Below are 262,416 nucleotides of genomic sequence, written 5' to 3'. Positions count from 1 at the left end.
GGAGGAGCTGCGCTGATGTGACACTGATGAACCCTGACGAACCCTGACGCTGTTATAAGACCATGGCCCTGAAAGACCACTGCAGTGATGTCATTGTGAAATCTTCTAAAACTGACAGGACTGACCTGAGGTATCGTCTGTTATAGCTTATAATTAATGATATTTAACATTAACATAGGTCTGTGAGGGAAAAGGGTGCAAATACTGCAACAACAAAATGTAATGCAATGATGAGGGGGTTCCAGCCAGCAGAAACAAACATCCTTTTGTGTTTGCATTACTAAATAAGTCATGATAAAAAAAATTAAAAATCATCATGGAATAGTTGTCAACAACAATAATATGGACTGTATATGGATTATATATGTACATATATGTATTATATATTACCCAGTTTAATAGAGGCTCACATTCTTGTCCCCTGCCTATGATTTCATTTTGACTGTCCAAACACATATACACTGAATGTTCTAAATCACTGTTTGGATAATAACAGTGTCCCAGTGGGGTCGCTGAGGCAAAAACTATGCAGAAAATCTATACCATCCTCAACATCCAGCCACTTCACATTTGTGCTGCTCTCTTTCTTTCAGTATGAGGGTTATCCACCTATAGGCTTTAAGATATTTTGAAAATTGTTAATATCATGTTTTACTTTTTATTATATGCTTATCATTGTTTCGTGACGGGTCTACTGTATTGCCACACAACAAAATGTAGCTTGACTTTTACTCTCCTATTGGGGTTATTATAATTTCTACCACCAGATAATACAAAAATGCTCCTCACATTAGCAGTGTTGTTTGCTAATAAGGTAAATCAACAGGTGGGCTTCACAGAGTGTGAAGTTGTATTGCAAATCCCAACCATAATACCAACGAAGTAAGTAACTCTAGAGATGTTTATTTCAGTCTCTCTGATTTGTCAAGGAGAGGCCACAGTTGCTCTGCGCTGAAGCTCGTGGAAAGTGCTTTGTGGTCAGCAGTATTAGAAACTTGTTTGCCCCGGGAGCACGGCAGGCTGCTGGGGATGGGGCTCTAAAATAAAGTTGCTGCCATTGCTCCAGCTGTGACTGCCTGTAGAAAATAGACATGGATTTAAGTGTTTGCTTTGGCAACACGTGAAAGCACAAGGTGGGTGAGTGTGCGCAGCGTGGAGCCTCTGATCTTTGCATGCTGACATCAAACAACACTCTCCCTCCACCATGTGAAAGGGAAAAGACCTAAAAGGTATGTGCTCTACGTAAAGAAGAACTTCATATTTTCTTTTGGTGCATCATATGATTCAATATATTCAGAATTTAGCAGTTTAGCTTAACATATTTTGGACATGATTGTAACTAGTTCCAAAACATAATAATAATGCAATTAATTAATATAGCCACACCAACTGCTGCACCACACTGGTGGTAAGCTACAGCTGCCCCGAGACAGAAGCAAGGCTGCTAATCTGCCACTGGCCCCTCTCCTCTGACAAACAAGTACACTCACACACACACACCATTTGTACTAGGCAATGTGGGTACCATACCTATGGACACAAGAGCCGTTTCTATTAGAGCCACTCCTGCCACACAGTAGGATTTCCAGTGGTCTCCAGTTCAAGTACTAAAAGATCTAAGCCTTACTTACCTACAGAGATCAGATGAGATCAGGCATTGACAAGATATTTCTGTGATTGGTAGTGGTCCAGATTTCTGATGAAATTCAGCAGTATGGCTCAGTGAAAGAAAATCAAACTAAAAGACCACTACCCCTGGCACTGACTTAAGTCAATACAAAATGTGTTTTTTGATCTAGGCTATAACAGAATATTCATACATCTGTTCAAGTTCATTTCTTTAGATACAATATTGTGAAAACTTTGACCAAATTTCTTCTTCATTAAATATGATCCAGAATTAATTATTGGTCACATGTAATTACTTACAAGTTCATGCATATGGTGTATAGGATACAGTGTATATGACTGCAATCCTGCATTTTGGATTGAGGTTGGAGAGGGTGAGCCTCTTTAATTCGAAGCATCTATATCCAGTCACGACTTGGGCAGCAGCTGAGCATGAGCAACAGGGTGAACGTACACACATATACACACACACGCCTCAGTGCTGCCCCTCCTCCCCCTCTTCCCCCTCGCCCTTTCTCACTGCCATGGACCTGGTTGCCACGGTAACCTCTTGTGTTGATGGGTTCACCTCTGCTAATCACAGCCCAGAAATAATAATGACTAGAGGGAATGAGGGCACAGAGAAGCAGGGAGACAGTGTGTGTTAGTGGAGGCAATATAACAACAAAGAGCAGAGATATAGGACACGTTTTCCAATTTTAGCAGCAAAGTTAAAAATCAATATGATGCCGACAGAGAAGAGGTATTGGGCTACATTGATCATGTTTGGACTAGTATTTTCAAATTAACAGAGATTGCAGGGGGTCCCTAGAGCTTTGAATGGCCAGAGGGTGAGATCATCACCAAATACTGTTTATGCAAATTTAACAGTAATAATCCTACACAAATGATTGTAAAAGAGGCACCAGCAGCAAAATCACTCAAACTATCTGAAATGAATGTTTTTTATGAAAACATTTCACCATGTGATCCACACCCAGTACTTACCCAAATACAATTTACACAGACAATGTGGGTGAATTGTATTGCCCAAGGACACAGTGACTAAAGTAGGGTTGGGATTGAACAACCAACTTTTGGGATGCTCATGTAAACACACCCCAAGACTCAGTATTTGTTGTTTCAAATAATAATTTCAACAAGGTCTATTTACATTATATGTAGGCTATAATAACAATTGATTCACTTATCATTACATTTTCACATAATGTAGGCCAGTGTTTTGGTGTCATCCTTTTATCTGGTCATAATGGCTGATCTGTCTAAACAATATTTCATTTATGGATATTAACTGTAGGCAGTTCTGTGAGTTAGATGCACATTAATTTTAATCCTGTTCTGGTGTGGCGTTGGGGGTGAGGATTTGAGCAGGAGGCAGTATGTCTGACGAGACTCTGTGTGGGCGAAGCGAGAACACGCAAGCCTTGACACCAACATCTGCTCCATCTGCCGTTCCTGCCACCGCACACACGCACACACACGCACACATACACACACACACATTACAGAGGCAACACTATGGCTGACTTCAGGCTGAGACAGGTGAGCAGCCACACCGTACACCATTTACTCATAGGCCTGTTGATCAATCTTGATCAAGATTTGGGGACCCATGACAAGAAACCTCACATGGGCCCCTCTAATATAAATTAATGGGAGGATCTAAATCTGGGCCCCTAAGACCTTGAGGTCCTGTCTACTTCCTTGTGTACTTGATTCACATGATAAAATGTAGTGCAGAAATGCCTTCTGTATTAGGCATGAATGTAAAGTTAGCAGCTAAAAGACATAAAAGCACAAAGGATCATCAAGCCCTAGTTTAATCATAAAAAGGGAATGACAGGAGGAAAAATAAACTATGCCCCAAAACATTGGCCCATTTGAGTCCGTCACCACGGTAACTCACTGTGAATCTAACCAAACTAAGACAGACCAGGTCCACTTAATAAGGATTAACAAGAGTTTAATGATTTGACTTGTATTAATTTATACGTATACTATCCACTTATTTTACTCAAATGACTTACAAACCTGATCTTTCAACCCCTTCTGCACTAACGTGTAATGGGAAGTGCAAATCATTACATTCATGGATCATACTTGAATTTAATTCTACACTTTTAAATGTTGATTTATGTAGGATATGTTTAAAAACTCAAGGAGCTGCACAGCTCTCAGCATCTTAGATAAGCAAAACATGGTAATTAGGTAATTTAATGAAAATCTGAAATAACATTTTAAAACACTTAAAACTTTTTAATAAGCTTTAAAAACAGTTGAATGTTTTTATTTAAATAGGGTGCAGCAAAATTATGTAGGCCTTTTGAGTTAGAATCTTCATACTAAAAGATAATAAACTGATTATGGACATTTTTTTTATATTAAACCTGACTCACAGACACATGACTGTCTGTCCCTCTAAGATGGAGGCCTCCTTTGGTTTACCGTTGCCATGGTGAATCCTCTTTTCTGGGATCCATTGATAAAGTCTTGTCTTCTGCTAACCTCAAGGTTTACACCGACTGAAACAGAAAACTCTTGAGTTGTCTGTCTCGGGCGAGATTAACCGAGTTAACAGAGTTCACTGAACTTCCTTTATGAAACAGGGCCTTTTGTTTGTAAACCTTAAATTCAACAAGACGGTGCCTGTTTTGTCCTGCTTTGCATACGTTAATTGCAAATGGACATTTTGGTTCTCCATGAAAGTTCCCTTATCTTCGTAGCCTGTGATCTTTTTGTATCGTTACAGAGGTTCAGCTCTCTGCTCTGATAAACCATCAGAGGCAAATAATTAGCTACGTGACCACATAACTCTCTCACAATATGGACCTTTCAACAATACACCTAATGTGAAACATCAAACATAGACTGGAATGATACAAAAGAAACATTTACATATAATATATTTTAAAAGAGCAGCAATTGAACACATTTTCTTACAATTCTTTTACAGTACAATGATATATAAAAAAATCTGTAGCATTTAGTGTCCACAGTGTCTTCAGGCCTTAGTAATGTAGCCTTCCTTGATGAGAAAGTCATATATTTTGCGAGTCTTGTTGACATCAATCTTGATTAGTGCTCTGGCTTGAGCGAGTCGTAGCCCCCCTTGCCGTCTGCATTCATTCAGGAGAGCTTGCTTATACTCAAGGTAGGCCCCTGGCACCAGGCGAACCACCTGGCACAGCTACAAGCACAAAGCAAACCACGATTACTGTAAGGGACATTAAAATACCAGAAGACCTTTACTTAAATTGCTTCTGTATTTCATTTTTCTAACAGCTTTAAGTGTTTATTCAACTGAAGCACTAACAACACATTGTACAGAGTTTAATGCATCCTTTGCTTTTATGGGGCCGCTGTGAGCCATTAGACGTAGACAAGTGATAAGTACCTCTTTCTCTCGCTCATTGAGCTTCTCTGTTCCCGGCAGTCCTGTGAGGTTCAGGGGAGGGGCACTGCGCCTACCTGATGCTGTGGAACAATGAATAAGACTTAACATAAAAAATCTTAACAGCAAAAGACAGTAGTACAATAACTGAAATAGTAGTCCACTGATGAATATGTATTTGACAACACATTTTTACCTGAGACCGTGAGCGTTGTGACAGGTGGAGTAATGCCAGCGTCACTGTAATGAGAAAAATCATCATCAAGGTTAACAAGCAACATGGTCAAATTGCATTTCACTAAAGTAACAGTGCAGAACGGTGTAGGAGTGGCACATCAGCTGTATGATTCTATGGAAATAAAAAAAATCAGGTAGGTTTTATGTCATATTGTGGAATATTATAGCCAAAGGAACATTCTCATAGTAAGGACTCATGTTTTTCTACTAATTCAATAATAATATCCAAAAAGAAAAAAAAAAACATGCTTTTACTTTTGTATATTTTTTTTTACAAAATGTGATGCTGTGGGGCTTTAAAAACAACCTTTTTAAATGTCTGCTAAACCAAGCTCATGATACGTGAATTAAAAAGTAGATTAAGGAGATTAAATGGCAACGAAACAGAGGTAACCTTAGGATCAGGTCACCTCCTGCTGGCCCCTCCTTTGCACAAACTTAAGAACAAGGAATTTGAGCTCTCACATTGCAGCTTGTTTGCTAAGCCATTGCTGGCACGCCCGGCTATCCTGTATATACTGCAGCACATCCGACAGCATGGTCCTCTTTCTGCGCTCTTCCTCTCGCACACGCTTCACACGATCATGGACCTTTGCACCTAGATGTAAACAAACACAGTCAACACTGGCAGCAATAATATGAATTTTTATTTTTTTTAAAGAGAAAAATATAAACAACTACGATGCGACATAATAAAGTTTTAACAACGTGGCAAAGGTAATTTTGGACTCACTGCAGAAAGACTTGATTCCAGCTTTTCTGTACTCCTGTAGCCGGTGAATCTCCTTCCTCAACTCAAACTCCACTGTAAACAAATTCCAAAGAACATTATGGGATCAACTTGCAAACACATTGCACAGCGCAGCTTTTTAAAAATATGAGTCTTTTTAGGCACTTTTTCTGTCCGCTACCCACTTGTCTGGATTGTTCGACAGTATAAACTTAAATTTATCTTTATCCAAGGCCAAAGGACAAGTTACATGTCAGATCTGTGGAGAGGGTATCCCACTCACAGTAAGAATTTATGTTTTTCAAGGCATTAGGCAGTTAAAACACAAGTTTAATTCTATACTGTGGCATATTCCAGGCAAAGCAACAGTAGCTCCATGGAGACAAGCCGACCCATGCCAGAAAGGTTGCATAATGCATATATCTCCCTTCAATGTCTCCCTTCAATGTATGTGCAATGTCTGACAAGTTCATACTGCATTCAGGAACACCTTGTATCACAGGCATCCCACAGCAGGGACACTTACATGCATTGCTTTCAATGAATTTGTCATGTTCCATTGGTCCCACCACACGAGCAAAGCGCCTCATCACATCATACATTTCTTGCACTTCTTTTGGGTAACAACGCTCCAGTACTAACAGAGAAAAAAGAAATAGCAAAAGGTGAGTGGGCAGCAGCTACAGACAAATATAACATAAATGTATGAAAGGAAAATCCACCTCTTTTGATGCCCCAGATAACAATAGTTTGAGATGTGATATTTCATGAGATTTACCTTTTGCTTTTATAAGTTGGAAAATAGGAGGCACTTCAACAAAATGCTCCATGTAAACATTTTAGTCCACAACAATCCTCTTTGCACCTATGTTTGACAAATCTGTTCAGAGCAAATCATTATCACTTCCTTCTTTGAGGTAGTTTTCATAAAATCTGTGTATGAGATTTAACCTTATCAATCTGCTAACCATTACATTTACACATGTGCACATTTTGTATGACAGTTCTTAAACAGCAAGTAGTACTCACAATTACCTGTATAACTTTTAACAGTTATGGTATTACCATACCATGCTTTTACTTCTATACAAGTAATAGTTTGAAGTAAAATATTAGAAAGTAAAATGGACAAAAGCTTTATGTCATCAATAATATATAATATAAATATTTGCATTTCATGTGCCACTCCTTCAGATATGAATGAATTAATATATTTTTGTGGTGGATTGATATATTGATGTACCCAACTTTAAATTAAAATGCAAACATTATGTCCTGAAAGTAACAGTTTTTTCACTCTTAGTTATAGCTGTAAAATGCAATGTTTTCTCTACCTACATCTGGTCACAGATATATCAGGCAAATTGTTGTATAGCAGAGCATTAAATCCTATTGCTAAAAGCGCAGACTAAATCATTTTCACTGAGCACTTACACTAGTCTATAAGTACTTTATATACAAGGCAGAGTTGTGTTTATTATCGTGTTGCTGAGTAACAGAGTGTCAGAGAGGAGGGAAAGCTGTTGTGTGGGTGTGACAGGAGTGGCCGCGTGTGCAGGCATCGCTAAAGCCAATCTTCCCCATCACTGCTTTTAAATGCAAGCGCTAATTAGCAGTTGCCATACTCCGGCCTAACGTATGAAATCATGCAAATGAGAGGACACACACAGAGATGAGAAGTGCATGTCTCTATGGAGATGTGGACGCAGGCCATTATGTGAGTGAATACCAGCACACAAGTAAATCAAGCCCATGCAGAGGGCTCACTCATGTCATGTAACAAGCTGCCTCAGAACTTCACACTGCAGGCCAGAGACCACAACAGGGGCCAATGTGCCTCCAGCTATAGCGCAGACATGATACTGTGTACCTCCAGGCTGTAGGAATGCATGTGACGTGCACAACACATACACAACACGCAAACACACTCGCTGCCCGCAGAGACAATCTTTGACAGTCTCCATGACAACCGGTCTGCAGCTCCGCGGCGACTGTGAGTCCGCTTTTGTCTTGAAAGACCGGAGAGATAAGGCAAAGGAAAGGGAGGCTGGAGGATACATAAATAAAACATGAGGAGAACTCTTGAACTCCCAAACCACAAATTCTCACAGCGATGTGTGGGTCTGGTTTCTGAGGCAGCGGACAACAGCAGGCTTTAATTGGACAAATCCATTCATGCCTAACAGCCCTCTTTGTCTCAGTGCTAAAGCATGAACCCAGAGGCTGCTGTGGAGAAGCAACCTGTGGCAGGTCGATCAATAAAAGAAACTCACCTCTCCCTCCTATTATAACAGCAGCACTCATGGCATGGTTTCCACTCACACTGAAGCACACCGTGGCACAGGCTTAGCAGACTATTCAAGGACTGGTCGTAAATACATACTTTTTGTCAGCTGCCACACGCCAGCTAGATCAGGGGCCATTGGGGTTAGTGCTGGTTATTACCCTGGACCTGTTTACATCTGTCCTGAGAAATTGTCTTCAGCAATTTGTCAGGTAGATAGCAAATGCCTCCACAGGCTGTGAGGTGTGCCATTACAGCCAAGCCCAAGTGTGCAACCCAAAAAGACTTACTCTGAAATTTCCGCAAGTTGATGAGACCATGATCTCGGATAATCCTAAAAGAAATTAGAAATTAAATAAATTAAAATAATACAGATAAAAGTCCTGATTGTTAGATCATGTATTTAACATTTATAACATGATTGAATCAATTATTCAAGAATCCAGAATCCAATGAATCAGGATCCAATCATCAGAATTCTCTGAGCCTGGCATTTAAAAGGTCATACACTTTGAAGATCTCATGTCACAAACTTGACAAGATTTATTAAGAGACAGAGCCAAAAGCATGCCTGCCGATCCTGGCATACCATTCCTCCATACTTGGAGAGCACACCGTCGTTGAGGCTGATTTAGAGAAGGATTCATTACAGCTCTGATGGATGACAATATATTTAGGGCAGGTGTTACAACCAACTAACTGTTGGAACAAGATATCCAAATCAAATAGTATATCTAACAAAATATATTAAGAACTAATAGAAAGCCTTCAAAGACAATATCTGATTTCTATTTAACTTAATGGTGCTACATTAATATTGTATAACATGCGCCCTCTAGTGATGAATAGGGCTCATCACAAGAAGTACAATGTAAGAAAGGCATCAACCTTTAGATGAACCAAAACTGCTTACTTTTTCCTTCTTTGCCGCTCCCTTAATCTTGAATGATATATATCAACAACTGCCAGCTTTAGCGCTGAAAATGAGCAACAAAAAGTATGATAAACGACAGTTTTTATTAAGTGTCTAAACACTTTATATTTGTAAATGTCAAAATCAAATGAAGCATACCACGTAAGACATCGGAGTCATCATCCACAAAGTCGATGTCCTTCAAGTCCCATTCTGCATAGTTGTCAAACTCCTAGAGAAAGAAAAAACAAAAACACACTGTATAAAAAGTATAATTGTAACTGAGCTATTTGGATTATGCCGTGTTGAGTCCTCACCTCCATGAAGTCAGCTCTTGCAGGCATGTATCCAGCCATATCCCGAGACAACACTGACTCAAAGGTAGGACGAGGTGGGTCATCTGTGGCTGTAATATTACAACATGTACAGTGATTATGAGCATATAATACTTTAAATTCACAAATAACTGTTTGAATGTTAAATGTTTCACCATGGCAGTATCATGCTTTTCCTCGGTTCATTTACAAAATATAATCTGAACCTAAACTTAGAGGCATGCCAGAAGTTGAAACAAATCTTATCTGTAGTCAGGGTGCGCCAACTGTCTTGCAGACAAAATTGAATGTTTGTTAAGCACTCACACAGCGTGACAGATGGAGAACTGGAACCCTCTACAAATGCAAGCTAGTTCCTGATTAACCAACTGCTTCTGACTAACTGACTACATTAGCTGCTCAAAAGACATGCCAAAAGAATGTAATAGCATTATGTAAAATGTAAGCAACAAAAACATTTAGAATCAGAATGAAGGTCATTGGATGATGTGGAAAATCCTGTCATCTTGTTGTCAAAATGTTTTTTTATTCACTGCAAAAAATAAATCCCTTACAGAAAGAATAAATTATCTACTACTACTATTACTACTACGGGAATGTTAAATTAGATACCCACGTCTAAATGGAATTGCTGTATCTGCAAAGTGTGAGTCTTTAGTTTTTTGCAGGCTGAGTAAGGTGGAGGAGAACAGGGGATTATTGATGAAATTCTTCATGTAGTGGCTCTCACATTCTTCTTTGTTTTTTGTACGCATTTGATATGCCACATCCTGCCTGTAGACACATAAATACAATATTTTGACTGTATGCAAACCTTACAAGTCATGCTAATCTTTGACAGGTAACAACAGTTAATACTTGTACGTCACAACTAACTCACCAGTTTCCAAATCCACAATCCATAACTGCTTCTAAAAGAGCCATTTCTTCTTGCGCTGTCCACCCAGGCTCCAGCACTGGGAAGTCTGAGGTCTGCCAGAGCATGGTTATAGAATGACAAAATGACACTCAGTATACATTAAGGAACCAACTAGGTATCCTCCACCATCACTTCTCTAACAAGAGACAGAAAGTCAGGGCACTAGATTGGTGGTTCAATCTTGCTATGACCAGTACTATTGTTCTTTGTTCTTATAAAAGAACCATCCATGCCTATTTTTGAATGTGGAGTGCGAGTGATTGATCATAACTGGTGAAAGTTGAACGGATTTGAAGAGATAAGTAGTCTACCCCAGGGTAGCTGTTGCAAGAGAAGGGGCTTACTACCACCAAGTATGGAGAATGAATGAATAATTCACTAAACTGTAAAGATAACTTTGAGTGTTTGGAAAGGTGTAATACAAGCCTAATGAATCATTATCATTAGACCTGTTGCCATTAACAGATCAGAGGCAAACAATGAAAACATACCATAATTTCATACTTGTGATCACTCTGGTGCTTCTTGTATTCAAACCCTCGGGTAAAGCACTACAAATATATCATGATTTAGTTATATGTCATTCTAATGTAGTGACCTCTAAGGCAATTACAAATATAATAGCTTTTTACCTGGAGGCAGATCAGAAATGGAGAGGGTCCACACTCTGCACATTTAATGTATGGTTCAGTAAGGTAAGATGAACAGCCTTTGCATGGGGGTTTATCAAAAGGATCATCTGTAACATTAAAACAGTAACATCCCTGTTACTAAAAGAAATAGCTAGAGTGCAAAAATGTTTCAAATGAGTTGGGATAAAATATTTTGCTTTATATCATGTTTAAAGTTCCTACATTCAGCAGAGCACACTACTTTAAACTTGTATGTCAATGTACTAATGCTATTGTTAATAACAGGTGAATACCAGCAAAATGCAGAGACATAGAACACAATAGAAAACACACAAATACAGAAACACAAAGAGATACTCACAGACGCACACCCACACCCACCCCCACACCCACACATATATTCTATAAAAACTGTAAACATACACATCTCAGCACTCTTATCCTTTCCTTTTCGTAGAGTCCGTTGCTTTATTGTTTACTTTACATGTGTGAAACTCATTACACCCTCCTGACTTTATGTTTTAGACTCTTGGTCCTCTTTGACGCTTAAACCAGAACATTCACTTGCTAAATGAGAAGCCGTAAACAAAAACACTAGCTAGTTAGCTAACATTAGCCCACAATGCTATGCACTGACATGCTCGAACAAGTAACATAGCAATGTTATTATTGGTTTAGGCTTAAGCAACAACTAAACGTTTTTAGGTACACACTTACTCCCAAAAGGTCCCAATCGGTCCATGTTTTAGGATGTAACGAAATGATCCACGATCCGTGTAATAACTCAGTGAGTCTGTTAGCAGCTATCCAGCCTTAAGGCAAATTGAGTTGAGCAAGAGTGAATCGATTAAAAATGAATTATGATTATTAAATCGTACAATATCACATTTAAACGGAAGTATTACCTTTGTAAGCCTAAAGCGTAGCTAAGAAAATATTGACAGATCCAATAAAAAGTTACTTATCACAAGTAAATCTAAAAATCTAAAAGGTTACTTATCACAACAAGCAGATCTAGTGAATGGTGGTTCATTTCACTCAGTTTACATGCTAAAAAATAATTTAATAATTTGGTACATCTGACAAAGGAGTTTCTTCATATGTTTAAAAAACGCTCACGTCACGCAAAAGATAACTTATATTGAAATTGCAATGTTTAATTTCCATTGCCATGTTTCATTTCGACACGCGGTGGCGCACGTGGTCTAAGGTGAGGTGCAGTTCTCTGGGTTTACAGTGTTTTTCTTTGTTTCTCATTCAAAATAACTTATGCGCACGGGCGGGAATTTGTATAAATATCACTACTCTTTTTCTATTTACATTTGAATACAGTAGAGTAGGTTATTCACTAATATATATTTTTTTTAGAAATTGTCATGAAAATAGCCACCTACTCTTAGCAAGACTATGAATCAAAATAAAGTTTCACTGATGTAATACTTTCCCCTCGATCTGCAGGCCATCTATATGCAGGACATTACTACTGTAATGGGTGTATTCTGTGAACTTCTTCCACTTTAGGTCCCATGGACAAAATGTATCACTGAGAAGGCCCAACAACAAAGCCCCCAGAACAGAACAACTGCACTCACAACAGGCCATGTGGTAAGAGTCTTTAATTAAGTTTAGTATAAGTTAATAGCATTTTGACACTTACACAATTGCAATATGGCATATTGTTTTGTGGCAAATCCCTAACTAAGTTTCAGACTAAAACTACCTGCTGTTTGAAATATGTTTTTTCTTTTTCTCTCCAGTAGTGTGCCTTGTCTTTTTGACCACATGAAAACGACCATTGTTTGTATCATGCCAATAATGCTGAATCATTCTGTTATTTGTGATTATTCTTTACTTAGAAAGCCAAAGCCATCGCCTGTCCATCTGAAATGCCAGGGTCAGCATATGTTGGAGCATACTGTATAAAATCACATCTTGGCACTGAATGCAGGGAGAATATATTATTCACAGTGAGACAAAGAGAATAATGTCAGACTCACAAGTGACATGTGTGCCTCCCTACCATGGCCCCTGCTGCAGCATCAGCGCCTGTGGGCAGACAACCTGCTGTCCTCCAGCCACATGCCACCCCCGCCCACCCTGCTCTCTGCCTTTATTCACACGTTCAGCTTCACAGCATCAGGTCTGAAAGACACCCCAAGCCCTGTTAGTGCCTATCAAACACAAGAGGCCTTCAAAATAGACGTGTGCCACTTTATATCCCCACCCCCAACTTGGAAAACTCCACCGATTCAGACCATTACTTCACCTCCTACAATTGCACTCCCCAGCTGCTGTGATTTGAATACGAGAGCCTCTGAAAAGGAGGGCATCTGGCACACTCCTCAGAGGCGCACAAACAGCTCAGCTCTCCTGTCATGGAAATGCCCCTCAACAGGATTAAGACTTTCGAGGAGCAAAATGAGCAACACTTAAATTTTACTAAAGAAAAGAAACATTAGCAAACACCCGTGAACTTTTAGTGTGAAGGGTCTGGCTCTATTCTATTACAATAGTGAGCGGTGGAGTTTATTCAGTCACCAAAAAGATCCATTTTTACCTTTCTCACTAAACACTGTGCACTTGTTGGACAGGACAAGACAACGTCATCATTTTGCACAATTTTGTTCATCACTGTGAGGATGATTTAGTTTTTTATTTGTAACCAATATGCAACAAATAAGGTTAAGGTACATTTTATTATCCCCATGAGGAAATTATACAATACAAATATAAAAGATTGTTCTGTGCAAGTTTTTACAGTGAACACAGAACAGTACAAATAAACTAGACTGATGTCAACACACTTGATTATCTTGATTATTAGTGTTTTTTCAAATTTCTAGTAAAATTATTAAAATAAATATTGTGTTTGTTTGGTTTACAATTTCCCATTCAGCTCAAGTTCACTATAGAAATCCTCTGTAGAGCACATCTGACTCTGCACTCCTGTAGTTTGTGCTATAAACCTGTCTGCACTGTGTGTCTTTACATCGCCTGACAGAGACGTGTACGCCTTACAGTGATACCATCTTTACACTGTCTCACGTGGCTCCAAGTGACTAAAGTCAGAGCCATGTTGTCAAAGCACTAAACATATTGTGAGCTGATGAAACACTTGACAAGAGACGTTTTCTCTTTGTGTGAGCAGCTGCCCGACTTCATTTTCCTGTTTGCTCTCATCTTGGCTTTGTTAACAGCGTGGTGTAAGGTTATAAATGGCTCAAGACTTGCACCACTTGACACTATCCAGAAATGAGCACGATAGTACCACATTGTGTTGTCTATAAACACCAGTCACCCCACCTGACCTTATTTCCTTCAACATCAGCCAACCATCACTGTGAATAAATTAATCAAAACAGATGACTCATTCAGATTTATCACCAGTTTATTTTTGCTTAATATGTGACTCTCCTTTTCGTTCATAGTGATATGACAGTGGACATCTTCCCATGGCCAAGGTGAAGCCAAGAAACCTCTAAAGGTCATGGAGGTTACCAACTGGGTGTGGAGCTCAAGTCTTTCCCACACCTCCACCACTCTCTAGCTCTGAGAAAGCATGTGTTAGGCCTTGGAGCAGCAAACTATGAATTCCAGGTTTGTCTTACTTTTTTGTCCTAAGGGGACACTCTGCTGAATCAATAGCAGGTTTGGTTAATTTGAAGACCTGTCAGTAACTCTTAAGCAATCTTTTACATCATGATTATAGTGAATTATTGTTTTATTTTAGTAATATTTATTGGTGGTTGTTAAATCCAGTGTTTTATTTGTGCCAAACCTAGCTAAATGCTGATGCAAAAAAGGTTAGGACAAATAATAATGTCAACTCCAAATGAGAAATGAGAGATGCTCAAAGTGCAAAGTGTAAAGTATATTTGTAAATATATTATGTCACCTGTAGACAACTTCACTTTATATATAGTTCAAAGATATAACGGCTAACTTAAATCTAGATACAGGGACTAGGAAGATCTTCTAGTGTCAAATCTGTGAATCTGTGCTCACATGAAGGCATTTAATGACAAGAAAGAAAAAAGAGAGGGAAAAAGAGTCTTATGGTCCAACAAAGAACACAAGCTGTTTTGACAACAAAAAGTAACATTATTGGTTGCAGAATCTGTTTTGGTCGATAGTCATCTCTTAACCTCTAAACCGCAACTGAAAGTGTTAAACATCTCGTGTGAATATCTGTGTGCTTCCTCTTTGCCTCTTACAGCCCAGCAGCTCTCCCATAACAGTGTCAGGGCATATCAGCCGTGTGACTGTCCCAGCATTGCCCCTGGGTGCCAGAGCATGCCTATGGCTTTAGCCCAGCTCCTAGCTCTCAGTCAGCCCTCCTCTATCCCTAACATAATATTCCCCTTGGCTTAATCTCCAACAAGAATGACCAAGTGCATTATCTGTGCTGGCGTTTGGAGAATGAACAGAGATAACAGGCATGGGACAATACAGAAAGTTTTTGTGAAAGACTGAGTTGTTGTATCTAGAGCATAAATGGTCTTTAGCCCTTAGGCAATAGTGGGAAGGGTATTTCTCATGGACGTTATTGGACAGAGAACCCTCACTGTCTTGTAGGTGCTAAAATGTGTCATGTCATCACAATATTCTCTTCTCAGTGGTATGCAGCCAAGTATTCTTAGTTGTCACCTGCTTTAGAAATGAATGTGTTGTTAAACGCTGGACACAGAGACGCACGGGTAAGGTCTATAGCTTTCGTCAGTCACACCAGGGCAAGAATCTGACATGCCACTTTCTAACACAGCACAAATTTACACCCCCTGTGCAGCCTGGTGTCCACTGAGCAGCTCCTCTCTGGGATCAGTGCTTAGGATTAGCCAGCTGTTCACAGGGAATAAGAGGTTTGTCTCTAAGGTGGAAGGTCACTACTGAGTCAGCACTTATTAGGAAGCAGTTTATTAAGTGGAGACCATGGATTATTATATCGAACTTAAGCAAACTGTAAACATGAAGTCAACAGTCATCAGTCAATGAATAACAAACAAGACAAACAGACTGACCAATTCACAGGATTCAGTAAACATGCAAATAGATAACTTCCCCTGTCCTTTACCCTTTTTCTTGGCAAGAAAAAAAAAAACCCTGTGGGGAAACAGAGACCTCGAGGGGAATCACAGTGAAGGAAAGATTCACTCCCATGGCCAGACCGACTGTTGATGTGTCATATACAGGACGTGCAGTTTCCAGGATTAATGTAATTGTGAAATCTTGTTACTGAGTTGTTATTTCAAATATTCTGGTGTAGGGTGGAGTAGAAAGAATGCTTTTCTTTCTTTAACCCTAACCCTAACCAAAAGCTTAGTTTTTTTTAATACTTTTATATTTTTATATCAGTATTTTACAGTATAGCTAATTTATCCTAGTACCATCAAACAATATGGTGGCATCTCTGTAGTTTATCAGTGCATTTAGCTTTCCTTTAAACTGAGAGTGTTACAAATAAGCACGTGCCTCTAATTCAATGTTTTGCAAGTCTGACAGTGTTATCTTCATCTTCAGAAATCCATAGGTGTGGTTATAACAAAAACACGGTCTACAACAGACAAATGACTTTCCTATGCCTGTCACCACATTGGCCCTCATACTATGTAATTTAGCACTAAAACCTGTTTGGGATTCTCACCAATGTTTGAAAAGCTGAATGAATACAGTGCCATTGTTTGCTGGCTTGAGAACAGGGCTCCCACGAGAAAGGGGTTGACTGAAACCAGGCGTTAGAGTTTGAACTGCCATGTGTTTCTCATCGCTCTGGTGCAGTGAATGATCATTGAACTGGCCTCGCTGTTGCACGTGATCGGATCTAAACCACATGTTCCAGTCAGATTGTGTCTGTGGGCCCATAAAGACGCCCCTGGCCCGTGCACTCAGCCTCTTTGCATGTTAGAGACATTTTTCCACTCTTGGCTGATGCAACTCACATGGACTCACTGTATTTCTCCTGACTAAGGGCTTTGGGGGCCGATTTATAAAACAACACAGAAATGATCCTAAGGCTGATGTTTTTCTGAAATCTTTCTTTAGTTAAAGCCCCACTACATTGAAAAATATGCATTCTTTTTGTGAGCAGGCTTGCATCTTCACAGACCTGACTCTTATTTGGCCTGGACGAAGGGCTTCTTCTTCTTCTTCTTGTCTCCATGGAAATGTTATTTTGGCTATGAAATTCCACAGTATGACATAAAACCTACCTATCTCCATAGAGAAGGTTCCACCATTTGGTTTTATTTTTCTATTTCCTCAGAATAATGCAGATACCAGCAAGTTCTGCAGGGTTAATAACATATATTTAGATCAGTCATCCATTCATTTTATATAAATGAACTTGTTTTTTCTGTTGTGAGTGTGTGTTTTGCAGTCTGGTATAACCTGGTTTGAAAGATTACAATCTGCAGTGTTTTCAGGGATGGGGTGAACTTCCTGTTTGGCCTCAGGCTGCCGGTGATTGACAGAACCCGACCATAATAATGCATTTGCTCACAGGAAAACACATAACTCAGGTTTAGTGAGATAGAACAATGACACTAAAATTAGGTCATAGCATGCATTTTGGACAACTATCCTAAAATGATAACCCTCTCAAGAATAGATGTTTATTTGGGTCTATCATAGAGCATAGAGATCAAAAACAACCCTCGAAAAGATGTATCAAGTCAAGTTCCTACATTTAAGCTTGGGTTTGTGTTGTCACATTTCAAAGAATTTTCAGTGAGCATAATCAATGGAGATTTTAAGATCCTAACTACCAAACACAGCATTAATTCAGTAGCTTTTCAACATCTTATCGGATTGTTCCATAGCTCTTTTGTTTACTTTTTAACTTAGTTATACAAATGAGAGAGTTTGTCCAGGGGTGGCCCAATGTATGTGTTTTGCTAATGTATTTCCATGGACATTTGGCTCGTCTAGTCAAAAACATAATGTTTTTGACGTTAGGTCTATAGAAATTCAACTTTATTTATTTCAAATGTTCCATAAATTGATGTATATTTACAGTAACACATTGACAGAGGGTGCTGCTGGTGTTGTATAGTGAAGGGTGTCTGCTGCAACCTCACAGTGTACCACTGTTCCTTATCTAAGAGGACCAGGATGCTGAGTGGAGCGTGAGTGTTCAGGCATGTCTTTACTCTTTCACACTCACTCCAGGTCATCTGCCTCCACTGCACTTATTAATGTGCCATGGACAGTTTTAGTGGACAAACCTCCCTGACATATTGATTTTACAATAGCAAGTCAGCAATGGCAATCAAGACAAATGCAAATGCTTTCACAATTATGTGTCAGATACTATTTATGAGCTGCAGCTGTGCTAGAAAAAGAAAGTGAGTTTAGCTTTTGTGTTCAACTATTTTTGCATCGGGGCAATGTGACACCTTCCAAAGACAGGATCCAGAAAGGAATGAGTATGACCTTTGAACTCGTTGTTATATAGTTAAAGATCTATGTGAATAACTTCTGCAAAAAGCCTAGAGCACACAGGTGTTCTGCCTATAGACCTAACTGTTCTAACTGTTCTAATGCACTGTAATCGCAGCACTGAAGTAAATCAATACGATATGTCAGTTTTCATAGAGGACTAAGTATATGCACAGTGTGCGGTTATTGACATCCTACAGTTTGAACAGAGCCTAGATAACCTACAAATTATCTTAACTAGTAGGTATGTCTCTGTGCGACTGAATTTTCTTAACTTTGAATATTGAAAATCTTTGCAAATACAACTATTCAGAACACAGTCTAAACATATAAAGTTGGCCAAAATGTGACAAGAATAAAATAACTGTATACATCTCTGTTACTAGTGTATATTAATGTGCAATTAAATATAAATGATAATAATAATATTTAGCTGTAATTAATCAGAACCTATAGTAAATGTATGGGTTAGTTATTTTATTTAGGATGGTAGTGTAGACATTTTAGACTTTTGAGCAGTTTGATAATACAGATCAATAAAACCTGCAGCAGGTCATTATAATACTGCAGTATCCCCAAAATGAGCCTTATAGTTTGATAATTATAGCCTGTGTCTCAAACGGTGTCAGGGTGTGAACGTTTCCGGTCACACGGTGTGGACACAGTTTGAAGATGACTGTTTGCAGCAGATGCACAAAGATAAGGAAATGTGGCAGCACCTGTCTCTGCTGGAGCTCAACCAGTCATGACCCATAGACCACCCAGACAAACAAATACACTGTAACAGTTCAGCCCAAGAGGGGGTCTAAAGCTTACGAGTACGAATACACAAGGACATCAGGTAGAACTGAGGTTGTTTGCATATCTGATATTGAATTTACAGTTTCCATACTGAACACTTCCTCTGGTTCAGATTTAAAGGAGACTTTTTTGGTGGGTGTCTGTTACCTACTCGTTTTTGTGGATATGTTATTGCTTTGCCTAAAATGCTCCATGGTATGGCATTAAACTAATCTATCTTTTATTCTATCATGGATGTTTTTATTGCTCAAAAATACCTTGAAAACTGCACTCTGAAAACTGACTTTGAGCAGCTGGAGATAGATATGTTTAAAGCCATACTACAGAACATTCTAGGCAAGACAATCTCACAGACACAAACAAGTTGCCCCTCGATCAGAAAAGTTGAATAGTGCATCTTTAAACAAAATATTTCAATTTATCAATTTAGTTTGAATCAGTTTTAGTTTTGGCTGGGATAGTCAGTTTTTGGCTTTATTTAGCATTGCATTTTTATGTTAATCCCTGTTATAATAACCTTTGGTCCCAGGATTAGTCTGGATTTTGGTCTATTCCTGTCTATCATTTATCAAATTATTTTCTCAAGTAACATCTTGTGCGAGAGGGTGTGAGAAAGTTTGAGAATCAGTGTTCTACATGACTTCCTCTGTTGATATATCCTCCATGCATAAATCCACATGTAATCCCGAATTTGTGATGTCTTTCTTTTGACCCTGTAACCTTATATCACTCCAGACTGTGCTACTTCCTGTATTGCTACATCTTAACATCTTTCCAGTGACACAGCCATGTGCGCGAGTGATCAAACTTTTCTTTGAGCCAATCCATCACTCCCTTCCTGTTTTGAGAAGTGGCTCAGTTTACAAGCTTCCTGTATGGACCAAAGAACTTCCCCTACGACCTTCTGGGTGCTGTGGATCCATCAACAGTCTTATCTGCCCCGGCATACAGTGACACTTATAGGCTACGGGACCCCTTGCTCAACCAAGCTGTCGGAAACAGGAAAAAAGTATTATAAAATATTTTCTTGACGGTATACTCTGTCACTTTTCGGGCGGAGTTAAATGTTGTTAAATTGTCTCCATGCAGATGCTTTGCCTTTGCATTTACTGTCATACTGTGGAACATTCAGGCAAAGCAATGACATCTCTATGGAGACCAGCTAGTGGCAGACCCTCGATCAGAAAGGTTAAATGGCACACCTTTAAATGATTATGTAGAAATCTTCATATTTTTCTACTTTTAAAACTTACCTTATTCAAGTTTTTGTACTATACTTATTTCAGTTTCATTTTTTATGTATTTTTGAGCTACTTTGTCCTACCGTATTTCCCCCTAGACCAATTTATTTTCAAGTTGAGGAGAATTTTTTTGTGCCTTGGCCATTTATTCCGTGGTATGTGTGAGACTAGTGTTCTAGCAGGTCTGGTGACCCTGACGCATTACCTCAGTGTTGACAGACTCCTTATTGTTTGGATAGTGTCTTTAGTGTCTCTTCTCTGGCCTCTAAGTGATCATTGGAGCATGTAGAAACAAGGTCTCAGGTCCCTCCAAGGACCACCATCTTCCAAACGGCAACCATGTGTGACTCCTGCACTGAACAAAGCAGGAGCTAGTGTGTGGCAGAAAAGTGCTGACGTAGTTTTAGTTAATGAGAAGAGGTGCTGATGTTGCTAATGAAAATCATGTTATAACTCAAGGAGGTATACTGGTTAAAACAACTAATGCAAAGTCACTTACTTCTCTTCTGCCTTAAGCAATAATCCCTTCAGAAAGATTATTTTTGTGAAACAGTGCTTTTATATCGTACATTATTATCAGGATTTTTCCATCATTGGTCAAAATACTTGTACTTATCCACAGCAAAATTTACAATATATCACTGCAGTTCGGAGACATTTCTTACTGATTACAAGATGATTTATATGCAATTAATTAGACTTGAGCAAAAAGTTCTGCATTGAAAACTCAGGAACATCATCTGCTACTCTAAAGGGTTGTGTCCAGTGTATTAAGTGGCCTTTTTACCTTTAAACATAACCCTCCTTTATATGCCAAATGTAATGGATTTGGTTGGTTATTTTAAGAATATCACACCTGTATTAAAACTGTGATCACATTTTAAACTTTCTGCACTTCTAGAAAAGAAGTAGATATAAAAATAGTGTCTATGGGGATTAGGTTTGACATGTGGCTTTATCTCCCAAAGCTCTTTACTGTTCAATATTTCACCTGCAGATTATAGAGGTATGATTTAGAGAGAAGATGATATCAACCTGCACTGGGCCCTCCTCACCTAAATCTCCCACTGACACCCACATGGACTGAAATCAATACAGTCCTGCTTCAAGAATGTAACACTTGGAGTGGACCTGTTGACATATGGGCATTTCCTAGAGCTGAAATTCTTTCCTTTTGTTATAAACACATTAGGTAAGAAGCTTTTGGGAAAGCCCCTTTAATGTGAGTTAGGATACGGCCGGGTTCAGGAGGTCATACTCAAGCTGGCAGTGTGAGCTACCCATCTGTAAAGTATAATTAGACAAACAGCTTCTTTCACATTCCTGTCCATTGTTCACCACTGTTTACAATGAGAGCCCTGTGCCCTCTTCTTCATAATTACTTTGGTCACAAGACTTTCTCCATGATGTGTTAGGCTGGCTTTGAGACAACAATTTACATTTAAAGAGCTTATCCTATATCAGCTGCAGCTCTTTTTGGATGTTAAAATACCAAATGCTGTGAGCTTAATTACCTTTGCACCTTGTAGCACATTACAGCTTAATAAAAAAAATGTGTGTTGTGTTGTTAGTTTGAATCCTGATCCCAGCTTAAGTAAAGTTAATAGAGCCATCAGACCGATTGTTCCACAGGTTGGCGGTTCGATCTCAGCTTCAAAGGTCCGTACTGCCATTGTGTCCTTGGGCAGGACATACCACCCCACTCCCTGTGTCTGGGTACACTAGTGTATGAAAGTGTGAGTGAATGGATGAGAAGTAAAGTGCTTTTAGTCCCTATTGGAGGTAGAGAGGCACTATATGAATGTGGACATTAAACATTTACACTGACATGTCAGTGCTGAAAAACAAAGAAAATGAAAGAATATCATGGTACTTTTCACAAATTCAGATGAAGCCTTTCTCCGTTCTCCATTCTCCTGTAAATTATGAAAGCTGTTATTCAGAAAGGGCTCAACTCAGTTCCTGTTTAAACATATTTTATATGTCAGATCTTTTTTCTTGAAATGCAAAATGAGTCACCATTTCAGACAAAACATGTTGTGATTTGAATCATCCCCCATCGTCTTTAGAAGGATTTGTGCGTGAGTGAGAGGCCTCTGCTGTCAGTAACTGTAGATGCCATCACATGTACATCCTGTCAGTGTGAACAACTAATATTAAATCAGAGACACAAACATGAAGGAGCATGAGACATCTCTGCTGACATTCATATGGAGTGGCAGTAGGGACATGTATTTAGAATACGCTTGTCCACCTTTTAGCTGCAGAGCTAAAAACAAACCACAAAGAATTGAACTTACTGTTGTTGAAAAGTACATTTATTATCCTTCCCTGATGGTTATGGGATTATATTAGGGTTGTCTGGATTAATCAATACTAAAGCTAAAGGCTAATGTCAAGTCAAGTCAAACTTTATTTCTATAGCACATTTAAAAACGACCTCAGTTGACCAAAGTACTGAACAGGCCATAAAAGTAGACACTAATAAACATTGACAGGCATTGATACTACACTCTCTTGATTCAGAGTATTTAAAATGACCTTAATGCAGTTTCATTACAGTAGAAAGACAGGAGTAGACCATAAATCAATATTTTTTGTATTTGTTATTTTCCTAGAATTGAAATTGAGCCTGAAATGTCAGTGTTGTGACAAGATATTCTGTAATCACTGTTTTCTTCCAGCTGTTTTTATAACTAAGAACATTCTGAACTTTTCTTCCATGCAGTATGCTGCTCTCTCTCTCACACACAGACACAGACCTAATTGCAGTTTCGCTTGAGTTTTGTTGTATCTAATTTTATTGCAGACGCTGGTGACAATGACTGAGTGCATGTAGCAGTTTCAGCTCCTTTGTGGTCTGGCTCTGGGAAACAGGCCAAAGATTTTCAGAGAGGGCAAAGCTCGGTGTAAACGGCTGTAAGTGTGCTGTGTCACTAGTGTCCACTTTGCCAACAGAGAGTCCATGAGTCACATTTATGGACTCAGTTTAATATTTGACGTTCTTCACTTATTAAAGGATGTGTCTATACAAAAGGAATGTGTGAAAGTACTCGGGAGTGTGAGCCAAGAGGATAGCCTTATCTAATCCTATCGAAACTAGATACAAAAAAAAAAAAAAAAAAAATACACAAACATGAAGCAATTGGACCTTTCAGGTATAAAATACACACACATGAATCAGAATCAGAATCAGAGACTTTTATTGCCATTGTCAGTGAACAAAACTCACAAACTAGGAACTTTCTTGGGTGATAAAGTCCAACATAAAAATACTGATTAATAATAATATTTTTAAAAAGTAGAAATTAGCTATTATAAATACAAATAAGGGCATTCATAAAGTTAAAAAAGATTTTAAAAAGATATGCTTAAAAATAAAATAGTCATAGAGGTAGATATATACAACAACATCAGAACAACAGTGCAAACTTATTAAGGTGACCGGTGTTTAGTGCAGTTATTAATGTGCTCATGAGAATTGGACTTTTCAGGGATATTTTTTTAGAACTACAATTGTTCTATTGTCTAAAATATTGTTTTTATTATCACTGTGGTGTTGAGTTTTTTAACTATTATATAACCCATTTTAATTATTTACCACATCTTTACCACATCTATACTATTAAATAAATAAAACCATAACATATTGCTTTCCATTAATGCAGGCACAGGTCTGACTCTACAAATACTGGGTCAATCTTTCTTCTTCTTTCTTCTGGTCAAAATGCCATTCACATTCTCGGTTTAGTTATGGCTGCAGTAAATGTTTGCCATCCTGCAACAACAAGCCTTTAAAATGTTCCTCGTATTTACTGAGCAAACAAGGCCGGACCTCCAACTCAGTGCTCGGTCTCAGGGCGTGGTGGTCCCTGCCCCAGTAAAGTGCCACATACGGCTAATCTGCTCCATGTGAGTGCAACCCGACACCTCACGACTAAATGCCCCAACCCTGATGAAAGACTCCCCAGTGAGCCATCCATACTGCCAGACCTGTCTATTACCGTGTTATTCATCTTAATTATCCCCTCCCCAAAACCTGCTCAGTGCAATCATTGGCCATTTCTTAACCTGATTAGATATATTTTAACCACTATAGTTTTCAATAGTAACATTATAATCTTTGCCCCGTATTCACTTCTTAAAACATCGCTTCTCCATAAGCAGTGGAGATGAAATATGATGCTGTGAATCGTCTCCGCCCGTTTAACACAAAGGATGCAGAAATCAATTGTGAAACTTTAACCTGTCGCATTGTGCACCCACTCATTAAGCTGCAAGAGGAAACGGCTATGAAAGCATCAAATAACTCTTTTTTGTGCTTAGGATAAATACACATGTTTTAAAATGTAAAATGTATATAGTTATTTATGTTTATTTTGGTTTCATATTTATTTTCGCTTACAGTTCTTGTACCTTTCCTTGCAACACTGGAATTTCCTGGGACAAATAAAGGTTCTTTTCCATAATGTTATTGTGCTTAAAACTTCATAAGGTTGTGTTTTATTTCATTAATTGATAAGTCATTTTAGTTTTTTTTTCTCAGAGTCAAACAAAGCGGCTCTCAAAGTGAAGGATTCTTGAAGCTCGTTACATAAGTGTAAGGGGTTTGCTCAGATTTGAATTTAAAGAATGCATCGTTTCATCGCTGTCGTGACGTTCTTCCCTTTAACTGCCGTCCTTTCTGTTTTTATTCAAACAGCTGGCAAACATCTGGCAACCATTAGATCGAAGCCCTTTTTTTGTTCGTCTCTGAAATATTTGGACGTGGAGTTGATTCTATTTGAGATCATTTATACAAGTAGAGGTGGATGAGAGTGTCATTTATTGTAGAGCATTTATATTATTTATTTTATTGCATTTTGAATATTATGTATCTTTGCGCTAGTTCAAAGAAGTCTGTTATTTTTTACAGGCCCAAATGGACAATAATCAGAATTCTAGTTGTGAACTTTGAATCAGCCAATCACGACAATAGTTCTGAATCTCACAACCCCCCAAAAATGCACCGCAGATCCCTCTCTGAGCATCCTCCATTCCACAGTCATAATCAGGGGCAGGCAGACTGGATAGAGTCCCACGTGGAAGAGCGGATTTAAATGTGTGAACAATTAACATGCACAAGACTCCTGCATGCCTCCAACCAGGACGTAACCTGCTTATGTTAATTTACATGGATTAATTTAAGAAGATTTTTATGGAGCTTCAAATTGTGGTTGTATAGTTAGTTACCTGTCCATGAGGTTTAAGAAGCATTGTGTCAATCCCAAGTCTGGATCAATAGATAGGGCTGCATCAAAATGGACATATGGGTGTAATCAATACCTATAATCATCTCAAATGAAAAAGACAAACTATTCAAAATCGTGAAGTTACTGTAAAAAGCTAGTTTACTCTTGTGTTAGTCCCACGTTTGGATAAATTGTCAGAGAAAAGCATCTGGTGAAAATGTTTGATAAATAAATCCCTAAACAGTTTTGTGTTAGGAGCCAGATAAAATGTTGTGGTGGAAGGGAGGAAAACCCAAGTATTCTGGCTATATTGACAGAGGAATGTTGGTAGCCCCTAGTATGTAAATCTCCTATAAGCTTGATAGTTCAGTGTGGGGCAGTTGTCGACTGGTGCCACTGTGCTGTGGCATTCTGGGTAAAATATCTACATAAACATAAAGAGTAAAGCTTGTGTCATGGATTTGTGGTATTGGACCAGAGATTGGCTGGCGCCGAGTTTGGCCCTCGCCATTTTAGCTCCAGATGTGCTCAGTTTCTGCTGGTGAAGAAGGATGAGAGACCAAAAGACAGAGAGGGGAGAGCTGCAGGGAATAGAAATATGACCTTTTGTGCCCCAGTTCTACTCCCCACATCCCTCTGCTCGCAGCATCATTCAGCATCATTTTTTCTTTCTTTTTTTTTTTTTTTTTTAATATAAGCTTTTTTGTTTAAATAGAGTCAGTTACATTCAAGAAATCTGGACTGGGCCTTGAGACAGTGTAGGTGCCAGAGCTGGCTTATGTAGTGTCTTTTGTGTCTTATACAAAGTGAGGGGGGGAATTGTGCTTTTATATTTTCTTTGTTCCCCCAGTACATTTCACATTCAATTTATCCAAAATAATGACCACAATTTTTAAACTTAAATGTGCAGATTTCAAGTTATTAAAATACAAAACTGAGCTACTGCTTCATTCTCATGAGTTTCCAATATTGATTTTAAGTAATTGCACATTTGACCCATACAAATATGAACACCGTAAAGCACAATCATGTTTAATCAATATATATTCCTTTAATTGATTTAGTTAGTTACTTTACCTTTGCAATTAGCTGTACTGAGGCTGCCCTGACAGTGGTCGTCATGGTCTAAAAGATTAATGCAATTAGCCCTGATTGTTTAAGTGCGCACGTCCCATTCAATGACTCATTTGCTGCTGACAATTAGTGTCTGTTTAAGATGCACAGCTAACAAGGAGCATGCTGCCAGCGTGCATTAGCGCATGTCTGACATTGTTCACACACGGACACATATTTAAGTCACTGAGCTGTCACCGGGATACAGGCCGCCTCCTCAGGTCAATAAAAAGTGAATTAAATATGCAGATTCACCACTCCTTTGATGTGTGCAAGAAAGCTTTATAATGTCTGCTTTTATCATCATCCACAAAATGAGAAAGCATTCCTAATGTTCACATCCAGAGGGCCCTTTTGAACTCTTTGGAGTGGGAGGAGGAAATAAAAGTGTGGTAGAAGTTTCCATGCCTGTATTGTGTTATGATGAAGAGGCAATAAAATATTAGAATACTCCAAGGAGAAGACTGAGCTCATTGTTGTAAGTTCACAAACGTCCCACAGCGTCAGACAGTGCAAAATCAGAAAGAGCCTCGTACAACTGTTCGTCTGAGAGAGTCAGTCTGCCCTGCTGTAATGAGCCAGAACTAATCAAATATCATAGGGTACAATAAAGATGTTACAGTAATGTGATATAAGTATCAGTCTCTGTGTATTTATTATACTAAATTATTCAGTAGTTGTTTAGAGTAATTTTCTTGTTTTATGTTTAAAAACATTTTATGTTTTTTGTTAAATACAAGAGATTTTAATAAGCTGATCAAATTAACATAACTCCAAACCCTTTTGAATGCTTGTTTTCAGATCTAGATATGTCTATTTTAGTATTTTCTTTATCATCATCAATGATTTCATTACTTTAATATTCCATGATTTACACCAAATCAAATCCTTTTTGATTCCGACAACTCTCAATATTTGAACATATTATTATGTTGTTTACCTTTCTAATGGTTACTGACTGTAACCAGGTGATGTGCACATATTATTTTGCATTGAATTGACCTTGTCTTGTACATTTAAATTAAAATAAAAACAGAGTGTGATTTAAAGCACCTTTCTAACTCCAAGGAGTAACCTGGTTGCCAATAAATGTCAGCCTTATGTCAGGGCAGCTTGGCCCGGCAACAAAACATCAATTGTTTCCAATTGGCAGAATTTCCACCCCTCAGCCACAGATCTAGCCAATCAGAGAGCAGCTAGAAGGAACTGAGCACATTCACCCTGGCAACGGCTTCAGTCTACCTCCAGCGCGTCCTCTCTGTCTCTATCAGATGGCCAAATAACATGCGCTCAGACGGGATGAGGTAACCTCTAATGCAACAAAGGGGGATGTCTGTGGTCCACATCCCGTGTATATGATAATGTCCCTCTGCAGACGGGACAGGGATGGATACAAGGAGGAGGTTATCTCCGAGCAGGAGACATGAGTGCAGAGGCAGGTTCTCCACAGGCTGTGGGGGAGCAGCGATATCTGAGCCTCAACACTTATGTGGGAACAGCCTTAAGACAAGTGTGGGTGGTGCAGCGGGCACAAGACAAACCACACTTATTTGACTAACCCTTCGCTGACCACACCTCAGCAAACATCTGTAACATGCTATGTCACTGCTGTGTTTAAAATGCAAACTCACAACTGTTTACTCCCTACAGTCACTCCTCTGAGGGGCTCTGAGGGACTCCTTTGGGATAATCTCACTCACTCCATCTACTTAACATCCCATCTTTGTTCTGCATTTTATGAATAGGCACAAGAGACTTGACATTCAAAATGGTAACTCAATCATCTTCAATAATAGTTTATTCTGTAAGCAGGACAGTGTAATCCATACTAAACTGTCACTGATCACTTCCAGTTGCCGGGTTTCCTGACGCTCAAGCAATCCCCTGCCCTGCCACCATAATCGCTGTTGACACGGGAAATTTAATCTAGATATCTTGGTGATGATGAAAGTGGTTGTAATAGGATTAAACTGAGCCTGACAGGACTGTGACATTGCCACTGCAGGGCATTACTCCACAAGTGCTGCACAGTATTACAGTATATGCTATGGACAGTTGGGCACGCACGCAGACTGAATATCTGCAGAATGTTTGTCTTTTTAAGAACAAATACAAACAGATATGGATGAGAATGGATCATTAGCACCTCTTGCTTTTGCTCAGTAGACCATCTGGAGTAAATATAAGATTATACAATAATAAAGACATAATTAAACAGTACAGAAGTAGATCCACAATCCTGACTTTTAATATCATGCTGTTTCCCTGGATTGGCCAATGGGTTCATGTTTCGCTACGAGAATTGCAAACTAAGCATTACTTATATGCTGTAATAAAGAAAAACAAAAACAAAAAACGGTTAGAATAGACACAACTGCAATAACATCTAATTACCCTGTGAATGGCAACATTAAAACTAGCTACTGTACTATGCTATCTTTAGACATGGCTGATTATGGGTATTCCTCCCCCATGTTAAAAAAAGTATGTAAAATTGGCAGATTTAAAATAACACTGGTGCGGACTAAACAAGGGACCACAGTGTTTGAGATGATTCTGCTAAATGGGCAGCACTTCAGATCATATATTTTCTACAATAAATTTTGCGCTATACAAGGGTTTCAACACCTACAATTTTATATTATCTATTACAACTTGTTCTCAATGCTAGCTACACTCTGCTGGTAGCAAGGTTAAGCATGTTGAGCCGCATGAAATTGATGTAATAAATAGGTCAAAAGATCAGACAGTTTCCACTTAAGTCATTTTGTGCACTCATGTACTGTATCTATGCCATGAAGCCTCTTAACATGGCGTCAGATTATAGACGCAGGGCAGAAGCCTCAGAAAACCATTACTTACAAGCTAAAGGCAGGGGTTAAGATTATCCACTAAAGAGGTTTGCATCTTCAAGCACCAACCCACATTTTAAAAGGACCTTGAAGTTGCAAGTTTTATCTAGCTAATTGTGGTGGTGTTAATTCTGGGGTAAATTTTCATAATTCACCCATTAAATTTGATGCAAACAATGTCAGAGTTAATGGTCCCCACCAGACATGCCGTAAGACATCATAAAATTGTCCATTGTGAGCACTTGATATGTGTTTCCATGAAATTCACTTTAATTGTTTAAGATCTCTCATTTCAGTCCTAAAAGTTTATGGCTTGATTTTATGATCTGTGTGACTCTCCTGGGTGTAGGGCAGGCTCTGTGCCTCTCAACTAGTGCTACAAATCACATGTTTTTATGCTAATCAAGTATCAGCTCAAGATGGTAGATAAGAGAATAAAGAAATAGTAAAATTGACTAAGAGCGTCATTTATCAAGCGTTTGCGTGCTAACAACTAAACACGCTAAAAATGGAACAAAAACCCAATGCAATTTCCCACAAAGACGCTAAAGAAGATGCAGTGCAATTTTGCACCTATGAGTGAATGAATATGCAAAATGGGACTTTTTGCCAAAATGTACAAAATCTGAGGTGAATGAAATGCAAATTACTGTAAATTGTTTAGCAGATGCTGCCAGATAACTATGAGAGTAAAAACTGCATGACAATGTATCCATCCATCCATTTTCTTCTGCTTATCCGGAGCCGGGTCATGGGAGCAGCAGTCTAAGCAGGGACTCCCAAACTTCCCTCACCCCAGACACGTCCTCCAGCTCCTCTGGTGGGATCCCAAGGCGTTCCCAGGCCAGCCGAGAGACATAGTCCCTCCCGCATGTCCTGGGTCTTCCCCGGGGCCTCCTCCCCGGGGAAGCCCCAGGACCCAGAACACCTCCCTAGGGAGGTATCCAGGAGGCATCCTGAGCAGATGCCCGAGCCACCTCAGCTGGCTCCTCTCAACGTGTAGGAGCAGCGGCTCTACTCCGAGCTCCTCCCGTGTGACTGAGCTCCTCACCCTGTCCCTAAGGGTGCGCCCAGCCACTCTGCGGAGGAAACCCATTTCGGCCGCTTGTATCCATGATCTTGTCCTTTCGGTCATTACCCAGAGCTCATGACCATAGGTGAGGATAGGAACGTAGATTAACTGTAAATCGAGAGCTTCGCCTTCCGGCTCAGCTCCTTCTTCACCACAACGGACCGATACAGCGACCGCATCACTGCAGACGCTGCACCGATCTGCCTGTCAATCTCACGCTCCATTCTTCCCTCACTCGTGAACAAGACCCCGAGATACTTGAACTCCTCCACTTGGGGCAGAGACTCACCACCCACCCGGAGAGGGCAAACCACCTTTTTCCGGTCGAGAACCATGATCGGATTTGGAGGAGCTGATTCTCATCCCAGCCGCTTCACACTCGGCTGCAAACCGCCCCAGTGCCTGCTGCAGGTCCTGGCTCGATGAAGCCATCAGGACAACATCATCCGCAAACAGCAGAGATGAGATTCTGTGGTTGCCACACAAGAGCCCCTCCGGACCCTGGCTGCTCCTAGAAATTCTGTCCATAAATATAATGAACAGAACCAGTGACAAAGGGCAGCCCTGGTGGAGTCCAACATGCACCGGGAACAGGTCTGACTTACTGCCGGCAATGCGAACACAGCTCCTGCTCTGGTCATACAGGGACCGGACAGCCCTTTGCAAAGGGCCCAGACCCCATACTCCCGGAGCACCCCCCAAAGGACAGCACGAGGGACACGGTCCAATGCCTTCTCCAAATCCACAAAACACATGTGGACTGGTTGGGCATACTCCCATGAGCCCTCGAGGACCCGATGGAGAGTATAGAGCAGGTCCAGTGTTCCACGACCGGGACGAAAACCACACTGCTCCTCCTGAATCCGAGGTTTGACTATCGGTCGGATTCTCCTCTCCAGTACCCTGGAGTAGACCTTACCGGTAAGGCTGAGGAGTGTGATTCCCCTGTAATTGGAACACACCCTCCGGTCCCCCTTCTTATACAGAGGGACCACCACCCCGGTCTGCCATTCCAGTGGCACTGTCCCCGACCGCCACGCGATGTTGCAGAGACGTGTCAGCCAAGACAGCCCCACAACATCCAGAGACTTGAGGTACTCAGGACGGATCTCATCCACCCCTGGAGCCTTGCCACCGAGGAGCTTGCTAACCACCTCGGTGACTTCAGGCAGGGTGATGGACAAGTCCGCCTCCGGGTCCCCAGTCTCTGCTTCCTCCTCGGAAGACATGACGGGGGGATTGAGGAGATCCTCAAAGTATTCCTTCCACCACCCGACAACATCCCCAGTCGAGGTCAGCAGCTCTCCACCCACACTGTAAACAGTGTTGGTGAAGCACTGCTTCCCCCTCCTGAGGCGTCTGACAGTTTGCCAGATTTTCTTTGAGGCCATCCGATAGTCCTCTTCCATGGCCTCCCCGAACTCCTCCCAACCCCGAGTTTTTGCCTCTGCAACCACACGAGCCGCGGTACGCTTGGCCCGCCTGTACTCATCGGCTGCCTCAGGAGTCCCACGAGCCAACAAGGCTCGATAGGACTCCTTCTCCAGCTTGACGGCATCCCTTACTTCCGGTGTCCACCACCGGGTTCGGGGATTGCCGCCGCGACAAGCACCGCAGACCTTGCGACCACAGCTATGAGCGGCCGCGTCGACAATAGAGGTGGAGAACATGGCCCACTCGGAGTCCATGTCTCCAACCTCCCCCGGGATCAGGGAGAAGTTCTCCCAGAGGTGTGAGTTGAAGACCCCTCTGACAGAAGGTTCTGCCAGGCGTTCCCAACAGACCCTTACGATACGCTTGGGTCTGCCAGGTCTGTCCGGCTTCCTCCTCCGCCAGTGGATCCAACTCACCACCAGGTGGTGATCGGTTGACAGCTCAGCCCCTCTCTTCACCTGAGTGTCCAAGACACGGGTCGGAGATCAGATGAGACGACAACAAAGTCGATCATCAACCTCCGACCTAGAGTGTCCTGGTGCCACGTGCACCGATGGACACCCTTGTGCTCGAACATGGTGTTCGTTATGGACAAACTGTGACTAGCACAGAAGTCCAATAACAAAACACCACTCGGGTTCAGATCAGGGAGGCCGTTCTTCCCAATCACGCCCCTCCAAGTGTCACTGTCGTTACCCACATGGGTGTTGAAGTCCCCCAGGAGAACAACGGAGTCCCCAGTCGGTGCACTGTCTAGTACCCTTCCCAGGGACTCCAAGAAGGCCAGGTACTCTGCACTGCTGTTTGGCCTGTAGGCCGACACAACAGTGAGAGACCTGTCCCCGACCCGAAGGCGCAGGGACGCGACCCTCTCGTTCACCGGAGTGAACCCCAATACGAAGCGGCTGAGCTGTAGGGCAATGAGCAAGCCCTCTCCTCGCGTTGCCCACAATGTAGTACTGTACCTGAAATACTCACAGGTAAGAATGTTGGTAAACTTGCTGTTTACATGACTCCCCATCAGATGCTCGTTAATCCAAACACTATGAAAATGTTGGGAAGTAGGACAAACGTGAATTTGCACGACACAACGCTTTATCAATTCAATAGCCCATAGGAGCAAAGGCACGCAAACTTTTGTGCTCACTGAATGCTCTCATTTACATATCAGTTTTGTGGCCGAAATAATACATGTCCAACATGCCCACAAAAGAAATTTTAAAAAATCAAAAATTTGTTGTCAAAGAATGACAATCTTTTGACATTTTCTGTCTTTTTTTTTTTTTTGTTTTTTTTTGGCATTTATAAAGCAAACATTGCTATTCAAATTCCAACGCAAATTTGTAGAAACATACATACTATACATACACACATACACACATGTGTTGAGTTAGGAAAAAGAACATGTCAATTTCTTGAACAATGCCTTCACTTCCGTTCAGTGGCCCTCGAGCTTTTGGCACAAGTACTGCCAAAGGAAACATTTGGCTTTCTGAGTACATCAAGAACTAAACCAAGTTTATTCCAGGTCTAAGGTAAGGCTAAAAAGGTGTAAAAGTGGAGTACATCATTCCTATTGTATTTCTAAATAAGAAATTATCCAAAGGAGGACAACAAAGTGGAATAGAATAGAAAAAGAAGCCTGTGTATCAGCAGTTGTCCATGTACCGCAATTTGAAGAAAAACTGGTTTAGAACTAATTTTAGTCATAAATGAATATTCACTGAATTAATTATTATATCCTGTACACATAAATCTTCATTCTATAGGCTAGTGTGCATATGCAGCAAGATATTCCAGTCCTGCCTATGAGACACGATTTACTTGCTGGTTTGTATTGTGATCATTGAGAGATTTATCACGGCTTTGGGGGAGCCGATACCTCCGACTGTTCCCCTGCGGGCTACTATCACTCTACTGTGTTTATACCAGTTCATACCAGGTCAGCCATTGATCCACACCCAGCTGCACAGCCAAAGAGCCACTGAGGATTTGACCTTTGACCCCTCCACTGCTGGTCCTCCTCGCTTTGTCGGCCTCTTTAAAAAGAGATGAAAACTATCAATCACAGTCTGAATAATTCAATATATATATGAGGTTCTTTCTGTTTATGTATCGAATGAGTCGTTCATCTGTGGGAAGAGGGAGGTCATCCTTATCGCAGCCTTATTATTTTCAACTACAACTGTGCAAGGCCAACAAATGAGCCCTCCAACTATAGTGAAGCTTATACCCTATGGCCTATTGTCAGTCTATCAACACAAAGGTGTAATTGGAGCCTAAAATATGTTTCAAAGAGTATTATAGATGTGGATATACAAGAAGAACCCCCTTTTTTGAGAACTTCTAGAGCTAATTGTTCCATGTAGGCCACTAGAGCAGGTATAGAAATAAACAACAGTATGATCTGCTGAGATAAGAAAGAGTTATATATAGGCTTCCCAGTTCTAGTTTGCACCACTACATACAAACAAAGTACCGTTTTGTTATTTTGGTATTTTCAGAAACATACAAACTATATTCTTTTATTTATTCACTTAGGGCTACAAAAGACTGCAAAGGCTGTTCACAGGATTGTTCTAGTTGTCAAGAATAATCTTAGGTTTTATCGGCTACAGAAAGAGTCTACATTGTGTTGCTAACAGCTGCTGGGGTGACTTGAGTCCGAACACGATACAAAAGAAAATGTCATAATATTTACTGTGCTGTACAAGCCCTGTGACTGTAAATGGGACAGTATGAGGTTTGGGTGTGGGCAACTCTTTTGTAGCCTTTAAGTGAATAACTAATAGAATTTACCTTGGTCAAACATTAACTAATTTGTCACTGTTTATGTTTTATGAGCTCATATTCAGTCCAATAGACTGCATCACAAACAATTTCTTCCAAATTAGAGGTTAAAGCAGCAGCTCCAATAATATAACAAAGTAGAAAGATTCAAAAATAACACAGATAATAGAAAGCCACCTGCTTTTCTCCATGAAGGCAATTAGTTGACGCCATTTGTCCACGTTATAGAGAGGAGCAACTTCACCCCTCACAGCAAGAATGCATTTTTGAAGGAGTTTGTGAGCCATAAAAAACACTTGTAATGTACCGTATTTTCCGGACTATAGGTGGCACTTTTTTCATAGTGTGGCTGGGGGTGCGACTTATACTCAGATGCAATTTGTTTGTGAAATATATGTTGTTTTCTTCATTATTATGCATTTGTTGTCTGGTGCGACTCATACTCCGGTCAGACTTATACTCAGGAAAATATGACAATGCGATATGTGGAACATTCCTGGCAAAGCAATAACGTCCCCATGGAGACAAGCAGGTGGCAGACTCTCCACCGGAAAAGTTACATAGTGCACTTTTAAAATACCATGATAAAAACATTACATATTTTTTCAGGGGACCACCCAACTCTTGTGGATAAACCCCTGAGAGAAAAATCACTTTATAACATGTTTACTGCTAGTTTTCCCCATCTGCCCGACACATCGCTGCCCCACACTGGCTGAGTTCCTCTCCCGAAGCAGAATTGTTTGACTTGTGCATGAGGAACGACAGCATGGCACCATATTACAAACCACAATGAGCCTTTGATGTGTTATTTTTTATGTGAGGAAAGCCTTGTATTTTGGGTTGGGCCCCACTCCTTCTATCGTCCTCCCCCTCTACTTCCTACTCCTCCCCTCTTGTTTCACCTAGCTGGCATTTGACTTTGCCTATGTCCTTTGACCAGGTTCATAGCTTATAGTTGTGTGTATTCAAACAAGAGTGACCCTGTAAATCATTGTCCAGGAGGAAGGGGTCATACCAAAGAGAGCCCAGCCAAAGTGCAGAGCTGTGAGCCGCACGTGACTCTGTTCTTCATGGGAAAGGCAGAACCACTAACATATAATTAGTTACTATTTTTCACTGGATTGGCCCACAGAGGAGCAGCCCTGTGTATACGCCCAGAGCCAGGAAACTTTGAGACCTCAGACTTTGGCTTAAGGCTGTTAATATAGAATGTGGCAGGGGGTTATTGCAGATTACAGCAATGTATAAATGCACTGTATTCACTAATTGACTGGATCATCAAGAATGTTTTGTTTATTTTAGTTCACTTAGTCACAAGGTCAGCATGACATTGCTCTTTCCTTGTTTCAAGCCTATAGTTTTGGGGTTTTTGGTAAAAAACTACAACTACACCTAGGCTTGTCACGATAAATACTATATCGACTTATCATTCAGTGCACGACAGGTGGGATGATCATTTTTGGGTGTCAGTATTTATTGTGGGTGCTTTTTCTCTGTACTAATGAGACAATGAGATTTTAGATATAGAAGGTTAAATTATGAACTTCTAGGACTCATTATAGATACAAACTAACGACTTAAGTGTTGCATTGATTTATTGCAGCTCATGTTTTTTTTTTTTTTTTTTTTTACAATATTGTACATGGGGGTAATTCTGCTTTTGGTTTGGTTTCAATATTATTGTTTACTGTCTATATTCACTTCAGCAGTGTATGGCACTTCAAAATTTGTTATGACAGGCCTGACGACACATTAATTAGTCATAAGTAAAAAACATTCAAAAGTAGACTACATAAGACATAAGAACAATTTGTTTATTATGAATGATTCTCCTGATCCCTTTATTAAGTAGTTACTGGGTCTGAATCTTTCTATTAGTTAGTTATGAATTATGTCTTTCCTCATGATTTATTAAGGCTGTAAATAGTTACACTTATTATAAAGTGTTACCTATTTTTACTGCCCAGAACTTTTCCCAGCAAGTTTTGTATTGTTTTCTTTTCTTTACATGTCCCAAAATTATAATATAGACCTACAAAATGGACCAACACAAATACGTAAATGTGTTTTTACCTGTATTTTTCTATGCAGCTATGTCATGCCCTGTACAAGCCGTTAAAATCTTTGTGATAGTCCCAAGCATGGAGCGAGTGCAAGGAGGGGCATCTGGTGTGCAACCTGAAAATCAATGCAAAATCAATATATTAAATCAATAAAACTAGACAGATTGATTTGCATGGCAGATGCGCCTATGACCCCAAGTCCATGGAACAAAGACAGCAGAATGAAATGCCCTAAAAAGCCAAATGGCTGCGTTCACACTTTTCCGAGTTTGAGGCCAGTTTAGTCCTGATGTATGATTCAAGTTATCGTTCTGGGAATAGTTTTAGATTAGCCCTAATTTTGATTTGTGTAAATGTCTTTACTCAACCTATTTTATTATGTTTTTTATATTAAGACCTATAGAAAATGTAACGTGTCAAATGGAGAGCAGAAAACAGGACTGTCATCCTTTGGGAACTCTCGGTTACTAAAGCTCATTTTCCGGCTCCCTAAATCCTGCTCTTGTGAACATGCTAATCATGAGCTAAGGCTAACTGCTGGCATGGCTTCAAAGTGTGGTCTTCCTCTTACAGCTCTGCTTCTTCGCTTCTGTCAGACTCCAGCAAGAAAATGGTCAAAACAGACACAATTACCTTGGATGGACTTCAATAAATGCTTTAAAGCATGTGCGAGACGGTCAGTCAGTATCATGAGAAACCTGGAGGAGTTTTGAAATATTTTGAGGTTCAGGGGCCAATGAAGTGTTTTAAGATTATTTCTCTTACATTTGACTTTGCCTGAGCTCGCCAAAGCAAATCAACATCTAAAGGTGCAAGTAACTTTTCAGGTGCAGGGTCAGCCGCTGCTTGTCGTTGTGGAGAATGTTCTTTGAATGTTCCACAGTATGGCATTAAACATTTCTAACTACATGAAAACAAGCAGGAGATGAGCCCACTCACAATAGTGAATCTTTTGAGTAATAAAAACACATTGATTGAATAAATGCAACATCTCCATGAGTCAAGCAAGCGGCTGACCCTTCACCCTTCAAAAGTTACATAGTACACCTTTAAAACAGAAAAACACAAATACTTTTTACTGCCTTCATTTGACTTGGGTATAATAAAGAAGCAAGAACAATCAAACATAATATATGGTACTTTATTTCAGTTCAGAAACTGACAAGCACTCCTCGATCAACATATTAAAACATTATTGCCATCTGTTCAAATCTCACAAGATGGCTCCTTAAAATAAATACTTTTTAGAGGAAATAATACAGAAAGAATACCATATGTGAGGTTGGAACCGCACAGACGAGAGACTAAAGGGTTTTGAAAATCCCCAACCCGAATCTCCAACAAAACAAAAACATGTTGGTATAAAACAGCTAAGCATTTTTAAAAATACAGCATCTTACAAAATGTTTTTTAATCTTTGCACTTTTTAAATGACTGTAAAATATCAGCTGGTATCATGACAAGAAATCAGGGGTCGATTCATGTAGAAGAAAAGACAGAATGTGCTTCTGTTTTGTACATTTGTATTCACATATAAGAGAATATAGTCCTTTTAGTCCAGGTGTGTAACAGGGCTACTGTCCTCGCATCTCCGCTGTACTGCCTGCTTGCACCATCCATAAACTCAAAACAGTCAAAAGTACTCAAAAGATTTCAAGGTTATAAACACTTATATAAAACAAACAACATAAAAAGTATCTCTTTAGGACATAAACCAAGAGAAGAAACACAGTTGTGAATTTTGATTTCAAGAATACAGGGTACAGTACAAAAGGTGGTCCGGTGATAGCATGAGAAGCATGCAGATTTTTGAACAAATGGCCTGCACATTTTCCTCAATATAAAAAAGGCATGGCTTTTCCTTAATAAATCCAACCACTGTCTCAATGCATTTGCCTGTATTGGCAATTTCTACTATAAAAGTATGGTACCAGATGGGAGAATCAACTTTTTTTCATAGTAGCAGGTCCAAAAGGTGGAGCTGGGGTTGTTTCACAGCTAGACACAAAGTCCAATGCATTTTAAGTATTAGTACAGTATCATGAGCATGTAAACAAAAGGCTCGAGTTGTCCTTTAAGTGCACAAGCCAACAAACCTTTTTTTGTTATAAATCTTTCAATGTTAGTACTGCAGAATATAGAAATAAAATAGCATAACTTAAGATAAACTTTCTAGGCACTGGTTGATTTCCAAGGCGTTTTTCATTGTAGACTGTGATAAAAGTCAACAAAGATAAACTAAAGAAAACAGTAGAGTGTGATGGTTTTTGCAAAGACCAAACACTTTCTCTTCTGTCAAATACCTCAAGGTCCTTTTCCAGCCTTTTGGTCCAAGCTCCGAAAAGGGCAGTCTAAAGGATCAAAGAGTCTGAAAGATCAAAGTTCAAAGGTCAAGTCTCTCCTTCATGCACAGAACATAGCTGATATTTAACCCATTATTTTCTGGGGAATTTCTATCGAAGCCTTGATGAAGATGCAGTTGTCTCGGATGTAATTTCGTTTCTTGATTTCCTCATGGGAGATGAACTTGGGGTATCCAAATCCCAGGGTGCTCTCGTCCATGGAATTGCGATTGCTGCTTGGCTTTTGGAAGTTTTTCCAGTTGGGATCGGGGTTGAATGTTTCGGTGATGTGCTGCGGCTTGGATAACGACGGATCACTCTGATCCAGAATTGAGAAAGTCACTTTGTAGGAGAAGGGCCACTCCAGGAGGTTGTCGTACTCTCCCGGTAGCACTCGGATATACACAGAAAGGTGGGACCCCTCACCACTGCCATTCCCGTTCAGAAATGCAGAAACTTGCAGCTTGTAACCATAACGATGCGTGTAAAAAGGTGGGCTGAAGAACTCGTGGTTGCTCCTCATCTTGGCCTCCTGGAGTTTTCGGGAATAGTCGTTGAGTTTCCAGATCAGGACCCCGTCATGGCTCACGGACAGCTCCTCCATCTCTCTCCGCAGCTCCAGGATTTCCTGCCTTTGCCGGCCCACCAGGTTACACATCATGGTCAGGTGAGACTTAGTGGTATCTTCAAGGTGTCGGCCGATCGCCAGTTTAGGGCACTGCAAAAAGTAAACATAGTTAGTGAATTGATGCAAACAACATTATATGCAAGTACAGTAATTTGTACGGTTCAATTAGCCTGTCTTGAGACTAGCAATGTTGTACAGGAGGCAGAAGTAGTAAAGTAGATATGGATACAATATAGGAAAATTAAAAAAAGTAAATTGTCCAAAAAGGAGAAACAGCTAATATTTAGTTTAGTTCAGACTTTGACACACTGCGCCTCACTTTTAAGACATATTTGAAGAGCCGCCGTGTTCTGTTGACTATATTTAATAGCGCCGGCTCTATGCTAAAGATAAGATTTGCTTCCTGCCAGACCATCTGTAAATGTGTGTAGCCGACAGCACAGAGTAAGAAACTCATCTGCTCTCACTTTTTTTTTTTTTCAAATTGACGTCAGATTCAAAAATAGGCCAACATGCAACGCAAATATACAAGCTCATTAAAACACAGCTTACAGGCAGAGAAGTTCTGAATACTGTAGCATAGGACCCATATACTACTATGGACCTGGTTTATACATAGTTTGGTCCTTATATAATGCACTTTCTTCTGTTTGTAATGTCAAGTATTATAATAGCACTTGGTAAGGCAGATATAATGGAATAAAGTGTGTTGTCTTACCCTATGTTTGCAGCCAGCGTCTTTAAAAGGACATAGGACCAGTGCGCTGCCGCAGTTGTCCTTGACGTGATTGGCCAGATCCTCCCTGGCAATGTTGGGGGTGCCACACTGGTTCGGACACTGCACTGGAAACCGAGGGCAATGATACTGATGATTCTGTTGAGACAAGCATTAAAACACAATGTTAATGTAACAGGCAATATGAGATGAAATGGTTGCACACATTCAAAGCACTCTTTAAATAACTATTCTAAAAATACACCAGAAGTACTATTAATAGATATTTTTCACAAACCACATTCTGCTTTGAAATTAATGAGAGCTTCTGACAGGTACTTCAATTACACTATATAGGGAAGAGCAACTAATCAAAATATAATCGAGATGAAGTCATTTCTAATTGACAGTACAGGGTGTAGACCTGTACTGTCAGACCTAAGCAGTAAAAGCATGTGGTTTGGAGAGTTCTTTGGAGGAAGAATTTGACCAATTTCTAAATGATATAAGCCAGTAATGCTTATGAAATTCATTTGGAAAGACATTTTATCTGCTTTTAATATAACATTATTTGATAGAAAACAGTTACCAATTTAAGGGAAAACAAATTTGGATTTCTGTCATATGCCCCATCCCTAACTGGCACACATTCATATTTGACATGAGTGACAATTAAAACAACTAAATAACATACATTTGTCACAAACCTGGATTGTGTCATAGACAAACTCTTTGCCGCAGTATTTGCAGGGCTGTGTGCGTTTGGGACACTCGGCCATGCTGTGCTGGGACAGGAGGCGCCGCATCATCCTGGCTCCACATTTGTTCTCACAGTAAACACTCTCCTGGGGACACACGCCCTGATGGTTCTAGACAAGACAAAAACACTCCATTAGAGCTTGATACACGAAATACCCTTTCCTATTATTATATTCTATTAGAGATATAATATTAATGCATGGCAATATTACTATGTATAATGTAAACAAACATGGAAAACCATTTAATAATGTAACATTTCTGGTGGAAGGGTTGCTGCCTGTTTAAAATGTGATTGATTTGTCTGGAATGTTCCTCAGTATTGCATTAAACACAGTAAGAATGCAATCAGAACAACTGTAGTGTATTAAATGAAACGTAGTTTTATGCCGTATTGTGAAACATTCCTGGCAAAGAAATAACATCTTCAGGAAATGCACGTGGCAGTCCCTCCGATAGAAGAGTTACATAGTGTACCTTTAAATAAAACACACAAACAAATCATTTATAGCAGTTGGAACACTAGTGTGGCCAGAGAATTATTTATTTATTTATTTTTTCTGTTCTGTAAAGCGTCACAAATTATTCTGTTTATGAAATTTCTGTACAAATACCATTTATCCTGTAAAGCTAGTCTAAACTTGTCCATTAGCACCTCTTTGACCATACATCTGCTGGTACTATGTATGCAGCTCTGTGCAAGTGGTGAGTGTGTATTTCCACTGTGAAGAGCCAAAAGGGGGATTATGCCCTGACACTGTGTACACAGGAGCCCCTGTAAACACCAGAGGAGCTGAACTGGCTGAGGTGTTGTGAGAAGGAACTTTAGTTTCGCCAGTGAAAAACATGAAGTTTAAAAGCTAGCACATATGACACATGATCCAGTGCTGCTGAAAAAAGTTCTTTATAAAGACATGGAAATTATGTAGTGTCACCAGGTAGTTTACGTCACGCTTCTGTAGAGGGGAAAGATACAGTGCAAAAATCTTTACCTCGTACGCCTCTCCGGTGAACTCGCTACCACAAAATTCGCACTTGACTTTGCGTTTGGGACAGTCGTGCTGCAAATGGTCGGGCAGGTCGCGCCGGGTCAATTTCACAGAGCAGCGGTTCGGACACGGGATGACGTTGAATGCACAAGTAGAGAAGTGCCCCTAAAGTTGGACAAAGGGAAACTGTCAAAACTGAATTCTGACTCTAAGACCACAGTAGTGACAGAGGGGTAGGAGTGGGTGATATAACAAAAAACCAAACAAAAAACAAGACAATAAAACAAAAAAGCGATTCTTACCATGTCACTATTTCAATTTGATCATGGGCAAGGTATAGTTAGTATTTTATATTGCCTTTAAATGTTAAATAAGTCATCTGCTTAGTCTGAGAGTTCATACTTTACTGTGATTGGTTCATTCTGTATGTCACTCAGAGGCTTTGAGGGAGGAGTGGGTGGGGAAAACTGTCTGTTTTTGATTATAGAGCACCATTAACAGCGAAACACTGAATCTCAATATGACCATATTGGATCAGATCACCATAAATACTGTACCTGGAGCTGCTTCATCTGCCCTGTCCAGCGGCAGCCCTCCTCACTGTGGATGCAGCGGATGGGCAGGGCCAGGATCTGCTGTTCCAGCTCTGGGTCTGGATAGATCTGAAAGAGGCACAGAACATACACATGTTGTTCAGAGTTTTGAAAATTAGGACCGTTTACACAGAATGTGTTTTATGTCTATGTGTTTTATATCTTATGTGTTTATTGTCATGGGCTCAGGTCTAAAGAATAAATGATCTTAGAATCTTGCCCAGTAACAATACATTGTAATTGTCCATCCATAAATACATGGAACCTTTAAATATTACAGTTAATTTAGATAATTGGATGTTTAGCTTCCTTTAAAAATATAGTCCATAGTTGTATAAGTGTAATTTCTTTTTGTCCATTTTCATATAGAGACAACTAATGTTAGTGCTAAATGACACAATTTTCTTCATGTTGTTGTACTGTATTGAACACTTTTAAGAATAAATCAAAAGTACTAGAACAGCACTTATCTTTGGCCACATAAAAAATAATGTGTGTTGTTGATGCTAAAAATAGACACAAATCATCACAGTCCAACCGTTTGGTAACAGGCCTCTTACAGTAAATACTTGTTATGGCATATCACTTTATCTGAGCATCAGATCACACTAAATGGAAGTCCATCCCCAGTCACTGCTGATAATGAATCTCCGTTAAAGTTTATGGGGCCTTTGAGAGCCAGACGGAGGCAGAATGCGCTCTGATTTATCCCCTGTGCAGTCTCTAAGGGAGGAGGATGAGTGAGTTTTCTGCCCAAACCCCCGTCCCGTCCTAGAAGGATTTACAGCTCTGTCTGAGTCTTATCCCCCTCCGACACACAAGCGCACTATGGTCAAACAAGAAAAGCCACTTCCTCAAAATGTCACAACAGCCCTCTAACTGCTCACTCAAAGACCAACCACTCACGTGCTCCTCCATGCAAATGTATTCAAATGCACCCATGGCAGTTACACTCTAATGCAAAGTGCTGAACAGCTTGTTTTTCACTGGCTTTGTGAGGCCTCATATTCATTTATAGCTAAAACATATATACAACAAGGTGCGTTTTAAAAGATGTTAATACACTTTAAATTGGTGTGATGAGGGCATCATATGTGTATCAGATGTTTCTTTTTTTGAGGTTCAAGCATGGAAGAAATGTAATGGACTTAAAACATACAGACAGTAAGACTCTAGTGCTGCAGTCAACTAAAAGGAGCAATCAAAATTATTAAGGTCACTGCCAAATTCCAGATAGACTTTCTACTGTTGTTCATATAAATCCTTCAAATTCTAATAAAAAAAAAGTGTTGACTTATTAAAACTGATTAAACATGTGTTGACAAAGACGCCATCAATCGATTAATTGATTAAATGTCGCATAGCCATACAAAGTTTCTGTATAGACACCATACTTAATATTCAGATAAATCTTTAAAACAACTAGTTCAATATTATCTTATAGACAATAGATCTTACAGTCATAGACAAACTTCTTTCTTCCAAACTGTCTTAAAGCCCCTTCTGTCCATAACTTTACACTGTACAGTATATTTAAGAGTTTGGCTCCCCGCACTATGTAATCACCGCAATAGTAAATGCTACTTTGCTGCTATAATCACATTCTTTGAGGTCAGGCAAAGCAAGAAAAAATCCTCTGCAGTGGAGTGAAACATTCCTTCATTGTTCCCGCATTGGAATCTGCAGCGGGACGGCAATAATGACCTTTTAATAACTTAGTCCCCGGCAGATCAGGGGGTTAAGCCATTGGGGGGGCTAACTGGAGCTTTTATGAAGTGTGCGGCAGCTATTGTCTGTCCCCAAGCAGCACTACGGCACTATACTGTGCTTTAGTGGCTGCGGCAGTCATCCAGTCTTGTGCTTTTCAAAGAATGTGTTATGTATATTTGATGGACAAAGGCAGTAACACACTAATAAAGCAACAATGTGGAAAATCTAGTACGCAACACTTTGGCATCTAGGTTAACAACTGCGTGGATTATAACACATAGTTAAAAACATGTTTCATTGTCTCTTGCCTTAAACGAGAAGCATCACATTTTCCCTTCATCATTTACCTCCAAAACAAACTTGGTTATGCTACTATATGTCTACACAAGGATTTAATAGCCAGTTATTCTTCAATGATGATAAACTATTAATCTAATGGTTCACCTATAAAGTGCCATATGGTTGATGTTTACCCCTAAGAGCAAAAGAGAACCTTCCAGTAAAGACCAGGCCTATGTGTGTAAAGTTTAAAGTTTAATTGTGTTATTTACTGAAAAGAATGCACACTAACACTATTCAAGACATATGATATTGATTAGAGATTAAAATCATTTTGTAGTGTCTGTTTAATAGTTCTTTTTGTAGTCATATAATTAGCACCATTAGTAGTAAGTATTGAAATTGTAGTTGTAACCGTGATTAAGAGTGCATTTACACATGCACCACATCAAAATTAAGACTAAACTAAACTGTGTCTAAACTCAGAACTAAATCTAGACTAGACCAGGACTAAATCTAGACTAGACCAGGACTAAACCAAGACTAAATGCATCCATCAATAGTCACTATACTATTGGACAGTTATATTCTTTTGATAGTTATTGATTTGAGTAACACTGATTTGAAATAGTAGTACTGTTACTATTAGCTATTATTACTACTATTATTAATACTATTATGTGTATTCCAATACCTTTGCATAATCCAACGGAAGCTGGTCTTCGGGACACTTGAAGACGCCTTCACTGCAAGAAAACAGATGAGAAAGATGGTTAAACGTCTAGCATTTCATACAACTAAGAACAAAAATCAGAAAAAAATGTAGCAAATAGGGATGTAACAATAACTGAAATACTGTAATATCGTATCATCAAAAGTGGTCATCGCAATATATTAAATTACAAGTCTTTTCGTTTATATTCATTGTTATGGTGCAGCAATAGCTATAAACGAGGCATCAAAGAAACAAAGTCTTGTCAAGGCATTTTAAAAAGGGGAAAGTTGCATATAGCCACAAAATATCGCAATAAAAGTCATACTGTGACATGCATATTGTGGGAGATATGGATATTCTTACATCCCCAGTAGCAAAGCATTTCAACAAGACACTTTGAATACTGTTGGAGTGAATCTTTGCTGCTGACACTGACTGCAGCCAAAAGAACCGCTTCAGCTTTTGTGAGCTCTGCATTGATCTTAGTTTAGCTCAAATTAGAAGTTTTGTGACTCACTGCAGCAGATGACGCACAATACAGTTATATAGTACAATAAAGTCTGATATTTTCATAGATTTGGTGACGTTTGGTCCTTTCATGTAGGGCACATTAACATTTCCTTCTTTCCTCATACTGATCCATTGTGCTTATAAATAGCTTTCAGTATTCCTTTCCTTAACATAAACAGAAGATTCACTGCCATTTAAAACAAAAAAAGTGACATTTCTTCCACCTAAATCATAACTCTACACTAAACCACATGCTTTGCTATAAACCTCTCAGTTAAAAAGACACAAGTATATCTTTGAAGATGATGATGACTGAATAGATATCTTGATTAAAATTGTATTAACTGCACAGCTCTACTTATTCTATGCCATCAGGGTCAACACCATTTGAGTATTACAAAACGCCATTGTCCGCCTTATAATTCAAGAATTACCAACTGTTATACACTTGACCTTGTTTAACAGTTGAATCGACAATTATTCAGTTGCTCTTTCTTGTGCATATGGCTTTCCCTCTGGGGTCGTGTGCTCCTAGTATACAAGAAGTTTTATTTTCCCTCTGCTTCAAAATAATAGTTTGTTTTACGAGTACTCCCCCATGCCGTTTGCTTCAGTGCCAGATGAGCAGTATGCCATGGCTAATTAGAACAGCAGCTCTCCTGATCTGCCTGCATATCTGTACCCTATAATGTCATCATGAAATATTCACGTGTGTAAATAATGGAGGCAGTCTGAGCTAGTGTGGATACACATAACCTACATTTAAACAGCAATGCAAGCACAGAAAGAGGTTTTACAAAATGACCAAAAAGGACAAGTCTTATCGGCGCAGATGTTTATAGGCCTCCTGCTGCTCTGGGACACATGTGCTGCAGCTCGACACACTCCAATGAAGGATTTACACACACAAACTGTATGTAATCCACTGTAATCGTACAGTTCTGAAGGGACTGTATGATACATCACAAATGCATTTTACAGTATGAACAACCACAACATGTGTGCAATAAATAAATGAATCACAGGCATATAAAAGCATATAAACAGCATTAACTCAACAACGATATTTGATTTAGTCTCGGTTTAATCGATTTTAAGTGAATTATTAACAAAATACCTTTACCTTTTATCTAGTTAATGCTAAAAACAATTTACAAAATCCATGTGTTTCAAAAAGTGATGAACAATTTTGCACGGTTGCCAAAATAAACTACATATTATATCTTTTGAATGGTTAAAAGTCCTCAAAATGTCAAAATGTTTTAAGATGCTGAATCCATCAATTGAGTGTCCTACTTTCTACATTACTTTATTTGGGAAGGTTTTTTTTTTCCTTCTCATCATCCATCATTTTTATATACTAACAAAATCTCTATCTGAATAAAAAAAAAAATGCAATAAATAATACATATATTGCCAGTTAAAGCTTTTAGCCCTTCTAGCCCAGACTGCCTTTAATTTAAGACCTCTTTAAGTCCAATTAAACTCATTAGCGGACCACTGTGACAGTCTTTGCCTTTGGGTGCTCTCTCTTCACTGGACTGTATGCGTCACCTGATCAGGATGTCCCCGAAGCAGTGGGACACGTGATGGGATGGGTGCATGTGCGCTGGACCCGTGTGGCCAGCTGCTGTAGGCTGGAGTGTGTGTGTGAGTGTGCGTGTGGAGGGCGGAGGGAGGGGGGGGGGGGGGGATAATGCACGACGCGACAGCAGTAATTCTCTTCCATTAGGGTCACTGTGTCAGCAGGGAGCTAGGGCCCAATTAACAAACCACATTGTAAAAAACAGGGTTAATCGATTAGGGGCTGCACTAGCAAGGCGCAGTCAGCATCTCATGATTACTGCGAAATCACCTTTACCATTCATCAAGAAATCACTTTTTCACCAGAGCAAAAACACACACAGCAAATAGGCAGAGACAGGCTTGTCCTCTTGTGGAGTCATCAGAGTGGACAGCTAGAGGCCTATATTTGAGGCACAGCAACAAACTCAGCCCCCAACACAGTCCCCCTTCTCACGGTGATACAGAGCGCGCCTCCTCTGCCCCTGGGCCCAAAGCGCACAATACTGATGTAGCATTGTGACAGTGCAATTCAACCCTGCTCCAATTCTGCTATCTCCTTTTCAGTGACTTGTTGTTTCTTCAAGGCAGTCTACGGAACAAAGTCACAAGAAAAGTTTGTTGGGAATGACAATGCAGTAAGGAACTTGCAACAAAGTATTTTAGAATAGATAATGTTGAATTAAATGAGTGAAAACTGTATATATGTATATTTTTAAGCTGCAGCCACTACTGAAATATAACAAAACTCATTAAGTACATTTGTTGACAGAGAGTATTATTTTACCCGTGGCACTTTTAACCAACAATGGACTAAATTACCCCCATTTTAGTGACAGTAGTGGCCGTTAACATTGGTCTAATGCAGTTATAAAAGCGTAAACCTGTCCCGTATAGCCTAAAGGGTAGAAGCCTCTCATGCAGGAACTTGTATCCTCTAAACCACCTGCTCTTACTGTCATACAAACAGTTGTTTACTTGAATTTTGACAGCTCACACCTAGACCCAGTGCTGCGGGCTAAAGGTTGTTAAACACATGTACTTACAGGTCCTGGAAAAGGTCTTTGGGGAGCAGGGCAGGCAGAGCACTGTATAGAACAAGTGCTTCATTAAAGATTCAACAGTCTACAATATAAAGGGCCACTTGTCAACACAGGACATATTTTAGTATGGCTGAGATATTGAAGTCACTTACAGTTCACTGGTTTAAGTTTACATTACACTTTCCTCACAGCCACAAGGAGCCACAAGCTAGTCGTCTAGTCCCAAACCTGGATTAATTATTTAAGGTGCACCTCAGAACTCAGAATAATTGATGTTGGTGTTTTGTCTGTTTATATATGCTGCGTTTAGGGATATAAAGATTATTCTGTTGAATGAAACACACATTTTTTCAGGTCAAAATATAACAAAACACCCCAAAATGTAACAGTTTTAGAAGAGATACAATTTCGTTTGAATTCAATCTTTGATCCAATAAAGTAAACCTACAGGTGAGGAATAGTCCCATGTTAGGATTGGAAGAAAATGTAAGATTTCACTGTTGTTTGGTCATGTCAATCAAATTATCATCAAAATGTTTCTTCTTACAGTAATCATAACACTGTCATTTACATTTTATATGGACCCTCTTGAGTTTTAAATAGAATATGATGGATGATTCCTAGATTGCAAGGTACCTAGCCTGGCAGTAGAGCATGTGTACCTTCTATTGTTGTATCAGTTGTTGTGACAATAGTGTCTGGCTCTATCCGTTTGTTCTGGACAGTCTGACAGAGAGCAGCCTGAATCCCTCACGTTAGATCTAACCTCAGCTCCACACGGGCCTGTTTTCCCAGCCAACAGTGACCACACACGGAGAAAACATGTCTGTAGTCCCAACCATGTCCTCTTCTCCCCTTCACCAACAACTGAGAATACTCCCGCCCTTGTATTTGCCATTGAAGTCAATAAACCAACCAAATCACACACACTACAACATAACAAAGTGGATCTCTGTGTGTGCAGCTGTAGTGTTTACTCATCTCCTCCAGGGGGATCACTTCAAACCTCAAAAATCCGCCCCAAACGCTGAAGCTGTCGTCTTTTCAAGTTATGACCCAGATTAACTTTCAGCTTTACAAACAAAACCTTAAATACCACGATTGCCCCGAGTCCCTGTGTGCTGTGTCCCAGCTGCAACATGACTCTCCAAGCAGGAAAAAGGGGAATTGGGTGCATCTGTTTTGGTTTTGGAAAGCGACGTGTAACTTCCTCTATCAAGAACATTTGTATTTAAACCATTTCTTGGCAGCAAATTTACACACGTTTCATATTGTGGAAACTTAGGAAAATCCAGATAGATGTACAACAGTCAACTATGGCAGTCAATTTTATTTAAGGTCTATTGGTGTACAAAATCCAGATAAAATGTCTGTTTCAGAGCTATGGAATGCTCAAAGCAATCTTACATCTCCCCATAATAAACCTGCACCATTTTACTATACATTTGGACGCTGTCAAGTAGTTATGGCTTGATTAATGAAACATAACTGAAGAGCTTTTACTCAGATCTAACAGAGTAGCACCCAGACTAGTCCAGCATCTTTCTATGGCTTGAGTTTCTACCTGTGTAACTTAATACACTCCCGGGCGGTGGCTTCAGAGTTAGCTTACACCTCACGGATCTCTTATTTTCTCCACACAGAGGTGACAACAGCAGCATGAAGACTTTTTCACACATGGGACATCAAATCAAATTCCTAACATTGATCATTAACATTAGTGTTTTTAAAAAGGTTATTAAAGGCAAGAACAAGAAGTTGCTTTGTCTTGATGCTAATTCTAATATCAACTTTCAATTATTGCAACGTACACAAGGTTAATCTGTTGTAGCAAACAGTACTGAGCGATCTGGAATAGGCTTTTGTCCTTCAACAAGCTACTCTTATAGAATTTTTATTGAGAAAACCTGAGAAATCTTACATAATGTTATATATTATAAAGCTCTCAGATATATAAACAGCTTTCAGTACTTGTTACTTCTCCTCTATAAATATAACGTGGCATGGACTGGTTTGTCAGCTTCTATTGAGGGCTCTGAGGTGAACGCCTGGTTAAGAATATGACACCTGTAAAATTCTATCCCTCTCCCGCGTTGGTCACTAACAGCAACTGGCAGCTGCAGCATGAGACGCAACAATAGCTGACAGTGTGTGCGTCATGGCTATCAACAACAGGCAAATTACACCAGTCAGATGAGTCTAGAAAGAAGTTTCACCATTAACAAAATTCTACAGTGCTGCCAGCTTCTACAACTAGTCACAAATCTCAATAGTGTGAAGCTAAGATGTATTTTTGTAAAACAGGTTACTATGATGCAAGCCACAGTAAGGCAATATAGTACTAGCAGTTTGTAAGTGTGGGCGTATCTGGCCCGAATTCCTGGCTCTCACTGCAGAACCCCATGTACGTAGCACTCACTGGGATGGAGAGAGAATAAAGTACAAGTGTGAAAGAAACACTAAAGGCATTTTGCACCTAAAAAATAATATATTAAATCATTTTATTTCGCGAACACAGTTACTATTTTTCCGCTACACAAAGCAGATACAACAAATACAGAATCTAATGCCAAAAACTTCCCTTGAGATTCATTTCTATATGTCGCGTATATTTTCCTGTTTAAGATAAATGCACTTTATATCATGCAGTGTTTTATAAATGCAGATAACTGAGGATAAATGAGACAGGAAGGCATACGCATTTTGCTAAGAGTCATGGGAAAACAACTGCCGTCCACTATCCCAGCCAGTTGATTCCCTGTCACGGCGCATTATCATGAGAAAGAATAAAAGTGCAAAGTGGGCAGAGATCGATGAGAACCATGTGGTAACAACTGCATTTTCTCAGACAGTTATTTCTGAGTTGTGGTTTTTGTCAGTCACAGAAAGGACTTAGTGGGCAGGGCAAACAGTGTCATAGTTCAAAATCAGCCACAGGTCCTTTCATCTGTTAAGTTGTAAAGGTTTTGCATGTTAATTGTGTTAATTGAAACCTACACAATAGAACATATAGTCAATTAACCTGGATATTGTTTCTTCTCAGCCATATTTAAAATACACTATATGTGAACGTAACACCTAAGGCCATCCCTGTTATAAATACTTATGTAAGGATTCTGGTCTTCCTCCTGCAGCTCACCTCATTATAGTAACATTTATGTGCGCTGGCCGTCTGTGAAACCATATTCAAAGGTTAGCAGAATATCTGTTTGTTTTTAAAATGTCAGCTCGCTAAAGCAGCATATAAAGAGCAGTATCAGTGAGGGCTCTCTGCCAATACAAAGAGTCAGGTTCACGGAGGATTCACTGAACTGTATTTGGGCAGTACTTTTACTGTTTTTATGATGGTCAGTAGATGATGCATTATTTAATGTGGGAGTGAATGGTCCATGTGTGTTTGCCCTGAATCTCACAGGGCAGAATATTGATGATTATTCTATTTTTAAATGATATCTGCATTTGTCTCATAAAGGCTAGTGCAAGCAACTATGAGCGTGAGGTATTAATCCAATGTGCTACATAAATGAGTCAGAAAAACAATGCCAAATTAATGTTGAAATCACCATTTTCTACAGGGAATCATTTTTGTCAACATTAGCAGTAGATACTAGTAAACAAAGGGAAGTTATTGTCATAGGAGGATTATTAGATTACACTTATAATTGGCTATTGACTGCATTATCAGAGCTTAAAGTCACCCTTGTAATTCCCCAGGTCATTAGAGGGTTAACAATGGATAAAGTGCCATTGCAGCAGGCTTTTAAATAGTTTGTTTTAGCCTTCCTGAAATCAAACTTGCGTGACAGTAAAAGTATCGCGCGGGGGCAGAGCGGGGCGTGTTTGTGAGCAATTAGACGGTGACTCATCAGATTGCCAGAGGTGAGGCAGTCGGAAGAAGCCACCTGCTACAAGACAAGTAACCCATAGAGAGAGCGTAAGAGAGAGGAGGGAAAGAAAGGAAGGAAGGAGGGCTGAATGAAAGGATGAATGAACGGTCACAGGGTGGACCGGAGGGCGGAGGAGCAGCCATCTGCACAAGATTCTTTAATCTGCCCTTAAGTGTGCAAGGAGGGAGATGGCGCTTAGCAGCTCTTATAATCCCCACGACTGTCCCCTCGCATCAGTTTGATATGGAACTAGAACACTCAAACCAGTGCCAACTTCAAATCCAGACTGTCTTACTTTGTTTTAATTGAGTTTATAGATTTACAGCGCCCATAAAATCAACTGCTCTTCTGGTATTTGTGAATCATAAGGTCAATAAAAAAGCTGTTAAGAGATATGGATTTCTCCACACTACAGTACTGGACACGTTCTAGCAGGGGTTTAAGGAATCCTGTTGTAAATTGAACTAGAGCCATTTGAAGTATGAGTATAGACCTATTTGTGTCTAGTAAAGGGGTAAATGCTCTTTCTGTTGAAACAAAGAATAGCTTTAAATGCTATATGTAGTTCTCTGTAGAAACTTTGGCTTTAAATATCTGACAATGCCCAGTATCAACTGATACCACTGCAGTGACTCAAAATAGCAATTATTTCCTTTAAACACAGGTAAAAATGACCAAATGTGTTATTAATATACTCTGCTTTGACTCTGAAATATGTCAAAGCAGAAATGTTGCAGAACAAGGCAGAATCTTTGTTGTTTTCCTGATCAATTTCATCTGGTGGATTATACAGTGTTTGCATGAGATGCAGGAAAATCAATGCACTTTCATTAACTGATGCTGATCTGGTGCACATGCGAGGCAGGTGAGTGGGTGGGAGTGGGGTAGGAGTGGGGTGGGAGGGGGCTGCCTGCAGTCCGCCACTGCCATGAGACCGCCGACATCCACAGGAGCAGCACATGAAAGCAAAGGCTAGGCTTAAAAGAAGAGCGTTTGATGTGGCTAAATGGCACTTTGGGGGGCGGGAGTGGAGAGAATCAATGAATTTTAGTTTGTTTCTCATACTACTATGTGAAAACAGTGCTACAAGCTGCCTTCGAGCTGGCTATAGGTGTGAAATTACCCACTCTCTCTCTTTTCCTTTTTTTACTACATTTGTAAAAGAGTTGAGTAGTTAGTCAGCAGCTCTACCTCACATGCGATTTTTTTTTCCTTGTTGTAATCACAGATGGTGGGGCTAAATTTAGCGCAAAGGCCAGATTTCGGCACTGCAGCATTGAATGGAGCCATCCTTGGAGAATCTGCCACACTGCTGTAATAATCCAATGGGTAGAGAGGAAACCAGCATGCCAGGACATCTTCAGGTCTATTACAAGAAAAGGACACTGCCAACTATATGCATATGGTAGAGAGATGCTACTATTAGGGATATTTATTGTGTTTCTATGATTTAGGAGGCACAGCAGCCTAAATAGACAGCATGGAATTGGAGAATTAATACAGATTAAGTGTGCAGGGCTTTGAGATATTTTTTCAAGCAATAAAACGTGCATAATTCCAAGACTAAAAATCTATATATATCAATTTCCCCTGCCTAGTAGAGTGGTTAGCCCACCTGGAAGCTCACAAGGAGTTCTTAACAGACATGTAGTACAGTTTTAGCTAAATTGTACCTTTAATCAATATGAGTAAATTGTTGTCAATGTGTCAATATGAGTAAAGTCCTGCATCTAATTTGCCTCTGCGCATGGTAGTGTCATGAAACTACAATTTCAAACTCTATTTTGATACTAACAAAAAGCCTTGATCCTCGATACTGATTTTGATAGCAGAATGATAATAAAAACACTTTGTCTGACAGTATTTTCAGCACTGAATAACAGTAGTTTCTTTAAAATTACCACCGGGTCATATACTAGTTTGGATATAAATCTAGACCCTTCTACAACTGTTCAAGATCCAACTTTGTCCTGTTTATGCAATTTTTCTTTCAGTATAAATATTTAGTATCTAGTAAAGTGCTTTACAACAATAAGAAGACTGATAGAGCATAGACCATATTTAGGGATTTTCTCTGGTCTCAAAAGTGGAAAACAAAGCTTCTTCAACCATTACTCTTGAACAACAACATCCTCAAGTTGGGGTTTATTTTACGAGGCTCATACTTACCAAGGCGTCTGGAGAGTCCCATTTTAAGCAGGATTTAGAGCACACTTGGCCACCAGCTGGAGAAATCAATCTGGGACCCTTGGAGGTAAACTTCGATGACAATGGCACTAAAGATGTGATATCTACTGACAAAGGAAATAAGGGGAGAGGGGAGAAAGAATCACGGTCTAGCTTGAACATAAATTTGAGAAAACGTATTATTTAAGAGTTATATCCTAAGCCCTATGTCACTTGTTTTACATATTGCCAAAGTCATTTTTTGGTTTTCTGTTTATTATATTTTTATTTATACTGTATTATTGCATTGAGGATATATTGCACCTTCCATTTTGAACACTACCATCCACAACTCGTATGCACATAAGCCACAGATTAGGAGCCTATTTGCCCAATTCTGCAGTTCTTTAAGCAGCAGGTGGGCAGTGCCGATAAGCTCCCTCACCAGTCACATACCCTTTAATTAACCTGCACCTGTTCACCTCACACTACCCTTCAATGCACAATAAAGAGAACCCTGTAATCTTATCACGCCTATAATTCATATATATTAACATCTGACTTGCTTAAACAGCTCAAGTGACTGGGAAATTTGTGCCTCCTTATACTACATAGCCATGCTTTACCAAGTCATTGTAGAGTTGGGGCTAGTTTCTTTCTCTGAATGTGAACAAACTAAAATTAAGCTATTTTTTGTTATAAATAATGTAAATATTCAGGCTATATGCAATGTGTACAAGATAGTAGGTAATACGTTGTTCTAGCGGGATGTTGATCTATATGTGCAGTGTCCATAATGAGGCAGGCATGATTATAATGAGGAGGTCCTGAATCGTTAACTGGTGAACATTTCATTTTATGTGCTGTAAAACTGATGAAGAAACGCATGAGGCTGTTAATCAAGCTGCTTTACTGTTTTAGCATGACACAGCTAATTCAAAGTACATTTTAACACATTTAAAGGAGCACTGTAACTTTTCCAGGGAGTGTCCCCATATGTGACTGCGTTTCCTAGAATGTTCCACAAACTGCTTACTATTCAGGCAAAGAAATAACACCTCCATAGATATAAGCAGGTTCCTCCACCAGGAAAGTTAAATAGTGTACCTTTAATTAGGACAAAATAATAAGGTAAGAGTAATCTAATTGAGTCTGATGTAAATCTGTTTTACAACCACAGACCTATACACTGCAGGAAGTATAGCTCTTACATCAGCAAAATCATTACTGTGCATTTCTAGATCAACCCTCACAATGTTCAAATGGTTGAGTCATTCAATTACTCAACAAAGAAACTGAAATCCTTTTTACTACCGTCTGTGCAAAGTCTGGGCGTTGTGCACATGACTGGCAGTGACAATTTTAGGTCCTGTGGTTTTGTGTCCATGGGAACGGGAAAAGGTGTTAAGGTCTCTCTTTGAAGGAGAGCAGCGAGAGTTGATTCACAAAACACCCCCCTCGCTGGGTTCATATTCTCATCATCTGCTATCAGCGCTCCTGTTTGTTCTATCGATCGGAGGCACAGCCCACAGCACATATGCACAACTATGACTGATCTGTTTGCTAGAGCTACTTGCACTTGTCCACTGTTGAGGATGCAATTTTGTTGTTCAGTGGGGCGAGTAGCTGACGTCAAATCACATCCATTGTTTCAAAACGCCTCGGCTGCATTGTGCACTGAGTAGGAATTCTTCAACCTGCCCCTGTTGCCGGGAGCAACAATGAGATAAATGACAAGATTTTTTCTTACAGCACATAAAAGAGCAGAGGGAGAGCACAAAGGGAAAGCAAGCGACGGAGTTGTCACACATCACTCTTAATAATTCACCATCGCAGTCTTGCTCAAACAGTGTTGAGTTGGCTATTGTTGTTTTTCTATGACAGTTCATCCTTTTGTTATCGGCCTGGTTTGTACCAAAATAGAACTTGAATTAAAAGGCCTAAAAATCTTGTCAAACCATCAAATAATCACTACAATATAGAGGCAACTTACTTCATTTGCCCAGGCTTGGGTCTGACATAAATACTTTGCTGGCTTAAAGGTGCACTAACCATTCTGATGAGACGGTCTGCCATCTGCTTGTCGCCATGGAGACGTTGTTGCTTTGCTTGGAATGTTCCACAGTTGCATTTGTTCAGTTAGGTGTTTGTTCTTGCTCAGAAACACTTACCGGGCTCACCTCTTCACAGATCTGACCAGTAGCTTGGCCACCTGCTTGTGTCCATGGAGTTATCGTTCATGTCATACTGTACAACATTCTATGCAAAAATATAACATCTCCATGGATAAAAGAATATGGCAGACCAGAAAAGTTGCATAGTGGAACTTTAAGTTTTAAACTTAATGAATTGACAGTGGAGGAATTCACAGTCATGACAATAAAAAGTGAAAATAGTAATAAAAGGCTGAGTCTGACTGAGCGACCCATCTGCTTGGGCACCTGACACGAGCGCTCCTTCCCCTGCACTTCCCTTTAACAAGATCAATAGTCGTCCTGTGCCACGGAGAGTTCAGAGCATTACTTTGTGTTGACATATTTGAAAACGAGCTGCGCATAAAGCCTCCGCAACACGACACAAGGGACCAAGTGTACGGGTGAAGCATTGAGCCGCTTGGTTAAAGGACCACCACAGTAAACAGAGGAGGAAGGAGGAAGGACTGGTCTTGGCAAGGAAGCGCCGCAGTGAAAAGAGCGGAAAAGAAAGGGACAACTGCGCACTGACCTTAACACTGATGAGGCCCAGTGGATAAATGACTTGAATGCAGTGAGTGTGTGTTATGAGTGAGGGGCTTAAGCTGGTGATCTTGGCACCTGTTTGGGTCCACAGTGGCGCCTTTCACCGACAGGTGTCCCGAGTCGGGCTGGCCTCCTCTCTGTGAGCTCCCAGCTGCTCTTCGCTCTATCCCAAACACAGATTCTTCACATGCCTGACCATCAACTCATCAGCAGTGGCTTAAAAAATGTAGTCACCAACACTACCCACAGGCCAAGCTTTTACACAAGTGACAACGGGAGAGTGTGACAACAAGAGTGACTCATTTGCAGCAATATGAAGAGCATTAAAATTGATATGATTAATTGTAAGATACATATGGATGGAAATAAGCATCTGCTATAAGGGCAAGGTACAAACCCACGTGCAGAAATGTTGTCAAATTAAAATTGCTTTTGTTTACACATTTGCCAAGAAAACATCTTAGAAAAGACAATATAAGTAGGTATTCTGTTCCTCTTGATCTTATTTTCCCTTTTTGTCAGAATGAAATGCAGTCAGGATTTGTCAAATTGTATGCCATAAATGCTATTTTTGATGCATTCAGCCTCTGTGACCAATGGAGGAAAAAAATCAGACCATAGTAGGAATCAAACTGCCAATAGTCAGTTATAGGGCAACCCGCTAAACCTCCTCCACCACTCTCCTCTAGGGGTAATTTTGGTGATGGTGATTTCATATAGGTCACTGCTTTGTAGATGATGCGATGCATATCATTTGATGCAAATCAGAGAAACAGGGGTAGTACACTGGAATAGATGTGTGTGGGAAAGTCAACATGTGCCTAATTCTGTACATACAGACTCACAGTCTGTTGGCTTTGGGCTGGATGCATTGACCTGTGCACAAGGCAAGCACATGGGAGGGGGAGGGTCAATTAGCAGATGTGAGGAGGCAGAGTAGGCTATAATACACTGAATACAAGCACTCCACTAGTAATGCTTATTTTTTATGAATAGTAGCAGCCTAAATATTGATATCATATTTATCACTAAAGATTTTTTTTTTTAATTTTGCTTTATTTAATTTAAACCAAATAAAATGTATTTCAATATTAATTTCCTGTACCTAAACAATATGCACTTCTGATCGTTGCCATTTAACACAAAAAATAAGTCAAATTTCCTTCTACAAAGTCTAAACTCTTCGGCAAACCACATGGTCTTTTACTGACAGAAAATAGTCAGAGTAGACCTCTCAATTATAAAGACCCCAACATATCATTGAGGATTAGAAATTATTGCATCTTGATCTCAATTAAAATTTTATTTATTGCACATAACTAACTAATTATGTTGGGTTGACTTGACTGTTCAGTTTAAGTGGGAAAAATTACCTTTTCTACATTGTTTGGTCTTACTATGTATTGAACATAGCATGCATACTCCAGCACGTGTATGAACTAGCCATGATGTTGCTCTGATCTGGGCCAACTGGCGACAGTCCAAAAGCAGGGGTTGGGTCTAGCGTCTCATATCCCAGCATGCTCAGTGTGTAAGAGCCAAGGTGTCGCGGTGCATAGCTGGGATGTTTTCCGCCTTTGTTTGGGCCTCCAGACCATGAGATTTAATTTAAAGGCCCCAAGTCGAAGAGAGACAAGTTAGGACATGTTCCCAATTTTTGAGTAGGATTGAATCAAATATTAAAAGTAAAAAAAAAACAAAAAAACAAAAAACAACAAGACTACTTTACAACATGAGAGGAAATGGTAATTACTGTGATTTCAGAGTTTGGAGTGTGGTGTGGCAGCTGAGTCACACGTACAGGACTGTTTCGAGACCACAAATTGCCTCTGTTTAAACTTTCACATTGTTGTCAACCACATAATTAAGGTCAGCAGTGACTGGAGCATTGGTGTGGTGGCCTAATAATTACAGGTGAGACTGGCATTAACTGCTATGTAGATGTTTCAAAATATACAGATGGCAAACAACTGTATGGAAAAAAGAAACTCTTGTTTGCACAGAGCAAATATGTTCTTAAATGCATGAGGTTGCTTTTTAATCAGCTCAAATTCCAATTACAACTAGCTGATTTTATAAAGCAAGTTAAGTGTATCATAATCAGCTGGAAAAAAGGAAGTATTTTTTATGTTAAGTATGAGTCATATCCAGTCTGTTCGGTTTGCATTACTTACATCCAAGCACTCAGCTGTCACAATAAGCATCACAACAGTGTGACTTGGCATGTAGTGCAATAATAGTTCAACTCCACTGTGTAAAATGTTCACCTTCTTTCAATGATGTCATCATCACATCCCCAGCTCTAAAACCATTTCCACCCAAAAGTCTGACCACAATTACCTTATCCCAAACCGGGCCGGCTCATTCTGCCAGTGTCTCAGGGGCGAGAAAAGAAACTGCTTAGATAACAAATAATTCCCTGCAAACTAATTTTTGCCATCAAATACACAAGAAAGGAGTTTTAGGCTTTTGCCAAGTTGTTGTAACTTTGAGTTGTAGGCTCCCTTAAATCACAGACTGTACAGCTGCATACTTGTGGAGTTACAGTGGCCGTTTTACTTAAACACAAATAATGCTGACGCCAATTGCTTGATAATAGCCCATTTCTTTTGTGCTATAAATCAGCAGTGGTTGGAGTTTCTGATGTTGCAGTTTAGAAGATCTATTTCTGTGAGAAACTTTCAGCAAAAATGCTACTGAATAGGGGTTGGACACAATTTAAGATTGGGTTCACAAGAACATGACAAAATTTTATTTAAAAAAAATAAAACAATCTCACAAGATAATTTTCCACATGTTTGCACAATCATGTGACAATTTTATCTCACAAGATCTTGTGACACAAGATCATGTCCCATCCTTACTACTGAATGTAGGACAACTAATCTGCATCAGTTAACCTTCTTCAATGTGTCCAAAGGCTGAAGGTCCAAACTAGTTTACTGTACAGAAGCTGAAACTGGACTGTGAGTGGTAGATCCTCCTGATTGAGAAGAATAATTATGCAATGATGTGTAAGAGTTACTAGTCTATTTGCTTCTCAGTCACCTCTAGTACATCAGCTGACACACAGCTCTGAGGCCTGGGGGCTTTGATGCAGTGGTAGCACAGTGCATCTCTGTGTGCAGTTCACTGACCACCATTGTGACAGCAGTAAGGATAAACCACAGACCCTCCCAAAAGCCCGGATCTGGAGCCAGGGTCCCTGCATCTGCGCGGCCCTCAGACACCTGCAGAGGACTTATAATGTCTCCATGATAGGACTGAATGATAGCCACAGCTTTGGGCCCATTCAATGAGATACGCACAAAAGACAAAAGCCCAGCTGCCCAGAAAGACTAACTGACAGAAATTGCAACTGAGGTTTTCAGGAAACAGTCAAGTCTACATGCAGAAGTTACATGTTAATTAAGTATTTTCAAAGCAAGACTTACATTGAAGATGTATCAATCCAAATATTTTATACAATTTGATTAGAAATGACTGTATATTATGTATTTCACTATAGGCTATAATGTCCAAATCTGAAGTCTTCCTAGCAACTCTTTAAAAGTGCAACAAAGTGTAACTTTTCTGGTGGAGGGTCCGCTACCTGCTTGCCTCCATGGAGATATTATCATCATCATCTGAAGACAAGCTGACAAACTCTACTGGGTCAAGTTAGAAGTCAGGCCTGTGGAAAGGGAACCTCCCGCATAGTAAAAATGAATGTTTTCAATGTATTCTGTAGCATCTTTTGTGAACTAGTACCTATAGTTGAATAATACAAGTCAAATGCCATACAATGGAACATTCCAGACAGCAATAACACCTCCATGGAGACAAGCATGCAGATGGACCCTCCAAAAGCGGCACAGTGCATCTTTAAGTATAACAGTTGCATTGTGCTCTGTCAGATATGGCAACACAAACCACTGATCACTCTTAAAATACTCCTTACCTACTGTAAAATAATGAACATTTGATTAATTAATGCATTCTTATATTAACCCGCTCTGGAGCATAGCTATAGCTGTGAGGAAGTTGGTGTGATGACTGCAGCTCTGTGGATGTAGGAGGACGGCACAAAGCTGAACAAACCAATTACACCCTGTCAGAGCCACTGTACAGAGGATGATCCCTGCAGACACTCCACTGTCACTTTGCATTGCTGTGTTCAGACCCAGTACTGATGAGCCATGGGTCCTGGCATTTGTGCGCTACTAGAAGCTCTACTAAGCCCACACACAATGAGGGAAATTGTGTTACATAGTATTAAGTGCTGCGTCTACTCATTACAGCTTATTAAGGAGACAGCGTGCTCATTGTCAGGAAATCACAAAGACGCCCAAATGTGCATGTACTGAATAGTTTGAGCATGTGACGCATATGTGACTGTAGGGCTGGTCTGCTTATAGGCCATGACTCTCCTTCAGCGCTGGGTCAGCCTTTAGCTCTGTCACTGTATTTACACATTCTTCAGGCAACGGAAACACAGCCCATTAGCATCACATGCTAACATGGCAGTGGACAGAGCAGCACATGCAGACCTTTACACTCCTGACACGTGCTCAAGTGGCACCAGCTCAGGCATGCACTCAGCAGCTGCCAGACTTTATGTACTATAGGCCTATTATTACAGGAAAATACTAATAATTTATAGACTTGAGTTAATGCCAGACTTAAATAAATATGACTTGTTACAACACAACAATACTCTAGGCAATGACAGTCTAAAAGTAGGAATGCTCGGTTGGCAAGACATAACTAGAAAGCACACAACCTCCAATTATAACAGGGATGCATAGTGGATATTGCACAATGGGTACTGCAGTATTAGCCAACTACTTTCTGTCAGCCTCAATAAACTCACAGTGCTTTCTCACAATAGCTTCTGTGCTGTCCCACAGCATTGAAGAGGCACACTTTCTCAATTAAAGGAGTGACAATAAGTCCTGCCCTCTCAGCAAAAGAGCAGCCTCGTTTCTATGTATAACTCTGAGGCCTCTCTGTCCCTATGCACAATGTTTTAGAGCTCACTCATTTACATCTTTTTAAAAGAGTCAACGACTTCAACTATTTCCTCACTGTCCACATGTTGGATACAGATTTTGAGTTTGTTGTTGCTTCACAAAAAGGCCCTGAGAAATTAACAACTTTTTATAACTCGTTTATACCTCCATATAATCTCTATTTCTGTTTTCCATAACGAGCAGTCTGTTTTTAAGGGTGCAAACACTTGATTTTGTCCTGGTCTAATCCAGGTTTTGTTGCAGGTTTAGTCCCAGTTTAGTCTCATTTTGAATGTTGTGATTGTGGAAATGTGAACGCACCCTTAAATGCATGGCTTATATATATTTTCAGTGACAATTGTTGTGGAGAAATAAAGAGGTTGAGTGTATTACATGAAGTAGGCCACAAGTTAAGTATCAGACACTGTAGACTACTGTGCCTTGAGCACTTGTCTCTAATTGTTGCCACTGTTGAGAATAGTACCTTATTGTAGTAAACCCATTGACCCTGATGACAGCGCACAGGGAAAAACAATACAACTTTGTGACTAAGTTTTCAGACAGACTTCAGTAGCTCCAAGCTGATTAGGACGTGAGCTGAAGGATGACCTCTGGGAGAAAGGTCCCTTGGTGCCCCTCACTGGAGTCAAATGAATGAGTCTTGTCTAATCCAGGACCTGAGGCAGGGGTCCCCACTGAAGTGCCCCGGACACACACATCCTTTGACCCATCAATAAGAGAGGGCACCTCAGGGCAAAAACACAGACAGAGCAGTACACACTGTCTAATGCATTAAATGAGAAATAGAACCATAGGCCTAAAGAATAATAGTCTCAGAAGAAATATTTAGCTGTTCTTTTGTGTTTTCAAATTTATATTTTCTGTGAATTCATACTGTTTTGATATTGGCCTATGTAAAATTAATTGAAATGACATAATAAACATGTAGCAAGGGTAACAGTAAAGCAGTGTCTTCTATAGCACAGGCGTGCTCAGTGGTGTTTTCATGTTGACACAGAGGCTCACGTGTATAACCCTTCATGTGCAGAGAATGAAATGAATGGCTCGAGATGTTTACATTATGGCTCACACAATATTCAGACGACAGCAAAGTAAAAGACTAAAACTCTGTTAATCCAAAGCCCTTTGGGGGAAAGGTGAGGAGGACACACCTACATCATTATTTATCATGGTTACAGAGAAACTGCACGAGCCTATCGCGTGCACAAAGCTGTCACTAATGCATAGTACATGTTGTTTACCTCAAGAATTCTTGCAGACAGGTGTCACAGAAGCGGTGTCCACAGGTAGACACTTGGACAGGTTCCCGCATCGCCTTGCTGCAGAGCGGACACTGAAAGCGTCTCTTTGGCTTTTCCAGAAACTTGTAATCAAACCCGGGCATGTTTACGCTATGTCGCCGTGCTCCTCGGCCTGCCAACTGGAGGTTGCGGTTACAATGTCCTCTCGGGTCCTCTGCTGTCCTCTCCCCGTAAACGGGGCTATTTATCTGAGCTGTTGCGCCGTGTTTCAAGCCGATGAGGATGAGGGTTTCATATCACGTCCTGTCCGCTGCCGACAGATGGGGCTTTGCGCAGCTCTCGTCCCCTCGTCTGCCGCCTGCAAGCGCACGGCTGATGGCAACACAAGCTCCGGCTGCTGTGTATCGGCCCGGGTCGTGCTGTTATATCTGAATCGGGAGTACCTTCGTGTGGCCTTGTCCAGGTCAGTGGAGATGTAGCACTTTGAACAGACTGAGCACAATGCGTTGGCCCTGTGTCTGTTTAGGTGCAGGGAGCCCCGCCTCCTCCTCCACGCAGGAGGAGTCAAGAAGCTCAAACACCTCTTCACACTGGTTTATCCCTCTCATTGTCACTATAGATGTACAATAAGACTGGTTTCTGACAGCAGAGGACAGTAGCAAATGCATTTGTTTGCTTCTTCAATGGAGGATTGTAGCAGGTGAGAAAAAAATGTGTAGCCCATTTACCCTATTCCACAGAATATATCCGTGAACGATGATGAGGTCTGCATTATACCTTTAATTTCATTTTAGAGATAAAATGAACAAAGTGTTCAATAGCAGGGCTATAATAAGCCACAATGGGGAGCCCCAGACAGTAGTGATGGCAACACTAATAGACCTATGCCCTCTAGTGGCCACTCATGCATTACGGTGCACGCAATGGTTGACTTTAAAATGTTTAATATTTACCAAGTGTATTCCAATCAAATCAATCCAGACAATAAATGCGAACGTATAAGACAAAGAGATATAGGCCTACTTATATTATTAAATATTTAATAAGTGAAAATGTAAATGTTTCTCCAACACAAAGGATCAGTTACACTTAATGCATTGCCTCTGGATTACATCATCATTACATCATCCACAAACAAAACAATGGACTTTTTCCTCATATATATATATATATATATATATATATATATATATATATATATATATATATATATATATATATATATAAATCATATATTTTCTATTAAAACTATAAACTTTATAAATATGAATAATACAAAATATAAAGAATAATAATGCACATGTAGTGTATCATGACCTTAGATAAAAAAGAAAAAGAGATAATAAAACACTGATAATTACTGTTGCATTAGATTATATGATGTGGGTTAAATAGCCCTCAACACATCGTTACCTGTAACAAATACTGCTAGTGGGTTAAAATGGACTAACAAAATGATCCAATAAAATACAAAGTGACCAATGACAACGTTATCAAGATTTATGCTAAGTTAATTTGACAGGTCTGTAACCATACATAAAAGTGGCATTCATCCTTGTGATTTGTCTGTTTTGTCACAGTCTCATTTACTAGAGGCTTAGGAGCTCCGACCAGTTTGTCTTTTATAGCCTTTGGCTTATAAGCTCTGTGCATGTGAAAGAGGACAATGCCTCACCACATGAAAGCTCCAAAACGACTTCCTGTTCTCCAGTCTTAACCTGTGTCATGCCAGTCCCTTACCCTGTGCGTTACACCTGCTCCAGCAAACAGGTTCTGAACTCTTGTGACCCTATGATTCAGGGACCAGATTCTCTCTTTCTGGAGACTAAACAGAGCTGAATAAAGATCAAGTGATAGTCAAGGGCCCTGCAGCGTATAACAGAAGTCTATGGTGGAAAGGTCTTAATAGCGGTGGGCTCTCTTTGAGAAATAGGAGTTAAAGCAGCTCTTTGGTGGGAAGTCATCTTGGAACAGGTTCTTCAAGCAGAGCTGGAACAAAAAAGAAAAAAATTAAACACATTACACCTATGTTACACCTAGTCAATGCTACAACCCTCCACTATTGGCTTTTCATGCAGATGGTGGATGATTTCAGCTCAAATCCCTAATATAGCCATGGCACTCCATGTCCTTGTCACATGATGTGGATCAAAAAGGAAAGTGACAGCAGCCTCACAGCCTGTAGTAAGGATTACCTACAGAACTGTGCTTTATTAAAATTAGATGCAGTTTAATCAGTTTGAAATCTGAATGGGTTTTTGATTTGATTTGTGAATGACAAACTATTCTCACTTTTATTTTTCATGTCTTTTTCACATAATGTTATCCCTTTGTTCTGTGTTTGATGAATAAAAAAATCAGAACAAAAAAGTACATTAAATGTAATATATATTTGTCATCTCTGACTGACCACTTCTTTTGAGTTTGTACTGTCCCACGTCTGGGTACTGCACCACTAAGAACTGCTGTGTGTTTGTTAACAAAGAGTAATAATGAAAATATTACGTTTCACAGCCAGAAGAGTGTTTCCATGACAACAAGCCACTGATGTCACTGTGAAGGGGTGAGCCTCGTCAAGCTGCACTGCCTTCGGTATCCCAGAATCCTCTTCCTTCCTTCCAAGGCGTCCACGGGCTCCTTTACCCCAAGTGTACACTTCACCGTCTGTAGAAAACAGAAGAGGGACAAAAAAAATGTTTTTCATTTTCCAGAGCACTCCCTGATGCATTTATCAACTGAAATATTTCACTGACAGCCCGGCGTCTTGTCTCGTAGGCCATCAAAGCTGAACAAAGCTTTCTCCAGACAATAAAAAGCTGCAGACATGGTTGACACCCCTAGATTTCTTCCCAGGGGAGGCAATCATTGGTCCATACAACATTTTACCCTTTCATCCCCAGATGAGAGAATGCTAAATATAATGATACGATCTTCAAATTGTTTTTTTTTTTTGTGCTGACAAACTGAATTTTAATTAGTTAAGACTTTATTATGTTAAATCTCATTTTGGTAATGATTTGGTCCAAATTTATCCTTGTTGGTCCTCATATTAGCTTTGTTGAGTTTGTTTTCATTTTATTTAACTTTGAATCAAATTGTATAGTAGAACATTTATCTAGTATACATGTTTCATTCCTGTGGTGTGGCTCTAATTTGAATACACAGTGGTTTAAGGATAGACTTGTATATTACAACATGCATGTCCTGATACTCACCTGAACCAATAGCTAAAGTGAAAGCATCTCCACATGCTGCCATAGTTATGCCCTGCAGATTTGGCACAAGGTACGGCACACGGCGGCTGTGACGCAAACTGCAGCCCATCTGACCATGCTGGTTGCTGCCAAATGTATAACACTGACCACTCTCTGTTGTAAAGATAAAAATGTATTATAATATCACAATACTAAAAATGTGAAAAAGTGACAAAAGTTTACCTGTAACTGCAACAGAATGGGCTGTCCCAATATCAATATAAACAATTTTCTCCCTGTCCAGAGGTGCTGATTGGACTGGTGTGTAAGAATGAACTTCTTCCACTTGACCGGAAGGCCCCGGTTCCTCTCCTTCCATGATCTTATCCAGTCCGAGTTTGTTGAATCTTATAACACAACAAGCAACATTAGTGCAACTAAACATTAAATAGCTATTACTGAACTCGATCCAGGCTTTTGCACAGATTTTTTATGCACAGATTTGCATAACTTCATATTATATAATAGTTTCATCCTTTTTTAGAGATACAAGAAGACAAGATTAAAAAATAAACATCAGAAAGTACAACTTCATAAAGTACAACTTAACCGCGATATTTTCCAGCACAAATATTTGATGGAATAAAAAAAAAAAAAAAAATAATAATAATAATTAATAGTATGTTTTGGTTATTCCAAAAACAGAAACTTGCTCTAAAGTTTCTGACCTTTGCACAGAATGACAGGCAAAGGTATGTGTTCATCAGAATGTTGCCACACTGGTTGTAAAAGGAAATATGGCATTCGCTAAATCCACCATCTAAAGCAAAAACATCCCCAGGAATGGGGAGTGGTTTGTTTGAATAAAAGAGAAAGGGATGCTGGATACTCATTAAATATACAGTATTTGAAAACAGTACTTTGGGAGAACACACTACCTGTTGCTTCCACATGCGACTATGCTGTATTGGGTGCTGATAATCATAGAGCAATCAACTCCACACACCACTTTTTGGGCCTCAAATTCCACAGGTAAACACACCTGCTGGGGAGAATTATGGGTATCCTGGGTGCCTAAGCCTAGGCGGCCTAAAACAGAAGGAGAATAGCCTTAAAGCATAGCCTTCTCATTCTTCAACAAACCGTTATTTCAGTTTGATTCATCAGATATGATTATTTAATATTTTCTTTTGTTCAATCTAAAGTCAGTACTATCTCTATTAAACTATGGGACATGATCTGGTCTCGTCAAGATTACTTATCTTAAGGAAATAGTAAAACATTCTATTATGTTAAAATTGGATAATATTTTACCATTGTCTCCCCGACCCCAGGCAAATACTTCTCTTTCATTTGTTACAGCAAGCACATGTGAAGCACCACATGACACCTGAACCAGCTCATAGCCAAGGAGTGCTTCAACAATCTTAGGCTGGAAGAACAGAAACAAGACATTACTTTACTAATTACGTTATTAATTATTACAAAGAGCTCAATATGAATATCAATATTAATAGCGCTTGTTGTTCTATAGATACCTGCGTTACATCATTGAAGTTACCATGTCCTAAACAGCCATTACTTCCACTACCAAAAGTCATGATGATCCCCCTGTCTGCAAAATGAAAACAAACAAGATCAGAAGTGATATCAACACAAATAAGTGAACAAATAATCTGACAGTCTATAAAGAGGTATTGAAAATGTACACTCCAATATAGTTTCACTGACAGAGCCCCATAATAAGCTTTAAGCTATAATGTTTTTATTTGCACTGAAAAGTTGTCTACGTATTTTTAATCACTGACATCCTGTTGCTCAGCTCTTTGGCAGACTGTTCCAGGACCAGAGAACGATGGGTCACAAACCTGTCATGCAGGTGGTGAAGAGATCACCGCAGGCCACAGATTTGATAGTGACTCCTGACTGACCCTCCAGAAATCGGGAGATGAACTGAGGCTGCATCTGCTCCACTTCCCCGGGGAGACTGCCCTCACCTGAGGCCACAGAGGGAGCCTGAAGAAAGGAAAGATTAAGACACTGATGTATACTTAAAGCTATTTTTGTCAATCATAAATAGCATACCTCCCATGTAATTAAACGGCCTGATTTAGTGACTCCCATCTTCTGAGTGCGTCCTAAAGACACTTGCAGCACTTCAGTGTTGAGCATTGGCAGCCGGAGTGGCATTGAGATGCCACTACCCCAGGTATACACTGAGGATAATGGGAGGGAATGCACTTTACCTGTGCCAATGCCAGTCACTCCATCTGTGCCAAACATTTTAATATTTAGTAACAATTTCTTATTTGATTTGTTGCAAGCACACCAAGTACTCTGCTTCACCTCTTGACCTGTTGGTGGGCACTCTACCCCCTGGTCTTCCTTGTGGACCAGTTTGTACTGTAGATAAGGGCTTCTCAATCCTACAAAAAAGCCAAACCCAGAAAGTAAGGTATGCAGTAAATTGTATCACCGCGAAAATGTATAATAGTAATTTAGTACCTCCGCATTTTGACATTGCCTATGTCTGTATACAAATTAAGAAGTGGTCGGATACAAATGGGCAGAGCCATTATTTCATTGAGCTGTGGGCGTTTGGATGGGTCCAGATTTAACATGTTGAGAATAAGCTGCCGAAGTTCTGGGCTGTACCGATCTGAAATAGGTGCAAAGGTGCCACTCATGATCTTCAGGACAAGTGCAGGCAAATTCTGAAAGAGCAAACTGTGTCACTATTTTCTTATGAAGACATATGTTGTACTTTTTACTTGCATAATATTCTGTTTTATGCATGAGATAGTACTTCCTTTGTAATAACAGCACTATGAAAAGTCTATAGAGAAATGTTGCATCTTTAAAACCTTGAAAGATTGCATGGCATAAAAAAATGTTTACAAAAAAAACATTGTCCATACAGCTGCCTCAAAGGCCCTCTTGAGACTGGCGAGCTCATAGAGCACACAGCCTAAGGCCCAGATGTCACTCTTCTGGTTGTATGGCTTTCCTTCACATAATTCTGGAGAGATATAACAAGGCGTCCCAACCACCTATACAAAAAACAGGTCAGTAAAATATGGTAATAGTAAAAGCTAAACACAAATGGAACTCACTGTGTAGGCTTTGCTCTTGCTGACAAGGATTTTTGAGATCCCAAAGTCACCTATTTTGACAATCATTTGATGCTTGTCAAGGAGGATATTTTGTGTTTTAAGATCTCTGTGCAGAATGAGTTTGTTGTGCACATGGTAAAGTGCCAGTAAGATTTGTACAAAGAAATGTAGAATAGTGTCCTCATCCAGCAAGGAGTTGCACCGCTTCTGAATGTAATCTGCCAATGTCCCACCTGAATAAAATAATTTAGTCAATGTCAATTTAGTCAAAGTCAATGAAAAAATCCAAGTAAATTCAATCCAAGAAAAAGGAGCGAGACTATTAGATAGAGAACAAAATAATGATAATAAGAAAAGGTTTATTACCATTGCAAGTAAAAAAAATCACAATCTATTACTGTGTATTTAGACATTAATAACAATAATTCTACCTGGTGCATACTCCATTGCAATCATAAGGGCTTTGTCCTCAAGAAAGTTCTCATAATACTCAATGATATTTGGGTGGTTGAGCAGCTTTAGCACTTGACACTCGTTCTGTGCGGCAAGACGCTCATCTCGGGACATTTGCTCCACTGGGATCTCTTTCAGGATGACAAAGGCTCCATCACTACGCCTGCGACACAGGTGGACAATCCTGAGGAGACACTACATTAGTATTCGGCATCACCAGTGTATAATTAGGGTCGTTTATAGAGCTGGGACTGTCTGGGAGTAAACCCATGTTTAATATACTGGCTAAGGCTAAGTGCTGTTATTTGTTTTAGAAAGGATGTTCAATCCAAAATCCTGTTAACTTTCTATGCGAAATCTAGCGAGATATAATCAAACCTTCCATTGCAGTAGACCGTTATATAAGTTCAGATAACAAATCCAGGCCGTATTTACACTGTTACTTTATAACTTCAACATCGTTTTACAAAGCTAACGTACATAAATAACACGCTAACGTTACTGATGCCATGTCATGTGATGTCACCCAATATTTTCCAGTTTCCACCGTTTCTTTCTTAGGACGGAGTAAATTTTAGCACAGCCTTTGAAGCCCCATTGCTATGAGCCGTGGAGAATGCACTGAACAAATAAATATAAGGGGAAAAAACTTCAACTTTACCCAAAAGCTCCTCTTCCCACAACTTTGATTTTTTCATACTTCTCCATTACAGCTGCCCGAACTGTGCAGTGGTCTCTAGGCAACCGTCCAGCTGTACTACGGGTCTCAACGAAGGACAAAAATGTGAGCCCACGCGTTGTCTAAAACATGAAAAACTACAAAAAATGTAAACTGTTAAACTAGTTAAACCGAGACCAAGACATTCTTGGATGCTTTATTGTTTTGTTTTGTTTTTTACAATATACTTTTTCTATATGCCTATTTTGTGGAAGTTTCACCATTAATACACCCCCCCCCCACCCCCCTATTCGCGCGCGCCCCCCCCCGCCCCCCCATATATATATATATATATATATATATATATATATATATATATATATATATATATATATATATATATATATATATATATATATATATATATATATATATATATATATATATGAGGCATTCCCTGATTTGATTTGCTGAGCACATTATCTGTTGGGGTCTTCATATACTTATGGATCTTCGGTGTTTCATCCTGGACTGTGGCTCTCATACTCACTAGTTCTTAGGTTCCTTCCTTACAGCTCACATACAGTCTTAGGTGCTGGATTTGGGATGGAACCCGCCATACATGGTCAGGATCTTTCGGGTCTTAACGTCTGTGGTCTGTATCTCCTCTCCTCCTTTGGCCAGCTTATGATTCCTGTTGGGTATCTGATCACTGACAGGGCGTAGCTGTTTATTGCCTGGGTCTTGTTTATATGTATATATGTATATATATTAGTCAATCCGTATTATTTCAACTCTGATTGTGGACAATAAAAAGGAGATAAGACTTGAAATTCTCATGAATATAAGATGGAAATTCTCATGAATATAATATGTCACTGAAGTAGTTCCATCACACCTTGCAACAAAAGCCACTCCTCAGCTGACATAGTTGGCCTTCTATCATTCACTTCTAGACACATTTGTCTTCAGGCACCACAGTCAGTGTCTAAGAATTTAAGGTGCATATAGTGAAACTGATGCCAAACCCCAATGTGAGAAGCACTGCTAGAGGAGTAAAGGATCCCCCACCAAACTATTCTCTTCACAAGACAATAAGAAGAGCATGGGGGACCACCAATTATGAAACACACCCATCATCAAACTGTCTAACTCTGATAAAGCACTTATGCAAGGGTATGGAAAAGTTATTTTACACATTTTAAACATTAACTAGGTTAATTTGCATTGTTTTGGGTTGTTTGAGAAGAAAGGCCTATATCTGTATAAGCCTACTTTGAGGTTCAATATTTCTTTTATAACCAAATGTGAAGTGGGTAAATAATGACCAGCTGAATTTGGCCAGGCATCCATCTGTTAAGAATACTGAATAACACATGTGCCTGTTTCGGTCTGATCACTTTAATTGTGGCTACAGTGTTGGTCTTACTGTTCTCTTCAGTTCACAGAAGGGACCACTGCTGCTGTGGTAACTGATGTAATACTGCTGCCATCTAGAGATGAAGTTGTTTCACTGCTTTTCAAAACTGTGTAGACTATTCAATGGCCTGGAGTAGGATCAAGTAATTGTGTTCATTGGTGGTTAGGCTATTATGATAGTTTTACGTCGCAAAGGCTGTTTTTTTTTTATTTTTTGCTATAGCATGAGGTTAGCACAGTGCAGTTGGCCCATACCAGTAGGGGTGCACAACAGGCTATTTGCCATTTATGCAATACAAACTTGTGGATTGAATAATATGTTGTCAAGGGTTGGCAAACAGTCTGTGGGTGCATAAATGGTCTCAAGTCTAAATCTCTATCTAAAGTCTAAAGTCTACATCTCTATTTTAAGCTCAAACTGTCACAGCAGACAACATTAGGCCTATAACTTTTTAAAAACCTGTGTTAACGCTGTTCCCTCATCAAAAACATGCCTGAAGTTGTTTTATATGTCATCCATGCATATTTAAGTAATCTTGTGATCTCTCCTGGGCCCTATTCAAACCCTCCTTACAGTTAGGAGTATTAGCTCACTCCTATTGTACAAGGCTCAGTCCACAGGCCTCATGACTATAAGTCCTGTTACACTCCCAGCCATGCTCCTGTACATCCATCTTTCATAAATATACAAAAATACAAAAACAAAATATACTGCAAGTTCACAAATTTGAGGAGATGTCCAATAGTTTCATTAAGCACGCTACTTGTGTTGTGATGGCACTCTGAAGGGGGCGTAACTTAGTGCAGGGAGCAAAGGGAGAGGAGACTGAGAGCTCAAAAGTGAAAATAATTTAACATTTGAATACGTTGTTTTAAATAATATAGCACAGCATTTAAAACAATAAAAGGTAACATGGCGATCTAAATATGTTATGTGTCAGTAATTAATGTTATATAGACTAAGCCTCGTTAAAAAGGAAGAAAAGAATCACATGTGGCACAACTGGGAGAGTAAATAAGATTTGGCAAACAACATTTTTTTTCTATCTACGCTACAGTTGAAGTTTTTATTTGGACTTATCGACCGTAGCACCTACATCACTGGTTGCGTAATTTGATCTCAGCATCTGCCCCACCTTATTTCTCTGTTTGTGGTTAGGGCAGGAGCAGCAGCAGCGCCTACTCGTCTCCATACCACACCCCCTGTTCCTTGCGCACACGGAGCACAGCGCGCCACAAGTGACAAGCTCTACAGATCGCCAAATGGACAAATTTAAAACATCTCCACGAAAGTTTTGATTGGGACGGAAGACGCTTCACAATTGGAAACTGTTTGACAACTTTGTGGGAAGAGATTGGGAAGAATAACATCATCTTGTAACTCCCTCCTTTTGAACTTGTGGACTTAGGAAACACTCCCATCACATACCGCGCATATAAGTCCGTCATCGCGCTGACAGGAGAGCACTCAGACATCCGGAGCTCAAGTAAAGGACATTAACAACACCAAGAACTCGTGAAAACAGAGTGAGAAGGGGGGCTGGTGGCAGAGGATGGAGGCCCTGCTTCCTGTTCTGTGGGGGTACCCAATCCCCTCAGTGCTGGTGTGCGCGCTCCTCTTCAGGGTGGTCGACCAGTTCCTCCAAAGGTTGCCCGTGCCCAAAGTAGTCCAACAAGACAAGTTTTATGCTTGGAGGTGGAGGAACCTTTCTGTGTCTATGGTACATTCACTGCTCACTGGCACATGGGCCGTGACCTGGTAAGTGCCAAGCTAAGTGCCCAGTATAACAGAGGTCATTGTCTATTCACAGTGCGCATGATGCGTCTCTGGGAGCGTGTGGGCAGTGACAGTCAGTGGCAGTCTAGGCAAGCAACAGGGAAAGAAAGCATGTTAGGACAGGACAGAGCAGGGACACAATGGCATTTGGAGCTGGGAAGGGAAATGCCTACATACACTATACCAGAGCAAATTTGAAGCTGTAACTGGAGCAATGAACTCTCAACTAAAAAGAACGTTAACTGGAAAAACCTGCTGTGAGTGGCTCTTGAGAGAAAACAATTTCTTAGGGTGGGAACTATGATTCATCCTCACATATTCCCACACAAGGCTGTCTGGTCTTTCACTTCCGTGCAATGTGCATTTCTTAAAACGTAAAGATTATTCCAATTTAACTGCACTGCTTGTTTTTTAACACATGTTAAGCATTAACCAACTGAATCCTGTACCTGTAGTCTAAAAAGTATATGTAACTAGATAAACCTTTAAATTTGAACAGTCTGAATTGGGCAATCAAAAAATTATGATATAAAAATATGTTCTGTTGTGAAGCTTCATGATAATAAGATAATGTTTCTGTTTAGTTACTTTCTCTCCAGGAGTGAGCCCAGTAAATGTGAGTAGACCCATCTATCCATAACCTGTGTCCTTCTCCAGTGTGGTGGTGTGGCCCGAGACACTGCAGGATCTCCACCTGTACCATACTCCTCTGTCCTACCTGCTCGTCTGTGTGTCAACAGGTGTGTTTCTCTACTTTGAATGAATATGAGCACATATAATCCTCTGAAAGAACAAACGATAAGGCCTGGCTCATCTTGAGGATCTCAAATAGCCGTTTCCCCTGGAAACCCAGATCCCCCACAGACTGGCTCGCCTGGTTGAGCTCTGTGCACTGTGGGTCTTCTGTGCATCCTTGTGTAACCATGAGGACTCAAATCTGTGGAGGTCTGCCTTGACAACAGCTGGCAGCTCCCAGTCCCTCCGAGCCTATCCCCATTATAGGGTATTACTTAGACACTTGTTGCATCTTGCTGGCCACTGCGATCCAGCCAAGAGTGTCATTCATTTGGATACTTAAAGTCAGATGAGATCATCAGGGTTTCATTGTTATGACTATGTCCACATTCTCTAAGGACTTACTGTGTATTTGTGTGCAGTATTTGGTCTATAAATATCACATTCTATTCTATTCTTCTCTTTTATCCCTGTTATTTGATTCACATAATCAGAATATTTTTATGACTGAAAATACACTTTGTTACATCTTCTGTCAGATACATTAACATTATTTATAATGTTATGTTAAATATAATGTAGTGATATGCCTGTGATGTTGTTCATAGAATTACCTTGTGGCTCTCCTTGTTCTCAGGGTACTTTGTGCAAGATGCATGTGACATCATTTACACTGGACATGCCCGTTCATCATGGGAATTCCTCCTGCACCATGTACTGGTAAGGAAACACACAGTGGTCTCTTACTTTCATATTTTTGAGCAAAGTCTTTGTAGGACCTTTAGGTTTAAATGTGTTCATATTATGTGGCACAGTGGAATGAGTGTTTGCCTATCCACTGGGGAGTTGCTGGTTGAAATGATTATGAGTGTAACTACGGTTCTATGCATCCCTACTGACCACCAAAGGGCGGTGCTGAAAGCACTGAATAATTCCCTGCACATGCATTGATTGTGTCCCTGTGAATGACAAACACTGTCTACTCCCACTGTCTACTATTAATTCTTAATGTTAAAGGTGCGTCCTTGTCTGATGGAGGGCGCCACCTGCTTATTTCCATCCCTTTGCTTAGGATGCCTTGAATGGCTTTAAATTTATCTGTCTCCATTTAGACAAGCTGAGGTAGACCTTCCACCAGAAAAATGACATAATGAACCTGTGTTTTTATTTCTTTTAACATTTCAAAACGTAAGTGTGTGTGTGATGATGTCATAATAAAATGTCTCTGTGTGTGTGCAGGTGCTGAGCTGTTTCCTGTATGCGATATGCTCTCAGTTGTATGTAGCTGGAGCAGTCGTGGCTCTCTTTGTGGAGGTCAATAGCGTCACTCTGCACCTGCGCCTGTTGTTGAAACTGGCCGGAGCTCAGTCCACTCCCCTCTATCAGATCAACAAAGTGGTCAATATCATCACATATGTGATTTTCCGGCTATTCACCCAGTTCTACCTCACTTGGTACATTCTCAGCAACTATGCCAGTCTGGACAATGCTGGATTTTTTCTCATTTGTATGATTGTCATGAATATTATGATGTCCATATACTTGTACCGCTTGATCCGCGCTGATTTCTTTACTCGAAGAAAGAGTAGCATTACACAAAATGGGACTCACAACAACAATTTAAAAAAGTTTCTTACAGATTAAATGTTCAGGCACAAGTTATTTTTTTATAGAAACAATTTTAATGATGATGCCTTGTTTGTAATTTTATTGTCAACTCATGTCGTTCCTCCTAGAGCTGAATTCACTTTTGATCCCTTTAAAAATGCATTACAGCAACGTTTTAATGTTTGCATAAAGCTTTAGTTATGTATTTATTTTACCATTTTGGACAACACATCCAAAAACAGTAGTGCTGAACTTTCACTATATTCAAATAGAACACTAAGCCCCAAAATTTTAAAATGCTCTGATCTGCTGTTTTGGCACATGTGTCTCTATGATGCCTTGTGTGGTGGAGGAGACTTTCTGGATGGTTACAGGGTGAAGGTGCTAAATCCTTATTTTGCTCAGTAAGCAGTAAAATCAAGTGTCTAAACACAAGCACTGTCAAGTCCATTCTTTTTTTTTTTTTTTAAATGTCATTCCTTTAAGATGTCTTTCCTTAGTCTAACAATATAGGCTACTTTTGTCATTTTGGTAGAATTATTTTTCAAACAAAAACATGTGCCATTACCACATTGCCTTATTTTTCATTGAATAAAACAATGAATGTAACAAACTTGACGTTGTATCTTGTGCCCAATGTGTTTGAGGTTGTTAAAACTGTAATTTGAAATAAATAAAAACAAACAAACTGTGAATCTGTTATTATAATCATTATTCGCAGGGTGACCTGCCTGTCTTTTGGTTGTCCTTCAGAATCATTTAGGTCCTTGTCCCTGGTCGCAGTTATTTAGACAATGCCCCACTTTTTCATCTGTCACATAAGTTCAACAAAATGTCAGATTTAGCGTGCATAGAAAACAAGACAATGCTTCTTTTCTTCTTGTAAAGAGAAGCACGTTGTGGTTGACTTTCTGAAGTGCAATATGTTCGTTATGATTGAAAAAAACTCAAAAGCATGTGGTGTTTTTGCTGTTCTTAGCCTAAATGAGCTTAAATTTCTCAAGTCCATCCTTCCATATTCAACAACTTGTCCCTCTTGTTTTACAATCTGAGGTTGTAAATCCTAGTTGTAAACGGTGACTACAAATACTAACTGAATAATGACATGAATTAACAAGGCAGTAGAAGACTTTCCTGTGGCTGTAGTCGTGTTTAGGCCTGATACTTCACTGTGCGTGGGCGGTCCTTATCCCAACAGCGTGTGATGCTTCCTCATTTTCTCCAGAAGGGGGCGTGCACACCACCCCAAATCCCAGCAGCAGCAGCAGCAGAGCACATATCCTCCAAAAGTGAATCAGCCAGCCCCCTCTGCCCCGGCTGCTTCTTCCGTGGGTTGTTTTCTGTTTATTCAATGTAAATTTCCTGCACCGCGCGGCAGTCTACAAGGAAAAGTAACTGGGAGTAACATTTTACAAAGAAATCTGGTTTATTCCGTCGGTAAGTAACGCACCTCTCATTGTAGCACGAGGCTTAAAAGCGCCTTTAAAGTTACTGTAAAGTTGCATTGTGTCTGTGTCTTTTAAACACATTAGGACAGACTCTGATCACGTTGCGCCATTTGGTAAAGTTGCGCGTTTCTGAAAGTCTCTTCCTTAGTGATTTTAAACAAAGGGATTACACTGCACAGCTACTTTGAATCACCAGTTGTATTTGTCTGGTCTGATCGTAGCCAGCTCTGTGTGAGGTCTAAAGCTGCCCTGTGGAACTTTTTTCTAATTCTGGCCATCTGTTCGTCTCCATGGATATGTTATTGTTTGCCTGCCTTGGCATGTTCCACAGTTTGCCATTAAACTGTTTAGTTTGCATTGATTTTTCTTCATGTAGACCTTAAACACGAGGCATTATAGACTAGACTAGACTAGGTTATTGCATTTTACATAAATGTTTTTCTACACATTTTCCTGTACTTTAATAAATAAATAAATAAATTAAATCTCTAATTAGATTTCCTCTTGTATTTGTATTTTTTATTTGGAAGCAGCTCACTGTGGCCTGTGATAAAATTATTTCCTCAAATTGTGAATTGATAACTAATTCATGTTGTCTTTTTTTTTTTTTTTTTTTTACATTTCAGCCTAAACGCTAATGAAATATGTCAAATGTACAAACTATTTCTGTTGTGTTTAACCTCCTCCCCTCTTTTACAGTCTGATACATTCATGAGCGTATGTCTGTATGTGCATCAGCCATGAGTGTCCTTCCTCCAATCAGACGGGACCGTATCATCGCCCAGCTCCCACAGGTATCGCTCCTTTTAACACAAATACCTCATGTCTGTGGACTTGTGCCAGAGCTTACAATTTGTGTTCTCGTGCCAGTGTTTCATCAAAGAGGCTGCACTGCACACCAAAGAGGAATTCGACAACAAAGTTAAAACAGCCTGTCAGGAACAACGCACTGGTACTGTGGGGTGAGTGAGGATCTCTAAGGTCTTAAATGTAAACTGTATGTAAAGACTGTATATGGCCTACTTTAAGCGTATGTTACAACTAAGCTATTACTATTTTAAAGAGCAAACTGGTATAAACTACTGCAAGCAAGAACACAGTCAGTAAATATCATAGCTAACTCCAATGTATCATCAAACTAACTTATTTTTAGTCTATAATTTGGCATTGATTTCTGTTATAATTCAAAAACCTTAAGTACGCACTCTTAGTTAAAAACATGAGTTAATTTTAGACGGTTTCATCAACCATGTGCTTACATTATGTGTATTTTGTCCTTTCTTCTTCCTCTCAGCAGATTTAAAATCTCAAAGGTCATCGTTGTGGGGGATCTCGCTGTGGGTAAAACTTGTCTGATTAATAGGTAAGTTTGTGAAGCAATAACTGTACAGTAAGTTTGGCTCAAGTTGTAAAGTATTTTAATTTAACATTTTAGTCATGCAGGCTTTTTATCCCCTTTTAAACCTTTAAAGGCAGCATAATTTATCTTTTATTTACGTAAGTTAAACCAGCTGCATTTATTTTAACCTGTGTTTTTTGTTTTTTATGTAGATTTTGTAAGGATACTTTTGACAAGAACTATAAAGCAACAATCGGTGTTGACTTTGAGATGGAGCGGTTCGAGGTGCTGGGTGTCCCATTTAGCCTACAGCTGTGAGTAAAACACTTAATTTGATCAAATTATTGAATAATTACATTCAGAGTGTCCTGAGTTGGCATTTTACCTCACAGATGGGACACTGCAGGTCAAGAGAGGTTCAAGTGCATTGCTTCTACGTATTACAGAGGTGCCCAAAGTAAGGATTGGGTTTGGAAACACAAATTACATTTTACACATGAAATTTATAATAATAATAATAATAATAATGAAAGAAGAAATAGAAAGTTTACTGATTGTAGTGTTTAAGTTAATGAAAAGCAACTAAATTCAATACCCAAGTAAGGTGTTGACCTACATTAGAGAAAACTTTGATGATTGTCGTTTCTAAATGATTATTAGGCAAATTTTAAACTAAAGTTTTAACAGAATATGTATGATTTTGTTGCAGTTGTAATAATCGTATTTGACTTGACTGATGTAGCCTCGTTGGGTCATACAAGGTAAGTGTTTTGTTTTTTTTATCCCATATTTCCCCCTTATATCATGATATAAGGGGCATCATTAACAACATACAAAGGAATAAGACATTTTAGTATTTACAGTTGTGCCGTGTGTTCACAGACAGTGGTTAGAAGATGCCTTAAAGGAGAACGACCCCACTAGTGTCCAGCTCTTCATAGTTGGGACAAAGAAAGACTTGAGCGTAAGTCTTTACACAGGAGCACATGCTGGGACTGTGCATATTTCAGACAAACGATTTGAATAACTTTGTGAGGACCTTTCCTTATTCAAAAGACATAATATTTTGATTTGACGTGCTGAATGCTAATGCAATGCTACGCTAAGACAGTAGAGGATGTTTGCCATAGCTTGAAACTCATGAATACAAGAATCAGACGTGAACTGTTCTGGGTTGATGCCAGTTAACACAAAACCTTTATGTCTTGGCTCAGCCCTCAGGAATGTGCTGCTTCCTGTGGCCGTAAACCCCAAAGCATTCGTAAAACTGGGTCACTAAATGGGCACTGCAAGTAGGGTTCACTTTATTGTTTCTTTCTCATTGTAAACTCTGTCTCTTTACAGTCACCGGCCCAGTACAATCAAATTGAACAAGATGCCCTTAAAATTGCACAGGAGATGAGCGCTGAGTATTGGGCAGTTTCTTCACTTACAGGTGGGTCAGAAAAATAGGTTTCAAGAATAATGTAATGTAAAATTAAAGCACTATTTATTCACATAGTAAGTGTTTACAATGTACACATTTCTCAGCTTTTCTTAAATCTTTCATTTGAATGTTTAGTTGAATGCAGTCAGTGGTTTAAATAATATTTCATGTACAAACCACATCTCTACTGTCACGTATTTGATTCCTTTTAGTAAATTAAAACTTTTATAAACATCTGCAATAATTCAAAGGGTTTGCATTTTCCTCCAGTTTCTTCTATACGCTGTACATTTTAGCCCATTTTAACATCTGCCTTTCTCAATGTTTTCTAAGATGCATGGACAATATCAGATTATCACGCGACAAGATTTTAAATATTGAAAAAAAGAACACCGTGTTTGTTTTTCTTTTAAGGTGAGAATGTAAAAGAGTTCTTCTTTCGAGTGGCATCTTTGGCATTTGAGATGAACGTCCTTGCAGAGCTGGAGAAAAGTGGGACAAGGCAAATTGGAGATGTTGTCAGTATGTATTTATATAATTACTCTCTGTGTCCAATTCTCACATTGAATTGGTGTAAACCTGTGTCGCATAAACCCTTTAGGGATAACCAGGAACTCCAGTAATCTCTACAGTGTGTCAAAGAAGAAACAGTCGGGCTGCTGTCAGTGACGGTGGGGGAGGAGCTTCAATGGTACAAGTGTATTTGTGTCTGTGGAAAGGAAAAGCTCTGAGTACACAGAACGGAGTCTGACTCAAATTCACTTTTTCCTTTGGCCTTGGATTCTTCCATGAGCTGTGCATTTTTGTGGTCTTGGCCTTTTTTCTCTATTTAAATGACCCTTCATGCATTTACACAGTATACGAGTGTTAAAAATTGCTTTTTTTTTTTCTTAAGACTGACAAGAAGACTGAAGAGCTGCTAGTATTATGGATTAGATCTTTGTTTACTACAGGATAATGCTGCTGAGGTTAAAGGCACCAATGCTTTAAGAATACCGTTAGGTCCCATTACATTTCGATATTAAATGGTTAATATTTAAAAGGGAAGTTTATCCCATGTTATTTAAAAAAAAAAAGCCAGTGACAGTGTTGTTTTAAATTTATGCATTTTGTCTTAAAATATGTGTTAAAAATAAAATATTTCTGTACAAAAGTATGATTAGTTTACAAAACTCACAGCTTTTCTTCTTTTTTCACTAGTTAAAAGTTTTGAAGGAGTTAAGATAATTGTTGTCGATTTGATTTTGGAGCTCCTCAGGAATACAGTGAGAGAACTTGTAATTTTTCTTAATCCATTTTCCACCTTCAGTATTTTCAATAGCCACAGCTGTGACACCTATGGCAAAAATAAAATTTAAATTCACTAAAATGACATAGTTAAAATAGAGAATGTTACTGTACAGTACACTGACCCACTACAGTGGCACCTTGTCTTTCCACCAGCTCAATCGCAGCTTTCATGGTTCCTCCAGTTTGTATCCATTGATCCACCAACAACACTCTGACACCTGAAACAATACAAGTCTAGGGTCAAGCAGTTTGTTTAGTTTAGTTGAAAATGCACTAGAGGGCGCTGTAGCAGAAGAAATGAAAGGCAATGGAATGATCCTTTCATGCTTGTTACTGTTTGTGTACTAGTCAAACATACAAATGGAGTATTATATGCATTGTAACTGTCCTTTCAAACATTTGTAAACTTAATGAGACAGTTATGTGACATTTAATTCTAAACAAAGTGCATATTTATTCAAACAGGTTACAAATACTTTGAAAATCTTTAAGACCAAAGATGAACCTGGTTTGAGTACATCCAGCCGCACTTCTATGGTCTTCTCTCTTTCAGTGTAGTCAGTGTAGTTCTGAGTTTGGGTGTCCACACACAAGTGTCCAGCTTTACGAATTGCCAGAAAACCTTTTCCCAGCACTGTAGCCACAGATGCCCCTAAAATAAGAAGATTAGTTTTTCACATGTAGTTTACAGTGTACATGCGCCTAGAGAGCATTGAGAGGAGCAGTGTGAATCTAAATTTAGAGGATGGGAAGTTTTCCAAGCTCTAAACATGGTGCTGCTGTCCCCTTCTAAACACAACCAGGAGACATAGTTTTCTTACCAAGAATGAAGCCCATTGCATCGATCCCTGCAACAATATCAATGCTGTCATCATGGAACGGACCAAGTAGGTCTTTGACACAGTCTGCAAGTGCCTGAAGAGGAGACAGGACAGAAAACCTTGTCTAGAGCCAACACATAGTTTAGATGGGCAGTATTTTACCTGTGAGTTACAGTAGAGTCTGGAAGGGTCAAGCCAGGCAAAAGCAGGTCCTTTTGTGTTTGGCGCCATGAGAGCAAGATACCATCCTTTTGGCCTCTCCGGAGAAACAGTCAAAGTGTCCATTTGAAAGTGCAATGTGCAGTTTAGGAGACAGCTGAAGAGATTTGAACTAACTGTGAGCTGCAACTGGGCACATGGTCTCGAATTGTTGGAAAGGCCCAGAGAGTGGGAGGGGGCTCAGTGCAGTTACTCTCAGTCTCTTGCTGCAGAGTGTTCATAGAAAGTTAACATTCTCAACTAAATTATGACTTAAAAAAAAAAAAAAAGAAGTGTAATGGTAAATGCAGTCAAATGGATAAGCCAAGATCATTCAGTGTAAATGTCATTATACTGTAAATGTCATTATACTTGTGTTATAGTGCCACTATAAACATGAAGTACTATGTGTTGTTGATGAGCTGAAATCTTACATTGATATTACATTACATGTGTTTTGACTCAGCAGAGGACCATTTTCCAAAGGCTGTTATCATATTCACGGTTGTATCAGATAAAACTACAATATCAACATCTCCATGGCTCAAATCTCACTTTCAAACAAACCAGTGCGGGAAATGTACAAGTGTGTGCAGGCTTCAAGCTGAGCCTTCACCTCATTCCATAAACAATGGCACTTTCTCACAATCTGGTCATGTAGCAGTAAACCCAGTGACCCTGGTTACATACCTTTGAAAAGCTATTGACATTCATTTTGTGGGTCAATGTTAGTCCTTTGAAATCTATGGATGTGTGTGTCTTATATAAGCAAGTGTTCCCAAACATTGTACCTGCTGTATAGTGATGGCATATCCTAGTTGGTTCTGTAAGCCTATCTAAGTTGGGAAAGCTGGGTTCCCTGGGAAAATAGCCAACATTGAGATTGCCTCGTATGTGACAGCAGGGGGCGCCAATATGAACTTACTCATGCAAAGATCCTTTTAGCCCACAACAATGTTGATGTTGTAAATTTTACCTGTATGGTTAGACTATAACCAATTTCCCCTACATTCATACGCAAACCAAAAGATGGTAGATGGACTATGTCTTTTATCCCCAGATTCCCCCCCCCCCCCCCCCCCCTTTCCAAACCGCACGGCCCATCGGGTGATTTTGCATCATTTTTCTCCGCCTTCAACAATCGGATTTCAGTGCTGGAGTAGGTTGGGCCCCCGCCTCTCGAGCTCACAGTAAAGTCCAACCATGTGACTAAACTTTTGGCTGATTAGAAAGCCCACATGACCCGCGCCTTTTTACTTCTGAACACTTGCTATTTGATACGGGCGCAGCATCACCGTGCGTCCTGAACTGCGCCAACGCGTTTCAGGATTAATAAATCTTCAGCACAAGTACTTTTGAAATCCAATATGCTTTATAGCACATTTGTATTCAAATAAGAGCTCTCCCTTGTTCAAAGAGCAGTAGCCCAATCCTTTAACCGTGGAAACATAGTCTGCTATTGTTTGTAGCCACATGCAACTGGATGCTGCCAAGTTATTTGATCCTCCCCGAATAGTGTCATAATTTGACCGAGTTTCTTTCATCTGACCGCCTCTCTCTTGTGCCTTCCCCTTCGTGGGCTCGCCTCTCTTCCCTTGCAGTCAGTGGCTGCTGTTGCGTGCGATAGGCTTGGCCAACCTTTTTCACATTCCACAATGAAAGAGTTTTGTCCCCACATTGTAATTTAGGTCATCAGTGATTCTGCGTCTGGTTTGTGGCACTTGAGAGTTGTCCAGTGTCCTGGTTTGGCACAATCGCCCCATGCCTGTTGCTATGGAAAGCGGCCCCAAGTTTGAACCTCCTCTATGCGTGTTCCCAAAGTAAATCTCCACTGTGAGGGGGGCGCAGGAAAAGAAGGAGAGGCAGTGGGGTAACTAACGGTCACCGGATCAGGTCCATGTTCCACACACACACACACACACACACACACCCCCACACACCCCCACACACCCCCACACCCCACACACACACACCCTGCATTAACCCTGGCCTTTCTGCGGGTCTTTTGGCTTAGGGGCTTACCCCATGTGAACAAAGCAGGTGCTGAGCAGTAGCTACAAGGCGGTGTTGAAGTTAGAGGTTAATTCACTGACTCCTCCCCGTGACACTCTTCCGTGTATTAATAATCGGACCATCGCAGCGTTCACTTAAAAGTGGGAGTGTAGCGCAGCGCGAGGCAAAGAGAGGAGCTGTCTCCATTCAGTGGTGCTGAAAGTGCCACTGAAGGCATTATGTGGTCGGTCCTGCTTGTCTTCCTGTCCTCTCTGGACAGAAACCTGGTCAAAGGAGGCTTAGTAAGCAGTGCACTTGACGCAATGAAACCGGACAAAGAAACTTTTTGCTTCCAAGTCTCGTCAGTTGACGGACTTTTTCTATATGAGGTATCCGATGGAGCAGAAGTGGTGCGCTCGCTGGTGACATCCGCGGGTGCGCTCGTGGACTGCTCCATCAATGAGAATCCAGAGAAGGTGATGTCTTTTACGCGCGAGTGCAAGATGGGACACACAGATGACAGAGTGGAGCAGCAGGTTCACTCCGCCTATGAGCGCATAGATGAATCCAGGCTGCTGTGCCAGCGCTTCCAGGAAAGCGAGAAACCCACTAACTCTAAGGACCAAGCGCATAGACGAGCCAAGCGAGGCTTCACCTATCCCGGGACCCTGTGGTGTGGAGCGGGGAATATGGCGGATAATTACAATCAGCTAGGTACGGTATAATTCAAATTTTAAATAACATAGAAGTTCCTGCAAGGCTTAGCGCACTGATTAACTGTGGACTGGATTTTGCAGGTGATTTTGCAGACACTGACAGCTGCTGTCGCACCCACGATCACTGCCCTCACGTCATCCACGCTTTTTCCTCCAACTACGGCTACACAAACTTCAAATGGCACTCCATCAGTCACTGCGACTGCGATGAAGCGTAATTATCTTTTATGAAAATGTATTTGCAAATACAATGCATTAGACTATTTTATTTCCCTGAAAGCCATAATAGTATTGCCTTGCTCCGATAAAGTACAACGAAGCAGTTGTACCCATGGAGGTAGTTTATAAATTATTGTGTGAAATGTCAAAATGCCATATGTCTCTTATTTTCGAGCAGACTCAAAGCCTGTCTGAGGAAAGTGAACGACACATCTTCCAGAGTGGTTGGACAAGCTTTCTTCAATGTGATTGAGGCTCCCTGCTTTAACTTTGCACATGAAGAGCAGTGTGTTGAGCGCCACTGGTATGGCCTGTAAGTATTACCGATTAAATCTCTCTTTAAGATGATTTGCAACATATTTTTGTGGGATAATGGGATTACATATGCACATTACACTGTGTGTCACAGGTGTAAACGATTTGAGAGGCGCCCCATTGCGGTGCTCAGAGATGCTGTCCCATATGACTTTGGAGGAATTGATGTCATCGATAAGCTGACGGTGGCTCCCTCCAGGAAAAAAGATTCCAATACGAGTGGAGAGCAGGTGCAACCTGAGCCAACCTCACAGTCTCCGGTGTCAGGCTCTCAGAGCAGCAGTACTGAGGAGCCCTCCCTCACAAACGTGATGACCGCTGCAGAGGACTTCATCAAAGTCCTGGCCACTGTGTCCACTTCACAGAGCTCCACAACCGACTCTGACAAAGGCGATGCACCAAGTTCAGAGAAGAAGAAGAAGAAGAAGACCTCACAAAAGAAAAAGAAAACTAAAAAGACAAAAGGAAAGGGTAGAAAGAAGAAGAAGCAGGAGGCAGTGGTGAAAATTGATGACAGTGGTGCTGTTCCGCTCTCTAGTCCCAAAGAGGAGGGAACCACAGGCCTGAGTAACTATATCAGTGAGTCTCAGTTGCCAGAGCAGACAAGTAGAGCATCCAACAAGGTGAGTGAAAACAAATATGAGCTGGGAGGTAGAGAGGAAACATCCAATGAAGTCATGAAAGATGAACCAGCTCTAGACCAAGAGGCCATTTCTGTCACATCATCGACACCCATCAAGAGGAAACCAGCCAAAATGGGTTTCCGCTCTGCAGTGTCCAGCACAACAAGTTTACACAAAGCTAAAGCTAAGTGGTTACGAAATAGACAGAGGAAAGTTAAAACTGTTCCTACAGTTCAATTAGAAACCACATCTGCAACATCAAAGCCACAGGAACAAACCATTGTGAGCACATCTGAAAGGCCACTCATTGTGAACATAAGTCCAATTGAAATCTCGCAAATCAAAAAGGAAAGGTCAAAGTTGAGGAAAGACCGGGAGGAGAGGAATAAAAGACAAAAAGTGGTGAATGAAAATGTTGAGGACAATTTGAAAGAGGGCAATACACCTCTGACAACCACCCCAGGGCAGTTTTCTCCAGAGGCAGAGAGAGGCAGGGTCCATGTTACGCCTCATAGCTCCTCATTCAGTGTGCTAAAAAGACAAAGACACAGGTCAAAAGAGAAAAGGATCAGTAAGAAAAAGAGAAAAGGTCAGTCTCTTTTAAATGAACATTTATCTGAATCCATGGGGGAAGAGGCAATTCTTCCAACTCCGAGTGGGGCCCAGATCAGCCCTGCTCTCACCACGGCAATAAGTCGGTTAACGGACAACGATCGAATGACCACCACACGGCAGGTTTTTACTACAACAAACATGCCCTCTGTCACCACTAAGAGACTTGTGAATAAAAAACGTGGAAAGTTGAAGATTAAATCCCATGCTACAGCTATAAGTTATCCCAACCCATTCACAGTTGCAAACCCCTCTTCCAAACCAGCTGCTTCTAAATATGTTATAATGACGATTGATAACTCTTGGTCACCTCAACCCACAACCACTTCTGCTACCAATGCTGTCAGCGCCCTCAGCCCTATGCAGTTAACTATTGAAAAAGTGAAAGAACAATTTGAGAGAAAGAGAAAAAGGAAAGTAGCTTTGTTTTCACGCCAGTAAATAAAAGTAGACAATGCATATAGTTAGAAAGTGATGCTGCTTGTGTTTAGATTAAGTCATTGTGATTGTGTATTGCAGCTTTTTCTGACATTTTTATTGGAGTTTGCTCTAATAATCATCCTTTCAGTACTGTATTCTTGCATGCTTTCAATAAAACATTATGCAAATTTAACAAGTGACTCTGTTTTATGCAAAAATAACTAAATGAACAACATTTTAAATAGCATAGAATATAGACAGTTGTATTCTACATCCATTGTTTCATCAAAAAAGTTCTCATTACATCTAATAGCAAGGGCTTTAGGGTAATTTTCTATTTAATTATGTTAGTTCATGCTTTGTTAAAGTCGGTTGTTAGTGAGTAAGATCATTTGAAGTATGGCCAAAGCATAGCCAGTATTATTTAGCCAATATAGGTTGACAGCCAATCCCAAGATTTGGTTGGGATAATTAAAGTTTTAGTGTATACTTTTATATCGGCCTGGTGAGGTCACATTCTCTACTCAGATTAAGAGCTCACTTCTTGCCCTCAGTCCTGACCACTCAGTCTCATAGATCAAACTGAAAACATCAAAGTCAGCTGGTTTCCACATGATTATATGAGAAGACACTAATCAATACAAGACATCACAATGAGATGCCTTTTATGCCATTAGCACAACTTTAAATTGAATGAAATAACTAAGATTAAAAAATAAGTGGCCCCCTCCTTTATTATGCAGCATCATGGGAACGATGGAACAATAAAGACTTTCAGCTCAAGATTTTTGGATAGAAATCAAGTTTTCAAAAGAGCTCAGTATTCACACACATTTAAGCCATAACAGCAGAGCCACTCACACAGTTGGGTGTGTGAACAAATCTCTTTTCATAGAAAATCAAGGAAGTGGGAATTTTCCATTTGATCCGCATTCACCTCTGTTTAAGTAGTTAATGCCCCTATCCAGTAAATGAATAGGCTGGTTTTAGTTAATACGTTTAAGACTGATGATTGTTGGATAGAGTTTTCATGAGACATACTATGAGTTTTTATTTGTAAATAATTTTACAAATACACATTTTCCCATTTCAAAATAGCTACACATCATTCTTTGTTACATCAGTATGACCATTGTTGAATTAACAATAATGTTAGTAATCCCCAGATACAAAATGTAACACTACTTATGTGTGTATTTCACACCAAAGCATCTTATATAACAATACTATTACTCAAAATTTGTATTCTGAATACTATTGTATTTTTAGTACATGTATTTAGTCACTGTACAGCAGTGAGTCTATGTCAGAATAGAACTCCAAAAAACAATATAAGATTCAACTGATTACTTGAAAGGATGAATATTTACTTTAGCCAACATTAAACAAGAAATCCAACCATGGGTCTCAAGCCAGTGTACGTCTGTGCCATTCTCAACCTTGAAATCTTTCAGAGGTTGTACCAGGAAGGGCAAGTTAATACAAGTTAGATTTAAACAGTACAAATGATGCCTGCAAAGTAAAATTAACTGGTGGTTTATAAGGCAAGTGAAGCAGGTTGATGAGCTTTACTGATCTCAGAGGTGAGGAGTGAAAGTCATGTCCTTGTTCTTAACACTGAGCAATCCACTTTTTACCAAGGACCAGTGAACATGAAAGAGGGCCTGCATCCTATTGGAAAAATATTCAATAACTCATCCAAGTGTAACTCATTGTATTGATTAAGGAAAACCTAGCACAGAAAAATCCAATAGACTCTGGCGACAGTGATGTATTATGGTAGTAATACTAATCGTATGTTTGAGTTGACCGCTCCTTTGACCTTGCAGTGGTTACAGAGGTGTATAATGAAAACTAAACATTTTTACTATATTATAACATGAACATAAAACTGAATGCTTTTCCAACTAGTATACTTTGTATTTTGGGATATAATGAAGGAAATGAAAACATAAATGTCCAAATCATGGGCAGGCTGGTACATAATGTAAGCTCTATGGGAACTGTCTGTTACTATTACAAAGAAGTGGGTGGTTTAGCACTCCACCTGAAAAGGCTTTTCTGTGAACTAACTGCTGTTCCCATTTTATGAATCATTTTATTTTTGTGCCAAAGTTTGTGTTTCTGAAAATGAAGAGTATTTCTTAGGTTTTGGACTGAATGATGGTTAATTTAAGTCAAGGCCAACGGGTTAAGGATTATCTTATTATAAAATTACACAGTGTGATAAAAACTGTCAAGACATAGACTGGTCTGCCTCATCCTCAAGGTGAAATAAGAACATTAAACATACCCACATAAACCACAAGTTTTGTCTATGGTATTTATCTGCTGCAGCTGAGCAAATATTTGCACATAGATTTTGGCTCAAGGATTCTTATTAGGAGCATGACATATATATATATATATATATATATATATATATATATATATATATATATATATATATATATATATATATATATATATATATATATATATATATATATATATATATATATATATATATATATATATATATATATATATATATATATATATATATATATATATATATATATATATATATATATATATATATATATATATATATATATATATATATATATATATATATTGTTTTGCTGTGTAGGTCTGCTGTGTAGATGTATTGGAGAAATGTCTTGACATTTCCCAATATAAAAACAAAAGTAAACATTTTCTAACTTATAACTTGTAAATAGTTTTACATCAACCTGCTGAGGGTCTGAAGATGGAATAATCTTTACAAATTTACATTTTTAAATGTTCATTAATATGTGCTGTCTCACCCTATGGTGAATGAAAAAGTACAGGAGTAGGTCTAACTTTATGAGGAAGTAAGAATTTTTGAGAAAGTGTATTAAATGATGTCCACATAGACACACTGTAAAGGAGGGAAATAAGAAATTAAAAGAAAAATGAAAGAAAGGCTTACATTAATATATTCTCCAGAAAAAAAATGTGTTACCTTGTTAGCTGTGAGTGAGTTTTTTGTGGTTCTTTTTAGGATTCAAGCCACAGAGAAAACCCAATACCACCAAGAGAAATAAACCAAAAATGTCAGAAATAATAAGAAACATACAGTATTTCAGTGTGGCTCATTGTCATGGTCAAAGTATCGTTTTTATAGATGTAAGTCAATCAGTGAGGACTAAATCTAAGGCTATCTATTTTAATAATTTTGTTAACTAATAAAAGTTAATACAAAAAGCAATAAGTTAAAGAAGCTGAAATTGTGGAAGAATGTGAATCAAGGCAAAGAAGTGACTTAATGAAATATGAATGATTTGATTATTATTATTCATTCTTATGTGCGTCAACACTAACACATATAACAAGCCATGAGATAACATATGATGCTTGCAGTTGAACTTCAATTGGTTCTTTATTTAAATGGAAACAAACAAATCATCACATGAGAAAAGCAAAAGTGTGAAAACTACATCACTTTTAGCTGAAATTAAGTTATAACTATTAAATAAAATGATGAAGAAAAAAAAACATCTGTGTGGAAATATAGTCTTTTTATTATGCACAGTATTGGAAAAAGCATTTTAAAACAGTTTAAAGTTAATACAACAGCGTCATCTAGTGGATACTTTGTGTTATAAACAGTTGACCGACTGGACAACAGCACTAATACATTTGTCAGTGTACTTTTTTCCTCACAGAATAAATCGTCTCTCTTTAGTGTAACACACATGTTTATGATAAGAGAAAACACGTTTATTAATCAGTGTTTAGAGTTCCAGTGGATAAATGGACAACTGAGAGATTGGGCTTTTATCAATAACTTGGGACAATTTTAAGCCAGTTGCTCCACAGGGCGGATCTGAATGTCTCCAATCTAAAAAAAGAAATGTAAAAATGTTATCTAATTAGACTTAACCTGATTAGACAGCAATACACATTTATTGAACATGTAGCAGCAAACGGCATAAATATGCTGACCTATAAATTCAGCTATTACCTGCACATGGGGAGGTGCACTTAGGGCATAGATCACAGCATGGGCAATGTCTACAGCCTCAATACACTGTAAAAGAAATTAGATATCAAAATATAAATATAAATGCCATTTTAGTGTTCAATAAAAACATATAACAGGACTACCTTAAACTGTTTGTAGGCTGTTGCAACTTTTTCCGGATTCTGTGAGAAAAGCCGTAAGGCAAACTCAGTCTCCACAACACCTGGAGATATAGACTAAAGAGAAGAACAAATAGATTTAAAACAAGCACGACTATTATTATTACTACTACTACTACTAGTTTACTCGAGTAAACTACAACACATAATTATTCTCACAGTGGCTCTGATGTGTGTTTTGGCCTCTCGTAGTTCCAGTCTCAGCGCTTCAGTGAGAGCCGTCACAGCAAACTTAGTGGCACTGTAGAAATGAGTAACTGAATTGTGCACCACACGATGTCCACTCATGCTGCAACAAATACATAAGGATATATCAGACAAACAGCTCATGTCATAAAAAACAAACTTCAAATCTACCTGTTAATGTTTATAATATGTCCATCATCCACATTTCTCTCCTTCATTGACTGATAGGCTTCACGGGTGCACACACTTAAGGCAATGACATTCACCTAAACAACAGTGTATTCATATAAGTGGACATTTTAAACAACACTCTGAAATGACTACTTCAATTATCTTAAACAATATTTACATCTAACATGTTCTTCCAGCCGCTTGTTTTTCCGCTTAAAAGTGGCTCTGGGTGAGCCAAACCTGCATTGTTGATGCACACGTCCACACCCTGATGCTGAGATTTAATGTCACTGAACATTGACAAGATCTCCTCTTCGTTGGTCAGGTCACACTTGTAAGGCACCAACACACCACTGTGGCCTGCAGCCTGGCACTCCTCTGACAGTTTCTGAAAATGATACATAAAAGAGTCAGTTATTATAGCGCACCAATGTAGACTTCAGATTACACCTGAAATAATTTATACAACAATAAAGTGTAATCATAAATAGATCTCAGCAACACATTAGTTCCATTATGCTTTTTAAATACAAGGCTCTATACAAGGGGTGTCAAACTCAATTTCACCGAGGTCCACATCAGCAAAATGGTTCGTCTCAAATTTGCAAAGATAGAAAAAATATGTGTAAATGCGTAACTCCTGATAAACTGACATTTTAAGACAGTCATATATTTGAATTTGCCTTGTCGTGACACATGTGCTCTATACTAAAAAAGTCAGTATTTCTCATGCATATTCTTCGATAAAGTCGGCATTTGGTGGATTTAATCATGAAAACATAAAAACTTCTCATAAGGTCCTTACAAGGTGATGAAGTTTTAATTTGCACATATTAGCAATCAGTGTTGGGAAGTAACTAAATACATGTACCGAAAATACATATTCTAAATACTCATTTTGACTGTATTCAGAATACAGTTACTTTCCTAAATTAAAATGAATTCATGGCAGTACTTGATCATGCAATTTTAAACTGCACAGTATTAGTGAAAATAAAAGACACACAGCTCTTGCAATGTGTGTGTGTGCAATTTCTCTTCCTCTAATTAGACATAAATGAATGTAGTGAAACAAAATGAAAGCAGTTTGTAATTATATGTTCTATTTTTACACTATAATATAATACCACTCAATGTAAGTATATTAAGTATTCAGAATAGAGTACTTTGCTTAGCTCATGAAACAGAATGAGTTACAAAATATATTTTAATTCAGGTATTAAGTATTCTGTAACTAAATACATTTTCAAAGTAATCTTCCAGTCACTGTTAGAAATAGGCCTGATACTTTATACAGCCTACATACCTTTATTTTTTCCACGTCTCTGGCACAACCCACCACCTTCATGCCATGCCGTACCAGCTCCTTGACAACCTCAGCTCCTATCCCGACTGAGGCCCCGGTCACTAGGGCCACTCTACCCCTCCAGCGTTCCATGTCCCGTCACAACCTCCTGTGGTGCAGAAGAATCCTGGGGACAGAAAAACACTTTTCAAACTCAAGGAGGCCCAGGCTATCTTTTCAAAGTCTATGGTCAAGTTCATCTATAGAGCACAATCTAAAATTGAGGGAAATACAACTATTAAAAATGTTGTGCTACAGACCAGTCTAATTGAATGGATATAATTTGTGTAAAAGTTTTTCTTAGGCCTGGTAAGATTATGTCTGTGTGATAAAAAAAAAAAAAAAAAAATCATGTATGATTATTGTTTTCTTGTTTGTAATTTAAAAAAAAAAAAAAAAACAAAACACGAGTTTGGAGAGCATGAGAAATAGAGTGCAGCCTGTGCCAAATAACCTGGTGAACCTGTTACAGGATTGTGGATTTGGCAGACACAGATACAGTGTTACATTTACTGTACCAGGACTAGCACTTAAAAAAATGGGTTAATAATATACTGAGCCCAGGCAATCGCCACAAAACATACCTGCACTTCCGTATCACTTCCAATCTGATCAATGTTTGTGGAGAACTTTAAGCCTAAAGCATTAGTGTAGCTGAAGCATTAGTGCAGAGTGGAGTTGTGGAGTAGTGGAGTAGCGCCAGCGCGTGATCCACCTGCTGAGACAGGGTGTGACGTCATCGTGAGGCATTCATGCTCAACATGAAAAATATAGTTTTATAATAGACAAGGAAACCACATGACCAGGAAAATATATTACAGAGAATATAGTTTACATTGTGTCTTGTGTCATCTCTGAAAGTAGCAATGCCTCCTGGTTTATACGCACTGTAGGTTTTTGATCGTATTTATTTAGTTACTAGGCCTGTAGGCTGGTGCGTGGATGTCACATGTGACAGCGTCCACTAGGTGGCAGCACCGTGCAGATCATCCCTGAGCTCAGTGGGGCCTCGGAGGCGCTTGGTGAGAGTTGAAATCGTGTCATGTCTCAGTAATAATTAACGAGGCCTGCTTGATGATTTGTGAATAATAAGTTTAGGTCTAGGCTAAGTCTATGATAGAGTAGGCAATTTGTACTCAAGTAAAAGTCAGATAGGCTACTTTTACTTTAAAATCATACTACTCAAGTAAAAGTACAAAAACCGTTTAGAAATAACTACTCACGTGAGAGTAGCTGTCTGCACGTAATACCTGATTTATTTGAAGCTGATGTAGCCTAATTAGAAGAACAGCACAAATGTGAAATTATTTAGTTTATAAATTAAATCACATTTGAAGTGATGGAAAAACACAAATCAAGTTTATCAGCATTAATCTTTGTCATTTGAAGACTCAGTAGAGTAGTAGACAGTGGGAAAAGTACGGTAGTCATAAGGCAGCCTCAATTAGGAATAGGTTTAAACTGTAAAAGATAGACTATGGTGTGTGAAAACTGCTCATCTAGTAAATGTAACTCTACCCACCTCTGATATTGCTGAAGAAATGTGGACAAATGCATTTCTTCATTCATCTTTTGTTTTCGTTTGGGGTCACATGTGATTGAGTTTCTCCAGGCAACTATGGATTTTTGTTGGGATATGCCCTTGAGACTGAGAGAGAATTGCCCATTTCTGTTACACCTGTGTAGGCTACAGTTTAATTAAAGGTAAAATATAATTGAATCAGGTCTGAGCTCCTTCTCTGGAGGATAAAGATGAGGTGTTGTTAGATGCTGCTCTTGTTTTGGCAGTCTGATGCTATCTATACCCCTCTAAGCACTACAGGGATCACTTTAGATATAATCCCATGTTCCACAGGAATAGATGTCTGAGGTTAGAGCAACTGCACTGTGCTAATCTGCAGGGTGCAAAGTCATGCTTGTCAATGGTACAGCCATGTCTGCGCTCACATGCCAAGAACTTTTGTGAATGTCTAGTAAAAAACATTTAGTGTCTGGAAAACATGTAGACACTAAATTCAGCATGGTTTGGGTTTTATAGCATCGTTGTAGAGAACCATTCACATGAATAGTCTTGACATCCTGTGTATATTAAGCATTTTATTTACATTTAAATCAAAAACATACTAAAACATCAAGAGAAACCATCAGGTCTTCACTACTCATCTATCATGTATAGAACCATAGATTGTTACTTAAAATAAGTACTCTAAGCATTTTTATTTTCACAGTTGTCAGTAGCCCATCCCCCATTTCCTCTTGTGTTTAGGTGCGACTCTGAGGTTTGCGTCTGTGGCTGCATTACATTACTATGTTGAATTGTGAGCTGTTTTCTGTTTCACGCCTTGCACACTTGCTGCAGGATGGGGAACTGCTTTTGCACCCCACCCCCCGCCTACAACTCAGATCGCGCTAAGGCGGGAACCACTTCTCAGAAACATCAACCTCATTCCAGTTTATTAATGTAAACCTTGTTTAAACTGTGTTCCCTCATTATTAGTTTATTCAAAGTTGTATTTCAATTCAATCATGCATTTAGAAAGAACTGGCTGATCAGGCAATATCTGCCAACATCTCTATGGTAAATTTCAATTATTTGAGAAATTAAGACTGTGAGCCATACATGTTTGATTTAAAAATGTCACATAGTCACTTTTCAAAAACAAAAACACATATTTTACATTCAAGCTGCAGTGCCCCCAAATTGGACACAAACCTATTACTGAAATTAGGCTTATTATTTTGAATCAACACTTGATAAGTATTTGCAAACATTTTAATTCACACTAGTTATTTTCTGCTACTGTTTATTGGATTACTACAATGAATTCAGCTGATTACTCCTGTTTTACATGGCATCATTATATTATTTACTCATCTTGCATTTAAATGCAGAGCTAGTGCTATACATCTCTCTTATTGAGTACATATATGAAAGTCAGTAAAATCTATAGGTCTGTACTTGTGCACTTGATGTCCTCTGTTGCTAAAGGCCTCGTTGTGAGTGGGAGTTCACATCTCGGTAAATTTTGCATGTGCATTTTTTTTAAGTTTCCTGTCTGAGGCTGAGCTAATATAAGATCACGCTCACTTCTGGGTTTTTCTTTTTCCGCCTCTGTTCAACCAGGTAAGACCTAAAAACATGTTGCTAATATATTATTTGTGCTAATTGTGTGATTATTTTATAATATCTCTACTATGCTTGAAATATTGATGCTTATATTAAGGATGTTAAGAAAGGTTATATTAAGGATGTTATCAGAACTTTTTTTTTTTTTTGTCTAAACGTGCACGTGGAGCGACCAGGAAAGAAGCTACAGATGTACAGTGTTGTCACTCATAAAGTAGAAAGCACTACTAAACTTCTCTGCACTGTGTAGTGTTTCCTACTTTATGGATGAGTGGACTGTTGGCTGCAGGAGACAGAAGACATAAGTGAATGTATTTATGATGATTAGCCTACATGTATGCAATTTTTACTCGTTATAATTTCAGCTATAGAAAAGTATGTGCAATTTATGCTCCTAAATTATGTTAACTATGCCTTACTTAAACAATAAAAAAAATGATACAATATAATGTCTCTCTTTATTGTGTTTTGCATTTTTAAAAGTTTTATATAAAAACAGTCCAAACAGAGCATAAGGCAAACATGGGAACACTAAATGTATACACTCTGGTCTGAGACTAAAAGTGTACATTTAAGGCTAATGTCCATTACAGTTGTACAAAGTATTTTCCCAATACCCACTTTTCTTTATGGTTTATGTAAATGTCTATGACTTATGTCAATAAGCTGCTCTGTATATGATATTCTTCTATCCCTTAAGTACAAATATAAAAAAAGACTTGGCCCAAGTAGCACTTCACCTAAACTGAGGATCTCTAATCCCATGGCAGCGGCTGTAGGTAGTTGGATGGGACCAAACCTCTTCTTCCGTGTAGATCACCCTGAGATTTGGACATTTGATTTATTTTTTTTAAATTGTGACCTGTATAACCCTTTATTTCTCAAATATAATAAACACAACACTTACATAATAGAAGCCATCTTGATCCATTTCACCCAACACATAAATGATGTCCCCTGATCGAAAGCCTAGTTCTACCTGAAAGAAAATAACATATTTAAATGTATTTTAATAAACAATTTGACAGATAAAAATGGATTGGGCAGCCTAAATCTGACTTACTTCACTGTCAATATTCGGTGAACTTTCCCAAGGATCATAGTCAAATAAGGCCACCATTCGTCGCACCACCAACTCTTCAGGAACACTTACCACACTACTGCTCAGTTCAGGAGTCAACGCCATACCTATCACAAGAACCATGGACTGTTTTATCTTAAAATAAATCAATGAATCAACCATTTCCAACAATCTGGCATTTGAAGTATTTAGCACTTGTAGATACTAATGGTGGAGTACAGCTGTCTAAAACCACAATGCAATGAAAATATACACATTTAAAAATATATAGAGGTCTGTTGGTTTTCATGTGCATGTTTAGCTTTAACTGGCAACTTCCTGTCTCTCGACTTCGCACACGGTTTCGAGTTGACTTCACATTGACGGTTTCTCTAGTATAGAGCTGTGTTTCTGTGGCTTCCTTGTTACCTGCGTGGTCGACAGGAATGAACCCCTGCTGCAGGAGGAGGTGCTTCAGGTAGTCATCGTCCACTGGCACTTCAGCCACCATGTTACTAGGTACGAACCCAGAGAGGCCTCCAGACTCACCACGATAGAAACCATCAGAGTCTTTATCGCCTAAAACCTATTGAGTAATTTTTCAAAGTGAATCACATTTGATTTGAATAAACTTTTATAGTGTTACATACCTTGATGATCTGCCCTGGGACAAACGGCAGTTCCTCTGCAGCAGCCTCGTGGTTTGGGGACATTGCTGCAGGGTTGTACGGGTACAGCGCCACAAACAGACGGACAGTCGGGATAGAGACCTGGCTGGCAGTCTCCAGTTCCCATTCTCTCAGGTCCTCTGGTGTAGCGACTCTCACCTCATCTGGAAATATTAAAACATCCAGCTCGTACTGACTGTCCATGGACACCTGCGTGAGCCCACGTCTTCACTCAGACAGATGGCTGCAGAAGACAGCACAGCTCTTTAGCCTCATCCTTATTTGAAGTAACGAAGCTAAGCAGCTGAAACAGTAATCCTCTTTGAAGGAAGTGGATAGATCTGGAGCTATGTGGCACTGTATAATGATATATTAAAAAAAAAACAACAACAACATGAACCTAATCAGTAAATGAAAGGATGTGAATCTGTCATTAGAGGCCTACTGAATGGGCCTGCTGTAACTAAAGAAGGGTGCTACAGTAACAGCCCTGAAAAATACTTAGTCAGTATAAAACTTTGTATATGTTATCATCACTGAATATATGCTGCACAGGACTATATGGTGGATGAATGGACTGAATTCTTTAGTAGGCAATGTATGAAAATGTAAACCCCAAGTGATTATATATTTATGTTTAGGACTACTGCACAGGGTTTAATCCACAGCAGTACACCTCATGCCAGTAGTTACAGCAAGATGACATTTACGGCAAAAGGCAGAGGTTTAGATAACAGTCAGCTCTTTCACTTGGCTCCTCCTCTGATGACTTGACCTACTTTACAGTGCACTACACAACACTTCCTGTATGACCTCTGACCAGGTCAGCAGCTGATAATCTCTGACATAAAGAGGGAGGAGCTGGTACACATTCACAAATACGTTTACACTGGGAGGCTGTATGTAGCCATGTGCTGTACAGGGCCATGAATAGTGTGTACATTCAGGCACAATCATGTGGCATGTTCTTTATCCACTTAAACATATCAGGGTATATAAATTATTGTTATAATTCTAACCCTATATATCTGTTTTTTAATACATATATAAATAATTCTGTGAGCTTCAGCACTTATTATAGGCTACCTCATTTGCCATTGTTGACTTTTAACCAAAAGAGGGAGCTGTTATCACGAATACGTTACTGGTTTCGTAGCCTATTTTATTTTAAAACAACAAAATGGGCATATACGTTGCAGGTTCAGTCCTTTGTAATGTAACTTCTGTGTGACTGGCCTTGAGCGCTCTGCTCTGCAGGCTACACCACAGACATGATCTCTGCTCAGGACCATTTAGTCCTGAGGACAGGAAGCGCTCGTATCTCACGTTTCACTTCAGGGACACCTCTGAGTGAGCTGCTGTGCACTAAACATAAGGTCAAGATTTAAAGTATGGGGCCTGCAGCCTGTGCAGGACCCACTGCAGCTGTAGGACTAAAGCTCTGCACTTAAGCTGTTGGGTGTAATATACTGTATAGCCTATAAATCAGTGCAATAAAAAATGGATGCATAATACCTGTTAGCGACCAAATAATGACCAAACACGTGCAGCTGCTCTAACACTGTCCAAAGTTCTCACCTGTCTTTGGACCATACTCGCATGGACATCCATCCTTCAGATACACACACTGTCTAGAACATGCAGATTTTAGTGGCTTTTTAAAGACGATGACCTGTCATGTTTAATACTGGGCCAGGAGGACACGCCCGGGCCTCACGTTTGTTCCTTGAGAACTCAATATCCCACAAGCCCACGGTGCTCCACTGGCACTCTCGTGCGCGCATGGCCCACTGGCGCCTATGTACGGAGTGTTACATCATTGGCACCGACTCCCACCTTCCTGACTGATGACGCAGCCGAGGAACAGCGTGTGAGGAGGGGGAGGGCGAGAGGAGCGAGGAGGAGAGAGGAGGAGAGAGGAGGAGAGAGGGTGTCCCGTCTGAGCCCAGCACACAGACAGACAGCAGGGAACAGCTGCAGCGTGAGGTGCGCCTAGGATTTCACTGCATTGCGATTTAAATAACGACAATTTCACTCCCCAATCCCCGAATAGAGCACGCTCGACTAAACAACCAAATATCAACGCAAAAATGGTTGATCGCGAGCAGCTGGTTCAGAAAGCCAGGCTGGCGGAGCAGGCTGAGAGATATGATGACATGGCGGCTGCTATGAAATCGGTAAGTCTGTTAGAAACCGTTAGGTTACTGTGTGGCATGTATGAATGAGATCTCACTGTAAACGAGCTGCCTGACACCAAGCCGCGTCTTGATTAGATTAACAGCCTAAATTAGACATTGTCATTTTGTCAGTGTATCATATCGCATGTCTTTAACATCGTCAGCCCAGTTTTTCTGATTCATTTCTTCCCGAAAACCCTTTGGGCGGTGCCTTGAAGCCCACAGTGTCGCTCAATGAAGCCATATTCCAGCGTTACGCACGGGGCCATACTGGACGTCTCCCTTGTCGCCTTTAATGAGCTCGCTCGGTTGCATCTTTCGGTTCCTTTAGCAGCCCACCTCCCCTTCCTTCATTATGGCCAGTTTCTAAAAGCTAACACTACTGCTGCTGCTGTCGGGAGCCATGTGAGGTTGCTCAGAAAAAGCCTATGAGCCTCTGCTACTGCTGCGCCCTCCTCCACCTCCCCCGTGCTCTCCTCCCCCCTTTCTCTTTCTCATCCTCTCCTCTTTGTCATTTTCTTTTCAACAATTGCAATTACCCTATCATTTAAGAAATATATAGGCCTGCTCCAGCGGTGTTTAGAAGCCTTGCAGTTAATAAGCCTTTAATTATGGCTTCACACAGAGCAGTCTTTCCCCCAAACTAACGCAGGAGGCAGCACTATCTCTAGAATATTCTTTGTCATATTGCAGAGACACAATGAACAAATTAGCAGGTTACTCCCTTTCCCCATTTTTTGCTTTATCTTTGCCTATTCACAACCTATTGATTAGCTCTGAATGTGAATTTTGGTTAATAAATGCTATAGTATAGTCTTAAATAGGGGTGGGCATGGGTGGCCTTCCTCTTAAGAGCTTCCTCAGTTCTTATTGGTCAATGTTAGGATGGTTTTGTCTGCCCGTGTCCCTCCCTAAGGCCTCTAAGGAAAATCTGAGAACTTGATTCACCCTTGAGTTATAATCCGTGCGGGACAGGAAAATGCTGTGTCATACCGAGTAAAAGTAGAAATAACGGCATCATAGTGGACTTGTCTGGGCCTATAAACTTACGTACAAGATGATATTAGTTTATTTGTCAAATTCGGAAGAAGTCTGTGTTCTTTTCGAGTATCAGTGGATCATTTGATACCAGGGTTTTTGGTCTCTAGGGATGGGGTGATGCCAGTGCAAGGATGGCATCTTTTCCCTTTAAACAATCTGTCATCAGGGCTGGGCTCTTTTTGCAGGGTGCGTACTCTCCGTCTATTATACCAGGGAATCCCTCACAAAGCACTGCCACATTTTAATTTCTGAACCCGTCCAAGTGCGTTTCCTATAAAAGAAATTAACAAAGCTTGCCCGATAAAGCATTAGAGGCCATCTTCTCTATGGTGCATCTACGGTTACAACTTTTTGAATACTTTTATTGTTTTTTCAAAATCAGATCAATAGGTTTGTATGTCAGATATGATTCAATCACTCAAAGGTCTATAGTCCTAAGGGTTTGGCCCTCTTCTTTATCTTTCCAGTGACGCTGATAATTGGCCGCCATGTTTGTGCTCCACTGCCCGGGCAACGAATGTCAAAACATCAAGGAGAAACGTGTCAATTGAATATACAGGCGGCAATATGTTTTTGTGCCTAAACTATAATAATAATAATAACAAAATAGGGCATTTGAGTTTAGATTGATTAGATTTTCTTCAGAACTCCTGCACATTTAAAAAAACGTATATACCCTGAGTCATAAGTCCCCATTGCGTCATGGTGTAACTTGTCTCTATAGTCCGAATCTGTCCAGTGTAAACATACATGTGTAAATGGGAGGATGCAGCGGTACAGTGGCTTAGGTAGGTAAAAAGGTCAGTGGGTGCTGCAGAGAAGGTCAGTAGGACACGTGAACCGCCCGAGCAGTGATGGTTTTCATTTACAGTGCAGCTGGCCTCAAGTGCTCGTGGGAACATTTTAGCCATCTCAGGCCTTCCCCTGCTCCCAACCCCCGCTGCTGTCTATCTTAAATATCGCTTTTACCTAGCATTAGCAGTCCACGTGGCAGCCGGAACTTGAGGCCCTCTAAATGAATGTATTACCATGGAAACAAGGACTTGCTCATGTCAAATATTGCTCATCTTTCATCTCCCATGCCGACTGTTTTTCAAATGTAAAACCATGAACAACAAGTTAGTTTCTTTTATGTGTAAAGGTCTGATACTTGTGATTAAACCCTCCCTTTGCCTTATTTTGTAGGTCACAGAGCTGAACGAGGCACTGTCCAATGAGGAGAGGAATCTGTTGTCTGTGGCGTACAAGAACGTAGTGGGTGCACGCCGCTCGTCCTGGAGGGTCATCTCCAGCATTGAGCAGAAGACTTCCACTGATGGCAATGAGAAGAAGATCGAGATGGTGCGTGCCTACAGAGAGAAGATAGAGAAGGAACTGGAGGCCGTGTGCCAAGATGTCCTCAACCTCTTGGACAACTTCCTGATCAAGAACTGCAGTGATACGCAGCACGAGAGCAAGGTGTTTTACCTGAAGATGAAGGGCGACTACTACCGGTACCTAGCTGAGGTGGCCACAGGTGAGAAGAGGGCTACGGTGGTGGAGTCCTCGGAGAAGGCCTATAACGAAGCTCATGAGATCAGCAAAGAGCACATGCAGCCCACCCACCCCATCCGCCTGGGCCTGGCCCTCAACTACTCTGTGTTTTACTATGAGATCCAGAACGCGCCGGAGCAAGCCTGCCATCTGGCCAAGACCGCATTCGACGATGCCATCGCCGAGCTAGACACCCTTAATGAGGACTCCTACAAAGACTCCACTCTGATCATGCAGCTGCTGCGAGACAACTTGACACTGTGGACAAGTGACCAGCAGGATGACGAGGGCGGGGAGGGCAACAATTAAAGAGAAGACACACTTCGAAAAAATGTTGAAAGGCCGGTGGACTTTGGCAGCCGCTTTTGCCGATGATACTACCGCTGACGCAGTTCTTTATTTTTCCATGAGTTAAAAGAAAAGAATCAAAAGAAAGGTGGGAGTGGAGGTTAAATCTTAGTTTAAATATATATAGAAATATATATACAGTTGAAAGGGGCCTCCGTCTTCTTGATTTTCTCTTTGACATTTGCCAAACCACTGATATGTCAGTCAATCAGTCTGAAGTGGTTGTTGTTGGATTGAAATGGCAGCCTCACACTGGCATAGGAACTGATCTTGATCTATCAAGATAAGCTGCTTAGTTAGGTTTTTTGCGCGATAGAGATGCATTTGAGTCACTTGAGAGAGAAAATGCTTGAATGGGAATGCCTCACAAATAGTTTGCATTGGTTCCAGTAGTAGTAAAGGGCCCCTATGAAAGCCATTTTTTCCACTCTAGCTACAAGGTATACCTGTCCCTCCAAGTTTAAAATTTATTAACTATAGTTTTTAATTATATTAGGAATTAGAACAAATGTATTCCCCTTTTTTCTGTCTGAAGTGTATTTGGCATCTCACAGAATAGTCTTCAATTGTCACTGGAACCATACTGTTGGACGTGAAGATTACTAAAGGCAGAGACTTAACAATACAACAAAAAGACAAAAAATAATTAAAAAAGCAGCATCAGAGTTTGTGGTTTACTTCTGTGTTTGTTTTATTAAATGCACTTGCCTACTATACTGTTTCTTCAGTGTAAGATGATGACAATAATATCGATTATTCAATATTGTGCATGCTGGTGATGTATTTATATACAGTAGCTTGACTTTATTAACTTATACTGTGGGTGTTAAGTATTCATATGATTGAAAAACAGGCTTTGTCTAATGTTTATTTCTAATTTATTTTGTTTTGCTATTGTTTTGATTTGCTATACCAAAATGGTGATCGTATAAATTGACCTGTAATGGGCGTTGCTATAGTGACATGCAATATGTGTTTTTAATTTGTTGAAAGAAAAAAGGAAGATAAAATCCACCAGTGATCACTTAACCTTAGCTGCTGGTGTTTGTCACATTAAAGTATGATTCTGATATATTTTGTTTGAACAGTATTTAAGTACTTTTTTGTCATGCTATTATCCAGTTTGAATAATGGTGACGTTTCCAGCCTCAATGTTTCTGTTATGAATTCACAACATGGACCATATATTTTATTTCTAACAGTATACATTTTTTGTTTTTATACCTTTTAGCTGTTCCTGAGTGACAAAATATCTTGAATGTGAGTCATTATGTAGCAGTTGCACAAGAATCAAAATAATAGCTATGATAATAAAAAATATAATGACAAAATTATCAACACACCATGTCCATGGTGGTCTAGTGTATTATATTACCATCCATAACATGTGGAGAGCCATTTCATAGATGTTTCACCTTGTTTGGTTCCTTCAGAACAGTATGTGCTAACTATCTGTGCCTGTATCTTATTTGAATAGGCCTCATTTGCAAGTCAGCCTTTACCAAAAAGGAGTTGTTTTGCCAGTATTTAAGTTTGATCGCATGTATGTAAAAAAAAAAAAAAAATCCCCTTATGTGTCTTAATGTCCTACATATATTTTATATATTACTGTTCAATGATGCACAAATAGAAAGATTAATGACAAACGGGAGCGAACAAACTTGCTGCAAAGCACAGAAAGCTGCTGAAATCATTTAATGCTGCTAAATCTATATGTTATATTAAAGCAAATGGCAGTTTTAGGACTTTATTTTCATACTACACAGAAAGGTGGTTTTCATTCAGATGTAGTGACTTAGACGACAAACCCAAAGCCTTAAGGTCGGTCACACAACCTTGTTCATGTATGCCAACTATGCCACCACCATGAGTCAGCCTGCATGAGCTCACACTATGTCCCAGCTGCCTCCTTTTATTTTTAACTTGGTATAAAGTTGATGGCTTGCCAGACAAATAGCATGGATCTTTTGCCTAATTCTGTGCAGCTGCTCACACATACACAATAGTGTTTTAGATACATATTACCATTACAGTCCAGCATGAGCTTTGATGTTCTCTTTGTGGCCAAGGAGAGATATAGGTGGCACCTGTCCAGAGTTATGTCAGGACACTTTCACCCATTGCCATATAAACTGCATTATTTTTTTTAAGGTATTTGTGTTTTCACTTCTATGTTTTTTATGTTAAAGTTTTATTATTTTAATTTTAACCTCAACTTTGTGGAAACTTAAACAATACTGACAAGGCATTAGCAAATTAGACCTATAGGACACTAGCTAAGATTTTAAATGTATTATTTGAAAATCTTTGGTTCCCATCTGTTGCCCATTAAAGTTATTTGTTTATCTGTATTCTTAATTTTCTCTTCTCTATATTGTTCCCATAGCACCATACAACAACATGCCAACCTATGACACACTATTTAACCTCAGGTGAACTTGAGATGGTAGTACATTTGGTCTTATATATTATGTATGGATTTGTAGGCAAAAGTATTGCAGCCTGCAGTAGGCCTATTAGCTGCAGTGCAGACATGTGCATACACATCACTGAACTCTGCATCCAAACAGGGCGCTTCACCAATCATTAACTAAATTAGGCCATAGATCAAAGAGTATTACTTCAAAAGACACCGTTTACGGCCATGCCAAGGGAGACACTATCCTGTGAATCTTGTAATACACCAGAGATAGAGTACATGTTCAGTGTTTGTGTTAGTGTATTGCTTTATGAAACCCATTTAAGACCTGCATATTTGAACGGAGGCCTACAGTAGTACCTGAACTGCTGAAGCAGTTGGATCCACCACCCACCATCACACTGCAGCCTCGCGCTGCAGCCTGCTGCACTCAACCTTTCATGAGATGAAATTCTGCGCTTTGAACGGCCCTGGTCATAAGCCAATCACAGCTCGGATCTCTCTCCTCACCCACCAATCCTGCTGCTGTTGCTAGGGCTATAATAAGGATCTCACTGGAAGCCCAGCTTCTTGCTGCACTGTTCAGCAGACACCTATTGCATCCTGTAAATGAAAGCTTAAAGCACATAGGACATAGTTGGACTCAGACCCATCCTAACACACAGCAGGCCTGCATCACATTACTTCTATTAAAATCACAGGATGTAGCACACATATGTCAGAGTACATGGGGTCCAGTGATGCTCATCTATCTACAGCACATTTTACTTTAACCTTGAAACACAATTTACACCAAATGGCTGCGTTTGTTACACCATGCAGTCTGCTGTCATCACATCTACCAAACTGGACTGATCACTACAACCTTCCATGAGAGATGCAAAGGTCACATATCAGGAATGTTGGGAAATTTAAAAAAGAAATGCATAGCTGGCCCAAGCAGGCTCGTTTTAGTATGTGCACACACTTATCTATTCCCTTTGACCAGTAGATAATTGAGACGGTAGTCAAAAACAAGCCTGATGTCGATGTCGATGGCCTTTAAACCCTTGGGTCAACTCTGTTGATCAGTGTGAAACTCATGTCACACTACAAAGTTTGTGTCAGCTTGTTTGACATAAACACAAGCGTGACAAAAAGGAAACATTCTGAAATATCCAGGTGAAAACTGTAGTGGATTTAGCTAATTCTCTTACTCTGTGTTCCTACCTATTTAAAGTCATAGCACTTGGAGCTCTTGGCAGGTTTCTTTAGTGGAAAAACTGAGGTGAGGGAATTTTTGTCAAAGGTCATCAAAAGTGTGCTCTTTGTTTGAGGTCATTGATTTCCTTTGTTAACTCTGCACAGGAGGCACCATTTCCCCTTCACTGGGTTTTTTGTGGTGCTTAACCCCAAGGGCACCAGGAGTGAGTCTGACAAAGGAAGTAGAGAAAACAATTAATTCATGACATGTGTTTATGAAATATACTTTTAAAGTTCTATTACATTGTACCAGTCCTAAAGGGCCATGTGATATGAGACAAATTGATCACAACTGATAAACTTTTTTTTTCTTTCAACATTTCTTTCAATTGTACTTTGATGTCCTATTAACAAGACTTTTAATCAGTGTTTTTTTTAACACTAAAATAGTAAAGTTGATTCTTCCACAGTCTGAATTCTGCTCTAGACATCTTTTTACTGTGCCATCGGCCCCTCTGACCACCACCAATCATGTGCACACACCACATTCATATGGCAATGTGGGTGAAGTGTCTTGTCTAAGGACACAACAACAAAAGGGTCTGAGTAGGAATCAATTCTCCAACCTTTGGATTGCTCACTGAAATCAATATGTATTACTAAACACAAGGACATTTGTAAGGAGGTGAAGGAGGGAAAAGCCAAAATGAAAGATGCAAAATGTAAAAAGTAGGAGCACAAATATATTTATATTCAACATTTTACAGCAAAGTTTTAAAAAGATGATAAGCAAGATTTCAAAGTTTATGATGTGTCACGATGCAGTCCACACTTCAGCAATTCAAAGAAGATATTATACGTGCAGCTCCAGAAATATCCAGCTATTAGACAGAGAAAAGAAAAGATGAAGTAGAGATAGATAGAAGAACGAGGGGACCGATCTACAAATCTAAAAATAGTGCTCCCTGCAGCCTGTGAGTAGACAGTGAATAGACCAGAGACATCAATGTGACAGGCTCTCCACTACAGAGGCCAAAGTATAGCGTCCATACTTTGGCCGAATTCATCTTATCAGTCATGAAGTCTGATTCATGACCGAACACAACAGGTAAATTGCTCCCAAAGAGGCAAAAATCAGGACATGTATCATTGTAACAAAGCACAGAGGCTCTTTTCTGCACAAAGACAGCTGTTATGTATGAGTGCTGCAAAATGAATAATTTAAAATAACATTTAGACTTTGTATTATTTATCAAACTGTGATACAGTATTCCACTAAAAGGTTTTAAGGGGCTATTTCAGGGAGCACTTGTCCTAAAACATTCTCATATACATTGTCTGATGAAATGAGTTGTACCATTATGTTACCGTTTTAGTTTTTTCATGTGAATATACTGCTGTCTGTATGTTCACAGAAAAGTGTTATGCAAATTACTTATGGCTTTTCCTTAAAATAATAATAGAATAATAAAATCATGCACTGATTTGCCAGGATTATTGATGCCTGAGACTGTGTTAACTGGTTTGTGACCGTCTGGGGCTGCATTATTATTTCCAAATAACTGCATATGTTACACATATATTGTCTGAGTCACTTAGTTCTCGTGTTGCTACAGCTAACAATAATGACTGTTGAAGGCACCCCTAAGGGAATCCAAACTTCATTCACCAGCTCCTGATCTCTTGTAAGTAACTTAAATGTCACCAGATTTCACCACATCTGAGCAAACAGTCCATGTGTAAAGCTAATAATAACAATAAAAGTGTAACATGTATTTTGGGAAAATGCGCTAAACCGGCCTACAATGTGATAATAACCTGTCAGTGATGAAAAACAAACTAGGTTCTTTTTAGCTTTCAGCAGTCTGGTCTACTTATGATAATTTTAAATTAATCAAATTAAAATTGGCCTAAAAACAGTAGTTAGTAGTTATTGTATCACGCACTGGTTTTACCAATGCTCTCCAGGGCATCACAGATACCACCCTCAGCATTCGTGAAGCTGTCTGACGTGAACAGGTGAATCATGCACTGGGTGTGGGCAGGGAATTCCCTCAAGTGTAAAAATGGAGGCACAGATCTTTTGTACTGTGTGGGTAGTAGCTTGGTGGCGCTAACCAGTGGACTAAGCAGTGAGCTAACAGGTTAGACTAGAGCTAGGAGAGAGGATGAGAGAGGCTGAGGGATAAACTGACAGAATGGCATTTAGTGTGGTCTTTAATGAGGAAGGCTGGAGTGGAGTTGCTTTTGCCTGTGGAAAAACAGTGCTGTCTGGGTGTGGGACCAGACAGAGAGCAGTTTGCTCCGGTGCCTGTTCAAATGTCACAAACACACTAAAGATTTGAAAGGTAGTGATAGTATAGATGAATATGAAGTAGGCCGTGCTGAGCAGCTGCTCAGAAAAGAGCAGCAAACAGTGAAGTTACTCCTCTGTATGAGAGCAGCATTGTGCTGTTGCATGGCAACAGTTTCCACAGAAATCCTCCTCAGAAACACTCCTCTTTGGTCTCACAAAACTGCAATGGCATAAAACACTGACTGCACAAATACAAATGCTGTAAACATGCACAAGACATTATGGGTTATGGCATTTTAACACATTTAGTAATACCTGTCAATATCAAAATATGCAACCTGGTTTGTGACATATTTACAAGAGGATAATGACACATTTATTGTCAAATATGTGAATGATTGCTGGTTATAACCTATGATTTCATGTAGCCTAATTTTATGGTCCTTACTGTTTGCCATGACCCAATTTAATCTTGGAAAGGTATTCTAAATAAAAACTTAATAAAAAAACAATAAAAACTAAGAACAGTCTCAATATGATGACACTACTGATGTGCTTGGCAGCAGCTCCTTACATTTTTTTTAATCTTTTGTTGTCAGAGCTAACCACCTATTTTTATATCACTATCTAAGTATATGAAGAAGCAGAGAAGGCGCAGCACCAACACCAGGTTTTAGCCAACATGTTACCTTGAATGAAAGATTAGTTAGTAATTAGAGACATATTACATTGCTATTGGAAATACAATTCCAACAAAGTACACATTTGCTAATTAGTATGTAGAAGTTTATTATTAGTATGTAAAAATATGTGGTTCTCACTTGAGAATTGTTCCAGATATCAGTCGATCACATGTGATTGATCACTGTCATGAGAGTGCTGCCCTCTTCTGGTATGTTCGGGGAAAAAAATGCTCTAATGTGATGTGCAATATTGGACTGAGGTTATTTTAAACTCTCACTACACAATACTAATAAGAACCTTATCCAATAAACACAAGTAAAAGGTACAAAACAGAATATAAGCATGATGCCCTCTAGTGGGGCACTAGTGGTTTTACCTACACTGTTGAAATAAAATGCATTTAGGAGCAAAATATAGCATTTATTATCTTTTAGTGGGTAGGAAAATGTAAAAATAAATTTAGAAGCATATTTACATAAACAGCATCAAAATGTTAATAATTACATTCTAGGTAATTTAAAGTTACACAAATAACCTGACCATCACTGCTAGCTTTGAGCAGTGTGTTTCAATTAGAAAAAATACGAATGTCTTCTGCTGAAGCAAACTCACTGAAGCCTGCTCTATGTCCTTATTCAGCGCTTTCTGTAAAGGCTTCGTCTTCGTACAAGTCCTCCAGCTCTCCCTCCCGGCTGCCCTCACGGCTCACTTTCCTGTGGGGGAGAGAGTCCATCAAGTCGCTGAAAGCACTAAGTGAGATTGCAGATGAGCAGGAGGGGGAGGAGGGTTCTAGGCTGAAATGTCAAGCAGTGCACATCCTCCACTGTACAGCTCAACACTTTTCATTCATGCTAGCCCTAAAAAGAAATGAGCCCGAGGACGGCTGACCAAATAACCTCAACATCTGTGTGTGACCGTTTAGCTTAAGTAATACTCTGTTGTTAAGAGATTTGTAATGTCATCATTAATGGGACGAACATGCAAGTGAATGATGCCAGTAAAATATTTACCTCAAGGAAGAGTGTATCTGAAGGGAAGACCGCAGTGAAGCCAAGTCACTGCAAGAAAGAGAAGTGAACATTATACAGTATCACAAACAAGATTGAATATAACGTAGCACACCCATTGTGGAAATATAGGGTATACGTCAAAATCTTGATTTCAGCACAGTTCATGTAAGCAGAGTACTTTTATATTGTTTGTAAGGGATAGCAAAATGTTTCCGCTTTGTCTTTAAATTATGCTATATTAATTCATTATATAGCAGACCTGCAACTGTAAGTAACCCAAATGCATTATGCTAATGTTCAGGTGATCCACATGAAAGAGACAACACTGATAAAAACATGCAAATACTTTTGAAATAGAAAACAATACATTATTTGGTTTGGATTGTGACAACAGCAAAAACAAGGGTTTCTGTCATTTAATCAAGTTTATAAAACTGCTGATTAATCATTTGCAGTGTACCACATAGTCAATGTACTAGCAGCCAGCCCCTATATTCTTGAAAAGAGCTCAGATATGTGCAGTGTGGAGGAGAGAGCCGCATTTGTATGTGTAATTATCAGCACCAATGGCTCCTTACAAACATCAGTGGCTTGTTAATGGAAAACAAAAGCACCAAAGCCATTACTGCTGCAATAAGAGCTCCATTTAGCTTATCAGGGGACGACTAATGCCTGTATCTATGCCTCTATCTGCCTGTGCTTAATTGTACCAAACAACCCATACTGCTGATCAATATTCACAGATGTATTGATCACCAGGTTAATTATTCGATTGCAAGAGGTGTATGGATAGCTGTATTGTTATGTGTATGAATGCAGGCATGTGCTAGCTGTTTTATTTTGTTGAGCTAGCAGTTTGATCCAGCAGAAGAGGCAGGATTTGCAGACTAGGGCACTTACGTAAGAAGACCTCCAGGGGCAGACATGGACCTCTCTGCGCGTCTGGCCCGACACTCAAAGGGATTACTGAAAGAGCGCTTCCTCAGCATGGACTTCACCAGGATCTGCAGCACCAACAAAGCACAATTCATGTTAAGAAAAAGACAAAAGACTTCACAAGATTTTAGAGTAGCTATAGAGCTATGTTCATAAATTAACTGAGTTTTTACAATTTATTTATTCTATTACACAGAAAAAATATAAAAGTTAAAAGTTTATTAAAATACACCAAATTTCCACCATAAGGGTAAAGCGCCCTTTACCAAAACTAAGAACTGAATTGCACATTCACTTTAAGCATGTTATGCTTCACATCATCGATTAATAACTACCATCATTAATAACTATATCTTCCATAGTCTTTAGAACTTTGACTCACCACAGTGGAGAGGCTGGGGATGAGCTTGATACTGTTCTTGACCTCCTCCTCAGTGAGCTCCAGCGCAGTACAGTGTTCCTCCTCTAGAGGGAGTGGGTCTGTGCCGTTTTCTGTCACCCATGGGTGCACCTGTAACACACATTTGCATGAAAAGTTCAAAAGAAGTCTAAGTCTAATACAAAAAGTTGCATTTCTCACCTTAACTTGTGGCAGTGTGATTCTTGTTTCAGGGTTTTTATCCAACATCCTTTCAATAAGATCTCTTAAATCATCACTAATAGCGGGCCTGCGAAGTTCATATTTATGCTTGTGATTTTACAAGAAAAGGGGAAATAAAACACTTTTTGAGTATCTAAAAATGTTCTCACGTTTCTGGAAATACCATGGGGTCTTTCTTGATCTTGTTGTGCAGTGCTACAATGTATTCATCAAAAAAAGGACACTGAAACAGAGGGAATGCAAGATTAACTCAATATTTGATACTTTAAAGTTTTTAAAGTCCAAAACCACCTTACCTTTCCAAAGACAAAACAGTAAAGGGTGACTCCCATCGCCCACAGATCTGAAGCCTGGCCAAAAGACAACATACAGTGTGAACATGAATATCCTTTTTTATCATTTTAAAGTTTATATTGCACAAGATTTAGAGTATTCTCACTTTGCCACTAAAGGTCTGCTCGTGGTCGGTCATAGTTTCAGGGGCCATGAAGGCGGGGGTCCCAGCGGTGCCTGACAGCAGAGCATCTGCACCCTTAAACTCTCGACTGACTCCAAAATCTGCAATCTTCACATGACCATCATCCCCCAGCAGCAGGTTTGAAGGTTTGATGTCTCTGTGGATGATCTTGTGGAAGTGCACTGTGAACAGATACAATATCTGCTGATCAAAAGTGGTTAAGGGAAATATTACACTATAATTTATTTTAAACATACAATATTCTATTCCCAAGACCACATCCCTGAAGTAAAAGCGAGCCTGCTCTTCTGTGAGGGGGTTGTCTGTAGGCACCTCCATCACAGGCCTGACAAAAAAAACACAATATTGGAAATGTTTCAATCTGCATTTTAATTGATGAAAATATGCTTCTTTGTTTATTTCACTTGTATGTATAAAACATACCCCTTTTTCATTAGTTCGAAGGCTTTAGGTAAAATAGAAATATGTTTATTATTCCCATGCTAAATAAATAAATGAATGTATCAACTTTTAAAGATGTTGTTTATATACCATACCCATGTGAAGTCCATCCTCAGTAGGATCATCAAGCACCTAACACATGGACACGTCAGCCTCACAAACATATGGATCTGTCTGAGCATTAACAGTTCAACAGTATTATTATTTGTTCTTCTCTCACCTCCACTAACTTTACCACATTGTGATGGTTCAGTTTCTTCAGGATGGCAATCTCCTTGTAGACTTTGTCCAGTGGCAACACAGCTTTAGGATATGGATCCTGCTGTGAGCCTTGGGATGGCCAACGACCTGACAGGACATGCATTCAAACTCAACAAAAACACATTTAAATCAAAGTATTCAGATTGTCATTGGCACAATACTCACGGATAAATCCACACTGCTTCATGAGTCTCTTCTTAGAAACAACTTTCATGGCCTACAAATGGAGCAGAGTATCAGTAATAACACACATTAAAAACCTGCATGGAGGAAATAATGACTCATTATTTAAAAATGACTTGCATAATACTCTTCTGAATCTTCATTATATGCCAGTTTCACAACTCCATATGAACCCTGGTAAAAACAAAAAAAAACAAAAATAAATTTAGTTTTTATATTATATTATATTAATTTTATTGCATGTCTGTAATCTCTATCGTCTTTTTTTTGGCTGATATATAGTCTAGTGGGAATAGATTTTTCTGAATTAAATGCTATCTATTATGGGTTCTGAATACACTGCAATTATAGCTGGACTGAAATGGAAAAAAAATCATTATTTATTACTTGATATCACAGCTTATTAAATGATTTTTAATTTTTTTTTTTTATCTTACCCCACAGCCCCAAATTATAACCATATTATATCACCTTTCCAATTTCTTTTTGCAGTTTGTATTGGTTGAGCTGGACAAAGTCCTAAAGAAAAAGACACAATTATGAGAAGCGATGTACTTTTAAAATGGGTTTTTATTTTTATGCCTTTTACCTCCCCATCTGTGATGGACACCCGTTTGGTCTCGATGGTGGGCTGGCGGGCGATGCGACGCTCCTGCAGGGACATCTTCCTGTAAGATTTGGTGACGGGGGGGCGGTGCGTCCTGTAGCCGTTTGGGGGGGTTAGGCGGTTGGCTGTGATGTTCATGGCTGCCACCAGGTCCTCTAGCTCTGCAGGATTCTCTGGGTCCATATCTGCCTCACAGCCCGGGTCTGTGTCTGCACTCATGGTCCACACTCAAGAGGAGGTCTCGATGTCACCACAGGGAGTTTAGTAAGGATGCCAAAACACTGGCAGCAACATAGCACTAAACCCAAATAATACACGTTAATTACACAATATTAGACAATGGATACCAACAAATAATTTCTATTGTAAAATACTGAATGTCAATATGCTTGTTTTTAATTGACCAATAACTGTTTCATTTTTTTAATTTCTAACTTTCTCTAGGTTCATGCAATATTTTATACTCCTGTTGTGATTTTAATGGATTGAAATTGCATGTAAAATGGGTACTTGTCATCAAGCCTTTCTCTGATGCTCTGTTCACCTCATAAGTAGGCCTAAACTAAGCCAAAAATATAGCCTAGGGCTACGAGGAACAAGAAAGCCTATTATGCAACTACTACAAGGCTGCAAAACAAAACCATTTCAGCCCTCAGCTGCAACAGTGTTTAATATAATTCTAGTATTGTAGTACGACTTGTACATTTCTTAATTGTATTTTGCAGAAACACAGCAGGCTATTCATTAAAATCCAAATTAATACAAACTGCTACGTTACTCGGAATAAACAAACAATAGGTTTTATTCTATTGGAATAGGAAAGAAATTGCTTTTCCTATTAAATGACAGGGGATTCCTGTTTTTACTTACCGGTTGAGGGTGTGTGGATGCAAGAGAAAATGTCTTCATATTGTCGTTGTCCAGGTCTGTGCTCAGGATGTCCCAGGACCTCTCTGCTGATCAGGCGGGACAGGCTCACTGCTCACCTTAAGGATTAACCAGAGCCACATTTAGCAGAGGCAACGAGCTCTGTCCTGTCAACAAAGAACATAGTGGCACTGGCCTGTTTGTGTAACTAATATCAACACGTTACATTTACTTTTCTGCCGAGTATTAAAAAACAAAACATGCTGTGATCAAACACATGATTAAAGTAGTTTGCTTAAAATTAACCCTGAGATCATTTCCCCATAACTCACAATTTCCTTATTTGCTCTTATCTGCATTCATGCCCCACAGGCACGCGTGTAGTGAGCGCCATCTAGCGGACGGAAACGGAGACACGACTCAGTTGATGTGAAGTCCTCAAAACAAATGTTGACAACACGTGTCCATCAGTCTAATGGAGGTAATGACGATATGCAATCATTTAATGCACCATTTAAGGAGGACTTTTGGTCATAATAAGGTGTATCCATGGATTTCAGAACGATGATTATTTTAAAATCAAATATCTCATCTTTTGAATGGTTAAAATGGTCCTCAAGATGTCAACTATAACAGGAACCTGAAAGCCACAGGTCTACTGAGCAAAGCATGGATGAATTAAATAATATTAGTGGTTTATACAGTTTAATTAGAGTTTCAGGAGCTGCACGGAGCTACATCATAACCATCATTTCAAATCATGAATTAACCATGTCAGCCTCTGAGAACATTAATGATGCAGTTACTTACATTTAAAATGGCAAAAAAGCTTATTAACAGAACATATATGTTGACAACATTAAGTCATGAGGAACCATACTTTTATAACAGTGTTTTTAGTCATAAAAATTATTTATTGAAAACTAAGCAATTTTCCCCACTTGTACCATATATTCTTTCAACTTAAATAAAATCAGCAGCATTGCACTTGAGGAGAGTAAACTTGATCATACATAGGTAGTTACATGAGGTCAGAACTCAAACACCCAAACATAGCAAAGTGAGGGACTCTACTCTGAGACTCCACACAATAATTAGGATAACAGGCTTGACATTTGGCCCCTTTAAGAAATGAATTGCACTGCCATACATGAGGTAAACCATGCCTAGACCAGTACGGAGTCCTCAGGTTTAAAGAAAATATCATTTAGGAGAGTTCCAATACTCCTTGAGTCTGCAGACACCTCTCTTAATTTGCTCATAGCTTACAAACATAACTATATTCCAGGATCCCAGTCGAAGAAATGAAGGCATGAATCTGGAAGACACAGCAAGTTAGGTTGTTAATGCTTGTATCATTTACATTAAAAATGGCACATACCCTTTGTAGAACGCTGTGGTCCCTTCCTTTAGTAACATAATGAGGGCACAGTTAATGGCCCCAGTGTACTGGCCTGGCACTGAGTTCATGTAACGCGTCTTCACCACATCCACCGGTGATGCCACAATGGTTGTGCAAAATCCTGCTGCAAAGGCTGCTGTGAAGTGGCATGGCATGTTGTCTGACAAGGAAACATTTACAATATATTTAGCACAGACAAACCACAGCAACTGCTCAACCGAACGGCATCCTGAACTGACCTGTCATTAGCTTGTACTTCAAAATTAGTTCTTTGATAATGTCATAGGTAACCAGTTCCGAGCAATTCACAATGGAATTTCGAGCTATATTTGGCAAGCAACCTATATGAGCAAAAGTAAAAAAAAACAAACAGAACAATCAGAACCAGTTGATTTTAAGGATGATATATTGGTCAGTGGTTATCTGCCATTTTCAGATGATTTCCCAAGATATTAGTATTGGTCTGACATTGAAACTTTGGCTGATATTTTGGCACATTTTTTTCTGCACCATCCGAGTCTGTGTGATAAATGATAAAGTGATACATTCATTGTAAAATTTCCCCCACGTGGCCTTTGTTCAGACTCACCTGTCTCTCTGGTTGTCTTCTGTCAGGCCAAAGTTGGCACACTATCAGACTGAAGTAACGTAGATAGCATCTACTGGTGATATGTGAAAATACAACAAGGGTGGGTCGGCCAGTCTAATCGCAAATTGTAGCTTTAAAAGCTTAATATTGGTATATATTGGTTATGGGCCACAACAGCAAGATAAATATTGGATTGGTTATCAACTAAAAAAATCCATGAGACCATCCCTAGTTGATTTAATTCAAAATAAAGACCTTTCCACAGGCCCCTGATGCCCTCATCTCTGGCAATGGTCCTGTAGGCGCTGATGGTGCCGTCGTATCTCTTCACAGCTCCATTCTCAGGCAGCCTCACCTGCGCCTGAAACCGCACCTTGACCACATCTGTGGGCTGAGCGAAGGCCACTGCCATCGCTCCTGTGGTGGACCCTGCCAGAATCCGAGTGCCAATCCCAACATCTGCATAATACATTAGTCATCAATGAACTTGTCAGTCTGGTCACAGCCCCAGTACTTCCTGTTACCTAATGCCTAGTAAATGAGTTGTTTGTGATCTATACAGTAGATAAGAAACACAACAATACACAGAGTACTGAACAGTTTAAGGCTGAAGGATTCTTTTTAAACAGCCCTAAACCAGTTTAACTTGTTTCAACAGCTGCGGAGAAAAGTGGGTGGCTCAGACTTCGCTATTTCAGAGATGTGTGAGGGGCAGGTCTGTGCCTCCAGCATTTTATGTTCCTTAAGAAAATCTGACATTTGACCTAAAGAGAGTTGCATTTAAAAACAACATATGCTCAACAGCACTTTTCTGGATCTGTTAGACATGTGATGTTAGGAGAGGATGCATTTCAGCCATACCTCCCGATCCCCTGGTGTAAAACTGCTTCATTGAATCATAGAGGCCGATGCGCACAGAAGCAAAGCTCATCTGTCTGTGAAGTCCTGCCACCAGTCCACTGTAAAGGCTACGGGGACCTTCTGTCTTCACCATGGTGAAGATGGTGCCAAAAACTCCTCTGTACTTCTTTTGCACATTTGTGGATTTAAACTCGCCCTGAATCTGGAAAGAATAAGAATCACAATGTAAACATTGATCTTAATACATTTTTTATTTACAAAAAAGTAAAGGAAGTGTTTTGTCAAACTGAAGAATCCCAGGTAGAACCACTGTGACACTTTGTTCCTTTAATATATGTGAAAGGTGTGCATTCAATTTAAAACACATTTAAAGGAACTAGTCAACAGTCTAACCTGTAGTCGGACTTTAGCTGTGTCCAGTGGAAAAGTGACCAAATCAGCTACACAAGCAGCTGTCCCAGCAGAGAAGATTTTGACAGCCACAGTCGGGGCCAGCTCAGACGCTACTGTAACAGCCATCCTCAGAGAAACAAGTTTTAAAAGTTTAGGCTAAAAAAAACAGTAGTGGTGCAAAAGATCAAGTTAAAAATTCTCCCAATCACTCTTGAAGAAACTGTCATGTTTCAGGTAACAAAAAAATATAGTATTCTGAAAAGCATTAAAATGCATTTTTGCTGATGGATTCTCCATAAACAAAATCCAATGTGTCATTCAAATTGCACAGCTCTGACAGGACGTAGAGCAGGGCAAACACCTTGACTAAGATGACGAACAGAAAAACAGTCACCGCCCTTTTGAGAAACTGCACCACCCTCAACCCTAGCTGCTCCTTTCAAAACATATGAATTCCTGTGGGCTATCAAATTACAAAAGGCTTTTCTCCAGACATAATTACGCACCATTGTCTATAAAATCTATAACCACACAATAACACACCAATAACAATTTAAGGTATAGTTATTTATTTTCTGGCAAGATTTACTATGGGACAGTTAAATAATTCTAGTAAAGGTTTTGAACAATAAAATCAAAATATAAAAGCAGGTAATAATGTAGAAAATATTTATTTATAAATAGAAAAATGAAACTTTCAATTATGTACAGTACACATGATTTGCATTAACTGGAATTACAGTTTAATACATATGTGGCTCAATTTCTTTGAGTCTCATCAAAATGAGCTGCAAATATTCTAGCTATTCTGTCCGTCTCCTTCCTCAAAGATGAAGGTGACATGTTGGGGCGTGACCTAGGACCTCTTGCAGGTGCAGCACTGGGTCCCTGTAAAAAAGGTATAAAAAATAAAATAATTATCCAAAGCATTTTTCTTGTATGTGAAGTAATCTTACTTAGAACTCTACACAATAAGCCAAGGTGCTACTCTTTTCTCTGTCCTGTCTAGGACAGGGAGCAGCAGCACCTTGACATCAACAGGACATCAACCTGCCAAGGGACTGAATATGGAAATTAGCCATGTTGGCTATAATCTTTATATATTTACATTTTAAAATATCCATTCATATGTCCTGTCCCTTTACAAATAAATAAAATAGGAAGAAATAAGTGAATTTAAACGGCAACTCAAAGAATGCTATGTCAATATTTGGACTGTGCAAACAATGCAGTTGATTCAAGATATATTTTATTATATAATAATAAGGCACTTGATTTGTTACGTAAATTTGAATGGAGCAATAACCTGCAGATCTGGTTACCATTCACATTCAAGAGCCTTCAATTGTGCAATTGTGTAATCGTGTGTATTTAATGTAATGAGACAATAATAATACACAATTATATCTAGTACATAAAATGCTACTAATGAATTGAGATGTATATAACGAATTACAATAAAAAAGACAGTGGCAGGTCTTTCCATCACCGCTGTTTTCATTTCATTGTTACCATCATTACAGCTCAGTTATGTAACTAGACAGATTTGTGCGTATGACAAAAAAAAAGAAGGAACACTTTGATCCTTCCTGTTTAAAATATGATGGTTATGATAGTACATTTTACTTACAAGGTCGACGGGAGATTGTGAAAAAGATGGAGCCAAACGTATGGCTTTCATAGATGCTTCCATCTGGTGAGGAGGGAGGAAGAAATTTGGCACCTCCGGAATAACCGGTCTTTATAAAAGCATGTTAAGAACTGTTACTATTCAACTGTGTTAAACCTATTTCACTGTTAAACAAATGGTTTTAAGTCAATGAAAATGTTTACGTAGGATTTAGTACGGCATTTTATTTCTGTTTGCTCTGGGTACATTTACTCTAAATGCATGCCATTTTTTATATTTTTTTTAAAGCAAAAAGCGGTATAAGCTCATGGTATATATAAAGGATACGGCTTTGGTTGTGGGTCATCAATCTTCTCTGTACTGATGGGATTGTGGATTCCACTTGAGGAAGCTCCAAATGCCTCATCCTCTGACTCACTGTTAAATGCTGGCTTCTTGTCTTGTATTTTCAAATGTAAACTTTCACATGTCCTGGGAGTTTCTTCATCTGTATTGGACTCCTCCTTTTCTGAAATGTTATCCCTCTTATTGTCCTCTTCACAGTTAAAACTGGCATTACAACTGGAATCCTTTATGAGCAGCTCTGTGGTCAGGTGTTCCACTTTTTCACCATGACTTATTTCAGTGTCAATACTTTCAAGAGAAACTACATCAGGATCTGATAAAATGCTAGTCCAGGGGCTAGTTTTATCTGTTAAAGATGTCAGTTCATTCAGATGTCGAGGTCTGACAATAGTTTCCTCATAATCTTCATAATCTTCATCATCATCCTCTGCATCTTGGTCTATTTTACAACCTGGTCCCTCTTCATCATCCGTCTCTTGTGTTTGGTCCTCTTCTGATCGGATCTGAGAGTTCACATCGTTTTGAAAGTCTTGTCCGTGGCTAGAGTGTATCGTGTCTTCATTTGTCAAAAGTGGTTGTTGTGAAGTCGTAGGCATATTATGAGAAGACTCTGGGGTCTCATGTGGAGTCTGAGGGACAGGGTCTTTGACAGAATAATTTGGGTTACTCTGTGGGATGGAGGGTATGGTTTCCAAATGCTGTTCTTGGAGACCTAGTACACAGATATCAGCATCAGTTACTGCAATACTGACTGGATTATATATACCGGTACACAAATATGTACATATGATTGACTGGTGGTGTAGTGTAAACTTTACCTTAACATTCAAAGTTTACCTACTCCTTCAATTTTTTCCCTCTGTATTTACTACTTTTTACATTGTAGATACCTATTGCAGACATCACACATATGAAGCAATATGTTGATTTGTGGATTTAAAGAAAATAGTAGTAATAACTCTAGCTAGCAAAGGGTGGCTATTTTAAGAATTGTATAATTATTATAGTTATTTTGCTCTGTTCACTAGATTCCATGTTTGACCATTCATAGTTTTGATCACTTCAGTGAGAATCTTGAATGTAAATAGTCATAAAAATAAAGAAAAAATATTAAATGAAAAACTGTGGCTAAACTTTTCACTGGTAGTGTACCAGTGACTATTACTGAAACAACAAACCCTTACCTGTGCCATTTGAAGTGCCAGAAATTGTATGTGTTGTCAACTCAATTTAGAAAAAGCAAAAGGAGCTTACCACCAATGATACTGTTGACTTGTCCGACTAACATACTGGACTTGAGCAGGAGGTGGTCAGTGTCCATCTCAGAGGTTTTCTGCGCTTCTGGTTTATGGATAACACCTTGATCACTCATTGGAAAAGTGGGAGCTGAGAGCTTGCGACTGAAGTATCTTTGAATATTGTCAAGCTCACCTAGTTTTTTCCTTAAATCCAGAATAAATAAAGTCAGTATTAATCATGTTTATGTGATTAGATGCTATAGTTGTAGTATTACCTTAGAGCTGAAAACAGGATTGAGCTGGATGGATTTAGGTCTCCGGTACCACTGGCAGGAGGAGCAGTAATTTGCTCGTGGAGGCTCTGATGGTAAAGCCGCACTTTGTCCATGTGTTCAAAATGACGGTCACTCACACTTGATCTAAAACAGCTATATTTTAACATGGCAAAATTGTTGTAGAATGAAACAAGTTTATGTTAAATATTTCACCCTTCAGAGAACAGTATCTCTGTGTGGTCTGGAGAGGAGATGTTCTGTTCGGGATAGCGGCTGATGTGCGAGGGGAAACTGCTGTAGATGGCTGTTGTGTGATAACTGATCGGATGGCCTTGGAATAAACCCTGTAAATAAAAAAAAATCTTTATAGCCGTTTATTAAATTAATTACTATATAGTAGTAACGCCCAATTATTTTAGTCGTTGACTAGTCAGCAACATTTTTTAGATTAGCCGACTGGTCAAATGATTATTTCTACAGCCCATTGAGGTTTTTGTGAGTGATACATTTTCAACCAAAAAGAGGTTTAAATATGGTTATTGAAGACTTCTAAATAGAGAACATTTATGAATAAAGTGTATTACTGATACTGAAATCAGAGATATTTTATTTTGGTTTATTTTAGTTGCTCTTTTGGCATGTGCTCTGAGACTGTATAGTCCAGTTAATGGTTAAGACTATCAAAATACAACAATGATAATTTTACTAGTTGACTAGTCAGGATTATTCTGATTAATCTGCAGCCCTACTATGTATTTTAATTTTTAAAACGTACTGATGAGTTAGTAGGCGTTTCTTCGCACACTGTCTTTCTTTGCAGCCTGAGGTCATGGATTCTATGAAGCGGTGTGACGGCCACTTTGAGTTGGCCATGACATTGACCGCTAAAGTCTGTAATGTTGTACCAGCCACAGACAGAGGGCAGGCCACAGAGCAATGGTGTTAGGTCGACTGAAGCAAATCCAATCACCCTCTCGATCTCTGTAAACAAAAACAGAGCTTTTGGTTGTATTTATTTTATTCATTAAAATAAATAAAAAATATTTGTATTTCCAACAAATCTATTATTCACCTCCTTTGTGCCACACTTTGAAGACAAGAGATTGTTGGGGATCCACAAGTAAGTCCTTTGGAAGTCTGAATAAGGCATAAAATACACAGAAAGTTTTTTGTGAATATAATATGGTATACTATTGCTACAATAATACTAACAATAACAATGCTCTTTTTTAGACAAATGAACACAAAATAATAGTAATAGGACATTATAGTCTTTAATGTTATTATGTGGTCTAGCACTCATTCTGACCATTCTAAAACTATAAATTGTTCACATGCGTTTCAATACCAGTTCTACACTGGTATTGTGTACACTGGGTGTACATTTTTTAACAACCCTGAATAATTAATGCTTTACCTGCACTCGTGTTGGTGGTCCCACACTGGGCTGTCATTGTTGGTAACCACAGCTGTAGAGACAGGTTCAGCTGAGTCTGCAGTGACATAAGAGACACAACAACTAGGGGTCCCTTCACTGCGATCTGTGAGGGGACAACCTTTGGATGAAACAATTCAAATTATTATGACAAAATACATAAATATAAAGATCCATGCACTCATTTATAGACTAACCTTTCAGATTTAGGTGCATGGCTTTATCTACCATAATAGTCACAGGGAATGATGCATTATAGTCCATCTCTGTATGCTGCACAGTTGTAATGTCCGTTTTTCTCGAAGTTGTTTTTTGATGCGATCTCTCAATAGATTTTTTTGTTGTATCATCCACTTCATCAGATAAAAGCTCTTCTTCATCAATGTCTGTATGAGCCGTCATCCTCGGACCAGGACCCAGTGCCAGCGTAATGTGGACCCTGAGGGCGGCTCCCTGCAGATCAGCCGCAGAACGTCTAAACATTGGGTAAACTCCTGTGAAATCCAAACAGTTTAATGAAAATAATGCATGAAAAGGGTAATAAAAAAGTTGAATAAAGATGATTTACCACTTAATGTAAGTTTCTGTTTAGACATTTTAGCAAGTGCGGACAGATCAAGAAAGGCTGAGCCCACCAGTCTGTCTGTATCACAGGGCCTTTGACTTTTGTCCTTGGTGACAGCTACCCACATTTGAATCTCAAGCATTTCTTCACACAGATACCAAATTAGGGGTTGAGTCCTTTTCAGCTCCACTGTTGTGCTTCCTTCAAAACTGACTGTGGCGACACTCTCCTCCTCAATGACTGGGTGCTTCATGTGAGAACAGAAAGTTTCTTGGTCGTAAAACTTGTATCTAAAGTAGCAGTAGGTTGTGCGCTGCATCTCTCTGAGGCCGGGCAGAAGCAGGCAGTGCACAGGTATCCAGGCTCGAGGTACCGAAAAAGTCAATGAAATCTTACTGAGGTTTTCCTCCCAAAACTCCTCATCATCCTCTCTTACATCAACTTTATGGGCCATTTCACAGCCCAGGCCCTGCGCAGCTTTGATGACTCTTTCTCTGTCTGAGTGATGGGCAAAGCTGATGGAAATTTCAACACCCCCAACCAATATCGGCTGCTCTTCAGAAGAAGTCTGTTTTAATGCATGCAGTCCAAACCAGCCTGAAATGCCTAAAAATCATGTGAAAGCAAAATGAATCAGAGTGAAACCAACAATATTAAATCTAGCTGGATAAATACTGTATATTATCTACCTGTTCTTTTATAGATCAAATTAGCAAGTGGTACATTAACTGTACCCAACTGAACATCTTTTGGTTGGGAGGCTTCAACTCCTTTGGAAGTAGACAAAAGTGGAATATAAGAAATGCAGATGCTAGTTGTATTAAATGTGCTCTTTTAAAGTACATTTCATTTGAACCTTTTCGACTCTCTCTGTTCCACACGGTAAAAATGACAGAGGCCTGCTCCAGCTGCTCTGCCAGACTGAGCGACTCCCCTGTGCTCCTTTGAAGTAACAGGTCACATGACATCTCCATATAATGGTCAAACTCTGGACTGAAGGATCGTGTCACTATTCGAGTGCATCTCGTTTCACGCTCGGGCAAAAAGGAGACCTGAGCTGTGATGTAGCTGTTCACACCCACAGAAGTGTAGTAGCTGAACTTTTCATTTGTCTCTGCCACTGTCCTGCAAGGACCAGGAGATAAAAATGCTCTTATTTACTTACTGCCAACTGAATATGTCATAGCAAGAGTGATCATGGAGTACCTGGCAGCAGCTTTCAACCCAGACGCTCTGTGGATTTGTATCACCAATGTCACAACACGAGATGCAGCTCCTCTTCCCATCTGTCCCTCTGGCCTCACAGGCCGGTGTTTGTATTGAACACACACATCCAGCAAACCTTCAACAGTGGCTTATTTAGTTATTAATTCTATGCCAGTTAAGTGTATGTTTTACATGGTACATGGTTACCTGAAGGCTGAGGCTGGTGATCTGTGTCAGTCCTTGGAATCAGTGGCAGTGAGAACATTTGTGCCTCATTGTGCAGTCTCTGCATGGTTATCATGGCGCACAGTTTGGACAATGGAAGCGTTCCTCTAGCCACAAGCTGATCTCGCACATTTGGATAGTAATATCTGCAGACACATGCATATCATCACACTCAAATCCTGACCAGTAGTGTAATTTGGCCAGCAAAAAACATGAAAAACATGTGACAAACCGACACCACACTTCAAACTGTACTCCGCCCCCACCACTCAGGCCCTGGCAGGACAGAGAGCTGAGTAAGACCTTCTGGATGGGGACTCCTTCAGGAGCCAAAAGCACATGTCTCTCAGTGTGGCCAAATAAAGGGTCAGGGACGCAAAGGGTAGTGGTGGTGCGAAATGGTTTTAAGTTGATGGCTATAATACATAAAAAGGTAATTATCACAATGACACAAAGTAGTTACTTTACTGAAATGCTTAAATGCTTACTACTTTCTATGAGGTCTATATTTGCAGTGAGATCTCCTTCTTGACAGGGGAAAGTGTATTGAATGTAACAGTCAGCCTCACCCCACACAGTGGACTGCAGAGGTGTCAGCCCGACAACCTTTTCCACTTTTATCACAAACACATGCTCCTTCATTATTTCATTAGATGTTCTGGTCACCTACAACACATGAAATCCAGTAGTTTTGGTATGTATACACTGACTCAACTGTATAAATGTCTTATTTGAAGCTTACCTTATTCTGTTTTGAATGTGGCTGATGATCCAAAAGATGGACTGGTCTCACCACAGGTGCAGGAGAATGATATTCTTCACCTCTTGCTGACTGAAGGGCAGAAATCTGTTCTGATCGACCCATAGCTAAAATAACTTTAAGGTTTCCTTTGCAATTGCCTGAGAAAACATCTATGACAGGCATGTAGCAGTCCACTCCTAATACTGGGTACTGAGCTTGGAGAAGTAGAAGTGCAATCTTTGCATCTCTGAAAAGTGGTAAAAAGGGGAAAAAAAGAGTAGAGTGTAAGCATTAATAATAAAACAACATAGCCAAAAGACCTCACAGTTCTTACCTGAATGACATGTAGAACTGGTGAAGAGGTAGTTTAACAAGGCCAACAAGGTGATCCTGCTTTGGACTTCCGATCTTTTGCCAAACCTCGATCACCATGACATTGTTCTTCATGCGCTCCAGCAGTTTAGATGTCAAAGCAACAGGGGTCATCTGAAGAGACAGTCACAAGATTTTATTTCATATATATACATATACATATACATATATATACATATATATATATATACATATATATATATATACATATATACATATATATATATATACATATATATACACATATATATATACACATATATATATACACATATATATATACACATATATATACACATATATATATACACATATATATATACACACATATATATACACATATATATATACACATATATATATACACATATATATATACACATATATATACACATACATATATATATACATATATATATACATATATATATATATACATATATATATACATATATATATATACATATATATATACATATATATATATACATATATATATATACATATACATATATACATATATATATACATATATATATATATATACATATATATATATACATATATATATATACACACTATATATATATATAGTACCTGCACAAAATTAAATGTAGGGTTTGCCTGTCCCCAAGCGACATGGGATCTCGCGGTCTCATCACACCAGAACAGCTTACAGTTCAAGTATAAATTTGGAGATTGCAATGGGGAACACGGAAAGTGTCCATTAGGCACCATGAGTAAAGTGTGTAACAAAACATCTGTGCTCTCCACTGTCGGCTGATCTCTGTGCTGACACAGGGAAGTGTAAAAGCTGTCTGGAAAAAGACCTTCTCCTGTGAGTCTGGTAGGACTCATGGAAACTTCCATAACTGGGACCTCTGCAGAAACTTTCTTATGTCCAGATAGTGCATTCGCTGGAGTGGCTCTTGTATCCCAAGGTGTTGTGTCTCTTTGCGTCAATGTCTGTGTAGGTATTTCTAAGTCTTTCTTCCCTGTGACAAGCTCAAGAGTCACCTAAACATAAATAAACCAAATTACATTAGAAATAAACACCACTTAAAGTGTTGCTTCATTGTTTATTTTGGTCATTTACCTTTAGCGGTCCAATATCTTTTGCTTCTCTCTCTTCTTCCACACTTACAGGCAGCAATAGAGACTGAGACAATGATTTGCTAAGCAGCAAACTACGTAGTGGATGAATTGCTTTCCCAAATAAAATAGGCTAAAAGAATCAAAACAGCGTTATTAACAACTGCATTATAATGCTTTATGTACCAACTTGTGTAACATGTACTAGGAGTGCACTAGGTGTACCAGGTGCATACTATACCTTTTTTTGGTTGCTTCTTCTCAAATATATTCTAAAGATAAGATCAGTTTCCCACCAAAGTTTAACAGCCGCTGTACTGAAGTGGACAGGAAACAAAGAGCGTTGACTGAACTTCACAGCTGAAACAGTAACACGCAAATATTCACATTTCTAAACATTTAAAAATATAGTTTTTGTTTTTTCACTGAGGAAAGTAAATTGTCTTACCTTCTCCTGTAATCTTACTGGAAACTGCTCGGGTCACTTCTTCGGCATTATGATGTACGACAGACACTCGTGGCAAAACATACTCAACAAAATATGTGCTGTTGGAAAAAGACAATTTGTGAGATTCTAAAATAATATAAAGCCAACATCAAATTACTTTCCTACCATTTTTTAGTAGATAGGGGTCGTGGAGGTTTGCCTTTGCTGGTATTTCTAGATGAAGGAGACAATTTTTCAGAGGGAACAGCCAGAGAATCTACACAGACCCTCAGCAGCTGGACAGAGGTCAGTCTGTTTAACTGATCTGCAGAAAGGCTGTGAGAAACCATGTCTTCCCTGCAGGTGACAGTGAAGTAAATTAAGTGACAAAACTGTTTACGTTTCTTACAGTTACCACACAACTAATTTGAAGCCTACACTCCATTTGTTGTGGTTTCAGGCTGCTTCAGGGGTTGCTCAGTTGCTCCTGGTGTGTTGTGTTTTTGTTGTTGAGTTTGTTCACACAACTCTGTATTAGCAGTTTGTTCATCAATGGCCTGAGAAGAACATAAACATCTTAATACACAAATTATTAATCAATCCCAAAATGCCATTATACATATCAAATATACTTGCAGGGGATTTATAGAAGAGATTTTCCAACAAGCTCAGATCATACTGTGGGTCATTCAGTTCACTGTCTCCACACAGGCTGCTTGGGTTGGACAGAGCTGATAAGTCATCCCAGAGAGGAAGAGGAGATGTACTGTAAAATTAATAACCACAATGAGTATTAATGTTCAAATAATGCACAACAATGTGAATAGTACGTTTTAATGCCCGTAATCACTACCTGCCAAGAAGCAGATCCACAGCCTTTTGGTCTATGTCAGAAATGTCTACGCCTTGGTCACAGACAGCAGTCTCCATGTTTGCATTTCCAAGCAGTATATTTTGAAGTAATGTACCAGGAGGTGGGGAGGGAGGCCTATCAAATAAAATTCACAACAATAAAGTATGGGCAATACCACAAGCAAAGACTTGGATAAATGATTAAATCCATCACTAACTTGGTGTTGAATTGGATATTATCACATAAGAGAGAAAAGGGAGCATCAATGACATTCGGGGCAGTGTTTATGTCAGTTTTAATAGCTGATGCTACCATAGCATCCCGGAGTTTGTTTCCACGCTCTAAAATCACTATTAAAGAAGAAATGTTACTTTAATTAGGAACTGTTTAGAAATACAAGCCTCCAACATGTCTATAGAACTATACTGTTACCTGAGAGCATATCATTAGTTGGCTCATTACCACTGCTTGCAGGATTTGCTAACGTGGGGCAGTTGTCAATTGCCTGGTTATCAGGTAATGCCTTGTTTTGCTCATTTCTTTGGAAATATAGATGATCTTTCCCTCTAAAATTATATAGAATTGCAGATAAATAAACATACAGTATTTAATTTGAAAGTTGAGGAAAACTTGAGTAAACCTTGGCGTGTTTCCACTGGGGCTTTCAGATGACTCCTTTCCATTGCAAGCAGAGACCTTGGGTTGAGAAGACATTATTTCCTGAGGTGCTTTGTCAATGCTTATGTCTGTGGGAGGGCATGAACTGCTGCTGTCATAGGCTTCAGTCAGAGGCTCTAAACAAAGTGAAACCTAAAAGAAAGCAATACATCTGTAAACACAAAGGTTACAAAATGATATAAAATTAAATTCTGAGTGCAATGTGCTGTCCAACCTGCAATTCTCCAATCTTCTCAGATGTTGGCGAAACAAGTGTGTAGAATCCACTTATGGGGTGAGACAGAGAAAGACGGGGGATGCCAGCCACTTGAGCTCGTGCAATTGGTAAATGGTCAGGTTTTGTGAGGACTTCAAGTACAATGTAACCCATGTCTGTAAATCATGACATGAGGTATATATCAAAAACATTAAGAACTTAATGCAAAACATCTGGTGAAGTACACTTAAAGATTAATTTGTACCTGTTAGGTATGAAGTGAACTGCTTTGGTCCACAGCGAATGGGGAAACGTGTTGTTGTCTTGACTGACTTCTGTGATGCCTGTGATCCATCTCTAGGAAAGAAGTGGGTTCCATTGGAGGTCTCCCCCCACCAGCGCAGCCTGACAAATGTGTTTGAAGGGGGTTTGTGAACTGTCCATAACACACGGCTGACTGTCACCCGCAGGAAGCATCTGAGCTGGCCCTCCACTAAAGGAGGCAGACTTGTTGATGGAAAAATGTCGCTGGAAACTGTAAGATATTTTAAATTCAATGTTTAATCTTTGGCAATAACTCCAGTATAAAGATAAGAAAAGTAATTTAACTACATTATACGTGAAGTTAATCAGCCCCTAATAAAATATACCAGATTTGCAACTGCTCTGTTTCTGTTCAATATTGGCTAATAATAAAAATAATAAAATAAAATAATTGGCTAATAGCAAATAAAACACAACCTCTTACAACTTCTTGTTAGCATAACAGCTAATGCTAACAACAGATTACCTTTCCTTCTGCTGCCTCCAGCTTTAGCGAGCCTCGGTTTCCTGCTCTTCATGCCTCAGCTCAGTAGAAAAGGGCTAAACGTAGCGGCGGATAAACACTTGGTGGACATGGTTGTCTCACGTTACGGACAAAAAGTAATAACGAAAAACGCAGATTATCTCCATGCTTCTTTCATATTACTACACTGTCAGCCATTCACTTCAGCGCGCAAAGTGTCTCCAAGCAACAAGATTGGCTGGTCCCGCCTCCACTGCCGCGGTCTCTCACAGAGGCATCATGGGAACTGCAGTCCTAGGCAAGACTTGTTGTTGTAGTTTATTTTTATTTCTTAATTTCTTAATTTCTTAATTTCTTAATTTATTATTATTATTATTATTATTATTATTATTATTATTATTATTATTATTATTATTATTATTATTATTATTATTATTATTATTATTATTATTATTATTATTATTTATTTATTTATTTATTTATTTATTTTTTATACAATTACATTTAGTCAGAAAAAAATCTGTTAACCATTTTTGGTCTGTACATTGTTTGAGCTTAAAATTCCCTAGTAGACCATAGACTAGGCATCTAGGCCTAGAACAATAAGGGCAAAATACATTCAATAATATCGGCTCGAATACTTGTATAATACAGCAGTAAACTAAACGTCTATGCCTACGCGTTTTTCTTTTTTTTACCACAAGAGGGAGCCAGTGGTGAGCCATGGGCTGTTATTTTAATAGATCAATGTGTGGTACACATTTGAAGAGCACCTGACAGTCTAGACAATTAGGTAAATAAGTCCTTAAAATGTGTTTTTTTGTTTTGTTGAGCGTTTAGTTTTTCATGTCACTAAATAGCCATGGGTCACTAAAAAGATTACAATAGGTAAGGCCTTAGGGGAAAATGTGTGCAGGAAAAATATTTAGTTTCTGTATACCCCTCAGGCCTTCATAATGGATTAACTATATGTTAAAGCAGGTGTTTTTAAAACATGAAATACAGTTTCCATTTCATTTTTATTTTATTCCATTCTTTGAGATAGGAACATTTTCTCCTGGTTGCTACTTATTGACCTCAACTTGTCTTTGCTCAGAGTTGCACCATGTGTTGAATATTGTTTTCTCTGTTCACTCATTTTTAAAACAAATTGCCCATGGTTGGATTAATAAATCATTTTGTTTATTAAAATGATTAAAATATAACAAATAGTCGAATAAGGACCACTGACCAACATTTGAAAAAAAAAAACAAAAAAAAACTTGAAACAATTTATTTTTAGTCACCACTTTTTTTTTGCAAAGCAAAAACACAATTCAGTTCTTCAGCTTTCTTCAACTAAATTTATATTTTGTGACAGAGTGCTTCCTCTGCAGTACTTATGTCCACTTTTTCTACCAACTTCTGCAAAAAGCAAAGTCTTTCACAGTGAGCCCAAATCAGCACAGTATGAGGAGCAGAGGCCTCTCTCTCCGGCATGAATTTGAGAGAATGTGGCCTCTGGGGATTGATTTTCAACTCAGGCTGAAAACGGAGCTCAGTTTTCCTTCATCCATGTCCACTGCGGTCTGCCTGCTCTGGGCTCTTTGGGCTTGAGGCGGATTCACTTATGTGGCCTGCCCCTTTCCACAGCCCGCACGCCCCCTCTCTCTTCTTTCCGAGTGGTTCATGATTGTAAAGACTCCAAACAGCAGCCAGTTCTCCTCTTCTTTCATTCATCAGGATTCAGGGTGCAGCGATGGGTAAATTCTTGACCATATTCATGAATCCACTTGTTTGCCACTAAAAAACAAAAACAATATTTTAGTGAAATGTGTGACTTTTGCCAATTGAAAACATGTCTTTCACAGCTGTTCCGTAATGACTAATGCTTCTGTTGATTTAACTGACAAACCACACATGTCCTTGGGGAGTGTGCGGAGCAAACTGATATATGCGCCAAGCAGGAGCTGAGATTAAGTTTCCAAAATGAGCAATTGGTGTCTGAAATCCCCTAATAAAATACAGATGTTAAATAAGCCCCCATATAAAAAAGACTAAAAGCAACAAGTTATATCCAAGTGTCTTATTGGTAGATAGGTAAATATATTGTATAAGATGATTTTGTAAATACTTAATGCTCATTGTTGACTGAAATGTGTCGTCATATTGTACATATTGTATTGAAGTTAAGTGAGCATGTACGGGTCAGAGAGTGGACATTGTGAATTGTTCTTATTGTTGATTGGATGTAGTTGTACTGTATAATCTATTCAGGGACTATTTTTCTATAACCTGGTGCAGAAATTATCTGTTACCTTACCCCATTTGTCTCCTACAAGCACTGGACAGCCTGCATGAAGCGTGTCTACATCTCCTTCACCATTTCTGTGCAGATTCCACCAGAAGATGGCCGCTTTCTGTGACACATCAGTCTTTTATTACAGTTTATTATCTCCAGAGATAAATCTCCTTTTCAGTCTGATACTCATTCAGTTTGGAACAGCTGCACAAAAGCAATATTGTAAAGAGAAATATATGGAAGATAATTTGTTTAATCAGATTTTTTATTTTAAATGCAGCTGAATTTCTCACTTTGAATTGTTTTTATTCTGAATTTCAGTTGATGAATTTTATACGTGTGTTTAAATATTTTCAAGTCCTCAAATTCAATAGTCAAAAAGTGTAAAATCCACAGTGAAAAAATTGACAGCAAAGATCCAAGATGCCAAGGCTTAAGCAATCGATTGCGACTGAGAAGGACCGAGGCAAGCTGTTTCCTACTGACCTGTGTCGTCTGTGGGCGAGGCTTATAGTTAGGGAATCAAAGAGATGAGGTTTTAATCAGAATCAGAAGACTCAGATTGGTTCCTCACAGCATATCCTGGTTGTTGCTAAATTATACCGACTTGGATCAATTGCTTAGGCCTTGGGATCATGGACCTTTGCTGCAAAAATTTTCACTGCAAATTTTCCAGTTTAAATTTTAACTGCTGAATATGATGGTTTGAAAATATATACGTGCTGAATATTTAGGTGAAAAGTTGACATTTTTATTTTGAATTTGGTTTTCAAAATGATGAGAAATAGGGACTGTTGCCAGATTAACAGTTTAACAAAATATGATATCTTTTGAATGGACAAAAGTCCCCAAAAGACCATGAATAAGTAAAACAGCTTATGAGAAACTGTGGTAAATTAATGCAAAGTAAAAAAGTAAAAAAGTAGTAAAGTAAAAGTAATTGGTATCTCAAACATTATTGAAGTAGACAGATTGTTTACCTCTACTACCGGGAGACTGAAGTTGGCATAGATGAATGCAGTGGACCCACCTGCGTCGACAGAGCTGAGCTGTGGAAAAATACATTCCTTAAACTGTGTCTTCTGCTGGTGTGGTGTACGCTCAAGTTGCTACATGCACTGTTTGCTTTTGACTACCAAGAAATAGTTTTCCTCATAAAATGTGCCCAAATATTATAATCCTCTGTGGTTGTAAAATTGTGTATGGGTTTGTAAATGATAAGTCTAAGAACACTACTAAAATGTAATCTTTATTTTCTTTGGGTTCACATGTAAAGGCAAATGGATTTACTTACATATATCATGAATGTAGCCACTCGATTGCCAGTGTTCAGCTTGTACACAGGACTGGTTGGAGCCTTTAAGGGGTAGAAATAAAAATATATATATATATTATTATTTTATTTTTTATAATGAACAGTAAGAATGAACAAAATCACTGAAATAATTACTGTAGCATGGTCAAAGTGGGGTTCATAGTGTCCGCCAATCCCATAGTTTACAACTTGAAGGTATTCGCCAAAAGGATGGTTCACATTTAGACCAGTTACCATTGAAATCCGGTGGTCCAGTTTCCCAATCACAGCATGGGAAGAGTCTTTAAGCCAAGCACTGCAGACAAGAATGAATACATGAGTGTGTACTATTGAAACACATCTAAAAACATGTTAATATTCATACTTGTACCTTTTACTGATGCGATAATCTGCTGTAGCTTGTTTTTCTCCACTTGCTATGACAGATCTTTTTAACTAGAAACCAAATTTGTGTAAAATATTCATCAAAAGTATGTTTATATAAAAAAAAAAGCATCATTTTTTCAGCAGCCCACATCCAACAGGACACTAAAGCCCCGAGATGTCTTTGATTAAATCTGTTCCTGTGATTTACTGTGAGAGAGTGATGCAGCCTATTGCAAATCTCAAACACATTTTCTGAGATGTTGCACACAGAACAGCTAGATTCAATACAAGGGCATTTCAGAAAGATTTCAACTTTAAAGGCATTATGAGAATTACCATGACATGAGAACGCTAAATAACACGTCTTTGATCTTTTGACCGCTAATTTCGTGGTTAGATATTGTGGCTAACTCACATTCAATACTGAGCTCTGCATCTGTTTTGAATCTGCCCACACACTGACATAATGATGAAATAAGTACAGAACTTTCCATCTGAGCAAGGGATGGAAAACCTGACAAAACAAAGCCAAAATCTGACAGAAGCTATATTGTCCCAGCCACCAAATACTCTACAAATAAACTGTGGCAGCTAGACACATGCAACTGAGAACCCTGTTGACATACATGACAGGTTTCAAGAAGGTGATTAAAAAGGACTGATTTCAAACTAGCAGTACACAATATGGAAAAACAATATGGAATTTGATGTTAACTTATCATTACTTACAGTGCTTACTCACTTTACTCACAAGTGTTTTCTTATCATTATCATCTTTTTGATTAAAAATATAGCCTACAAAAGTCTGTAAGACATTTGGCACATACTCCTGGTTGGGCAAGCCTCTTGACGTCCTCTGCCTCAGTGTGGGTGATGAAGTCATGATACAGAACCACAAAAGGCTGCAGACTCAGTATTTCCCGTTTGGCTGGATGCACAATCAGGCCTGGACTTCCACTGGTAAAGTAGTCGCAGAAGAGTCTTGGGTTTTGAAAATGTGTGGGCTGTAAAAAGAGATCAACATCTGCAGTTTATTATACATCCTTCATAGATATATTACACTTCAAACGCAGAGTGAAGTCTTTTTCCTGTGTATCTGCTGTAACAATTGGAAGCATAAACTTTTAAATAAAATATTTAAAAACACTGCATGGCTTTCTAGAGGCGGCACGTCACCTGCATGATTCTATGAAAACAGAAAGCTAAAACCATACTTTGGAATGTTCTCCATGGAGATGGATAAGTTTTATCCCATACTGTGGAATATTACCACCGAAAGAACATGTCCATGAAGACAAGCAGGTCGGGATCTCCTCCAGGCCAAGAAAGTGTCAGGCTTGTGGAGATCCTAAGTACAGTAAGGATGCATGTTTTTTGTACGTTTCTTAAAACAATACAATACACCTCAGCTTGTTTGTTTAAAGGGAACCCCAACTGCATGCCTGTTCATTCATATTACATAGTTTATGAAATACAAAGACTTGGGAAACACTTGGGAATTACATGCGAGCCGTGGTTTTGGCAGAGTCTCTCATAAACCTCTCTTGTTCTCAAATATTTTGAAGCCGGTCTCCTCAGCTCATTGGCTTTAATATGAGGTTTCACCACCAACATCTTCTCATATTTCTCAACATTCTGCAAAACACGCTCATTCACTGGATCTGAAATGGTAAAACATACAAGGAAAAACTTAATACACATGTTACAACAGTCATAAAAAGTATAGAGAGACATTAATTTGGGCTTGGTAGAGGAACTGGCAATTACCATGATGCAGTAACTCTTGGGATAGGCTCAAAGCACACGTAACATTCCCTGTCTGAAATAAGGACATTTTGAATGGTCAGTCACATGCTGTTTGCAAAATTTATACTATTTTTTCTTCTCACTTTGAAATGAGAGAAAGCTAGGTGGTCCAATGCATCTTCCAAAGTGCCCTGGTTCTCTGGGCTCCACTTGTGTCCTCTGAAGAGACGCACTGACTGCTCCAGCCATGGCACTGAATGGTAGTAATCCTCCTGATCATATGCCACCTGTCACAAAGTTTAGGAACATCTCTATTAAACTAGATAGTTAGTGATTTATACAGCAGATTAAATTTAACTGAAATCTACATAAAAATAGAAAAAATATTGTCACTGCAATCACAACTGGTTATAACCTCTACAAATAAAACAAAAATTAATAAAAGCATTTAACATCAAAGGTGACAGAAACCAACCATCAGCAGCAATATAAAAGTGTTGATGCAGTTGCAACATATTCAAGGGTATAACTGAATAGGGTCATGCAACTAATTTGTTACACATTTTAGCTGGTTCAAAGCCCAGATTGTCAAGAGAACTCCTATTTGATTCTGAGTCATGAGGAGGCAAGATTACAATGAAATAAACAAATAAAAGAACCTCATAGGAAAACATATTCATATAAACACCCTGTAAAATTGCCCTCACAAAGTATCTTAAAGTTTCTAATTCTTGGTGCAAATCAGTGCAACCTCTGTCACAAAATCTTCTGCAAAGATAACGATTTTTCCATTCAGCATCCAGACCCCTCACATGCCCTTAGAAATTCCCACTGTGCAAATGTGCAAAGATTACAGAGCAACTATTTTTCACAGGAATTGGAAAGTAGATTCTCCCTCCAGTTTATTTTCCAGAGAGGATTCCTACCACACAAAATGAAAAAATAGAGGGATAAAGGGTACCATTTTCTAATAATATTTATATTTTTAATGAATTAGTCAGTGTTCAAGCTTTATTAAAGCTATTTAAAGTGTTGTTATTAAGTGTTACCCTATACCTGTCATAATAACAAATTTTAACAAAACAAAAAATAAATATAGACGATAAACAACAATAGAGAAATTAATTTATGCCACTGACACAATAACCCAAGAGCAGATTTAAACCACAAAAACTTTAACAATATTCTTAGAAGATCATGAGCTGCATTAAATAAATACATAGAACAATGAAACGCTTAAGTAGTTAGTTTGCATGTGTAAAGAGTCACAGAAGTTTTAATTCAACCTTTTATGGTTTAAATCTTACAGCCTATAGCCAAAAAATGACCACAAATTAGTGCAAAGAAAATGTACACACTATAAATATTGAACCAAAAAAATATTGTTCCAGGTTTCATATACTGAACGATGAAGTCAATATAATAATTGTTGAGACAGGTCTAGTGTTAACGGATAAATAAATCAAACTTTCTGTCTAACTCACCTTACCAACCAGAAAGCAGTCATCACCGGACAGACGGACAGACACAAGCGGCCTATAAATCTCGCTGGTTCCTTTGCTGGTCGTAGTGAGGAAATGCCCCCTAACCAGGCCCGACACCTGCAGAGAGTACACATCCTGGAGCCTCAGGAGTCCCCTTACAGCCCCCTGGAGGTCCTCAAGTTTAGGCAGAGCTGACTCTTCCTCCTCGTAACTAGATCTGAGGGCTGGAAACAAAGGGCCAAAAGGTGAACCATGGGGGTGAGAGCAGAGGGGGGGAGAGGGTGTTGACAGCAGATTGCCTAAAGGGATACTTATCACCCCCATATGTTTAAGGGTGAGAGAGGAGTCAGCTAACCTTGTGAGTTTTCCAGAGCTTCATCACTGTACACCACATTGGCCCATTCTGAATACAGTCGTTTGATGAGAGTGAAAGCCAACAGAGGGTTTGCTAGAGCAGTTGCCTGGCCTTTGTACACATCAGAGTGGAGATGGGAAACTTTGGCATAAAAACTGTGAGAAGATAATTTGCATAATGATCTAAAATATATTGAAAAACAAGAAACTTGCATATTTTAACTTGCAACTGGATGGATAGCGAAAATTATTTCTAGTTACTATTCATGTAACTCCATGGTGGTGACCACAGTTTGCCTGGAATATTTCATAGTATGGCATTAAAGTCGCCTTTCACCACTGAGATAAGCAGGTGATTACTATTAAACCTATACTATAGTCAGTTTTTTAGCCAACAAAGAGACTGAATTTCCAGTCTAGTTGTGTAAATCAAAGTGAGATGAACACACTGGAAACTATGACATGGTTCTGACTGTGCTGTACACATGACTGTGCTCTACACACATGATGTGATCACACACAGATGTTTTAACCCTATGGCTGACCTATTTTATTGATGATGTGTGTTTGTGTTTTACAAATATATAGTCTATAGTCTTATTGTTCTTCTTCTTATTATGGACAAATTACAATACAGGCTGAAAACCTACTCACCGCCTGATGTCCTGCAGCCTGTCTGACTCCTGCTCGATGTAACTTTTGAGAGAGTCGATCAGTTTCCGCTCTGCACTGATGGCGTGTTTCACGTTCACAAGAGACGTATAGATTTCAGCCCAGCAAAGAGGCAGTGAAGTCCAAGTGAAGAAGAGGAGCAGAGCGTAGCACAGACGAAGGTCCATCACAGACACAGCCCGGTGAGTATCTGCTCTGGCTCCGGGGCTGGAGCTTCAGTGAGCGGGTCACGGTGAGTCAAAGCTCTGTCCCATACAGCCTATCACATCCCGCACGTGCGGGGCTGACAGAGGAGCCACATATTCAGTCTGTTCAGTCTCTCTCTGTCTCAGCTGCGCCAACTACACAACATTTAGACTAATGAAACGTAGATCATGATGAGATAATTATGTTTGATAAAGAAATAGAAAACCACTTCATAAATGTAGGCCAACACAAAAGTTTACTTTATAACACTCCCCCCTAGTGGACTGTTTGTGTTTTTTTTAGTTGTGGCTTCGCTTCTGAGATTTGTCAGTGATAGTTTACGTTTGACTGACTAGCAGGCAAACAATAATTCATAAAGTGTTGAAGCATACATTTGAGAGTCATTTGTCTTGTCAGTCTGTCTTTATAGTCCCGATTACAATATGGGACACATTCAGGTGCACTTAAATCCTGTAGTAGTTATACTTAACCAATATAGGCTACTCTGTAGACATCGAATGAAGGTCAGCCAGAATTCTAATATATATTGAGTCATTTTTATTAATGTAGCTTGGCACACATTTATACAGAGGTTAGTAGCCTATTTGACAGAATAATCAATTGTGGTGACTTTGTATTTGTATCGCCAATGGCCATTGTTATACAGTATAGGAAAATATATGCTTAATGTCACATTATTAGGTCTCAGTGTATGACCAGAAGGAAAAAAAGCTACAATAACAAACGAATATTTCAAATGGCAACGTCATCTACAACAAAATATCATTTTACAATTTTTTTCTTGTAATCTACACATGCAACAAAAACTCTTGTTTCAGTGAACACCTAATTATATTCAGGGCTGGCCCTAGCCTTTAGGGGGCTCAAAACTGAATTTGCCCTTGGAGGCTTTCGTCACTTCAGTGCCACATATTCATATTTGGTGACATTAAGATCATCACAACCACTTATATAAAGACTGCAAATGCTAGAGGCTCACAACATCAATAACCACAAGCATAACAGCATAAAAACATGTAAGAAAGGGGGGTCTGCCAAAGAAATTTTAAAATTCTGGACAACTTTTTCTTGGTTTCTGATTTTAATGTGTCTGCCGGGGAAAATAGTGTGTCCAAAGTGCTCTGGAGGTCTATAGAGGTCTCTCAAGGAACTATTGGATGACACTATACAGTATAGGCTTTACATCAGTACTTTTATATACATAACCCATTCAAACCACCATTCCTCCACTTTTTGTGGCATATCATCAGTATTTTTCAAGCCCTGATTATATTATATATGCTTGACAATATTTAGAAACTTACGTTTCACACATACATTTTAAGTTGAATTCACATTAAGTTTTATACAATATTAAAATGTATAAAAGTATTGCAGATGTATGAAAGCTCACTGTATGTGTCTTACAGTCCATTACAAACAGAGCATATTCTTCACCAATGTCCCATGTTATAATATGCTTTCTTATGGTATGCTTTCTTATAGGCTGACTTTTTGTGAGCAGTACAGGAGTGACTTTCCAATGCAGGCCCGGAGGCTCTGGTCCCTGAATCCGTAGATGAGTGGGCTGAGAAAGCGCGGGATGAGGATAAATGTAAAGTAATTGAAAAAGGCCATATCCTCTGGCTGCCATCCGTGAACCACCACCAGTGTCTCTGTTATAGGGTGAGTGAAAGCCAAGACACACAGGACAAGCTGAAACCCATGTAATAACACTGTGTACATTGCTTTGTTTACTGATGCCCTATCCTGCCTTAACTTTTTCGTCTCCAATAGGATGCGCACATAAGTAAACAGGATAATGACTGCTACCACTGCAAAGAAAAGTATACTTATCACTGCTTTAAATAGCATTTGAATAGGACTACTATTCAGCTTAATAGTTTTGCATAAAACTGGGGTAGAAAAAGGATCCACATTTGGGTCTTGCTTGCCTATGGAGAAGTCAATAAATGGAAATAGGCAACTGACAATCCACAAAGACAAAATGATAACCCAAATCCGGTCAGAACGCCAAGCTAATGGCCGCTGCAGTGGATAGACTATGGCAATATATCTTTCTAGTGACATAGCAGCAAGAATCAAGGGGGTATTTTGGAAAGTAGCAGTTGATACAAATAGCAGAGGGATACAATAGCAAATAGGGAACTTAATTTGACACACAAAAAGAACAAATAGCACAACAGAGGATATGACTTGAAAGGCATCATTGACCAGCATATAGGCAAAAAGCAGGTACCGAGAAGTCTCCAAGAACTGTCGATGGGAGGCAAATGTGTGCAGCATGACAATGATACAACCAAGAAACATACATGTCAGAGGGATTACAATAGACACCTTTATAATGACAGGAAGTGCGTGGTGAGCTGTGCTGTTGGGTTGAAGATCACTTAAATTAAACATTTTTTATAGCAGTTCAGCAACAATAAAGCTTTCAATGTGTTTGACATGACATAAATCAGACAACTGCAACAAATACTAAAACATAATACACTTTTTCAATTAAGTTTCTATTATGTGTTTTCCCTAGGATTCATCTGGTCCTCTCTACATTAGGAGTATGTTCACAGTTGCACCCCATCAAAGCTGTGACTAAACTGGGACTAAATCCAGAACAAAAAATGACCAAGTCTACACCAGGACTAATCTGGGTTCATACCAGGAACAAAGCACTCCAAGACTCCAGGATCTCACATGAATGTAGTTTTCACAATAGTCTTAGGCGTCCATTTATATGGATATTTGCAGAGCTTAAACCACCAGTGAATAATCAGTTTGCAATCACCCCCCTCAGTAACAGGTTTCATTGGGATTCATTAGGGGTGGGGTTGGCAAGTTATTGCAACTAATACTTAAGGGTGCACTATGTAACTTTTCTGCTGGGGGACATACCGCCTGTTTGTCTCTATAAAGATGTTATTGTTTTGATTACAATGCTCCATGGTGTGGCAGTAAACATATTTATCTCCGGAGACAAACAGGCGATGGAAAGAAGACCCTGCTCATAGAATGTTATGTTTTTTAAAGGAACCATCGAGCAACACCTGTATTAAAAAATAGTGAAATAAATAGGTGTATTGTCACATTGTGGAACAGTCCTGCCTGGCAAAGTAATAAGATCTTCACAGAGATAAGCAGGTTACAGACACCCCCACCAGAAATGTTCCATAGTGCAACTTTAACAAGAAAGAAAATTCATAACACAACTTTGCCATCATAAAAAGTGAAAATGTCAGTGAGTTAATGCTGTCTGATAACAATGGGTTACAAAAAAAACATTTTTGAAAGTTGTTTATGTTTTTTCAACTGAATTAGGACCATTTAGCACCGCTGAATCCAAAAATGATATCCATTTTTCTCAGTCAAGTCAGGTTTTTATGCTAATTTGATTTTGAAAAATCCGATCTTCTGACTAAATTGATTACAATTTTGTGACATTATCAGTTGATTTTCTTTAATATTTCTCATCCAAAAATGTTTTAGGAGATAAAAAATAGTTTTCTAACAGAATGTATTAATTAAATGTTAAGTTATGTTAATTGATAAAGGTAAGTACATGTAAATTGGAACGTTACATTATTATTGTGCAAAATTCAGGACATGAACTTCTGTTTCTATGAACCCCTTGAATGCTCAGCAGCAGGGATGTCTCTCTTCAGAGTCCAACAGTAATCAGCCATCATGACTGCATCCCAGCGTCCCTGATACCTGGTCTCCATCTCTCTTATGTCCTGATGGAATCTCTCCACCTGCTCATCACTCAGTGATCCCAGATTCTCAGGAAACCTGAACATTTAGCTCCTTTTGGGAAAAAGGATGTGGAGCATCATCATTAAAACCACACTGGAGGAATATTTGTCACTGATGTCAGGAACTTCTACAAAGACAGGTACTGGAATTTCATCACAGTGAGCTACAGGACGACGTGCTGATTCACGGTCAGGATACTTGAGGCTGCTTCGGTTCTTTCTGTTGATCCCAGTCACATCGATAGCCCAGAAGTAGCTATTGATGTCGGCTCCCTCCAAACCATGGGAATTCCAAACTTCAGACAACTCTTCTTGCCTTTAGTCCACTGACGCAGATACTCGGTGCATGACTTACATGCCATGTGTGGTGCCCAAGCTTCATCTTGGTCACCAAGTTTAATACCAAAATAAGCATGGTAAACACGCTTTATGAAACTTGTGACTTGATTCCTGTTAGGAACATTAGTGTATTCACCGTAGATGTAGCAGAATATGTCAGGCTTATTTTTGCAAGATCTTCTAGTCGAAGCCATTTCATTCACTTGTAATATAAAAAATATATATATATATATTCTGAAGATTTTGCATGTGCCAACTTATGACTTTGTTTATAGCGAGAAATATAACAGAATTTTGCATCATATGATGTGAAAATACTCATACATGTAAACAAAATTGTCCAAAAACAAATATGTAGCTTAGTTCAGAACGTTGACCTGATTGAGCAAAACCAATGTGATTTTTGGATTCAGCACATCAAAATTATCCTGATTAGCTGATTTATTATTAAATCAGCTAAAAAATCTTAGACAATACATTTAGTGTTGACCAGTGTAATTACAACACATATGAAACTGGCACAGACCTGATTTTGTGTGTGTGTGTGTGTGTGTGTGTGTCTGTGTTTGTGTGTGTGTGCTTTGGGTTGAAGTCTCTCTGGCTGGAAAAGTAAAGTGTTGTATTGATTTGCTGAGTGGGCAGTCTGCAGTTATAGGGTCACTGGTTCATTTTCCCCCAACTAATTTCAGAAGATGACCAATAGATGTCGCTGAAATGAGCATGAATGACCGGATTGGTTTGGTGAGACTGACATTATTGCAGTTTAACTCTTTTAATGTTGCAACATCACTGGTATTAAATAAAGTTTTTTTTATGTGTAAATTAAATAGAGGTAAATCAAGATGAATGCACTCCAATCCACTAAACTTTGTGTCTGTTGTAGGTTTATGGATATCACATATATGCTTGTCTGGGACATGTCCTCCTCATACTACTAAATTTATACTTGTGTGGGAGTAGTGTAGAAGAAGTAGTTGTAGTAGTAGTAGTAGTAGTAGTAGTAGTAGTAGTAGTAGTAGTAGTAGTTGTAGTAGTAGTTGTAGTAGTAGTAGAGATCACAAATTATTTGCCATCACTTTACTGGCCTGCACTAGATCCTGTATATTTTAAATCACTTATATAACTATTATTTACTGTCCAGTGAGATTATTGGTGCTGAGTGCATGAGAGTTTTGCCCTCCTGTCCCCTGTTTAACCATTGCAGAGTGTAGCAGATGATTAACATGGAGCTCTAAAGTCGTGTTGTGCAAACATTTCACAAACAGGTTGATTCTGGGTCTGTGGTTTGCGCAGGTTCTACGTCAGAGCTGTGCTGCAGATGATTGGACCAAAGCTCATCCATGGGACAAGCCTCAGAAAGTTTCCATATCTGTAACCCATGGTGCACCTGCAGCATTTTGCTCGTACAAATTGTCATTTAATGCTTTGGATATCTTAAAAAGGCACTATATACATTTTATGAATTATTATTATTATACATACAAAATATTGCACACAAGCAAATAAATAACAAAACACAGTTGCAAAGGCATGTGATGTGAAATGAACTTTGTAAGGACAAGGCTACAAAAATTGTCTGCTAGCTGAAACTTACTTCTTACCAGAATGAATTTATTAACAAATTCACAATTGGAAAACAGATAAAAGCTTGATTTCTTTCTAGTCAGCACGTAATGTGTATGTGAATGTGCTCACTGATTATGCCTTATACGTACATTTGGAGTTGGAGTCAACAGATCAATATGTTTTACGCAATACTAGGCCTATAAAATACCTGAACACGGCCTGTTGGATATCAGTGGACTAAAAGCCTCAAAAGCAACTTCAGACTAAAAGAGCCTTCATTTTTCTTCAGACGCAAGTGACTAATATTCTACACAATGCAAGCCGTTCGTTGTTCAGCGTGTGCTGGCCGTATTGCAGGTGTTCTGCAAAGACAGATGAGCAAGAGATTTACAAGGTAAGGTTCTCATATCTTACCTTGACATTTGAGTGTTTAGCACTTATATAATTTTAACTTTGTATTTCTTTTACAGTTCTGACACTGGTGTCTTCAGTATACTGAAACCCAGCTCCCAGAAGCTGCAGGAAACTCCAAACAACACACACATGAGCAGAGCCTCTTTAAGTGTTGGTCTGGGCCTCAATACTGTCCCTTTCTCACATGTGGGTTCCTGAGGTTCTATAATATCAAGTCATTTTACAAATCCCTGTAAAAATAACCATGATTTTCTCTTTGTTTCTTCACAGCAAGTGGAAAATCTCTCTCATGACTTTCTGATTAGAAAAGCTGCATCAGTGGTGACAGACAGCTCCAGTACATTTCTCTCCCAGACTACACTGGCCCTCATAGACTCTCTTACAGATTATGCCAAGGTATTACTCTTATATCTCTGTATAGAACATGCACTGTATATGCATTACATATGCACATATTCACAAATTTTAATTGGTAATGAGTATACTTGTCTGTGTTCAGGCTGTCCATACTCGCATTGCTCTCCAAAGGCAGTACTTGGCCACTTTGGGAAAGCTAAGCCCTGCTGAGGACGATTCACTTTGGCAGCTGATAAACAACCTTCGTGCACAGGTAAGTCTATAAAGAAGAAGCTGAATGTGCTATACCATTCTTTAAATTAGGCATTTATACAGGTTGTTTTTCTTATAGGCTGCTGACAGACTAAGTCAATGCAAACACTTCGAGTCAACTTGGATCAATGCCATGAATATGTCAAAAATGGCGGCCGAAGCAGCATATGTTTCAGGTATGGAGGGAAGGATTTTTAATTATATTGAGTTTAATACAGCCTAGGTCATTATGAGACTTAAGATTCTGCTTATCCCTCAATAAGATTTGCATTTGTGGTTATGTACAGGAGCGGAGCAAGCTTCTATCACGATAAGGACCAACATCCAGCTGGCCCAGTCTCAGGTCGACGAGGCAAAGAAAGTGTCCACTGAAGCAGATAAGAAACTGGCTGAAACTAAAGCAGATGAGATCCAGAGGATGGCCGAATATCACGCTTTTCTCCAGAACAGTGAGCATGAGGTGCACGAAGCGTATCTTCGAGAAGACTAAGAGAGTTCAGAGCATCCAGTCTGAATGTAGCTTGTTATGTGTATGTTTTAGTTGTTTGTAAAAAAAAAAAAAAAATCTTTGAAATGATTTTTTACCAAAAGTTAAATCAACTGTTCATACTTTATTGTAATAATGTTGGCAATATAAATAATGTATTAATATTAATTATTTATTTAATAGATGGCAGTAGCCTGTATAGGCTGATTTATTTTTGTGTACAGAACATTTATTTATAACTGTGAAAATAATGTTGAAAAGCTGTCAAATAAATGACAAAAGAGAAGCATATTTGCCATTGTGTTTTGAGGTTTTTCCCATTTTCACTATTTGAAAAATACTCTCAACTAACACAACAATTTGCTCTTTGCAACAACACAATATTTTTGAAATACTCAAATTCAAAAATTACTTAGTTAAAAAAAAAGATACACTGGAAGGATATAATAATAGACTTGATATCTGCATAGTGGTCTTACTTTGCCCCAAAATATGAGTACAATTTATACTTTCACCTTTCACCTTTGAAACAGCGAGAGCTAAAGAAGGCAAATCATGTAATATTAGGCATTTAGTTGTTTTGGTGTAACCAAGTGATAGTGGTACGTCTACTCTCATGTGTAATATTAAAGTCCTTAGAAACTAATTAAAATATAATTAATTATTAAAGACAGCTTTGTTTATGTTCAACTCCTGGGATTTCTGTCACGCAATCCCATCCTTGTTTATTGTTAACAGAAAGTTGACAGTTTGTATTGCTGTTTATCGATGTTATCAATCTGGCCAATCCACTGTTAACAGGTTAAATTGAGCAATAAAAGAAATACAATATAAAAACAGAAAGCATAGTTTTAGTACCAAAAAACATAAAAATGAATTGCTGGCCTGGTTCATTTCCAAACCTTTGACCTGAAAACATAAGGCAACATATTGAAACATAAATACAGTTATCACTAGCTTTTGACCACTTCAAAATATGAATTTTAATCTATACCTTTACTTTTTTCAGCACTAGGTAATATAACCTTAATAGAGGTAATACAATAACAAAAGGCAAATAAACAAATAAAATTAGCAATAATATTCTAATGTAGTGATTAGAAGAAAAGTATATATACACACATAATAATAGCAATTTAAACTGTTGAAGTGTATTCAGTTGGGCTTTAACTTGAAATGAAAAATGACAAGCTGTTGAAGTTCACTTAAGATGACATTTGGTCACATTCTCTTAGAGAGTGACTAAAACACTGATGAAGCAGCACCTCCTCTGGTCCAACCTGAGTTTGGACATGTCAGAGGTAGTCGTCCTCACTGGACTCTTCCTCCTCTTCCTCCCTGGTCCAGCTGCTGCTGTAGTAGTGACTCGGGCCTTCGCCGGGGTCGCTGCTTTCAGCGGAGCTCCTCACAGTGAGCTTTGAACTTTCCGAGCTAGCAGAAGGACTGCGGCTCATCCTCCACAGCTGCTGGGAAAAGGTCCGCCCCCAGCTGCAGTACTGGCCAATAGGACGCAACATTTGGACAAGCTCACGGACCTCCTGCCAGTAAGAAGTTCACTTGCTATGGCCTCGCGCTGAGCGCGGTTTGTTCATAGTGGTCAACATTTGGCTAATGTAAGAGGTCAGTAGGTCATCCATCTTGTAGCCCTGTAAACATAATGAGCATACAAAACATGTGTTTTTACAAAAAGATGCATTGAAAAAGAAAAACTTAAATCTGTGAATTGGACAAAAAGTTGTAAAAGTGAAGACGTTTCATTGCTCATCTAAGCCACTTCTTCAGTTCTGTCGGACGTGCAGCGAAACATCTTCACTCTTACAATTTTTTGTCCAATTGACAGATTTGAATTTTTCTTTACTATAGAGCATACCTGGATGACTGAGAGATTACACAGACAAAAAGATACATTCAAAAAGAGTTCAAGAAGAGTAAATATCCTCACCAGTGACGTCTCACAGAGCAGCTTGCTTCCTTTAACCAGGTTGCCAATGGTGATATGGAAGTATGTGTTCCCACTGCTCCAGTTGGAAATATTGGTAAAGGGATGGGTCGTAAAGATGTCCTGTTTAAACACAAAGCAGTCAATTTAATATGTAAGATTACAGGTGTGACAATGGCTTCAGTCAAATCCCATGCACAGATGATGACCAGACAGAATTTGTAAAAAGTACACACCTTTGTCTTTGGGTCAATGAGACTAACACCATGCTTATTGATGGCAATTAGCAGAATCTCTGGATACTTGGTCTCTGTTGTTTGCTAAAGACAAAAAAGAGCACACAAAACATTAACACATAGCTCATAATGAAAAAGAATCACCACAGACGTCTAGGTTTACCTTGACCTCAAAGAAAGCAGATCCAAAAGTGGGCCATTTATATATGGTCTTCAGGAAGATTAGTTTAGCTTCCTCTCTTGATTTACCCGCTTGTTTGTTAAAGTATGCGATTACTGACTGTTGAACATTTAATAGTTAATATTAATTGTATATATTACAACTGACAAGTTAAGTAAAATAATTAAGAAATGTACCCTTTTCCAATCATCGGGCGACATTAGACGAATTAAATCCTGAGGAACCAACTCTCTGAGCATTTTAGGAATTGTAGGAAAATGTGATTTGTCATCTTCAAACTTAACACGGTAGATCAGTGCTGCAAGCTGAAAAACTTCCTCTCTGGAACATTTGTGGTAACCTCGCAGATACTTGGGCAGCTCCTATAGTGAACAAGAAGATGCCAATAATATTCTATCCAATATTAACGGCATCTTCTTGCACAAGACAAACCTGATAGTAGTGGAAAATTGAATCAGCAAAAGAATCTTTCCCTGGGACAGTGGTTGTCCATAACTTCTTCATGAAAAACACCTGATACGTAAGTGATGGAACAATACCTGCAAAAATATATATTCACTGTCAACTGAACCAGCTACAAAAACACAACAAATAAAAATCATCAACAAAGACAAAGCTAACCATCTTTAGCTGGTCGGGATTTCTTGATCCAGTCGGTCAAGTGTCTCACAAAGTCAAAAAAAAAGTCTCCCTGTGGTACACTGATCACCTGTGGGGAGAAAAAAAAATTATGACAAATATTGCCCCAAATACATGAAACAAGGTGATCAAACCTTATCTGAGATCTTGACAAATAGACTGAAGCCATCTGGAGTTTTGAGCAGCAGTCTCGTTGCAATATTCTGGCACAAGTCTTTTGCTTTTGTGCTGGACTCAACCTCAAATGCCTAAAACAGGAATAGGAATGTAGAAATGTCATGATTATTGTGAAAGTAAACATCATGTCATTTTACAATTATTCACAAGTATTACATCAAGATCAATCAGTGTAGCCTACAGTCTATAAAGACAAGAATGTAAGAGACTCTCTACTAAAAAAGTTACCTGAGCACTGAGCACCTGGCAGCACAAATGAACCAGCTGCTAAAAGATGGGATAACCTATCTCTCCACAACATGGAAGCTCATGTCAGGCAGCACTGTGGCTAAGATAAGCGGACAGATGGATTAATACATGAGCACAGCACAGAAGGGCATTGGGAAAGATACCAGAGGAGCCAAACAACAGCTTCCGGTTCAGTTGATTACAAGAAAGCCTATGACTCAATGCCACATGCATGGATCACTGAATGCTTGGAGCTCTACAACATCATCAGGACTCTAAAAGCCTTCATTGCAAACTCGATGAGGTTGTGGAAAACCACCCTTGAGGCTAACCACCCTCACTTAAATGCGGCATATACCAAGGAGATGCACTGTCTCCACTGCTGTTCTGCATAGGTCTGAACCCCCTCAGCCAAATCATCAACACCACTGGCTATGGATATCAACTCAGAAATGGGGCCACGATCAGTCCTCTACATGAATGACATCAATCGGTACGCTAACACACATAGTACACACAGAAGGCCAAATACCTCCGACGGGTAAGGGATGTCCTAAGGAGTCAGCTTAAGGGCAAGAACAAGACCCAGGCAATAAACAGTTACGCCCGGCCAGTAATCAGATACCCAGCAGGAATCATAAGCTGGCCAAAGGAGGAGATACAGACCACAGATGTTAAGACCCAAAAGCTCCTGACCATGTATGGAGGGTTCCATCCCAAGACTGTACAAAAGCTGTAAGGAAGGAAGCCGAGGACTAGTGAGCGTGAGAGCCACTGTCCAGAATGAAACATCCATAAGTACATCAAGGACAAGGCCCCAACAGATGACGTGCTCAGTGATTATCTGACATTGACAGTGAGAGTGAAGTGCAGAGGAAGAAGTGATGGAGGTATCATCATGGGCCGAGCCAAGATCCTGTGGGACTTTCAGATACAGATGGACAAAATGGTGATGAGGTCCAGAAAAGCACAGTACTAGGAAAGGCAAAGATACTGCACAGAACCCTTAAAATTCCCAGGCCTCTGGGAGGACCCGGGCATGAATTTTTTATTATTTTTGAAAAAGTCTCACAACTATTATCTTGTGATTATAAGTGATCTGATCATTATCAATTAATAGAGCACTCTTGATATCCCTAAATAAGTATCCATTTGTTACTTTTGCAATTATGCTGTATAGTAAGTCTATGCACACACCTCATCTGTATCATCAGGGAAGTAGACCTTGTGGAAAATTTGTGTTGTTTTGTGTTGAATGGCTTCAACTTCCACCAGATGAGGAGGGTACTGCCTGGACCCATTACTGTGGGGGAAAAAAATAAAAATAAAATAAATAAATATATATATATATAATTATGAGACTAGATCAAAAACTAAATTGTGTATTTGAAATAAGTGGTATTAGTGAAGTACCGTAAAGCTTTATGCACTCGTTGCATGCAGTCTGCAGACAATGGGTGGTGTTTCTTGGATTGTAGAAAGCGCTGGATGTGAGGCAGCAGCACATTACTGGGAGGGAACAAACCAGTGCACAGCCATAACAGCTCCCAGCCCTTCTCCTCGCTATACCTGCATAAGACCAACATTATAAATTAAGTGAGCTAGGTTAAACATAAATAAAATATTGTTGTAGGCTACATACTTCACATGGTTGTCTGTGAGCTGTTTGATAATCTGGCAGTATATCTCATCTTTCAACGGTTCAGCCTTTAACGCTCCTTCAAAAATCTGATCTGTTAATTCATTCACTGAGCGTGTTCGCTTTGATGGATAGTCACCCATATACTTCATCATAGGTAAGGACAGTTAAGGAAAATAGAGAAATTTGGAGCAAAATACAAGTCATACAAAGCTGATATTGTCTTATAACACAGGATATCAATAAAGGCCATGCAGGCTTCTTGAGAAAGGTCTTCGTGGTTGACCACTTTCTTGAGCAGAGGCAGTTTGAGTGGTTCCCTTGTACAGCTCCACATCTTGTCTTTCCCACGATTCTTGGTAACCATCACTCTGCTCAGGGTATGTTTCGGAGGAGGCCTAAATAGCAGAAACTTGTAAGGGGTTGAATTTAGAGACAAACTATGTAACTTTTCTAGTCAGGGGTCGTCCATCACAAAAGCTACGTAGTACATCTTTCAAATACATTTTAATGGTTGATTCTAAATGCCATGCTTCTGCACCTTTTGTAAGTGTTCCTGGTTTGACCCCTGCCTCTATCAAAATGCTGTACCTGAAGTAGTTATATGAGAACTCCTCCAGTGTGTACGGTTTCAGTCTCTCGTCAGTCTCCGGCATCATGAGCTGAGACACACGGACCGACTCCTGCCGCTGGTCTGGTGTCATGGTAACCAGCGCCTGATTACAAACAAAAACATGTAAGCAAGAATAGATGGAGAGAGCACCTACACTGTTGTTTGGCATGATCATTGTTTAAAGATGTTTTCTTTACCACTATTTCTTGCTGCGGTCGGGTCATCGTGGGCAGGACATAGACACAATCTGCAGGGAAATCCCCCTTTTTATTGGTTCGCTCATTGATCCCATGAGCCCAACCAGAGTTCAGGACCTGCTCCCCTGTGTCCTGGTCCAGAACAATCAAGTCACCTTTCTGAAAACTGAGGAACGTTGAGTCCTCTCCAGCTGAAAATGAAAAATACAGTTCATCATTTTCTGGAACATTTAGCATCAAAATGTGTTATGTAATCCAGATTAAAGGGCAGGATTTGGTATTCAATTGTCTTTTTAATGTGACAATTCTGCTTACTTGGGTTGGGGTTGTCTTGCAGAGCCACTACAAACTTGGACCGGTTTCGTAACCCTTCCAGGAAAGTGACCACTAAATCTCGGATGTCCTCTGCGTTGTTGGATGTGAACGTGTACTCTTCACCTTTAATGGTGGCCATAGTGAAACTCTGGCCCTGTAACTTTCCTCCCCTAAAAACAAAACATGGTTAACTATTAGAATAAGCAAATAAATATTGTAAATTAATCATCTTTAATGTCTGACATACTTGCTGCTGGAGACTGCAGTGATCTCAGGAAAAGAGAGCTCCAGGAGGACCTGCTCCTGCTCATCCACAAAGTACACGCCAGTCCAGTTCACAGCCACAATCAGGTCATTTTTAGGCAGACTGGGCCCTGTGTGCACAAAGAGGGATTTTAACACAATATTTTTCTTTCATGGAATGTCAAGTCAAAGACTGTTGTTTTAGTAGCACAATAAGCCAAGACACTGTTAATGGTAATATAATGAAATAGCTTACCTGAAAACTTAAAAGCTTCATAAAACCGTGAGAAAAGAAGGGGCCATTTATGTCGGGCAAAATCCACCACTTCCTCCTTCACTTTGAGAGAATCAAACCTTTTCTGAGTGTAGATGCTCTGAGTAGAAATAAACACATTTATTTAGAAGAAATAAAGAAGAAGTAGAAGTAAAACACACAGTAATATAATATGTCACTAGGATGTCTATGTTTGGTCAGTCTAAGGACCTTTTTGTGGGCAGCCATGATGAAATGGGCCCACTTCTCCACCCCTCTGGAGGAGCTGATCTCACGGTCTGGGATGTAGGAGGGGATGAGGCTTAGGAGTCGCTCCAGGAGTATCTCTGAACCATAGTCCACATAGTACTGCTGTGAGGCCAACTCTGCCAAATCATCCTATGAAAAGGCAAAGGATATAAAGTGATTCATACAATTAATGTCTTCCAAAATCTTTTCTTTTATTTCTTGAATATTTCTACATTAAGACCAGTATCGTTGCTCTTGTGCATGTGAAATCAGCAACAATGTCAGGTAAGGAAAATTTGATTATCCCTGTAGGGAAAACTGTCCCCTGCATTTAACCTGTTCTTCAGTGCCAATGGAGGACCCTGTCAGTAACAGTAGGCAGATGGAGGAACACCTAGCTGGAGCCAGTTTTCCCAATTAATTCCATGGTAAAAGGGAAAACTAGGCTTATAATTATACTGACAAAATTTTACCGAAATGAGTAGCCTCACGTGTCATATGCGCTTTAAGATATAATGTAAGGTAATGTAAGAGCATTACCCTGTCACAGCGGTATTCTCCAAATTTGACTCCGCGGACAATTTGTTGGTAGATGAGATTCGTGGCCACCTGATCGTCAGTGGGACAGTGCCAGGGCGTAAAGATCTCCTTTCTGAAAAACAGCCTCCAGGGGGCGTTCCTCTCCTGTGCGCCCTGCTCTTTGGCATACTGCTCACACTGTGACACAGCATCCATCACATGGTCATTACCGCTGCCTAAAGATGACACCTGTAAAAGGACAAATATTACTCAGAATTAGTGATAACACTTTTATTTTGTGTATTAAAAAATCAATAAACATTTCAATTATGGTGCAGTTATTATAAAATATTATGAAATTAGTGTAGTTTTATAGTGTTTTAGTGATATATTTTACTTTACTTTGTCAAAGAGGGCAATGTACAGAGAGAAGCCAAATCGGTCTCTCAGGTTGATTTTGTCAGACAGGGCGTTACACAGCTCCCTGGCTGTGGTGGCTGAGTCTGTGAGGAGTGTTTTGGTGGTGCCATCCATAAAGGTCACTGGGAGCATAATGGGCTTTTTGGACTTAGTGGCCTGCAGCTCCAGCCATGATGGAGGCTGTGTTCTTGTTCCGTTGACGAATGTTCTTCTCAGTCTCTCCTCACAGTATGGAGCATAACCAGGAGGTCCACTGTTGATGAAGTTTCTCAAATACTGAGCATGTAAAAAGTAACAAATAATTTTTATTAGCATTTAAAATACACACACATTATTTACATTTTATTTTAATCATATTGGCAGTCATAACTAACCTTGACAAACTTTTCAGATGGAGCAAAACATCCCACACACAGAGAGATGAGAATCCAGCCGCGGGCATGGGAGCTTTTAGAGGGGTTTTGGCTCAGCTGTTTACAGATCTGACAGTAGATCTCATCTCTACAAACAAAACAGAAAACAAAATACTACAAATCTACAATAATACAAAACTACAAATCGTACATAGAAACTGGTATAAAAGTACATAAATTATAGTAAGGTGAATCACCTGAGTCCTGGTCTCAAGATGCCATTGCCAATGATGAAGTGAAGTTTCTCCAAATTTGATGTGGGACGGTCCTCGAGCATGCTGTTACCATGGAGACCAGGCTCACCATCATTGAGGCGCTTAGTGACCTGAAAAAACACAATAAATTAACTTAATTATGTAAAATATGGATAGTATTTGGCAATTGTTAATTTCTTTACGTTGCTTACACACATTTCTAAATAGACTTTATTAATAATATACATACTTTACAAAATCATTTGAATACTATATGTCATATTTTGCATTTCAAAGCAGAGTACAATCATTATGTATCTAATAATTACCTCCTCTGTAATCTTGGATTTCTTCTTGAGAGTCAAAGACACAAGTTTGTGTCGCACACTGTTTTTCTTGGGAGTTTCAGTGGGAGTGGTCTGTGAATGATACAATAGGTGAATATAGGTGCAAAAATATATATATATAAAAAAAAAAGAATGAAAATGATTCTGTTAACCTCTCACCTCGCCCTCTCCCTGCATCGCAGCCAGCTCTCGTTTATATGTTTTCTTGCCCAGTGTCTCATAGATTTTAGTCATAATTGGGATCTTCTCACTGCCATCACTAATAGCTGTATGATACTTGGGCTCGGGCAGATCCCCCATAAACCTTAGCACTGTGATCCACACTGCCAAAGCAGCCTGGAAAGAACGATTAACAATTACTTTACAATGATTCTATTATGATGTACACCTACATAAAATCCAAAAGATAAGCACCAGCTGATCTCCCTCATCGTCATGAAAGAGCAATGGTTGTTTTAGAGAACGGCGAACATAAGTATGAGTAGTGTTTCCCTGGAAGTAGGTTGCAGCAAATTTAGCAAACTTGTATTCAGATAAATCCTCTTCATCATCATCATCAGGCAAAGGAAGAGCCTCATCCAAGTCCTCCTCCTCCAGCTCATGGTATGTTCGTTCCAAATCCTGTAAACAAACCCGTACAATGACCACGGCGTTAGTTTTTATAAGAATAGCTAACTAAGTCTTTGTTGAATGTTATCTCACCTCAAACCCTGTAGGGGCTTGTCCTTCCTGCCCTGGAAGGGAGCTCGTGGTTCCAAGAAACCCAAACATCTTGTCCACCATGTCAGAGTCATTGACCGGCTCCTGTCGAGCTTTCTCCATCTGCTCCACCAGCTCCTTTTTCTTACGCGCCTCCTCCTTCTCCTTTTTCTCTCGTTCAGCGTCCTCTTTGGCCAGCTGCGCCAGCCGCTCCTGCATAGGGACAATCACATAGTTACAAACACAAGACTCCTTTCAGAATCATAGATGCATAAATGTGTTTCGCTTTACCTGGTGTTTGCGCTCAGCCTCCTCCTTGGCTCTTTTGGCTGACATCTGGTTCCTGAGTTTGGCCTCTTCAGCGAGACGCATCTTCTCTGCCTCCAACCGTCTTTGATACTAAAAATTAAAATTAGAAGAAAAAATGTATTTGGTAAATCAAGCCTTCTGATATAAGGAGTATTATTGTTGTATATGATCTAAGTAAGTAAATCCAAATTAAATTAGCCTGAGGTTGTCTTTTAGTCAGGCTTTACCTCTCCCTTGAGTCTCTTGTACAGCCGGCGGGCGATCATGCCCCTGGTGTAGGCCTGGATAGTGATGACAGCCCACAGTCTGTGTCTAAAAGCCCGCCGCACCAGGTAACCTCGGCAACGTCCCTGGAAGCCTGTGATTCGCTGACGGGCCACGTGATATGAGGCACACAACTTCCTCGATCTGACCAGAGCTTGTAGACGAGAGAACCCAGCTCGCATCTGAAACAAACAAAAGAAACAAGTCAAATTTACTGAAAGAAAAACCCACATCAAATCAATAATTACAAGTTGCTGTTTATGTGGGTGCATCTTACAGCTCCATAGTTCTTTCTGCATTGGTAGCCTCTCCATGTTTTCTGAATGAGTACTGCTGATTTCCTCATCCTCAGGAAGTTTGATCTGTAGCAGAAAATAAAGCCATAAACTGGGATTTTAAGCTTACTGTAATTTTAATGACAGAACCCACCTGTCTTTAAAACCTCTCACCACCTTTTGGATGAGAATAACTTTGTCTGTGATCGCTTTGTCCCTCTCAATCTCCAGAAGCATGTCATGGTGATCCTACCCAACAAACCAGAAAAGTAAAAAAAAAAAAAAAGAATAGATTTAAAGTGATAGTATGTAACTTCCTGGGAGTGAAAACTTGACTGCACGATTCCATGGCAATAGAATATTAAACCATACTTTGGAACATTCTCTGTGGAGAGAGATATGTTTTACACCATACTGTGGAAAATAATAGGCAAAGTAACAACATTCCCATGGAAAGAAGCAGGAGAAGACCCTTCTCCAGGCAGGTTTGTGTGCTCACAGTAAGGATACATGTGTTTTTCAGTGCAATGAACACATCCATAATGAAAAAACAGACTTTTATTTTAGTGTATTTTACATACTGGGGCTTTAAATATTAGGAAAAGAATATGTATTAATATCTGTTTTTAAATTATGAGACTTTTAGCGAACTCATCTTGACATGCAAAAAGTATAAAAACTCAACAATGACAAACCCTCGCCTGCTATCTCTAAACACATCCTGAGTGGGAAATGTGGCCACTGCCCTGCCCTGACCTCTCCGCACACACTGTGTTTCCTGAACCAAACTCACACATAAGACTTACAAAAAATGCCTGTAGTAAATGTACACTCACTACATATAAATACATATCACTACATATAAATATAAGCATGTACTATCAACTATCACCAATTTCTAATAGAATCTAATGATCAACTTGACTTTTTTAAAAGTCTAAAGCCAGTCAGTAAAAGCATGTGTGTGTTTGGGGCAAAATAGACTTTTTAATTAGAACAAAAAATTTTATTTCTCAGCTCTAGAATATAATTTATAATGTTTTTTTGCACCTTGAGGAAGATCTTTGTCTTTCCCATCTGCCAATCATCATCTCTGCCCAGCACAGCCTCAGCGATCCTTTGACACGTTCCCCTGAGGTCCTCCTGATCAAACAAATGCAACAAATGTCACACCAAAACCAACATTTATTAGCTCATACAACAACAAAGGCAGAGATGGAAACTAAAACATGCTGACAATGAAAAATGTCCATTGAGTTATTACTGTTCACCTGTTTGTATGCTGGTTTAACTCCAGGCATTAGAACCCGGTAGCGGTCCACAAACTCAACAAAAGTATAGCGGATGGGGTATCCTGCCCGACGGATACGAATAGTCTCCATCATCCCAGAGTACCTCAACTGGCGCACACACAGCTCCCTGTCAAACAACTAAAGACATAGCACATTTCTGAATACAATTTACTCAAAATATCATCAGAATATGGGCAGCACATACAAATCTGAATATAGTATGAAGGATTAAAAAATTCTAAATCACAATGATCAGAACCTTGTCTTTAAAGGAGAACTATGCAACATTTTTGGGGATCCATCATCTATTTGTCTCCATGGAGATGTTATTTCTTTGACTGGAATGTTTCAATAAATGGCTTCAAATCTTGTATTCAATTTCAGGTATTTTAGTTACAAGAAAATACCTTGTATGTGGAACATTCTAGCCAAAACAATAACATAACAAAGCAGGTTCTGGACCCTTCACCCCAAAGGTTAAAACATCTTAAAGGGTCACTGTTTGGAAATCTAAATTGGTACAAAAAAAAGACACTTACCATGGGCTTCTTATACTCATTTGGTTTAATGCAGCGAACGAAAAAGGGCTGACACACACTCAGTGTTCTCATGAGCAGCTCCAGAGATCGTTTGAACTGACTGCTCAGGGTGGGCGAGCGCTTCCTGGTCTCTGCCCCCTGTCACATGGAAAAGACCAGAAAATGTCAAAACAAAGGAAGAAGCGGCTTTTATTATTCCTGGACATTGCATTAACTTCTCTTGTCTTTTTTTGTCGTCCTAAATATCCATGTTTTAAAGGTGCACCATGCAACTTTTCTGGTGGGGGGTCGGCTACCTGCTTGTCTCAGTAGAAATGTTATTACTTTTCACAGAGATAGATAAATTTACTGGCATACATTCTTGGCAGAGCAGTAAAATGATATCCATGGAGACATACCGATGGCAAACCGTCAACCAGAATAACTACATGGTGCACCTTGAAGCATAGAAATTCATGGACATATAATTGGACAAATGTCTCAGAAGGGAATGGTCTCAACAAATAGGTTTAATGGATGCAAAAGAACTTTCCCCAGCTAAACTCAGACAAGACTGAAGTCATAGTCTTTGGCCACAGAAACAAAGAGACAGTGTCAGCCGTCAGATCCAGTCTCTCTCTCTAAAACCTTCAAATCAGGCTAGAAATCTAGAGGTAATAATGAACTCAGACTTGAACTTTAATAGCCACACCAAATCAATAACAACTGTAGCTTTTTAATCTAAAAACATTGCAAAAATCAAAGGTATACTGTCAAAACCAGACATAAAGAGACATTTCCATGCAGCCTGCTCACTGGCCTCTGCAAATAAGTGTTAAGACAGCTGCAGTACATACAGAATGCTGCTGCTCGGGTGCTGACTAAAACCAGAAAGTACAAGCACATAAGACCTGTGCTCAGGTCTCTGCACTGGCTCCTGTGGCTCAGAGAATAGACTTTAAAGTAGCTCTGCTTGTGAAGCTCTCCGTGACCTAACACCAAATTACATCTCCAACATGTTAGCACCATATGAGCCATCTCACACTCTGAGGACCTAAGGGACCGGCATCCAGCTGATGCCCTGAGTCAGGACTATACATGTGGCATCAGGTTTTCAGTTTTATGTAGCTATAATCTACAACAGTCTTCCTGAAGAGGTGAGACACTTTGACAATATTTAAATCCAGGCTTCTGTTTAGCTGTGCATATGACTGAAGGTTTTTATTCTGCACTCTTCTGTTTTAATGTTAATTTTATGATGATTATTTATGTTTTAATTTGTTTGTATTGTGAATTTAATGTCTTTGTTATTCAGTTACAAATAGTGCTATGCAAATAAACCTGCCTTGCCTTGCCTAATGAAACATATATAAAGGAGAAAATATTTCTCCGGATATGTTTTTGGATTGCAAAGAACATGTTACAATGGTTAAATGCTCATAAATGTTTGTGATATTTCATAAAATGATTGGGATTAATAATTAATCGGTTGCAAAACAGAGGCTCTCACTATTAACCAATCAATAAAGTTTACCTTAGAAAGACTTTTAGCAGGGGCACACAATGTACTAGCAGGAGCATAACCGCACAGAAACTGGTGAAAGGCACATATGCAAAAACACACAAGGACAGAGCACAGAGAACACAGTAATGTTAGCACAAAGCTGGACATTACTCGGAAGCATGCGGCTGAATATGACATGCAGAAACCACACAGGAAAGGTTTATCTTGAACTTATAGTAAGTCCATAAGTAAAGTAAATCTTTTACCATAGCAACATCGGCTTGGAAAATTTGTTTGATGAATTTGTTTTTAGAGGAATGCACCAACTGTATTATGTCTCCATAAAGTGTGTCCCGGTTTTTCTCCAAGAAACCTACCAGAAAACATGCATTAATAGAAGAATTAATATATATGTTTACAAATGCATATCCCACCTTTTGTCTCATAGTAGACCACTCCTGCAAAGTGTTGGATCCCAAACTGGGTCTCATAGTTGTTCTTTGGAGGAATGTAGTTGGTGTTGAGCTTGTGCTGAAAGTTCAACTTGTTCAGCATCGTGGCATCTGTGCCCTGTCCAGAAAAGTGAACAGCTGTAATATTCATGTTTGATATTATAAGATATGGTAAGATACATTTTATTGTCCCCATAGGGAATTTTGTTCTCTGCATTTGATCCATCCTACAATGCCTCAGGAGCAATGAGCACCACAGCATAGCACTTAGGGTTCCATCGATGTAATCTTATTGCTAGACTTGGTTAGGACTACCTTAGCTTAGACTAACCATATTGGGTTGATAGGGGAAACCCAGAAGAAACCCACCTAGACACTGGAAGAGTGAACCATGTAAACTCCACACAAAAAAGCCCCGGCGACCTGGGGATCAAACCCGGAGCCTTCTTGCTGTGAAGCGCAAGTATATACATTGGCTAGTCATGGCATTTATTTTACAATGTCAAAACTAAGGTCTAAGCAATGGTTTGGCAACTTTAAAATGTTCTTGTGTAAGGCATTCATTTCCATGTTACACCTTTGAGCTTAATCTTGAAAGTATACTGTCACTATCATCTACTCTTCATATTATTGTTGAGTAGTGAGTGTTCATACTGAATACCTTGGGAAATTTACTTTCTTCATCGATCAGTGAGATGATATTCATTGGTTTGATGGCAATCATGTCCAGTGCATCTTGATTATCTGTAAATTCAATGTGCTGCCAGTTGATATTTTCAAGGTTGTACTCCTCCTGCTCCAACTTAAAGACATGTCGCACAAAGAACTGCTGCAAATTCTCATTGGCGAAATTGATGCAGAGCTGTTCAAAGCTGCAGAAATAAACATACTGAAGATAACATCATCGATTATAAAGCATGTATTTATTTCTGCTATTGTTTTATACCTGTTGACGGCAAAGTTCTCAAAGCCAAAGATGTCTAACAGCCCAATAGACCGCCGAACAAATTTAGGCTGCATAGATGGGGGCTTGTAGATGGCAGCATTAATCTTCTCCACAATCCACACGAACAAGCGGCCGTAGATACCCTGCAAATACAAAACATGCATTAAATCAATTCAAACATAGAGCCTCATCTAACTAAACAAAGTTACCTTGACAAAAGCATCTCGGACATCCAGGGCTTGGTCCATGTTCAAAGGTGTGGACACAGTCTCCCCACGAGTGATCAGAGTCCGACTTGTCAGGCAATTCTGCAAGTCTTTAAAATCCACCTGTACACAAATTAATTGTTATAAATCTTCAGTTTATTTTAAGTAGTTTTTTTTAGTTTTTTTTTAGATAAATGTTAAAGTTTTACCTCCAACAGTGTAGCCGCTGTTGTAAGAGGAGGACTTCGGACCACCTCACAAGCATCAAGGTTATCGTAATTACGCGCTTAAAAAAACAAAACAACAACACAGTTTTACCCTGTATTTTGCACTTAACCAGCCCAAAGTTTGTTTTAATTTTACCTTCATATTGTAGATTCCCCATATGCAAAATAGAAGCGAGTAGTTTTGAAATCTCACAATTCTCTTTGTCTGTAAACATCAATACCTACAGTGTGAGAAAAATGTCAAAGATTACAATTGTTGGAAGATGTAGCTGTAATAATACATTAGATAGAAGTGTTATAAAAGGCTAATGTACAAATCTAAATAAATACCTTCATTGCAGAGCGAATGTTGGAATACTCTTTCATATCATCACGTCCGTCACACACTGTACAGTTTCCCTTAAAAACAAAAAAGATGGGTACATAAAAACAACATAGACAACTAAATCAACTATTTTCCACAATAATGCACACAAATAAGTGCCAATAAGTTCTCACAATAGTTAAGTAGTTGTAATCTGTGGCTTTGCTTAGACCCAGTTTCTTCTTTTCATCTGGGGTCATGCCTTTTAACATGCAGTAGAAAATGTGGTAGTTTCTCTCATCATAGGCCTACAATGGGTCCACAAAGAACAAATACAGGTAAAGCAAATAACATGAAACAAGAGAGGGGTTACTTCTCAATGATTCCCACCTGTCGACAAACTCTGGATTTTTCAAGAAGATACTGCTCAATCTTTGCTCCTTCGATGGCTCCTCTCTTGTTAAAATGGATGTCAATGTACTTTCCAAAACGTGATGAATTGTCATTACGAATTGTTTTAGCATTACCAAAAGCTTCACAAAGAAGAAGACATCATGTTATAATGTCATCTCAGCCGACTTTATGAATCTAATTACACAGTACACATTTGTTTTGTTCCTACCTTCCAAAATGGGGTTGGCCTCTAGCACCTGCTGCTCTATCCATGAATGCTGTCCACTGATGGCTGCAAGGAACTGAAGGATGAGTTTGGTGCTCTCTGTTTTTCCTGCTCCAGATTCACCACTATAACCAAACACAACAGGTCTGTATTATTTAATTTAAAGTAGCTTTTGATAACATGACTTCTTATCACAAGTTTTACCTGATAATACAGCATTGGTCTTTATTGTTTCTCTGCATGTTGAAGTAGCAGTTGTCTGCGATGGCAAAGATGTGTGGTGGCATTTCTCCAATCTTCTTGTTGGTGTATAGTCTGATCTGGTCAGCAGTGTAAATCGGCAATAGCTGATATGGATTAACAGCCACCAGGATAGAGCCTGTATAGGTCTGCATATCATACAATATAATAAGACAGCAAATCAACAACTTAAGTTAATTAATATTTTTTGTAAAATAAATAATAAATGAATTACTAAGGTAGAGCATCTATACTTATGTGTAATAATAAGTCAAATAATAATAATACAGTATTCTCCAAAAGTCTTAAATAGTAAAGTGTTGCAGATCTTGGTTGCACATGCCACTGACGGTAAGAGCAGTTAGCTCATAGGGGTGGATAAGGTAACTCTGATCTCGCAGCTCAAATGGTGATGGATGACAATGAGAACATATCAGTGTTAGTCATGGGAGAAGAGTCGTCCATGTTGGAAGCAAATAAACATGCAAACAGCATGCAGCTTTGAGCTCCTTTACCACCAAGCACTGACATAATGCCCCACATACACAGACAAGCGCTTGAGTTGTGTAAGATGCCATTTTTCTTAGATTATCTGACTTACCCTGCCACCACAATTAGTCTTCAGAAAAAAAACAGAGGAAAGAAAAGAATATACAGAAAAATTCAAAGATAACATAAAAAAGAGGGACAGACACCAAGTTTAAAGGAGAACTAATTAAGTAACCATTTAAGCTAGTACTCACATATATGAGTTTTTCTCTATATCTGATGAGTAGGTTTCGGAGGATGCCAGCCTCATTGAGGTCTCCTAATCGGATCATGTCCTCCACTCCATGAATAGAGGTGGGATGCATTGGCTTAATATTTGTGGCATTCTGAGGTGAGATCCAGTGTTCCTGTAGAGAATAGTAAAAGGTTGGTTACTTGACACATAAACTCACTGCTGTCACTGACATTGCTCTGCTGTACCAGAGAAAGGAATCATTAGTTGGTAATGAGAAGAAACAGCAATGACCTGGGTTTTGACATTGACCAAAAAGCTTCTGTATATGAACTCTTACGGTATGTAAGAGTATAAATATAAGAGTAATAAATACACCGAGATCAAAGATGAATCTCTTACATTTCCTTCATCGTCCAACACCTGGATCTGCCCTGAGTCACATAGTTTGACGACTGCGCCAATTGGCACCTCAAACTCACGACCGCTCTTTGGATCTAACCAGACATAGTCGCCCTAAAGAACAAATAAATTGATTAAACACAAAAACACACAAAAAAAGAAAAAAAAACAATTAGGCCTACAGCAATCAATGAAACTTGCAAAGAGTTATTTAAATCGAAGCAACTAGGTTAAGTTAAGTAATTGGGTGAAACTCCTTGGCCTGAATGTGACAAGTAAACTTTACAACGTGAACAGAAGAGGATCCAGACCAGTGCATAGCAAAAAAAAAACAACTTCTATATTCACATATCAAAATAAGAGTTGTCAAATACAAACTTGTTGCCATAAAAAAAGCATGTTATACATAATCTATGTCATAACACATGCTTACAAACACTGAAACAAATCCCCCCTTATCAAGTTAAAAGATAGACAAGTATTAATAACACTCAGAAATAAATGTAAATAAATCTACCGGCAGCAGAGTGCTATGTTTCACCACAGTGTTGACATTTCGCAGAAGAGCCCATTTAGCCAGATCCTTCTCATAGAGTTCAACATATTCCCGACGCTTGTACATCTTCAAAGCAGCAAATCCCAATAGCAAAATAATCACAGTCTCAGTTTAGTAAAAAACAAAAAAAAAAAAAACACAAAAAGAACAATGGATATCAGTGTCCTTTCCTGGCGCACTCCGGTAAACTGTATCCCGACTATATTCAGACATCTATAAACTTGATCTACATCCGTCTAGAAGATATAAAACCAAAAATGTTTCAAGCTGTAAAAAAAAAAAAAAAAGTTGCCTGAAAATAAAATAAAAATTTAAGCTAGTGTTTTAGTTTACTTTTAGTGTTACATCTGAAGTTTTTACAGGACGGTCCTCCTCTCCTGCATAGGTCTAAACCCAACCCCCTTCAAACACATCTGTTGTCCACAGCAACAAGCCGTCACTTCCTCCTCACGAGTGTCCTTTGGTGTGGGATTTCCATGCACTTCAAATGTTAAGTGTTTTTCAAAATAATCAATTATACACAAGTAATACTGCGATAATTTAACCTGTGGATTTTCAGATAATTATGAACAGATGTTTATTGCAAGTTGGAGTCCATCATTTCACATATTGTGGCTCCTTATCTTTTCTATACGTGTTGTTTTGCTTGTCTGCTGTTATGTGTAGGCTGTGTTATTGTCAGTTTGTGTTACATATGTCACTTTAATTAAGTAAATTCCTCACTTGGCAAACTGAGCCACCTGAACATTACACCACTATGCACCTGTCTCACACACACACACACCCACACATAGGGCCAGTGAGCGAAGAGGCTGGGCCAACCGCGAACCATCAGAGGCCACTCACTGAATTATTTAAATCTCTGGGATGTTTGGTGTCTGTTTATATCTGCCAACTTCATCTTCTTATTTGCTCTTTTTTGCTTTGTGCCTAAATCTGTTGTTAACTTGTGTTTCATATGTGACATGACGAGAAGATACAGAATATATTATTTCTTTAGGTTCTTTACAAAAACACACAAAAACGTGAACATTTAACTTTGAAATTGTGAGTTCATGTTACATTTCAAGACAACTGTCAAAAACTCAATGTGGACACCAGGGAAGTCACAATAGAACATAAAAACACAACCTTTTGCTTGTTGATGCATTTCTTGTTTTTTTTTTTTTGTTTTTTTTTTTTGTTCAAACTCATATATGGAATCACAGTGACAACCATAAGAAGTCAATGTCTTTTCTGATTAGGATGGTCTTACTCTGACAGTGTTACAGACAGAGGTGCCAAACAGGGGGAGTACCATCAGACTTTTAGGGGCTGATCCATGCTACCTCATACACTACTAATAATAATGTAAATTTAAATACATAGATTAAGTACAGTGATGTTTTCATGACCTTTTCTGAGATTTTCAATATAAATGACTTTTTAACTAATACAGATTTCAGTCCCACTTATGGTTATGGGCTGTTATTGTTGTTGTTGTTGTTTTTTTCTTTTACATCTCCAACCACCAATGGGAAAGCATCCATTCACCTACTGCAGTTACAATATTGTCCACAGGAAAGCTGAGGTGCGCTTGAACGTCCTATTACAGTTAAATCAGGTATAAGGCTGCCCTCTGCTGGTGTATAGCGCAACTTACATTTGTGGTGAGAAAGCGCTTGCACGTTTCACCAGTCTATTTCTGAGCTATTAAACACATTTTGAGACATGTGCTCAAATAATGATTAAAAGACACAACCAGCTTGGCTCATTTGCATTTAGATTCACCACTGAGGAATGATGAAGGTCACTGGAGATATCAAACTTGTATCAGTCATTGCAGGAGCCACTTTAATGCTTCAGTGAACAATGAATATTAACATTTAGTGTATCTTCCTCCTTTAACAAGGAACAAAACAGAACTGCACATCACGGCTATTGTTATTGAAATTTTGTCTGAAAATAAATAATATCCAGAATAAAATGTGTAGTAAGACTCAGCATTGAAGATCATATTGAAGGTACATTTTACCGTGACAAGTGTCGCAAATCTGGTGCTGAGACGACGCAAGTTTGGGTCCCATCCCTCGGGCGGCCAAGCTGAGCCCCTTCTGCTTGTACTTACAGCCATTTAAAATTATAATAGAATCCAAAATGAAACTTACTGCAGTTTTATTTTGTTTCAGTCCTAAATAACCTTTTGCAGCTTAAATCCAGCATAGTAACAACAGCTGCTATTAATGAAATAATAAAATTATTATGCCACTGCCACTAACTAAATGGCAGACATGAACATTTATGGTGATGAGTTTGGGGTGTGAGGTGGGACCAGCACTGCTCAGAGCGGAAGAGGCATCAGCTGATCTGGGTTTTATTGGCTTGTCCCATTTTGCCCTCTAAAGGGAGGGGGAGCTGTCAGAATCCATTAGTTTATCAAAGGATGACAAGTTGCACAAAACAAAATGATAAAAACAGCCAACACTGCAGCAGACTTGAAACTGACATAACAATGCTCGACTAAATCTATACATGTATGCAACCTTACAATCAGAATACTCCACAAAGTTAAATAATGAATAAAAGAATAACAATGAGATGTAACAAACTATTTCCCATGAAAGCACAGCAACAAAGAAGGCATTCACAAACAATGTCTGTCTTTACCTGCTGCAGAATGACCATGGTCCTGGGTTGGGTCACACTTCACTTACTATGGGACATCAGCAGTGTTCTGGACTCTGAACACAAGAATGAGTGCGAATTAGATTTGAAATAAAACTATTATAAGAGACAATTTACACATATGTGGCACGTATAAATATGCATTGAGTAAGCTGTGCAGACACGAGACAAACACATAACTGTTGGTGACCTGGTGCATTTGAGCTGTTTCTGTGAGTTCTAAGGGAATCTATACAAAGTGCCACTGGGTAAAATGCAGTGGCCTGACAACAAATGACTGTATAAAATCTATAGTGAATGTATGAATTATATTTCACCACATTATACAAAGAAATGGGGAGTTCTGTGTTTTGTTTTTTTTTGCAACTTTTACTACATGTTTTATCACTATTCTATTAGCTCTTTGATATGAAGAAATTATTTTATCTAATGTTTTATAGTTGTACCATGTAATTTCATTTGTAGGTCAGTCAGAGTCAAAATTTGTTCCTACAAGTAATATCTAAAATCATCAAAATAACTGAAGAAATGTAAAATTACTTTTTCAATACGTTCAAATATTTTGATGATCATGTAACATTTGATGTTTCTGCTGTTCTTGAACTGTGCGGTGCAATACTGGAATTTCCCCACTGCGGGACTAATAAAGACATATCTTATCTTATTATATCTTATGTAGCTTGGTTATTGGTTATTGGTAAGTACGATTTTTTTTTTCTGTTCAAGTAATAATAGCTTAATTTGCTGTAAATTCATGTTAAATTTTCCGCTTTTAATATTAAACCTCCTCATCTACAAAGATTGAGGCTTGACTATATGTGTCTTACATCATGTGATGTTTTTGTGTGCGGAGGTGCCATAGTAGTTTTTCATCAGGATCAGATTTACATAGCTTAGAGCCGCTTGACATGCTTTGTGCGTGTGTTTATGTGTATTAGTGATGATACATTATTCATACACCTTTCATTAACTGTTATTTTAAGCCTTTGACTTTTTGACACTTGGCAGATGCTTCACATTTGTATCATTGGCTTAAAATGTGACATATTTTGCTATGCATCTTTACAAATGGAAATAATTTATTTTTAAGTGTTTGGACAGAATGCATTGTGGTTAAAACTGAATTTGGTAAATTTACATTGCTAATTAAAAAACTCCATACACATATTTGAACTTACTTTTTTCCTGTTGAAATAAGTGAAAATAGAATGTCCTGTTATGTCTTGACAGAATGTAGTACAACCAAAAAAGCTATGCCCACATCAACTAAGTCACCCACAGTGTACCCATCAATATTTAATCACCTAATTACCCCAGCAGAGGCCTGGGACAAAGGCTGAGTAGCCATGCTCAGTTTCTATAACTGTGGGAATATATTTAGAAATACTCTAAAAAATAAAACATCACTGTAAGAAAAGTAGTCTGAAAAGATTTCAGAGTTCTAGCTGAGTAGTAAGTTATGACAACTGTGAACATAAGTGACCACAGGTTAAATGGCATCTTTGCACACTATACAATAAAGAGAGAATGCATTTTACTTTATACACTTACAATCAAATCTTTATTCCAGCTAATGCATGTAGTTTGCCTAGAACTAAATTAAGAATTGATATAAGATTTGTGTCATACCTAAGCATCCAGACAATAGTATTGCTTTATTCAATGTAATAAAGCAACTATTTCCATGACCTTTTGGGGACATAATGACATTACAGTTCCCTGCTAATTAAATTAAACTGCAAATCAATAATTACTTCACATCACGGGCTCCCAACATTGATGCTACACATGTTCACTAAAGCTGATTAAACATCAGAGCCCATGCTGTGATAAAGCTATTACCTGACCTATAGTCCTTTGAGTCTGATTTGAACTGCAGTTTCTTCTTGTTTATTTCTCTGCCTTTAGTTCAATTCCTACCAGTTTCCTCCCTGTCACACTGTCAAACCAAGTAAAGCAGCTTTTTATAACAAGGTATAAAATGACTAATTTGTCCAATCTACCACTTCAGTCCTGGTCTTACCTCTGTCTTGACTCCACTATGTCCCAGTTCAGATTGGCAACGCATATGGCTCTTCACTGTCATGTATCTCTCCTTAAGTCTCTTCAAGCCTCATGTTATTGCATCCTCTCTTCTTGTAGGGTATGTAGTGAATGACTGCCTCCATGCACACTCCCTTATAGACATAAAGTGTAGTACGACTGAGTGCTCATTCACTGATCCCTGCAGCAGAGAGGCTGACACACAAGGAGAGTCAGTGGGGGGTGATGAGGTACAACTGAGAGTAGCTTGTAATTAGACACAAGATACATACCATAGGATTGTGTTTCCAATTGTTCTACACTTTGGATTTATATAAAAGTTAAGTATGAAAAACTAATGTGGGAAAGTCAATGGAACTTATTTTTGTTTGTTTTTTTGTTTTTGCTTCAACGAAATAAGTCAAATGACATCTTCATAAATCCCATAACATTGTATTGATTCTATTTAGACTTAAACACATCTGTGCAAAAATAATTTTAAACAAGAAAGATATTACCATATGATCTACCAGAGCATCATACTGACTTTTACATACAAATCCAATTCACAAAATGTCAAATGTATTGCAACAAGGCAGCAAATAAAATATTATAATATAATATTATAATAAATACAAAAGTAATTAATCATGTAATCAATAAGATTTACAGAAAGAAAGGATTTCAAACCTGGGTTTGTATAATACACTGAAAAAAACAAACAAACTGACTGATTACAGTTTAGTGCTACATGAAACATCAGCATTGTAATTTTGGTAAGACTGCTCTTCATGTTTAGGAGTTCTGCTTGAGGCACTTGTATTCTCCTCTTGGGCATCCTTTCTGTCCAATCTCAGGACAGTCCCCTGGTTTGTGAAGTAATTTAGAGTTGCCACTGTGTTTTCATAGAAGCCCTCCTCACAGACAGATGGAAGGGGGTCTGCAGGGTCAGTTTGAGTTGGCACTGCATTAAACAATATGGAGCCAATGAGGATAATGACCAGGGAGACCAGGTAAAGTCCAGAGAACTAAGTATGGAGACAAAGGGAAAAAATTTGTTAAGAGTAATTGTACATTGCTTCCTGACAAAAATAGAAAATATGAAAGTTCTAGTGCTATTAATACAATATACATGTGCTGTTTTATGTCAGTAAGAGCAAGATGTTAAAGACACAAAATCAATTGCTCTTGTTGTAAAAGTAGTTTAATGGCTCCAACATTGATCTGGGTCGTGGTGACCCGTCATCTGTCCAAGGACAGTACTTTACATACCATAAAAATAGACTGGAGCTGTCCCTTCAACTGTGTACAATGTGTAGTAGTCATAGTGTACTTTTATGTCATAAATTAGATGATATACCATGTAATGGAAGAGGAAGATCCCAAAGAAGAGGCTGAACAGGTCTGCAGTCATTAAAGACAGATTCACTGAAGTAGCACTGCTCAGCTTTATCACGATGGGCATACAGCTGTAGAGTGTGTACAGGCACAAAGCAAAGCCACAAAACAACAGCCCTGTGGAATAATACATCCGCATTATAAAGGATACTTAATTTAACTGGAATAAACTACTGCAAAGCATAACCAAGCTACCGAAATTAGGAATATGAAAAACGTATAGTGACACTATACAAACCAGTACAAGTAAGAGATTTCTAAAAGGCAAAATTTGACATTCAAAAATTAAAACATGAAATAATACTGATAATAAACTGACCAATTTTCCAGTTCCAGTGGATAGCACCAATTTCAGTGCGCTCCAGAATCACCCTGAAAACATGAAAAAAATAACAATAGCAACAATAACATCATCTATGAAACATGTTTACATTACATTAGTCCCCAGTGGTCCAAGTATAATGATGTGATAATTTGATAGTAATGTTGAGAACTCACATCTGAATAGTGCTGATGATGGTGCCAAACAGGCCAACCATGCCCAAAAACTCCTCCCTAGTCAGGTTCTTCACAGTGTACTCCTGACACACATTTGAGACTGCATAGAACGAGGCACTGAGCAAGACCAGCCCATCGCCTAACAAGATGTTTGCAGCTAAGGGCACATAGACAAATGATAAAATGATACGCCAAAAGAACAAATATTCATCAAAACAGGAAGAAATAAACTTACTGGAGCCCTGGTCTCGTCCAGCCAGCAGGTCAGCACCCACCATAGTTCCCACTCCAAGCACACAGATGCACACAGCAACATAGTGCACCAGCTTAAAGCGGGTCTTCAGAATCCACCAGGACAAGACCATGAGGACTGGGACCACGAAGCAGTCCAGCAGCTGGGTCCAAGTGGTGGTGCACAATCAGTGAAACTAGAATTGATAGATATAGACACAGAAAAGCATATAGCTTCCTAGCACTTACTTGAACACTGGTGAGGGTGGTGTACTGGTAAGCTTTAACCACGGTGTAGTTGGCCTCCACATCCACCAGAGCCAGCAGGACATACTTCCACCACTTACTTTTGAGAATCTGTAAAATATTTTCATCCCCTGTGTTTTAAAGGGGAATACCCTGAACATCAGTGTTCACATCCAGTTTACACTGCATATGGTTTAGCTAAAAGCTAAAGGCTATTTAAGGTGTCTATATTGCCTACAAGGGCATTAGTAGCACAAAGCCCTCCAACTTTTGACAGTAGTACTACATAAAGTGTACCCAGTGATATTTTGTATATATGTTACTACATGCTAGTATTCTGCTTTTTACCTTGTCTGCAGACCAATATCGGAGTGTAGGTAACACACAACAACACATAGTTTAGGAAGCTCTGTAGCATCGGAGTATCCACGTGGAAGTCTGTCGCCAGGTACTGGGAAGTGATGGCTGTGCCACAGATGAGTGCAGCCAGACCCTGCCCCATGGCCAAGGTCTTGGCCAGTTGCCTGGGGAAACAAGATCAAAACAATGGCAAACCATATTGAACATTAAAAAACAATAGCATGGCTGCTTTTTTACTTACCAGGAAAAAAGTTGATGCAGGTTGAACTTCCTCATTGTTTTCAAGAAGGAGTTGCTCCTATTGTCAGAATCCATGTCCCTAAATACCTCCTGAGACTGTTGAGTAGCCATGCTTCATTTGCACAACATAGAAATGGTCACACTCACTTACTGTTTAAGCGTCAAGACCTGCTCGCAACTTCAAAGCTGAATGATTAACCTACTCAGAGGGCAAAGATGACATACCTTTGTTACATGTGAATGGGAGACGAAGATCTAGGCAACTGTATGAATATCATGTCCTGATAATCAGGGTCATGGGACACTAATCACATTTTCTGTAGTTGCCCCTCTCACGCAATTACCAAATCTGAGAGTAGAAGTTATATTGTCATCATAAAAATATGTACTTTTTTCATCTAACCAATAGGCTACATTTCAGTGCATGCTTAAGGTAATATAAAATATAGAAATAGCACAAAAGGTGCTCTAGTTTTTTTCGTATGTGTGATTTCAATGATATGATGAAGCTTATTTGGACCATGTGCCTTACTTTACCAAGTGTTGGTGAAGTAAGGCTATTGAATGTTGACGAAAAATGCAATTTTTCAGTATTTTTGCACAATTAAATAGCCTACATAAACACTAGGCTACTTCTTTGGACAATATACTGCTCCATAAAGCCTATATTGAGGTCGACACAGGAGACTGCCCTGTAGGTTTAGACCGATCAAAATAAATCAATGCTAATAAATATTTTACAATACATTATAAATAAATCATTTACAACAAAGTTTCAGATTTGAGTCAGCGTGAACCATTACCTCATTGAGGGCCATCTGGAGCCAGAGATGTCGCGAGATTTTGCGAGATGATAAGTTGCAGAAACATGGCGTCGTCTAATTTGTTAAAGGTAGGAAGGTTTTAAAAATATCTTATGCGGAGTGTTTTGAGCTGCTCGTAGCACTTTATCTGAATATACCATATTAAACGTGAATTATCATAGCATATCAAACGTATAGGCTTATAACACAAAACGTAGCAGATAAATTAAGAAAATGTTCGTAAAGCTGTCTGTCATTGTCATCTCTGGAGTCCAATGCATGAGTTTGTTTTTCTTTTCCTCTGAGTATTTTCTGCCCTGCTTAATAAAAAACATTTACACAGCGTTGAACCTTTAATAAATAGAATTAAACACCGCTCCTCAATGTAAAATGTCTATGTAAAGCTCAGTTATTTACAGCTGCAGCACCACTTCACAATAGGATAAACCATTGCAATGCACCTTTGATATATTTATGGACAGTGGTTACTATGGTGACTATTTTGACAGTTACATAGCTGTACATTTATAATGAACAACACTGCTTGCATTCGGCTAAAACACACCATTTAAGCTAGAAGTAATGCTTAAATACCTTATTTTCTTTGTGACTTTTCCAGAACAAGGGGTCCCTACAGTTTGAAGATAAATGGGAGTTAATGCGACCCATTGTTCTTAAACTTCTCAGACAGGAGCCAGTCACAAAGCAGCAGTGGTTTGACTTGTTTTCGTAAGTTACATATATTTTTACCCTTACTGAATGACTGAATACTACTGAATACTAAATAACAGGATTCACTGAAAAAATATACAATGTAACAAGTGGTTTTGCAGTTTTATGATTGTATTTTCTTTCCATCCATCCAGCAATAAAGTATACAATATTTCTCAAGTGTGCTAGAAATAAAACAAAAATGATCTTAATCTTCATCATCATAAATATAGGTCTATAAAATATCCTAAAAATGTCCTAAATGTATTTTGTAACCATCATTATGTTATGCTTATCTCAGGGATGTTCACGCTGTTTGCTTGTGGGATGACAAAGGACCTGCTAAGATTCACCAGGCCCTTAAAGAAGACATATTAGATTTCATCAAACAAGCACAGGCTGTAAGTAGAGAAAAATCAGTATTGATTATTGTGCAATCCTAACAGTTGAACATGTTACTTTTGTTTTTAAGCGGGTTTTGAGCCACCAGGATGACACAGCACTCCTAAAGGCCTACATTGTAGAGTGGAGAAAGTTTTTTACTCAGTGTGACATCCTACCTAAACCTTTCTGTCAACTGGAGATCACGCTAATGGGAAAACAGGGCAGCAACAAGAAGTCCAATATGGAGGACAGTATAGTACGCAAGGTAAGACGACACAACACAAAATATACATAATAATATGAAAAGAAATTTGATATACAAATAGTATAGTAATAGCAAGTCAGTCATTTAAAAAAACAAAATAAGAAGCTTCTTAATTTAGTGTTAAATGCAAATATGCAAACAATAATAGACATGAATGCATTTTCTTTGTTTTACAGTTAATGTTGGACACTTGGAATGAATCAATATTTTCAAACATAAAGAGTCGGCTGCAGGACAGTGCCATGAAACTGGTTCATGCTGAGAGGCTGGGCGAGGCCTTTGACTCTCAGCTAGTTATAGGAGTCCGCGAATCATATGGTAAAGGATAAATTACACAAATCAGTCTGGTTTTAAAAAAGTCTTGCATGCTAAACCCAGTTTATAATTAATATGGCTAATAGCGTCATAACATCACCTTCTTGTCTCGGTTTAGTAAACCTATGTTCGAATCCAGAGGACAAGTTGCAGATTTACAGGGACAATTTTGAAAAGGCTTATCTGGATTCAACAGAGAGGTTTTACCGCACACAAGCCCCCTCATATCTGCAACAGAACGGTGTTCAAAACTATATGAAATATGTAAGGATGCATTCATCTATTTGACTTACTATTGTGCTCCAGATGTTATGTACATTGTGTTGTAAGGTTATATGTTTTGATTGTGTAATGTTTGTAATGTTCTTTCCCACAAGAAAACATTTACACAGTGTTATGTTTTTTTCTTGCAGGCAGATGCAAAGTTGAGAGAAGAGGAGAAGAGAGCACTTAGATATCTAGAGACACGACGTGAATGTAACTCTGTTCAAGCAGTACGTTTCTTACTTACAAAATATCTTTTTTGTTAGTAAAATATTTTTAATAAGTTTGTTTTTTGTTCTGACTAGCTTATGGAATGTTGTGTGAATGCACTTGTCACTTTGTTCAAAGAGACAATCCTTGCTGACTGCCCTGGAATGATCAAACACAATGAGACAGACAGTAAGTCGCCATGTTATTCTGAGAAACATGAATTATATATTTCTGAATCCCTTTTGTATAGCCTTTGTATTTTTTTTTATTTTTTTTTTGTCCAACAGAGCTGCAACTTATGTTTTCTTTGATGGACAAAGTACCCAGTGGGATTGAGCCCATGCTGAAGGATCTTGAAGAGCACATTATCAGTGCTGGTTTAGCTGATATGGTGGCTGCTGCTGAGACTATCACTACTGTATGTATCCTAACCTTGTAATGCAGACAATAACACATGAAGACAGAACTCATTTGTCTCTCACATCCTTGTGTATTTTACAGGACTCAGAGAAATATGTTGAGCAGTTGTTGACTTTATTTAATTGCTTTAGTAAATTGGTTAAGGAAGCCTTTCAGGATGACCCACGCTTTCTCACAGCCAGAGATAAGGTTAGTTTCAATCAGTTACAGTCCTTTATTTTAATCTATGTAATAATACATTGTCTGTCCTATTTATTTTATTGAAATAGTATGTTTATTTTTTCAGGCTTACAAAGCTGTTGTTAATGATGCCACAATCTTCAAACTAGAGCTGCCAATGAAGCAGAAGGGGTAAGTGAATGATGTGTATATATAGGTTTATAATATAGGATTATTGGTTTCTGATAATTTTGCTAAATAATTTATGTATTTTCCATTTTTTATATTTAGTGTAGGAACAAAGACACAACCTGAATCTAAGTGCCCCGAGCTGTTGGCAAACTACTGTGACATGCTTCTGAGGAAAACACCACTCAGTAAGAAGCTCACCTCAGAGGAGATCGAGCTTAAACTTAAAGAAGTGGTGAGTGGTGCTCTGTGCTGTCAAAGTCAATACATGTACTAATACTATTCATGCTTTAATTTCACTCAACAACTATTGCAGCTCTTGGTGTTAAAGTATGTCCAGAACAAAGATGTGTTCATGCGGTACCACAAAGCTCACCTTACAAGGCGCCTGATCCTTGACATTTCTGCAGATAGTGAGATTGAAGAAAACATGGTAGAGTGGCTAAGGGTAAGATACACATTTGGTCTGGCATTTTTTATACCAGTTATTTTAAAATCTTGTAGCATATATTGCAGTTTGAATTGACCTTCTGTGTCTCATTGTATATTTGCAGGAAGTTGGGATGCCTGCTGACTACGTCAATAAACTAGCTCGGATGTTTCAGGATATTAAAGTATCAGAGGATCTGAACCAGGTCTTCAAAGAAGTGCACAAACACAACAAGCTGGCTCTACCAGGTACAGAAGTCAGTTAATATTCAAAGATTAACAAGGGTATTGATGTTACCAGTATGCATGACAAGTAGGGCTCCGCAATCAGCTTGTCTTCGTGGAAACATCAGTGCTTTACCTGGTGTGGTTCACTATTGTTCAGAAATACCATGAAGATAGATACAATTAATGTCATACTGTGGGACATTCCAGGCAACGCAATAGCATCTTCATGGAGGCAATCGGGTGGTGGGCCTCCCACATCAAAAACTATAACAGGCATCACAAGAGCCAGGTGTTTGAATGGAACTGTATGTCTACTCTTTGCAGCGGACAGTGTGAACATCAAGATCCTGAATGCTGGCGCCTGGTCCCGGAGCAGTGAGAAGGTTTTTGTCTCGTTACCGACTGAGCTGGAGGACCTGATTCCCGAAGTGGAGGATTTCTATAAGAAGAACCATAGTGGTCGCAAACTCCACTGGCACCACCTCATGTCTAATGGGATTGTGAGTGTACAGGAAAATTATACTAGAAAAATTATAATTTCTTAAATTATACTAGAAAATTGTTCTTTTACAATGATTTATATGTTGTGTGTTTGTCTGTCATAGATCACTTTTAAAAATGAGGTGGGTCAGTATGATTTGGAGGTGACCACATTTCAGTTGGCAGTGTTGTTTGCCTGGAACCAGCGGCCAAGAGAGAGGATCAGCTTTGAGAACCTCAAATTGGCCACAGAGCTTCCTGATGCAGAGCTACGTCGCACTCTTTGGGTTAGAAAACTATTGTAACACATTTATTCCCAATTTGGGTTGTGAACACTGCAATTATTTGGCTATCTTTGTTTAACATTTATTTGTTTTTTTTCCTGTAGTCCCTGGTTTCTTTCCCCAAACTGAAGAGACAAGTTCTGTCTTATGACCCACCAGTTAACTCACCCAAAGACTTCACAGATGCCACGATATTTTATGTTAACCAAGATTTCTCTCTCATGTAAGTTGTATATCTTATAGGTTGTAATATCTGTCATTTCATATTACTTATGTTTTTTATCTTTACAGTAAAAACAACAAAGTCCAGAAGCGAGGAAAAATAAATCTTATTGGCCGGCTACAACTCACAACAGAGAGAATGAGAGAAGAAGAAAATGAGGGAATTGTTCAGCTCAGAATCCTTCGAACTCAGGTACACACTAAATACTAGGTAGCTGGGATTTCTACATTTTGCAGTTTGTGGGTGAAACTCATAAATCATTTTTTTCTTCTTTTTTTATGTTCAGGAGGCTATCATTCAAATAATGAAGATGAGAAAGAGAATCAGTAATGCACAGCTGCAGACGGAGCTAGTGGAGATCCTGAAAAACATGTTTCTACCTCAGAAGAAGATGATCAAGGAGCAGATTGAATGGCTCATTGAGCACAAGTACATAAAGAGAGACGAGTCAGACCTTAACACCTTCATTTACATGGCCTGAGCAAAAGCCACTGCTCAAACAAGCGGAAAAAGGTACAAAGAGAAACAATGCTGATGATCTGCAATATTGAAGGACTGAGCCTTTCCATCCAAGTGGGTGCATTTGTGTTGCGCTTTTCTGGTGTCAGCACTGTTTTGAGGCACGAGTTTGTAGATGTCTTAGTCTCTGCTGCCCTCTAGCGTGGATGTCACACCACTACACTGATGCCTGCTTGTAGGTGGTCAGAGAAAATTGTATGTACTTCCTGCCTTATGTTAGAATACAGGAGGACCAGCAGTTACGATGATAAAAAAAAAAAAAATCTGATGTGCTTTTAATGCTTTGCTTTCACAACGCCACAGTTGCCATCATTTTGATGTATTTCAAAACTGAAAAGCAAAAACCTGCTGTTGGGAAGGATGAGGAGGAAAGAGGCACATATGGAGGGAGTATTGAATCAGTATTTTGCCAAATTGTGTGTGAGTGTCTGTGTGCATGGTGTGGGTCTGTTTTTTAGTCGTGTGAGTGTACTTTCAAAAGCATGCTGCTCTACATAGTTTATTCTGTTTGTGGTGGAGGATCTGACTGTCACAAGGTGTCTGAAAAGACAGACCAGGTCTTATACAAATAACTACACTTGAACAATGCATAAACAAATATTTTTAATGTTGTAGTTTTTGTCTGTATCTTCTAACTTAAAAAGTCCATGCAAAATTATTCAATGTTGAAGTGGTGTACTAACTATATGCATCTCTAAAGGTCTATGGTTTATCAGCATTTTAAGAATAGGAAAACGCGTACACATTTCATAATATTTTATTTGGTTTCTATCAAGTAAAAGGGCTCACTGACTATTGCAAACAATAAAACATTTTATTTGATCACTTAGGAAAACTTTAGATTGGATTCAGTATAAACGCATTTAACATATTTTGCATATTATTTATTTGTTGTGAACTATTTACACTTTTGAATATAAGTTATATTGTAAACCAGGTCTGAAAACTATATTTACCGGTAATTAGACTGACAATTGACAAGTCACCATCTTACTAAGTGCTTATTAAAGTTGTGGGAATAACAATGTGACATAACAAGCAGACTGAGGGTATGTTTACAAATGTGGTAGAATGTGTAGACCTGCTCTTTAGTTAATAACTGATTCAATGTTTGAGCCACTTGTCCATCAGATCACAGTAACAGGTGTTAATATGGTTTAACATCTAATCAGTAATTGAGCGACCTTAATAAACAGCTGCAAACACTATTTGTTTTAAGCCATGTTCAACAATGATTGTTGGTAAATGTTTTTCCACAATCAGCTGAAAGTTGATTTTCTATCACTTGCATTTTATATTGGTCTGAGTGCAAAGCTTTTCATCCTCCACTAGGGGGTGGCCTGAAGATGAGAGCACACTTACCTGGAGCCTTTAGTCATGACTAAACTTGAACTAAATAAAAGCCCTAAGCCTGAAAGTTTGCTAAAAAACACTGTTTTTAGATGGACAAGCCGTGTCCCTAATATAAAAAAAAGAAAACTATTTATTTCATACAGAATAAAAGACACCATAAAACCTGTTCTGTTTGTCTTTATTGCTAAATTACATTATTTTTGCACTGTCTAAAAGGAACACACGCAATTTTGTCAGAACTGCTCAAGTAAAAACTTTATTAACAAAACAGATGCTTAAGCCAACCTCTACAGCATGTCTACATAAGTCATCTTCTAAGTGCCACAATAATATCCATCATAGTTTGTTAAATATTAAATAACACAGCCACTCAAATATATCGTATTACATATAGTATTTACTCTATAGACCTTTGTTATATGGACAGCATCTACATAAGAGGGCCCTGTCATGATCACTCTTTAGCATTGACAGTCAGAACAATAATGGAAGCAACATCAATTGTACCACTGATGAACTACATAGAAATAAAAAATAATAATTTCAGATTATTGGAAAGGTGTTGAAGGGTACCATATACTTCAATTCACTCCTCCCTCTCAAATAAGCATGCATTCAGATTACATATGGTTGTTATGCCATAAATGACCATCTATCATTTTTTACACATGCTTTTAGTACAGTGATCAACTTAACACAACAAATAGGAAATTCAGCAGTGTACATTCGTAACAGCTCAGTTCATAATAAGTATGAACACTTAAAATGACAATCACATGTCGCTTAAAACAGTAGAAAGTCCAATTAAAGGGCCATTAAATTATTCTGGGATAGGCACAGGTGGAAGGTACATTACAGACTGCAGGGTGTAGGGGCATTCAAGGATATATTTTTAAACTAAACACTCTTTTTACCCATCACCGCCACACTGTGTCTGAAACAATATGTTCTGCATATGACCATGTGCATAAGGACAGCACTGTATACTGCTGAAGCATTTAACATCCAAGCAATGCAAATTTGTCAAGTATGCCTTTTCAGCCCAGGCCATCCAAGCTTAAGTTACTATAGGCACAGTGGAGAGCTCCATTGGTCTGGAGGCTGATACAGTGATAGGATGGGGAGCAGAGGAGTGCCTCAGTCTAAGCAACCACCCACTGGAGGACGCTGGTGTCTTTCCCACCTGTGGAAATGAGGTGACTGTCATCGTGCAGGAAGGCAACATTGGTCACATGACTGCTGTGGCCACTGTACTCGTGGCTGGGAGCCTAAAGAAGTGTGAAAGAAGAAGTCAGACTCTGTTGGAAATAAAAATGGACTAGACAAATAGCAGAACTGACCCTTGGATGTGAACAGGGAAAGGAGAACAAGTGCACTTTGCCAAAATCATCGGCAGAAGCCAGCAAAGATCGATCATGTGACCCACAGGCAGCATTGATGTCAGTGCCATCTGCACCATCAGGCCAAATACCTGAGTAAAACAGTAAATGTAATTATGAAAAACATGTTCTGATGTTCTAGTCATTTATTTCTAATTAGGTTATTATCAGATTTAAGAAATAGTACCGAAGGTGTTGAAGCTCAGAGTGCAGGTGGATGTGGCCCACTGCAGGTTACGCACAGTATCCATGTTGGTCACATGTCTTCCACTGGGGGCTTCCCCTGGTTTTAAAGTAAAGAGCAAGTCAAATATAAATATATATATATATATATATATATATATATATATATATATATATACACACACACACCTTACAGAGTTATAGTAATGTACAAAATGTTCTGTGATGAGACTTACAGAAGAGGATCTCATAGTCCCCTGAGTTGGTGACCAGGTATTGACTGTCTGTTGACCAGTCCAGGTGAGTTACAAAGCTGGAATGACCCTGAGACATGACAACACATTAATGATATAGCTACTGTTAACAACATACTTTGGCTAACACTTTGTTTGACACATACAGTGCATTTACCAACACGATTGTATTTCCTGCCACCCTCTGTCACTGCGTAGATGTAAACAAAGTTGTCATGGGAGCCGACAGCCAAGAAGTTTCCATCTGAGAAGACAAAGAGGTTACGCTTAATGCCTTTACTGAATGAAAACTAATAGCGTGTGTGCAGTTTGGTCAACAAGGATTACCTGGAGAATACTTGACATTGGAGATGATCTCATTACCGTCTGTGTGCATTGAGACAAGATCTCGGGTGTCAGTGTCCAGCACCAACCATCTTCAATGAAAGAAAGGATTTATGTTTTTTCCATTTGTAGTGCAATTTTAAGGCAAGGACCAAACCACAACTTTTCCACTGGGTTTCAGAATGGTGTAAAATTAGGACTCTTGCCATAGCAATTAACTGAAAATATAATATATCTCATGAATGGTGAGAAGTTAGCAATATATTCCTGGGTTTTACGTTCCTCTTATATGTGACATTTTGATGAGATTTAACATGTTTAATATGTAGGCAAGAGGCCCCATAGTATGTACGATTTGTTTTCACCTTCCAGACATGGTCCCCACAGCCACAACAGCCCCACTGGGATGGAAGCCTGCAGACCGCCCTTGATCCTGTTGCGTTGGAAATATAATATTTTGTTACAATATAAAGAAACACGACACCTATTAACTACTGAGCTAGTTAACCTCAATGGTTTTGCTCCAGATGGGCTGGTGAGTGTTAGTGTCCCACAGGTGGACATGCTTGTCCTGGGAGCAGGTCACAAACTGCTCCATAGAGGGGTGGACATCAAGACCCCACAGCTCGTCAGTGTGACCCTGTGAACCAGCATGAGCTCTGGTTAGTTTACTGAAAGAGTTTGTAATCTCTATATGTGTTAGTAAAAGTACCTGTACAATTGGAGTTAATGTGTCAGGGAAAGCAGCTCTGATAATGGCATTTTTGGTGGTGCCAACAAAGAGCTCCCCTTGTTTTCCTTCAGCGACAGCTCGGACTGGGCCATATGCTTCACCCACCTGCTCCAATGACATTGTATTGGTAAAAGTGTTGTTTTGAATACCATCACTGTGTGTTATGAGTCGTATCTTGCCTCCATTTCAGACTGTTTTCTGTAGTCATGGTCCCACAGAACCACCTTGCGGTCCTTCCCTCCCCCAGACACCAGAGTACCATCCTTTAGCACACACAGAGAGAAGATGCCCCCCTCATGAGCTCCAGACACCACCTGGTTGATGCGGTTACCTCCTGAAAAAACAACCACAAATAATATTATGCACTGGCTCACTGGTTTATTGTAGATGCATGTCTTTTTAAATTGATTTTATACTGTATATATACCTTTAGCCCAGATGTAGATGTTTCCACTGGAGTCTCCTGTTATGGTATCCCCATTCTCAGCAAATGCTACACAAAGTATGTACTTTGGTTTATCATGTTTCTACAAAATAGAAAATACCAAATATATTGAATTTGAAAGATCTTTAAACTGCAACAATTTTTACATCAACTGATATTTGTGCTTGCCTCAAACAACCCTTGTCTTTTAGTTAGAGTGCTGCCCTCCATTGTCCAAAAGTTGATATGAGATTTCCCACACGTGACAATCAAATTGGCGTCCATTGGATGAAATAAAGCTCCCAATACTGAGTCATTGGAGCACTGAAGAACATTACACAAAGATACAATTTCAAAATAGAGTAATAAGAAACTCTAGAATATTAGTACTTTAAATCAGGTGAGTTTACCTTGACATCAGCCAACTGCTTCTCTTTCTGCCAGTTCCAGACTGATAGAATGTGATCGTTGGCATCATCCACTGCACACAAGAAAGCGCCGCCATTCTGAAGAGAGGAAACAATGCAAAAGATCACCACCCAAATTCTAATGTCAAAACAATTAACTGAACAGGCTTACTGATTTGGAGAAAGCCACACAGGTGACGGCGCGGTCAAAAACTCCCATCCCGAGAACATGCAGTGTGTTGAGGCTCACAGAGTCCCACACACGAACATGAGGAGCAAGAGACTACACAAAATATGGCATACATACACACATTTTAAAATATACTTTGTTTTGTGGTTTACACATTATCTTATCATTACTAATACTATAGAAATACAATACAACACAAATGCTAAATATATCAGCTATTTGAATTCACCCTTCCATCTTTAGTGTTTCCTGCCACTTGTCCCGTTGCTATGGTTACCATGTCGGGATGCACACTTAGGCTGAAAGGAGACAAACAGTCATTACAACAATAGACACATAAACTCCCAAGTGCCAGTGGAGAAAAATCCTGTTACATTATTATACCATTAGCAAAAGATTCCACATTATGTCTGCCTTTATGTGCATCTATAATGGATATTTCACTCACAATGCCACAGTTAAACAACAGCAGAATGAACTGTGGGATATGGGACCAATACATTATACATCAACCAATTAGTGTTCTTACCATTTGACATCATCATTGTGACCAAGGTAATGCCTCTGTTGCTGCTCCTCAGTGTTGTACAGCACCACGACTGAGGCATTGAAATAGACAATCTCTCCTGTCGGCAGCAAGTACAGGTTTGAGCGACAATCACGCCCCCGATAGCCATAACTGCTCCATGATTAAGGAAAAATGTCTCAGGTGAAGTCCCAAATATATAGCCTATATTCTCAAAACAACATTGTGAACTCCTTCGATCCTACAATTATGCAAATTTACTACAGAGCTTCATCTAGACATGTACTCATATTTAAAGTACACAATACAATAATACAGTATAATACAATCAACTTCCTCTGCCTTACACCTGTTTGAAGGATACACCCATTGCAGTTTGAGTTTGCGATCAGGCAGCGCCACCTTGTGGTCCAGACTGAAGCTCTCCTTCTGATCGTCCGGGATGTGCATGGTGACAGGGCGGCCTCGCAGGAACATCCGCACATAGCCGTCCTCTAGTAAAAGACAAAACAATAACATAAGATTCCCTTTCATGACAGCAAATATTAGGATAACAATAAATTCATAATTTTTACAATTGCCTTAAGTTACTATTTAATATTACACTGCAAGAGGGTTTTCGCTAATATGATAAAGATTGGAATAGATCATACCTGCATTAAAAGTGCATTCTTTGGATTTGCTGAAAGAAAAAAGATAATTATATAGATGTTATAATCAAGACTTTAACATGCATAACCACCATGTTATGGGCGAATCCCAATACATAAGCGCACACATTTGAAACACCATAAATTGATGCGGCAGCTCTGTCTGAGTTGTCAATCTCACTGTCCCTGTGCTCACTCAGCTGCAGTGCAACATGTCAGGCCCTGTCAGTCACTGCTCCAGGATGCTCCAGGCCTCAGCTCACAGGGCAAAATCACCTAGCAACAGTCGTATAGTAAAGTGAGATAAGAGCCATATACAGGCTTTTCCCTCCCACTCAGCACCTGCTCATAATAAGTTGTCCTGAGCAAATATTTCCCCACGAGATATAATTTTAGTTTTTTGTGGGGAAAACTCATGCAGTCACATTAAGGAAAAAAACACTTTTATTGAGGAAATGTAAAAATGTAAAGTCATCTGTGTTATTAGATAAGTCCTAACATACAGTGTTAAGAAACAAGATGAGCAAGTGTCTGCTCGTCTGTTTTGTTACTTTGCTTAGAGGGGAGTTACCAGATATACAATGACATTTGTTTGTCTGACTTTTAGAGACTTGTATTTCTATTCACAATATTCAGAATACAAGAATATGAACATTAACTGAGCATTTGAGCTCTCCGATATGAGGACCTGACAGGCCCATGTGCCTGTGGACAGCACACAGGGAGTTATCCCTCTAAAGCAGGGGTGTCCAAACTTTTTGCAAAGAGGGCCAGATTTGGTGATGTGAAAATTCTTGGGGGCCTGATCATTCTTTGAACCATTAATATTAAATGGAAATTAAATATTTATTTATTTACTTTTTATTGCAAATGGCTTTCACCTTTCAAAACAAAATGAATGGAAAAAAGTAAACATTTAAACTGTGGTTTTGATAATCACAATAAAAGAGACTTTAGAATTTATTCACCTCAGAAGGCGAACAAATAACCTGCACTAATGTGAAGGGTGAAACTGAGATCTAAATTGTAGTAAATAAACCAGGTCTGGCTCAAAGACGGTGGTTTTGATGCACAAAATGTCACACAGGTGAGAGTTAGACTTGTCCTCGCACAGTTCTTGTTAAAGTTCATAACCAAGAACGTCTTCTCACACAAATATAACCAAACAATCATTTTCTTAGCAAAGGTTCAAATTTCTTTAAACCTGTCTTTATCCAATTGGCGATAAAACTCGAGCGAGCTTGAACATGTGTATTTTACACTGGTCAACAGTGTAGACGGGCCACACATAATTATTTTTATTCCAGAGGCTGTGGGCCAGTGGAAATTTGTACACGGGCCGCAATTGGCCCCCGGGCCGGACTTTGGGTATACCTGCTCTAAAGTGACCACATAAAAGCCTGTTTGTACCAGTGATTACAGCATGTGTGGTGTGTTGTCTGCCAGTCTGAGAAGATGTGGTAGTTTCACATTCAGTAATTAGAGCAGTGCATGCTGGGAAACTGGCACAAAGCAGGAGAGCCACAGAAGTGTGTAGCTGAGAGTAGTGAGGCTGGAGGCCCAGTCACTGGGTTTCAGGAGGGAATGCACAAACAGTGCATTCATTAACATGGAGCCAGACCAGTGGCATTTTACTCACACTCTGAAAAATACTTCAACAAATGTTAAACCACAAAAGTCACAAGAACAATGGCCATCACAATGAGTCTGAGCTTTAATGTGGGTTAGGTCCTGCTTCCTCTCAAGAGAAGATGAGATTTTTCCTTTTCTGCAAATGAGGCTTTTGTGTACGGTAACACTAATGGACAGCTCGGAGTGAGTTTTGAACTGTCAGACTGTGGTTAGTGTACTTCTTTAGGAATACGCATAAATCCCTGAATTAGAATTTCTGTACGAGTTATATAAGAGCAATTGAAGCAACAGCTTTAGAAAGAAAATTGTTAGTATATATATTTTTAATTTATGTTTAAGTAGAGGCACCATAAACATGTGATCTAATGGTCAGATTGTAAACCAAACTAGTGGGCCCATATCCTGTTTCATTATGAATGAGGGTCTACAGTGAATGGGAAAAGACCATATCTAATCTAATCTAATCTAATCCATTTTGGTCTACAGTACAAAAGAACAGAAAAGCCTTAGTTAATACAAAAAGATTTTTACTATTGAAAGTAATCATATGATGCAATGACAACAGCTGGACTTCTGTGTTGGCAAGCAGACTTCAATAAGTTAAAGTGGGGCTCTGCAGTCTGGAACCTGCTGGTCATGTTTGGTGCATGTAAAGCAGGCGTCTGATCAATGTTATTGTTACTGCACAGTAAGCAGAATGGCCAACAGCCTCCCATAATCCCTTCTGCAATGCATTTAAAAGACACTAAATTTAAAGCGGAAAATCTAGCAATTTAGCATCTTTTCAATATACTTCTTTCATTAAGTGAAGCTTAACTAAACCTATCTGCCACAATAATGGTTACTTTTGATACTTTTGATTACTTTGACACAACATTTAAGTGACCAAAACTGGCAACAACCAGCATCCCAAATTAGGGTTAATTTACACCTAACAAGTTACACAATGTTATTATTTCTTTTCCTCTTTTGAGACATATAAAACCCAATAATGAATTGCACATGTATACATTCTACTGAAGCCATTGTGGACATATTTTTTATTCTTTTGTTGAATCTAAGAGATCAAAGAGTGCTGGATTATGTTTCTGTGTTCACGTTACTGTGCTGCTGCCCCTCCCCATTGCCCTGCAGCCTGTAACCACTGCATCACATATCTCGTGCGACAGACAAAAGGCCGTTTCCTTGGACATATAAAATTCAAGTTCACAATGAAATAGACCACTTTTACAATCAGTAGAAATGATTGAAGATAAAATGTTTAGATTGTAATTGGCCTTATTCCATTTATGTTACTTTATATTACCAACACCTTGTGTCTATTTAGCAAAAACAAACATAAATCGCAAGTCGCAATCGCAAAGTTAGCAAAGTTATTCAGTATCAGCACAACATCAGCCTATACTGCACTCACACTACTGCAGTCATAGTACACTGTTAAAAAAAACATTATAGTGAAGTTGTATTTACCTTGAGGACTTCTTCATGCCTGCAAGTTTTCCGTTATTTAATGAATTACTGTGTCAGAGCTGCTCCTTTCCTGAGCAACACACAACCAACCACTTCCCTAGATCTGGGCCAACTTTTAGCTCTGCCTGAGAACGGCTACAGCCAATCAGAATGCACTTCCTCATAAAGACAGAAGCCCCACCCCCTCTCCACTGTTTGCATTAGTAATACCACCCACAGAAAAAAGCTGACAGGAGAACATCAGGGGAGTATGTGCACTGTGGACATTAAATGGACTTGTATGAAGTTAAAGATGCATTATGTAACTTTTCTGGTTGAGATTTTGCCACCCTGTCTGCAAGGAGATGTTATTGCTATCCTTGAATGTTCCACAGTTTGCCATTAAACATACTGTTCTTGCATTTACTACAGGTGTTTTGACTGCTAAAAAATACCTAGAAATATTCTTACAGTGAGCAGGATCACCTTTCCGCCTGCTTGTTGACATGGAGCTATTTAAGTTTAATGTTTACTGAGGAACATTTCAGGCAAAGCAAAAAAATCTCCATGGGGACAAGCAGGTTGTAGAGGGTCCAAAAGAAATGTTTAATATTTAGAATAACATTTTTTAGACGTATACTTGTTTTCCCTGTTGGTGGGTGATGTTGTCTGCACAGCTTGGACGGCAGACAACCCATAGATTTTTGTTGACATTTTAGATTAATTCTACTCAAATTAGATTTTCTCTGTGAGTGGAAGATTTTCCTCAAAGGCCATACAGTGACCTTTTGTCCATCAGAGTCAACTTGTCAAGTAGTTTATGATGTGAAGCAACAATAATCACTTTTGGATGGATAACAGTTGTGATTACTATACTATTTTGTGCAGAGTAGCTTTACCTTTTGCCTCCAGACGAGCTGCTGGATGATGTGGTTCGACTGCGACTCTCTAACCCCAGCTCTCTCCTCACCAGGGTCAAGCGCTCTGTGGACTGGCTTTTCCTGAAGTGCATCAAAGAGCAAAGATGACAACAACCACAGCAGCCTTTGTAGTGGTTTTATTCACACAAAGCAAAAGTCTGTGTCATAGGCTGCATTATAAGTACCAATAGTTTGGATTAGGTCACTTGTTTACCTCTTGATAGACTGAACGGTCTCTTTCTTTGGAGATGAAGGAGAGGAGAGCATTCGTTTCTGCTGAACATATCCATTACTCAGCGGTCTGGAGGGAAGAGCCTGCAGCAGCTGACGCACTGAGAAGGGAATGCCTGTTAGACACCATCATTAAGAAATAACTACAAAATCAATGTACATGGCTTGTTAACCTATTTAAAAAAAAATCTAAAATGCGGAAATTAATGCTTCTGAAACATTTCTGTTCCTTTTTTGCATTATATTTGCAATTATAAACAACTTAAAAATAGATGGTGACTCCCCCTTTCTCTGGGCTGACCTTTGGTTGGGGGGGCAGCAGCAGTGGACAGAGGTCTCCGCCCCCCGTGTGTCAGACCCACACTGTGCTCCTCGCAGTAACCCAGGCGACGCAGAGCATCGGCCAGTGCTGCCTTTAGCAGTTGGATCTCGTCCTCTTGTAGCTGCAGCCTCTGCTCCAGGTGAGACACGCGGTCCTCCATATCCATGTTGCTGCCAGCTGACACCGTGTCATCTACAGGCAGCAGATCAGAGGCGTTATAAGCTCTATTGTTAGAGAAATTCCATTTCAGTGCTGTGTTTGGGCACATACTGCCAGCTCAGTCCTTGTTATCTTAGCCTGCATCATCAGAAGCATAATACTCCCTATAGCAGAAGAATAGCCAGACTGGACTGTGCTAGACTGGAATGGACAGCACTATCACAATGTCTTGAGATTCATATCTCCATGCTGGATCCCGTACTGATGGTCAATAAACTTCTCCTTGTCTTCAGCTCTCAGACTACTTCAATTTATTCTACAACAGCTCTATATCACACAGCCAGGTACAACAAATACTTAATACAAGAGAGCATTGAAACACAACAGTAAAACTTTGAGTGCCCAGCAAAAGCACAATATAAGACTCTCTATTTCTTTGGATATGTACAAATTACTAGGTAAAGCCAGGTTTTAAATTTCTTGAACAAAGAGAACTAAATTGGTTGGTTTTAATAATTTAGGCATGGACACAGTAGTGAGCTAGGCTGCGAGGGAAACACCAAACACCACGTTGCATTTTGTGCACTGAACTGTGGCAGTGGGGGGCAGCAGGGGATCACAAATATGAGGTGAAAGGCACAACCATCTCTATCTCAAGTGCCTAACAATAATATTTTTAACAACACTGTTATTGCTGCAAAATGTAAATATAAAGACATTCATACCCAACAGGGACACACACAGGCTGTACCTCTAAAATCCATCATCAGTTTAAGAACTTGGACTGGTTTCTGACCTCTCTCCACAAAAGTACAGCAGGAACACAGATTATTGAAGGCAAACTGCCCATCATGGATTATTGTGTCCTAAATCACAAGATTATAGGGAGAACATTTTAAAAACAAAACCACACCACAAACCAAAATGCGAAATTTATTAAGTAAACCAAATGTGGGCCCATTAAACTCCCAGCATGCCTCAGTCAATCAGGGAAAATGATGAGAACTATAAGGACAAAGGGCATACTGTTACTACCGTATCACATCTCACAGTCAAATGAGACAAGAGGCCACAGTGAAATCGAACAAGACTTTTACATACAGAAGTTTATCTAGAGCATATTACCAGAAAAGAGATGTTAAATGCACTCAAGGCAGCAGACACATCAGTAGAAAAAAAACATCACATTTTGATTCATTTTGAGCTGAACTTTGGCCAACAATTTACAAATAAACTAATAAAATAAAAATCTAATTCTAATTAAATTATGTTTGTCTACTAAGGTGTGAAAGAGTAGAAAATGTAAATCTAATGACCACATTCTCCATGCAAAAATAACTATTATGGATTTTCAGTACACCATAAAGTGACACAATTCAAAGTTGAAAATGAGATTATATGACATTTATTCTATGTAGCCCTTGTACACCAGAACAGCAGGAGGTGCAGATTGCAGGTGGGAGGAGAGAGGGCAATGACTAAACTTCCATGGTCATCACTAAGCACTGCATACCGTATTAATGAGAAACAGAAACAAAGATAAGAATGCATGGTTAGAAGAAGGACTATTGTGGTATTTTAAGATTGCCAAAACTGCTCATCTGCTGATATTCAAAGGCCATATGCAGGGTTGATTCAAGAATTCCAGCATTCTTTAATTTATATAACTGACTTCCAACAGTATCTCCCCATTCTAAAAGCAGTGCATTAAATATTTAAGCTAAAAAACATGATAATGCTGGCCTGGTAAGCTAATGCTATGTGCTAAATGTTTGCACTGAACAGGAAAAGCTAGACATGTGAAAATGAAACATTGTTTGAAGACCAGCAGGATTCACCTTTGTCTGTGTAATACTGCAGCACCTTCTCTGCACGTGCCCTTGAATCATAATTAAACACAACAGGGGTTTTCCATTACACTTCCAGCATATATAATGAATTTAAATTACTAGACACATGCACTAAACAATAAACCAGACATCCATAAAATAGCTGGTTTATGTGACAATGTAAAGTGCTGGCAGCGTGGAATCTAATCAATGACCATACAAGCTTAAATGGATGGAAAAGAAAGGGAGGAGGAGGGGAAGGAGAAGGAAGAAAACGAAAAATCAAATCAAGAGTGATGTGGTGGGGGGTGAGACTGCATGTCAAAGATACACACAGAGATGCTAATGGACAATAGGAGGTCAGCAAGGGGCAGTGGAGCTAGCTTAAATCTTGCCTACCTGCCATATCGCCTTGTCACTCCTCCTGTCTGTCCGTCTGCCCAATCTGACCACAGAGCTGCTGTAGTCTACTACAGCTCACACAACTGTCCCCCTAGAGGCTTCCTAATACCGGCACTTTCCCTACCTCTCCCCCTCCCTCCTCTCTCTTTCCTTGTCACACAAACACACTATAGCTCCGTCTTCACTTCCTGGACCACTCCCATCTTTTCATCCTGTCTGCCTCCTCCCCCGTCGCCTTGTCCTTTTCTCCAGTCGGGTGGGTTGCAGGCAGGGACACAAGCAAAAATGAGGGAGGAGCTTGGATCACACAAACACTGCACCATCAGCAGCATCAGCAATGTGGGGACGACTATAGGCACTGCCAGGAAGACATGTGAGAAAACAGAGAATCGATCGATGACATACATGGATCACTAGCTCTTGGGCTAAAGATATACCCTTACAATGTAGAATAGGGCTGCATGGTTTTGGAGAAATATCTAATTGCAATTTCAGATTTGATTTGCAATTAAATGAAAATAAAATTAACAAGGCTCATTTTAAACTACTTCAAAATTAAGAATCACATGCATTTATGAATACGTTTGTAGACTCAAAGAATATTTTGTTACAGTTGCAACCAATTTATTCATTTAAAAAAGAAAAAAAATTTGATCACTCTTACAGCACTAATAAGTTCATGTTAATTCTGGACACTGTAAAACATTGAGTGAACGCAAGACAGGTGTATTGTTCAAAAATAATCAATGAGAGACGGAGAATTTGGAAGTTTGCCGGCAGAGTTTGAGGGATCAGTCTCAACTTCTGCCTTTCAACTTTGCTACTTGCTGTTCTGTGGTCTCTTGTTCTATAAGTAAGTGAAATGATAACCCTTTGCTGAAAGAGAGTGCACAACTAAGCGACTTTTTGTAGTAATCAATCAACAGTTTTTATTCAATTTAATTTTGTCTTATTAAAATCAAATAAAATGGTTTTCAATATCAAATATTTCAGCATAAAAAGGAAAGACTATTCTTAGTGCCATTTTATCCCATTTAACACGTAAATGCTCAAAATTCATTTTCCTAACTCTTCAAACCACATGCTTTTACTGACAGAGGAAAGTTTGTAAATCACTTCATTTAAAAGACCCAGGCTGAATATAAGGAATAATAAGAAAATGTGTTTAGTTGTTGTAATCATACAGCTTTACTGCCTGGTCCTATTAAATTGCTCCCTTATAAAGGATGTGTGTAAAAGTCTGGTGAGGCGCGCAGCTCTGATGGGCAGACACTCTCTGGTTACAGTGAGAGGGCAGATGGCAGTGAACACGGAAACTGATGCAAAGCACTTGGACAGAGCCAGTTGTATAAACCATGCAGAGTAAATGAGTAAAAATCATATATGCCACCTAATAGCTTTAACATAAAGAATAACTGTGCCAGTTAGATTATCTTACAATTATATTTGTGTGGTGAGACCAGTAGTGTGCATATAGAGGATATGACCTTTTGGAAGACATTTATTTTCACAATAATGTAATCTGTGTTTGCAACAGTAAAATATTTGCATTTGATTTGGAAAACAAGATGCAAGACTGCAAGAAGGCAAAGGCAGGCAAATACAACAGCCACAGCAAAAATAGGCCTATAAAAATGTTTATTTATTATAATGTTTGTAAGCAAAAGTAAGCATGGACTATTATAAATTGCTCCTGACACATTGTAGGAAAAGATCTGCAATTAAAGTTGCATTAGTCACCTGCTTTTCTCCTGTCTGGAATGACATTAAACGTATTATATATTTATTGAACATAAGTGCAATTCCTGTGAGCAGACTTGCCTCTCCCCAGATCTGACCTGTAACACCTGGAACATTTGAGACAAACTCTACCAGAAAGCTTACATAGTGTACCTTTAACATAGACTACCAGGTAGGATTGTTGGCAGCAATACCCTGATCAAAACAGAAGCATTTCGACAAATGCACAACGTTAACATGAACTGATGATGCAGGAGTATGCTACACTCCTAAACGCTTATCACGTTTGTTATTATAATAGGCAGCAAATGCTTTTTGGGCATTTCCTCCCAAAGCAGCTCGGGTCATTTCAGGATACATACTCATATAAGCAGCAGAACTCACCGTTGTTGCAGTATTGCAGCAGCAGGTTGGTGCTGTCATACAGGCTCCCACACGAAGCTACCCTTTCCGACATCCTCTGATAAATTTGCCTGTTTTCCTTCTTCTTAATGTGTACACTAGCTTTTCTTTTTGGTAGTTTTGTTCAACCAGTCTCTCTCCCCCTTTTTTCTCTCTCTCTCTGTGTATTTTCTCCTTCATTCATCCAGCAGGAGTAGAAGCACAACACACACACACCTGTACTCTACTCCGCTCTCCTCGGGGCTGCCCACTACTACACCATCAAGCTGGATTGATTTTAAAACACAACTTCCGGTTTCAACATAACACAGGGCTTAACATATTTGATTGTTGCGTCTATCTATTTTGCAACATTAATAGGCTATTTTCAAATGAAAAGCTTATCTGTGGCATAAGAATAACTATTACAATCATTATTAAAATCATTGTTATATTTTTTGATTAACCTTCTTTTATTTTGAAAGAACCAAGCCATGTTTTGTAACTTGACCATATCCTTCTCCTTTTCTTCCTGGAGCAAAGCTGTTACTATAGCAACAGTTTCTCCACCGGCCCCCGTAATTTTATTGGACAACTGATGTTTTATCCAAACGAAACAAATGTATCTGAAGTGCAGAGAGTGATCTTAAACCAGACTAGTCTAGGAACAAGTTTGAGGTGAAGGTAAGTCAATCCTCGTGTCTTTATGAATATTTAATTTAGAAACGAATGACACCTGGCGCAAGCGACCTAAATTCTAACCCAGTATGTGAAGCTGAAACCCACCAACTGCTTCTAGCTTATATATATTCCATCTTAGATAATAAGAGTAGACTACTTCTACTAGGTCCTCTAGCTGAGTTTCACGCATAGTATTTACTTTCACATAGATCAACGTGTTTTATATTCTGACCACTTGGGGGCAGCAGTTACCCGCTTCTCAATTAAAGTCGGCCCAAGGAATATGGAAGAAAAACCTGCAAAAATGACACAGTGAAATTGCTGCAGAGCCACAAATAATAATTACAATGATAGTACCTGGGGAAAATGCATAAAAATACTAAAAAAATAAATAATGAGAACAGAATAAAACCTCATACTACGCATGCGCTATTCTTTCTTGTTATTGTCACGTGACTTAGCTTTTTGCTGTTGCGGACCATGATGTGGACTGAACATGATGAAATTCAATGAAATTCCTTCTGCTAGGATGCAAATAACAGGCTCACTTCTTCAAAGGGCATTCAATCTTATGTGAAAAAATTAGTAAAGTTGGCTGTGTCTTGTAACTGTGTTAAAGCAGCTTATAACCTTTTAATTAATTAGCTAAGTTACTTAACACCAAGGAGCAAAGAGAAGTTTTCTAAAAGGTAGGCTAACAAATTAATATTGTTTCTGGAATCTAGTTTAAGATGATAGCAAAACAAAAGTATATGTTTGAGCTTAGATTCGGTTTCGTTTTGAATATAATGATATGTTGTTTTTGCTAAAAATATGATTATTATTAGGCCCAAGCCCATACAGGGCGTAGGGCCTATTGCTTCCGCAACAATTAACTCAGTGTTGACGCTGACATGCTAGCAAGAACAACTTCGTGAAAACAGGGAAGCAATAGGCCCTACGCCTTGTATGGGCTCGGGCCTAAATAATTATAATTTATTTTTTTTTTTTTTGTAATTTTCGTACATTTCAAAGTCTTATAACGACTTATTACCTTCAATGAAGAATGTGAAATTTGGCACAGTGATTCTTCAGGTCGTCCCCTTCAAAAAAGACCTGGGGCCAAGTTTGTATTTTGCACGGTGTTGCCATAGCAATGCCTAGATAAACCCATGTTTTTACATTACGTGCATCAGCACTTTCAATGTCTTTTGTTTGGGGACAAGTGCAGCCCAAAGCCCCAATAAAACAGAGGCAAGCGGTGCATCAGCACCACCCGCAGGGAGTGCCGGGTCAGTGCGAAGTAAAGCCCGCAAGGGCCGTTCGATGCCACTTGCGGCTTTAATTTATATATTGAAATTGTCATGTTTTCTCTGTGTTGAGTAAAGAAATGTCAGAAAATGGCAGAAACACCTTTTCAGTTGTGTATATCACAATTCAAATATTCCCTTCCCTCACCTAATAACTTTTACTTGTATAAAGTAATTTTTTTTTTTTTTTACGTGGTATTGCTTCTCTGGGAACACACATTACATTAATAAAACATTTGAAAAAAAATAAAATAAAATAAGGAACCACAACAACAACCTTCAAAAACAAAAGAAACTGGTACAAAAAGGGGGGAAAAAATAAATGTGTACAGACATAAAAGATCTGTATAACCTCTATTTAAAAAAAAAAAAAACTAAACTTGTCCATAAGTCTATGCTCTGGTGAGATTCTAGATGAACTTGCCATGGAGTCATTTGCATTTCCCAAAACCCATGTTTTACAGGTTATGTTCCTTCAGCTGCATTCGTAGATCATGTGGGTGGGAGATGGCACAGCTGTAAAAACAATGCCAACAATAGACAAGATTATTTAGATGTTTTTGTTTTTTGTGTTTTTAAGGTGGAGACATAGTTTCTTTCAGGAAAGCCAGAGAAAACCTCAAATTAACCCTGACGAGGCTTAATAACACCTTTGGCTCTTGCTAAAGGTGTTATTAAAAGTACAAAATGAAAAAATTAATTCGAAGCAACGCATGTATGTGTTGGGACATTTCATTGGATTATAAATTATTTAAAAACAGTCTTATAAAATTGAAAAGACGTTACTATCAGGGAATGTAGCATCAAAAGTGATCAAATTTATGATGATGCCTATCACAGTTTGCATGTGGTGAAGCCGCAAAATTCCATCGGAATTTTTTGCAATCTTCAAATTTCAAATTTTGCTCCCGTTTGCGCAAGCAAAATCCGATTTGGCTCAAATTCAAATCAGTTGTAAAACTTTCCTGCCTAATTCTACTGTTTGTAAAAATACACATTTGGCACGACATCGCCCCCCTACAGAATAACAAATACATTTGTATGGAAGGCTGAAAATTTTGTTTTCCCAAATGTTACCAAATTTGACACAAAATTCCATTGGGTCATGCCAATCAATAAAGTCAATCAGACCCATGTTGTTTTTTGAACTGTGTTGCCATGGCGATGTGCCAAAGTGCCAATGTTGTCCTAATGGGAATGCTCCCAAATTTTCCCATTCATGGGAAAAATATTAGTTTCACTGAATAATGTGAAATTTGGCATAATAACTCTTCATATCATCCTGATCAAATAAGTCAATGGGAATCATGTCATATTTTTCACTGGGTTGCCATGGCAATGCGCGAAACAGCCCATGTTATCCTAATGGGAAATTTTGTAATTTTTGTACATTTCAAAGTCTTATAACGACTTATTACCTTCAATGAAGAATGTGAAATTTGCTACAGTGATTCTTCAGGTCGTCCCCTTCAAAAAAGTCCCGAGGGCCAAGTTTGTATTTTGCACAGTGTTGCCATAGCAATGCCTAGATCAGTGGTTCTTATCCTGGGTTCGATCGGACCCTAGGAGTTCGGTGAGTCTCAGGGGTTCAGCGGAGGTCAAGACACGTACCCGACTCATATGATTAGCAGACTGCGAGCGTCTTCAGACGTTAGCCCAATTCAACAAATGCACCCTTTGATGTGTGTTTCGAAGTACCTGCCCAACTTAAATGAGCTGTTTGAACAGCATAAAAACATAAAATGACATAAAAATTAAGAAAAGGAACAGATTTGCTGTGAAAATGACATGAGAGTGGCACTTATCAATGTGAAGCCATACATTTCTGAACTGGTCTCTCAAAGGCAACAGCAGAAGTCACACTGATTTGCAGTAAATATTCATTATTATTCTAGCGTGATGGAAATTAAGTGATGGGTGTGTGTTAAAATGTTAAAAATAATAAATAACATAAATACAATGCGTTGATTATTGAATTATATAAGGTTAAAAATTAAAATAATTTCAGTGTGGTAGTATTAAAAAAAAGTAATTTCTTTGTAAAAAGGTATGTAAGTAATTTGTTTTGAGTTCACGCATTGTATTGGTTTTATTCAAATATTCCCTTCCCTCACCTAATAACTTTTACTTGTATAAAGTAAATTTCTTTTTTTTTTTTTTTTACGCGGTATTGCTTCTCTGGGAACACACATTACATTAATAAAACATTTGAAAAAAATAAAAATAAAATAAGGAACCACAACAACAACCTTCAAAAACAAAAGAAACTGGTACAAAAAGGGGGGAAAAATAAATGTGTACAGACATAAAAGATCTGTATAACCTCTATTTAAAAAAAAACAAAACTAAACTTGTCCATAAGTCTATGCTCTGGTGAGATTCTAGATGAACTTGCCGTGGAGTCATTTGCATTTCCCAAAACCCATGTTTTACAGGTTATGTTCCTTCAGCTGCATTCATAGATCATGTGGGTGGGAGATGGCACAGCTGTAAAAACAATGCCAACAATAGACAAGATTATTTAGATGTTTTTGTTTTTTGTGTTTTTAAGGTGGAGACATAGTTTCTTTCAGGAAAGCCAGAGAAAACCTCAAATTAACCCTGACGAGGCTTAATAACACCTTTGGCTCTTGCTAAAGGTGTTATTAAAAGTACAAAATGAAAAAATTAATTCGAAGCAACGCATGTATGTGTTGGGACATTTCATTGGATTATAAATTATTTAAAAACAGTCTTATAAAATTGAAAAGACGTTACTATCATGGGATGTAGCATCAAAAGTGATCAAATTTATGATGATGCCTATCACAGTTTGCGTGTGGTGAAGCCGCAAAATTCCATCGGAATTTTTGCAATCTTCAAATTTCAAATTTTGCTCCAGTTTGCGCAAGCAAAATCCGATTTGGCTCAAATTCAAATCAGTTGTAAAACTTTCCTGCCTAATTCTACTGTTTGTGAAAATACACATTTGGCACGACATCGCCCCCCTACAGAATAACAAATACATTTGTATGGAAGGCTGAAAATTTTGTTTTCCCAAATGTTACCAAATTTGACACAAAATTCCATTGGGTCATGCCAATCAATAAAGTCAATCAGACCCATGTTGTTTTTTTGAACTGTGTTGCCATGGCGATGCGCCAAAGTGCCAATGTTGTCCTAATGGGAATGCTCCCAAATTTTCCTATTCATGGGAAAAATATTAGTTTCATTGAATAATGTGAAATTTGGCATAATAACTCTTCATATCATCCTGATCAAATAAGTCAATGGGAACCATGTCATATTTTTCACTGGGTTGCCATGGCAATGCACGAAACAGCCCATGTTATCCTAATGGCAAAATTTTGTAATTTTTGTACATTTCAAAGTCTTATAACGACTTATTACCTTCAATGAAGAATGTGAAATTTGGCACAGTGATTCTTCAGGTCGTCCCCTTCAAAAAAGTCCCGGGGGCCAAGTTTGTATTTTGCACAGTGTTGCCATAGCAATGCCTAGATCAGTGGTTCTTATCCTGGGTTCGATCGGACCCTAGGAGTTCGGTGAGTCTCAGGGGTTCAGCGGAGGTCAAGACACGTACCCGACTCATATGATTAGCAGACTGCGAGCGTCTTCAGACGTTAGCCCAATTCAACAAATGCACCCTTTGATGTGTGTTTCGAAGTACCTGCCCATCTTAAATGAGCCGTTTGAACGGCATAAAAACATAAAATGACATAAAAATTAAGAAAAGGAACAGACTTTGCTGTGAAAATGACATGAGAGTGGCACTTATCAAGGTGAAGCCATACATTTCTGAACTGGTCTCTCAAAGGCAACAGCAGAAGTCACACTGATTTGCAGTAAATATTCATTATTATTCTAGCGTGATGGAAATTAAGTGATGGGTGTGTGTTAAAATGTTAAAAATAATAAATAACATAAATACAATGCGTTGATTATTGAATTATATAAGGTTAAAAATTTTAATAATTTCAGTGTGGTAGTATTAAAAAAAAGTAATTTCTTTGTAAAAAGGTATGTAAGTAATTTGTTTTGAGTTCACGCATTGTATTGGTTTTATTCAAATATTCCCTTCCCTCACCTAATAACTTTTACTTGTATAAAGTAAATTTCTATTTTTTTTTTTTCACGTAGTATTGCTTCTCTGGGAACACATATTACATTAATAAAACATTTGAAAAAAAATAAAATAAAATAAGGAACCACAACAACAACCTTCAAAAACAAAAGAAACTGGTACAAAAAGGGGGAAAAATAAATGTGTACAGACATAAAAGATCTGTATAACCTCTATTTTAAAAAAAACCAAAACAAAACTTGTCCATAAGTCTATGCTCTGGTGAGATTCTAGATGAACTTGCCGTGGAGTCATTTGCATTTCCCAAAACCCATGTTTTACAGGTTATGTTCCTTCAGCTGCATTCGTAGATCATGTGGGTGGGAGATGGCACAGCTGTAAAAACAATGATAACAATAGACAAGATTATTTAGATGTTTTTGTTTTTTGTGTTTTTAAGGTGGAGACATAGTTTCTTTCAGGAAAGCCAGAGAAAACCTCAAATTAACCCTGACGAGGCTTAATAACACCTTTGGCTCTTGCTAAAGGTGTTATTAAAAGTACAAAATGAAAAAATTAATTCGAAGCAACGCATGTATGTGTTGGGACATTTCATTGGATTATAAATTATTTAAAAACAGTCTTATAAAATTGAAAAGACGTTACTATCAGGGAATGTAGCATCAAAAGTGATCAAATTTATGATGATGCCTATCACAGTTTGCGTGTGGTGAAGCCGCAAAATTCCATCGGAATTTTTGCAATCTTCAAATTTCAAATTTTGCTCCCGTTTGCGCAAGCAAAATCCGATTTGGCTCAAATTCAAATCATTTGTAAAACTTTCCTGCCTAATTCTACTGTTTGTAAAAATACACATTTGGCACGACATCGCCCCCCTACAGAATAACAAATACATTTGTATGGAAGGCTGAAAATTTTGTTTTCCCAAATGTTACCAAATTTGACACAAAATTCCATTGGGTCATGCCAATCAATAAAGTCAATCAGACCCATGTTGTTTTTTGAACTGTGTTGCCATGGCGATGCGCCAAAGTGCCAATGTTGTCCTAATGGGAATGCTCCCAAATTTTCCTATTCATGGGAAAAATATTAGTTTCATTGAATAATGTGAAATTTGGCATAATAACTCTTCATATCATCCTGATCAAATAAGTCAATGGGAACCATGTCATATTTTTCACTGGGTTGCCATGGCAATGCACGAAACAGCCCATGTTATCCTAATGGCAAAATTTTGTAATTTTTGTACATTTCAAAGTCTTATAACGACTTATTACCTTCAATGAAGAATGTGAAATTTGGCACAGTGATTCTTCAGGTCGTCCCCTTCAAAAAAGTCCCGGGGGCCAAGTTTGTATTTTGCACAGTGTTGCCATAGCAATGCCTAGATCAGTGGTTCTTATCCTGGGTTCGATCGGACCCTAGGAGTTCGGTGAGTCTCAGGGGTTCAGCGGAGGTCAAGACACGTACCCGACTCATATGATTAGCAGACTGCGAGCGTCTTCAGACGTTAGCCCAATTCAACAAATGCACCCTTTGATGTGTGTTTCGAAGTACCTGCCCATCTTAAATGAGCCGTTTGAACGGCATAAAAACATAAAATGACATAAAAATTAAGAAAAGGAACAGACTTTGCTGTGAAAATGACATGAGAGTGGCACTTATCAAGGTGAAGCCATACATTTCTGAACTGGTCTCTCAAAGGCAACAGCAGAAGTCACACTGATTTGCAGTAAATATTCATTATTATTCTAGCGTGATGGAAATTAAGTGATGGGTGTGTGTTAAAATGTTAAAAATAATAAATAACATAAATACAATGCGTTGATTATTGAATTATATAAGGTTAAAAATTTTAATAATTTCAGTGTGGTAGTATTAAAAAAAAGTAATTTCTTTGTAAAAAGGTATGTAAGTAATTTGTTTTGAGTTCACGCATTGTATTGGTTTTATTCAAATATTCCCTTCCCTCACCTAATAACTTTTACTTGTATAAAGTAAATTTCTATTTTTTTTTTTTCACGTAGTATTGCTTCTCTGGGAACACATATTACATTAATAAAACATTTGAAAAAAAATAAAATAAAATAAGGAACCACAACAACAACCTTCAAAAACAAAAGAAACTGGTACAAAAAGGGGGAAAAATAAATGTGTACAGACATAAAAGATCTGTATAACCTCTATTTTAAAAAAAAACAAAACAAAACTTGTCCATAAGTCTATGCTCTGGTGAGATTCTAGATGAACTTGCCGTGGAGTCATTTGCATTTCCCAAAACCCATGTTTTACAGGTTATGTTCCTTCAGCTGCATTCGTAGATCATGTGGGTGGGAGATGGCACAGCTGTAAAAACAATGATAACAATAGACAAGATTATTTAGATGTTTTTGTTTTTTGTGTTTTTAAGGTGGAGACATAGTTTCTTTCAGGAAAGCCAGAGAAAACCTCAAATTAACCCTGACGAGGCTTAATAACACCTTTGGCTCTTGCTAAAGGTGTTATTAAAAGTACAAAATGAAAAAATTAATTCGAAGCAACGCATGTATGTGTTGGGACATTTCATTGGATTATAAATTATTTAAAAACAGTCTTATAAAATTGAAAAGACGTTACTATCAGGGAATGTAGCATCAAAAGTGATCAAATTTATGATGATGCCTATCACAGTTTGCGTGTGGTGAAGCCGCAAAATTCCATCGGAATTTTTGCAATCTTCAAATTTCAAATTTTGCTCCCGTTTGCGCAAGCAAAATCCGATTTGGCTCAAATTCAAATCATTTGTAAAACTTTCCTGCCTAATTCTACTGTTTGTAAAAATACACATTTGGCACGACATCGCCCCCCTACAGAATAACAAATACATTTGTATGGAAGGCTGAAAATTTTGTTTTCCCAAATGTTACCAAATTTGACACAAAATTCCATTGGGTCATGCCAATCAATAAAGTCAATCAGACCCATGTTGTTTTTTGAACTGTGTTGCCATGGCGATGCGCCAAAGTGCCAATGTTGTCCTAATGGGAATGCTCCCAAATTTTCCCATTCATGGGAAAAATATTAGTTTCATTGAATAATGTGAAATTTGGCATAATAACTCTTCATATCATCCTGATCAAATACGTCAATGGGAACCATGTCATATTTTTCACTGGGTTGCCATGGCAATGCACGAAACAGCCCATGTTATCCTAATGGGAAAATTTTGTAATTTTTGTACATTTCAAAGTCTTATAACGACTTATTACCTTCAATGAAGAATGTGAAATTTGGCACAGTGATTCTTCAGGTCGTCCCCTTCAAAAAAGTCCCGGGGGCCAAGTTTGTATTTTGCACAGTGTTGCCATAGCAATGCCTAGATCAGTGGTTCTTAACCTGGGTTCGATCGGACCCTAGGAGTTCGGTGAGTCTCAGGGGTTCAGCGGAGGTCAAGACACGTACCCGACTCATATGATTAGCAGACTGCGAGCGTCTTCAGACGTTAGCCCAATTCAACAAATGCACCCTTTGATGTGTGTTTCGAAGTACCTGCCCAACTTAAATGAGCTGTTTGAACAGCATAAAAACATAAAATGACATAAAAATTAAGAAAAGGAACAGACTTTGCTGTGAAAATGACATGAGAGTGGCACTTATCAAGGTGAAGCCATACATTTCTGAACTGGTCTCTCAAAGGCAACAGCAGAAGTCACACTGATTTGCAATAAATATTCATTATTATTCTAGCGTGATGGAAATTAAGTGATGGGTGTGTGTTAAAATGTTAAAAATAATAAATAACATAAATACAATACGTTGATTATTGAATTATATAAGGTTAAAAATTTTAATAATTTCAGTGTGGTAGTATTAAAAAAAAGTAATTTCTTTGTAAAAAGGTATGTAAGTAATTTGTTTTGAGTTCACGCATTGTATTGGTTTTATTCAAATATTCCCTTCCCTCACCTAATAACTTTTACTTGTATAAAGTAAATTTCTATTTATTTTTTTTCACGTAGTATTGCTTCTCTGGGAACACATATTACATTAATAAAACATTTGAAAAAAAATAAAATAAAATAAGCAACCACAACAACAACCTTCAAAAACAAAAGAAACTGGTACAAAAAGGGGGAAAAAATAAATGTGTACAGACATAAAAGATCTGTATAACCTCTATTTTAAAAAAAACAAAAAACTAAACTTGTCCATAAGTCTATGCTCTGGTGAGATTCTAGATGAACTTGCCGTGGAGTCATTTGCATTTCCCAAAACCCATGTTTTACAGGTTATGTTCCTTCAGCTGCATTCGTAGATCATGTGGGTGGGAGATGGCACAGCTGTAAAAACAATGCCAACAATAGACAAGATTATTTAGATGTTTTTGTTTTTTGTGTTTTTAAGGTGGAGACATAGTTTCTTTCAGGAAAGCCAGAGAAAACCTCAAATTAACCCTGACGAGGCTTAATAACACCTTTGGCTCTTGCTAAAGCTGTTATTAAAAGTACAAAATGAAAAAATTAATTCAAAGCAACGCATGTATGTGAAGATTTTTTCATTTAATATGGGACATTTCATTGGATTATAAATTATTTAAAAACAGTCTTATAAAGTTGAAAAGACGTTACTATCAGGGAATGTGGCATCAAAAGTTATCCAATTTATGATGATGCCTATCACAGTTTGCGTGTGGTGAAGCTGCAAAATTCCATCGGAATTTTTGCAATCTTCAAATTTCAAATTTTGCTCCCGTTTGCGGATGCAAAATTCGATTTGGCTCAAATTCGAATCAGTTGTTAAACTTTCTGGCGTCAACCTACTCATTAGGAAAAAAAATAAACTGGCGTGATAGCACCCCCTAGAGAAAACTTTGTTTTCCGAAATGTTTGACACAAAATTCCATTGGGTCATCCCCATTAATAAAGTCAGTCAGACCCATGTTTTTGCACCGTGTTGCCATGGCGATGCGCCAACCTGCCAATGTTATCCTAATGGGAATGCTCCCAAATTTTCCCATTCATCAGAAAAATATTAGTTTCATGGAATATTGTGAAAATTGGTTCTTCATGTCATCCAGATAAAAAAGTCAATTGGAACCATGTCATATTTTTCACTGCGTTGCCATGGCGATGTGCAAAATTGCCCATGTTATCCTAATGGGAAAATTTAAACATTTTCGTAAATTTTAAAGTCTTATAACGACTTATTACCTTCAATGAAGAACGTGAAATTTGGTAGTTATTCTTAAGGTCGTCCTCGTCAAAAATGTCCAGGTGGCCAAGTTTGTATTTTGCACAGTGTTGCCATGGCAATACCTGGAAAAACCCATGTTTTTGCATTATATGCATCAGCGCTTCCAGTGTCTTTTGACTTTATTTGAAGACCCAAAGCCCCAATAAAACAGAGGCAAGTGGCGCGTCAGCGCCACCCACAGGGAGTGCCAGTTCGACCGAGTGCGAAACACGGCCCGTGAGGGATGCCGCTTGCGGCTTTAATATTTAATTTATATTTGTTAAATGGCATGTTGTGTTGTGAATTAAAATGAATCATATTGGGCGTAGTTGCGATTAAAAGTTGTTTGTTGTCTTTTTTTGCTCACAGATGAGGCCTAGACAGAGAGGATTCGATCTTGGCTTGCTATTGCTGGCCTCTCAGCTCTTACATGTGGGTTTTGACAACATACCCCCTGTGACCCTGGGTGTTTTAGGACTGAATGTTTATCTTTATTTGTTTCCTGCATCTCCATTGATGAAGGTAAGATTAAATAATGTGCAATAAAATGTCATACGCTTGTATAATTTGTATGTAAGTCTAAACTGGGTGTGTCCTATAGGCCTGTGTAAGTGTAGATCAGGCCTACTGGCTCAAAGACTGGCGGCGTTTGTTGCTGTCCCCATTGCACCATGCAGACGATATGCACCTGTACTTCAACATGGCATCACTGGTGTGGAAAGGGAAGAGGCTGGAGAGACGTCTCGGTGGACCATTTTTCCTGTATGTGCTGTCAGTGTTCTCTGTACTTACTGGACTGGTCTACCTGATATTGCAGGCTGCACTAACAGAGCTCACTCAGGACTATTCCTTCAGCATGCAATGTGCGGTTGGCTTCTCTGGTATGAAGTTACACTGTAAAACTCCAGAACTGTAAATGACTGTAAACGATACTTCCCAAAATATAACTGTTTTCTGGTTACTTTTAGGGGTCCTGTTTGGTCTAAAGGTTCTTGTTAACCATTATTTTCCTGGGGGTGTGTCCTATGTGATGGGTATCCCTATATCAAATCGATATGCTAGTTGGGCAGAATTAGTGCTGATCCACATAACATCCCCTGGGTGAGTGAACAGAAAGAGAAGTCTATTATTATATATTGTACTTCCTTATTCTTAGTAGCTTATTTCTAAATAATAAGAAATTGGCTTTTGTAAACTAGATCTCTTCTGTTGTTTTTGCAGAACATCTTTTATTGGTCACTTGTCAGGTATCCTAGTTGGACTGCTGTACACTTGTGGACCTTTGAAGACCATTATGAAGAAATGTGCAGGTATCACTCACTTACTTTGATAAAACACTGTATTTTATTATTAATCGAAAATACATATTATAGTACTCTTTCTTTACTTGCATGTACAGATATTTTGACTGCTAACTTCAGGCCAAGGACACATTTCAGTTCCTCTGGTATGTATGTTTATTATGTTTTGCTGGAATTTGGATTTTTTTTTTTTATACCATTATTTGTATTTCACAGGCTACAGTGGCACAACATATAGTTCCCCAAATGGCACAACACATAACAATGCAGATTATACAAGGGGGCTGACAGAGGAGGAGCAGTTAGATAGAGCTATCAGAAACAGTCTTAATGAAAATGGTATGTATAGTTTGCATTGCTGTACAGTAATATTTAAATAATAAACTATTGTATAAAATATTGTTTACTGATGGTTTTATAGAACAAGCTCAACATAGACCGGCACCTCCTTCTTATGGCTTCCAACTCTCACAGGAGGAAATGAGGCAGCAGAGACTGAGGAGATTTCAACACTAAACGTAAAAACTAAAAAAACTCATCTGTTGTTTACCAAAAAGATTGTCAGTATGCCTTTCAGAAATTTGTCATTGTCATAGTTTGTCAGTATCGAATTGATGCCAAAGTAGCTACATAAGATTTGTTTGACTAATTTACAATAGTCAGATTATCACTGTGTATTTTTTAAAATTTGTTCAGCTTGAAGTCAAAAGTCCAAATGCCCTTTGTTAGATTCCTGTCCTGTACATGTGCACGTTTCATAGGAGAATTGCATAATAGGCCCAAGCGTAATGCCTTGCAGCAATATGTGAACTGGGACAGCCAAAATTGCAGCCTAAATCACTGAACCATTACGCCCCCTATCCCCAACAAATACATTTGAACTGCATACCAGGTGACTGCATCATTTTGGATGTGGTTGAAAAATGGTTTGTTGTGTCTATTTTTAAAAGTACATTGATATTAATGCAGGCCAACAAACAGTCACGTCGATGTTCTTTTCACATGTGTAATTTTAATTTAATTTTTTATTTTTACCACTTTGTCTATTGTGATACTTGAATTTCAATCAAATTTGTGCTATTTATTAAATGTAAATACCCGAGGCAGTTCATATTCATTCATTGGTGTTTATAGAATATTGTCTTAAACCATTTCGGTCATCCATGATATCGGTGGCTTTGTTTGCAGCTTTTAATCTTAGTCATGCAGATACTATACTTTTAAATGTGTTGTGTGAGTGTATGTTTGTAACCAACCAAAGTTACCAATGGTGCCGTTAATCAAAATGTATTTTTGTTCAAATGTTTTTGACAAATTGTTAATAAATTTTACATTTTTTACTACGCTGAAAAGTATGTCATTATTGCTCATATTTCAGTTTGCCATTTGGTTATCCTTCCAATCATTTTAAATTTAACGAATCAGATTAGCTTTATTGCCGTTAAGAAGCTTTCAATTCAAATACTGCGGCATAATGCAAACATAAACATATCCAGCAAACTGTAACCAGATGCTCATAAACACTGGACTGGTCGTGGCATCTGTCAGTTATACTTTTCAACTCAAATGACCTCTGTCCAAAATGTCTCCTTACTGTTGAGGATCTATCTGTCACTTACAGCTGTACCTAGCCTCTAATTCTGTTCTCTCTGTTTGTGGAAGATAACCATATGACAAGAATTATCTTAATGAATTTCCTTCCAGTCTGCAACCATCACAAATCTACCCCACCTATCACGTTTTATTTTTCATCTATAACCTACTTGTGCATCTTCTAAAAGGCTTTCCCTAGAGCCAGTTTCCTCTGCATCTCGCATGTCTGTCTGTGTGTTTCTTTATTTATTTCTGCTGCTGGTTTTTGATCTCACTGTGCCTTTTGTGTCTCTCTTGCTCTACACAGCTATTATCTGGGTGACCCATTTTTGCAGTGCTCTTTGCAAATGAAGTCATGCATATTGATACACCATTTATTGAAATTATCATTTAATGTTTTTTTTTTATTTATTTATTTTTTACATCACAGTCCTAGTGCTTGGCCTACATTCGTTAATTTATTTTAATCATACCTTATTCATGTTCTATGGTATGAAGACTTGAAGTTCAGCTAAAGCCTTGGGGTATGCCAGCCTAGGTGTGCAACATTTAAGAAGACGTACTGGCAGAATATAATTGATTTACCTTGCGCTATCGTGGATTTTATTTCAGAAATCTTCAAGTAACGAGTGGACCTGCTGAGAGCACTGTTTTATCCCAGTAATTGAACCTAATTGGGTATCGCTCGGAGGTCGCCCCGCCCACTTTCCTCTCTACCGTCGCTGATCCTCATCTAAAAGCGCACGCTTCTCTGCCAACTCGGTAGATGATACAAAGAATTAATTAGGATATCATGAGGAAATAACTACCAAAAGCATAAAAGGGTGACTGAAGAAGGAGCTGTTCTGTGAGACTGAACTAAAATGTAAGGAGTGCCAGTGGAGTAAGGGGACGCATCGTTACGCATCCGCTATTGCTGCTGCTACCTGCATCCGTGGCTCTCTCAGCGATGCTTCCTTCTGCTGCTTGTCACTCAGCCTCTCGAGTGACACCTCGCTAGGACAAATGCACCTGAGATCATGTGAACCGCATCGCTTGGAGCTAAAAGGTGCTTTATTGGGCTGCATTTGAATGAGGGTTTTACATTGGGGATACAGGGCAAGGTATTTTTCCTCTCTCAATCGCATCACTGGAGGTGCCAATGAAGCAGGGTAAAATTTGGAACTTGCTCATCTGTGTTTAACGTGGTATTGCCCTAAAGCTCACATATGCTGCTTTCTTTGTTTAACATCTGTGATGGTGGACCCCAAAAACACCGCTGCTGCAAAGTAGAGCTCACATGAGCACAAGCCTTCGGACGCGCACCTAATCCCAAATCGGACTTCGACTACCCCAGGTGCAAATGGTAAGTTTGGGCATATCCGTGTCAAAGATACTGGCAGCTAACCTACTTCAAACCACATGGAAAATCGTCTTTAATCCTCTGCCAATAGAGACCCTGTGGACGGGGCATGAATTATATGAATATTTTGTACAAATACGCCTATGTTCAGTCTAATGCAGTTAGTCCATGGCTTCACTTACCAGACTATTTATTTTTCTATATCTGCCATCAATTATCCTTGTCAATATTAGTCAATAGGCTTCTTTTGCTCATTTGGGATTCTGTTTTACATCCTGTAGCTACTTTCAAAGGTGATCGAGTCCTAAATTTGGTGGAGGCGCCTCCTTTTTCTTCAGAGTTTTCCTGCTCAACACTGGACGGCCACCCCCTTTCATGGCTGTTGTGTTAAGACGATGGAGAGTCTTATTGGTGCTGAATGTACTTGCACTCGGTGGCTTCATGACATTTTGGACCACATGCAACACAAAAACTTTCCAAGCCAGTGATGTGGACATTGGGGCTGAGGGGAAGAGGTTAAAGGGCAATGGGACCACACCAGAGTCTGAAATCAGCCATGACCTGCTCCTGAAGAGGCTCAGCTCACTTGAGGATGTGGTGTACAGGCAGCTCAATGGTAAAAGACCATGTAAAATCAGCTAATGTCTTTATTGAACCATTCAGAACTGCACTACAAGACATTTTTTTTTTCTCTATGCTAGGATTATCCAAATCTCTAGGCCTGATTGAAGGCTTTGGAGGTCGGGGAAAAGGTGGACTTCCTGCCACTCTGTCTCCACTGGAGGATATTGATGCCAAACCACTGAGGGACAAGTACGGCTACAACGCCTACCTTAGTGACCGGATCTCCCTGGACCGCAGCCTCCCTGATCACCGGCCTAGTCAGTAAGTACATGTTTGACACACCATTTATTGAACAGGTGTAACATTTACTTTGTTAGAGCAATGTAGCAAAGTTGTGATGCATGCAAAATTCAGTTTTAAAATCCTTATTTCTATGTTTTATTATAATAATGCTTAATATTTATTTGGCCATAAATCCATGGGCCAGGGCCTGGTAGTGTTGTCGAATTTCTAATAGTAAAACTTTTAAAATATAAAATGAATAAAGAAGTGCACAATTGTCAAAGAGCTATTGTCCCAAACAGAGGGTCCTCTCACCCTCAGCTGACAAGTGAACAAACATACAGCGTATTTATACATACGTGAACATACATACAGCATATTTATACATAAGTGAACATACATACATCATATTTATACATGGGAACAATAGTACAGGAAAACCAGTTTAGACTAGTCAGATTTTGCTGTTCCTGTGCTTTATGAACTGGTGGGCTCAGGAACCAGATTCCAGCACTCACTTGTAACAGTGTCTTTTATTGTTATGTGGATCACAGAGCTGTAGGAAGTGTGTATGTTCAGGCTTCACAGCAGCTCAGTCTCAGAGCGCTGCTTTGTTTGGCTGAAGGCACAACCAGGGCTGCTGGTGGGAAGCAATTCAACGATTAAAATGAACAAAGCGATATGACCGCTTGTGGTTCATATATATATATATATATATATATATGTTATAACAGTTAAGACATAGGAGAGAGCCTTTTTTTGTCCCACAATACTGAAATTCCAGTGTTTTAGAAGAAATCAAGATAAATAAATATTAGAAAATAAACTTAAACACACACTGTGAAAGTATAATAAAATAAAAATAAAATAAAGTTGGTAAAGAGTTGGAATTACCAAAGATTTACAGACCTTTAACCTTTAAAATTTGTTTAAATGTTGACAAATAGTTACATTTTTCTAATCCTCTACACACACACAGACTTTTCACATACAGTATATTGACTTGTCTATTTTGTGTCATGTGTCTGTCCAGATGTAAAACACTAAACTACCCCAGAGATCTGCCTCAGATCTCTCTTATCTTCATCTTTGTGGACGAGGCTCTGTCAGTGATTTTGCGCTCCGTTCACTCAGCCGTCAACTACACGCCAGCCCATTTGCTCAAAGAGATTATCCTTGTGGATGACAACAGCGAAGATGGTCAGTGAACCTCATAAAAGATCTATTTCTTCTGTCATTGAAGCTACTTTTTAGGATTTTACTTATTCTATGGAGGGAGATTAAACATACATGCTACAATTCTTTCTCCAGATTATTTTTCAATGTTCAGTGTGTTCAGTGGTAACTGGAGTTGAATGAAGTTGATTGAGTTGTTGAATCCTAAACAGTGGCAGAAGTAGCATATTACACATTCAGTCTTCTTGAGAAGACACATTTATTTTGTATAAACAAACCATCTTCGTAAAGTTTGTTGTTAGATATATTTGTAATAGAAATATTAAGTTTTCAGTCACACTAGAGGTTAACACAGACAAGTGCCAAGGTTGTGGTACAGACCACTGAGCTGAGAGTATAGAATGTTTTACTCACTACAGCAGAGGAACAAACAAGGGCATTTAAGAGTGATGGACAGATAGACTACTGTGTACACAGATTTACAGTATGCAACACAGTGTGTTTTACAATGAGTAAATGGTAAAGGGATATCCGGAAGAAGGAACCAGATAATCTAATAAAACAGAAAGCTAATAACAGAGAGACATGAAGTCGGAGATTCAATTGCAAACCTCCAATGTTATTTCACTTCTTGATGTAAAATATGTATTTTTTAATATTGTGATAAATCCTTTTTAATAAACTAAAGAAAATAATAAAAGTATAAGCATAAATATAAGCCTAAATATATTAATGGAATAGAAATATAAAATATATGATTTTCAGGTCTCTATATTGCATACATTTCTAAATTAAAGGTGCATTATGCAACTTTTCTAGCAACAGTCCACCACCTGCTTGTCTCCATGGAGATATAATTGCTTTGCTTAGAATGTCCCACAAAGTATAGCATTGAACTTGTATATCTTCATTCAACTTAGATCGCAAAAAAAAAAAAAAAAAAAAGTCTTGCAGAGCATATATTTTTACTGTGAGCAGGCGACATGACCCAAGTTATTGCCATATTGTGGAACATTTCAGGCAAAGCAATAACAGCAGCTAGAGGATCCTCCACCAGAAAAGGTATATAGTGTGCCATTAATAAACATAATAAAACTAAAAACTAATGCAATACTGAGATGTGCATCCAGATCTACTCTCTCTCCATATTGAGTTCCTAATTGGTCCTAGAGGAGAACAGAAGTCATGTTGACCATTTAGAGACCCAGAGGCAAACCAAGGAAACACTGGAGGTACTGTGAGTGTTTTTGGCCTGGGATGACCTCCACATTTCCTCAGAAACACAAGACAAAGTGTCCAAGGAGAAAACTGCTGTCTCTCTCATCCCAGTACTGGATAAGTACAATACAATCAAATATAAATTTAGGTTTAAAGATAGTGAAGATAGGAAGTTTAATACTGACTCATATGATGACCTGGTTGTCTATTCTCTTATTAAGTGAAGAGCTATTTATTTATTTATTTATTTATTTATAATACTATCTACATTTTCATATATATATTTTTTAAAATATGGCAGCGTAGAACTGCCAAATCTGTACGTAAAATTAAGTCATAAGTGATTCCGAAATTACATGATAGTTAAAACATGTGCAAAATTATCATGAAATATTGTGACTGGAGGATCTATCCACTTTTGTGCATGTATATGGAGAGATATAGCCTATGTTACTGATGTTGTCATGATTTTTCCCACCTATAGATGTAGAAGTAATAATAATAGTAGTAGTAGTAGTAGCACCACTAGCAGTAGAACTACTGATCATGGGTAAATGGCTAGGCCGCCACCGATGCTCTCTGCAACGAGTTGTAGAGTAGTAGCCGGTGGGGGCGATCCCCAACCCCACTGAGCCAAAGGGGCAGTGCGGTGTTCTGTGTAGCAGCCTGGGGCAGTCATCACCACTATGCCTCTGACAACTTAGTCTCAGAAAGGGGTAGCCTAACCCGCAAACTGCATATCCAGTCTTATACCCAGAGCTCTTCAACTATTTGCGCCTTTGTGCTTGGTGCACTGGCCCTGGGAAGACAAGCTTCACTGGGCTCTTGCCACTGTCAGCAAGGTTGTAGCAGGGCCGCTCCAGGAAGAAAACCTGGACAAACACAAAATTGGCCTAATTTTGATTTATACTATTCACCCAAATGCCCATGTAATTGTAGGCTGTGTAGTTTAAATGCCTGGCCATGCACTCCATCCAACTATTACCACTCGGCACCAGTGTCCAGCAGCTTACCAACAGATGAGAGCTGCTTCTTGCTGTGTGCACAGCTGTAGAATATGGGCACCTACTGGGACTCAATCTGTGCAAGTCTCTCTCCCAAAGCTCCGACTTGAGTTTACTCAGCCACCGACTTGGATGTGGAGGACCACAAGTAGCTTACAGCGCTGACATAGTCATTTCATTGCTCCCTCATGGGCACATCTTAACATTGGTGCTGAGGCCTAGCCACTTACGCAAACACAATAGTCCTTCGCCTAGAGGCACTACAACTACTACAGGTGGGAAAAGTCATGACAACATCAGAAAAATAGCCTATATCTCTCCATACAAATGGAAAATGTATATAGATCCTCCATTGTTGCCGTACTTCCTCGTTTTACATTTCACATTATCATAATTTCTTGATAATTTCATGATCATTTTGGAACACGTTTTATCACAAAACGATAAAATAATTTCAAGACACTAACATGTAGCACATAATTTTGTGACATTATCACGTAATTTCTTGATAGTATCACATTAAAATATGATACTACAGATTTTTCATTTTAGCATTGATTTGGCAGTGCTACGCTGCTGTACAGAAACATATATAATCAAAGTAACAATGATTTCCTACATACTAAATACATGTCAGTGTAACATCATTTCTTGTTCAACTGTTTAATTACAGAGCAGCTGAAGGCACCATTAGAGGAGTATGTGAACAAGCGGTATCCAGGTCTGGTGAAAATAGTGAGGAACCAGAAGAGAGAGGGTTTAATTCGTGCCAGAAATGAAGGTTGGAAAGTAGCCACTGGAGAGGTGACGGGCTTCTTTGATGCTCATGTGGAGTTCACCCCATACTGGTAAGTCCAACTGGCACTGGCTTTTATTGAGTAATTACTGTTAAGTCCATATTAATTGTTTACTTGGGGGAAACTAGTGCCTCCATGTTTAGGTGGTATAAAACACAGATACATTAGAAGGCTGCAGATATAAAGCTCAAGATTGAATGTTAAAAAAAATCAACAAAGGAAGAATGGTAGAACTCAATAAGCTGCTGGGTACCTACTAGTAAATACATTTGTCACTGTAGTGAATATTTTTCAAAGTCTATTATTTAGCATCTTTAAATCTCTATAACCTACTGAAAATTCAATGATGTGTAACCTCACAAGCTCTATACCCTCTAGGAAAAGAGTATCACATTTAATTGCAGAAAAGTGTTGTACAGACACAATACAGCAACACTAAAAGAGGCACTGAACAGAAGTCATAATGAAAGTACATTTAATGCAGTAAAAATGTATCTAAAATGTGAAAGCAGTACAACATTGTGCTGACACAGTTATACAGGTCCCATATTGGTTTTAGTGCTCTGCGTGCTCTCAGAAATGCTCACAACCTATTCACTCAGCACTAACAGACACATGCCCTCCAGCGCCGGGCAGAATGAAATAGAATTGGTAATAAAGTTTGCGCAGCTTCGGGGACTTTGTGAGTGAAGTGGGGAGTGGATGTTCAAAAGACATCTGTACTGTGAGCAATATATCAACTACAAGATAATAACAGAATAGTTATTTTGGAAGGTACAGAAGATTTAGAATAGTGAATACATCTTTACTGTTACAAAGCTGCAATAAAATCGATTTGAAAAAAAAGAAAGAGCACAGAATTTACAGCAAAATGTTTTTATTTTTATTTTACTTCAGTGAAGATATTTACAAGCACCTTTGAAGGACTGAAAAAATACAAAGTAATTATTTTTAACAGGCACCATGTATCGTTTTCTCAGGACTGAGCCGGTCCTGGCCCGTATCAAAGATGACCGCAGGAGGATTGTGTTGCCGTCCATCGACAACATCAAACATGACACGTTTGAGCTGGAGCGCTATGAAAATTCTGGCCATGGCTACAATTGGGAGCTGTGGTGCATGTACATCAGCCCTCCCAAACAGTGGTGGGACGAGGGGGACATGACCGCTCCTATCAGGCATGTGTTTTCAGCTTATCTTGGATTTTTAAAATGTATTGTGTCATAAATCACCTATAGCGAAGCCAAGCCACTTTATTTATATAGCATAATTAAAAACAAAAGAATTGTACCAAAGTGCTTCAGAGAGTTACATAATACAGTACAAAGATAAAAAAAAAAAAACAACAACCACTGACATTTGCAACAACAAGTAACTAGTGCTACTATTTTGCAACAACAACAAAAAAACAGATCATAGAGGTGAGTCTGTAATAGATTTTTAAAATGATCAATAGATGTGGTATTCTTTACATGGATCGGGAGCTCATTCCAACATTTTGGGGCTATGACAGAGAAGGCACTACCACCTTTAGTGTTGGAGGAACACTCAGTAAGTGCTATAAGGTTGATCTGAGGGCCCGAGAGACTGAGTAAGGAACCAGGACATCAGACACATAACCTAGGGCAGCAAGTAGTAAAATATTCAAATGGATTCTGTATATTCACTGGCAGCCGATGGAGCTGAGCTAAAACTGAGGTGATGTGGTCTCTTTCTTTATATATATATAACTTGGTTCTGCTGATCTGTGCTTTCCAGGAGTCCTGCTATGATTGGCTGCTCCTTTGTTGTTAACCGAGACTACTTTGGTGAGCTCGGCCTGTTGGACTCTGGCATGGACGTTTATGGAGGAGAAAATATTGAGCTGGGCATCAGGGTATGTATGTTACCCAGTTTTCTCTGTGTTTGACCCTCGTAGAAGTAGAGCAGGGTGCCCCCTCCAACGTGGCAGCACTGATAAATGAGGCCCATTAAGGTGTGTTACTACTACACCTCCCACCTGCACAGAAGTGGGCCACAAAGCAAAGACATGCTATGAATAGATTATTTTACACATTTCACACATTTAAAGGTGTATTACCTCTAGAATGTTCCATGGTATGACTTTAAACTTACCTAAATCATGATGCCATCAAGCAAAAATATGTGTTACAAGGAAAAAGTCATGAAATAGTCGTAATTTCGTAGTTCACCAAAAATAACGTCAGCATTTTAAAATGTAGGAGCCAACGTCAATTCCAAGTCAAACCCATGGAAGAGCAACATTCACCACAGCCTGACCATTGATGCTGTCTATGTGTTGAGTTCTACATTGCTTGTGCAGGTGTGGCTGTGCGGGGGCAGTATGGAGGTGCTGCCGTGCTCCAGAGTGGCCCACATCGCCCGAGTGAAGAAACCCTACCACAACAACATCGCATTTCACACACGACGCAACGCTCTCCGGGTCGCAGAGGTCTGGATGGACAAATACAAGTCCAATGTCTATCTGGCCTGGAACATACCCATGGAGGTGAGGCAGCAATGCATTAGCTTGCAGTTTGAAAGATATTTACTATACCTAAGTTTTTTTCTCTTTAGCCACTATTTTGCAACTTTTTTAATGAATGATTTTGCTTGTGTAGAACCATGGAATTGATTTTGGAGACATTTCCGAGAGAGTTGCACTAAGGGAACGACTGCAGTGTAAAAGATTTGAGTGGTACCTGGATAACGTGTACCCCGAGATGAGGAGGCACAGCAACACGGTGTTTTATGGCGAGGTGAGTGGGGAAGTGGTGGCTGGGATGTGTCATAAATCAGCCAAATATAGAAGTTATCTGTAACAGCCATTTTAGATTTTATTCCTTAAATTTATACTAAATAGATTAGGATCACGGACCAATAGCTAATCATTTATAAAGTGTTACTTTGACCTACTTTGCATTAGTATATTAAATTATGAATGATTAACTCTCCTTTGCATGTGTCCATGGACAAGTTATTACATCTTAGCAAGACAGAAAATTTATATAATCCCTGTATATAAGTATTTTGAATTATGATTCTTTCTTAATGATGAGTGTTACTTTTTATTTCTAGATGCGTAACTCTAAAGCCAGCCACCTGTGCATGGATCAGGGTTTGAAAGAGAACCACACAGCAACACTGCACCCCTGTCACGGCTGGGGTCCTCAGGTATATTATTCTACAGAAGTGAAGAATTGTTTTATTTTTTAGAACACTTTTTGGGGCCTTGAGTCAGCAAGTAAATCTGCTACTTCCTCTTAAATCTGTGTAGTTTGCAAAACAAAATCAAAATGGATACTGAGCTAAAGCACCATTTAAGAATACGACAACTGAACTGTGTCAAAATCAAATAATATGGATTTTGAACATTTCACCATTCAAGAGATAAAATAATATATAATTGACTTTCTTCACAATTATTTGAGCAGTTATTACTTTCTGGGCTTATGGTGAAGTTTTACCAACATTTACCAGATTTAAGTCTATGTTAAAGGTATATTTTACACCTTATACTTAAACTATCATTTCTAATTGAATGTGGTTCTAACAGTTGGGACGTTATACCAAAGAGGGACAGTTGTTCCTGGGACCTCTGGGCAGTACAGGCGATGACACCCGCTGTGTGGTGGATGATCAAACCAGCAACGTTCCTCAGCTCCTCAACTGTGACAAAGTTACCAACCTCAAGCAGAAAACATGGAACTTCTCACAGGTCAGTGATCGGCAAGTATTCATCAAGTGTGTATTAGGAGTTTAGTATCAGTTGTGAGTAGTAGGTATAGAATGTGTAGTGTTGGAAAGAGTTCTGAGAAAGTGTAAATGTACTCAATTACATGTACAGCTGCCAGACCTAAACTTGAATAGTAAAAGTATAAAGAATTCATGAAAAATACTGCTCGAAGTACTAGTTAGTAGTTAAGTGACTTTTTCTTAAACCAAATTGTATCATTTTAGATCAGATGTTTACACAAAACTTGATTGATTATAGTTTAAAGTGGTAAATTAGTTCAAGTTGTTTTAAATTAGTAGGTTTTTAAAGTACATTATCCATCTTTGGTAAAGGTTCATTCTGTCTTCAGTGTTAAACTAAGCTAATTCCTGTAGCCTTCCTCAGAAGCGTCACATGATGGTGTAGGCTGCAACTGAAGCATGTAAAACAAAATTATTGAATAGTACATTAACCATATAGGCCAAGACAACAGCATATGGCACAAATTAATACATTCAGTGCGTTACTCTGTACCTACTGTAGGTGTATGTGATTTGTAGCTGTACCTTTTACGTGCTGTAGCCTCATTTTTCTTTGTGTTCTCCAGAATTCCTCAATGATAAACCAGGCTTCTGGGCGCTGTTTAGAGCTGGTGCCGAGTAAAGTGAATTTTGGACACCAGCTGGTCCTGCAGTTGTGCACGGGACAAAGATGGACCATCAAAAACACCATGAGACAGACCATGAGCTCCCGATGAACAGTGGTCCAAGTTGGACATTGCGGAGTTCTGGTTGAGTTTCACATCAGAACAGTCACCTATCGTTCAAATTTTCAGTGTGATGTTGCCATGGATTATATTGTACCACCAAACATAATATTTTAGTAAAACAGTTATATAATATTTTAGTAAAAGAGTTCATAAAATCTCCCTTAATGAAATAACGCTGAAATATGTTCTGCATAATTTTATATGTGTTTAGTAAATGTATACATGTAAGACATTTGCACACCTTTACAGTTGTATCTGGAAATACCCAAAGTATTCTTACATTTTGTGGTATTAGTTTTTCCATTTGTTTTCTAAGGGAAGTTTTGATTTATTCTTGGTTAGTGGTTACTTTGAAACCCGAGGGCTACCGAAGTTTTTTTACTCCCTGTTTTCTGTAGCACCAAATGCAGTAATTGTAGCATGACTAACTGTATGTATGAACACAGGGACATATTGTGAAGGGATTTTTCTGTTGTGTTGAGCCATTGGGGATGCTGCAGATGGCCAAAAACAAATGAGCTGCAGCCTGAAGCACTTTTTGACATGAAAATGGTTTGAATTAATGAAAATTGTGTAGAAATCAAAGGTGCCAACTGTGGCAAACTGGGGCTAGAAAGACAAATAGAAACAACAGAGCCCTGATGTGCGTGATGTCATATTTGATGTTGGATTTCTGCTTCTCAGATAAGTCTTCCAATAAACTGCTTTGCTGGTTTTAAATTTATATGGATATTATCAGAGATTGTCCTTTTAGTCATAGCTTTGCTGTTCACCCAATCTGTCATCACAAGCGTCATCACATTAGTGTAACAGATTTGTTCTTCAGATGTATCAGTTTTTCTAGTCTCACAAAAGTATTTGCACTGCTAGCCTGCTTATTTATCAATACAACACAAAAAATGATTTACACCTTGTCAGATGATAGCGTAACCACAATTGCCATTGTGTCCTTAGGCAAGACATTTCACCCACATTGATTAGTATGACTGTAAAGTGACATGGAGTGTTCGGAAATAATGCGGCATAAGACTAAAGTTATTACTACTATGAGATGAGCGCTTATGTTTCTTTGTCCTGTATTGGTCATTTTAAGTCTGTCTTAAACATAGAGTACACTATACCACTTAAGTTGCAAACAGATATCTGTCTTACTCTCAAAATATTAAGAAATAAATTAAAACAAGTTCATAATTTACACATTTAAATGTATCTACTTATAAAAATATATAAAAAGGTCATTTCATTCATAAATGTTGATAGACAGCATATATTTAAGCATGCAGCTGAACCCTTTGTAAGCTCTTAATGCAAATCTTAAATTAATGCTCGTAATCTGGGAGCACCATTTGCTCTGTTATTTAAAAGGGTGGAATTAGACATTTTTCACTTGAGTCTGGTGTGAAAAATTAGCATGCCCAAGTGCATCAAGTGACTGTGAGCTGTACAAGCAGTGAGGGTAGATAAGACACAGGGCCCAGTCTCTGGTAAGGGGACGTGGACTGGTGGGGACCAAGAGAGACACAGGCTGCATGCTAACAGCCTGCAGAGAGGAGCAGGCTTCTGAACAACAGGCCTGCTCATTGGTCCATGCCATGAAATCGGATTAATAAACGCCTTCATCTTGTTTACTGAAAATGACACCAGGGACATGCAGGCCCAGCTCTGTTACATTATGACAAATGTGTATTAGCCACACACTAATCTCACAGAAGCTCCAATTAAAGTAACCATGTGTCACTATGCACTCAGTTTGGATGCCACAACAGTTAAAGCTTTAGGATGGGTTAAATACAATATAAGGCTACATTTACATTAGAGGGACAAACAGTCAGCATGTTGCTTTTATAATCATAAATAAATTGACATTCTGAGCCAGTGACAAAGAAAATGCACAGACAGTTTCCAGGTTTTATAAAAGGTTTACTGTTTTGATGTTCACTTTTGTACAATCTTAAATATTTACATAGGATATTAATAGTTTTAATAAATATTAGTTCTAGCCTACATGTTTCAATGCTGCACATGCAAGTTATATGTATTATGTGCTTGTCTAATAGTTATTTTCCATATAATAACAATGAGGATCCAATCACCATGCTACGAAAGACATGTGCTTCCTCTTCCCACTGAAGTCCACTGTAGACATGCTGCTGTTGAGTCTGTCCAAAACAGAGCTGTCTGTAACATTACAACACAGCAGTGAGGAGCTTAGTCTTTCATGTGGTTATGACAAAGTGGTTAAAAACCTCTTACAGGTTTAAAAGTGTTCTTCTGCCATAGAAGAATTCTAGTTCAAATACATGAATATACATAAAAGTGACTCTCTACCAGCAGAATTGTTGATTTGGTAGATCAAACAGTGGTTAAGACATGTGACCAAAACAATGAGACAACAACCCAATCTTTGATGGGAAAACAGGCTGTGTGAGCTCTATCCCCCTGTAGAGGGCACTCTTGCACAATATCAGAAATTCATGATACCTCAAGAAATGATTAGCAATAATGTTGTATGAAAAACAGCAGCAACAAATTGGAGGCAAATTTAGAGCAAAAAATATCTCTTCTGTTTCATTTCTGGAAAATGCTGGAAAATCTGCTTTGTTCCCTCATTTGCTCGGATTTACTCTTTTCTGTTTTCTTTTCTTTCTTTTTTCTTTTCTTTTCTTTTTTTTTTTTTTTTTTTAGCTCAAACTGCATGTTTTCCAATTTGTCCTAAAGGTGATGATGTGATATGGTGTATATACTACACTATCCAAATAATAAAACATGGTTGTAAACACATTGTCAGCACATCTCTGCTTCGTATGGCTTTGAGGTTTGGGCTTTGACCCAGTGAGCAGAGCGCACTAACAAACAGACAAATGCAATCACATTATAAATGCTCCGAGATGCTATAGGACACATGCATATAATATGGTGGGTATTATTGTCTACAGAAGTGGATTTACAGGATGGGAGGAGACAGGACTAAGTGCAGGAGTTCATTTGAACCAGTCTGAGGAGGTGTGACAGCCCTTGACTCACTGTAAAGGGATTGAACGTACAGGCGTTTCAGACAGTTTAAGTAGCACAGAGAACACAAATGTGGGCTAATGGTGTATTACAAGGATGTCTTTTCTACTTCTCTGACACTCATTATCTCTGGTGCATTTATTCAGTCTGCCATTTCATACTTCTCAAACACACCAGACCAATTCAATGAAGCTATTACAGCACAAAATCACTTAGGAGTGGCTATATTTCTCCTGATGGAACTTCTGCTCCAAAATTATGACTTAAGATAAAATCCACCCTTATTACTCCAAAGGACAAGAATATATGATGTTAACACAGTGAAGGTGTGACATATTTGAGCTTGTTTGTTATTGCATGTGATTCTTGTATGTCTTATTAGACCTAAACAGTATATAAATCAATACAATTTATGTGCTCATTTCTAAAAAACACACCTCACTCTCTCTAACAGACCATCAGGTAGTATAAAAATATTGTTAAGCTCTGAAGCTCAAATCAGAGTAATCGTATCAAATACAAATTTCTAGAGTTCTTTAGTCAAAACATTATAATTTTGCTCAAAATATTTTATTACTTTCTATTTAATTTTAATGTGATTCAGTTTCATTTTGTTTTTAATGTTTAATTCACATCACATCAGTAAAATATCAAGCAAAACAATTATACTCAAAGTGGTCTCATTTTCCCAGAACTCATCAAACTACAATTAACTTTGCTTGTTCTGAGTTGTAGCATTGTTCAGTGGAATGTAACGAAGTACAAGTAGTGCTGTACTTCTTTTAAACTGGTACTTTTACTTAAGTAGATTTTAAGTAGATTTTTTTCATGTGATGCTTTTACTTTTACTTGAGTCGTTTTTTGTTCTGCTATCTGTACATTTACTCAAGTAACAAAATTGAGGACTTCTTCCACCACTGGTAGCATTCTCACTCTGTGCATGAGATGTTCCTACTGATTTGAAATAATGTAAGGGTGAACTTTTTCTTAAATGAAACACTATCTAGATAACAATGTATGTCTTGGGGTTTTCCAGTATACAGACTTTCCCACTTATATTCAAACTTGCTGACTGCTGCCTCAACCTCTCCAGCTACTTGACATTTTCGTTTGGGTTTGTTGGACAGATAAGCTGATGGCAGCACCTTGCATTTTCTCAAGCTGAAAACTGAAAGTTACTGGGATCTTGGTCCACTGTCCCATCATCCTCTCCAGCTTGTATAATGAGAGGTCCACCTATGCCCCTCCATGCTGCAGTGTGGTGATGGTGACCCCTGCTGGAAGCCCCTACACTGAGAATGGGTCAGTCTAATTATTGCATCAACAGTGACAGTGATGTGAGTGTCAGCCCTTGAGGTTCCCTATCAAAAGGAAAGGGGGAGGAGCTTTACTTCCACTCCTCGTGCTGGCTTCACAGTTTTCATTGGAGACTGGGTGGACACTGGAAACGTCTCGAGTTGTTATGGGAACGTGGAGCAGTGGGTGTGGTCACTCCTGCGTTACTCCATGCCATTCCGCAGCATCTGATTGGCAGCGATGAGCATGACGCTGATGATGAAGGCCATGGCGAAGGCGCATATCAGACTCTTCCTCACGCACGTCTGGCGGTTCTTTTTAGACGGGTGCACTGGAATGAAACAAGATTCAGCAATATTACACCACTGGACTGTACTCCAATCATGACATCCATGTATCCAATGTGGAGCTCCATCAATATTCCCATTAAGAATGTGCTGGCCAAGCCTAAACAAACTATCTACATGCAATCCTAAATTATTTTGATTTACCAGACACATGGACCTCCCTTTTAGTCAAATGTTTGTCCCCATTATCTACAAAGAACTTAAAACAAATTGTAACAAAATGCACGTACAAATATACTTCACTAACGCATTGCTTTGACTGTCATCTAACAAATTTTTCCTCGTTAAACTTTAGCCTCTTATATTTTTTCATCTTCCAATACATCAACTCAACACATCAAGAACAAAATATTATCTATCCTAACAAAGTGCAAGGGATCAACTTCAAAATCTTGTGTTATATCATGTTTATTTAAGTTACAGTGAAACTTTTAGTCCAATAATAGTCCAAGTCGGACAGCTCAGTGGTTGTGACTGGTTGGAAGTAATTACTTGCTCTGCGACCCCTAGCAAAGTGTTGCCTGGCACCAAATCTATTCTCAAGTCAAAAAAACGCTGGAGTCATCAGAAATCCTCCTTACTGCTCCTGCGAGGGAGTAGCTTTATAAAAAGTAGGACAGAAATGCCAGTCTTGCTAGCTTCTTAACAGGTGAATAATCCAAAAATATTTTCAAAATTCTTTAAAAAAGTGTTCAATTCTTAAGTAAATCAAATGTAGAAAATCAATATGTGAATTTATACAGTCTAGAAGCTATCCAGTGGTTCTCAAACTTTTCACACCAAACACCGCCTAAGATAATAAATGACTTTGCGAGTACCACCAGATCTAAACCTGGACTCATCAGGTCTAAGTTAGAGCTAAACCAGTTCCAAAATGAGGACTGACCACAGATAGGGCAGCTCTAAATAATGGTTAACCAAAGAAAGAACAAAAATATGAAAGATTGATTTGTCTCTAAAAAAAAAAAAAAAAAAAAAAAAAAATATATATATATATATATATATATATATATATATATATATATATATATATATATATATATATATATATATATATATATATATACTCAAACTGTAGAATGCACCAGAGGCAGCCCCACATACGACTGAAAAAGACAGAAGAGCTAATGGTAAGAAAAAAAAACTGTATCCCAAAAGTATTAAATGGGCACGCTGCACTGATAAAAAAAAATACCATGGTGCCTTATAACAACAGTCAAAGTTCTCATTTGTCTGGTGTTAGGTCAGTAGTTTAGAAAGTGGGTCACACTTCATTACCTGGCTAATGTCTGCAGTCTCTCCCTGAGGAGCTGATCTCTTTGGAGGGGGCACTTTATGAGGTTACACAAGGTTCAGTGGCTCCACTCAAAACTAATGTCTTGGTTTCAATCTGTTGATAATACTCCAATTCTGCTCAAGGGTCCTGTGTGCCCTGAACTGACCATCTGCTGTCTGGGGTCCCACTTGTTGTTCCAAACTAAATGGAAAGGTGTTAAATTATTGTGTCTAAGAAAAAAAAAAGGTTAAAAGCTAACATCTCCTGTAGTCATTTGTTTTCTTAATACTTATTTAAGTATTAAACTATAACACACATAGGTTATTATTCAATATTTTATTAGCTGTAAATCAATAATGAAAATGACACTGACTTGTTCAAAACTGCCAAAGTCCCTGATATAACATAATGTCAGTTCACTGTATCAAGCAGCAGATTTTCATTTATGTGTTTTTATTGTTGATACCTGACATTTTTTCACTCCACATGTATGACCTGTAGTGTGATTTGTTTCAGGTGTCACCAGTAAGAACAGAGCGGGGGTAAGGGGTAGATGAAAACAGAAATTTTCGATCCACTCAAGTCTCAAATGCAGAACAATGCAGCAAAACTCAACCATGAATAAATTATAGCTCTGAGTAGCTTATAATGATTTAGAACCATTACAACATTGCCAAAAGCTGATTTAACACGTATTCGTTTCAGCTTTCCCCCTCTTGCCTCTCAGATAACACAAAATTCGAACAAAAAATTCTATTCTCACCCAAGACATTAGGTTATTTTATTGAGCATTCACAGACCGATTTGAAAGTTTGAAAACCTATTAACGCTATTCAATATCTTATTATATCATGGAGTCATTTGAGGAACAATATACAACATGTGATTGTGGTAAATGTTCATCTGGGGACAAGTGTAAGTGTGAAATGAAAAGGCTTTAAATCCAGTCTCTCTGGCAGCTGTCATGTTCATACATCATGGTTCTAGATGAGAGTGCTCCTTGCAGGTTCTTTGTAGTTGTATTCTTTATTGTGATCTGCATTGATCTGGGAGGAGGCGGGTGGAGCCAGAGGGAAACAGGTGCCTATATTGGGGGCTCGTACATCAGTGGGCTGTAGCAGGAGGATGGATGGTTAGGTATGAATGGCACAGTGACACTAAACATTGATTAGGCTGATGGAGCACTGCTGAGGTTTCGCCCTTTGTGCCCTGGTCGTAAAGTCTGCACGTTTTATCACACTGCAGTTAATATTAGGATAGGCTACTCATGTATTCTGTGTTCATGCACCGGACAGATGGGACCGCTCTGGCCCAACGCAAGTTAGAAGATGACAATAAAACAATAAAACCAAAAACACTTCTTTTTTATTGTATTTTACTGTGCTGATTGTCAAAAGAGTCTACAGGTCTGGATTGCACATTCTGTCCTGTTCTGAATGTCTCTCCCAACTCTTATTCCATACTTATACATCTGTCCTGTACAATAAAGCATTTTACAGACAAAAAAACTCAATTTGTTTAATTAAAACAAAACAAAATCTCTCTCTTTACGGTATAGTTACTTTTTGGGTAGTTTATACATTCGCTAAATTGCTGGTGCTGTATCATCCTTAATTATGAGACAGGCTTCTACTTTGACAATGTTTAAATCCAGGCTCAAAATGGTTCTGTTTAGCTGTGACTATGACTGAACATTTTTTATTCTGCACCCTTCTATTTTAATGTTAATTTTATGATGATCTATGTTTTGATTTGTTTGTATTGTGATTTTAATGTCTTTCTTATTCTGTAAAGCACTTTGAATTACGTTGTGTACGAATTGTGCTATACAACTAAACTTGCCCTGCCTCATGGTTTATTCAGTTCTGCTGAAAAACAGAGATCCAGTAAGTGGTTGAAGAATGGTGTAGTAAATATCTATCAAATGTTCTTCTGGTAGAGCACTGCCGCACAGCATCTGCTCCTGACCAAACAGCTGTGCCAGAATCCATCAAACTGCATGGTCCCTGTACTGAACTGTGTGGAGCAAAGTACAACAGATGCTCATAAAAGCATTTAAAAGGCCCTGTTAAGTTCTGTTTAAATATTGTATTGTTTTTTTGTTCTTTCTGCTTTTTTGTTTTGTTAAATCATAGAAAACAATCAGCATTTGAATGATAAAAAGGTGCCACAAATTTTAGCGGTTGAAACTATATAACTCAGAGTTGTTTTTATTATGACCAAAATCTGATCATTCTTGCTTAAATGGAGTAAAATGTTGTCCACAAACACATATTTCAATAGTTTTAATATATCTTTGCCTAGATTAGGGACTATTACACCTAATTATCCATTGAACTGTATATAAAATGTGATAAAAAGTGCTGATTTGGTGAAAATGGACAGAAAATGCACAGTGACAGACCTGACAGGTCAGTGCACCTGCCTCACAGCAACAATAATGTAGTTTTGGCATCCCACAGGCTGTTACTGAGGATTATCCACGGTATGTCATAGTCTGGAGTTCTGCGGATTTCTGACTATTGCCAAGGGTGTACCACATCTCATGGCCAATTTATCACAATCAAATTCCTTCAAGCAACTGAACATAATTTAAAGAGTTACAGTTAAAAGAGTTAAAGTTTAAGATAAGATAATCTTTATTTTCTAGGAAATTCCAGGGTTGCAATTCAGGGTTCAAGAACAGTAAGAGAACAGAAACATGGAATGAATCTGTGATGGAAATGTATATGTATCATGCTGTGAGGAAAATATTATTATCATGTGTCTTTGTGTAAATGCATTTGATCTGTTTCAGTCTGTCAGAGAGCCAGACCAGATATTAACATGTGTGAAGGCTCTGTCCCCATCCCACAGGAAATTTTATATTGTTTTACCTGCCTAAGTGTAAAAGCTGATTAACTCATAGGTGTGAAACAAAAGTCACTCTGCATTGATATGTATGTAGCTTTGTAATTCTGGTATAAATACTCAGAGCACGGATATTCTGACTCGGGGGTAAACTCAGAGAGACTCTTGGAGGAACTGAGGAGAGACTTGCTTGGGATGCAAGAAGGCTGCTGGTCTGTGGCCTGGGCCCTGTCCTGTCCATATCTGTTGTTACAAAGAATAAACCTTTTTGTATTTCATACCTCAACAGGCTTCACAAATGGATTCACTATCCATCAAGATATAGTATTTTTCCACAAAATAATCAAAATCAAGATAAATAATAACTGTTAAAACTGAGAGAGTACAGTAAAAAACATAAGGTAACAATACAAACATGTATATGGCTATGACTATTGTTATGTACAGCATTTGGACAACAATACAAAGAAGGTAAAGTGATTTCAGTGGACTATACTATCATATACATAAAAGTGATATATGAAAGGTCATAGAAGTGTTTTGTTTTCTTTTTCATAATTTCTGTATGTCCTTGTATGTTCCAGCTGTGCAGTGATTCACATTTCTGCCAGAAAATGTTTGCTGACTTAGCAAAAGAAAAATTAAATCCTGTCAACTGGACAAACGTTTTAGAGTGAAGACGCTCATCCAAGCCTCTTCTTCAGTTCCGGTCAGATTGCTGGTGGACACTGCCTTATATCTATCTGAAGAGAGGAGCTAACTACACTAAAACTAACACACCTATATGTTTACAGTTTCTGTTTGTTAGCTAGATCATCTATTAACATACTGGCTATCACTGTTGTTTTCCTTGGTTTGACTTAGGTCTGAGGATGACGTTACAGGTAGGAGATAAATTTTGTCTAAACCCCCCATTTCTGTTCAAAGATGGATTGTATTTCTTAACAAAAATGGCCTCTTTAACTCCCCTCTCAAACTATTTCTTTTCTTTCGCTAAGATGTCTACCTCACTATCTTCAAAGGAGTGGTTAGTGGCTTTGAGATGGAGATGTACAGCAGATGCTGGCTTGTTATAACTGGTCTCTTGGCAATTAAAAATATCTCAGCTTTGAATAGTTAAAGGGGGAGTAAAACAAAAGGCTATTTTTACTCTAGACCCAGGAGGAGGTCACAGTGGGTTGATGTTAATGTTGTATGACCAGTTTTGCGCAGTGAAGCCATGCATATGTGATCTGCGTCACTTGTGAACAGGTGCCCAGCTGATGGCCGTCCCCAGCAGCTCTACTAAATCAATAAATCAGCAGGTGCACTGTGCGACCGGCGGGCTGCAGCACATCCCCTGACAGGACGCATTAATGTTTAGAAGTGGAGACTCACCTCCCTCAAACTCTGTCTGACAGTTGCCGGCGTTCTCCTTGAGGGACTCTTCTTCGTTGATGATGATGTTCTCGATGTCCTTCATGGTCAGGTGGTCACGGAAGGCGTAGAACAGAATATGTTTGAGCTCCTCCAGTGTGATCTGCTGCATGTCGAACTGCAGGCACACACAACATGACTCTTACAAACACTTTATTCTTAGTGCCATTTCTTTACTATTCTGTTGTTATTAAACAGCATTAGTAGATATCCATGAAGAGGATGATGGTTCTCCTCCCAGCAAACTGCCATTGTGTCATTGGGCAAGACACAAGTTGCCTCAAATGTCTATGGCTCTGTTGAATGATAATCAATGTATACCTGCCATGTTATTATTTACCACCCTGGCTAAACAGATATACCGACTTTTGCAACGATAGTGGCAAAATATTGTAAAGCTCTATGAATGTCTAAGAAAATAAAATGAATGCCCTCCTATATAATATCTGTAAATGTAATTGTAATTTGGTCTTACACGGTAGGTGCAGGTCAGGGCAGAGGACATGGGTGCAGTACATTACCATTTACAAAACAGCTGTCTCTAATGAGTCAATTGCTCGTGCTAAACTTTTTATCAGTTGTTTTTCTCCCAGAGAAACGTTGCCCCTGGGACGAATAACAAAACTGTAATAACTGCAATATTGAAAAGTTTCTCCTTTAAGTGATGTTCTGGAATGTAACAGCACAAATTAACTGAGTTTATATTCTCCTCTGAGATGACATTAAACCAACATCAGGTGCAAAGATGACGGCAATAAATCAAAGATAAAATCTGGAACAAAAGCTCGACATGGTGCATTGTAACAAAGGTGTGCATCTGGCTTCCATATTCAAAAGTCAATCCATCAAACATCAAGGTTAAAAACATACTTTACTCAATTTTGATTCTAAAGAAAATGTTCAATACTTGATACTGTTTTCGATATCACAATGATAGTAAATCCTATATTTATCAAGACCACAGAGAGGTCCAAATTTGTCGTATGTATTTTCTTCAGTTTCAATACTTGTTGAAATGAGTCTCTAGTTTTTGTACCATTTCAAGTACCGATGAACATCTGGCTCTATATATATATATATATATATATATATATATATATATATATATATATATATATATATATACATATAAAACTCTCATACAAAACAGCATAGTATAGACCACTCAGTCTTGTGTTAATTGCATGTTACAGCTCAACACTGACACAACACAAGTACAATTCAATTAGTTGCTGTCATTTATTAAGACGGGCTTCATAAATCATTCGGCATGTTCACATCCAGCCGCCTCTTCACAGATGTCTCTCCATCCAAATGCATTCACTTTAATCAGAGGGCTGCATAAAGTTGTATTATTGATTAAATTAAAAGCGCCAGAGTTATGGGCTGGAGGAGTGATTTAGTGTTCACTGTTCTATGTACAGGAAGCATTAAGCCACAAATAGCTGCAGAAGGTTCCAGTCTGCCCATACTGTTTACAGCCATAACATAATGACTACCTGCCTACTACACACATAACAACAATTAATTTAATTTTTTTACCTGTTAGACTGGAGCTCCCTGATCATGAATAAACTTGAGTTAGTTCAATAATATTCCTTCTCTGATCAATGTACGTGTACAGACAAATACAGTTAAGTTATTACCACAAAAGAGCTCTGAGTATACTACTATATTATCATTATTTACATTTTGTTCATTTTAACCTGCAAAATGGATCTAAAACAGCTTTGTAATAGTTATGGGACTTTTTGAATTTTGATCTCTAACTACCAAGCAGTAAATATTAAAGGATTACTCAAACATGCATGAATCAATCAAATCCAATAGATATGATGAAGAAACAGTTATAACATGGATAAAAGTTTATGATTTTGCATTATGTCTCCATTACAATTTATTCAAATCAGCTTGCCAACAAACACTACAATCACTTTACCTGTCTTTACATACCTGGTCATCTTAGTATTGTGACCAAAATGTTAGTCACAATACTTAGACGCCCAAGCCCAGACTTTAACTCAAATGCCCCTTTGACATTAGACATATTGATAATGGCTGATAATACTGGGCTTGTGGAAGTAAGAAGTTGCTGGAAGGCGGCATAATGACTTGAACCCAGCATAAATCACGCTGGGCTTCTGTATCATTTGTTATGTACGTTGCACCTCGGAATGTTCTAATGAACTCTGAGCCAATCACGGCCCACGCTGTAATCAGCCCACTACACACTCATTACTGCCTTGGATGAAAGGTCATGGGGTCACAGGGTCTTTGTTGGTCAGCTCATAAATCTGAAGGAGAACATATTTATGAACCAGCTGTAATAATGATTTACAAACAAAACAACAAGTTGAAAAGGTAACTTGGACGTGAGAACCAATGGGAAATGTCACTAAGGATCCATTCATACTTAGACGCATACAGAACGCATCAAAATTGGGACTAAACTGTGAGTAAATTTGTAACTGATTCTGAACTAGACCTGGACTAGAACAGGACCAAAATACAAATCTACATATGCACGACACAAGCTCAAGCCCCTTTAGTGTGAATGCACCCTAAAACGCAACAGAACTCAAGAATTCACAAGACCATCTCAAGTCTGGTTAAGTAGCTATGTAAAAACAATGCCATTACTATTACTATTACAATTAATATTACAATTACTATTACGATTACTATTACTAGTGTGTGCATTAATGTGCATTAAATAAAAGTAACACAAAGAGTAAGATACAATTAGAAATAAGTCTGAAAGCATATAAAACTAATGCCACTATACTATTACTACACTATTACTATTACTAGTGTGTGCATTAACAGAAAGCATGAACTTAGGTTAGAACAAGAAAATAGGGACAACCATAGCATTTATATATAGGCCTACTGCAGTGACACACACTTAACACACACGAGCATGCCATTTGTTAATGTCTTCCCCACAGGAGTCCTGAGCAGACCTGTATTCAAGCCTCCATTGACCTTTAGCACAAAGTATGGAGAAATGTCTCCTCACCTGCTGTGAATCATACAAATGGGAGGTACAGCATCAGACTGAAGCCAGCAGCCTAGAGACCTGGCCAGCTGACAGAATTATGAGCATTATTTCTGTTAGTCATTTTTTGACAGTTGGGATTTGGTAGGTCATATAAATTTGACAGCCTAGCAACTCACTTTCAGCACAATTCACTTAGACCAGAGCTGCACTGTCCCATTTTAAATAATTTTACAGTGTTAATTTTTTTCTTGTGCATGTTGTAAGGCACTCGAGTCCCCAGAAAGGTGCCTATAAATAAAATGTATTATTGTTATAATCATTAATTTATTCTGAAAATCTTGTTTGTACTAGACCTATTCAGTGTCTGCACAGCCCCCTCGTGGGACTTTGGAATATTCTTTGTTCAACTTGAGTCAAAGTCTGAACAAAAATAAGCTTTTGTTCAAACCCCCACAGAAACCATATACTATTTCTTATTACATCAAAGTCCTGCCTGTAGAGTCAATATGTTTCATCTTAGTCATATTAATTTGCAATGTCAGTTTCATTCATGAAGTTAACACATTGATGACTGGTTTGTATAAGGATTAAGCCTATCATGTTCACTATGCCCTGTCACCAGATCCAATAGTCATCTGTGTCCTCTTTCATTATGTCCAGACTGCAGCTCTATTAACTGCATCATTAACCGTAAGTGCTTCACTCAGCCTCATACTGTTGCACGCCTTAATCACAATTAACCCTTTATTACCTGTTAACGTACAACTTATCTCCTCACAAATCTTTTCAAATGTCGCTTAAATAGTCAGCCATATTGTATTTTTTCCCACTTTCCCATTAATTTTTCATCAGAACTCTGGTCCACATGCTCAGACATCTCTCTCATGAGGCTCTGAGGAGGAGGAGCAGGCACACATCTCCATAATGCTCCGTGTGTAATGAGCTAATCCACGTCTGCGGCAAACAGCTGCAATTAACGCAAACAGAATGAATGTGTTTGGAGTTTGATTTAAGGATTTTGGATCTTAGTGCCTGAAACCATTTAGGAAATGATTTAATATGTCTATGATGATCTCTCGACTGCTAACCAGTAACAGTGCAGTAAATGTATTTTAGAATATTTAGTAACTCACATTAATGACTAACGTACAAGTCAACACTTATATAAGTACATTATTCACAGCCTTAATAAAGCATAAGGTAAGACTTAGCCAGCAAATTACAGAATAATACTAGTGAAAGAGCTGATTGGTGAAAGCTGACCACTCTAAATGTGAGAAACGTCTGTTGGTACTCAGTCTGAGCCCAGGTTTATTATCCAGATCATGTGCCTTGAATATATTTATATTTATATATATTTAAAGTATATGGCTTAAAACAAGTTCTACTGAACATTCCAATTCCACCATATTGTGAACCTTTCATCACCTACACTTTTAGTCCTTCAAAAACTGCAGGCTCTGGTCCTTCACAATGAATTTATATCACCATTACCTCCAAACTACCCAGCCGTCAAACCAGGAAGATTTACAGACAAAAACACCAAACATAATGTGCCATGAGAGCCATCACAAGAAAACAAATAAAAAATGAAAAGAGGTCTTTTACCAATATAGACGATAGAAACAGCTATGCCCACATGGGGACAAATAAAAGGTGAACAAAACAAAAAAGTAATTACATACTTAAAGAAGACATATAGTGCTTGTTCCTGCTATTTTGTTATGACAGCTATGACACCCGAGAATCATTCTGTTATAATTTGGACATTTTAGACAGTGCAATATTCTAAAATGACTTAATAAAAGAAAACAAGTCCGCTGACTTCCACATTAGAAAACTGAGCTGCCCAGTGGGAGCTGACACCGCAGTAAATGCCATCACAACAAAGAGACGCAAGGTTATCGGCACCTCTGATGGATATCTGCAGATCACACTAACGAGCTGCAGTTTTGTTTTGTTTTTTCTATTTGTAACAAAGATACTACGTGTTGATGATGAATCCCACATGCATCACCGATTAAGAAAACAGAACTGGAGAACAAAGTTAGTACAGAGCTGTGGCCGTATGCCGATGGTGGTGAGAGAAAAAAAAAAATGAAAATAAGCGAATAAAGTTTGCTCAAACATGCACATATCACTCCAAATACAGTAAATGGTGAGGGGAAACAACTATAACGTGGTTAAAAGATCTAAAAAGTAGATTTTGCATAATAGGTCAGGTTTAATAAAACTGCATTTCTAAAGTATGCCATGGACATATTGCATATTGAACACATTTTACCTTCACAATCAAATTCCAATGATTGGTTTAAAGCTAAAATGAGAAAATGAAGTGGAAATGGCCTAAAACCACAAAGCCAGTTATCAATAGTCAATTACTGTAAGGATGATTAATTAAAACAAGTATCTGGTGTTAACAATGAGGGCTGCGGGAGCCTCATTAAGAACACCACTGGATCCATATGTCTGCTCCGTCCAAAACACTGCCCCCGGAAAAGTGGAACAGTCCGGAAAGAGAAGGACACAAGAGAGGAGGAGACTGTATACACGGTATAATCCTGTATATTTTTCACAAAACTAATTGAGCCCAAAGGGTCAGGGATTTCATTAGCAAAAATATTTTCAACTTTTGTCCTTTTTGATTGCTACAATATACCGTATTTATCTTGCACCCATTTATATTCTTTATTATTGTAGATTTATTTTCTAAACTATAGATATTCTTCATGATACACTGTAATACTACTCACATTTTCAAAGATAGAAAAGCAGCTTTTCCTGTAGATAATTGCTGACTTCATTTTGATCTGCAGTGTATCTTGAGTAAGAAAAATCCTTCATACATATCCATAGAACACTGTGGAGCTGGAATGCAATGATGAATAATGAACCAGAACGTTTGAACTTTTGTGATCCTGATGGACCTTTGAAGTCCAACCTGGAGAAAGCAAGTTAAGCCACAAGCTGTTTTTTAATGACAAACTTAACTATTTTATTTGGACAATACTAATGCGTTGATAGTTTCTTTCTCAGGTTGAAAAAAAATCCATAAGAAAACACTTTCAAAGTTTACTTTGGTTTACTTTGACAAACCCCATCCCTTCCAGTACCTTATGGGCAAGGAATATACGGTACTTCTCTGCTTGTAGCAAAATTTCCACTGCAAATATTTCCACTAGTAGCTGACTGTGCACCACACCACTAAGGTGAAAAATATTTTTAGACTCAAAGACACTTCATTGAAAACTGCAGTGAGAATACCTATGTATATACAATAACTCAAATATTTTGCTTATTTTTAAAAATGCATTATATTTATCTAAGCAAAGAGAAGTTATTGTGTTGTATAACAGATGTCTCATATGCATTCAGACTTGGATTCTGCTCATTTAATCTTAAGAAAAGCCTTTTTCAGTAAGACTCACAACAGCCTCCTTTGAAAAAAATAAAATAAAAAAGGCTCTAATGTGATGCATGAGTGAGGTAGCCGGGCTGACTCACTTGTAATTACAGCCACACAGAACATAAGGAGGAGGGGTCCTGGTGTGAAAAAGCAGCCGCAGAAATGTCAGAGCCTGGAGAGAGCCTGTTTGAATCATGTAGAGCGGCTCGCTGCAACACAAAGAGGCAGAGAGGAGGGTGTACTTGTCGATGGCCCATGGGTGCTTCAGACTCAACTCCTCAGTCTTACATTGGCAACACAGTATCAGCAAGCCACTGCATACTCCCACGCAGCACACATGTCTGTAGTTATGTCCGATTAAGCTCCTCATTGTGTATGGGGTACATATTTGAGCTTTTGACCAAAATGCTGGGGCTCTCCCTGGACCCAAACATGTGGCTGCAACTTCTAAACAAGCCAAGTCTGCAGCAGAGGGAAGAGGAATGTTATCAGTGTCACCAGATGCGCGGGTAATATGTGAAGCCTGACACAAAAGGCAAAACATCATTGTTATGCAAGTAGATGACATAACAATGTTCACTAATCTTTCTAAAGTTCTGACATTGTTTTCATAAAAGTAATTTGTCCTATGGTGTTAAATGTGTATTATGTAAGCTTTCTACTGAAGCGTCTGCCACCTGTTTGTCTCCATATAGATGTTTTTTTTTTTTTCGCTTGCAAGGTGCCACAATATGACATTAAACTTATCTATCTTGCATTAATTCAGTTATAAGTGATTGGATTGCTCAAAATACTTTTGTTTAGTGATCAGGCTTTTTTCTCTACATATCTGACATGTAACTTGGTCTGGTGACGCTAAAATGTTATAACTTTGCTTGGAATGTATCCATGGAGACAAGCAGGCAGTCCAACAGAAAAGTGGCATGAGGCACCTATAAAAGTATTCTCTGATCAAGCATAACAATATGACCCTCGGCTTTACGTGCATTACACCACCAGGATGAGACGCACAGTATTTGCTACTGGAATGAACCACATGCACCTGCTCCCTGTCTTTTATCGCTACTTGATTGTGATTTGTCTACTTCCGCAAAGTGATTCATATTGATTTGGCACTGTTGACTTTCTTCTTTCTTTTTTATAATGTCGCTGATATTATTTTGATCTGCAACAGGGTTTAAATATGAAAAATCTGTCATCTATCGCCACGGAAAACTACAGGAGCTGGGATTTAATGATGAGTAATGAGATGCATTGTGTTTCTCATTTTAGACATTTGACTAAATAACTGCAGATCAGCCTCGCTACAATTTACAGTTTAGACCATGTTTTGACCATGTTTTTTTTTTTTCTATAAATTTGTAGCCCTCTAGCCTATTTTCTCCAGTTCACATCAAGTTTGAGGACGATCAATGTTTACTTGATACAGAAAATAGTATGCTTTGCTCTATAGGTGTCAAAGCATAATTTCTCTTTCCCTGTTTTTGGTATACAATATGGTAAACAGTTTCTAAATATAATTTCCAGTGTATAAATCCGACACAGTAAAATTGATGTAAAGCGAATCATAATCTTCACGCCTGTCCCTCCTGACCCACTCTCCATAAATTGCGTGAAAAAGAGATAATGTCCAGAAAAGCCACAAGGGACCAATGGAGTGTGTGTGGATGCACTTGACTACAGCCCTAACCTGATTACAGTTCAATGATTTCCTCTTTAATTTGCAGCAGTAATGATTTTACATGGCCATGCATTACTAGAATCAAGGCAAGACAATCAAGGCACCTTTGACCTGAAAAAAACAACAACAACTTTGTGTAACCAGTGGTAGATGAAAAACATTGATTTTGAAGTCTATAATTTCTACATAATGTCCCAGGTCAAAAGTAAGTTGCAGTTTATGTATGTTGGCAATAATGCAGCACAATAAACACCATCTGTCTCATCTGAACAACCAGAACTACCAGTTTTACTAGCACAAGGTTTAAAAGCCAATGTCCACATACATAGTGCTGGGTAGAGCAGTCAAAATTGTACTCCAAGAAATTACTCAAGTACTGTAATAATAATAATAATAATAATAATAATAATAATAATAATAATAATAATAATAATAATAATAATAATAATAATAATAATAATAATAATAATAATAATAATAATAATAATAATAATAATAATAATAATAATAATAATAATTTGGGTGCTCATCAGTGGGGTGTGGGTATTGCATGTGTAGTGTCAATATTGTGGATTTGTCTCCAGGCCACGACTTTGCTCTATATCTCTATATATCTTTTCTCTGCCCATTTCACACTGCAGCTGCCCTGTTTTATAAAGCCTTCGAGTTAGAAAATCTTAAACCGTTCTACTCAATCAACTACAAGGATGACTGTAATATCTGATTTATAATTTGAAGTTAATGTAATTGGAATGACAAAAGAATAAATAATGCACACAATCTGGTAACTTCAAAGGACAGACAAAAATAAATGAAATTATCATGAAGAAAAGGACAACACAAACACATAAAAAATATGAGAAGTTAGCCAATCAAAGGTTTTACTCAACTAAGAATAATGTTTCACTGTAAAATACATTACTGAAGTAAAAGTATGGTGGTCTTAAACCAAAAGTAAATGCCCTTGAGTAAAAGTAATTACCTACTTTGCATATTTAGTACTCAAAAAACAACAAAAACTAAAAATAACTGCACATAAGAGGCAGCCTATAGAACAAGAGAAGGAAAAAAGATGGATACTATGAATCACATATACCAAAGCTCCCAAAACAGATATTTTTTGCTGTAACAAATGACAGCAAGAGCTTATCATCCACCCCTCCTGTCTCCTTTAGAGGTGTGTGGCTGGTTGTTATGCAGCTCCACAGCCTGATAGGTCACAGTGGAGTTTGGGACGGATCAGAGTGCTGAACCAAGCGATGAACCAAGCACTGACCCAGAACCAACCGCACAATGAACCTCAGCAAAAATATGCACCAGACCAGTAAATGTCAAACACCCATAATGTCAGCGAGATTACACTTTTTAAATGTTAAATAAAAACAACATTGTGAAGGTAAATGTTGTGTAGTTTGTTTTGGGTGGTCAGTGTTATGTTACGTTAAAGAAGACCTATTCTGCTTGTGTCTACTATATAGTTATAATCTATGACACCCGTGGATCTTAATGTGATAATTTCCACATTTTAAATTGCATTATTCATCTAAAACAACTTAACAAACGAAACAAGTCCGCTCACTTCCATGTTAGAAAACTGCAGTGCCCAAAGAGTTGGCACCTCTGATGGATAGCTGTAGATCACGCCAGTGAGTAGCAGCCTTTTTTCATTTGTCCTAAAATAACCACACAACATTGCTGAATCCTGTGCAAATCACAGATTAAAAAAACTAAACTGGAGAATGTAGTAAGTAAAGAGCAATGGGAATATGCAGTGACGGCGATTGATCGGCAATAAAATAAAATAAAATAAAATAAAATAAATGATTAAAGATTATGTCTTTGTAATCCCTCAGTCATCCAGGTCTGATCCATAGTAAATGCCAAAAGTAAAATCTGTCAACTGGACAAAAAAGTTGTAGGAGTGAAGACATTTTGTTGTTTATCCAAGTAATTAAAGATTACGCAAACAAGAATGAATCACCCCAAATACAATTCTGGGTGAGTAAATGGTGAGAGGAAACAACTATAACATGGTTAAACGCTCTGAAAATCAGATTTTGCATTATGGGTCTGCTTTAAGTTGTTGTACAAAAATGATACTGTAAACAGAATACATATGGCATTTATGTTGCACAAAAACAAACAACGTGTAGGTGACTGTTTGTGGGCTTATGGAGGCGGCAGTGACCGTTTACCCATAAACTCAAGGGTCTGTGGTCAATCTCAACTCCAGTTAATCAAGTTTATACTATTATTGTGTCTCTATAGGCAAGGTGGATGAATTGTCTTGCTCAAATGTGGGAGATTTGGGGTGATTGGAGGGGCAGATGGAGCAGATTAACAGACAGCTTTCCATTAGTCTGTCCCAAGGTGTCTGTGGCTCCTATATTAGCTTATCACCATCATGTTTGGGCAGTGGCTGGGTAATGCATGTTAAAGGGAGTGATAGCCAGGCATTATTTCTTATAACCGTATGTACTACAAATGTACTACAAATGACTTTCTAGTAGCTGTAATTATTGAACAATAGTCAAATGTTTGCAGTCGTTCGCTCCACTGGTTCTTATGATCCATACAACACAATCAGATCTGAACTAAGCACTGTGGAGAGCTCTGGGTGAGTGGGAAGGTGAGTGTGTGAATCACGTGGTGAGGATGTGCCACATTAGCACTGGGGTCTGTCCAATAAGCCATTTACAAGTGTAGTCAACCTCCAGCTGAGTGAATGAAGGCACACGCTGACAATCTTAGCAACAGTAAATATAAAAGTGGAAAAAAGAACGAAAATGTGAGTGAGATGTCAGATGGAGAAATTGTGTAAAAAGCAGTTGAGGCATTTGACAAGCCCAGAGTGAGACGCCATGTGGTGGGGCTGCGTGTGTGGTTTGAATCATGTTGATGAAAATGGCACTGCTAAGCATTTTGGTCAGAGTCAAGTGTAATTTGAGGCTGAATTTGAATGTAGTGGTTATAAGCAGATTCATGTTTAGGATGTGGAGTTTACAGGTGCAATGTGGACTACAACATGTTCAAACTCAACCTTTAAGTTTATATAAGGTTTCTGTCACTGGCTGGTCTTTATGGTGATGTTATTTCAATGTCTGGACTCATCACAGTATGGCATTAAAGTAATCTATTTGACATTAATTCAAAGGTGTTCAAGGTGTTAAAAAGAAATTGCAAAACCTGCATTCTTTTGAGCGTGGTCTCCTCTCCATAGATATAACTTGTAACTTGGCCTAGTGGCCACCTGCTTATCTCAGTGGAGTAAGATACGCTTAATGATATACTACAAATCATTACAGGCAAAGCAAATACCTCCATGGAGACAAGCATTTGGTGGACCCTCTACAGTCTACCAGTAAAGTGTAACAAACACTTTGAAGGTCATATTATTAAAAAAAAATCTAATATTAAAATGACAACAAAGGAAACTATTTTGGTAATATATTGTATAAGCTATTACTTAACTCTGAAAATATAAACAAACATTAAATATACTTTTCACTCTAAAAGAAACATTATTGTTCCTGTTGCAAAGAATATGTTTGTCTCATCCAAATGCATTTGTGAATATGGTATAGGTATGTTTAGAATAAATGTTGTAGTCATTGTGTTTTGCAATTGTGTTATGATAAACCTGGACTCACAAGCATTTCTGCCATTGCCATCCAGCTGCAGCAGTCTCATTAAACATTAACGGCCCTGACAACAATGACAATAAATGCAAAAACCAACAAACAAATACCAGCCCCAGCAGAGGCTAGACAAAGGAAATAAATGAATTGAACTGAAATGTTCAAGTAAAACTGTGTGACCTATGGCAGACTGACTGAGCACAAAATGAGTGTGTCTCAGGCTGAGTCATATCGCACAGCCCATTAACAAAGTAAACTGAGCCGTACACAACTGTTCTACCTCCAGCAACTACTCATCTGTGCAGCAGGAGGGAAAATTGTACTGATAAATCAACCCCAAATCACTTCTCATATTTGCAAATGTGTGGGGTGTTTATTGCATATTATTTCAACTGTCATCTGTTGCATTCAAACTAATAATGGACCCTGCAAAGACTAAACCAGAATTAAAACATTAATTAGCTAGATAATTGTATTAAAGGGTTTAAATATTTAATTGGTGTCAATTTTCAAGTCTAAATATGAAAATTTTGTTGTAATTCAGCCAAATACAAATAGTCAGTAATTGAAATAATCAGGTTGTGAAATTTTCTTTTGGGTATAAAATAGTTAATTCCAAGTAATCAAACAGAATCTTTTTCAGTGTAAGAAATATTACATTTTATATCCATACATATTCAACACACACACGGGAGGTCTAGAGCATGTTCACAATTTTAAACATGTTTGTGGCTAACAGCAACACTTTTATGCTTATGTTATCGCACCCATAGTGTTACTGCAGGTAACAGCCTGGACACACACACATTGTTGCAGAGGTAGCAGTGCCTGGCAGAAAAGTCACTGGAGCAGTTTAATGGGTCTGGCAGTGCATCGCCCCTTCTGAAAACACCACTGTCCAAACACTGTAATTCTGCTGTGGAGAGGTGTCCTGGGGCAATACGGTGAGCACATCTGAGACACCAAATGTTACTGTCTATGACAAGTGTCCCGCCCTGTCTCTCCCTCTCCTCTGCCTCATCTGTTTCTATTCTCTCTCTCTGTCCACAGTCTGCACCTCACACATCCATCACTCTCTCCTTCACTCCATCAAACTCAGTTCGTTTTACTCCAGAGCTCAGAACTGGTCTCAGCTTTGTCTTTTTCGTCACCTTCCTCTGGCTGCTCCCGCCATCTGGCTATTTTAGTAGAAAGCACGCTTTGGCTCATCTGTCCGGGGCTATAAATTCCCCACACACTGTCCTTGTTGACTTGCATGTTAATTTGACAAGGAGGTTTTTAACAGTACTGCATTCACAGTTGCTGGTTCACTTTATAATGAATAATTTTACATCAGTGCAATTTGACATCTTTAACCTTATTACATATAGTTCTAAATCTACACAAAAATCTTGCCTGCCAGAAGATGGTGTCTATTGTGCTGCCGAGGAAACTCTCTCTTGTTTCTGATGAGAGGAGTTTGGGTCCAAGGATCGTCATGAACTCTTCAAAATCCACTTGCCCATCACCTGCAATCACAATGAACATAGCAACACATAAATCAAAAAGTGCATTAGTGTTATTCAAAGCACTGGATGAGAAATAAGTGGTTTTAATGATTGATCTGCTGGGATTGTTTTGATGAAGTGGACGATTATAGTAAAGATTACAAAAGATTTATAAGCCCTAATGTGTCACCACAGTAACAGGAGATTTATTTTCCTTATGAACTTTGCATTATTAAATTCATAAAGGTTATGTGTTGATACTGAGCCTCGAGCCACAGGCTGCATTTGAAAGAAGTAGGAGTTGGTCCGGCTATTCTTAACTTTAATAACAGTTTGGCATAACCATAATTGGAGTTCTAATTACTGCAGACAATTAATGGGAATGTACTTATTACATCAGTGAGTTTGGATAATAAGCCTAATCGGAACATCTGTCTAATCTACACAATTTTCAATGCAAAGCATACTTACAGTTGCACTTTACTGCTGTTGTGTGAAATAGGTAAGAAATTACTAACAAAAAGGCCAACATGGAGACATGGCAAAGGCAGTACTTAGTATGATAGCAGAATCTTGTCTGCAATATTATGCCCTGAGTGGAGGGTAATGGACTGATAGTATGTCATTTTGATTATAAGTGCCACACTGACTGACTGATCATGGTTCCTCTCATAAACAGGCACATGCACACTATGTGTGTATGGGCCTGGGTATGGGTGCTATACATTTAAAACTTTAAATAGGCACCATCAAGTATATAAGATATCTGTAAACATTTTAAGCTAAATATGCTAAATCACTAATTGAACTGCATTTGCAACGAAAATTGATTCTTATGTTTGGAAAAAAAGGATGATGACTGTATTACATATGTATTATTACAGTTTTGCTAATGTACATAATTATGAACTTTTGCAGAGACCTCACCTCAATGAATATGGCTTTGTAAAGAAAAATATATGAATGCCATTTTGTTCTGTAACAATTTCACTCATGAACGGTTACAAGCACACGCTGACCCAGTATGTCTAAAGCCATTTTCAATATAATAATTATTGATAAATGATATATTCTTCTTTCTTTGTCTTGTCTCTCCTTGAACTCCAGAAAGTAAAGTCTGCTTTCCACAGATGGGCCCTGGAGCTTTGTATTTTACACAAGGTGGTCTCACAGTCCCCCATCCCGCTCCTGCTCTGTGTGAGGAGGTTCTCACGGCCCTGACTCACACCCATGCATATGCAACGGGACAAGAGCGCAGCACGCCAGATGGTCCACTGAGGCAAGGTGTTTCAAGTAACACTCTATGTGCTTGAATATGTGTTTTATAATTATTCATAAAGATGCAGGATGTAGGAGGACAGTTAAAAAAGATGTCTTCACTGACGTGTTGTGCATTTAAAATATCAGTAAAAGCCACCGATACACAAGTGTTATCATGCAGAGTTGGAAATCATTATAGTGGCAGCATGGAAAGAGTGACTAAAAGGCATACTAAAGCGAATAAGACAAAATGCATTTCCAGAGACGGTAAAGATCAACTAATAGAACACATTTGTGTATGGTATATTTGCATATTTTAAACTATTTTTGCTCAACAGTTGGTAAAAAATTAAAAGTTAGAAAAAGCATGCATGATTGGCAAAATTACTTACATGATTGGCAAAATTACATTTTGGAGGAAGTTCTATTACAGGAATAATTTCAGAGGTTATGTCTTAAGAACTCTAGACAAGACAAAACTACCAACATAAAAGATCCCTCATGCAAACAAATTTAAAGAACCCATATCACACTATTTTCTGCTTCTGTTATAATGTTGTATCCACATCAAAAACATACCTGGGTTTGTGTTTTGCTTCATTCACACATGTTCAACTTTGTGATGTCATGTGGTAATACAGGAAGTGCTTCACTGTGTTTTAAACTCACCTTCACGAGAATCATTTGAATAAGTTCAGCTGTGGAATTGCCAATCTTTACTGAAATAAAAGTAAAAAGAAGCTGTTAACTTGAAAACTACCCCTACACGGCATCAAAAGGTGGAATAGATCATTTTGAGCTTTGGCAATGTAGACAGACTAACAGATTACTCAGATATGTTACAGTGAAACAAAACACAACTCCAGGTATGTTTTTGAGGAAGTAACAACATTATAACATGGTGTAAAACCTTTAAAGTGTTTTTTGTTGTCTAGTGAACCAAAATGTTACAAAAATCCTGATAGTTTACTAACAGTGTACATATTTCTCATGATTATCAATGTATAAAACCTTGTGCAGTTCTTTGTTGTAGGTGTTAGCCTCAGTTCCTGCATTTGTGAAGGGCACTTTGACTCTTGGTGTGAGACAGAGACGGGTGAGCAGATAACCTGTCAGTACCTCCTCCAGATCGATATAACGTAGCGTGCAGTCTCTCCGCTGCCAACAGCCTGTCAATATCAGCATTACGCTCATCTACTCTGGAGCTGCCACTAAATATAGGTGCATTTTACAAGCTATTTTAAGATTAAATGGAAGCAGTGTCCCGTGAATGACATCTGCCCATTCTGAACTTGATTAAATTATTACATTTTGAGTTTTTTCCTTGGTTTCATTGGAAGAGGATATCCATGCAATCACAAGAGGTATGCATATTTATAGAGAGAAGGCCAAGTATTTTTATTTATTTAATTTTTTTGCTAATGTCTAATATTGATAGTATGTATTTAAATTATTACTATTATTATATATATTTTTTTTTTGGTTTACAGGTTTACATTTTGGAGTACCTTTGAAGCAAATATCTAAACCAGGAGTTTAAAACAAATCAAGGGCGGTTTGGCTGAAAACATGCAAAAATACCACAATTAAACAAATCTCTTTCAAAGGGAAAAGCAAAAAGACAGAAGCCAATGGGAGCAGAACATGGGTACTATTTTCCTTCCAACAGTAAATTGACCAAATACTTGGTAATAAATACAACCTGTCAGTCCTCAGTTTCAGACGGCAGCAGCAGACCAGGCCCTGAGGCACTCTGCTCTAACCATCTCTGGAGATGCCATGAGTCACACCAGGAAGAAAGACACTTTTAAAAACTTTTATACTTCTGCTTCAGCATTAGCAAGAGATCTGTCTCCTCACCATCTGAAAAGCACTTATCAAACGCAGTAATAATATTAAATTGAAAACATTTTGTTTAGTTAGTCCATCAAATAAGCTTTTAATGGACTAACAAAATGTGACACAAAATGTGACACAAATGACTATTCCAGGGCAAACCCAATAAGAGCAGTATTAAAACTGTTCAATCAAAAATAGTCTTCCCCCAGTTTGTGCTTCATCAGATCAAAATTTTACCTTGTTAGAAATTGTTTCGAAGGTAGACATTTAGACAGAATTTTTTAAATAACGTTTCGACTCAAATCCAGAGGTCATTTTCATTATGATGGCACTGGCCTGAGAAACTAGTACATATATAGTTCTGACCTAAGAGAGGAGTTTGGATAAAAACTTAGAAAAGTCTTGATTTTTAAAAGTGTTGAGGTCATATCTTTTCTTGAACCACTCCTTGATGAATGAAAAATTATAGACTCATTTTTAAGTGTTTTTCAATGCATGCATATGTGACAGTTGTAATGTGTCTCACCGTCCATGTCCAGTCTCTGCATGATAATAGCCAGCTCCACCTCACTGGGCATGTACCCCAGTGACCGCATGGCCATCCCCAGCTCCTGTTTGGAGATGAAGCCATTCCCATCTCGATCCAGCACTTTGAACGCCTCACGGATCTCTGCCGACACAAAATGTTGCACCTTAACATAGAAACCATAAACAGCAGCATTATGCAGCAAATTTAGGATCCACATTGGTTTCCTCCAAGTGCTCCTGTTTCCAGCAATTCTAAAAGTGTATTCAGACGCTGTGGAACAAGGATCGTATTGCATTTGCTCTTTGGCCACTGCTTTTGAAATATAGCCTCCTTTTCTTTGATAGATAGGCAAATGCATTAGTTCCCATATGGATATATGATTTATTCATGGGTTTCAGGCAAATTATTCCTTCGCTATTTTAAGGATTTTGTGAGCCTTAGATAAATTGTATTTCATAATGTGCCAGCCCCACACTGACAGCTCAATCCTTGTTATCTTGGCCTACGTCATCAGATGTATAATACTCCCTACAGAAGTTTATCCAGACTGGGCTTGACTTGGCCGGACAATACTATAACAATGTCTTAAAAGTTCATGTCTCTGGGTCCTGGGTCCCGTACTGATGGTTAATAAATGTCTCCTGTTATAACTCCAGCCGCATGGCTCTTCTTACAACTCTCAGACTATATCAGTGAGGACTTTGCCTAATTCAAAATATATAATTTAGTCTTTTTGTGCAGTATTGATTATGACATGTCAACTATAGTAATGAATGAAAAGTTATTTTTCCAAAATAACATTCATCAGAGGACAAATACTATTACAGATGCTGCTTATTCACATGAAAATATATTTTTCCAAAAAGACATTGTTTATTCAACAAGCAAAATGATAAGCCACCCACTGCCAAACAACAGCAAAATCTGTTCACTTTTTAAGGCAAGTTAATACAACAAGAAGCTCATTATACCTTGACTTCATTCTGACTAATCCAGAGTTAAAGTAAATATTGTCCACTCTCTGCAGTCTGGGATAATGCATCATTTTCATTTCCATCCACTTGAAAGAGTCAGTCCAATTCTGTGCATAAAGGAAATGGATTCTTGCTTTAAAATATAGCACAAGCATCAGGAAAGACTAATGTGCCGCCTCAAAACATGACTGGAGTAACACTGCGTAGAAATCTCAATGTTAAGTATAAGATAAAAAGACAAGCAGAACATATCAACATGTGATAGGAGAGGGCGCTGTGGACATTATACAATATAATACATTGCTTAAGGGAGGACAACAGCTATGTTCTGGTCATTTTGGTTAAGGCCACATTTCTTATCTGTAGCCTCTTTCATCTCAGGAATGTGTGACCCCCACTGTAGGAGGGCTATAAGACACTGATGCAATCACATTCTTCGACTTTGCTTCAAATTTCTTATCTGTAGAATATGTAACCCCCACTCGGGGAGTAGTATAAAACATTGGTGCAATCTCACCTTCTTTAGACTCCGCTTTAAACATTGCTTTGGACACTGCTCACTTGATTCTGCTTTGAATTTTGCTGGACGCTGCCTTTACCCCGACTGTACTGCTGTAACCGACAATAAACATCTACAGAACGATCCCCGTGCCTCTGCTCTTGTTCTTCATGCAACAGAACAGAAACCGACAGTGCCCACAGGTGGGGCTGTTTCAGGGAGATTGTTGGTTGAAAAACACTGGAATGTGACAGGGCTGAACAGTGAATAATTCCCACATCAGCTGGACACCACACCAGCACACTGAGGATATGTGAAAGACTCCCCGAAGCAAATAAAACAAATCGTCCCCACAGCTGTAGCTCATCAGTTTTGTCCTATCTGTACAGGTTAGGTCCTCTGTACACTCTTCTACAATAAAGCCACATTGAAAGCTTATTGTAATAAAAGTGCAGTTTGAATGGTCTCAATTAGTTATTCACAACCGTTTCACATTTTTATGGAAACTATATTGTAATTATTTATGTAAAAAATTTAAACTTTAAAATTAAATCTGCTAACCCTTTATAATTACAGCCATAGTTCAAGTCTCTTCTCTCTCAAATGTTAAGGCTTCTGGTTGAGGTTAAAATGTCTGCTTCACAATCGCAAAGCTTGTGAGAAAATTTGATTAATTGTTCATGACAGGTTTAACCTCAGCATTCTGATACATACTATGTGAATTTACTGTCTTTTCTGCATAAACGTACTGCAGCTTCTCAGACATCTGCGTTCTGATATTCCCATTCCTAACTCTGAACATCTTCATCACCAATGTTTTTAATATCTTCCAGTTCCGTTCACAACACGCTCACAATAATAATAATAATAATAATAGATCTACAAAGCAAACTCAGTAGAAAATTGCTGCCTAATTTGCCTTTAACTGCTGTTCAAAGTCATTTTAGAACAAATAATCACTTGCTGTATTTCCTGAACACGAAAACTAACAAATAACTGAAGCAAATCCAGTGATTGTGCTCCAGCTCTCTCCATCATGTGATTATTATGGGCTGCTGATGCCAGCCTGTGTGCAAATGATTCAGACCAGCACAAATACTAATGGAGCGTGAATTATGAATCGTCCCATAAAGTGTAGCGGAGGCTGTCGATGACAATAAGCGCCTACATTAGATAAGAGAAGGGCACAGTCTCTGACCTGCATCATAACAATATGTTGGAGAGTATACAAACGGCTGCTACTGAGCAAGTAATGGATCACTGTAATTTCCAGTCTGTATGTTCGTATTGTGTATTATTAGTTTAGCAAATTACAATGTAAAATGTGACAAGAAATAATACAAATATTTCTATTTCTGGAAAGACTATTCTGTATAACAATATAATTTAAGTTAAAAGTTAAAAGTAAAAAATAAATAAATAAAAATAAATGTGCTTTATGCTATTGGGCAAATTGGGCAAGTTTCAACATTATCAACTTTACAGACATATATCTTGAGGTGAAGATAATACAGTTCTTATGGCCATTATCAGAATTGTATTAAAACTCTTGCATGCGTGCCCAAACTTTTTTATCAAGCACCACAGACCAGTGATCAATGCAGCGCAGTGCTTTATATGCAGCTTTGACACAGCCGCTGTATATTAATAAGGTTTGGAACACATTAATTTTAGGTCTGTACCACACTGCAATGTGATGTTTGAGGTTATAGGGGTACAAATAGTTTAATTTGCAGTAAAAAGTACTGCTTATGATCAATTGGACCAGTTCAGCAGGAGGTCTGAGGGCCAATAAAAACTGGTCTGAGGGCTGCATTTGGCCCCCAAGCCATACTTTGGACACCCCTGATCTAGATAAACAGTCCATCTGTGCTTTACTGTGCAGTGCAGCCCTATGTCCATTCACATCCTGAGAAAAGGTGGTATTAGATCTGTAAAGTTTGTTATTTTCAGCCTGATTAATTCCATCAGTGAATCTGGTCTAAAATGAATTACAAGGTTCACACATTTAAATACCTCAGTCCATTTCACGCACAAGCGCCTCTATCCATCAGGTCGCTGTGAAATACTGAGACATTTCTCAGCATGCACTCTGGCATTTGGAGCAACAGTATTTATACTAAAAGGACACAAAGCAGCACTGCAGTTACCTATTTTAGTGCAGCACAAGTGGAAGGTGAAGACGCTCTCAGGTAAATGTTAATGAGAGATTATAATGTTTGATTGACTTTAACTTGTCTCTTCTGTATTATTCTCTCATATGAGCAAAGTCTTTAAAAAGAAACATTTATCTGCAAAGGTAGGGTTTTCATTCCCAACTTTATTCTTGTAAATGAGTAAATTTAGTTTACACATGGAGCCTATAATATAAAGGATAAACTTTGTGACAAAAAGTGTCAGAACTAGAGAAAAACACGTTAAATTGATTTAGATTGATTTTAACAGTCCAGGTTCATTCTCTTTACCTTTGATTATTTTTAATTCAGCGCCTTGGTGGACATCTGCAATATCTTTACACATCCAATTCATCACATTCCAGGTTGGTGGTTTAAATTTTGCTGGGCCCCATTAATTTTGCTCTTATGTCCTTGAGCAACACACCTCATCTTCATCCATCTGGCTCATATCTTATTTATGTTAGTGATTGGAGATGCCATTGACAACAAGGTCAAAGCACCAAATCGTAGGTGTGAAATATGTTCTGGTACTACTAATTCTACATCACGAGAATAAGTTATACCTCTCCTGACCGCCCATTAGCACAGATTAGTCTTTTCATTGTTAGGGATGGAGTCTTTTTGATCTATGGGCAACCGTGGCTACAATACTTCACGAGTCGCCAACAGTGTGTGACTGTGGAAGGAAAGGAGTGTATAATGGGCAAGAATTAATTTACAATTGACTTTTAGTTTAGCCCAAATGTATAGGTACAACTCTCTACAATGGCAGTTCACTGATGCAAGAATGCAGCCTACTTCAGTCCATCCTGCTGGTGCAAAATATATCAAAGCAAATTCAGCACTTCTGCCAAAACAAAGAAAGAACTGGCAGCTACAGTTTGAAGAAGGAAGTCACAACTGCATTTCCATAAAATCAATTCATCTCTTTGGGGAGTTTATACTGTTGTAGCTGTATTATTAAACCTCGATGTTTGGATCTTTATAACCCTTTTGGATCACGTAATAAAATAATGTAAATAAATATTCAATAAATGTCCAAAGAGACTAAGAATGATAAAGGCTACACAAACAATAGTGCACCCCAGGGACAAAATTGAGTGCAGTTTTACTTTACTTTTAATAAAACAGTCCATATTTGGTTTGATGTGAATGGGTCTTTCATTGTCGAGGTTTAGTAACAGAGCTGTGTAGAGTGGCCAAAAAATCAAGTAATCAAGTAGGAGCAAAGTTAATTCAAAATAATATTACTCAAGTAGTAGTCCAGGAAAATAAGAGAAAAAAGGGGGGAAACTGATTTTATGATTTTATATTTGAAGGAAAAGATTATTAAATAACAAATACAATAGTCAAAGAAAATGAGACAAACTAAATGATATCTGAAGGGGTGGTGCAAGAAACACAAATGTTCAAATATTTTACTGCCAACATGAAGCTCTTGTCACTTGTAGACTTCACATTCACTCTAAGATAATTAACCAGAATATTTACAAACATTTACTCAAGTAATAGTACTGTTACACTATAAAATATATGAAGTTTGAGTAAAAGTATGGAGTCTGAAAAGTTTTCCAAGAAGTACAATTAAAAGGTTACTGAAGTAAATGTCATCCGTGTTTAGTGAGCAGTGCTGCAGACTGTCACTGTGGATACACCCAAAGTACTGTGTGAGAGTGCCTTATGCGGTCTGACGGCTACATGCTGTATAATGCTGACTACAGTGTACACAGTATAGTTCCCCCCTGGAAATGTCGCTCTAATTATATTTAGACAGCTACTGCAGCTTTCACACTCTAAATCAATTTAAAGATTTCATTGAAACACATTTGATACAAAAAGCAATTTACAGCATCAATTAGATACTTGTAATGGCGAATTATGCCAAAAAAACAACAACACAGAACTGTAGTTTAGTAGGGCAAACTATCAGGAAAGTTTGACGGGCTAGTGGGTAATGCTTATTCTGGGCTTGGACAAACTTTGCTTTTAAGAGAGTCAGAGAGAGGATCAAGAGGCAAATGAACCACGGCATTCTCATCATCCGAGTGGCTGATAAATGTTAGATTACGGTTTAAAAGAGCTATAGTGCTCCCTGACCATTGGGAGAATATCCTAAAATACATGTGATAGAAAGAGTTGAAATGGGGTTTACAATCAGGACTAAAGGGGGAATGGGGAGACAGGGACTCATTAAAAGTATTCAACCCCCTCTGATTGAGATGAAGTTATAATCTAGACAGACAGGGTCAAATTTTCACATCTTGCTATAACATGCTCTACTTTTGGCCATTTGTAAAGCATGTTATTGAAATAAAGGGCAGTAAACCAGGGACTGATCCATAATCTGACTCAAATGACCGGTGTTTAATTTAAAGTAACACCGGTCATGTGACTCACATTATGCCATTTGAGTTGGCAGTTTCAATGTTGAAATCCTCTCTCTGATCTGAATCCTCACTACCTAATCCAAAGCACCTACAGCGAATCATGAATCAGTGCTAGTGCAGCCTCTGCAGCTCAGGGAGTGAATTCTGGAGGTTCTGAGTTTGCACATGAGGCCTGTCCATATCCTGAGAATGAGAAATAACTTGTGTCCTCTATATGCAGTTTTAGGCACTGGCAACCTAAGTTTAGTTGTGATTGTAGTACCTTTTTTAAACAAGACCTCAGGCTACAAACAGCTACTTTAAGGAGAGGACTGTAGAACAACTTGGACTTGCCTTTGATTTATATTGACTTTAAAGAACTACCACTTTCCAATTACCTTCTCTACTTTCCCTTTATAATAAACCATAGATATGATAAAGTATGTTGTTTCAGACTATTTTGCAGCACATTAAAGTTTGACCCTGAAAGAGTGCTCTGCCCTGGACCCTTTTAATGCTGTGATAATGTTTTAGTATTTGCTGCCAGCGCTGGCTGTGGCACACTGTTATTGATCAGGTTTGTGTAGTACATACTGCTGCTATTATCCTGCAATAGAGCCCAAAACAAAAGGGTTCATAAAAGGTTTTCAGTGGCGACAGAGAGAGAGAGAGAGAGGAGTGAGAGCATGCCGGTGCCCTCCAGATAAGCTGCACTCGGAATAATGTATTTTCCCAAACGGCTGCCTCTCCCAGGAAACTGCAACACATACACCAATCACTATGGCTCGCACAAGGGCCACACAAATCAATATGTCCCTGTTTAAAACCTGGATTATCTGGTCAACCTCCTCCTAAAGCAGAGGTGCAAATCTATCAAACTATAAACACACTATCAGTATGGGGGCTAGAAATATTGGTTCTCATCCTGTGGGTCTGGGGGGATGGTGGCACATGAACAGTAGATAAAGTATTTAGAATTGAATATTATCAGGCACAGTTTAGTCTCTAGACCAGGTCATGGTACCACACAATACTATGCTACTATATTGCATTATATTGTATTTTTTCATCATGCATTTTCTCTATATCCTTTGGTGTTTCCAACATTTTCTTTATTTCCCTTTTGTAATTGTCACCTGCACATTTCTCATCTTATTAAAAAAAAAGAAAGGATTAAAAGACATTGAAAAGCATAAGATCATACGAGGACTGTGTAAGAAGCAGTACACACCAAAAGTAAATAATGTTATGTGAATGTTTTTGTATCTCTTTTTCACCTGTGTTTGCTAAAGAAAAAACTTGTGTTATTTTTTTTTTTTCTCAGAAGATTAAATCCAATAGTGTAATGAGTAATACAAAGTTATACAGTGTCATTTTTATGCACGGTCGCTTCAGATCTCATGGTCAATATATAGACTATAGATTCTTGGATAGATATTACACACAAAAAATGCAAAATAACTTAAAAAATAACACTTATATTCAGGTATATAAAAAGAACAGATGATTATTGCTATCATAATGTAATGTAAAGTGAAATAATGTATCATGACCTTTGATTCAGCAAGTTCAATAAGTGCAAGAAGTTCAGATGAAACGCATATATCAGTATCAAAGGGAACTTACCATCGAGCTCCTCCACAGAGATGCTGGCCAGTACGTCACTGTCACTGTCACTGAGGGAGCGGCTCAGATAGTTGCCTTTGTAGAGCAGACCAGCCGTCACATGGTGGAAAGGCATCTTCTCCCTGAAATACACAGCACACACGTTCATTTCATACATGGTTATTTTAGGTGTTTGACTCTTGCTGCAAACTACTACAAACAAGCATCAGTTACATACAAATAGACAATGCCATACAAAGCTGAAAAAAGCAGAATGCAGATACTTATGAGAGCTTACTGCCAGTTATATTTGTTGAATGAAAAAATAGTTCACATAATTAGTTTTGGGGCAGCATTATAACTCAGAACAGTTGTGTCAAAGGTCTCGGCTGACTTTAAAGTTCAGTACATGGATTCAATACAAAATATATAGCTTAGAACTTTTTGGAAACCAAGACTAATCGGCAACACTCCCAAATGTCATTGAAACAAGCCGATGAACATAGGTTACGTAAGTTACTCTATTAAAAATATTAGCAGCATGATTATTAACCAAAAGCAAAAAGAGCAAAAAGACACCACTGACCATTTAAGCATATGCCAGAATTTTAAACTGAAATAAGTAGAAAATGTGATCTCAGCCACAGAGATCCATTGGCAAGAGAAGTCGCTACGACAAATCACCATCATAGGGAACAGGGCATAACGGGAGATGCATAGCTGAGGCAGAACTCATTCACTAAATGGGAAGCAATGCAGTCTGGTCTAAGAAGCAAATTATATATTATGTATATGTGTGAATGAGACAATCGGTTAAAGCAAATTGCAGCCCAAGGGTTTGACAAATGGAGGACAGAGAGGTTTTCATCACCCCTTCCCTCTGTCTGATTGGGTGTCTCTTTTATGGATCCCAATGATAGAGAGTATTTGAGGCAGAGTGGACTACAATGGACAGTGGCCTTAGCAGGTAAAGGGCGCCCAAACCTTTCGGAGGCACTCTCAGCCTCACTGCCCCACTCTGTCCCAACTTCAGCTGCAACGTCTTATTACTCACTCAAGGGTAAATGTAATGTCCCGTGTGGGAACTGGTTTATGCATGCAGGCAGAGTTCAACCAAGGATACAAATGAAGGTTTTATTTCAAACAAGCTCAGCAATGTAATTTTTAATATGCTGCAACAATGAGCAAACAGCAAACCATGTACAGGCAAAAATGTATCATTGGTGGATGGGTGAACCGATGTGCAAGTTGTGGAGGCAAATAATTACAATGGAACAACACACTAAATCAACCTTTTTGCAGTGTATATGGTGTTTTAATAACATTATTTTTTTTGGGCAATTTCAGTGTAAACTCTGTAAATTTGCAACTTTCTGGTCAAAAATATGTAAACTAAGTATTGTTGTGGAATTTTCTAATAATAAAACCTTTAAAATATAAAATAAACAAAGAAATTATCTTGAATCAAAAAGTCTGGTTTACTGAATCAATTGTGCACAATCGTCAAAGAGCTGTTGTCTCTAATAGTGACATCTCGCCCTCAGCTGACAATTGAACATACATACAGTGTATTTATACCATGAAAACAACAGTACAAGTAAAACCAGTTTAGTCTAGTTCAAGTGGCTCGATGCTGCTGGACGTGTCTTCCCGTAGGCACCACAGGCTAAAAAACAAGAGATACACCCGTGCATACCAACAGATGGTATTACAAAGGTTGAGTGTGACACCAGCAGATGTCTCCATGAATAAACATTTAAGGTAGAGATCCATAACAATAGAGGTAAAGATTTAGGGTAAAGAAGGCCATAACAGTGTGTACTGCCTCTAATGGCCACTGCAGTTTTAAGTGCCCTGTAGCGTCACAAAAGACTGGCCTGATTATAGCCAGGTGATCCTGGTTACAAACACCTGGCCACAGGGGCGGATTTTAACGTCTGTTAGACTGATCACACTGTATGTCCAGACCATTATTATAATGTTACACAGAAGTTTACTGGATTAATATTATGTTAACTTGAACATAATTTTGATTTCATGTAAATGTCTTGTTTTAAGTCTATACTTTAAGAGGCACTATGTAACTTTTCTAGGGGAGGGTTCACCACCTGCTTGGCTCTTTGGAGATTTTACTGCCTCATTCCACATTTGGCATAAAATTGAAATATCTTGAAGAGAATTTGCGACACTGCACCTAAAACAGACTGCCCCTTTAAGTTTATTTCTATGTTTTGTTTGAAGCTTGAGTTGGCTTTCTTATCTCCACCAAGTAAAATAAAATCCTGCTAGGCCCATTTTCCAGAAGTGGACAATAAACTTTAATAATCTTCTTTGTGCTTCCTGGTTCGCTGACAGTGCAGTGCTCCCGTGTACTGTATTACTACACAGAGAGGGACAGGCAGGCATAAATAAAATAGCTGCTTACAATCCCTCATACACAGAAGAGTACATTTTTCTACTTTGTCAGTTTGATAAGTGTGCATAACAAACCAGCCTTCCCCAAGCACCTAAAGCCTTTTGTTTTACGAGTTTAGTTTTTCATTTCCTCGTTCATCAATTATTCAGTCAGTTGTCATTATGAATATTACAGTCAATTTAAGACCCTATGCTCTCTCATCGCATTGGACTGTACTGGGAGCTGCTGGAGGCATTCACAATTTGAATACATTTGGTTCCTGGTGCATTTTTGACAGTAGATACATCAATGGCAAATGTTTCAAAAGATGTAAAACTAATATTGTCAGATGATTAAATATGATATGAGTGATTAATGGACTGTCATGGTAGGCTATGGCAAATGACAAATGAATGGGTACAATATATTATAAGTTTTAACTATATGGGGAAAAAAATATAGCACATTTACTCCTGAACAAGTTCTTGGCAATGTTATGTTTGCTGGTTTCAACTGAACATTAGGATTATTCTCCAAACAATCAACAAAATATCCTCTCTTTTGAAAGATGAAAAGTTCTCAAAATGTTGTCTATAATAAGAAGCTGTACAAGATACGAGATACAATAGTTTCTTGTAGCAGAACAAACCGTATATGGATGAAGGTACAGAGTCAATAAACATTTCAGAACTAAACGCAGCCCGTGTTCTTGTTTAGATTTAAGTAATAACAAAACAGCTGTTAATGCTGTTGGTTCAGAAGTTACAGGCAGCTCTTTAAAAGGTTATGTAACTTCATGTGCAGTACAAGTGGTGACACCTCTGCATCATTACACTTGATTAAATGGATGGAGGTGTGATCTGAACAAGCGCTTTGCCCTTTAGCGACAGCAGCATAACATGCAGTAATCACAGGAATCAGGAAGTCGTCATAGCAGCAGAGACCAAGTGTTTTGATATTCATAACACCACTTAACCGAACTAGCAGATGCTCTCACGTAATAGAAAATCAGTTTAAGATGATAAAACAATAGATCAGTTCACTTGGCGACATTATCACATTTCCTGGCTCTGATCTTTTCGAGATGCAAAGCTGCGAGGTGATTGATGAGCAAAAGACCTTTGGCTAAACTACAAGCGATTAGTGGAAATACAATTATAGAAAATCAAAGCTCCACATTTTTACAAAATTCTGAAATTGATGGGCTATTTCTTCAGCTTTACTCAGAGCTGCAACCAAATAAAGAAAGAGGCAATTGTTGAAATAATCACAGATTTCCTTGTTCCCATTGTGTCGTGTCATTATGTATTAATCAAATTAAGTTAATACATTTGTAATTATAAAAACGTCTCTATCTATAAACAGGAGGCTTGTGTGCTTCTGTTGTGTTACAGACAGCAGAGTCCAAACAGCAAAGATGTGTGAGTCCATCAATCTCTATCAATTTGATTTATCTCCTCAGGCTTAAAAGTAATGACAGCAATTCACTAGAGCTTTTTTTTTTTTTTAACAAATCACGCCTAACATTATGACCACCTGCAGCCAGTACAATGACTCCTGTATGCAGCGTCGTTTGTCAATTTTTGGACTGTTGGAGCTTAGAAGTTAGAGCTTGCACATCATGGGTGAACAGATTTCCAGTAGCATCTATTAAAATCTCTCAAAAAGCCAAACATCAGCAGTAGATTGATCTTAATGCTGAGGTTGACTCCTGCTACTGTCAGGCTGTCCCAATATCTGGGGAGGACAAAGAGAACCAGGACCTGACACTCAGCGCTAGATCGTTCGCGTATCCACAGTGGTACAGCTCTGCTTGGCTCAGTCTCTTGTTTTTGCATTTTGACACTCATTTTTAAGTTGGATATTTTTGCTCCTCATCAGATCCCGCTCTCTGGACCCGTAAGCTCCTCTATCTCAGACCCAGCTCTCCACGACTGATACGAACCTCACATCTTCTGACCCAGCTCACCTTGTCTCTCACTGCCTACGATCTACTCCTGGACTACTGCAAACAACCCCGCTTTCATCTATCTGATTAATCTACCTTCATTCTCACATTTAAAAGCTGTAAAATAAACATTGCTGCTCCCAGAGTCCTGTCTCTTTGGTCCCTCAGTCAGTCGTTACAACATATCCATAGTTCCTTAGAGGTACTTGGCGATCTTAAATTGCTTATTTAATTATGATCAGGGGTCATAGTGATTGATCAGGATGTCATTGCTTGTTCAAAAAGAAAAAGCCTAGTTCGTCTAACAATATTTGGTTTCATTGATAAAGTAATATTCAATTTTCCCTAAAAGCTTTTCTCAAAATGGCACAGGCGGGCAGCAGTTAAAACCCTAAACATGTTCCACTATAAACAGATGAGAGCTGTCTCGTTTTTACGACATAACGTTTGCATGTCCCTCGTGCCATTAGCTGATTCAGTGTTGCCCAAAGTGACTTCAGTGAGTTAAGGAGCAAACTTAGGCTCCAAGGACACAGTGAACTGAAACGTTGGCCTCATTTATGAAATTTCCATTTGGCGAATATTTTTTTTTATATTATTTATTTGGTGTAAGACGAAAACGAGGACCTCTGCAGGATTTATCAAAACTGACGTGAGTGCACAGTGCAGGTTTGAGGTGGCGCAGCATATGGCTACACCCATTTCAAACACATGCCAAACTTCAGGAAAAAAAAACAAAAAACAACACTTTTAACTGCATAAAACTTATTGCGCAGTAATATGTTTGTTTTTTAGAATCAGTTGCGTTGTCTCTTGGGTTTGGACGGGCCAGAGAGTTCGGTCCTACTGCGCCATCTCTGTGCGCGGGTTCTGTCCACAGTGAGGCTGCAGTGCGCTCGTCGTCCGTGTGCTGACTCCAGACGGGGAGAGTAAGACCAGTGCGCAGTGGACCGGGTCGAGCGGTCCTGTCCCGCCCTCGTGCTCACCTGGTTCCGCGGTCATCCGGACAGTTGTGTGAATCCAGTCTGAGGAGCCAGATCTTGTTCTGGTGGTGATGCCTTCCGCGTGCTGGCTCTGTGTGGGGAAAACGAGACCATTGCGCGGTGAAGTAGGTCCGGGTGGGTCACCTGTCCTGTCCCCTGTGCCCGGACACCTAACACCACGCCCTGCACCGACTCATGTTAGCCTGAACCAGAGTTGATTTCCACTGGTTGAGGCTATTATAGTGATTTAGAAGTTGAATTAATAAATAGCTAAAATAAAATATTTGCAAATGTAATATTGAAATATCACACATTTTTGGCATTTTACAATGAACTGAAACAACATTTTCTTCTTTTTATGTGATTATTTTCGAAACATAAACATTTTGGGGTATTTCACTCAAATGATCCAGGTCTTTCTGCAGCTGCATTTATCATCAGCTGCTCGTGCAAACTGCAGGATCCCAGCTCTGCCTACAGGTTCATAAATACCACATGCCCTCTGCCGTATGCATAAATATACGTACAAATATACACCACTTTCACCGCAATGTCAGTAAATGAAGGCCAATATGTGGATGTTGTGGATGTGTGCAGTGGAGGTGGCACTAGCAGTGATTGGACTTGTGGTTTTAATCACAGAAACAACCTGTAGCTGGTCTGGTAAAAGAGCAATGTGTTTAGACCAGAGAGTGTAAGCCCTTGGATCAGCCGTCAAACCTCTCCACACTTCTGAAGACTCTCGAATGGCACATGCACACTTCACTCTGATGGTAAAGTGCAGCCAAGTCTTCACAATCTTTAATAATAAATGCACAATGGAGCATCGATGACGTCTTATTCAACCTCTGCCTCAAGTAAAAGAATATAACAACTGCACAAGAATGACATCTCTATTTGGCATTTAACTCTAAGCAACAATACAGTAAAAAAAAAAGTCACAAAGCAAAAAAGTAGGCTATTTTTCCCCCCTGTATTGATCTAAATTTTCCATTTAGCTGTGCATATGACTGAAAGGTTTTTATTCTGAACTCTTCTCTTTTAATGACGATTATTTATGATTATTTTGATTTGTTGTATTGTGATTTTAATGTCTTGTAAAGCATTTGAATTACTTTGCGTATAAATTGTGCTATATAAATAAACTTGCCTTGCCTTAAACTTTATTTTGTTCTTTTCAAAAACAAAATAAAAATGACTTTCAGTATTGATTTCATGAATATAAACCAGACAGACTTGTAATCAGTGCCATTTCCCACAAAAATAGTCACATTTCTTCCTCCAAAATCTTAACTCTGCTCCAGATCACATGTTTTTACTGACTAAGGATTGGCTGTGGACCTATTGATTAAAACATTGCGTATCATTGACGATTAGACGCGACTGAATCTCGATCTCTATAAAATGTGATTAATTCTACAACCCTAGTACTAGTAATTGTCTTATGAAACAGGATCCAAGCCAAACTTTTAATTGAGAAAATCAGTCAAAACACAGTCGGAGTCTTATAAGGGAGACACTTACAGCTGACACCTCAAGGATAAAACAAACATGACTAATCAAACATTTTGCTCGCTCCAGAGAACAACTCAGCAGACTGCAATGTGTGGTCTTATAAACAAGTCCTCAAAGAACAGAGTGAGTAGCAATAGTCATTCATTTTGATAGATTTTTGTATTCAGACAATGCAGTAGAGGAGATTTAACAGTCTAAAGCTATCCAAAACAGACCACAATGTACCTGTGGAGTCATAGGCTAACCCATAATTACTCACAGAAATATCAAAATCACTTAGTCCACGCAAATTTCCTTCCCTGACAAGTCTATTCAAGTCCATCAATTCGCATATCAGATAGAAACAACCGCCTAAAAGTGTTTGTGAAATCCAAATGTGCAATTTCCTCTTGGCTATGATTGAATTTGAAGTTTATTACCAAAATGTGCATTATTCTAATATGAAATGCAAATGACCCGAGCTAATTTTGCACAATATATCATTCTACAGCATTAACACATTACTTGTTGAAACTGATTTTGCACGTGTCATTGGTTTCTACAAATGACTTAATTATTATTACTATAGTTGGATGGCAGAGTACAAAGCCCCAACAAAAGAAAGCATAAATAATTCACGAGGACCAATGAAAAATCTGCTTGCTTAATTCACAGACATTCATTGTTCAAGGAGTTATGCAACAAATGTCTGGAGAGGGCGACACAGCTGTAAAAAAAACACTTGTAAATTATTGATATTCAAATGCACAATCCCCAGTGTGACTATAGACAGACACAGGGTTCAAACAGCACAGCGGCTGACCAAAAAGCATGAATGAATGAATGGATTGAAATGTCCCAACAGAAACGTCCTTTTCATGCTTCTTACCCCAGACTCTCATTATACTCTTCGGGATATTGTAGCTCTCTCTCAGGGCTCTCCATTATCCCATCCAGCAGGTAAGGGTGCCCAGGCAGGTCTCCGTTCACCTCGGGGTACGTGCCTGTCTTTGGTGGGACAGTAGTGCCCTCCATGTTGGGGTGCTCTGCTTCAGTCAGCTCCTCCTCCATCCTCAGCCTGCGATCGTATTAGCAGTATATCCCAGCCCGAGAGCCCACATCAGCATCGGTATCCACAAAGCCTCAGTGTGCCAGGTACAGCGGCGCTCCTCTCCACAGCTCTGTCCTCCCTCCCTCCTCTCTCCTCTCGCTCACACATGGGGACAATATAGCAGCAAGCTTATTAGAGAGTCCCAAAGATACGCTCCGGCTTGGCTGCCTCTGGCTACATTCCCCTCTACAGCATACATATAACTACAGAAAGGTACTGTGTCAATACTGAAGGATCTTACACAGGTGAAACTGACAGACGCAACGAAGTCATGTAAGGCATGTTGACATTTAAGTGTGAAGAAGATAGACATGAAACAAATGTGCAGTGAGGTTAAATGATTTCACAAACTGCAGTGCTCATCAGCACTTTA

At 38.7% G+C, this 262,416-nt stretch overlaps 23 protein-coding genes across 28 annotated transcripts; 8 read left to right on the top strand and 15 right to left on the bottom strand.

Annotated features, from left to right (window-relative positions):
* Positions 1-4,506: 4,506 nt before the first annotated feature.
* tada2a (transcriptional adaptor 2A) lies at positions 4,507-11,890 on the bottom strand. The gene is made up of 15 exons (XM_033977183.2): positions 11,788-11,890; positions 11,071-11,177; positions 10,930-10,989; positions 10,400-10,491; positions 10,136-10,293; positions 9,502-9,590; positions 9,344-9,416; positions 9,185-9,248; positions 8,562-8,605; positions 6,514-6,624; positions 5,991-6,062; positions 5,723-5,855; positions 5,217-5,260; positions 5,024-5,103; positions 4,507-4,816 (listed from the first exon to the last, which is right to left on the bottom strand). Exons 1-15 carry the CDS (start codon positions 11,810-11,812, stop codon positions 4,631-4,633), a joined length of 1,338 nt encoding a protein of 445 aa, XP_033833074.1. The 5' UTR covers positions 11,813-11,890; the 3' UTR covers positions 4,507-4,630.
* A 26,339-nt stretch (positions 11,891-38,229) lies between these two features.
* On the bottom strand, positions 38,230-64,521 carry traf4a (tnf receptor-associated factor 4a). Its single transcript, XM_033976460.2, has 7 exons — positions 63,995-64,521; positions 45,814-45,865; positions 43,095-43,199; positions 42,541-42,702; positions 41,497-41,658; positions 40,793-40,948; positions 38,230-40,164 (listed from the first exon to the last, which is right to left on the bottom strand). Exons 1-7 carry the CDS (start codon positions 64,135-64,137, stop codon positions 39,532-39,534), a joined length of 1,413 nt encoding a protein of 470 aa, XP_033832351.1. The 5' UTR covers positions 64,138-64,521; the 3' UTR covers positions 38,230-39,531.
* A 1,246-nt stretch (positions 64,522-65,767) lies between these two features.
* Positions 65,768-71,488, bottom strand: nek8 (NIMA-related kinase 8). Its single transcript, XM_033976459.2, has 15 exons — positions 71,416-71,488; positions 70,733-70,938; positions 70,302-70,534; positions 70,107-70,238; positions 69,694-69,902; positions 69,535-69,614; positions 69,274-69,458; positions 69,057-69,204; positions 68,727-68,803; positions 68,503-68,620; positions 68,127-68,277; positions 67,432-67,595; positions 67,210-67,362; positions 66,500-66,658; positions 65,768-65,983 (listed from the first exon to the last, which is right to left on the bottom strand). Exons 1-15 carry the CDS (start codon positions 71,460-71,462, stop codon positions 65,955-65,957), a joined length of 2,091 nt encoding a protein of 696 aa, XP_033832350.1. The 5' UTR covers positions 71,463-71,488; the 3' UTR covers positions 65,768-65,954.
* Positions 71,489-74,019: 2,531 nt separating this feature from the next.
* Positions 74,020-77,644, top strand: tlcd1 (TLC domain containing 1). Its single transcript, XM_033976462.2, has 4 exons — positions 74,020-74,590; positions 75,266-75,348; positions 75,981-76,063; positions 76,583-77,644. Exons 1-4 carry the CDS (start codon positions 74,385-74,387, stop codon positions 76,985-76,987), a joined length of 777 nt encoding a protein of 258 aa, XP_033832353.1. The 5' UTR covers positions 74,020-74,384; the 3' UTR covers positions 76,988-77,644.
* Positions 77,645-78,208: 564 nt separating this feature from the next.
* rab34a (RAB34, member RAS oncogene family a) lies at positions 78,209-82,228 on the top strand. 2 transcript variants are annotated; one of them, XM_033976461.2, is made up of 11 exons: positions 78,209-78,388; positions 79,099-79,193; positions 79,270-79,361; positions 79,694-79,762; positions 79,951-80,052; positions 80,131-80,195; positions 80,448-80,499; positions 80,621-80,702; positions 81,083-81,173; positions 81,579-81,686; positions 81,766-82,228. In XM_033976461.2, exons 2-11 carry the CDS (start codon positions 79,119-79,121, stop codon positions 81,831-81,833), a joined length of 804 nt encoding a protein of 267 aa, XP_033832352.1. In that variant the 5' UTR covers positions 78,209-78,388; positions 79,099-79,118; the 3' UTR covers positions 81,834-82,228. The 2 variants fall into 2 exon arrangements, with proteins under 2 accessions (XP_033832352.1, XP_055081873.1); XM_055225898.1 differs by having other exon boundaries at positions 78,210-78,388; positions 79,697-79,762; positions 81,766-82,227.
* Positions 82,229-82,351: 123 nt separating this feature from the next.
* On the bottom strand, positions 82,352-83,560 carry zgc:174895 (uncharacterized protein LOC100126024 homolog). Its single transcript, XM_033977157.2, has 5 exons — positions 83,438-83,560; positions 83,276-83,369; positions 82,960-83,106; positions 82,577-82,672; positions 82,352-82,500 (listed from the first exon to the last, which is right to left on the bottom strand). The coding sequence occupies exons 1-5, from the start codon at positions 83,558-83,560 to the stop codon at positions 82,361-82,363; spliced, it is 600 nt and encodes a 199-aa protein (XP_033833048.1). The 3' UTR covers positions 82,352-82,360.
* Positions 83,561-85,557: 1,997 nt separating this feature from the next.
* Positions 85,558-88,561, top strand: proca1 (protein interacting with cyclin A1). The gene is made up of 4 exons (XM_033976425.2): positions 85,558-86,179; positions 86,263-86,395; positions 86,579-86,713; positions 86,810-88,561. The coding sequence occupies exons 1-4, from the start codon at positions 85,705-85,707 to the stop codon at positions 88,389-88,391; spliced, it is 2,325 nt and encodes a 774-aa protein (XP_033832316.1). The 5' UTR covers positions 85,558-85,704; the 3' UTR covers positions 88,392-88,561.
* A 3,334-nt stretch (positions 88,562-91,895) lies between these two features.
* Positions 91,896-94,967, bottom strand: LOC117380773 (dehydrogenase/reductase SDR family member 11-like). The gene is made up of 8 exons (XM_033977613.2): positions 94,827-94,967; positions 94,204-94,369; positions 93,076-93,285; positions 92,898-92,992; positions 92,700-92,829; positions 92,505-92,597; positions 92,362-92,427; positions 91,896-92,238 (listed from the first exon to the last, which is right to left on the bottom strand). The coding sequence occupies exons 2-8, from the start codon at positions 94,333-94,335 to the stop codon at positions 92,197-92,199; spliced, it is 768 nt and encodes a 255-aa protein (XP_033833504.1). The 5' UTR covers positions 94,336-94,369; positions 94,827-94,967; the 3' UTR covers positions 91,896-92,196.
* Positions 94,968-98,078: 3,111 nt separating this feature from the next.
* On the bottom strand, positions 98,079-99,333 carry si:ch211-105f12.2 (RIMS-binding protein 2-like). Its single transcript, XM_033977615.2, has 5 exons — positions 99,080-99,333; positions 98,859-99,015; positions 98,433-98,557; positions 98,277-98,348; positions 98,079-98,190 (listed from the first exon to the last, which is right to left on the bottom strand). The coding sequence occupies exons 1-5, from the start codon at positions 99,299-99,301 to the stop codon at positions 98,125-98,127; spliced, it is 642 nt and encodes a 213-aa protein (XP_033833506.1). The 5' UTR covers positions 99,302-99,333; the 3' UTR covers positions 98,079-98,124.
* A 1,611-nt stretch (positions 99,334-100,944) lies between these two features.
* ywhag2 (3-monooxygenase/tryptophan 5-monooxygenase activation protein, gamma polypeptide 2) lies at positions 100,945-105,530 on the top strand. The gene is made up of 2 exons (XM_033977614.2): positions 100,945-101,274; positions 103,501-105,530. Exons 1-2 carry the CDS (start codon positions 101,188-101,190, stop codon positions 104,155-104,157), a joined length of 744 nt encoding a protein of 247 aa, XP_033833505.1. The 5' UTR covers positions 100,945-101,187; the 3' UTR covers positions 104,158-105,530.
* An 8,258-nt stretch (positions 105,531-113,788) lies between these two features.
* Positions 113,789-131,666, bottom strand: c2cd3 (C2 domain containing 3 centriole elongation regulator). The gene is made up of 34 exons (XM_033977390.2): positions 131,476-131,666; positions 130,951-131,220; positions 130,704-130,861; positions 130,452-130,621; positions 130,244-130,377; positions 130,029-130,161; positions 129,812-129,946; positions 129,595-129,724; positions 129,397-129,515; positions 129,145-129,315; positions 128,980-129,077; positions 128,773-128,891; positions 128,536-128,664; positions 128,037-128,456; positions 127,402-127,553; positions 127,068-127,314; positions 126,814-126,991; positions 126,558-126,741; positions 126,308-126,471; positions 126,101-126,236; positions 125,751-126,019; positions 125,584-125,664; positions 124,898-125,500; positions 124,527-124,823; positions 124,312-124,450; positions 123,967-124,031; positions 123,670-123,875; positions 123,108-123,238; positions 122,895-123,038; positions 122,636-122,823; positions 121,364-122,093; positions 121,037-121,145; positions 120,195-120,294; positions 113,789-113,958 (listed from the first exon to the last, which is right to left on the bottom strand). Exons 1-34 carry the CDS (start codon positions 131,525-131,527, stop codon positions 113,903-113,905), a joined length of 6,417 nt encoding a protein of 2,138 aa, XP_033833281.2. The 5' UTR covers positions 131,528-131,666; the 3' UTR covers positions 113,789-113,902.
* On the bottom strand, positions 114,039-116,437 carry camkk1b (calcium/calmodulin-dependent protein kinase kinase 1, alpha b). The gene is made up of 8 exons (XM_055225899.1): positions 116,165-116,437; positions 115,277-115,592; positions 115,159-115,206; positions 114,808-114,861; positions 114,670-114,721; positions 114,464-114,591; positions 114,339-114,375; positions 114,039-114,127 (listed from the first exon to the last, which is right to left on the bottom strand). Exons 2-8 carry the CDS (start codon positions 115,511-115,513, stop codon positions 114,120-114,122), a joined length of 564 nt encoding a protein of 187 aa, XP_055081874.1. The 5' UTR covers positions 115,514-115,592; positions 116,165-116,437; the 3' UTR covers positions 114,039-114,119.
* LOC117380788 (mitochondrial uncoupling protein 2-like) lies at positions 116,495-119,759 on the bottom strand. Of its 2 annotated transcripts, XM_033977630.2 has the most exons (6): positions 119,407-119,759; positions 119,014-119,215; positions 118,408-118,611; positions 117,803-117,904; positions 117,543-117,723; positions 117,065-117,479 (listed from the first exon to the last, which is right to left on the bottom strand). In XM_033977630.2, exons 1-6 carry the CDS (start codon positions 119,530-119,532, stop codon positions 117,365-117,367), a joined length of 930 nt encoding a protein of 309 aa, XP_033833521.1. In that variant the 5' UTR covers positions 119,533-119,759; the 3' UTR covers positions 117,065-117,364. The 2 variants fall into 2 exon arrangements, with proteins under 2 accessions (XP_055081872.1, XP_033833521.1); XM_055225897.1 differs by lacking the exon at positions 118,408-118,611 and having other exon boundaries at positions 116,495-117,479.
* Positions 131,667-132,803: 1,137 nt separating the features above from the next.
* Positions 132,804-140,019, bottom strand: p4ha3 (prolyl 4-hydroxylase, alpha polypeptide III). The gene is made up of 13 exons (XM_033977572.2): positions 139,673-140,019; positions 139,020-139,174; positions 138,665-138,888; positions 137,324-137,467; positions 137,202-137,253; positions 136,938-137,095; positions 136,262-136,438; positions 135,439-135,503; positions 135,204-135,363; positions 135,048-135,110; positions 134,734-134,802; positions 133,775-133,871; positions 132,804-133,254 (listed from the first exon to the last, which is right to left on the bottom strand). Exons 1-13 carry the CDS (start codon positions 139,855-139,857, stop codon positions 133,184-133,186), a joined length of 1,620 nt encoding a protein of 539 aa, XP_033833463.1. The 5' UTR covers positions 139,858-140,019; the 3' UTR covers positions 132,804-133,183.
* A 1,357-nt stretch (positions 140,020-141,376) lies between these two features.
* or95a1 (odorant receptor, family 95, subfamily A, member 1) lies at positions 141,377-142,300 on the bottom strand. Its single transcript, XM_033977389.1, has one exon. It carries the CDS (start codon positions 142,298-142,300, stop codon positions 141,377-141,379), a length of 924 nt encoding a protein of 307 aa, XP_033833280.1.
* A 3,493-nt stretch (positions 142,301-145,793) lies between these two features.
* Positions 145,794-147,136, top strand: LOC117380781 (diablo IAP-binding mitochondrial protein-like). The gene is made up of 6 exons (XM_033977625.2): positions 145,794-145,945; positions 146,022-146,151; positions 146,236-146,361; positions 146,465-146,575; positions 146,654-146,750; positions 146,862-147,136. Exons 1-6 carry the CDS (start codon positions 145,866-145,868, stop codon positions 147,062-147,064), a joined length of 747 nt encoding a protein of 248 aa, XP_033833516.1. The 5' UTR covers positions 145,794-145,865; the 3' UTR covers positions 147,065-147,136.
* A 496-nt stretch (positions 147,137-147,632) lies between these two features.
* Positions 147,633-165,463, bottom strand: LOC117380027 (unconventional myosin-VIIa-like). Its single transcript, XM_033976748.2, has 49 exons — positions 165,359-165,463; positions 164,842-164,955; positions 164,462-164,614; positions 163,683-163,867; positions 163,482-163,603; positions 163,250-163,392; positions 163,054-163,167; positions 162,886-162,954; positions 162,692-162,776; positions 162,538-162,614; positions 162,332-162,451; positions 162,123-162,265; positions 161,838-162,048; positions 161,159-161,294; positions 160,991-161,097; positions 160,755-160,814; positions 159,242-159,379; positions 158,682-158,840; positions 158,461-158,553; positions 157,565-157,659; positions 157,413-157,497; positions 157,099-157,317; positions 156,854-156,961; positions 156,566-156,775; positions 156,278-156,484; positions 156,023-156,199; positions 155,846-155,935; positions 155,520-155,647; positions 155,284-155,410; positions 154,892-155,185; positions 154,511-154,738; positions 153,953-154,120; positions 153,725-153,842; positions 153,473-153,599; positions 153,226-153,395; positions 152,911-153,101; positions 152,692-152,816; positions 152,341-152,498; positions 152,104-152,257; positions 151,875-152,030; positions 151,659-151,764; positions 150,191-150,304; positions 150,039-150,126; positions 149,850-149,956; positions 149,594-149,779; positions 149,400-149,516; positions 149,237-149,320; positions 149,004-149,123; positions 147,633-148,707 (listed from the first exon to the last, which is right to left on the bottom strand). Exons 1-49 carry the CDS (start codon positions 165,461-165,463, stop codon positions 148,615-148,617), a joined length of 6,684 nt encoding a protein of 2,227 aa, XP_033832639.2. The 3' UTR covers positions 147,633-148,614.
* Positions 165,464-170,817: 5,354 nt separating this feature from the next.
* LOC117380562 (solute carrier family 35 member F2-like) lies at positions 170,818-173,242 on the bottom strand. Its single transcript, XM_033977387.2, has 8 exons — positions 173,058-173,242; positions 172,805-172,980; positions 172,460-172,587; positions 172,215-172,374; positions 171,980-172,136; positions 171,801-171,853; positions 171,444-171,598; positions 170,818-171,111 (listed from the first exon to the last, which is right to left on the bottom strand). Exons 1-8 carry the CDS (start codon positions 173,165-173,167, stop codon positions 170,818-170,820), a joined length of 1,233 nt encoding a protein of 410 aa, XP_033833278.1. The 5' UTR covers positions 173,168-173,242.
* Positions 173,243-173,880: 638 nt separating this feature from the next.
* Positions 173,881-179,597, top strand: LOC117380111 (cullin-5-like). The gene is made up of 19 exons (XM_033976841.2): positions 173,881-173,948; positions 174,479-174,588; positions 174,872-174,971; positions 175,043-175,219; positions 175,396-175,537; positions 175,653-175,798; positions 175,948-176,028; positions 176,104-176,197; positions 176,296-176,426; positions 176,510-176,617; positions 176,715-176,779; positions 176,879-177,011; positions 177,093-177,224; positions 177,331-177,454; positions 177,758-177,933; positions 178,039-178,200; positions 178,302-178,420; positions 178,489-178,612; positions 178,707-179,597. The coding sequence occupies exons 1-19, from the start codon at positions 173,907-173,909 to the stop codon at positions 178,899-178,901; spliced, it is 2,361 nt and encodes a 786-aa protein (XP_033832732.1). The 5' UTR covers positions 173,881-173,906; the 3' UTR covers positions 178,902-179,597.
* An 857-nt stretch (positions 179,598-180,454) lies between these two features.
* Positions 180,455-194,581, bottom strand: eml2 (EMAP like 2). Of its 3 annotated transcripts, none has more exons than XM_055226264.1 (22): positions 194,431-194,581; positions 189,896-190,108; positions 189,578-189,710; positions 189,343-189,444; positions 185,366-185,394; positions 185,077-185,206; positions 184,716-184,865; positions 184,416-184,485; positions 184,169-184,279; positions 184,000-184,095; positions 183,779-183,913; positions 183,593-183,692; positions 183,345-183,499; positions 183,145-183,270; positions 182,941-183,072; positions 182,798-182,865; positions 182,436-182,524; positions 182,255-182,352; positions 182,091-182,178; positions 181,859-181,954; positions 181,633-181,763; positions 180,525-181,560 (listed from the first exon to the last, which is right to left on the bottom strand). In XM_055226264.1, exons 1-22 carry the CDS (start codon positions 194,501-194,503, stop codon positions 181,435-181,437), a joined length of 2,451 nt encoding a protein of 816 aa, XP_055082239.1. In that variant the 5' UTR covers positions 194,504-194,581; the 3' UTR covers positions 180,525-181,434. The 3 variants fall into 3 exon arrangements, with proteins under 3 accessions (XP_033832829.1, XP_055082239.1, XP_033832828.1); XM_033976937.2 differs by having other exon boundaries at positions 189,578-189,695; XM_033976938.2 differs by lacking the exons at positions 189,343-189,444; positions 189,578-189,710; positions 189,896-190,108; positions 194,431-194,581 and adding an exon at positions 188,465-188,590 and having other exon boundaries at positions 180,455-181,560.
* A 974-nt stretch (positions 194,582-195,555) lies between these two features.
* rhbdd1 (rhomboid domain containing 1) lies at positions 195,556-208,341 on the top strand. The gene is made up of 8 exons (XM_033977456.2): positions 195,556-195,797; positions 206,062-206,214; positions 206,294-206,573; positions 206,661-206,793; positions 206,914-207,002; positions 207,092-207,139; positions 207,210-207,332; positions 207,415-208,341. The coding sequence occupies exons 2-8, from the start codon at positions 206,062-206,064 to the stop codon at positions 207,507-207,509; spliced, it is 921 nt and encodes a 306-aa protein (XP_033833347.1). The 5' UTR covers positions 195,556-195,797; the 3' UTR covers positions 207,510-208,341.
* Positions 208,342-209,347: 1,006 nt separating this feature from the next.
* On the top strand, positions 209,348-220,182 carry galnt17 (polypeptide N-acetylgalactosaminyltransferase 17). Of its 2 annotated transcripts, none has more exons than XM_055226265.1 (13): positions 209,348-209,634; positions 209,859-209,931; positions 210,210-210,544; positions 210,630-210,813; positions 211,808-211,974; positions 214,846-215,020; positions 215,950-216,147; positions 216,728-216,845; positions 217,293-217,478; positions 217,591-217,728; positions 218,048-218,143; positions 218,526-218,687; positions 219,292-220,182. In XM_055226265.1, the coding sequence occupies exons 3-13, from the start codon at positions 210,304-210,306 to the stop codon at positions 219,439-219,441; spliced, it is 1,815 nt and encodes a 604-aa protein (XP_055082240.1). In that variant the 5' UTR covers positions 209,348-209,634; positions 209,859-209,931; positions 210,210-210,303; the 3' UTR covers positions 219,442-220,182. The 2 variants fall into 2 exon arrangements, with proteins under 2 accessions (XP_055082240.1, XP_033833346.1); XM_033977455.2 differs by having other exon boundaries at positions 209,351-209,451; positions 219,292-220,176.
* Positions 220,183-223,365: 3,183 nt separating this feature from the next.
* LOC117380368 (calcium-binding protein 8) lies at positions 223,366-262,103 on the bottom strand. The gene is made up of 6 exons (XM_033977170.2): positions 261,822-262,103; positions 254,134-254,255; positions 246,489-246,632; positions 242,772-242,884; positions 229,612-229,768; positions 223,366-224,092 (listed from the first exon to the last, which is right to left on the bottom strand). The coding sequence occupies exons 1-6, from the start codon at positions 262,001-262,003 to the stop codon at positions 223,965-223,967; spliced, it is 846 nt and encodes a 281-aa protein (XP_033833061.1). The 5' UTR covers positions 262,004-262,103; the 3' UTR covers positions 223,366-223,964.
* Positions 262,104-262,416: the final 313 nt, after the last annotated feature.

The sequence above is a fragment of the Periophthalmus magnuspinnatus genome, chromosome 13, assembly GCF_009829125.3.
Source record: "Periophthalmus magnuspinnatus isolate fPerMag1 chromosome 13, fPerMag1.2.pri, whole genome shotgun sequence".
Taxonomy (NCBI): Eukaryota; Metazoa; Chordata; class Actinopteri; order Gobiiformes; family Gobiidae; genus Periophthalmus; species Periophthalmus magnuspinnatus.
Note: the sequence above shows the minus strand (reverse complement) of the source record. Positions and strands in the feature narration are given on the sequence as shown.

What these genes read in the sequence shown, in the direction of transcription:
- tada2a (XM_033977183.2), bottom strand. Translation starts at nt 11,812, where the DNA reads ATGGACCGATTGGGACCTTTTGGGA. An exon ending in CAACTTGCGGAAATTTCAGA is followed by an intron (nt 6,625 to 8,561) that starts GTAAGTCTTTTT and finishes TTTCTCTGTTAG; the next exon opens with TACTGGAGCGTTGTTACCCA. An exon ending in CACAACGCTCACGGTCTCAG is followed by an intron (nt 5,104 to 5,216) that starts GTAAAAATGTGT and finishes ATTGTTCCACAG; the next exon opens with CATCAGGTAGGCGCAGTGCC.
- traf4a (XM_033976460.2), bottom strand. Translation starts at nt 64,137, where the DNA reads ATGCCCGGGTTTGATTACAAGTTTCTGGAAAAGCCAAAGAGACGCTTT. An exon ending in GGCAGATGAAGCAGCTCCAG is followed by an intron (nt 42,703 to 43,094) that starts GTACAGTATTTA and finishes GTCCAACTTTAG; the next exon opens with GGGCACTTCTCTACTTGTGC. An exon ending in TCACCGGAGAGGCGTACGAG is followed by an intron (nt 41,659 to 42,540) that starts GTAAAGATTTTT and finishes TGTCTTGTCTAG; the next exon opens with AACCATCAGGGCGTGTGTCC.
- nek8 (XM_033976459.2), bottom strand. Translation starts at nt 71,462, where the DNA reads ATGGAGAAGTATGAAAAAATCAAAGTTGTGGGAAGAGGAGCTTTTGG. An exon ending in GCCGTTTAATTACATGGGAG is followed by an intron (nt 69,205 to 69,273) that starts GTATGCTATTTA and finishes TCCTTTCTTCAG; the next exon opens with GCTCCCTCTGTGGCCTCAGG. An exon ending in ACTTCAATGATGTAACGCAG is followed by an intron (nt 68,621 to 68,726) that starts GTATCTATAGAA and finishes CTGTTCTTCCAG; the next exon opens with CCTAAGATTGTTGAAGCACT.
- tlcd1 (XM_033976462.2), top strand. Translation starts at nt 74,385, where the DNA reads ATGGAGGCCCTGCTTCCTGTTCTGTGGGGGTACCCAATCCCCTCAGTG. An exon ending in GGCACATGGGCCGTGACCTG is followed by an intron (nt 74,591 to 75,265) that starts GTAAGTGCCAAG and finishes GTCCTTCTCCAG; the next exon opens with TGTGGTGGTGTGGCCCGAGA. An exon ending in GCTCGTCTGTGTGTCAACAG is followed by an intron (nt 75,349 to 75,980) that starts GTGTGTTTCTCT and finishes CCTTGTTCTCAG; the next exon opens with GGTACTTTGTGCAAGATGCA.
- rab34a (XM_033976461.2), top strand. Translation starts at nt 79,119, where the DNA reads ATGTCTGTATGTGCATCAGCCATGAGTGTCCTTCCTCCAATCAGACGG. An exon ending in GCCTCGTTGGGTCATACAAG is followed by an intron (nt 80,500 to 80,620) that starts GTAAGTGTTTTG and finishes GTGTGTTCACAG; the next exon opens with ACAGTGGTTAGAAGATGCCT. An exon ending in GCAAATTGGAGATGTTGTCA is followed by an intron (nt 81,687 to 81,765) that starts GTATGTATTTAT and finishes TAAACCCTTTAG; the next exon opens with GGATAACCAGGAACTCCAGT.
- zgc:174895 (XM_033977157.2), bottom strand. Translation starts at nt 83,560, where the DNA reads ATGGACACTTTGACTGTTTCTCCGGAGAGGCCAAAAGGATGGTATCTT. An exon ending in GACTCTACTGTAACTCACAG is followed by an intron (nt 83,370 to 83,437) that starts GTAAAATACTGC and finishes TCTCCTCTTCAG; the next exon opens with GCACTTGCAGACTGTGTCAA. An exon ending in TGCAATGGGCTTCATTCTTG is followed by an intron (nt 83,107 to 83,275) that starts GTAAGAAAACTA and finishes TTCTTATTTTAG; the next exon opens with GGGCATCTGTGGCTACAGTG.
- proca1 (XM_033976425.2), top strand. Translation starts at nt 85,705, where the DNA reads ATGTGGTCGGTCCTGCTTGTCTTCCTGTCCTCTCTGGACAGAAACCTG. An exon ending in CACTGCGACTGCGATGAAGC is followed by an intron (nt 86,396 to 86,578) that starts GTAATTATCTTT and finishes ATTTTCGAGCAG; the next exon opens with ACTCAAAGCCTGTCTGAGGA. An exon ending in GAGCGCCACTGGTATGGCCT is followed by an intron (nt 86,714 to 86,809) that starts GTAAGTATTACC and finishes TGTGTGTCACAG; the next exon opens with GTGTAAACGATTTGAGAGGC.
- LOC117380773 (XM_033977613.2), bottom strand. Translation starts at nt 94,335, where the DNA reads ATGGAACGCTGGAGGGGTAGAGTGGCCCTAGTGACCGGGGCCTCAGTC. An exon ending in GCTGGAAGAACATGTTAGAT is followed by an intron (nt 92,993 to 93,075) that starts GTAAATATTGTT and finishes ACTGTTGTTTAG; the next exon opens with GTGAATGTCATTGCCTTAAG. An exon ending in AAACACACATCAGAGCCACT is followed by an intron (nt 92,598 to 92,699) that starts GTGAGAATAATT and finishes TCTTCTCTTTAG; the next exon opens with TCTATATCTCCAGGTGTTGT.
- si:ch211-105f12.2 (XM_033977615.2), bottom strand. Translation starts at nt 99,301, where the DNA reads ATGGACAGTCAGTACGAGCTGGATGTTTTAATATTTCCAGATGAGGTG. An exon ending in TCCCAGGGCAGATCATCAAG is followed by an intron (nt 99,016 to 99,079) that starts GTATGTAACACT and finishes ATTACTCAATAG; the next exon opens with GTTTTAGGCGATAAAGACTC. An exon ending in ATCAAGATGGCTTCTATTAT is followed by an intron (nt 98,191 to 98,276) that starts GTAAGTGTTGTG and finishes TCCAAATCTCAG; the next exon opens with GGTGATCTACACGGAAGAAG.
- ywhag2 (XM_033977614.2), top strand. Translation starts at nt 101,188, where the DNA reads ATGGTTGATCGCGAGCAGCTGGTTCAGAAAGCCAGGCTGGCGGAGCAG. An exon ending in TGGCGGCTGCTATGAAATCG is followed by an intron (nt 101,275 to 103,500) that starts GTAAGTCTGTTA and finishes CTTATTTTGTAG; the next exon opens with GTCACAGAGCTGAACGAGGC.
- camkk1b (XM_055225899.1), bottom strand. Translation starts at nt 115,513, where the DNA reads ATGAGTGCAGACACAGACCCGGGCTGTGAGGCAGATATGGACCCAGAG. An exon ending in TGTCCATCACAGATGGGGAG is followed by an intron (nt 115,207 to 115,276) that starts GTAAAAGGCATA and finishes CTTTTTCTTTAG; the next exon opens with GACTTTGTCCAGCTCAACCA. An exon ending in AAGATTCAGAAGAGTATTAT is followed by an intron (nt 114,722 to 114,807) that starts GCAAGTCATTTT and finishes CTCCATTTGTAG; the next exon opens with GCCATGAAAGTTGTTTCTAA.
- LOC117380788 (XM_033977630.2), bottom strand. Translation starts at nt 119,532, where the DNA reads ATGGCTGTTACAGTAGCGTCTGAGCTGGCCCCGACTGTGGCTGTCAAA. An exon ending in GAAGTACAAGCTAATGACAG is followed by an intron (nt 117,724 to 117,802) that starts GTCAGTTCAGGA and finishes TTTCCTTGTCAG; the next exon opens with ACAACATGCCATGCCACTTC. An exon ending in ACCACAGCGTTCTACAAAGG is followed by an intron (nt 117,480 to 117,542) that starts GTATGTGCCATT and finishes TGTGTCTTCCAG; the next exon opens with ATTCATGCCTTCATTTCTTC.
- c2cd3 (XM_033977390.2), bottom strand. Translation starts at nt 131,527, where the DNA reads ATGAAGAGCAGGAAACCGAGGCTCGCTAAAGCTGGAGGCAGCAGAAGG. An exon ending in CAGTTTGAAGTGTGGTGTCG is followed by an intron (nt 126,472 to 126,557) that starts GTTTGTCACATG and finishes ATGTGTCTGCAG; the next exon opens with ATATTACTATCCAAATGTGC. An exon ending in AAACGCCTACTAACTCATCA is followed by an intron (nt 123,239 to 123,669) that starts GTACGTTTTAAA and finishes TTTTATTTACAG; the next exon opens with GGTTTATTCCAAGGCCATCC.
- p4ha3 (XM_033977572.2), bottom strand. Translation starts at nt 139,857, where the DNA reads ATGGACCTTCGTCTGTGCTACGCTCTGCTCCTCTTCTTCACTTGGACT. An exon ending in TAGCTTTCTCTCATTTCAAA is followed by an intron (nt 137,254 to 137,323) that starts GTGAGAAGAAAA and finishes TCCTTATTTCAG; the next exon opens with ACAGGGAATGTTACGTGTGC. An exon ending in GCCAAAACCACGGCTCGCAT is followed by an intron (nt 136,439 to 136,937) that starts GTAATTCCCAAG and finishes CTCTTTTTACAG; the next exon opens with CCCACACATTTTCAAAACCC.
- or95a1 (XM_033977389.1), bottom strand. Translation starts at nt 142,300, where the DNA reads ATGTTTAATTTAAGTGATCTTCAACCCAACAGCACAGCTCACCACGCA.
- LOC117380781 (XM_033977625.2), top strand. Translation starts at nt 145,866, where the DNA reads ATGCAAGCCGTTCGTTGTTCAGCGTGTGCTGGCCGTATTGCAGGTGTT. An exon ending in CTCTTACAGATTATGCCAAG is followed by an intron (nt 146,362 to 146,464) that starts GTATTACTCTTA and finishes GTCTGTGTTCAG; the next exon opens with GCTGTCCATACTCGCATTGC. An exon ending in CGAAGCAGCATATGTTTCAG is followed by an intron (nt 146,751 to 146,861) that starts GTATGGAGGGAA and finishes GGTTATGTACAG; the next exon opens with GAGCGGAGCAAGCTTCTATC.
- LOC117380027 (XM_033976748.2), bottom strand. Translation starts at nt 165,463, where the DNA reads ATGTACAAGCGTCGGGAATATGTTGAACTCTATGAGAAGGATCTGGCT. An exon ending in GGCCAACCCCATTTTGGAAG is followed by an intron (nt 163,393 to 163,481) that starts GTAGGAACAAAA and finishes TTCTTTGTGAAG; the next exon opens with CTTTTGGTAATGCTAAAACA. An exon ending in GCAGAAAGAACTATGGAGCT is followed by an intron (nt 157,318 to 157,412) that starts GTAAGATGCACC and finishes TGTTTGTTTCAG; the next exon opens with ATGCGAGCTGGGTTCTCTCG.
- LOC117380562 (XM_033977387.2), bottom strand. Translation starts at nt 173,167, where the DNA reads ATGGCTACTCAACAGTCTCAGGAGGTATTTAGGGACATGGATTCTGAC. An exon ending in CCACCCTCACCAGTGTTCAA is followed by an intron (nt 172,375 to 172,459) that starts GTAAGTGCTAGG and finishes ACTTGGACCCAG; the next exon opens with CTGCTGGACTGCTTCGTGGT. An exon ending in TGGACGAGACCAGGGCTCCA is followed by an intron (nt 172,137 to 172,214) that starts GTAAGTTTATTT and finishes ATGTGCCCTTAG; the next exon opens with CTGCAAACATCTTGTTAGGC.
- LOC117380111 (XM_033976841.2), top strand. Translation starts at nt 173,907, where the DNA reads ATGATAAGTTGCAGAAACATGGCGTCGTCTAATTTGTTAAAG. An exon ending in CAAACACAATGAGACAGACA is followed by an intron (nt 176,198 to 176,295) that starts GTAAGTCGCCAT and finishes TTTGTCCAACAG; the next exon opens with AGCTGCAACTTATGTTTTCT. An exon ending in CAACAAGCTGGCTCTACCAG is followed by an intron (nt 177,455 to 177,757) that starts GTACAGAAGTCA and finishes TACTCTTTGCAG; the next exon opens with CGGACAGTGTGAACATCAAG.
- eml2 (XM_055226264.1), bottom strand. Translation starts at nt 194,503, where the DNA reads ATGTCGGAAAGGGTAGCTTCGTGTGGGAGCCTGTATGACAGCACCAAC. An exon ending in AGCTCGTCTGGAGGCAAAAG is followed by an intron (nt 185,395 to 189,342) that starts GTAAAGCTACTC and finishes TTTTTCTTTCAG; the next exon opens with CAAATCCAAAGAATGCACTT. An exon ending in TTCCCTGTTCACATCCAAGG is followed by an intron (nt 181,561 to 181,632) that starts GTCAGTTCTGCT and finishes ACACTTCTTTAG; the next exon opens with GCTCCCAGCCACGAGTACAG.
- rhbdd1 (XM_033977456.2), top strand. Translation starts at nt 206,062, where the DNA reads ATGAGGCCTAGACAGAGAGGATTCGATCTTGGCTTGCTATTGCTGGCC. An exon ending in ATCCACATAACATCCCCTGG is followed by an intron (nt 206,794 to 206,913) that starts GTGAGTGAACAG and finishes TTGTTTTTGCAG; the next exon opens with AACATCTTTTATTGGTCACT. An exon ending in GACACATTTCAGTTCCTCTG is followed by an intron (nt 207,140 to 207,209) that starts GTATGTATGTTT and finishes TGTATTTCACAG; the next exon opens with GCTACAGTGGCACAACATAT.
- galnt17 (XM_055226265.1), top strand. Translation starts at nt 210,304, where the DNA reads ATGGCTGTTGTGTTAAGACGATGGAGAGTCTTATTGGTGCTGAATGTA. An exon ending in GGTGTACAGGCAGCTCAATG is followed by an intron (nt 210,545 to 210,629) that starts GTAAAAGACCAT and finishes TCTCTATGCTAG; the next exon opens with GATTATCCAAATCTCTAGGC. An exon ending in AAACATGGAACTTCTCACAG is followed by an intron (nt 218,688 to 219,291) that starts GTCAGTGATCGG and finishes TGTGTTCTCCAG; the next exon opens with AATTCCTCAATGATAAACCA.
- LOC117380368 (XM_033977170.2), bottom strand. Translation starts at nt 262,003, where the DNA reads ATGGAGGAGGAGCTGACTGAAGCAGAGCACCCCAACATGGAGGGCACT. An exon ending in TAGACACCATCTTCTGGCAG is followed by an intron (nt 229,769 to 242,771) that starts GCAAGATTTTTG and finishes GTGTGCCTGCAG; the next exon opens with TTCGACATGCAGCAGATCAC. An exon ending in TCAGACAGAGTTTGAGGGAG is followed by an intron (nt 224,093 to 229,611) that starts GTGAGTCTCCAC and finishes GTTTCATTCCAG; the next exon opens with TGCACCCGTCTAAAAAGAAC.